The 288358-nt window shown below is 46.1% G+C and overlaps 3 protein-coding genes across 15 annotated transcripts; 1 reads left to right on the top strand and 2 right to left on the bottom strand.

Moving 5' to 3' along the window:
- Nucleotides 1-87827: 87827 nt before the first annotated feature.
- Nucleotides 87828-133382, top strand: TP53INP2 (tumor protein p53 inducible nuclear protein 2). 4 transcript variants are annotated; one of them, XM_073309866.1, is made up of 5 exons: nucleotides 87828-88163; nucleotides 116358-116733; nucleotides 128147-128185; nucleotides 128357-128492; nucleotides 133004-133382. In XM_073309866.1, the coding sequence occupies exons 2-5, from the start codon at nucleotides 116610-116612 to the stop codon at nucleotides 133251-133253; spliced, it is 549 nt and encodes a 182-aa protein (XP_073165967.1). In that variant the 5' UTR covers nucleotides 87828-88163; nucleotides 116358-116609; the 3' UTR covers nucleotides 133254-133382. The 4 variants fall into 4 exon arrangements, with proteins under 4 accessions (XP_073165967.1, XP_073165966.1, XP_073165969.1 ...); XM_073309865.1 differs by adding an exon at nucleotides 110223-110402 and having other exon boundaries at nucleotides 128147-128492; XM_073309868.1 differs by lacking the exon at nucleotides 128147-128185.
- A 14465-nt stretch (nucleotides 133383-147847) lies between these two features.
- NCOA6 (nuclear receptor coactivator 6) lies at nucleotides 147848-220823 on the bottom strand. Of its 7 annotated transcripts, none has more exons than XM_073309857.1 (16): nucleotides 220673-220823; nucleotides 211524-211641; nucleotides 202006-202160; nucleotides 200728-201006; nucleotides 196490-196645; nucleotides 195389-195511; nucleotides 191852-191980; nucleotides 187918-188733; nucleotides 183327-183473; nucleotides 181267-182374; nucleotides 173713-173834; nucleotides 169432-172377; nucleotides 166536-166604; nucleotides 163976-164012; nucleotides 151872-152020; nucleotides 147848-148473 (listed from the first exon to the last, which is right to left on the bottom strand). In XM_073309857.1, exons 4-16 carry the CDS (start codon nucleotides 200960-200962, stop codon nucleotides 148427-148429), a joined length of 6084 nt encoding a protein of 2027 aa, XP_073165958.1. In that variant the 5' UTR covers nucleotides 200963-201006; nucleotides 202006-202160; nucleotides 211524-211641; nucleotides 220673-220823; the 3' UTR covers nucleotides 147848-148426. The 7 variants fall into 7 exon arrangements, with proteins under 7 accessions (XP_073165958.1, XP_073165961.1, XP_073165963.1 ...); XM_073309860.1 differs by having other exon boundaries at nucleotides 169909-172377; XM_073309862.1 differs by lacking the exon at nucleotides 187918-188733.
- A 12799-nt stretch (nucleotides 220824-233622) lies between these two features.
- GGT7 (gamma-glutamyltransferase 7) lies at nucleotides 233623-283570 on the bottom strand. 4 transcript variants are annotated; one of them, XM_073309852.1, is made up of 15 exons: nucleotides 283347-283570; nucleotides 273468-273694; nucleotides 270432-270583; nucleotides 266657-266774; nucleotides 265333-265400; nucleotides 264112-264185; nucleotides 261132-261325; nucleotides 254097-254184; nucleotides 252308-252435; nucleotides 247884-247972; nucleotides 245186-245338; nucleotides 244461-244578; nucleotides 243459-243596; nucleotides 241344-241443; nucleotides 233623-238100 (listed from the first exon to the last, which is right to left on the bottom strand). In XM_073309852.1, exons 1-15 carry the CDS (start codon nucleotides 283531-283533, stop codon nucleotides 237937-237939), a joined length of 1998 nt encoding a protein of 665 aa, XP_073165953.1. In that variant the 5' UTR covers nucleotides 283534-283570; the 3' UTR covers nucleotides 233623-237936. The 4 variants fall into 4 exon arrangements, with proteins under 4 accessions (XP_073165953.1, XP_073165956.1, XP_073165955.1 ...); XM_073309855.1 differs by lacking the exon at nucleotides 283347-283570 and adding an exon at nucleotides 274540-274611; XM_073309854.1 differs by lacking the exon at nucleotides 233623-238100 and adding an exon at nucleotides 238120-238225.
- Between the last annotated feature and the right edge of the window lie 4788 nt (nucleotides 283571-288358).

Below are 288358 nucleotides of genomic sequence, written 5' to 3'. Positions count from 1 at the left end.
AATTGTGAAGCTGAGCCCAGAGGGGAATCCTCTGTGTTTTAAAATCTTATTACCCTGTAAAAGTTACCTTCCATCCTGATTTTGCAGGTGTGAGTCTTTTACTTTTTTCTTTATAAATAAAGTTTTTCTTTTAAGAACTTGATTGATTTCAGTGTCCTGAAGACAAAGGGTCTGGTCTGTGCTCACACTGCTAAGGCAACTTGTTGGTATTTTATTCTCAAGCCTCCCCAGGAAAGGGGAGGACAGGGCTTGGGGGGATAGGGATTCCAAATGACTCTTCCCTAAATATTTTGTGTAAATCACTTGGTGGTGGCAGCAGTATCAGTCTAAGGAATTGGTGCCTTTAGAGAAGTTTTAACTTGAGCTGGTAGAATATAAGTTTAGGGGGTCTTTCATGCAGGTCCCCACATCTGTATCCCAGAGTTCAAAGTGTGGGGGGGAACCCTGACACCACCACACCTCAGATGTGTTTTGTGCAGTGCCCAGTGGACCTGCTCTGAGATGGCCTCTAAACACACCTCTGAGATGGGGCCCTACAAGCAGGATAGGCAGGGAAATGCCTAGCTGAGGATTCTGCTAGGGTTTAAGCACAGAGCAGCTTGGCAGGGTCAGGACTTAGACCTGGTGCACACACCCACCAGCAGAAGTTTAGGTGCTTAAGGGATTTTAGTATCAGAAATTTAAGCATGTAGGGAATTTAGGTACCAACAGGGTTAGGGGGGCACCTGAGCAGCAGTTCTGAGGATCTAAATTTTGGACTTAGGCACCTAAACCCTTTATGGAGCTAGCTCCAGGCCATCTTTCCTCTCACATAATCAGACCAGACATGTCATGTTTAGGCAATACAAATGCAGCAACATCATATGAATGGCTTGATTTCCATCACCTCCCAATCCCATTCACCACAGTTCTGTTTCATGGCTGACAAAGCAGTTTCCACTCCTTTGTCTACCTACCCCACTCCAGGACTTGTGCAATATTCCTTGTTTACTCCTGCACAGAGCACCAGCTGCAGGCCCATGTGCCACTGAACCCTCGGTGTTTGAATGGAGCTCAAGGGATGCTTTGAGGTGGTGAATTCATACCAGCCCGAGAGAGTTTAGCAGACAGCCCCCCCAGCTCAGTCACAAAACCCCACTACTCCAAATGTCACCAATCCATTGCCAGAGTGACCAGACCACCACAGAGAGGATGGTAGGGGGAAAGAAAAAAAACAACAACAAAACAACAACCCAGAAATAACAAAGTCACTGTAAAAAAAGTGGGGTAGGTAATCAGTCTTTAGTACCATTATCTACACCCAAAGTCTTCAGCCCCATTTCCATACAAGTTCACAGTCTCCTAGGGAGGCGGGTCCAGCCTATACCCCCTCCCTCCAAAGTCAGTACCTTTTGTCCAAGGTGATTGCTTCCCCTCCTGACCCTTTCTGGGGCAGCTTTCCCCCCTTAGTGTGCCTACCACATCCCAACCTCTTTGGGTGTTACCTTTCCTGCTCTAGGCTGTGCTGCATCTCTCTTTTAGAAGACCCACCCCCTCCCATTCTCAGCAGCCTTAGAAAGTTGGGTCATTGGGGCCAGCTGTGTCGGATTGGGGTTTTTTCTCCCACTGTGGGACAGTTCACTCTGTCACAGATGCAGAGGCTTTGTGCTAGCCCTAAATTCCACTTAAACCAGGGGCCAAAGGCTCATGCTGGCTCTCTGCACAGGGCTGAATTTCGGCTTTGCTAAGCACCTGAGCAGCCTTTAACCAGCTACTAAATCTTCCCAACCAGCTACTAAACTTTCCTGGCCAATGTAAACCACCCACCCACCCTCCTTCCAGCCTAAACAGAGCTCAGTTGTTGCAGTCTTGCATAGACTAGAAGAGACCAGCACGACCATCTAGTCTGAACACCTGCACGTTGCAGGCCACAGAACCTCGCCCACCCACTCCTGTAATAGACCCCCTAACCTCTGGCTGAGTTATTGACGTCCTCACATCATGATTTAAAGACTTCCAGTTACATAGAACCCACCATTTACACCAGCTTAAACCTGCAAGTGACCCATGCCCCATGCTGAAGAGGAAGGTTGACCCCCACCCCAGGCCTCTGCCAATCTGACCTAGGGGAAAATTCCTTCCAGACCCCAAATATGGTGATCAGTTAGACTCTGAGCATGCAGGCAAGATCCACCAGCCAGACATCAGGGAAAGAATTCTCTGAGGTAACCCAGTGCCTTCCCCATCTAGCATCCTATTTCTGGCCATTGGAGATATTTGCTACTAGCAATTGCAGATCAGCTATATGCCATTGTAGGCAGTCCCATCACAGAATCATAGAATTGTAGGACTGGAAGGAATCTCAAGAGGTCATCTAGTTCTCAAGAGGTCATCTAGCAGTCTGGTGGTCTGCACTTGAACAGGACTAAGTATTATCTAAACCATCCTTGACAGGTGTTTGTCTAACCTGCTCTTAAAAATCTCCAATGATGAAGATTCCACAAACTTCCTAGGCAATTTATTCCACTACTTAACCACCCTGACAGTTAGGAAGTTTTTCCTAATGTCCAACCTAAACCACCCAACTGCAATTTAAGCCCATTGCTTCTTGTCCTATCCTCAGAGGTTAAGGAGAACAATATTTCTCCCTCCTCCTAGTAGCAACCTTTTATGCACTTGAAAACTGTTTTCATGTCCCCCTCAGTCTTCTCTTCTCCAAACTAAACAAACCCAATTTTTTCAGTCTTCCTTAGGTTATTTTTCTAGACCTTTAATCATTTTATTGCTCTTCTCTGGACTTTCTCCAATTTGTCCACATCTTTCCTGAAGTGTGGCACCCAGAACTGGACATAATACTTCAGTTGAGGCCTAATCAGTGCATAGTACAGTGGAAGAATTGTTGTGTCTTGCTTACAACACTCTTGCTAATACATTCCAGAATGATGTTTGCTTTTTTTGCAACAGTGTTACACTGTTGACTGATCTTTAGCTTGTGATCCACTTTGACCCCCAGATCCCTTTCCTCAGTACTCCATCCTAGGCAGTCATGTCCCATTTTGTATGTGTGCAAAGGATTGTTTCTTCCTCCATGGAGTACTTTTCATTTGTCCTTATTAAATTTCATTCTATTTACTTCAGACCATTTCTCCAGTTTTGTCCAAATCAGTTTGAATTTTAAACCTATCCTCCAAAGCACTTGCAACCCCTCCCAGCTTGGTATCTTCTATGCCATTGTCTAAATCAGGTATTCTCAAACTTCATTGCACCGCAACCCCCTTCTGACAAGAAAAATTACTACATGGCCCCAGGAGGAGGGTGTGACATTCTGTACCTCAGGGGAACACCCTGCACCCCCATGTTCATCCTTATAATATGATTGTGTGGTATCTAATTCAAAGTTTGTCATGTCAGGTGCCTTCGGAAGGCTCACGATGTACTGAGCATTGTTGTTATAGTAATGTTATACGTTGTAATTTCATGTATATAGTTATGAGGCTGAAAATGTGTCCTCATCACTTAAAACAAGCCCAGGCAAAACTCTCCAGGAGCAGAGGGGCAGTGCACACCTTATCAGGGCATGTGTGGGACAAACCCAGCACAGCCTCACAGGAACAAAGGATCTATTGGACTCTCGAGTGAGTCACCCCCCTTCCCTTGGTCAGTTTGGGACTATGATGAGGTAATGCTCACCTGACTCTGAAGGGGGGGCAAAGCCAAGAGGGAAGAAAGGACATGATAAAAGGGAGAGACTTTTGCCATGCTCTTCCTCCTTCTTCCACCTCTATCTACAGACACCACCACAAAGCGCTGATCAAAGGGGACAACCTGGCTGAAGGGTAACCAGCCAGCATGTGGTGAGAAGCATCTAAGTTTGTAAGGGCACTGAAAATGTTCAGATCAGCTTAGAATGCATTTTGCTTTTATTTCATTTGACCAAATCTGACTTGTTGTGCTTTTGACTTATAATCACTTACAATCTATTTTTTGTAGTTAATAAATCTGTTAGTTTATTCCACCCGAAGCAGTGCATTTGGTTTGAAGCATGTCAGAGACTCCCCTTGGGATAACAAGCCTGATACATAGCAATTTCTTTGTTAAATTGATGAACTCATATAAGCTTCCGGGATCCAGCGAGCATAACTGGACACTGCAAGATGGAGGTTCCTAGGGTTGTGTCTGGGACCGGAGATATTGGTTAGTGTCATTCGGTTGCACGATCCAAGCAGCGGCTGGCCAAAAGCACTCACTCATACAGCTGGGACCAGCTTACATGCTAGAGGCTGTGCGTGAATGGCCTGGGAGTGGGGGTTCTCACAGCAGAGCAGGGTAAGTCTGGCTCCCAGAGTCGAGGATTGGAGTGACCTAGCAGATCACCAGTCCAGATTACACCAGGGAAACATCACAGTGACATAGCGAGCAGGGTTTATGTATGGCTTGTTACTCCAAGTGGAGTTTGTGATGGGTTCAGTCACAGAGACCCCCTTGAGACTGTCACCGGATGTGCCAAGATTACCTCTGAACCTGTTTTCCCTGCCAGCTTGGGACTCCAGAAACCTGTTTTGTTGAGCCAGACACATTAGCCTGCTGCAATCCAGACCCAGGGTCTGGTCCTTGCCCCCAAAAGCTGCAGACTTTAATCAAAAACTGTTCAGCATGTCACCTATCTCCAGCACCCAGACACCCAGCTCCCAGTGGGATCCAAACCCCAAATAAATCTGTTTTACTCTGTATAAAGCTTATACAGGGTAAACTCATAAATTGTCCGCCTCTATAACACCGATAGAGAGATATGCACAGCTGTTTGCTCCCCCAGGTGTTAATCACTTACTCTGGGTTTATCAATAAACAAAAGTGATCTCATTAAGTATAAAAAGTAGGATTTAAGTGGTTCCAAGTAATAACAGACAGAACAAAATAAGTTACCAAGCAAAATAAAACAAAACATGCAAGTCTAAGTCTAATATATTAAGAAACTGCATACAGGTAAATCTCACCCTCAGGGATGTTCCAATAAGCTTCTTTCATAGACTAGACTCCTTCCTAGTCTGGGCCCAATCCTTTCCCCTGGTACAAAGTCCTTGTCAGTTCCAGCTCACGTGGTAACTAGGAGATTTTTCATGACTGGCAGCCCCCTTTGTTCTGTTCCACCCCCTTTTATATCTTTGGCACAAGGCAGGAATCCTTTGTCTCTCTCTGGGTTCCCACCCTTCCTTCTCAATGGAAAAGCACCAGGTTTAAGCAGGATTCCAGTATCATGTGACATTTTCACATGTCCTGTGAGACTTCATTACCTACTAGCTGGCACACAGGTATACAGGAAGGCTTACAAGTAAACAGAGCCATCTACAACCAATTGTCCTAGTCAATGGGAGCCATCAAGATTCTAAACCACCATTAATGGCCCACATTTTGCATAACTACAGTAGGACCTCAGAGTTATATTTCATATTCCTAGTTTCAGGTACAAGAAAGATACATTCATACAGATAGGATGACCACACTCAGTAGATTATAAGCTTTGTAATGATACCTTACAAGAAAACTTTTGCATAAAACATATGCCAGTTACATCATATCGACACTTATAAACATATTTTTATAAAACATATGGAGTGCAACGTCACAGAGTTCACACTTTAAGCACTGATATTTGTGATTATAAGTGAGTCTTAAGTGCAGTGGCTAAGAACAGTCAGGAGGAGGTCACAGTTTTGTTATTTTCTGTTTGCTTCTTTCGGGAAAGGGAAGTAGGAACAGAAAAGCAGAAAGATGGGTGAAAGCAGTGAAACAATTGTGAAGTTGGAGCTTTTTAGGCTGCAGGTTGCAGAAAAAGAGAGGGAGCACCAGAGATTCTTGCAACTGAAAGAACTGGAGATAAAAGAAAAAAGAGAGAGAGAGAGAGAACACCAGCTGGACCTGCCAGAGAAACAGACCTAGAGGCCCCCAAACCCAACAACTCCCATCGCTCCAAAAAATCCACAAGTGGGAACACTTATGTCCTGCATACAGTGAGGAAGATGGTATTGCTGAATATCTGACTACCTTTGGAAGGCTGTGTGTAATACATGAAATCCCTGACGATAAGACAGTTCCTACCCTGATTGCAAAATTAACTGGTAAAGCTTGAAATGTATTCAATGGAATGCTTATTGAAGATGCTTTAGACTATTGTAAATTTAAAAATACTGTTTTGTGAAGTTTTCAGATTACCCCCAAAACATATAGAATTAAATTTAGGAATCTTAAAAGGGATTTTGGGATGAGTAATGGGGAATACGTAAAGAAAATGAAAGATTTGTTGAGAAAATGGGTGAGGGGTAAAGAGGTGGCAAGTTTTGAAGGAATACTTGATCTTGTTACTCAAGAGCATTTCCTAAGCATATGTAAGGCCAAAGTAAAGCAGTGTCTAGGGGATAAAAATGTAAAGACTGTGGCTGAGGTGATGTTTTTAAGCCGATGGGAGAGCTCTCTCCTGTCACCTTAGAGTGTCTTCATCAGACGTGCTACAGTGTGCAAGTTTGTAGGGTAGGCCTGCCCTCTGTGATTCAGCTTAATCACCTCCCACTGTTTTTAGTTCCTGGAGGAGCTGTGGTAACCCTCCCCACATGGAGTAGAACACAATCAAACCCAAACCATTAATAGATTTAGTACAATATGCCTCCCAAAGATATTGCATACAACTGTCATATCTATACACAGTGATCACGTCACCTCTCAACCTGCTCTTTGACGAGCTGAATAGGCTGAAAGCCTTCAGCCTCACATTGTAAGGCTTGTTTTCCAGCTCCTCAGTCATGTCTGTGGTCCTCCGTTGAACTCTATCCAGTATTTCCACATCCTTCTCAAAGCATAAACACTGGTATTCGACATGCTGTGTGAACAGATAGGAAAGACCAGGATGAAGATGATGCCCGGGTTACGGGCTGGAGTGACAGACAGGATGGAGTAGTGTCCACAGTGACTGAAAAAGGAGGAGTGGGGAGGGGGGTTTTATGGGATGGGGGAGATTAGGATCTCTATATTAGTTATGTTGAACTTGTGTGGCTAGCTAGACAGCCACAAGGAGGTGTCAGAGAAACAGGCCAGGCGTTGGACTGAAGGAGACATGTCTGGGGTAGAGATGTAGATCTGTGAGTTGTTGGCCTAGAGATGGCAGTTGAATTTGTGTTTGGGGGTGAGATTACTCAGGGATAAAGTGAAGACTGAATAGAGAAGAGGACCAAGGACTGAGCCCAGTGGAACCCCCTCAGAAATTTAGAAGGGGGATGTGGAGGATCCTCTGATGGACACACTGAGGGAGCAATTAGAGAGGTAGGAGAAGCAGGAGAGCACACTATCATGGCAGCCAAGGGGACAAAAGTGTGGTTGATGGGGTTGCAGGCAGACGACTGGCCAAGGAGAATGAGGATGGAGTCCTAGTTCTGACCTCTGGCAAGGAAGACATCACTGGAGACTTTGGTGAGAGTGTTTTTTCCATTCTCCTTTTGGCCCGCTATCAACTCTAGACCACTGTCTGCCAAAGCATCATCCCATTCCCCTGCCCAGGGCATATCCCTTGGGCCTTGGTCTATTAATCACAATTTTAGGTCAGGGGAGCAGCATTTATGAAATTGCTCCAGACTTATAAGCCTCTTTAACATGTGGAGCTCCCCAACCAGCCTCCCCTCATTTTCACATGTAACCCCTTATCTGGATTGCCCCTCAATATAGCTCACATCCCTTTCCTCTGACCCCCCTGGGGTTTCTTCCTGTATGCCTCAGGTGTCAGTTTGAACTTTTGTAGCACAGCCTGTTTACAGTGTCCATAACTGCCACAGACCTCCGTAGGCATCTGGGTGAACGCGTCTAGTGCCTGGAGAGCCACTGGACCTGGTCCTTGTCAGCCACTCAGTTTAACTTACAGCTCCACTCAAAAGCATTTATAGACTCATCCATACCATCCCCATCCCTATAGCGAGGTAACCATTCAGAATTGATGCACCTGCGGGGCCAGGTGACTGTGGTCTGGTCCCACCTACCGCTAAGGGTGCTGCTCGCATGCTGTCTCCATGTCCAGTCCATGTGGCCTCTGCCTCTCTCGGGCACTGAGCCATCTGGCCTCCAGTTGCAGCTGATCTCTCTGAAGCTATAGTGGTTCATATCATTTCTGATATGTTCAACGTAAGCCTAAGAATTTTACAAAGCAAAGAGCGAGGGTCTGGAACAAAGTTATTTTTATGTAGCCAGTGCAGCAGCCATTATGTGCTCAGCAGCAGCTCACACACTGCCCTAGACATTAGAACCAGTTTTTTTTTTTTTTTTGCCAAAGGCTTAATCTTTATTGTATTTGCTTATATATAAAATGCCCCTCCAGTGCTCAGGGCATTGTATAGTCTTGGCACAGAGTGCAAACGGTGGGCCTGTCCTGCTATCAATACAACACACACTCACAAGAGACCTCCACCCTTCCAGGAGTTTTCCTTCATTCTTAGGAAACAGCAGATGTAAACCTTAGCCAGAACTCCCTCCTGAGTCGGCTCTTGGTAGGGTTTCTCCATGCATGACCTCTTCATCCCTCCCCCAAAGCTTTCCATTGCCTTAGAGCAGTGGTTTTCAAACTTTTAAGGCTGCATATCCCTTTCCAAATAATGTAGTCTACCATGTACTCCCATCTGAGATAGGGTCATAATATACCTATGATTAGCTTGCCAAGTCTTACTAAATAAAGTGCGTTGTCCGCCATTACAGGATATTTCTTGCGTATCCCCGACAAGAACATTCATACCACTAAGGGTCTGCGTACCCCAGCTTGAAAACCACATCCTTAGAGTGACACTCAACCAGTTAACTCCTCCACTAGGGCTAAGGAAGCCCAGTATGACTGCCAAGGTGAATCAGTAAAATCGAGAGATACAGGGAGGCTGTTAACTGGCAGTTGCTACAAAGGAGAAGGCTCTTGCACCAACAGTGACAAGGTTGTGAAAAGGGATGCTGGTGCCAAAGGAGCAGAAGGAGATGGGGAGGGGAGATGAGGAAGACGAGAGCCTTAAGACAGGATGGGGAACATTCATGGAGGGTTTTAAAATCCTTGAACTGGATCCTGAAGTGAATCCCAATGTGACTGCATTTGAGGGTGAAGATGATATGGTCCCACTTCTTCACCTGTACAGTGGTCGCAGCATTCTGCTCACACCAGCTGATGTTGGGAAGATCACAGAACACGGGACTTCAATAGCCAAGGTGAGAAAAACTGAAGAGGTGGTTGAGAATTTCGGTAGAGATGGAGTAGAGCAGCCACAGACAATGCTGAAGAGGGGGAGTTACAGACATGGAAGATGTGATGGAAGAAGAAATGTTCAGGGTCAGGAATGATGCCAAAGCTATGGAGAGCTGAGGCAAGGGGAAAATCTGTGTCAAGGAGGGTGTTAAAGGAAATAGATCGATCTTGAGGAGGCTTCTCTTGCCCAGGAGAAGCACTTTCGTCTTCACACTATTTTGTTAAATAAAGTTTAGATGAAGCCACAACTTTAGTTGATCATGACAGGTAGCGTGGGTGAACAAGGAGAACTGACTAATGGTGTCTGGCAACTCCTGCCATCCTTGGGCAGGGATTGAGCCACCCCATGCTCAGCGCAGGACTCAAGAGTTGACTGCAAAGGTCATTTTAAGCCAAATTTACATCTCATGGTCCTGGAGCAAACCAAGGGCCAGGTCACCCCCTGGCACAAGCCTGAGCAGCTTCAGGGCTGCACAAACTTGGGCTGGTCTATAATAGCCCCAGAGGGGATGTCATGGTGACTGAGGATTACTAGACTGCACTGGCCACCCTTGGCCCTTTTAGTCACACCCTCATACCAAGGGCTGAAGGGGTTGGCATAAAGGTGGTCCACACCACCCAGGGGTTCCCCTACATTGTGGGAATTCCCATGTAGCTGCTGATGCCAACTTTATGGCTGCTTGCCACTGCTTGTACAGGGCCAGGCGTTGACCTATACGGAGTCAGAGGCCTGAAAGAACTAACCTGGCCCCTCCACCCAAGTGGGAGGGAGGGGATTTGAAAACAGACTGGAAAATGGTCAAATCTAACCCTAAAGGCCAGCCAAATCAAGGAGGAGAGATTTAAAGTGCAGGAAAGGCCAAGCACCCAGGCTCAGGGCACCACCCATGGGATCGCTGGGCAGCAGCAGAGTTACCGGGGGCCAGCCACCTTCTTCCAGGAAAGCATTTCAAACGCAGAGACAGGACTTGCCCTCCAGTGGCTCACCTGGTGGGGCCGGGGGGAATGCTGGGGGACCTCAGGGGGCAGTTTTCTGTCTAGTTCTGCCAAGCCCCGGATTGCTGGACTCGGAACCTCTCCCCCCACCTCCCCTTCGCTCCAGCCTCTGGCTGCTTGCTCCGATCTGCATGTGAGCTTGGCTCGGGCCCCAGCGGCTCTGCCGGCTGACGGCGAGTGCGTGGGAAGCCCGGTTCCAGCATCGCCGCCTTGCAGCCCTGCAGGCAGGACAGTGAAGCGCAGCCGGCTCCGCTCCGCGGCAGCCCAGGGTGAGCGCGCAGCAGGGGCCAGAGCCGCAGCGCCGAGCAGGGAGCTGGGTGCAAACTCCAGAGTTGCTTCCGCCGCTCGGATGCGCCTGGGAGCTGTCTGCAGCCGGGCGAGGGAGACAGCTCTCGGCCAGGCACCTCTTGCCTGCGCTCTTGGGAAGAGTTGGCGCTGGAAGACGGCGAGAGCCCCTGCCGTCAGCCTGAGCACCGCCGCGGGGCGTTCCGCAGCTCCGGGCGGCGTGTCAGAGAGGCGTATCATAGCCCTGCACAGCTGGTGAGGAGGCGGGAGAGGCGCGTGGGGCCAGAGCCCCGAGCGGGATGGGTGCGGGGGCTGCAGGGTGTTTCCGCGCGGGCACGTGGGGGGGAGACAGGGAGTGGGACCGCTCGCTGCTGGAGTGCGCCTGTTGTGGGACGCTCCCAGTCCCAGGGCAACAACCAGGAGGTCTTTGTGGGGCTGCCTGTGTGTGTGTGAGAGAGAGAGAGTGTGTGTGTTGGAGGAGTGTGTGTGTGTGTGTGAGGGGGAGTGTGTGACTGTGTGTGAGAGAGAGGGAGACAGTGTATGTTGGGGAGTGAGTGTGTGAGAGAGTGTGTCTGTGTGTTAGGGGAGTGTGTGTGTGTGAGAGAGAGAGATTGTGTGTTGGAGGAGTGTATGTGTGTGTGTGTTGGGGCAGTGAGTGTGTGTGTGAGAGAGAGAGGGAGACAGTGTATGTTGGGGAGTGAGTGTGTGTGAGAGAGAGAGATTGTGTGTTGGAGGAGTGTGTGTGTGTGAGGGGGAGTGTGTGACTGTGTGTGAGAGAGAGGGAGACAGTGTATGTTGGGGAGTGAGTGTGTGAGAGAGTGTGTCTGTGTGTTAGGGGAGTGTGTGTGTGAGAGAGAGAGAGATTGTGTGTTGGAGGAGTGTATGTGTGTGTGTGTGTTGGGGCAGTGAGTGTGTGTGTGTGAGAGAGAGAGATTGTGTGTTGGAGGAGTGTGTGTGTGTGTCGGGGGAGTGAGTGTGTGCCTGAGTGCGTGTATTAGTGCGCTGTCTCTCTAAGAAGAGGCACCAGGACACAGACACGCTCCCCTTGACCCCCACTGCAGCTCAGCAGAGACCAGGTACAAAGGCTGGGGGAGAGGGACACTCCGACATAAGCAACGTCCCCCCTCCGCCCCCCACTCCCACAGGCTCCAGCTCCTGAGCTTGGTCAGGGATGGCTCCATGGATGGGGGGCGGGGGGTGAGGCAGGAGCAGTGGGGGCTAGAGATGGCCGTGAAGCAGGGCAGTGGGGGAGTAGGTGCCCCCCCTGCAGCTCAGTCTGTCCACTCTCTCCAGGTGCTGCTGCACTTGCCTGGTTCCCTCTAAGCCCCACTGGCTGTCGGAAGGTTGGATGAGGAGGTACCAGCACGATGCCACGTTGAGTACCATGCCCTGGGCAGCAGCCCAGACTGCTCTCCCCTAAGGCCGGCCCGGGTAATATCTCTGTGTGTGGGTGTGTGCGTGCCACTCCCCAAGTGTAATATTCTCAACGTACGTGTTTGTGATCCAACAGGCCTAGGCCCTTCTCTGGGGCATCCTCCGGATCACTGCAGGAAGCCTGGCCATGCCAGCCCTGACTGTGTGTGCGCATCGTGCACCGATGTGACCCGTTTGTCTGGATATTTGCCCATGGCTCGCCCCTCTCAGGAGGAGTTTCTGGAGACTCAGCATGTGAGGAGTCAGAGAACCAGCACCTGAAGAGAACTGGAGGAGCCCAGCTCACCACCCTGTCCCAGCCCGTCTGCCTTGTGAAGAGAAGAACCTGGCCAATGTTGGGTAACAGCAGCAGCCCCAATTGCACTCTCTCCAGCCCACCTCTTCTGGGGGAGATCTGCAAGCTCTTCGTCATGGTCCTGCTGATCGTTGCCATCACCCTGGGCAATGTGGTGAGTCTCCTGGTCTTCCTGCAAGCCAGGCAGTTCAGGACCTCTCAGCGCTACCTGAAAACCTCCTTGGCCCTGGCTGACCTGGCTGTGGGGCTCATTGTGGTGCCCTACTCCATATACAGGGAGGCGAGCAGTCTAGCCTCTGGCATGGGGCAGGGAAGCAGCAGTTATTCTATCCCATCCTTGCCCTGCTTCATCACCGGACCCATCTTCGCCGGCTGCACCTTCGTCTCCATCACCACCATCTTTCTGCTGTCAGTGGAGAGGAGCGTGGCGGTGCTGAAGCCCCTGCACAAGAGGGCGGTGATTACCAAGCGGCGGACGGTCTGGCTCATCCTGCTCTCGTGGTCCGTGAGCTTCTTGCTGGCAGTGGTGCCTATGATCTCCAGGTCGGACATCACCTTGCAGTATAACCCCTGCAGCAAGATGTGCACCTACACCTTCCCAGCAGGCAGGCTGCCTGGCTCCGCCTGGAACGTCATGCTGCTCTTCCCAGCCTTCGACTTCTCCCTGCTGGGGGGCACCTTCGTCATCAACTTCATCACCTTCGCCGCCATCCACCAGTACTGCAAGGCCCGCAGGCAGCTGGGCAGTGAGGCACAGCATGGCAGCCACCTCTCCTCTGACATCACCGCGGCCAAGACCATTGGCATCCTGACCTTTACCTTCTCGGCCTCCTTCAGCCCTGTCGCCGTCTTCGTGGTGGGCTCCGTGCTGGGCTACCAGTGGTGTCAGTTCTCCTTCTACGCCTTCTGGATTCTGACCTCCAACAGCTGCTGGAACGTGGCCATCTACAGCGCCTGGGACCCCAAGTTCCGGCAAGGAGTCAGGGAGCTGTTCAGCAAGCCGGTGCTGAACTCTGCCTCCCAGCGCCCCAGCCGCTCCACGGAAGGGGACAGCTCAGCTCCAGCCTGTGTGGCTGTCCTCAAGGAGATGTTTCACCCAGAGAATGCCTGATGTGAGCTCTATGCACAACACTTTGCCAGGAAGGCCCCTGTGTTCCTATCATACAGGCACCTGCAGCCACAGGAAGTCAGTGCAATCTGGGTTTGTGCCAGCAGCTCAGCTCTGCCCCACCAGCTGGGGCTGATGGGGAAGTCTTTATTAGGCTACTTATTTTTGCAGAGCGATGTCATGAGCTGGGATCTTGGGGAAAGGCATATTTTCAGTGCTGTTATGTGTGTATGGATAACTCGGTAACCATTTAACTCTTGCAGAGACAGGTTTTCTACCCCATGGATTGAAATTGCAGGAGTACATGGCTAAAACATAAACAAGGAGGGGGCAAAATATGATTTCAGACTGTTTGTGACAGCACTAATCTTCCAGAAATGAATGGAAATATGTTTGTCAGGATTTCTTCCCCACTCTGAACTCTAGGGTACTGATGTGGGGACCGGCATGAAAGACCCCCTAAGCTTATTCTTACCAGCTTAGGTTAAAAATTTCCCCAAGGTACAAACTTTGCCTTGGCCTTGAGCCCTATGCTGCCACCACCAAGCTTCTTACACAAAGACCAGGGAAAGAGCCCACTTGGAGACATCTTTCCCCAAAATATCCCCCCAAGCCCTACACCCCCTTTCCTGGGGAAGGCTTGATAATAATCCTCACCAATTTGTACAGGTGAACACAGACCCAAACCCTTGGATCTTAAGAACAATGAAAAATCAATCAGGGTCTAAAAAGAAGAATTTTAATTAAAGAAAAGGTAAAGGAATCACCTCTGTAAAATCAGGATGGAAAATACTTTACAGGGTATTCAGATTCAAAACACAGAGGATCCCCCTCTGGGCAAAACCTTAAAGTTACAGAAAACAGGAATAAACCTCCCTCTTAACACAGGGAAACTTCACATAAAACAAAAGATAAACTAATCCGCCTTGCCTGGCTTACCTATACTGGTTATAATATTGGAGACTTGGATTAGGATGGGTTGGAGAAGATGGATTTCTGTCTGGCCTCTCTCAGTCCCAAGAGAGAACAACCACGTAAACAAAGAGCACAAACAAAAACCTCCCCCCCCATCCCCCTGCAAGATTTGAAAGTATCTTGTTTCCTTATTGGTCTTTTGGGTCAGATGCCAGCCAGGTTAGCTGAGCTTCTTAACCCTTTACAGGTAACAGGATGTTGCCTCTGGGCAGGAGGGATTTTATAGCACTGTATACAGAAAGGTGGTTACCCTTCCTTTAATATTTATGACAATGTTTCTGCTCTGTGCTGAGCTACAGGGTGGCCATATAATGTAAGGAATCCACCATACCATGTAATTAACATCCCTTACATCGTTATTGCTAATTTTAAAATGGTTTTTAGAGATGCCATAAATGTGCAAGATCCTTTACAACTAGGGGGAAAACAGATTTCCCTACCCTGAGCCAACTTCTCTCTTTCCCCCAACCACTCACACTTCCACTCTTATAACACCAATAAAGCATTGGCAGGGTTTACCTTGAAGGTCCTGTGTACAGTAACAGGCTTACAGTGGCACAGCTGTTAGATGAGATAAAACTCTGGACAGCGGATCAAGTAAGAAAAGGAGAATGCAATTCTGGGGCCTGCGGTGTGAAGTGGTGCTCGCTGATGTTGACAGAGTGGAAAACATTGCTGGAAGAAGGAGGTTTTAAGTCTTCTGTGAAATGCTGCTCTATAGCTGTTGTTTGTAGAATGCCTATTTGACATGCCACGGGACAGATGCAGTATCTTTGGGGGACCATATATTGTATTAAGTTTATGGATGTTTTAGATCTCATTGTGAGCCAGAGAGTCTATGCAACTCTGTGGGGGGTTACCACAGCTCCTCTGGGAACTGAAATGAATCACTCAGGCTGTAAACACCTCCAGAGAGGTACCACCCAGTAGGGAGGTTTGCCTAGACTGGTTCAGGCTGGGTGTTCCAGGAAGCGAAGAAAGGGCTTTTGGTATACAAAGGCTGAGTTTGGGGTGACTCAGGGGCCTCCTTTATGATTCAACAAACAAACAGACAGGACCTTCTGTCCAAGGGGGAGCCAACGCTTGCAGAAGGGTTGGAAAGACTTTGGCTTGCTACAGCCCCATAAGACTGATGGGTGATCTCGGAACAGTCATTGTTTTTTATGTATTTTCTCAGTAATGATTTTGCCTTAAGAACAGATGCTTTGCTTTGTTAAGGTTAGTTGGTAACTAGTGTACACTTCTTGTAGCCCACAGAGAAAGGTTAACCACAAGAGGAAATCAGAGTGAAGTGCAGAGGGCCTACTGCAAGCCCTCTGTCTGGAGGGAGCTAGAGAAGCAGGTCTCTGCCTGAGAGAGGTGATGTCTAGGAAGCCTGAAAACTTTAAGTGGGTGCCCTCGAGGAAGACCAGGAGTGGAGTCAAAGGAACAGTTAACCCTGCAACTGTGACATGCTGTGGCAGCGGGACAGTGGGAAACTGCTAGTAAAGGGCCAACAGCAGAGAACGCAAAAAGCACAGTGAAAAGTCTCATTGTCTTTTCTGGAAAGAAACAGTGAAGCTAGAATCAGGGGGAAATAAGAACATAAGAATGGCCAAACTGAGTCAGACCAATGGTTCATTTAGCCCAGTATCCTGTCCTCTGACAGTGGCCAGTGCCAGGTGTTTCAGAGGAAATGAACGGAATAGATCCATCCTACGTCATCCAGTCCCAACTTCCCCCATGGCCCCATTTCATGGAGTTGTACTCACCTCTCGTGAGCGCCCCCCCTGGCCGAGTGCATGTGTTTGCACTCTCTCTCTCTCTTGGTGGTGTGTCTTTGGAGACTCAGCCTTCTGTCCGAGTCACACACAATCTGTCTGTGCAATGAAAGCAAAGCAAAACCCCTTCTGGGGTACAAGTCCAACAGGGATCTCTCTCAGTTCCCCCTGTAATGTCTTCCACAAGTTGTCCCTGCTCTGGGATAGAGCAGCGCTCTGGGATAGAGCAGTGCTCCAAGGCTCCCTCCCTGGAGGTAATGTCTTTGCCCTTTAGGACCTTTCTGGCCACAACTCTCTAGCAGGGCCACTGCAGTTCAGTTCCCACCTCTGGGGGTGCCTCAATGTCCAGGCCACTTACCCTAGTGACTAATGGGAGTTGGGGGGGACCCAGGCCCACACACTACTCCAGGTCAAAGCCCAGAGACCCTGTAGAGAGCAGCCATCTGCTGTGTCCCTTTAACTAGATCACACGGCTTCTCTAAATTCCCTGGGCCACTTCCCCGTGCTGTCTTCACCCTTACCTCAGGGCATTGTTCTAATGGGAGTCCCAGTAGCTAGCCCCGAGCCATCCACTCTCGTCCAGCTCTAGCAAGGACCTGTTCTCAGTCTGGCTCTGCAGATCTTCTTATACTAGCCTGCTTGGTTGCTTGGGCCTTGATTGGTTGCTTCCCACACAGCCATTCTAGGCAGCTTGGAGGACGTCTCTACTGCCCTTTTCTGGGGTGGGGTGTGTCGGGGCCACAAGTCCTCCAGCAGGGACATCAGGGCCTAGTCCACCCCATCACACCCCCACCCTTGCTCCACCTCTTCCCCAGAGGCCTCGGTGGAAGAGGTGGAGCAGGAAGGGGTGGAGCAGGGGGAAGAGGTGGAGTGGGGAAGGACCTTGTGATGGAGCAGGGGGCAGGGCCATCATCAAGGTGCCGGTGGCCCCTCCCATTTCTAGGGAGCTTCTGGAGCTCACGTCCAGCATCCCCAAACTCTTAAAAACTTCCTTTTGGTCTGTGCTGAATTACAGCTGTGAAACATGGACATTCAAACAATCAATAATTAAGAGACTACAATCCTTCAAATTATGGTGTTCCAGAAGAATTCTGAAAATATCAAGGCTAGACCATGTAACCAGTGGAAAAGTACTGGAGATTATTGGAACTCAGCAAATGGTAGTTAGATATTTTATGAAAAGAGAGATTTGTAGGGCATATTTTAAGAAGGTCAGAGGGCAATGCATGTGTATGGGCACTGGAAGGGAATGTTGATGGCAGAAGAACACAAGTCAGGAAAAGATGATCTTAGATAAAAAATGCGGTACCCTGGGTTGATCAAAGGATTATTCATCCACAAAGAGATTAGCAGAGGACTCTACAGAATGGGTTACCATGGTTGCAAACCTCCAGTAATGGAGATGTCACATAAGGAGGAATCATAGAATCATAGAATATCAGGGTTGGAAGGGACCTCAGGAGGTCATCTAGTCCAACCCCCTGCTCAAAGCAGGACCAATCCCCAATTTTTGCCCCAGATCCCTAAATGGCCCCCTCAAGGATTGAACTCACAATCCTGGGTTTAGCAGGCCAAGGCTCAAACCACTGAGCAGTAAGCAGTGTAGCTCCACTGAGGTCAAACGGGCTATGCTCATCCCCATCAGCCAAAGAGCTTGTGCTACCTGTTTGTCTCTGGTTCATCAGTTTTGCTCATCTTTCTAGTACAACAACACTGCCAAAATATGACGAGTGCGGAGTGGTCTGCATTCCAGCGGCAAAGATCAGATGCCATGGACTGCGCAGAGTTACAGATAAAATTAAGGTTTCAGAGTAGCAGTCGTGTGAGTCTGTATTCGCAAAAAGAAAAGGAGGACTTGTGGCACCTTAGAGACTAACCAATTTATTTGAGCATAAGCTTTCGTGAGCCACAGCTCACTTCATCGGACGCATTCAGTGGAAAATACCGTGGGGAGATTTATATACACAGAGAACATGAAACAATGGGTGTTACCATACACACTGTAACCAGAGTGATCACTTAAGGTGACCTATTACCAGCAGGAGAGCCGGGGGGAGCGGGAGGGAAGCACCTTTTGTAGCAATAATCAAGGTGGGCCATTTCCAGCAGTTGACAAGAACGTCTGAGGAACAGTGGGGGGTGGGGGGTGGAATAAGCTATTAATCAGCATTCAGAAATGCCCTAGTCCCTACATAATTTGTGTTTTGGGGACTATATCTCCCCCTTCCACAAATACAAAAGTAGCAATTAAGGATGCACCTAGGTGACCAGAGAAGTGTGAGAAATCAGGACAGAGGGTGGATGCACCTCCTATTGAAAGACAATGAGAGCTGGGTGCCTGCTCTACTTGAGTGTCCCTGAAAATCTCCCCCTTCCTGCCCTGAACACCATAGACATGAGGAGCACTTTTAGCTCTTTATATCTATCAAGCAACTTACATGTTTCCAGGCTGGAGCCAGGAACTTGCTCTTGACTGTGAGGCATCAATGGAAACTTTGCAATCAATTTGTTTTGGCAGCCATTCATTTTCACATTAGAAGAGGTTATTTCAGAAGTTCATCTTCTAAGGGATTCCCAGCTTTCTGAAGTTAGCTGAGCTTCTGTTCACACACACTGACAGAGAGACAAGGAAATGTACATTTTTCCTTTGACAGCTATTAAACCTGAGCTCATCACTGAGCTAAACCATTGTATTAATTTCCATTGCAAATGAGATGAGTGTCTACACCTACTCTAGTGATAAAAGGCCAAACATTTCTACTACTTAATTAAATGAACACATGTTTGAATCATGAAGCTGGTAAGTGATTCCATCAGAATAGCATCATTACCAATTGTAACATATTGTTATGGGTAACTAGACATCTTTTGAATGTTTTTGGCAGCAGCATGTAATACTGTCAAACTTTGTCATTCCTTTCACCTGGTATACAGTTGATGTTCTTGTAAAATTTGAAATGCAAATTTAGATGCAGTAACCCTTGGAAATAAAACCAGTGAGGATGCAGATTCATATGCTGGATACTTGTACATATTTTTATTTATTGTGGGCAAATACTGTTTGTGTTACAGTAATGAATGGATTGAGGAGATAGATTTAGTACCACAAAATCATATGTACAAAGCTGAGAGCCATACAGTACAGACATAGGGTCTGATTTAGTGCCGCCCTATACCTGGTGTCATTATTTACACTAGTGCAAAGCTACCATTTTGATTTGCACTTGGTTTGAACTGACAAAAATGACAACATGAGATGCAGAACAACAATGAAGTGGGCCTACATTATTTAAACTTAACTCTCCCCATTTTTACAAGCAAAACCTTAATACCCAACAGTCAAACAATTGACCATTGCTGCTACTTGAGTGTATTCATTTAAATGTGATTTGCTTACAATGTGTGCATGTTCCTTTCTAGTATTTCTTTTATTCCTGCCTGGAAAAAATCTTCTTCCCCCCTCATCTTGAAAGAGAACCATTTTTAAGCGGAATAAAGTGTCTCTGAATAGCTTTTGTGAACCACCAACATCCCACAATGAACAGGTGAATTCGGAGAGATTTGGGGGTTTCTAAAGAGCGATTCTAGAAAGAGCACCAGATTACCTAGGAACTTATGTCCAAGAGCAATTCAAAAGTACATTACAAGCAAGTTATCAAAGTGCACTAGACTTACTAGCTCATCCTTGATTATAATAGCCAACAAAAAATAATAATAGATTCTTATTGGAAATTGTTAATATACCAATTTCTTACCTTATTTCCTAGGATTCTTTGTATCAGTTATCAGTTTCTGTGACCTTAAAGTAACTACTTTGAACCAGATCCTGCCACCCTTACTTTTCCACACTCCTGTCTGATATAGCTCTGCCAGCAAAACTTTCCAGTGGCTGAATGTCAATGTCATTGAATTTCAATAAGACTCAGGAGCCTAAGGCCCAGATCCACAAACAGATCTCGGATTTGGGTGCCACTGAGATTCTCAAAGCCCCACTCAGCTGGCACCTACACAGGGAGGTGCCTACATTTCCACTGTTAATGACCCGGCGGCACCTAAGTTTCTGCTACTGGGCATGCACACTGCCATCTCAGTCCTAAGTCCCAGTAGGAGTCTCCCTCTAGGCATTTCCCCACCTATCTCATCTCTGCGGCCCATCCTGGAGGCATTCTCAGAGCACACCAGGTGGTGGGCAGGCGGGGGAGGGTGAGGCAGTAGCCTCACCGAACACACTTTAGCCCAGTGCTTAAGGTACTCACCCAGGATGTGGGTTCAACTTCCCTTTCTGCCTGATGTGGCAAAGGGATCTGAATTCAGGTTGCCACCTCTCAGCTGACTACGCCTCAGCCACTGGATCACAGTGTCTTTCTCACTTCCATTTTTGCCCAGAACGTCCCATAGTTCAGGCACAAATGTCAGGGTTTGTCTACATGTGGAATTACAATCTTGTGTTAACACATGCTAATGATCACGCTTGTCAGGTCTAGCATAAGCAGGGCACTAGCATTTGCTGCTGGTCCATATTTAACCCTAGGGGAGCTGACTTGACTAGGAAAAAATGTGGGTTTAACATTCAAAGTAGCTACAATATTTCAAAACACCATTAGCACCCAGTGTGGGCACTGTGTAACCACTTTAAAATCCTGCTAGCTGGCTGTGTAATGACAAGGTTGGCGCCACAGTTTAAACACAGCTAGCAGCAAACGTGTCTGTCCTCTGGACTGTGAAGTGATGCTCTCAGCTCTGGCATCCCTGTCCTGCTTAACTTTCCCGCAGCCCAGCTGGATCCTCATGCAGCCAGAGGGGCATCAGGGATGGCCTGCAGCTTCTGCTCCCCATCTCTGCTGGAGGCTGCTTCAGCATCTGTTCTGCAGGTAGCAAGGTGGCCTCTTTGCATCTCATCTCTCTGTTACCCTGCTGGATCTGAGTGGGTAAGGAAGGAGCAGCTGGAGGGGAGGAGGCGACAGAAGGAAAAGATAGACAGTGAGGGTCTCAGTCCTGGCCCTAGACTCCCAATTCTAGGCCTGCAGATGCTGTCACCCAGCACCTAGCCACAGCCCCTCCGAGTACCCTGCCACTGCTGCCTGAGGCAGGGGGTGTGCCGGAGGATCAATGACTTGTCAGGCACAGAGCTGCATAAAACTAGGCAGCTGTGTGTCTTGTCTGCACTAGTTGTTACAGTTGCATTAGTTACCAAGATTATAATTCAAGATACATAGACAATTCCCAAGGGAAGAAGGAGGCCCCAGGTATGCTCAACTCAATTTGTTCTTTTAAAGGCCACATCCTGACCCCATCAAATTGCAGTCAATTGCAAAACTCTCCTTTGACGTCAAAAGAATCTGGATTTAGTTCTTATTGCTTTTATAGTTTATTGATTTGGTTTTGCACTCTGACAGCAAATGTATCTGGATTGCAACCAGATCTTGAGAAGGAGAGAGAATCCCTCTGGATTCTTCTCCTTTTCCCATTTATAAGGGCACAGTCAGATTTAAATCAAATCAAATCACAGGGTCAAATCCATCCCTGCTGTAAGCCCCAATGGAGTTACAACAGGGGTGAACTTGCACCATGCTTTAAAATCATTAAGTGTCTATGCTACTAACATTCAGTCAAAATTTCCAAATCTGGCAACCTAAAGTTAGACTCCTGTCAAGGTTCCTTCTGCACTCTGAACTCTAGGGACGTGCATGAAGGACCCCCTAAGCTTATTCTTACCAGCTTAAGTTAAAAACTTCCCCAAGGTACAAACTTTGCCTTGTCCTTGAACCCTATGCTGCCACCACCAAGTGTGTTAAACAAATAACAGGGAAAGAGACCACTTGGAGATGTCTTCCCCCAATATATCCCCCCAAGCCCTTACACCCCCTTTCCTGGGGAAGGCTTGGTAATAATCCTCACCAATTTGTACAGGTGAACACAGACCCAAACCCTTGGATCTTAAGAACAATGAAAAATCAATCAGGTTCTAAAAAGAAGAATTTTAATGAAAGAAAAGGTAAAAGAATCACCTCTGTAAAATCAGGATGGTAAATACCTTACAGGGTAATCAGATTCAAAACATAGAGAATCCCTCTAGGCAAAACCTTAAGTTACAAAAAGACATAAAAACAGGAATATACATTCCATTTAGCACAGTTTATTTTACCAGCCACTTAACAAAAGGAAATCTAATACATTTCTAGCTAGATTACTTACTAACTTAACAGAGTTTCTGAGACTGCATTCCTGATCTGTTCCCGGCAAAAGCATCACACAGACAGACAGACCCTTTGTTCCCGCCCCTCCATCCCAACTTTGAAAGTATTTTGTCTCCTCATTGGTCATTTTGGTCAGCGAGGTTATCCTAGCTTCTTAACCCCTTACAGGTGAAAGGGTTCTGCCTCTGGCCAGGAGAGATTTTATAGCACTGTATACAGAAAGGTGGTTACCCTTCCCTTTATTTTTATGACAACTCCCAAACTCATATTTAGCACCAAAGTAAATTTTATTTGTAGATGCCTAACTATAGATTTAGGAGCCTAATTTTAGGCACCTAGCTTTGAAATTTTTGTCTTTGGGGTACTAAAACTGAATTAAAACCAGATTAATTTACCTTTTACCATCCAAGCTGTTGGCTTACTTTCTACATTTCTTTCCATTTAGACAGCAAAAGCAACCTGGTTGGTTTCACCCGTGAATATATGTTTCATTTTCCGGCTCTCCTGCACTAGCTCAGTGTTGCAATGGTTGCAAGGGAAGGCTTACATTGGAATTGTTCTTCTTCCACTTAATTTAAACCCATTTGCACATTAATTGAAAGACAGGGTAAGAAATGGAGCAGAGACAGGGCAGAGTGAAATAACACAGGGACACTGAAAAAAGGAGTAGACAGAAAAACCTTAATGAGAACATAAATAGTCTGTATATTGTACATAGGGTTCCTGCTTGTGGCAGTCTCACTGGGAGAGTTCTGGCCCTACGCAGAACAGCCTTTAGTTAGAAAGACAAGGAGAATGAGAGAATATCTTTTATTGGACCAACACATTTCAGACCAGACGCTGACGTGCTGTAAATTAGCATATGCCGATTTGCACCAGCTAAGGATCTGACGCTATATTTTTACACTGCATCTCCTTTGGGGGAAAAATGGGTTTACATTAAAGGATGGAAAGGTTTGCAAGTCGAGCTAGGTTTGTGAACCCTGTGACCCTCCCTGCAAAAAGAGATAGGGACCGACTTTCAGCAGTGCTGAGAATCCATGGCCCCAGTCAAACTCTGTCGGGTTGGGGGCACCCAGAAGCTCTGAGAATCAGGCCTGTGGTTGGTATAATTCACCTAAGCATGGTTCAAATCCCAACTTCCAACCAAAAGTATCTCCACATGTTCTCACTGATTGGTCATGAAAAGACCATTTTTAGTTCCAGGGAGCTTCCGACAGAAATTCAGTTCACGCATTGATCATCAGAATGTGCCATATGGGTTTTCAAATGGCCACCGGGCTGCTATGATAACAACTAAGTGGTGGGATTTGGTCCAGCACAGAACACAACATTATAAAAGCTGTGAGCCCTAATGCTTTTAGGAATAAGCTGATCACTGGCTCGGCTAAGGAAGAATTTCCCCTCTTCTCCGGTATTGTTGTAGGTTGCAGGTTTTATGCTTTCTCCGAAACATCCAGCATTAGCTGGAGTGAGAGACTTACTAGACACTGTGTAGTAATACCTCTGCCCTTATATTATTCCATTTTGAACCATTAGCCTCCCTGTGGCGCTGGCTCAGAAGAGGTGGAAAGGTGCGGAGTGGTGTGCACATAGACATGTTCAAGCTACTTTCTGCTATTGTCAGGGATGATCTGACAGCTGGAAATGGGGTTGAGTGGCTGATGTCGATCCAGGGACAAGTAAATGGCCACCTTCTTCAAGGCAAGAGACACATTTCTTTATAAAGTGCTCCTCGCTCACATGCTCGGAAATTACTAGGTTCAGGCTTTGTTTGTGAAAGGTGCTTGCTTTACAGCTCCGGAATCCAGAGTGCAGTATTTATCCATAGAAGAGCATGGACAGCAGCAGAACAAGCTTCATGCCCCTACACCCCGCCTCCCTCCTTGGTCAACATGCCCCACTTCTTACCTCAAGGATCAGAGAGGTGTTCAAACCTCAATGCCCATTCAGTGCTTGAGCTCTAGTCTTAGCTAATACTGCTGAGGGGGGTGGGGCATTGTAGTGTTGGGTACTGTGATGTGGTCACTCATTCAGGTGAGACCACCAACTCGTTTCACACAGGATTTACTAAGGCGCCACTGGAGGTCAGCGACCCCCAGCCGCTACTGACCTGTTCCACATTCAGCCATGTGATCTTCTAGAGTAGACACAGTATTCCATGGCCAATCGCCATAACTATCCAGGCTACCGAGCTACCCAGGCTTCACCACTGAAGTGCATCCCTAGAAGTGGATGGTGAGAATTTAAATACTAGTGTCACATGATGGGCCCTGCCTGCAGCAGACTATGGCACAAGTGGTGCCCCTGCCTCACTTCCCCTTTTCTTCCAGAGACTCCAGGAACTCCATGGCAAGCTTTCAGAGCATACGTAGCCCTTAGTGGGGTGAATTTATTACAAAAGGTCCCACAACCATACCAATAGTGCCCAGCACAGTCAAAAACAAGTCCCAACAGTCCATCAACACCAAGAAAAGTTCTGGCATCTCTCCCCACAGTCCAGCTCTCAGCTATGGCTCTGATAGTTCTCACCCCAGCCCCTCTAGCTGGGGTGCTTCTCCATCTTGTCTCCTTCTCAGGTATGTTTCCACCTCTTGCCTGGAGACACAGCAGACTCACCTCTCCATCCTTCCCCCATCATCAGCCCTTTGGGGCCTCCAGCTTCTGGCTCAAAGAGCCAGCAGGCATCTCCCTCTGCATCTCCCAGCCTTCAGCTCCCTCTGGCCTGGGGAAGTTTGTACGTGGGCCCCACACAAATGCCTTCTGCTATGACCTCTCTCACCACTAAGCTCTCAGGCCAACTCCACTCTTCTTCTGCACTCTCTCCCCTTCACTGGATGCCCCCTGGTCTTCCCTCACTTGCCTTTGGGCTGTTGTCTCTCATTTATAACAGCCCCGCCCGCGTCATCACACTAAACTCAGATGCACCTGGTAGAACCGGAGCTCTGGGCCCCATTTAATTTAAGGGACCACTAACCCTGTTTCAACTGAGGCATCTGAGATCACAAAGTGCTTTGAGTCTCCTGCAGTGGGAAGCAAGCTGATTTTAGGAGCTGGAATGGCGAAGGGCCTATGAAATCACATGAGCTTTCTGGTCACCCTTTCGTGGAGGTTGGCATAGATTTATTTGAATTAAATAGGGAAAGATGACCTCTTATTACGGAACTACTCCTGTATGTTTTTAATTGAGCCATTTCACCACACAGTGTGTAGCTATGTAACAAGGCATTGCAAATTGTAGCTTCCTTGTCATGGAATTCAGGCTCTGTTAAAAAACCAGTAAGGGCCCACAATTCACAAATAAAAGGCCAGTGCTTATGTCGAGAATGCAGTGGGCGCCCTACTCAGATTATTCTGTCTATACAGCACTGTTTGCAATCAGGGAGAACTCCTTTCTGACACAGATATCTCTCAGCAGGTATTTCATCCACCCAATTACTCCACTGACAAAAGAGGCAGCTTGCTGGGCCAGATTCTGCTCCCACTTATCTTGGCGTAAAATCAACAGAGCGACTCCAGATTGGTAAAAGTCTGGTTTATGGTGTGTTGGTTTCCCGGAACATTTGCTCCAAGTCCCGGAAGGGACGGACAAACAGAAGGACATCAGAGAATGCCTAATTTGGGGTTTGAAGCACCTTCATGGGAGGCTGTTATAGACCCAGCTATTCTCATTAGGGTTCTTACTCACATTGCCAGCAACCTGTAAGGAATAATCAGAATTTATTTTGTTCTATTGGGGGATAAAACCCCTTATGCTGACGAATGGCTCAGAGGCCCTTCGTTTGGGTTAAATGTAAGAAGTGATCTTCAAGAAGCAGTAGCGGTCTCCAGGACAAAGGCCACACGGGAATGCTAATGCCTCGGGAGGAGGGGTGTTTACTGAATTTGCTTTGGGGATAAAGAGGTGTGGGGGACAGATATGGGACAAGGAGAGAGAGAGAGAGAAACAATCAGAAACAGACTGAGAAGGGTAGAAAACACACACAGCTAGGACAAAGGGGTTTGGAGCATGCTGCCCCATTAGCAGGTGCTGCCCCTGCAGCTCCCATTGGCCACGGTTGCCAGCCAATGGGAGCTGTGGGGATAGTGTGCGGAGCTGGCTGCCCCTATGCGCAGAAGGCAGAGGCGGGACATGCCGCTGCTTCTGGGAGCTGCGCGGAGAAGCTATAGGAGAAGTCACGGTTGGGCATTCGTGGAGAAGGGAGCGGGAGCTTTAGTTACATCCATATAATTCTATAGAGAAGTTTGCAAAGGGAATTCTGAAAGCAAGGAGCCAGGTGAGTTTCTTGTGATGTAACCTGTGAACTGCCCCTCCCTGGATGCCCTGCTGTGCTGTAAGTGACCGTAGAAAGGAAACCACCCTCACACCAGGATTTGGCACTAAGGGCTCAGTCCTGACCCCAGCGTTACTGCCCACCTGCAACTATTTTAAAGGCACCAGAGCTGCCCATCTGCAGGCCAGCAAGCTGGGATTCTAAGCCATTGAAAGCCGGGGCGTTCAAAGTGAAGGCCGACGCTTGGACTGCAGCCTAGCCCTGAGAACGAGGCACGGGCTTCCCCAGGGCTGCGGGGCCCAGCACGGTGCCTGAGCTGGGGACGGAGCAGCAGCCTCGTCTCTTTTCTGTCTGAGACTCTGAACGTCGTGCTCGCGAAAGGCTGGATCGTTAGCCCCGGAGACCAAGCTTCTGTGCCTAGAATAGGGGCGACCGGGGCTGCAGCCATGCAAGCTTCCCCCAGGCCATTGTGCCTCAAGTGCCTGCTCCGACTGCCGGGCTGGGACAGTTGCCTCTCCCCTCCCTCCTGTCATAGGCCTCACCAGCTCCCTCCCCAATGCCCACTGCCCTCCACACACCTGCCTCCTTCTCCCCTGCCCTCGGGCGCCCCTTCCACCACACTGCCTTCACCCCCTGGCTGTCCCGTCTCCCTCACACAGCACAGGAACCTCCCCACCCCACAGCACAGCCCCCTGGCTCACCCCCCAGCTGGATTCCCCTCAGTCTCTTCCCCAGGCCAGTTTGGGTTTCCCTGTAACACTCAGTTTATCCCCCTGACACAGTCACTTTCTGAGTTGTCCGCAGGCACGTTAGATCCGTTGCTCGCCAGCTCCCGGCTGGGGGGAAACCCGTAACACGAGGCCTCTGTAACCACTGATGCTCGGGGAGCCAGTTCAGCACATTAGCACTCGTCAACACCCCGCGGTGTCCACCCCAGGGAGGAGCGCTGCTCCCTGCAGACTACCTCCTAGCACGGATGCTGCAAGGCACCAACCACCAATCCGGCAGCGCTCTGATGCGTTACTGGGGCCTCGACTTCACTGCTCAAAACGGTGCCTTTTTTTTAAACCTCAGGGTAAGTCACACACGTAGGACAGTGAAGCCAGCCACTGACGTCAGCTCGGTCTGCACGCAGAAGCGTATGGCGTACAGGCATGGCGTGTGAGCTGTACGCCCCAGGGAACGGCTCTGGCTACGGGGCAGGGCACTAGCAGTTGGGCAGGCCTCTTGGCTGGTTTGAAGCCAGCCAGTCTCAGTTTTCTGAGGTTTGTCCCTGTCCGGTACTGATAGAAAAGGGGCCATGGTCTGGGTTCATTGTGGGAGACACAGGATGCCATTTTGCAGTGCATGCTGCTCTGCCCCCAACCCCACTGGCGTGACCTGGCATGCACCATGCATGCCGAGCCACACTGGCAGGGCTGGGGCCATGCCCTTCCGGAAGTACCTGGATGTCCTGTATTCTGGGGCTGCATCACCCTCCCGTGGCAGGGGAAGAAGGGACAGCCGGAGGCAACAGGATATTATCCTGCTAAAAATAGCAGGGTAGGCATGGGAAGCCAGGCGTGGGCATGTAGAGAGCCGGGGAGGGTATATATCTGAGGGGTTCGGACATGCAGGGCACGCAACTTGCCAAAGCCGTGTCTGACCGGCTACGCTGCTGTTGATAGGTAGGCCTTCTCTTCACGGCTTTGAGTCGGGCATGTCCTTGTTCTACTGCAATGGGAGTTTTATTTCAGTGGACCGTGATCTCTAAGTAACCTCCAGCAAGAGGTTGTTCAGGGAGGAATAAGCAGCCGTGTACTGCTGGAGCGGACCAGTATGCAGCAGAAACTCTTAAAAATGTAGGCTAGATTTCGGACAAAGGGAGGGGCCTGTCCCTTAAATGCTGCCACCGGGGGTAGCTGTGCATTGGCTCATTTGTAGGCTCTTTGGGGGTGAGGACTGTCTTTTTTATCATGCGTGTGCACTGCACTTAGCACAATCTTTGGTCAGGGCCTCTGGGTGCCACCACAATACAACTCCTCCTGCGGAGGCTTGTACTGCCTGGAGGTAATTGTTCCACTCTGCTCTGCGCTGGTGAGGCCTCAGCTGGAGTACTGGGTCCAATTCTGGGCCCCGCACTTTAGAAAGGTGGGGACAAATTGGAGAGTGTCCAGAGGAGAGCAACAAAAATGAGAAAAGGTTTAGAAAACCTGACCTATGGAGAAAGGCTTAAAAACCTGGGCATGTTTAGTCTTCAGATAAAAAGACTGAGAGGGCATCTAATATTAGTCTTGAAATCCTTTATGGGTTGTTCTAAAAAGGACGGGGATCAATTGGTCTCCATGTCCACTGAAGGTAGGACAAGAAGTAATGGGCTTAGACTGCAGCAAAGGAGACTGAGGTTGGATATTAGGAAAAACTGTCTAACAATAAGGATAGTTAAACACTGGAACAGGCTTCCAAGGGAGGTGGTGGAATCCCCGTCATTGGAGGGTTTTAAGAACAGGCTGAACAAATATCTGTCAGGGATAATCTAGGTTTACTCAGGGCCGGTGCAAGGATATTTTGCACTCTATGCGAAACTTCCACCTTGTGCTCCCTGTCCCCTCCCCCCGGAGCATCGCTTATTATAAACTTTCAAAAATGAATACTGCATAATGTGGCATTGTTCATTAAAATTAATACACGTTCGGCTTGAAAATTTATTAATTTAATTATTTAGTCTACATATTTAATGAAAATAAATGGCCTTGGGCCTCTTGCAGGTGGCTAGAGTCCCTCCTGCCCTCCCCTCCCCCTGCCATGGATCTGGAAAGGGCTGTTTTGGGGATCAGAGCACAGAGCTGGGATCTGACTTCTATTCTCCACCCTGGCGCCAACTCACTGGATGACTTCAGGCAAGTTACTTCCCTGTTCTGGGCTTCAGCTCCCCCCAGCACTAAGGTGTGAAATGGTTCCTTGCTCCTGGGCTGGAAAGTGTAATGCAGGCAGGAGTGGGTGTCTGAAGGCCTGTCTTCCCCACAGGTGTGAGGTGAGGACAGAGTTCCAGCCTCCATCATGACCGTCCTGGTTGCTTTACTCTGCCCCCCGCCAATCGCTGCTGAAGCCCCTTACTCAGAGCGTCTGGCCCAGGGCAGAGACGTCAGTGTCATTCTGGGCCTGATTTTCAGAGATGCTGAGCACTTCAGGTCTTACTCAGGCAAAACTCCCACGGATTGCAAGGAATCCAGCGAGCTAATCTCCAGCCCCGTCACAGCAAAAGCTGCTGGCCTTTGGGCTATCGCTAGGCTGCCGTGCAATCCTGTTCACTCCTCCAGCCCTACATTAAAAACCCTTCGGGGTGGGGTGGGAACAGGAAGAAATGGTGGCAGGGGTTTAATGGAGAAATGTAAGGCACTGGTGATGATGCTCTCAGTGCATCATGCCCTGGTTTGGTTGCCTTCTCTAAGGGAAGTAAGAGCCTAAGGGACTTCACTGGGAAACTGTTGCAAAGAAGTTGGCACTCAGTTCCCCAAGCCTGGCGTACAGCATGAGCACAGGGGGAGGGAGGGCACCGAACCAAGCGGTTCTCCCACATGTGACTGTTCTCAAAGCTGCATGTGTGCTCGGGGCATTTCCCTGTGGCCACTTGCAGGGGCTCTAGCCTGCGGGACAGCTGGGCACACCACAGTGCTCTTGCAAAGCCCCCTCACGCCGATCCAGGCTGGACCCCAGCCACCAGTCCCTGAAGAGAAGCAGGTGCTTGTTACCTTTGGCATCTGCCCTTCGAGTCCTGCCACCTCCAGTCTCCTCCTTGCCCCCAAGAAGAGGAGAGCAGTGATCCACAGGATCCCCAAGAGAGACAAAGCCAGCTGGAGATTCGGCCATCTCATCGGTCAAAAGTCCCGCCTGGCTGGGCGCTGCGTGGGGCGGGGGAGGAGGAGGTACCAGGTGTGGAGGGGGTTGGGGAGTGGGGAGGGAGAGGCTGGCTCAGAGCAGGAGGCAGGAAGATGTAGGTGTGTGTCTGGCTGTGTCACCCTGGCTGGCAGCCCCCCAGGAGCAGGGGGAGGTGCTGCCGGCTGCACTGTTTCCCCTGCCGCTGTCAGCCACGGCGTCCCCCAGCTGGGAGCTATAGTGTAAAAAAAAATTGGGGGGCACCGCTTTTTGTCACCCCCAAATCTTGGTGCCCTAGGCGGCTGCCTAGTTCGCCTAGTGGTTACACTGGCCCTGGGTTTACTTGGTCCTGCCTCAGGGCAGGAAGCTGGACTAGATGACCTCTGGAGGTCCTTTCCAGCCTGACATTTCTATGATACTATGATCATCCCTATCAGCAGATCAAGGCCGGCAGGACCTAATTACATGTGATTAGGGACTGGAACAATAGAGACTGCCATTAGAAAACCAATCAGAACCATTCTGTATCTTATCTGCACAAAAAGCTGGCAAAATGCCTAGGAGGCAGTTTACAAAAAAAAAAAAAAAAATGAATTAAAGCAACAAAAGAGATTAAGGGAGACGGGACGCCGACAGGAGAAATCAGAACAGGAGACTGGTTCACGTCAAAGTGAAGGCAATTATGAGGAATTGAGAGTCGGAATGTCAAATTCCCCCCATATGCATTCAGATCACGTCCCACTCCCTATTTCTCAGCAAAAGGGACTGTTCCAAAATGAAACGGCATTCATACATCAGAGTAAAAAACACAGGGAGACCCTGAATGCTACGTTCCACCTCCAAAGCAACGCTTTATGGACAAATGATGATACAGGAACATCGAGCTCTCTATACTCAAAACAGACCATTTAATATTGAAGGTAGACAGGGGTACTGTTTCTTGAGGAAGTGGGTGCAGCCATGGCTCTGCCCTTGCCCCCCTGCTTCGCAGACTATACCACCAGCAGCAGCCCTAGACTATCATGGTTCTTGCATTCAGTCCTTCCTTTGCAATGCTCCTGTTAACTTCAGCAGGGTCTTGTCTGAGTAAATGCTGGAAGATTTGGCCCCAAAGCAGACTAGGGTAGGACTCTGCTTCCTGGCCATTCCAATACCTCAATGAGTTTTAATAGAGGGGTTGTCTATGGGCATTACTAAACACAGCGGTCCAAGGATCCTACAGAGCCTGTGAGAGAGCTCTCAGTGATTTCTATCACTTCCGCTTCCCCAGTGGGACAGGCCTGGTGACATGCACAGGACAGAGCCAGATTCTCCACTTCAGCTGTTGGAAATCAGGACAGCTGATAGCATAACACATCTGTGAATAGCCAGGATTTCCTAGTTGTCTGTATCCTGTTCCCTGTGATCACTTGGTACATCAGTGTCAGCCAGGGGAGCACTCCAGTTCTCCTGCTCCATAGAGCACAAGCTGCTTGAGCTAACAGAGACGCTGAGCAGCAAAGAGTCAGCTGCCACACAGCCAAGCACTTCTGATTCTATCCAGTGGAGGGCGATGGTGTGCAAGCATGTGCACACACGTGCATGCCAGGTCACGACAACTGGCTGACAAGAATGATGCACCAAGACTTGCTGAGGAGCAATCCCTGCATCCAGCACATATCCTATAGAGTGGGGCGCTCTTCCCCACGCCCTCAGCAATTCAATACAGAGTTCTTCAGGGCCGAACTTTCCAAACAATGAAGGGCTGGCGGACACATGTGGGGAAAATACCATTCACTGTTCTGGTTTGCAAACCAAAGGAGGACAATCCCCCAGCCAGTGCATGAAATACATCCTGAGCATTTGCACAGGGAGTGAGAGGTTCGGGGAACTCTTGGGCAATGCAGCTACTCAGCACAGCCATCAGATGCGGGGGTTCATCCCTGGCTGCTCCGTCCTCCGTGAGAGGCAGCTCCTTGCTCTCCAACTTGGTTAATTGACAATGGTAACAGGGCAGATGTGTTGTGTGCCACCCAAAGATGGGGAATGAGGTCACAAGACAAGTTTCCAGTGGGGACCCACGATTTAAAGTTACAGAACAGAAAATACCCAAGCAAGTCTGTGCTGTCATGTCAGCTTTCTTTTTGGGCCTGTCATATCTGGCTGGAGCTGCAGCTTCAAACAACTTGGTTCCATGGCAACACAAAGAGAAGGTCCGAATTAGGTACAATGTGTGCTCTGCTTGGACGACTGTTGGAGCAACACAAGCCCACCAGTGCTTTAGAATGGGGTGGAAGGGTGAAAAGGGAGGAGTTTCCTCTGTCGATCAGAAGGACAGACTCATGGAAAGCCATTTTTTGAACTCTTCAAGGCAGAGGCTGCCTCTGTGTGCTTGCACCTAGCATGACAGGGCCTTGATCTTAACTGGGGCTTCTAAACACTACAATAAAACAAATAATTAATAAGGTTATGATGGGTGGCATGTTACACATGGACTTCAAAGTTCTTTTTCTTACCGTGCGAGCAAATGTTCAGTCTTGGGAAGACGTACTGTGGTGTTAGTTGGGTATTTTCATGGTTCCATGTAGAGGGAGCCACATGAACAGCAGGAAAGTTTGCACTGTTCTGGGCTTTGATCAGAGTCCATAGGTCCTGGAACTAGGGGTGCTGGGGCTGCTGCCGCACCCTCTGGTTTGAAGTGGCTCCCATCATACACAGGGTTTACAATTTGGTTCAATGGATCTCAGCACCCCCACTACGCACATTGTTCTACCACTGCTGTCAGAGTCAATTCTTGAGGCAGAGTTACTCTCTGGCAATTGGATATTGATGTTGGGCTGAGATTCCTAAAAGAAGGGATTCCCTGCCTGCTGTTTGTGACCACCTCTGTTCCAGGACTAATGTAAATAAAAAGCTGCACTTAGAATATACTGAGACTCCCCATCATTGAGTGCTGATTTCTTCCCCACTGGGATGCTTACCTGCAAGACCCTGGATAACTGATACCACTTAGCAGCGGGGCGAGAATAATCATCGTAATTTCAGCCACACTTCCTTTCACCCTTACTGTTTGGATCTTTAACTGCACCATGAACACTTGCCCTGTGCCCTTGTGAGGCAAGTGTGGTGAATGCTCTCATCTGGTTCTGTACCTGCTGTGAACACCATGCAAACAGTAACTAATTCACCTCACCGTGGCGTGTGCGGGAGGTAAGCATTGTCACCATACGGAGGGGAGAGCTGAGATAGAGAAGTGGTAGGCTGCCTCAGCCAAGGTCACCCAGTGAATCTATCTTATTGGAGGATTTTATACTGCCCTCTATCACCACGCCAGATTTCTCAGTCTGGTTTTCTCTTCTCTTACACTTTTCCCAATCCCTTCCTCCTCAACCATCTTCACTGGAAGAGAAAAAAGATGTTACCCCTCATGTAAGTAGAACCGAATAATACAGAGCAGTTACTCATGTCTGCAAAGCACTTCCAACAACAGCTGGACTACTGAGACTAGTAATTCCTCTCAAATAGTTCCCCAAATTGCTGTCAGACCAGACTAATTCCAAATCACGACCAAACTGGCCTGGATCCAGATGGTGACTTAGAGGTGAAAGACTTTGCAGATACTCAGGTGCTTGTTTATCCATTTGGCATAGCCCTGATTTAAATGTTTGCTAAATACCCTGGAGCACGGGAATGAGAAACCTATGGCACAGGTGTCAGGCTGCAATGTTTGTCAGAGAATACATAACAGACAGCACTGCCCAGTGCACACGTCTTTAATCTACACTTCAGGAAATAACTGGAAGTGGAGCCTTTTGGAAAGATAATATCCTTAGACAGAAATTAAATTGCTCTGGCTCGATACAGATTCCCCTTGCATTTTTCCTGGTGGTAGGGTCAGAGTATTCTTGTGATGTGAAGCTTTTTACAAAGCAATTTAAAAAAAGACTATAATAAGCCATGCAGCACCTGTATTTATGTTCAGCTTCAGCAGCTATCACCTTTCCCAAATCCCTAACAGCATTGATGGAAGGAGGGACTAGTGGTTCAGGTATTGGACAGGGCCTCAGGAGGTTTGCAGTCAGGTCCTGGCCCTGCCACAGACTTTGTGGGTGATCTTGGGCAACTCACTTAGACCAAGATTTCCAAAAGCAGCTAGTGATTTTTGGTGCCCTATGAGACCTATTACAGGGGCTGATTTGCAGAAAGCATAGAGCATCCACACCCTGACAATCAGGCCTCCTTGGGTCTCAGCTAGGGTTCTTACTGTGCATTAGAAGTGCCCTCAGGGAGTTTAGCTCTGCACACTTTAAAGAGTATTATGCTAAAGCAGACAAAGGCACTTTTAGTGTGCAATGAGTGTCCACAGGAGGAGTTAGTGCAGAGCAACTAGTGCACTGCAAATTCACACCCTGCCTTGCTACTCCCATTTTAAAGTGGGGCAAATCAAAGCATACTAGGGAACTGGTTAGTGTGCATCAGCAGGGTCCACATGGATTCCTAGTGCGCAGCCAGCTGGTGCAGGGTACATTTACATCCTGGTTTGCATGAATTAAGCAATAGTGTAGATAAGTCCTTAGTCTTTCTGTGCCTCACTTGCTCATCTGTAAAATGGGGATGATAATCTCTCCTTTCTCCCACCCATTATCTGCCTTCTTACCTCGTAAACTCTTTGTGGCAGGGGATGTCTCTTACTGTGTGCGTACAGCCTTGATCTGGGGCACAGCCTCTAGGCTACTTCAGTACTAATAAATAAGAGTAACTGGAAATATTTTGGCCTGAGGACGCTATTTAGAAGAGCCCTGATAACACTAATACATTTCACAGGGAGAAGGTCACCCAACTTTGTCCCATCCCCTGACTTGCGGTGCAGCACTCAGGAAGTCATTTTAATAATCAGGATCTCTAGGCTTAGTCTATTTGCTTCATTTAGTGTAATTCTTACTTGAGACTCTATGCGACTCTTCTTTTCCCCCCTCTTCACCTATTGGCTATGTTGTCACAGCCCTGCTGACAAAAATACATAAGAGAAAGGCATTAGATACAGTTGCTCCATGGAAACATAAGCTTCAGGCAACTCTAAGCTGTTTCTTCACTGTTCAGTGGTTGTGAGGTTGCCGCTTGTCCTGTTTTGGAATAGTATGTGTTTTATTCACTACAGCACCCTAGGGGCCTGAGCAAATCAGTAAACTAACACTGAGATTAAAAATGAAAAAAGGTCTGGAGAGTTCAGGAATAAACTGAAACAGGAGAGAACCACAGGGCTTGGGAGGCAGTGTTTTAGAGACAACATGGTATTTTTGGATTTCACCCCAGCACTCATTTTTCAGGAGCCCTTGGACTTCCGGGGGGCAGTACTGCTGAAAAACGGATGGTGCTCGTGTAGAGGAGGGGACAGCTGCTGTTTCACTCAGAGCCCAGGCTGGAACCAAAGGTGATGAGCGGCAGGTTGTTTTTGCTGGGGAGCTGTCATAGACTCCTCCCAGAGCGCCCCCTGATGGTATGACCTAGCACTGCAGCACTCCCACCTCAGTTTCCCACAGCAGTGACCAGCCAACTCCTGCCATACAGGTGACCTAGCCAAGCAGCTTTAGAGAGTTCCACCCCTTCTGGGCTAGCAGCATCCCCAAAGTAACCACAAAGTCTTCACTCCAGCATCACACCAGGCCCAGCCCATCCATCCCCACGTGGCTGCGTTCTCTCCTCAGCCCCTCCTGGGAGTTACTCCCTGGCCTTTCCACAGGCCTCTGCCTGCCGTGTGCTCCTGCCTTCTGGCTCTGCACAGCCTCTGCTCTCCCCCCAGCCAGCCCTTAACTGCCAGGCTGTCCTCCTTCTAGCTCAGTCCACAAGCCTCTGACTCCCCTCGGGCCCAGTCTTTATACCCCTTCCCCCATCTGGCCTCACCAGCTTCCTCCTGGCCCAGACATCCCAGCTTCAGCTCCCCTGTTCTTCTGGTTCCTCAGACCAGCACAAGCCCATATGCTCTCCTCCCCCGCCAACAGCCATCCCAGGGCTTTGCTCCTCTAATCTCACGCCTTGCACAGGTGTAGCAGGGCAGGGCCAATGGAGCCAGGCAGACTGGCCCCAAGCCCCTTGGTCTTTAAAGGGACAGGCCACCCCATTACAGACCCACGCAACTTTAGTTCATCTGGAAGATCCAGCACAAGCAGATATTAGGGCTGCTTGTAGATGTAAGTACAACTCAGGGGCCAGATCCTCCAGGCCATTAAGGCTGCTTCATGCTGCTCTCTGAAGCCAACTTAACCAGCCACTTGAGGATTCCCCCAGTGCAAGGGAACCCTTTGGCGGAGTAGAGCTGCTGGAGCAATTTCTGTGCCACCCCTCCCTCCCAGCGACTCCTGGCTGGCATGGCACAGGTGATGTGACCACCGAGTGCTGGCGATGTAAAGGGAAGGGTCTCCAGCAATGTCCCCGTGACATTGGGATACCAACCCAGAAAAGCCCTGCACTCTACAGCCCACCCCCAGCATGCAGGGTTTGGGAGGCGCTTGGTATCTTCACCACTTACCCAGTGTTCTCCTGGTCCCTGCATCCTTCCTGTCTGTGCTGGAATCCTCAGCTCCGGCTGGGCATGGCCCCACATTGCCAGAACTTTGCTTCTCAGACTCCCTGAGGGTCACCCTGCCCCGGGTCCCCAATGTCCAGGTTACTATTTCATAGAATCATAGAATATCAGGATTGGAAGGGACCTCAGGAGGTCATCTAGTCCAACCCCCTTTCATTTTCCCCTTTGCACCAGACCAGCAGACGGTGTAAACCGGCCTTGATTTCAGTGGAGCTGAGGATTGGCCTGCTGGATGCTTCCTGAGCAAACCTCTTAGATTGCAGCTTTGTCTCCGTCACATACGCACTTGTCTGTAGTTGTCAAGCCGCTCGCATCCCCTGCCTCAAATGCTGTGCCGGGTTCCAGCTGTAATTGGACAAGAGTGAGGGACAGGCTCAGACTGTATGCACCACGGGGCTTGTTTGCCTCCTGTCACCATTCAGCTTTCTACCACCTTCATGCTCTGCAATCAATGCAGTCCTGCCGGGGGTGGGGGGGTGATCAATGCACAGGAGGCTCTGTCTGCCCTCTTAGTAGGGCCAAACTGAAGCCCTGGAGATTGACTCTGTCTCTGTACAGAACAAGCAGAGCAGAGGCAAGCTGCCCTTACCCTGCTCCAGCCCTGTGCTTCAAGGGGATCTAGCTCTGTCTTGCTGCATGAACTTGGGCTGCATGGACAGTCGTAGAGTCACAACTGACTCTGGACTCCCAGTTCCATGGTCCCAGTTCAGGAAACCATCCCTAGTTAGGACGGCATTTAAGCACATGCTTAAGTCTCAAGTAAATAGTACTTAAATGCATGCTTAAAGTTAAGCACATGCATATGTGCTGTCCCAAATAGGGGTGGTGTCCGGCATGGGGGCTGAGATTAGTATAGTCTCCTAGCCCCTTTAATCCCAAATCACTTCACAAGCTATCTACACACAGGTACAGCTGCTGCTGAAATGCAGTCTCCCCTACCGTGGGAAGGGACCAGGCAGGACCCCACAGAAACAGCGGGGAGAAGAGGGGTTTTTTTCTTGGCCAGGATGACATCAGAATCTATTTAGAGTCTAAAGCTGTTTGGGGCAGGGACCGTCAGGGCCCCATTCTCAGTGGGGCCTTTGTCATTACATTAATAAATTTGATTAACAAGCAAGCTGAAGGGGAGGAATGGCCATACAGCTTTGGGTTGTTTCTAGCTAATATTTCTTTCGCTCTGCATCCTCCTGGCGCATCCCACTTTGCTTTTTGGCTGCTGTTATTGCGCTTGCAAACAGCACAGCCTGTTTTACTTCTCTGGCCTTTCAAATAAGAAGTTTAGTCCTTAATATACTCAGTATTAAATTCAGATTTCATTTCAAAACAGATTTTCAAAAACTATCGTCGATTTTTATCCAGCCTGGGGGAGAGAGAGAGACAGGACAGACCATTTTCTAGCAATGTCTTTGACAAGATGTGAAATCTGATCTTCATTTTAAAAGGAGGTGCAGAGATGCCTCTTCAGACCTGAAGAAGAGCTCTGTGTAGCTTGACCGTTTGCCTCCCTCAACAACAGAAGTTGGTTCAATAAAAGACATTACCACCCCCACCTGGTCTTTCTATAGAAAAGTGACCATTTTCTATTGAATTTTATAGGACTCTCCCATAATTTAATTAAATCAATTTAGTTGCATCTGTGCAACCCCTTGTGTGGGCACTCAAACTGGTTTCAGAGTGGCTGATACCAATTTAGCTTAATTTGATAACCCTTGATAATCCTGCCTAGGTCTTGATGGTGTGAAGGGTTGGGTTCTGGTGCCCTCTTCTGTTCCAAAGCCAGTAAAGCCAATTGCATAAGGAAAGCGAAGGCTTTGTTCACACAGATCTCACTGGAGGCTGCACTGACCTCATCAGAGCTCTCTTTGGCAGGGCTCTAGTTGGGTCACTCCCTGGCAGGAAGCAGTAGCGAAGGGCCTTGCAACTCATGGGACTTTTTGACATGTGATCCGATTCGGTGAGCAGCATGAAATCCCAAACTGCAGGGCAACCCCGAATTTTGGGACTGAGCACGTGGGAGGCACGTTCTTGGAGATACAAGGAGGTCATCCCTCTCCTTGGTGTCCAGATGACCCCATCACAGGAGCCTTAGCTAACCTCAGAGTAGGCAGACACCAGGTCTCCCATCATCAGAGGAAATTCACACTGATTATGCCAAGATCCACAGAGAATTATAATGCACCAAGGACAGAGAGCCAGAGATGTAAGGAAATGAGGCCCTTCTAGAGAGTTGGCCAGGTTCCTGGGGCATGGCCGCCTCCTGCTTTTTTCCCCAGGCAGGGGGTGCTGTACCAGGGATCATGGAGGGCATCCAGTTGTGGGGAGGTACAACATGCCAGTACTCTTGCCTGGAGTAATGAACCATCCCCCCACATGGCAGCAGCAACCCCCCTGCCCTGCCTGCCCTATGAGACCCACCTTTTACTGATGTTGCTTCTCAATCCAGCCATTAGGCCAAGGCCCAGTCGGTAGGAGGCGGGATAGCTAGGAGCACAGGATGGTGTGGTTGCAGAAGGAACCAGCGGGAGAAGTGCAGTGGGTAGCTGGTGGGGCAAGGGATGCAATTAACTCCAGGATCCTTCAGGCTGCGGCCATGTCTGGAGGTACAGCAGGCTCAGATCTTGCAGGGGAGGAAGAGGAGGGATTAGAAGCTGAGTGGGGCCCGGGCAAGTGCTGGGGACAGGAAAGGAGGGTGAAACAAAGCATTCAGTTCTTGAACGAGCTGTACAGCCAACTCAAATGAGTGTGGAGGAGACGGGCCCATGGTCTTACTCCTTCTGCAGGCACCAGGGGCACAGACCCAGCACCCTGCTAAGGGGTGTAGCAGCAGGCAACCTCCTCTGTGCACTGGGGAGCCTGACTTTAGTTATGGGCCAGTGCAGAGTCTGGGGGAGATTACTGTTGCCTCCCTTAGCCTGGGGTTATAGAAGGCCAGTCCAGCTGAGCAACAGCCACGGCTGCCATAACTTGTGTCCCTGCAGCGATGGCCCTGTGCAATGCTACAGAGGCACATCCCAGCCATTCCACCTGCTGTGCCTCACCCGGCCTGCCTCCCACACCTGGCAGAATTCCTCAGGGCAGCTTTGTGGGTGGTGCAAAAGGTACTAGAGAATTATCTGCATTGTAGACACAGCCCCAAGTTGGGACACAAGGCACAGCCTAGCAGGGTGTTGTGAATGTCAGCCCACAAGGTGATGTAATACCCTGGTATGTGTTATGGTGTAAGGGTTTGATTAACATGTTTAGAGTGTGCAAAGGGCTCGGGTGGAGCATCCTGCTGTGTGCATCGGAATTGTTGTTATTAATCACACTCAGCTGTTATGTGTGGAGTAACAACAGCGATTCACCCAATGACCAAAGGCTTCCTGGTGGAGATAACCCCAGAGACGCACCTGCATGTGGCCAGAATACACAGCTGCTTATCGTCCGGTCTGACTCGAGCCTCCTGCCTGCACGGCCCTGGGATAATGAAGCGAGTGGATTAGATTTCAGCCTTGGCTGTGTCTCAGCAGGTCCTTGAGGTCCTCTGGGGGGAGCCTACTGAACCTGAACTCTGAATTCGTGTGGGGAGATAAGTTCATGGAGGCTAGGTCTATCAATAGCTATTAACCAAGATGGTCAGGGAGGCAACCCCGTGCTCTGGGTGTCCCTAAGCCACTAATTGCCAGAAGCTGGGACTGGATAACAGGGGATGGATCCCTTGATAATACCCTGTTCTGTTCATTCCCCTTTGAAACAGCTGGAATTGGCCACTGTTGGCAGACAGACTACTGGGCTAGGTGGACTATTCGTTTGACCCAGCATGGCCATTCTTGTGTTCTGGGAAGTTGCACGGAATTAATATGCCTGCGCACTGCTGCCCTCTACTGGATGGACTTCTGTGTGACGCTCCCACTATTGTGTGGCTGGAGGGCAATAAAGGGGTACAGGGGTTCTCAAACTTCATTGCGCCGCGACCCCCCGTTGACAACAAAAATTACTGCACAACCCCAGGACGGGGACCAAAACCTGAGCTTGCCTAAGCCCCGCTGCCCGGGTGAGGGAGCCAAAGCTGAAGCCCAAGGGTTTCAACTCCAGGCAGTGGGGCTTGGGCTTTGACCCTGGGCCCCAGCAAGTCTAAGCCAGTCCTGGGGACCCCATTAAAATGGGGTCATGACCCAGTTTCGGGTCCCAACCCACAGTTTGAGAACAGCTGCCCTGGTATGATGCATTAGTAATGGGAATTCTCCTTTAGCTCAGGTAGCCGAGGTCTGTGTTTTGGAAATGAAGGTCAGGTGAGGTCTCTTTTCCCCCTGCAATAGAGGAGGGATGTCTAGAGGAAATAGAAGCAACATCTATGTCCCAGCTACGGGGCAGACAGGCTTGGTCACAGTTGTACATTAGGAGACAATATTCCTCTAGGCAGGAATGGAGTGTGCTCTGGTGCTTAGTGCAACCAATAGGGAGGCAAGATTCCAGAGTTTTAATCTTGTCTCTGCCATTGACTCGGTCTGTGGCCTCCTCTGCATCAATTTACGCCTGTGTAAAACGGGAATACTAATATTTATGTACCTCACACATGTTGTGAAGTTTAATCTTCGAGGGCCTGGTTCTGTCACCCTTACACTGAGCAGTCGCCGAGTTTGCAAAGCCCCCTATGAACTGCTCTCAGAGTAAGTGGCTACTCACATTAAGGCTCGCACTGCCTGAGAATCCAGGGCTTTGAAGTGTGCAGTAATTTTATTATTACGCAGCAGGTAACCCAGCCAATAGACTGCCTTGGGTGGAGGATGCTGTGAAATATAAGTCATTCATCAATTGTGGACCGTGGTGCCCACTAGCTCTTTTTTTCTCCTTCGAAGGAGATAGAAAATTGGGCATGAGGCTACAGCTGTATAAATGTAAAGGTACCCAAATGATCAGTGTCTGATACGGGACTTCCATCAGGACCACGCGTGCTCTACGTGAAGATCACACCCCTATATCAACAAGCCACGGCAGAGGTGTTTTTTGTCTAGGTGGGAAGGAGTATATGGATAACATCTATCTTTGTCACCAGCTTGAGACCCCCCCCATAGATGAGATGACAGGTGGCCAATAACACGCCTGACTCTGCCTTCGCTCTTCAGCACGGCCTTAGTGATGGGTCTTGCAGGCCACAGACTGCTTCGAAAGAATGACATTTACCTTGTAACGACAGAAAAACCTCCCTCTCCCAATTCCCTACTTTGGGTGCACTGAGCACACTCACCCAAACTGAGCACGCACGGTCACCTTCACCGTTGTCACTGCCCTCTCTCTGCTGAAGCAGGCAGGTCGTTGGGGGGGAAGGGAGAAGTCACTGTAACGGTTTTCCCTTGAAGAAACTGAGGTTCTCCTGAAGCATCTGGAGTTTGTGTCAATAGAAACCAGGGGTAGAAATCGGGGGGGAACACGCAAATGCTTTGTTTTGATAAAAATTGAAAGAAAAATCTGGCCGCTTTCCTGGCAAAGAGATTCCCACCCACCCCCTGGCTTTCGCGGCACACTTACAAACTCTCACGTTTTCTCACTTCTGTCGATCGTTATTTGTGTTGGGGTAGCACCTTGGGCCCCAGGCAGGGATCAGGTCCCCACTGTGCTAGGCACTATCCAACAGATAACAAGGTGGGCCCTGATCCAAAGCAGTTACAGGGCTTGTCTGTGTGTGAGTCCGGACCAGAGGGGTGTAAATTCTAGTGCACACCAGAGTGTCACGTGCTAAGTGGCCTGCGTAACCCCTGCTGATGCACACTGAAACATCCTTGTGCACAATGCAGTAGTGTCTGAAATGGGACGAGATTCCTGGGTGCTAGGGAACTTTCAGTGGGTGCCACATGGGCCAATTAGTGCACAACACATGGGTGCATACTAGAATTTACCCCCCCTCTGTTGCAGAGTCACACACTGTTTAAACAAGCCTATAATCGAAGTAGATTACTTCCAATCTTCCCATTGTATGCCTGCTAAGAAACCTCTCCTCTTGGAAATTCCCAGGGTACCATTCTCCTCCCAATGAAACTGGTGTAAAACTCCACTGATTTCAGTGGGGTTACTCCTGTTTTACACCAGTCTAAATGAGAAGGCAAATCAGGCTCCCCAGGCCTTGTCTACACTGGGGAAGTTCCTTCCCAACTTCAAACTGGTATTAAAACCAGTTTGGGAAAAATTTCCCCAGTGTAGACAAAGCCTGAGGGTCCCATTCTGCTCTGTTTGCCTGACATCTCCAGCTATCTTTAATTAGACCACACATGGCCACAGTTGCCAACTTTCATGCGGTAAATAAGCACCCCGACTTTCACAATAAACCACAAAACAAGCTAATCCCATTTCAAAACAAGGCCAAACTCAGCCAATCCCTAAGAACCCCAACACTCTATGTGACTAGATCCCCCCCAGCGTGCAGTCTGGGACTGTGGTGGGCCCGCTGTGCACCCCTGACTCTCTCCTACGCTTGCCCCTGGCCCCTGCTTGCCCCCCCTTGCCGGGAACCAATCAAAAAAAGAAGCAACAAGCTACAAACCAAAAACTAGCCAACAAGCAACTCACAAGCCAATTAAGCCAAAAACAAGCCCAATTTTTGCATTTTTTCTGCAGGTTTGGCATGTCTGCACGTGGCACAATCATCTTGTGACCTGCTCTTTGTAAAGATCTGTTTGTTGGGTAAAGAGCTGTCTGTGCCTCTCTAGCATAGCATTATCCTTTGCAGAGGCTGAGCACGGATGGGTCAATACACATTCAGCACCCCCCCCTCTCTGGATGCAGGGCCACATGTTCAGCGTTTATGTTTCACTGGATTACGGTGGGTCATGCCAACAGCAAAGCCTAACTGATCATCTACTAGTGCATTTCTCAGCTGGTGCATTTCTTGGCCTAGTGTGCCAAGCCTATGCCAAAAAATGCTTGCAGCACTCTGCTAGGAAGGAGAAGAACAAAAGGATACTGCAGCTTTTTTCTTCTGTCATTGCATTTTCATATCCCGTTGCTTTCCTGCTGGTCTCCAATGCAGCATCTGTGCATTGGTACATTGTGGTGGCAGCATTTCTTTACGTGCCCGTGTTCCAGTGGGGTCTATCAGTGGAGGGAGGTATGTTTTGCCCCATGTATATGATACTTTAGGTAGCACTGAAATGATTAGTCCAGGGTGGCCAAAACCTTCCAGGCTTATGGAGCACACATTGTTACTACTCAGCCTCCTTCTCACTAACTCCTTCCCCTCACATTCCCTCCCTTTCTTCAGGGTCAGACACTTTGTTATGGGTTGAGCCTGTTGTCTGACCCTGGTCCCATTAACTCACAGCAACAGGAGCAGTGAGCAAAGGCAGGGAGGTAGTGTTGCTTAGTGGATAGAACACTGGACTGGGCTGCAGAAGAGCTCGGTTCTAGTCCTGGTTCAGCCACTGGTTTTCTGGGTGAGTGTCACTTCCCTGTGCCTCTGTTTCTCTATCTGTAAAAAAAGGGATAATGACACTGACTTCTCTTGTAAAGCGCTTTGAGATCTACTGATGAAAGAGGGGGGTATTGTTGTGTGCACTCATGCTGAGTGCTAGCTTCTGCCCTATGGCTGCACATGTGCGAAGTTCTAATGCAGTCTGAGCGGTGCACAAACCCCGGCAGCAGTGCTGGTCCAGAGATTAGGAGCGGGAATGTAGCATCCCTGATTTAGGAGGGTACTTCAGCATATGTTTAATTTTAAGCAAGTACTTAATTCCTATTGACTTCATATGCAGCTGCTTAAAGTTGAGCATATATTAAAGTGCTGTCCTGAACACTGCTGACTTCCTGAATCAGAGCCCCTGACATGAGCCTAATAACAGAAGGTGACAAATCATAGAATCATCATAGAATATCAGAGTTGGAAGGGACCTCAGGAAGTCATCTAGTCCAACCTCCTGCTCAAAGCAGGACCAGTCCCCAATGTTTGCCCCAGATCCCTAAATGGCCTCCTCCAGGATTGAACTCACAACCCTGGGTTTAGCAGGCCAATGCTCAAAATGTTACTATCCCACATTAATGCTTTATTAGATTAATCCCTAACATGCAGGCACTTCCTGGATGGCTAGCCAACCAACTGCTGAGTCAGATATCTGTAGCTACACACACACCGTACTCATGGGTAAGATAATACAGCACTGTCAGAAAGAAGAGGAGGTGATGGCTCCACTGTCAGTCAAAACCGGTTCCCGGATGCATTGTGAAAGAAGTCATTTCCTGGATGATTTTTTGGTTTGTTTTACGTTCTATTGTGAGTTTCGAGACATCTGCAAAGCACTGTCATTTAGGGAAAGAAAAGGCCCAAAGGGAGGTCCTAGCACACGGTCTCGTTTCTTTGCTAAGGTACAGCCTGATCCCATGCCCATGGAAATGAATGGAAGTCTTTCCTCTGACTCAGTGGGCGTTGGATCAGAACCTTGGCAAGGCATTGTCCATTTTGCTTGTAACACTTAAGGTGTGTAGGACTAGATCTGCAGGCCTGGTCGAGCAGTGCTCAGCACAGGACCAGAGAATATGGGAAGCAAGTGACTGTACACCACCTTTACACCCCTTCAATCCTGAGGTTATGCCAAGAGGAAAACCTAACTGACCCTTTACAATGTTGCCAACTCTCATGATTTTGTCATGAGTTTCATGATAATGATTGTTTTCCTTAAAGCCCCAGCTCCTGGAGTCAAGTGGATCTGTGATGATTTCAGCCTTCATTCTTAAAGAAAATGGAAATTTCTAGCCCTCGTGGCTGTGGAGGAAGCATCCAGATATGACCCCAGTGTACCCAAAAGGCTCAAAAAGCAGAAGGCAAATAAAAAGAACCCCCAATCTATTATTTTTCCATAATCTCATGATTTGAAAGCCAATCTCATGATTTTTGGCAAGTCTGACTTGTGATTTTTGAGCATTTGGGGTTGGCCGTACTGCTTTTACCAGTTCACTTCCCGGCTGAAGATGGCAGGAGTAGTGTGCCAAGCTTGTGCCTGTGTGTTCGCATTGGTTCAAGAGTAGAAGGATTTTAAGTCAGTATCGTCCCAGAAATTCTATCCCATGCATTTCCTTCAGTAGCTCCCCTGGTGTAATTGTTTTAATTCAGATGAGACCAGAGAAAGATTTTCAAAGATAACAGTACTGAAGCAAGCCCTGTTCCCGCTAGCACATTAAAAGCATGCTACAGAACCATTAGGGGCAGTTGTCCAGTGGCTTTGTGTTGCTTGAGCAGCACAAAATGGCCAGAAGTGGAGGGCCAAGGCTCTGGCCCTTATTTTTCCTTTGGACTCCCTTATTTTGGATGAACCCCCTCTTGTAATATCTTACCCCCATGGGCTATCCCCTTTTTCTTCCCCAATTCAGCAGAGCACGGAGTAGCTGTACATTGGAGTCGGAGACTGGAAGACCCCTTTGCGTCTCTACCGTACACTGCATGGCAAATGAGACGTAGCACATAGCACTATCAGACCTAACAAAAGCACTTCCTGCAAACCTGATTCTAGCCTAGAGCCAGGCACCAAGAGCCCAATTCTGAGCACATTTACACTGGCTTTACACCCATATAATTGCAATGACTTCAGTGGAGTTATTCCTGATTTGAGGCTCGATCCTACAAGAGTGCTGAGTGCCCTGTCCCCAACCCAAAACTGACATGCTTAAGTCCAAGCACAAGCATCGTTCCCCCTGAAATCAGCACTTCATTAGGACTGCGCACTTGCTAGTGTTTTGCCAGAACGCTCTGCACCTTGCAGGATGTAGCCCTTGTATGGATCTGAGGTCAGAATCAGGCCCAAACCTTTCCAAGGTGGATGGAGCAAAGATCTGGGCATCGGAGGCTCTATTTCTGACTCAGGCCATGATTTGTTGTTTGATTGTGGGCGAGTCACTCCCCGCCCTGTGCCTGTACAATGAGTGATAACAACATACCTAACAATCTCACAAGGGCGTGGAAGGATTCCTCAATAAACGCTGGTGAAGTACTCCAAGATCCACTGAGGAAAGGACTTTAAAATTTCGTTGCTGTTTTACTATATAACATTCCACTCAATATAGATTGGTGCTGTAACACCAGGCCTCTCTGAAGAGCAAAGGTGAGATGGAAGGAGGGAGACAATGCCAAAGGGTGAGGGCCCAGGATGGAAATCAGTGACAGGTAAACTTCTCTGGGGAAGGCAAGAGCCCATCTGACCCTTCATCCCCAGAAACACTCCCCGGGGGCGGAGGGGAGGTAGAACAGAGTCCAGATCTAAAATCACCCCAAGTTTGGCTTCGCAAAACTAAAACCCAACTGGCTAAAGTTTTTGCACAATCAGTCCCCTCCCCAATCTAGGTTTTCTGTCTACTTCTAATGCTACTTAATGATTCGTAATAACTGATCACAATAGCACTAAGCAGGCCTATCATCCCCAAAGTACAACACCAACATTAACTCATTCATAGCACCCCAGGATGCTGTCAAGTTACTGCGCTCCTCATTTTATTATTGAGGTGAAGAGATTTGCCCGAGGTCATAAAGCAAGTCACTGAATGGACATTTGCCCTGGCTTAATTATTTGAAAAAAGAAAAGGAGGACTTGTGGCACCTTAGAGACTAACCAATTTATTAGAGCATAAGCTTTCGTGAGCTACAACTCTGAAACCTGTTAATTATTTGAGTGACTCAGAATTTTTCTCCCCTTAGCCTCTGCCCGTTCCTCCTCCTTATTGGGTGTGCATGTCCTCTGTTTGTCAAATACCTGTGGGACAATAACTCAGCTACACACAGTGTGACTGTGCGACCTAGGACAGTAACAAAAGGAACCTGCTCGGCAGTTCACACAACTGGTGCCTCCTGTCACATTCTTTCCTAGGGTTCTTATAATTATAGGGCATTGCAATGTTGACAGAAAGAACAAGAACAGGCATGTCTGCCATATGACACCGAGAGTGTGAGTTGATCCTCTCATCGTGTCAATGAAGTTTTGAAAAAAACAAACAACTCCCCCCCTCCCAAAATGTGTAGACGGACCCTCAGGGCTTAAGGGATCAGCAGCAGCTTCTGGCCTCAGACATTACTGTCTGCACTCAACCCAGGATGCTCGTGTGATCAGATGAGCTCTCCCGACAGAAGGAAATATTTATCTCTGTCCCATCCACGAGTAGACACATAAGCATTAGCGCTGGTTCAAAACTAGGACAAAAAATAATCTGCCAAACTAGCAGCTGTTGGTGATGGAATTCAACATAGGAAAATTTCCTGCCGATAGTTGGTCAAAAACAGGGAGGGGGGAAAAAAACATGGAATTTTTTCCTCAATTTTTCCCACTGAAATGTTGATGATTTTTTAAAATGCAATTGCAGCATTCAAAACATTTTGACCTGCTGCAATAACACCACCATCACCACAGCGTTTTTGCCTTCCAAGCAGGGAGGTGAAGGAGTCCTCCCTGTTTCAGATGGGCAAACTCTGGCAAAGAGAGGTGACCCCACTTGCCACAGACTAGACCATAAGCTTTATAACAGGGGTTCTCAACTTCATTGCACTGATACCCACTTCTGACAACAAAAATTACTACACAACCCCACGAGGGGGACTGAAACCTGAGCCCTCCCAAGCCCCACTACCCCAGGGTGGGGAGACAAAACCAAAGCCCAAGGGCTTCAGCCCCTGTAATTTGAGCCTCGCTGCCCAGGGCTGAAGCTGAAGCCTGAGCCCCACCACTCAGCTGAAGCCCTTGGGCTTTGGCTTTGGTCCCGGGACCCAGCAATCCAATGCCAGCCTGGCAACCCCATTAAAACGGGGTCATGACCCACTAATACAGCATCATCCGAAACATCCCCTGTCCACAGAAATGTACGTCAAGTGGCTTCCACCTTTATCATAAGGGGACACATGTTTTGTTCGCATTATCTGCCTATTGAGGACAGTGTAAAAGACATGGTTGCAGATGGTATGCTCCAAACTGGACCCACTTCTTTCCTTAAATATATGTTTGTAAAGTGCATACATAAGTGTAAGTTATCTGATGAAGTTCGCCTCTCTTTCTGTTTGTGACTCACTCAAGAAGCAAGCCCGATTGCTACAGATGGATTCATCATCCACAAGCATTCGCCAAATAGTTGATGCAAACAAATTCCAGCTGTTGGGTTGTCGGAGATCTGTTTGCTCCAAATGGGTCACCATTCATTGCTATTAGCTGTTTGTTATTTGCAGCATTTGATTTGTCACCTAAATCATATGGCATTGTCTCTGGCTCCTGATTGGAACATTTTAAACAGAAGAATAACAAAAAGCGCTGAATAGGAAATAACCAATAGTAATGGTTAATTAGGCTTTGCAGAATATGATTATTTTAAAAAATTGTAACACATGCATGGATGTTTATTTTTAAGCTTTTTTCAATTTTTATTGATTTAAATTGTTACAATTGTGGGAAAGTAGGGGTGGTGTAGACAATAATTATTTAATGACAGTCCACACTGAGAATCACAACTTTAAAGTGTGATAACCATTAAAACACAAATTGTCAACAGCACATGGCAAAATATTCAAAGTCAATAGTCTTAAATCTAACACTCATGAGTTCACAAGCAGCTTTTTTCTTACTTTGTCTGTCTGTACATTCTGATGATCATTGATGGAAATATTTTCTCATCAGTTTGGGTGTGTATAGTGAAATTGACATTTACCGATATAATAATCTAATGCTTCCAAGCCTATGAATAGTGCACTCCCTGGTACGAATGTCCATGTATGCTACAATTAATGAATGTTGGGGGTCTGCAAACACCAGGGCCCCCCTCATACAGACCCAGAGAGTCCTTTGTGGGGTACCAGGCCCTATGATCTTCATTCCTCCTGCACAAGGGAAGCAGCAACAGGCAGGCGGTGCTTGCAAGGTGGACTATTGAATTTGGAGCACCATCTCTAAAGCAGCACACACTAGCTCCTGCCAAGGTGTATGGGGTAGGCCTGGGCTTTGCCACCTGTCCTCGTTCTCCCACTGGACTCAAATGGACACACCAGGCCCAATGGCCCTGTCTCCACAGAGCCTGCCAAGGGGGGAAGACTATTAAAATTATAGAATCGTAGAATATCAGGGTTGGAAGGGACCTCAGGAGGTCCTCTAGTCCAACCCCCTGCTCAAAGCAGGACCAATCCCCAACTAAATCATCCCAGCCAGGGCTTTGTCAAGCCTGACCTTAAAAATATCTAAGGAAGGAGATTCCACCACCTCCCTAGGTAACGCATTCCAGTGTTTCACCACCCTCCTAGTGAGAAAGTTTTCCCTAATATCCAACCTAAACCTCCCCCACTGCAACTTGAGACCATTACTCCTTGTTCTGTCATCAGCTACCACTGAGAACAGTCTAGATCCATCCTCTTTGGAACCCCCTTTCAGGTAGTTGAAAGCAGCTATCAAATCCCCCCTCATTCTTCTCTTCCACAGACTAAACAATCCCAGTTCCCTCAGCCTCTCCTCATAAGTCATGTGTTCCAGTCCCCTAATCATTTTTGTTGCCCTCCGCTGGACGTTTTCCAATTTTTCCACATCCTTCTTGTAGTGTGGGGCTCAAAACTGGACACAGTACTCCAGATGAGGCCACACCAATGTTGAATAGAGGGGAACGATCACGTCCCTCGATATGCTGGCAATGCCCCTATGTATACATCCCAAAATGCCATTGGCCTTCTTGGCAACAAGGGCACATTGTTGACTCATATCCAGCTTCTCGTCCACTGTAACCCCTAGGTCCTTTTCTGCAGAACTGCTGCCGAGCCATTCGGTCCCTAGTCTGTAGCGGTGCATGGGGTTCTTCCATCCTAAGTGCAGGACTCTGCACTTGTCCTTGTTGAACCTCATCAGATTTCTTTTGGCCCAATCCTCTAATTTGCCTAGATCCCTCTGTATCCTATCCCTACCCTCCAGCATATCTACCTCTCCTCCCAGTTTAGTGTCATCTGCAAACTTGCTGAGGGTGCAATCCACACCATCCTCCAGATCATTTATGAAGATATTGAACAAAACCGGCCCCAGGACTGACCCTTGGGGCACTCCACTTGATACCGGCTGCCAACTAGACATGGAGCCATTGATCACTACCCATTGAGCCCGACAATCTAGCCAACTTTCTAACCACCTTATAGTCCATTCATCCAGCCCATACTTCTTTAACTTGCTGGCAAGAATACTGTCGGAGACCATGTCAAAAGTTTTGCTAAAGTCAAGGAACAACACGTCCACCGCTTTCCCCTCATCCACAGAGCCAGTTATCTCGTCATAGAAGGCAATCCCCAGACCCTTGGAGCTCCCTTGTCAAAGCAGTCTACCTAAGCCAGTAACTCAGCACCTTCCAAGCCTTTCTGCCCAGACAGGGACCTGGTGACAGAGATTGAAGTACTCATCCCAGACACGGCTGCTGTAACTCACTAGATCTGGATCTGAGGGTGGAAGCAGTGCAGAGGCTCCAGAAGGCTGATTAATGCCTTCAACAGGTGCCACAACCACTCACCGTGCCCTGTGCTATGCTCTGTTGTATGAATTCGGATGGACTACATGGGCCCAAAAAGTCAACAGTGTTAATGTGAGCCTGAAACTGTCCAACCTTAAACAGTGTGTTTGCGGTTTGGCACACAGAGACCTTCGCCTGGTTAGTACGATGGCAAATGCACCATTAACAATCTTTTCAACTTTGTATTAAAGATACAGAAAAAGTGGGGAAAAACAGTTAAAACATTTGAAATGCCAATGATTAGGTAAGGCTGTAATTTTAAGAGCAACCCTCGTTCCCTTTCTCTTTAGCTAGAGAGAGTCTTTATACGAAACCCCCCCTTGTTTGACAGTCTCTTAAGGCTATAGCTATGCTAGAGAACTTACAGCAGCCCCGCTGCACCGCTGTAAGCTCTCCAGTGTATCCATTCTATGCTGATGGGAGAGAGCTCTTAATTAATTAATCCACCCCCAACAAGCAGCCATAGCTTTTTATTACAAGTCCACTCTGAGACCTGGCAAACTTGTTCCAGCATTGAACTGTTTAGGCATTGCTTTTAGCTGCCTCTTTCTTGTCACAGGCTTAGAGCAGTCTTGCAAAGTTACAGTCTTGGCTGGCTAACGCAGACTCTGAGACAGAAGGCACATGGAGAAGGATAGGAAAGAGAAGAAACAAGATGGCGATGGAAAAGGACATCCTGGGGGTTAGGTGTGGGTGTGACAAAAGTCTTATATCCCTGGTGGTTGGGATTCAGCCAGAGCCAGTGGAGGTGGTGTTGTCATCTGGGTCCCTCTCTTGGCTCAGTCTGGTCAGGACATCTCTTAGGATCAGGGCAATGAAGGCCCAGTGCTGTTACTGTGGATCCCAGAGTCCCAGGAGATGTTGGTGGTGGAAGCCATGATAGTGAAGCTTGCTCCTTCCCCTTCTTTCAGTCAGCCATTTTCCCCTTTTGCTTCCTCTCTGCCAATTTTCCTCTCAAAGTCTCTTATTTCCAAAAGGGAGCGATGGGCAGCACAGCCCATCCTCTCATTATTTTGTTCACCAACAGGCCTAATTTCCAACACACCCCTTTAATTCACTGGTTTCCAGTCTCATGCTGGGCTTGGTTACCCAGTGTGTTCTCCACACAGTCCTTGAGTTGTAGCAGTAAAGCCAAACTCAGTCTGGTTTTCGCTTTTTCTGAACAACCTTGTGTAACACTCCTAGCTAGACCTTTGTTACTTTTCTCCCAATCAAAAATGTGTTACCCTTTGTTATTACAAGGGACTAAACCATAGACTTCCATCCATTTTCCCCACAGATGGGCTCACAACTGAGGTAGGCCTTCTAGGTCCCAATTATTGCAGCAGGTCACTTTCCAGATTCCCATTCGTTCCACTTCCAGTGTTAGTCCTTTGACCCTGACCTCTAAAGCCATTGAGTCAAAATCTAGCCACATCAGCGACTGTCCTCTGGGCTCCCAATGGCTGCACAGCTCCAGAACCATGCAGGACAGCTGTACCAAGACAGGGGGAGGGGAAGTGGTGCTAGCAATCTAAAACCTGCCTAATCATGGGGAAATGTTGCACAAGGCAGCTACTCCCTGCTCCCCCACAGGACCCTGGAGCATCTGCCAGGTGAGAGCTTTCTGTTCTGTCTGGGAAACAGACACCTACCTTGGTGCTGACTAATCTGCCAGGGACTGAGCATCAAGAGACACTAGCGGGCAGACTGAGCCCTAGGCGGTAATGACAGACAGGTAAGGGCACCATAATGACTGGGCTGCTTTACAAAGCATCAAGGGGCAGATTTCCAAATGGTCCCTCAGTGCCTAACACTAATTGATTTCAATGGGAGTTGAGTGGCTCATTGGTTTTTCCAAGCTTCTATCTGGATCTTCAGACTCTAATTACCTTTGGAAATCTGGCCCAATGTCTCTACACGCAGTCCTCCTGCATCTCCAGCACTTTGAGACGGACTTCTGATGACTGGGTAGCAGCCACAGGGGCAGCTGGAGGAAGAGGTGACAAGCCAGGTCAGAAGAGTATGACTGGGGTGAGATGAGGTGAGGCAAGCCATCATGTGGGCTGTAAGCGAACCATCAAGAGAAACTCAAAGTTGCTCCCATCCCATCCCAGCTGAGAGGCGAGAGGGTCCCGATAACCATAACCACAAAGTTATATTTAGGTCAAATGTGCCTCTGATTCCAAAGCTGCCCTCACCCTGTCATAGCTAGCAGTGTCCTTCACCTCCTCCCGGGAGAGCTTATCACACAACTATAAACCAAAGTGCAACTACAAAAATAAACATTCTCCGTGGAACAGCCTCAGGGCGAGATCAGAACTTTAAAAGGCCATGGAAAGCCGATCCCCCCAAGGACAAAGCAATCAGCAGTGCTAGACACTAATCTGAAATGCCACCTTAACATTATTTAAAATAATTTAAACAGGATCATAAAGTTACCTTGTGCTTAGCGTAGATTAAGATGAATTTCCTCCACTGAAGGCTTTACAGCCCAGGAATCCATTTTCATGCACTGTGTTGTATAACATAAATCTATATGGAAAGTTTTATGTTTTATGCTGTAAAAAGGCTGGGTGAACTGGTTCAGATAAAATGAGAACCAGCCTGATCTTTCATCCTAGGTTAAGTGGCCATTGATCCCCTTTCTGAGATTCGAATGGGTCCAGGAAACATTTCAGCAGTTGGGCTTTAATTTTTCATGTGCAAGGTGGGACTAGAAGCCAAGACTGCCAAAAAGCTAGTACAAGCAGCCACGTAGTCCAGCGACTCCAGCACTAGACTAGGAGCCAGGAGACCGAGCGGTTCCAGTCTTGTCTCTGCTGGTTTAGCATAATGTCTCTGGTTTACTCATCCCAGCCTCCTTCTGTTCTATTTCCCCGACCTGAAATAAACAAACAGCAAATAACAAACTGTACCTTTTTCTTTATTTGATTCCGACCTTCTCGCTTGTGAATCTCTCACTATCTAACCAGCAACCTGGGTGTAGATCCTGCTGACTGTGCCACTGTGACAATTCCCAGGGGTACACAGGATTCTGAAGCAACTGGCTGCCACCTGCCCTTCACGTGAGGAAACCTGGTGTGTGTCTGGCAGGGGTCAGCTCCCTGACTCTCCAGGCCCCTCATCCCACGTGAGTTCCGCTGCCCTCCTGCAGGCTAGGGATGGGCACACTCCAACCTGAGTCTTCTGAGCATCCCCCTGCAGCATCCAGCCCTTTATCCACTGCACAGTCACAGAATCACTCTTTCCCAAAGGCACAGTACACCACAGATTACTAGCTACAGTTTAGACACGCCCTCCTCCCCGCTCCACTCAACAGACAGCCCTTTGACAGGTTTATAATGAAAACAAGAATAAGTTTAATGAACGAATAGAGAATTAAATGATAGCAAGTGGGATTAATGGAAGCAAAGGGTTAAATATATAATAAAATCATAATGCACATTGTAGATCTTACACTTTAATTAACACAATGCCCTCCGGTCTAATAAGGTCCTGCTTACCCAAAGTCCTCCTCTCCCAGTGGTTTTCAACCAGGAGGGCTGAGACCCTCCTTTCACAAGGATCAAGCCTGTTGGCAGCGTGTCTCCCACAGATGAAGAATGTCAAGGCATCTTTCTGCACCCCTAGATACATTAGGCCAGTCCTTTGTTCTATACCTGTAAACAGGGTGCCCTCCATGGCTGTTCACCTCTTCCTGTTAATTTTTTCTCTTGAAGTCCCCACCATGTGTCCATTAGCACTGGACTCAGTAGGCAAATCATCTGCCATCGTAAGACGCACAATGTGCAATGGTCACCCAGGGAGAGAATGTCTCCCAGCACCTCCTGCCTGGTGGAACCTGTAACGAAGCACGCTGTCGCTGGATGACCTGCCTTTAAGTACAAGGCCTTAGGAACGGAATTACCAATATACGTATCAGCCGCACGTACATGTTGCAAAGGTTATGATGATTTGTGTGAGACAGGCTTTCAGTAGAAACCTTACACAATACTGTGGTGAACTTGAATGTAAATATGAAACCCAAAGGCTCCCTGTAACCCTTGTGCCCTCTGGCAGTTGGCATCAAGAGGTCTGAGGGAGCGTCACAGCTGGTCACTCATTCTGTGACCTTGGGCAGGTCACATAGGCCAAAATTTTCAGACGTGACCTCTCTCTGAAAATCCCTCAGTTTCTGAGTGCTCAACCTGAGCTGCTTTGGGCCTGATTTTGAGATGCAGTGAACACAACTCAACCCCAGTTAAAGTCAAGGCAAGTGGGGAGGGTTCAAAATCTCAGCAAAACAAACCGTTTCAAGGGGCCTCAAGGTGGGGACCCAAAATCAGCAGCTCCTTTGGCAAATGTGGGCCTCAGCCTGTTTCTGTTCCCCAGTATCTGTAAAATGGAGACAATAATGTTTAGCCACCTTTGTTAAAAGCTTGAGATCGAGGGATTAAAAATGCGAAGCAGCATCAAATTATGGCACTTCTGATCCAGCCGCTGCCAGAAAGTGCTAGATAACTCGTGGGAAAATGTTAATTTCAGACCACTTTTGAGAGCAGCATGCAGCCTTTCAGGTCTTTATCCTAATGCAACCTTCTGAAATTTCCCCATCATCATCCATCAACTCCACTGCTGTTAGAGTTTGCATGAAAAGGGGCGGGGGGGCGGGGGGGCTGGGAAATCGGTAGTTTTTTTACACAGACACCTGGGAAAACATTTTTGTTTTGATCCACATGCATTCACACCTCCCATGTCAGCCCAAAGCTCCAAGTTGGAGCTGCTGGGTTTCCTCTGCTTTTGTGTCAGACCCAACAATCCGAGCTTCACTTGAAACGAGACCCAGCCTCCCCAAAAGGGTTGTGAACGGTAGTGAACCTTTTGGTGAATCTGGTGTGAGTTTACAGGCTGCCCGAGTCCCTCGCCAATTAAGGCTGCAGTTACAGCAGAAGGCTTTTGTGATATGAATAAACCCCTGCATGGTTCACATTCATAACTTATCATTTGCCATGTCCCCAGGACCCTCTGAGGATACAAATATGCGGGAGTCTTTCATCGGACTGTTCAGCAGATCATTTTTTATATCTGTGTGTGTATAAAGAATGCGGGATGGCTGATGCCTGTCTACAAGTGACTACATGAGAGAAGATGACCGAGTTCCCCTGTGCTTTTGCTTCGAGTCTAACTGTATAGTCTATATTTAGTGCATTTTAAAGATAACCCTTTTGTTCTATTTCCAGCCCCCCCGATTTCCTGGACTTTTTGTATGTCGCTGGATTGCAGCTTCAGACTTTTTATTTTCTAATATCCATCCGTAGCGGGGGGCGTCACCCACTCCTGCCCTAAAGGGCTTGAAATCAGCCCTGGGAGAGGGCTGAGGCTGCGAGAGGGCTGCTGCTAGGGAAAGCAAAAAGCCTTGGCTGTTTGGGGAAACAGCCACAGCTGCGGCCACGCCTCAATCAGGGCCCAGCTGGCCTTTATAAGAGGGCACTTGGCCAGGAGGACACAGTCTCTCTCTAGATGGTGAGAGGGAGGGGCCTGACTGTTGGGAGCAGAGTGGAGCAGGGTTGGGGAAAGGCCAGAGGAGTTGGGGAGCTCTGGCCTGAGAAACCCCCAGGCTGCAGGCCTTGATGAAAGCCTAGGAAAAGGGTACTTGGGGTTGCAGAGGGCAGCCTAAGGGTAGGTAGAAGCAGCAGGTCCAGACTCTCCTTGCTGATGATGGGTGGCAATTATACTGCAGTTTGCCCCAGGGAGTGGGGGCTAGATGGTGACTGGCAGTAACCAGACTGAGGTGAGGTGGGGATAGAGGGTGGGGGTTCCTGGGGGGAGACCCAGATTTGTGGGGGTATTGCCAGGGGGCAGCACCCTGGTGTGAAAGGGGCATTGGGGTCTGAGAGGGACTCAGGGCCCAGTAGCAAGCAGGGCACTGGCCTGCAGAGGGTGCTCTGGAGGCTGGAAACGCTAATTCTCTGGACTACCAGCAGGAGGTGCCGCAGGGGGGAGTCCCACCCCACTACACCATCGATTTAAACATTTAAAGGTGACTTAAAAGGGGGAGGGGAAATAGGGTTTGTGCTATTTTGGGCTTCTTTATAATTTACAGAGAAGGCCAAAAAAGAAGTAAGTTGTTTTTTCCCTGCTTGATTTTTTTACAATAAGAATTCAAGTCTTGCCTACCCTGCTTTTCCTGGAAGTTTCTATGGATGACTAGTAGGATTACAGCATCATAGGTACTAAGCCAGCAAACCTTGCTCAAGTGACAGGGGACATTATTTTTGTTAAAACTCTTTTAAATGAGTGGGGTGGGGGGGAGAATTGTGAATATATTTTATTTAACTCCAATGCCTGCCAAAGAGCTGGGAGGAAAGTTCTCTATATGAAAGATGCAACATCCCATCCCTTCGAACAGGGACGTGAAAGCTCCCACCCAGTCCTCTAGTTCTCCAAAGAGATCTCCAGCAAAAACAGAGCATACAAGGCTTGATGTTCCTGATTGTCACAAAACAAAAAAATTCCTTTTCTTTTTATTTTAGAACAAAAACGTTCACACAGATCCCTGTGCATCATGAAGAAGGACTCAGGCTCTCAATTTTATTATTTCTTTAAGCTGGTGCTCAGAAGTGACAAAACCTCCCTTTCAGCAGTGTTTAGATGAAGCTGCTGCTAGGGCTCTGTGCTGCCCCTTCCCCCTCCCCCACCCACAGGAAATGTAAATGTAAAAGCTTTAAAAAAAATCTTGCTTCCCAGTTTTTGTTCTTTTCAATGACTCTTTATTGGAAAGATTGGGACTCAGGTAGGGTTGCCAACTTTTGTAATATTTAAAAACTGGACACTCCAGCAGGAGTTCTGGAACCTCCCTCACCCCACCTCTTCTCCCCCCACCCCCCAAGACCCCACCCCATCCTGTCCCTTCCCCTCAAAGCCCCACCCCCGATTTGCTCCTCTTCACCTCTCCCCCGCTGCTTACTGCTCTTCCCCTGTTTCCCCTCTCTCTCCTTGGGTTGGGAGGGACTTATCTGCGGAGCCAGGGCTGGGAGCTGTAGCTGCCTGACTCAGGTAGGAGGTGGCCCTGGATGATTAAGGGCTGGTGTGGGTGATGACCCAGTGCCTTCCTACCTCCCCCGCCTGCAGTAACTGGGCTTTGGGTGTCCAATCAGTAGATCTGTTATGTTCCCTTTTCAATCAGACTTTCCAGTTGAAAACTGGAAACCTGGCCACCCTAGACGCAGGTGTTCCATCCTCTGATGTGAAACCTGAATGGGTGGGGATTTGTGCATACCTCCAACACCAACCCCCGAAGAATAGAACCTTTGGGTGGGAACAGATTATGTCACTTCTAAGCTCCTGGTTTTCTTTCTGGTTAGCTGTTAAGGGAGTATTACTATCTTAGAACATTGAAGTGGGTTCAATGAGATTAGACAATGATAAATGGATAGAAAAAAATCAAGCTAAGTTAGAAAGCTGGGGTCTCCATCCAGCTATTCTTGTAATTTTAAATTTACTATTTTTTCTTAGTGCTGCAAAATCCAGACATCTGCAGGTCACCAATTCTCACTGGGCATTACAGCTGATCAAATCATAGAACCATAACAATAAATAAATGACTGAATATGTCAAACACTAGACTTTTGGTTGATTCAATCGCTTTAGTATTGGCGGTTCATGAATCATTGGAGGTGGTTTGGATGATTCGAGATTATGTGGTGATGGATAAATGTACGTGTGCATTCAACACTGAATTTGTGTCTTTGACTGGGCCCTAATGGGTTGTGTTCCAGCACCGCCTCGTGTGTAGGTCATCCAAGCAGGAACCAGAATAAGTCATGTGACGTGAGTGACAATGTTCAAAGTTTGAATAGCAAATTGGAACCTTTTCTTGCAATACTTGTGGGATATGTTGTAAAATTATTGTTGTTTATTATTTAGGACGATGCCCAAAGACCCCAATCAGAATCAGTACAAGGCACTGTACAAGCAAGTAAACTGACAGTTTCTGCCTTGGAAAGCTTGCAATATAAAGCCAGAGTGTCAAGAACCTTGAGTTCTAATCACAGCTCTACAAAGACCTCCTTTTGTGACCTTGAACGAGACAGCAGATTTCTCTCTCTGTGCTTCAGTTTCCCTAAGTTCAGCATGATAGCCATCTGCTTTCCAGGGGTGTTGTGACAATGAGACAATGTCTGCACATAAAGCTCTATATACAGTAAGCAAAAGTGCCAAGTTCTGTACGGAAGCTCTCTGGCTGGCAGGTAACCACCTAAACTAGTCATTTGGCATGGGATTTTCAAAAGCACCAATGATTTATGAGCAAAGTCCCATTGAGTTGTATGCCTAAATCACTTAGGCACTTTTGAAAAAAATCTCACCCTTAGTGCTGAAGCCAATCTGAGCTTCCAAATGTAGGATCAGGCGCCCTGACTTAGGCGCCCAAGTCCAGAAGTAGGGCCCTAGGTGTAAATGGTTTGGATACAATTAGAATCAGCCCAAGATTCAAACTCACCTTGAACCCTTTGTGAGGTTTGCTTCCTCTTTCCTAATTGCCACTTTTCTCTGTATGCCTTGATTTCAGAAGGGAGGGGCTGTGTCGGTTCTGAAATACCATGCATCAGAGCGACAAGGTGGATGCACTTCTGTTGGAGAGAGACGCAAGCTTTCAAGCTCGAAAGCTTGTCTCTTATTGGACCAGCTTCTGTTGGTGAGAAAGCTTATGACCTCAGCCCCCTTGTCTCTCTAATAGCCTGGGACTGACACAGCTACAACACTACATACGTGGATCGAAGCATCTGTTCTCACAGAGTGGCTGTGAAAGCTTTTTGGGCCTGATCCTGAAAAGCACTGCTCACGCACCTGGCCCTATCCTGCTTCCATTGCCATGAAAGGCAAAACTCCTGTGACTGTAACAGGGTAAAAGCAGTTCAATTCCTGTTCCGGCACAAAACCTGGGGTAGTCCCTCACTCATGCTGGCATTCAGTTTCCCCAGGGATAAAATGGGAATAATACTTCCTTTCTCCCCAACTTTATCTTCTGCATTTAGTAATCCCTAGCTCTTATCAGCACTTTTCATCCATTTTTAATGGATGATCACCCCCATTTTACCGATGGGCAACTGAGGCAGAGAGGCTAAATGACTTGGCCAAGGCCATGCAGGAAGTCTGTCTCCCATGTCCTAGGTCACTGCCTTAGCCACTGGACCTTTCTTCCTCTCCTGAGTCCTTCCTCTGTTTAGATCATCAGCTCTGCAGGACATTGACTGGCTCTTGGGATGTGTTTGTGTCTGCTGTACTCCTGTAATACAAATCATTAGTCATCACAATAAAAGGGGCCAGCGAGAGCCTGAGCCTGCTCCCATTGATGTCTCTGGCTAGCTTCCCATTGATTTCACAGGGTGCAGCAACACAGACAGCAGCCCAGGATAAAAATGGCCCGTTTCTCAACGTCAGTATAGACGCAAGTGTACTCCATGCTTGGGCCCCTGACAGTGACAAGGTCACAACTCCCCTGGGGGTTTAATGGCAGTGACAGAGAAGAAATGGGCAGTGCTTCCAGCCCCCAGCGGCTCTCAGATCAGAGTAACTGTGCTAATAACCAAGTTCCTGTCTGCTTCCTGCTGCTATTCTGGGGAGTGCAGCTTTTCATGTCGAATGCGCCAGACTTTCACCAACACTACAGCTGGCTCGCAAGGTGGGAAATGCCCCGTGCTGCCCACCTGGGGTGGGAGGGTCTGGTTCCATGGCCCCATTTGCTTTTTAAACCTCAATTCCTCTATGCTCAGTCCATGGGAAGTAGGGGCAGCAGGCTTCCCTCGTGTACTGCCCTGCCAATGCGTGCCAGCCGCCTCGAGGCAAAAGAGGGATTCGGCCTCCATTGCTTTTTAGTCCTACGGCTCCTCTGTTGAGACCACTAGGCAGTGTGGTGGTTTTCCTGAGGAGGCATTTGAGCTTCTCCTTGGAAAACTCCAAATCAATGTCACTGCTTTACCCTTGTCTTGACATTTCCATACCAAGCGGGTCTGCCACAGCAATACCAATGGCAGCCCAATGGGTCTGTGTCAATTCCATTGGGACACCAGTATAAAAACACTATGGGCTAAAGGAATCCCATGTGTAACACTGATGAAGCCAAAGGAGTTACACCAGTGATGAATTCAAACCTCTGATGCCACTTGGGCCAGTAGTAGTAAGAGGAAGGGGCGTTCCATCTCACTACTGGGGTTCCCTTATGCTTAGTCTTATCCAGGATGTGTGGGAATGAGAACACTCTTATGCCCACTAACCACCACCCTACCCCTGCTCCTACAACCTGCCCCTACCTTTGGCTACTGGCGTTCCACTGGCTAGCAGCGTTACGGGAAAACCGACTGCTCGGCGACTGTAAGGCCACGGCTTCATGCGTACAGAACAGCCCATGTCAATCAGGAGCCATATATTTGCAAATTACCGGCCGCCCCTGGATGTGGAATGAGAAGCCCTGGCAGCAACCACTCATTACGAGAAGCCGCATAGTCAGGAGGTTAGAACAGGTAACGGAGATTCCAGCCACCAATCTATGTGAGTTTGAGGCAAATCGCGGTGATGTGGTTTGCCCAGTTTCCCCATCCGCCACTCAGTGATCATACCCAGCTAACGGGTGTTGTCAGATTTAATTCAGTAATGTTTGACGATTGCTTGAGAATTCGGGATGGACGGGAGTCTAGAAGGGCAGAACAGGATTATACCAACACAACTGGCTCTTTCAATGTCCCTTTCACCCTGACTTCTATGTAGTATCCAGAATAACTCGGGCAAACACTGAGTTCAGCAGACTTCACCCAACTCCTCCTCTTTTCCAAGGATCATTATGTTCATTTTCCAAGATAACAAATATATATTCTGAGTCACTGAATCAAGCAACTGATAGAAATGATACTGGATAAGCAGGAGATACTCAATCCCTGAGCACTTCTGCTTTGGCTGGGAACACATAAGGGCAGCAGGAGAAGATCTCAGACATGACCTGCATGGCAACAGCATTTCAGCCTGCTCACAATAACACTAGCTAGGCTCAGAGCAGAGGATGCGATAAAAGGAAGCTCATTGCCAGTGCCTAATAACAGGGACGACAAATTAATCACATAGGGTCGAACCCTGCCCTCCCGCTCCCCAAAACCACCGCCACATGGGGCCTCATGGAATTGCTCCGATTCCACTGCAGAAAGGGTGGCAGGATATGGGGACCCCATGTCAGGGGCTGTATCACCCTACATGCTGCTGAGCTCTGCTGAGGCTCCACGTGTATGGGGGCTTGGGGGCCGCGCGTTGCCAATAGCCTCATGACTATGCAGATCCATCAGCTGTTCCCTGCCTGTGAAGGAGAAGCACACAGCTGCTAGAGACAGGATAGCCTTTAGACAACTGCCTGCGGCCTGAAGTTTCCTTTCCATGGAGAAGGGTGGCCTATGGCTAGTGCTGGGCTGAGGACTTGGCCCACACTCATTGCTGGGTAATAACACACATTATTAAGCAGTAACACCCCAGTTGCTAAATGGTCATTGCCCTGCAAGGGACAGTCACTGAAGGGATCTCCTTGCCTGAGATCTTGGAAGAGAGATTCTTTTGCTGAAAAGGCCTTCTGGGAATCACTAGGGACCATTCTCTGCCCACAGCATTCCAGAGCCGGGTTGCAGCCGGGAGTGGCTCTGGGATGATTCACAGCTAGCGGACCAGACTCCTTCCTACCACATCCAATAATTCCCTGTGGCTCAAATCTGAAGCCCTTAAACTCCCCCTGCAGTCAATGTCAGTCAAGGTGGAGACTGGTAACGGCTAAGTCAGAGCCTCAGGATCTGGCCCAATCAAACAAAGACACAAAAAGGCCAGTGTGCCCAAAGCACCAGGAGGGGACGTAGGGACTGCTGGGCACCTCGAGCACCATTCTGGGATGGCTGGTGAGGGCAGCAGCTTGTCCTAATTTGGTCACCCTGCAGTGCCATGTTTACAGGTAGAACTATTTATAAGCGCTATCCCAGGACACGTGTCTGTGACCTTCACAAGCACAGCCATCAAACTGAATAGCTGCTTGCTTAGCATTCACAGGGACTCGCACCGGCCTTTTAAGAGCCAGACCGTGCCATCAGGGCCCAGTCCCGCATTGGGGGGGCTAGAGGGCAAGCTCCAGGAAGCACAATGTTCCCAGGTGGGCAGGCAGACAGCACCTTCAGCACCACCCCGTAGGGAGAGGCAGTGTGCACCCCCGCAGTGACCTTTTGGTTCCACTGGCTGATATAAGGGGGGCCGGAACCCTGCCTCCTTTGGGGTGGCTGCCACCTCCAGGGTCATAGAATATCATAGAATATCAGGGTTGGAAGGGACCCCAGAAGGTCATCTAGTCCAACCCCCAATCTCTCTAACTGTGCTGAGACCCCAGGCTATTAAATCCTGACACCACCAGCTCAGTTTGCTCAGGACACCGAGAACACAGCAGCGGCTGGTAACTTTGCCTCACTGTGACAGAGGCCTAGATTTGAGCCCTCACGCTACCATTGAAAAACCTCCAAAGCTCAGGCCCAGCCCCTCAAGCCACCCAATCTCCGCACCTACTGATTACTAAACCACCCCCCCCCATTTATGTATCGGAAATCGCCGGAGATTTAATCTACCTTGATTTCTCTGCATCATCTCTGATATGGAAACACAGAACCCTTTGCAATCATGTCAGAGGGTCTGTTCAGAAAGCTCATCTGCAGGGTCAGAAACTAACAGAAGCTGGCAACATATGTTTCTATAAATGCTGAAATAGAGAACTCGCAGCTGTTTGAGCAAGGCAAAAGAAGAAGGCACTATGTGGGGGGACGGGGAGGGAACCAATAGAAAGTTTGTTCAGCAAAAGCTTTCCATGGGAAAAAAAGCATGGAATGCAGAAATCAAGGGATCAGATGATGTCTCTTTGCAACTGTATATCCCAAAGAGCTGGTTAAGGGTTATCCCCATTTAATCAATGGGGAAACAGAGGCACAGAGAGATTTAACAGCTAGACTGGCACTTTGCAATCCACGCTGAGCTAAAGGCAGAGCATACTTGTGCTGCCCCAAGAAGGGTAGAAGTGGCACCAGTCCTTTACCTGGCACAGTTTCCATCCCCTGCTTTGCAGCTCAGCTGCACTAGCCAGAGCGCCCAGGGAGGAGGCCCACCACTTCCCCACCCACGTAGGTAGCATAGGGAAAAACAGCCTGGCAGCAGCCAATGCTCTTCTTCCTTCCCACCATGATGGTTAGCAAACACAAGGGTATTCTCTTTATTGACACTGCATAAGTATCCAGCAAGGGTCACAGTCTGGACAGCCCCAGGAAACTTGTGCAAGGTCACACAGCAAATCAGTGAGAGAGCTAGGAACAGAACCCATCTCTCCTGGGTCCCAGCCCAGTACCTTAACCTCTGGCCAGCCCACCAGACCTCTTGCACCTCCGCTCAGAGGATCTCAATTTTTTTTAAAAGACAAACACAGGGGTTATCTCCCTTTTAGGACCTGCATTGACTGCACAGAAAGGGTTAAAAGTGCATTTCCTCTGGTATTTTTACTGCAGCCGAGAAATGTCACTGGCACGACTCCAAATGTACCAAAGTTAATTTTAGCCCCTACATTTTTCAGCTCAGACAGGACGGGTGGTGGGGAGCAGGCGGGGGCATGTGTATGTGTGCGGGGGGAGCGAGTAGGGAGTAGTCTGTGCACACATGCCAACAAGTACGCATGATGCACACAACATAAAATCCACTTCTACCTTCTGAGCACAAGCAGCTGCTGGATTAGGCAAGGACTTTAGTGTTCCTTTCCTGCCTTTTCTGTGGCAAAGGCTACTGAGACCTGGACATTTATAGCTACCCAGATCCTGGAGTTGCTGTCTAATTCTCTTAGGTTTCTCTCCTCAGTGGGACCGTGCAAGCAGATGTGTCTCACCAGCAGTGATGTTGGAGACTTGACCTGAAGGCGACAGTGAGCTGGAAACAGATGACTGCCTTTTCCTGTTTTGGGCTGCAGCAGCGGGCCGCTCTGCAGTACATAGGGCCAGAGTGCCCGTCATGCCATCTGGAGCTGCTCTACCAGGAGAGAAGTACCCGCTGTTTAAAGAGAGGCCATGCACAAAGGTCTTGATTTTCCCTGGTTCTCTGCAGGCCCCCAAGGATCCCTTCTCCATATTTTAGTCTGGTTTCCTCCTTCCCAGACCTTGCTTTCTGGTTACCGCCTTCCTGGGTAATGAGGACCGGATAGGATCCCAGCAGTGCTTTAAGATTAATTGTATGGTAGAGACCCTATGCAGATTATCCCTGCTCCTATAAGAAAGCTGTCAAGAGGTTTGTGTGGAAAGAGAAGGGCAGGGACACGCCAAAGTCAGAGATCAAAGCAGTGACAAAGCTGGGAATACAAGGCACGTGTCCCGAGTCCCACTCCCGTGCCCTATCCACTAGACCACTCTGCCTCTCAGTACTGCCCTTGCATTAGCTCGAGGAGACACTGCAGAGCAGTGCAAGTTGCTCTTCCTTCTCCTTCACCATCCCCAAAGGTCACACATGCTGCCACCAGCATTCTTCCAGGCCTTGATAACCAGTGGCTAGAGCAGGGGGATGCTCTCACCACACTGGCGAGGGAGGAAGGAAGGTGGGGAAGTATTGCTCAGCCATGCCAGGGAGAAGAGATGGAGCTGTGCTCTCCCCATCTTCCCCTTCCTTTAACCACTGCTGACAAATTGAGGGGCAGACTAAGAATTTGAACCTGGGTCTCACACATGCCATGGCACCACCCCAGAAAAGGGATTTTTTTTACCAGATGTTATTCCCATTGGGTTGCGCCTCTCCCCGTCCAATGCACTGCCTTTAAGAAGCCCATCTGCATTCACCTGAAGAGGGGAACAAACTGCACCTGTTCCCAGGGCTGCTGAAAGGGTACGTCGATGTGGGATTTCAGCTCGGTCAGATATACCGGCACTAGCTGTCATAGAGCTAGCAGGCTAAAAATAGCAGCGTAGCTGCAGCTGCTCGGGTGGCAGGCCGAGTTAGGCACCCTGAATACGTACCTGGGTGTCAGACGGGGTCATCTGGCGGCAGCCAGCCTATCTCACTGTCTGTGCAGCTGCCTAGCTCAAGCGTGGACAGAGGTTCCCTTAGGAAACGTGGTGCCTCTGAAAGGTGCCAGCTTGGCAGCCCTGCAGACTGATGCCCACTAGTTGTTCTCAGGACAGACTCAGCACAGGGAACACAGTGCAAGCTGCCCCCCACTACCCTGACAGTGTGCCTTACTCCTCCCACCGTGTAAGGGCCCACCGCCAGGTCACAAAGGCAGCTGGCCATATTTTGGGACAAACAAATTGCCTGCTATTCTCATATCCCTCCCCAATCTCTCTGCCACAACTTGACACACCACTAACCACCAGGAGGCTGTGGGGGAGCGGGGAGAGGACTACACTAAAGCAGCTGGACGAGGCTGCTGGGTTTCAGTGAGAGCCAACCACATGGCGATGGCTTGCTGCAGATTGTTCTGTGCAATCGTACATGCGAGTCTGTTAATCAAACCAGGACTTGCTCCATCTGGGATGTAACTGGGCCTCAGAAATTGCAGATTAGTTCTCCACTTTGATACTATTCAAAACACACACACAGGCCACGGTCCAGGGAAACAGTTGGCCAGAAGGGCAGATGTTCTGAAACACAGCTGCGTGCTCAGAGCCCTGCTGCTCTTTCATGTACAGCATTTCACGGGTTAAAGCCAGTGGAAAAGGAAATGGAGTAAACATTCTGCAAGAATTTAGCTGTGCAATTGCCTGCTCAATGACAGTGCTACTAAGGCCCCCTGTGTATTGCACTGAAGAGTTATCTCAGTATTATTTGCTGAGGTCCTATGTTGTCCTCTGCATTGGAAAAGCCCATTCCTGCCCTGAGGAACCTAAGATCTAAGGGTGAAATCCTGGCCCAATTAAACTCAGTGGGAGTTTTGCCATTGACTTCCATTGTAGCCAGGATTTCATCCTATTAACAGGAAAACACAGAACACTCTGGGAGACCCTGAGTCAGAGATCTTGTTTTTCTAAGATAGATTCAGGGCACCAGTTTTTACTGACTATGGTTAAGGTTTGTGGGCTTCACAGCAGAAGGCCAACACAATCAATTGGACCAAACAAGACTGATCAGAAAAACAACTGTCTGCACCAGGTGATAAGAACCTTCCTGAAAGCAGCTTTAGTAAATTTGGTGAGCTCCTTAGTCAGCAGCCTGCCAGTCTCCTGAAATCCTTCTATCCCTCTTAAGAGGTGTGTGAGCAGCGAGGCTTGGAAGCAGCAGTTAGGCAGGCACGCGGGGTGGGTAGGACAGAAGTCTTGCTCATTCAAGAGGATCTCTCTAGAACGCCCAGGATCCAGGGACTTCCCCACTTCTGTTTCCTCCTTGCTCTTTTCCCCAATGTTGCTGTTAAGCCAAGGCAGCAGGAGATAAAATAACTAGGAGCTACCTGGCTGCTGAGCAAATCCCGGAAAAAGCCGCAATCTTGGGCCCTTACTGTTCTTTTTGAAAGCCAACAGCCCCAGGCTTCAGACACAAGGGAGGATCGAAAGAGTCCTTTGAGAACATGCCAGGGCTTAGGGAAGAAAGAGGAAGATAAAAGCCCAAGCCCAAGAAAGGCAATTGTTTTAGAGATCAATGTGTCAAGCATTTGTTCACTGCAGCGAGCTCAGCTTGTAAGTGTATGACCAAGCAGCCCAGTGGAAATGACTAGCACCAAGAAATCAGCAGTGTTACAGAAGAAGCATAGAGAAGCAGGGCCAACGCATTCCTCTACCATCAACACAGCCAAGAGCTAATAAAGACAGAACTCTCAAGAGTGAAAGAGCAGGAGTCCTACAAAATGGGCCAAACCTAATGTTGGTGAAAGGGGCTAATATGAATGGCTGGGGCAAGTGATAACATGGGCAGATGCTATGCAATCTTCCCTCTGCCAAAGCACCTCAGTCTTGACTGGCCACAGGTCCTTGTTATTCCATCTCCGGACTCCTTTACTGCTTTGCCAATATACTTCAGCACTGAACTGCAGCACCTCTCTGCTATCCTAGTTATAGGGCCCGCCCACAAACTTCTGTCAATATGCCTCAGTCCTGACCTGCATCATCCCTTGCTATTCCGGTCCTGGGCCTCCACGCTTCAATCCTAGCTGGTTGCTAAAGCAGCACTGGAAGTGTCATGCTGCCATTGTGATGTCAACAATTGACAACTAGGATGAGGGCAGTGAGCTCATCTTGCTTGTGAGCAGAGACAGGATTTGTACTCTTGTCTCTGTGGGTAGAAGTCAGTGCTGCAGCTGATCGGAAAAATTCCGACAAACATATTGGGTAAGAATTTGCCAATTTGTTAAAATCTAAATGTTTTGTGAAATGGTTCTGTTGGGATGAAGTTGCCTCATTAACCAGGAGGGAACTCAGGGCCTCCAAAGTGCACAGTTCCGGGGCATCCAGCAACTGGGGCTCTATGACAGCCCACCAGGTGGACAACCCCAAAGCTGGGGCTCCATTACCTGTCCACTGAGAATTTTGAAATTTGGGGGTTTGGGTCCAAATCAGAATGAAACCACATTTCAGAATAGTTAAATTCTCTGTGAAACCCCATTATCTTTCTCCACCCAGCCCACATTAGTGCTCTGGGACTAGGATCCCATCAGCAAGTAGGGTTAGGCCAGGTCACTACTGAGATAGGAGACCTCCAAGCAGAAGCCAGGTACTACAAAAAGCAGCACCGGCTATTTGTTAGGTAGCGCTCTGTCATGCAAGTCAAAACTGAACCAATATCCCTTGCAAGGCGGCAGGCACTTGGAGCCACCATCCTTTCGATAAGATGCAAAACCAATATAATGAAACATCATGTGATGCTTTGGAAAGAGAAGAGGTGCTAGTTCCCATCTCCTGATCAGATTCTTATCTGGGAGATTAAACCCTGCCTCCTTGAATTCCCCTGCCGTCACATCTGGATACGGTATACTTCACCACTTCCAGGCCCAAGCCATCGTGTAATGCCCCTGTGTGCTGTAGAGCACTTGATGTGTTTTTAGCCGAGAGGTAGCTGCATTTCGGTGGCAAATGAAGCAATCCCTCCGTATATCCATTTGTAAAATGCTTTTGCATCCTTCTGGCTGGCTGGTGCTATAGAGAATGTTAAGAGACGATTGTTATTCCCATGACTGCAGCAAAGCAATCTGCAAACCACTGAGACCGGATGAAATCGACACAGGAGCAGGTCACGCAAAAGAGCTGAACAATTTTCTCGCCTGCTGGGAGAACAGGGTCATTTCATATAGAACCGTGAAATGGAAAAAATAAGCTTGATGTTATTGGTTCCTAATTACTCTAAGGGAAATGTTGGTCCGGGGGCATCCCCCTTGCTCCAAACTGCAAGCAATGTAAAGTAAAATTAAGCATGTTGATGGGAATATGTTACCACTCTACTAACTAGCACTGACCACGTTAGATCTTTGTGTCTCTCACACTGACTGCACCCCAGCAAGCATGTCACCATTCTGGCTGCGTTCTTTGTAGAGCTGCTATTACTGTTTCTCTTTATGTCGGTGCCTAACTGGCACTCGAATTGAAAAAGAGAAATGGAAAAAAAGGGGCGGGGTTCATTTACAATCACAGCATGCCAGAGCAGGCCGCTCAGGGGTTCGCTGCTCAGTACATTTGGGAGAGTGTGCAGAATTGGACAGACCCCCCTCAGAAATTGGTCCTTTTAGCTGTAGATTCTTCCTACAGTTTGGTTTAACTTTTGCCCCTTGTCCCAAGGAAGCAGTGAAATACCACAGGCCCAGTTCTGATCTCAGTTAGGTCAGTTTTCCCCAGATGGAATTCCATTGATTTCAGTGGAGTTGCTCCTGATTGACATCAATGTGACAGAGACCTGCCTCAAGCCTAACGAGCTGGCACTGAACTCCTGCTCTAAAAAAGTCACCAAAAGTGCCAGTGATCCTCTCATGAGAGCCCTGACCAGATCTGGTGGCTCAAGGAAGGCCTCCATCCGGGCCCAGAAATGCACAGGTCTAGAATCAATCAGGATCAGCTCCCAGTATGACCTGGCTTACCCCAATGAAATGCAAACACTGACCATGTGGTAAGGGAGACGTTGAACTTGTGTTGACCCTGCCTCACCTTGAGCCGGGGTTAAGCCCATCCTAAGGGCAGATTGAGAGTTGAGTCTGGGGTCAACATTTGAACGAGGAGCCTCAGTCACCTTTTATGCCACTCTCCAGCCCAGAGCAACTGTCAGCAGCTGCTAATAAACCCTTGAAAATGAGGGGTTTATAATGGGAGTGATGGGACCTCTAACTAGCATTAGAGCAAACCCTCTGCTATCTCTCGCAGGCTCAGGGAAACAGGCTCCTCTGGCACAATGCAGGTCACAATGCTTGGACTGAAGAAAGCAAGAGCTGGAGGTCAAGTATTCTCTGTCAATGGGATCTGGGCTATAGACCGAACTTCCAGAGCAGAATCAACGAATCAAGATGCTGATCAGCCTCAGGGAACATGACAGAACTTTCCCCTCACATAAAGCTTTTCCATCATAAACGACACAACTTTCACAGCAGCCACTGCCTTCCTCCAAAATAAACAGAAACCCTACCTAAGCAGAGCTTCCTATAACACGGAGAAAGGGAGATGTCTCTACCGAGTCCACTAGGGACCTTGCTATGCTGATCTAATCTCCAGGATATCTGTGCTCCTCCCATATTAATGGGGCAGCAGCAGGACAAAGACCTTCAATCGATAGGAGATCGGCATATATTCATCCATCCTTTCACCCTGGCTAAGGCACAGCAATTCTATTTGTTCTGATTTTATCCTGCTGACAACCGCCACACATACTAAATAGGGCCTGCTTATTGCCAGGCATGAACTCTCTACCACTTTTCATTCCACTCAGTTTTCAGTATACTGGAAATCTCATTTTTGCTGGGTTCCCAGGTGGCATGTGTTATTTCTAAAACCAGACAGAGCTGGGTACAAAGGAAGGAGAGACTCTTGTCTTCAGAACAATGCACATGACACATTCTTGCTATGATGACTAGTTCAAACAATTTGTTTTTAAGTTTCAAATGAAAATAGTAATTATAATACCAGCACTTTTCTTCCACAGATCTCCTTGCACTTCCAAGAAGTGGAGAAGTATCATTATCCAGCTTTTTTCCTGCTATGGAAATTGAGGCACAGGAAGGTTAAGTGTCTTGCACAAGGTTATAAAGCAAGGCAGTGGCAAAGGTGCAGATAGAGCACAGGATGGGGTTCTGACTGCTAAGCCATGCTACCTTTGACCTATCCACTGAGCCTGGCTCCATCCCTGTACATAAGCTAAAAAGGGGAATTTAAAACGGAGGTGTCCGTGGCTATTAACAGTCTCATAATTCATCCAGATTAAAATGAAGTACTACTTTTCAACTTTATTTCACTTCCCCCTTTCCCTGCATTTTGCTTTCCGTGTTGGGTTCACACCCAAAACACAAACCAAAACTCAGCTGAAACTGCAAAATTTCATCGGCAAAATTTTAGCTTAAATTAAGCCTCTGTTACATACATTTCCAGGAGAAACCCTGCACCAGTTTAAGGCCACTCAAAACTCAACACAGCTTTGCTGAGAAGTTTGTAAATATGGATGAACCTGGCCTGAGGTTGGGCCTTTTAATTTTAAACTGGTGACAAAGGAGCTTCCCTTAAAATGGAGGTCCTTTTCCTTTGGGGAATAAAGGTCAGTTCAAAATAAAAGTCCTAAAGTGAACAGATGGTCCAAGGCCCTAGTTCTGCAATGTCTCGGTATTGTTCTCGGACAACTGTACACCAATTTCTGCCCTGAGACACAGCCAGGCAGATCCCCCTAGGACAGGGGAGTCGTGCAGGAAGCCTTGGGCACAGTCTGGCTCTGGAACCAGATATGTCAGCCAGAGAGATTCAAAATCTCCAGCAGCAATCCTCCAAACTGATTATTCTCGGACAAGACAGGGATTAGGTACCAATGGTTCAACCCTGGCATTTATTTTACACGTCCAAACCAACAAGCCTCCCGTAAACAAAGCCCACATTCAATGACAAGAACAAAGGGAGTTGTATTATGAAGTTATCGGTTGCCTTTTTGCTTTTCAGTACACTATAAACTAGAGAAGGCAAAAGCCATAAACTTTGCTGATAAATTACTCTCATTTTCAAAACAATTGACAACAGGTGGGCAGCTGTTTAAGGATTTTTCCATTGCAGGTCATTTTCCCAGACTCGTTTATGCCACCATTATCCTGGAGGTGGTTTTTTGTGCCTCTTATGAGAGACAACTGCCTATGCCGATGGGCACTAAGTTATTCAACTTTCTGCCTGGGGATGGTTCCAACTCTAAGCAAGGCTGAATGCAGAACAGTTTGCTTTACTATTATTGAATATTATCCTACCCCTTTCCACTGGGCTCAGAACCTCCATTTGCCATGGAGTCCAACCAACCTGTGTTTCAAGCCTCCAGACCAGCTAGCTAAATATTCAGATAATGACCATTACAGCTATTTGTCATAAGAGGAGCAGCAAGAAGAGATAACTCCATCTTTTTGCCCTCCCCAGTCTAATCTTAAAAAGGCAGTGTGGTTTAGCAGTTAGAGTGGAGGACCTGGCATCAGGAAGCATGGGGGGGGGGTTTCTATTCCATACTGACACTCACTTACAATGCAAGCTGAAGCAAGTCACTGTACTACTCCGTGCCTCAGTCTCCCCACCTGTAAAATGGGGAGGACACTTGTCAATCCCACAAAGTTTATCAAGTGAGTTGAGAATGTTGGAGGAAAGGTGCTGTCAAAGAAAATGCAACTCAGGACGCACCTCTGGAGCCCTTTCTTTTCCCCCTCCCCCAGCGTTAAACCTATATCCATGAGCAGGAGAGAGGGAAATGGAGGTTAAAGATTGAAGCTGAGTGTTAGACCAACAGAGAAGCCAAGTAGAGTTATAGGTAAACCAAGGACCAAATTCCAGCCTTGGCTGCTAGCAGAGATCTCTCACTAAAGTCTATGGCAGGGGTTCTCCACCTTTTTCTTTCTGAGGCCTCCCCGCCCCCAACATGCTATAAAAATCCCACGGCAATTGCCCAGGGCCCCACACCACAGGGGGCCCCATGAAGCTAAGTTGCTCCGGCTTTGGCTTTCAGCTCTGGGTGCTAGGACTTGGGCCTCTGCCTTTTGCCCTGGGCCCCAGAGAGTCTAACGCTGGCCCTGCTCTCTGGTTTATTTTGGCAGACCCCCTGAAACCTGCTTGCGGCCCCTCATGGGGCCCCAGACTCCCGGTTGAGAACTGCTGGCCTATGGGGTCTGTGCCTGTACAGAATTTGGCTGAAGGGTCTGCTGGAATTTAGGACACATTGCCGAGGGAGCACAAGGAAGGACCCACAGAGATCAGACTGAGGATGATGCAGGCCTTTTAAGAAAGGGAGGATACAAAAGCCATTGATATTTTTATAGCAGCTTTTGGCAACATTCCCAACTACACCCCAACTGGTTATCATTTATATGCACAGAGAAAAGGGATTTAGGTGCTAGGTGTAACTAGAAGGTTAAGAGGATGAAGTATAGAGATTTGGATTTCCAGGTCTTCTTCTGGAGGGAATAACTCATGGTCTAAGTATCAGGTTCCAAGTAGCTAGATTCCTGGATCCCATGGCTTCAGTCCCACTAACATCAACTCAGTCCTGCATCCTTCCAATGTAGTTAAGTTGAATTGCACACAATTTAACATGTCCGGGAGACTTGGGCACGAGACTTTAAAATGCATGGTCAGTGAAGATCCCATGGCACTTTTCATAAGGGCAAAATTTACCCATGTCCTTCTGCAAAATTTCCCTGTACAATGCTCTTGATAGTTGTATAGCTGATAGTTGTGTTTCACACCAGAGCTAGCTGGTTTCCGGGGAAAAGTGATTATGTATGGATCGTAAAGCACTTTGGGATGCGAGCAGGTGCTATGTAAATATAAAACAGAAGAGCTTAGGGGCCAAAGGGTCTGTTTCTAGCCCTTACTTTTCTCTCCTCTCCCAGCCTATCAAATCACAAGAGATTGAAAGAACGATGCCTGAGTAATGAAAAGATTACAAAGGGCTATTCAGTCAGCTACTTTCTGCTCAGACAGGTTTTATCTAGACCTATGAGTTCATAACCCTTCCTTATACTGTACTGCCACTGTTTACACAGAAGTTATTGTATATGTACCTTTCCGTCCTCCAACAAGTTTTAGTGCAACAAATAAAAACCACCTGCGTTACCATGGGGAGCCAAGCACCTGGTAGAGGAGCTAAGCACAGGCAGAAGTGGTGGAATCTGTAAGATAAATACCGGTGCCACATAAAAGACAGACACCCTTCGTAAGAGAGGGAGCGATGAGGGTTCAGGACAAGGACGTCAGGAATGAAAAACAAAGAGGAGGACAAGGTGGCCACCTTTCAACGAAGGGAGGGCGAGCAGACAGTTAAGGGATGAGACCAATATAACAGACGACCTTTCATCTGCTACAATTAAGTTCCCGCTCCATTCCTTGTTGGCCAACTCGGGGCCTTGTTCGAGGTGTTGCAGTGCCGTACAATGGGACTTCTGGAGCGTGTACGTGTCTGACAAATCCTCTTGAAAGCAACAGAGCTACAATAGGCCCGGAGCTGGAGGTTTCTAAAGGTCCATGCCTACTGTGAGATACTCTCTCCTTTATTCTGCCTTGTGGGCTCAGAGAGGACATAAAGAAAAGTGTTTTCATTGCTCAGGAAAGCTACTTCATTAGCAGCACCAAGAAGCAAAGTCTTGTGTTTCTCCCCGGAACAGGAGCAGCATGAGCAGCAGCAAAGAAGATATCCCCCAGCTGTGACAATATGTCTCTGCGATAGCCTGGCTGGACCAAACCAAGCGAGAAGTTCAGTCTCTGTGACCCGTGCAGCCATTGGCCTCTTTGCTGAGGCTGCCAATAAGATTGCTGATTAATGCCAGCTGGGAGGTGGGCAGTTGTCACACACAAACAAAAGACCATTAATTTATTTCGCACAAAGCAAGGAAAAGATCAGAGCCAGAGAGATGATATGAAGGGAAAAAACACCCATCCCCCTTCTCTACCCTATGCTTCCAACACTGGGTGGAAGATGCATCAAAACACATTATGCAAAGGATGTAAGGTTATGCAGCATCAAGATGCGTGCCCCCAAATTGCCCCAGGTATAATTAGTGGGATCATCTCCCTGGCTCAGGTTTCCTTTTGTCCAGGCGCCCAAAAGAGGCTTGTACAGAACAAGACGACATTGCCAATCCAGCTGCTTAGAATGCTTGTCTACAGAGTCAACTAATCTTGTGCTTGCCTCTCCCCATCATGCGGCTCCGGCACAGCCTCTGTGAAAGGACCTTTTGCAGAGGCCCTAACATGGAGAGAATCCAACTAGAAGGACAGCATACTATTGTGTGACTCCCCGCCCCGCTTTTCCATAACGAATCCCCAGAAATAGCTGCATCTGACTGTGCAGACTTCACAAAGGGAGCCTTGTGTTCATGATTGAAACGTGTTTTACAATCCTTATTTCTACAGGCATTTCAATGATGGATGGCAGAAAGCTGCTGTCATCTCAAATGAGTGAGTGTCGGGACAATTGACCAAAGCCGGAAACATGCAAGCTACATTTGAGTTTAGGCCCTGCCACTTCACATTAAAATATGGGCATAGGGAATGGCAAATACTCAGGAGAACATAACTGTAGCACCCAATATTATTTCTAGGAGCATTTTTAGCTCTTTGCTGTATGTAAGCTCCTTAGCACCATATCATTGCTAGAGAGGTATATCTGGTGCTTGCCAGGGAACACTACGTCTCATGGAACGAACATATGCTGGATTTCCCCTCTTTCGTTTAATGGAAAACTCAAACAGTTGAGCTGTTGACCAACGGTTGCACAAACTGTCACAGACACTAGCTAAAGCCACCACGGCCAGAAGGAGCCGTTCACTCCAGACCATGATTTGAGGTAGACGTGACCAGAACACCAGATCTGATCCAATCCCCCACACTTTGGGGACGTTCAGATTCAAGCTTTGTGTCTGGGGTTTCTCTCTCTTATGGGCCCAACTTGAACATTACACCTTGAGTCACTGTCCTCCGGGAAGATCAGAACTTCATGACTTAGGCCCATCTCTTAGGTTTCCAAGTGGATCCCGGTTTGACTGAGTCTGGCCTCTTCCCACAGTAAAAGCCAAATGGAGGTTTCTCGGGGCCAAATGACTGAAATTGCAAAATAGCCAAGATGTGTCCTAGAGGTGGAATCCATTTGTCACTGAGAAACCTCTATCTGGACATCCCGGTCTTGAGAGCAGAAACCAGCAGAGCAAGATTCCCATCCAGCTGAGCAGAGTAATTATCTCGGCTGAAACATCTTTAAAGTTTTGACATCTAATTCCCTTCTACAAACATGCAAGGTGTCACAAGGTCAGGACTGAGGAGGAGCCCATTACATAAGCCATCTTTGAAATACTCACTGATTTCCCAACTACAATATGGGATAAACCCCAGGCCTAACAGAGTCTGAGGACAAGTTTCCAAACTGTCTCTATTGAACACAATGGCCTGGACCAGAGGATGGATGACCTGGACACACACATGGGGAGAACTGAGAAGATTATACCAGCACTGGAAGAAGTGGAACAGGAGGGTAAGGGCTTTACCCTCTTGGCTAAGGAATTTGGTCATATAGCAAGGAGGCTGGAGGAAGAGAAACAGCTGAGAGATGGGAATAATAGACAATTAGCTTCCCTGATAGAGTTGATGGTACTTGTTTATTACTATTTTTATTTAATAAGCACCCCCAGGCTGCCAGTCAGGAACAAGGACCCATTGTTCTGGACTCCGTACAAACATCAACAGACATGGTCCCTGCCCCCAAAAGCTTACAATCCCTCACTGAAAAATACCTTATTTATTTCGGCTGGAACTTTTCAGAGCAGCGTAGCTCACTTAAGCCCTTTGAAAAGCCTCTATATCTAATTCTTTGTACTTAATACATCTCGACATTAGAGCTGGGTGTCATTGTTTTGGTGAATAGTAAATTTGCTGAAAAATGCAATTTCGGGCAGTCAAAACTATTCACAAATTCAGGTCGAATTCGGCAAAGAGTTACAGCTGAATTTTTTTTAAAAGGGGACAGTTTTTTTTCAAAACTATTTTTTAAACAAACTGTTTCAACATTTTGTTTTGAAACTAACATTTTCAAAATGAAATGGTTACTTTGTTCAACCCCAATGAACTTGTTTTCGCTGTTTTACTTCAGTGAGAAAAATGGGGGCGGGGGGACTCAGTTTCTGTTCAAAAGGAAACTTTTTGTCCCCTGGATTTTTCGGTTTGGCCGTTGAACTAAATGACCATACTACATCTAAGGGAACAAAAGCCAGACTATGCATGAAGGGTGTCTTTTGTTTCATAAAAAAATGTTTGATTTGCTAAGGATAAATCAATTACTCCCTCTGCAGAGCATTTATCTGTTATTTTACTTGCAATGTTATTCAACGATCACTCCAGATTTACATGGTTTTCTCAAAAGGGCAGAAGGATGAATTTGTGGTTAGAACACAGGACTATGAGTCAGAAGATCCTGGTTCTGCTACAAGTTCCCATGTGAAATGAAGCAAGTCATTTAATCTGTTCTCAGTTTCCTTCATCTTTAAAAAGAAGGACAATACCCCCTTCCTAAGTCATGGATCCACTTTAACAGTAAAAGATGTAAATTCTCATCCTAACAACCCACCCCCAGCCTGTTTGTTTCATCCACGTAATGCATCCTGCCTGTCAAGTAGATTGTAGTCTCTCTGAGGCAGTGACGGTCTTTCTTATGACATGTCTGTACAGCACCTAACACACTGGCATCCTGACCCTTGACTAGGATTCTTAGGTGCTACCATAATACCAGCAATGAAGAATCTTTTGGAAAATAGGTCTAAACACTCCTTGAACCAGGGGATCTCTGCTCTACTAAATACTTAAAAATTTGAAAAGAGATAACGTGCAGGGAAATGAAATAATGGAACTAGTTTTCTTTTAACAGGACCCCAAATGGCATGGATGATGGAACATCACAGGCTTTTTGGACACTCACATAATGGGTGACTCAAGACCCCATTACAAAGAATAGTTCAAAAATGCAATAAATATGTCCCTTTGGGGAGCAAGGAGTTGAAGGTTGTTCATTTCATTTTCCTTATTTATTACTCTGATCTTGTATGGAGTGTGTATATTTAGGCTCTAAGTATGTTGTGTGTGTAAATTATGTATATCAACTAACTAAAATCTCTGACCACTTCTAATTGCAAGGAACAGCAATATGGTCTACACAATTAATAGAGCAGACTCCAGACACAAACATCAGATCCAGAGTTTGAATAGCCCAAAGTTCAGAGCTGCTAAGATCCCAGGTTTCAGTTCAGACACATCTATGGGCCTCTGTTTCCAGGCCAGATTGTGAACCCCTTCCTCACAAAATGAGCAGTTACTCTCCACAAGTAGTCCCATTGACTCCAGTGGCATTACTTGGGTGAGTAACTGCTCAACAGACTGAACAATGAGTTTATAATCTGCCCCACACAGCTAGCGGAGCCCTGAACAGCATGATGTTACGGCCAACGTCTTTAGAATCCTACAGTAGGGACTATCATGGTACTGGCTTGGGTGAAGTCAGAGTAACCTGATATGATATCTACAGGACTAGACCAGACAGGGAATATTTTATTTGACCTGACAGTACCAAGCCCTGAAGCCTTATTCTTTGTGGGCTTAGTGCAAACCTAATCAAACCATTGTTTATAGGGTCCCTATTTGTACATAAGTGTATGGCTAAACTACTCAAAATTCCTTGTGCATTTTTTCTTTTCTTAATTAAAGGGAAAATAACATAGAGGGTTGAGACTGTGATGTCTACCGGTTTGTTTGGATGTCACTATTAAAACAAACCAGAGAAGCACACGTTGGCCCCAATCCTTCAATGATCTCCAGCTCCTTTTGCCCACAAAGTCAGTGGGGGTTGTGAGCAAATGCAGAGGTCTGTCCATTTCATTGCCAGATCAGTGTCTTCGTTGGAACTCTGCAGCCCCTAGAGTAGATTCTATATGAATTCTTCCTTGCAAATTACAACATGTTTTATTACGATTAAACACTTATATCGCGGCAGCCCCCAGAGGCCACTCAGCTCGGAGACCCATTTACAACACAGTCATCCAAAACGTTCTGCACTGAAAATATCTTTTTAAACCCTGTTAAGGAGCAAAATGTTATACACCATAGTCTGTCTGTGCAGGAAGCTTGCACGGAGGCCCTTAGTATGAACTAAGAAAACCTCTTCGGCCCTGACTCTAGAATCCGATCCACCAGCATAAATCCCTGCATGCAGTACCCAGTCCCAGTATCCTCAGATTACAGGAGAGGGGCTTCAGTCTGAATGTGACAAACCACTACACCTGTACAGGATTTTTATTCCAACTCACCGTATGTTTCCTTTGCATTCAGGGGATAATAGAGGAACCTTCCTAGAGTAATACATTGCAATGGCCAATAACAAAAGACTTAGCAGTCAACTGGTAAAGAGTCTGCCTCCTCTTACAAACATTAGGGCCCAATCCTCAATTTGTGTAAATCATCAGAGCTCAGTTGAAGTCAATGGAACTACAGCAATTTACATCAGCTGAGGAGAGGGGTTCAAATCCCATTAAGGTTATAGTCTTAATACGATATTTTCTATTCACTCCCCTGCACACCAATATGCCTATAGACTAGTTTCTACCACTCTTCTAAAAGCAAAATGAAATCAGATCCCCATCATTTGACTTTATTAGAAAAAACTGAAGTGAATATTTGAGTGCAATAAAGCCAGGGTACTCTCAAAACAGCCTAATCCAGTGGTCCTCAAACTGTGGGGCATGTACCCCTAGGGGGTCTGGAGGAATGTTCGGGGAAGAGGGGTGGTGCGGCAGGGCCCAGGCCAGACCCCATGGGGAAGCGGGGAGGGAGCGCCATCCAGCCCCCAGCATCCAGCTGCAACCATGGTCCCCACCCCCGTCCTAGTGCCCAGCCATGGCCCTGCTCCTGACTGTAGTCCCGGCACGCGGCTGCGGCGCCCATCCGCGGCCCCGTGCTCAATCCCACTCCTGATTCCCCAGGTGCAGACCAGGTAAGGGGTGGCGTGCCAGCAAAAAAGTTTGGGGACCACTGGCCTAATCAAAAAAGGCTGCCATGTGACCTAGTGTGTTAAGGTGGAGAGTGGGGTGCAGGACTTCTAGGTTCTAATCCCTGTTCAGCCACTGTCAAATTGTGTAATCCTGGGCAAACTACATTAACTCCCTTCATTTGGGGGCTCCACTACAGACACCCTGGGCATAATTTTCAGTGCTGCTGGGCACCTACAGTTCCAATTAGTCACCAGATCATCATGCCCTAAGCACTTCAAGGGGAGCACCCAAAAGGAGCGACACTTGGACTTTAGAACATTCTGATGTTAGCTTTCTGTGCCTCAGTTTACCTTGCAGTAAAATAGGGATAATAGCTATCTCATGTGGCTGCAGCAATGCTTAACTGGTGTTTTTACACCGCTTAAAGATCCTTCAATTAAAAGGTGGCAGGTGTCCAAAGTATTATTTAAATTGTTAAAGTTAAATAAGACTCAATTAGGGTTAATTTGGCCTTGTCTCCCACTCAAGGAATTCTGGCTTGCAAAAGAAGAGATGCCCATTTAGCCCTAATGCTACCATATTTGACTCAGCCATTTAAATGGCTTTGCTAAGAGGGTTGTTTTTACAGACGTCCCATCCCTGTATTGCTTCCTGCTGTCCTCCAGCGTGGGAAGCGTTCAGGATCAGGTGAAATAACATATAGGTTCGGCCTTTGATCAAACAGTGCTCTGGGCAAATCAGAATCTGGGGCCACCAAACATGTCGAGTTCTTGTTGTTACTGTGGTTGGGGCACCAAAGCCGGGACGAGTTGCCCAGGCTGCAGTTGTGGGGGCAGAGCGGGGGGTTCGTGAAAGCACTTTGCACGTTCCCTCTGAAGCTCTCAAAACTCTTCCCATTAGCTCGTCTCGTCTGACCTCCTGTATAGCGCAGGCCAGAGAATCTCGCCATTTACCCCTGTGTTCAGCCCAGTGACTTGTATTTGACTAAGGCAGACCTCACAGAACGGTGCACTATCGTTATCGTGGTTTTAATCCTGGGGAAACCGAAGCAGAGCAGGGAAGCGAGTTGTCCACCATGAGTCTGGAGGCTGTTTCGCCCCAAGAAACCTCATGTTTTTGTGCCTTGCAGTCCACACCCCGCACGCACACTGCTTTCTTCGGCTTCTGGCCATGCAAGCTGGGACTCGCCTGAAGTGCCCAGAGGGATAATGGGAGATTCACGGGGGAGACGTAGACACCAAAGTCCAACATCTAGGCACCTGTGGAGTTCATAACACCCTTGCTCAGATGCTGCCAGACGCTGCAGGCGCCCACGTTTCCATTGATGGAGTCCTCAAGGCTACTCATTTTGGCAGCTGGTCACATGTACAGCCTCGTAAGCCCTGACATTGCACACCTAACTCATGCTTAAGCCCTGGAGGGATTCACAAACCACGTGTTTCCCTGCCTGTCTTGAGCTCGGGGCCTGATCCAGTGGGCACACACTGAGCACATCTAAACCCACACCAGAGACACCCATGGAGGAGGAGGAGGAGGACGACGAAGCAGCAGCACATCCCCCTAATAACCTTTAGCCCAGTGGTTCAAGCACTCATACAGGACATGGGAAACCCAGGTTCAAATCCCCACTCCGCCTGAGGTAGATTAGGGATTTGAATGTGCGTATGCTACCTCTCCTGAGTGCGCTCTGACCACAGGGCTATGGGGTACTCTGAGGTATATCGCTCTGTTGAAGATGTTCCACGATGTATAAATAACTAAATATTCATTGGAGCAGGGAAAGTGCTGGGTCTCCCATGTGCAAGATGAGCGCCCTAACCCCAGGGCTATAGAGTCATTCTCACTCCAGCTCAGGGCATACTGAAGTATTTCTACACAGTGGAACAGAGATCACAGCTAGAGATAGCTGCTGCCCTGTCTGTCTGGCACCTAACACCCAGCTCAAAGGGAGTTAGGTACCTAAGCCCCTTTAAGGGCAGGGCTTAGGCATTATTGCCCCTCAGTCTCCCTTATGATTCCCACCCTCCCCGAATGCACAGCTGGTTTCCTCTGGGAGCTGCATTCCCTGCCTGTCATGGACACAGAGCGGGGGCCAGCAGGACAGGGTTTATCTCCTCAGCAGTTTCTCTCTCTCTCTCCCCCATTATTTCCCAACCCATGTGATTTCCTTTCCCCACTCACCCCCACCACTTGCTTCTTCTCCCCGACTCTCCTTGTGTTAAACAGTGGCTGATTAAAGTGCAAGCGACCAAGATCATTGATAGATTTAGGCTGCCTGCTCCCTTTCTACTATGGTTTGCCTTAGGCTCCTTGCTTGGGAGCTGTGGAAATCCTACTAGGCTTCCAAAAGCTCACGTCTTTTCCTCCAGGCCCACTAATGGACAGTGAGTTGTTTGCCTCTCAGGTCTTGCTGCTAAAGAGACAAGAAGAAATCTGACTGTGGATCATAGACCCTCTCCTTTATCTCCCTTAAATAATAATATTTCATCATCAGTATAGCACGTAGGAGCCGCAGTCACAGACCAGGACCCTAGATGCTGTACAAACACAGGAGGGAGGAAAAGGCCCTACCTAAAAGCACCTCCCCTAGTGCAACGGCAAAGCACTTCACAAACACTAGTGAATTTAGAATCACTGCAAGTATCATAATACCCATTTTACAGATGGTCCAGCAGCCACTCTGGGCAACCTTGCTTTGGGGTCCATACAAGGGTGGGGTGTCTTTGGTGTGGATTCTGTATCTCAAAGCCCATACTTTTAAGAGTCCACCTGACGACACGATCACTCTTTAGCATTTTGACATACTGAACCTTTCCCACACCATCCACCCTAACGAGGGAGAGTTTTTAGGATTTGGGGCATACAAAAATCTGGCAGAAGCGTTCCCGTACGTGAAATGCAGGGTCAGTTAACATGGTCAGTCTCAATAGCAATACGTATTTGAATGACAGGGACAGAAAACAAGAGAGACTGGGAGTACAGCACAGGCCTCAATTTTCATTTGATACACTGACCCCTCTTTTTAAGGTGAAAAATGTTCAAATGATAAATGTATATCGTCAACAACAACCATGAATTGTAACCAAATATAATGATTCCAAAATGCAGTAAATGATTACTAGTTTCTCTCTCATGCAAACTAGAGTTTAGTGTCCGGATAGAAGTAATGTGGGTGAGTACTTGTCACCCCCATTTTCATCTGCCAATGCTAAAGCTGATTTTGTGAGCTCATTGCAACACACCATGCCTCCTTCCCATGCCCAGAACACAGTACATGGCAGTTTGGTACGGCTAGATCCACATCTAGAAGGTGCATCACACACAAAAGAGCACTTGCTTAATTTCAAAATATTTGGAGGAACAAGCCGGACGTTGTCAGGTACAGTTTTTGGAAACAGACACCGCGTACCCATCCACACTGCAATGGGTCAGGTGGTGGTGCATCTAGATCCAAAGCACTTTTCCACACGCATGCCTGAAGATGAGCTCGTTTTCTAGAAATGCTTCAGTTGGTGGTAAAGTGCTAAGCTCTGGTGCTGATGAGGTACGCTTGCTGAATTTTGCTGCCCGTGATTTCTACCATGCTTCTGACATGGTGGCACAATTTAATTGTCCGTAGCCTGCAGGCATGAATTCAGTTGCCTGTCCAATGGCATCAGGCATTGCTGCACTGATGTCAGCAGAGAGAGGGAGTATCCAGTTCACACAATCTGCAACACAGTGACTTTGCTGAAGCCAACATAGGTAGCTACCATCTCACAGCCTGAGTGTGCAGTCCTGGTACAGTGTTCTGGTGGTGCTCTGCAGCAGCATGGGATGTCTATTACTGCTCGCTCTTGGACTAGGGGTTCTATCGTCACTAAAGATGTTAGGCCCTGTTCAAGGTAATGGTGCAAGAGTAAGATATACGTCAGTGTCATCTAATAATACATCTACCATTTGCTGTACAAGGATGTTGTCAGCTTCCTCATGCAAGATGGCCACATCTTCCCTGTTGATCACCACATCTTCCTGGTTTGTTTCAGCGGGGTGTTGTCTCTGCCTGTGATGACTAGCTTGTGGTTTAGTGTGTCATTGCTGCAACTTCTTGTCTTGATTGAGTTCTGTACCAAACGTGCCAATCAACAGTTTCTTATTTTCAGTAACTGTCAAGATGACTTTCTGTGGAGGGAACTGTGTATTTTGCACTCAACTCAGGCACTCTGCTTGCTTCTGTAGCTCCGCAGCTCTGTAGATTTCGTGACACCCTTTGTGCTGAAGTCTTTGTACTTGTCAAAAACAAGATATGCAACATCTTCTACTAACTCGTGTACAGTGTCGACTCTGAAATCAGTCACAAAGTCCTTGAAACAATTTGCTGGCCAGTGTACTACCCAAAGAACTGTGGAACTGGCAAAGACTATGCAAGGGACTTCTTCTGAAGTTTGTCTAATTGACACCTCTCTCTTCAGCTGCTTCTTTAGGTTAGACTTAGCCTTGGCAGTCCTCATGTCACCAGTCCCTGCACACTGACATTAGTACAGGAGCCAACTCATGGTGTTGAAATATTCTTGATATCAATCTGTCATGAACTTGCTTATAGGCCTAACATTCTTTAATATATAAGGTTAGTGTCAAATACCTTTGTTGGTTCAACAAATTGGGGGGAGGGATAGCTCAGTGGTTTGCGCATTGGCCTGCTAAAGCCATGCTTGTGAGTTCAATCCTTGAGGGGACCATTTAGGGATCTGGGGCAAAACTTGGGGATTGGTCCCCCTTTGAGCAGGGGGTTGGACTAGATGACCTCCTGAGGTCCCTTCCAACCCTGATATTCTATGATTCAACCTACACATGCTTTTTTTGTCACTGCCAGTGTCTCTAGTAGCCTTGGCATTGTGTCATAGAACCCTGTAGGCCAGCTAAGTTCAAATTCTTGCATTTGGTGAATTCAAACTGTAAGCATGTCATCTACATAGAGTGGCACCACCCGTCAACCACAGACAATGTTTACTATTGCCTCTGGGTGCTTAGTGGGGTCTCAAGGATCAATGCACAACTCTAGCCTCTTAGTAATGGCCTCTCTATCAACTGCATCTGCAGCAATCCTTGACTTCATTTCCTCTTTGAGGATCTCCTGTATTTGTGCCTCATTGGTGTCGTTTATGTTTGCAGTGTCTTCCACCAGCCTGCTGCCTGAGTGGAGGCTAGGAGCATGGTTCTTGATAGTCTCTGGCTTCACGAAGGTGGTTTCAATGTACATGTCACTCCATATATAATATTCCATATTCCTCAAAGTGGTTCATGATACGGTACGTGCTCATCCTTCAGAGAATCATGGAAATGAAGGGCTGGAAGGGACCTCAAGACGTCATCAAGTCCAGCCCCCTGCACTGAGGCAGGACCAAGTAAACCTGGACAATCTCTGTCATGTACTTGTCTATCCTTTTTCTTAAAAAGCCTCCTGTAATGGGGATTCCACAACCTCCCTTGGAAGCCTATTCCAGAGTTCAGTTAGAAAGATTTTCCTTAATATCTAACCTACATCTCCCTTGCTGCAGATTACGCCCATTAGTTCTTGTCCTTCCTTCAGTGGACCTGGAGAACAATTGATCCCCGTCCTCTTTATAACAGTCCTTAATGTATTTGAAGACTTAACAGGTCCTGCCTCAGTCTTCTTTTCTCAAAACTAAACATGCCCAGTTTTTTTTAATCTTTTCTCAGAGATCAGGTTTAATAAAACTCTTACCATTTTTGTAGCTCTCCTCTGGTCTCTCTCAAATCTGTCCATATCTTTCTCAAAATGTGGCACCCAGAACTGAACCCAGTACTCCAGCTGAGGTCTCACCAGTACAGAATAGAGCAGGACAATTATCTCCTGTATCACACTCCTGTGAATACACCCCAGAATGATATTAGCCTTTTTTGTGGTTGCATCACATTGTTGACTTGTGTCCAGTCTGTGATCATAAACTATTCTAAGACGATCACAAGATTTGAAGACAAAAATGCATCTCCCTACATTACAATTCTGTAAAAAAAATTATATAAATAGGATTCAAGCGACCCACATTATCCAAACCAAATTATTTTAGTAGATAAAACACATATACCAAGTGAAGAGCAAACAAGCCTGCAAATTGCAACTAGGTAGTGATAGCTCGCATGGAAATTAATGAAAAGCATAAAACAAAACAAAAACAAAAGGGCAATGAAGAAAACAGCTGACCGTGGGTGTGGTTTATAATCAGTTAAAGTCTATAATTTTCCAATATTTCCAAATTAATTTGCAGACGTGAATATGTAAGAATCTGTTAAGTAAGCATGTTCGGAGAGCACAAGACAAATATACCTCGTGTCTCAGGTGCGGAGGGGAGGGAAGGTGCATTAGCAGCTAGGTGTATGGCTAGAACAGGGACTAATACAGAGACACATGTGCCTCCTGGCTAATTATGCTCCATAACAAAATACTAGTGCGAAGTTTCCAGGAAAAAGCAACTGAAATTCAATTGAAGTGGGTTCACCCTCACCTACCTTGGGACTGGTAATAAGTGCTCATATTTCAAACCGCTCAACAGTCACAGGATGGCAGGAGGCAGTTGCTTCTAAATTCAGCATCCACAACCACACACACACACACACAACCACACAACCCCACACACACACACACACAACCACACACACAACCACACACAACCCCACACACACACACTCTCTCTCTCTCTCTCTCTCTCTCTCTCTCTATGGGCACTCCAACAAGGTACTGCCCAACCCCTGCATTTGGCTACTGGGCTGAAATGGGAAAGCAGAGGCCACCCAGCGTGCCCAAGGTCAGACGGAGAAGAAGAAGGGAGTCCCGTGTGGGTGGGACGGGCAGAAGGCGGGGGCTGGGCTGCCCTTTATCCTGCTTGCAAGGGGGCGAAGGAGCAGATTCCTGGGAAGCCCACTGAAGACCTGGCATTTGGGGTCAGGGGAGGCTGCTGCTCTCTCCCGAAGACAGAGTGGGGAGGAGGCGCATGCTCAGTTCCGCACCCCCAGCCCGGACCTTGCCTAGTGCCACGCTGCAGCCGGCAATCGGAAGCCCCCCACAGCCGCACCCCAGACTCCACACGGGTCCCGGCTCTTACGAGGAGCAGCTCCGACTCCTCCCCCATCCCCTCGGAGGGGCGCGTCCTTGAAGCCCAGCCCCAACTCAGCTCTGCCTCCCATTGGCTGCTTGTCCGCCGGGTTACGCCCTCGACGGGCTGGCCCCTTTGTGACGCCACAATCAGCTGTTTGGACGTTCTAATTTCTGATCTGGTCTGAGATCAGCAGCAATAACAGAAAATAATAATAATCACCCTGAAGCCAGTGGAGGGAGGGTCCGGCCCCAACTGCAGCCGCCGCCAACAGCTTGCAATGGTGCATATCTTCTGAGAAGAACAGACACACCACCACCACCACCTCCTGCATCTTTTTTTTTTAATTTCCATTTATAATATTGTTGTTGATTTTAATTAAAACTACCTCACAGACTGCCTGAAGCTGGTGCTTTACGATATTTTAAAAATCTTGTGGGTTTCTTGCGGTGTTGTTTACAAAATAATTGCTGACATTAAAGGCAAGGTAAGTGCCATCCTCTGTTCTGAAATGTGGCCGGCTAAATTCAAACTTGAGAGCCATCTCTTTGTACTGCGGGCAGTATATATATATACACACATATATAATGTTGTTTACGTTTTTAAGATCTCTCTCTCTCTCTCTGAATTGAATGGGTTGGGTGTTTGTTAAAATCTCGGTGTGAGGGTGTATTAAGATTTAAGAGCCATCTATTTTCTCGCTGGTGTGTGATTTAAGGTCCCTTTGTATTTAGCTGGCTGTGTGCAGGCAGGAGCATCTCTTTGTGTTTTAGTACGTTGTGTGCATTACGATTTGAAGTGGCTGTTGGGTGGAAGGGAGAAAAGAGCTCATTACCTTGTTGGGTTTCAGAGTAGCAGCTGTGTTAGTCTGTATCCGCAAAAAGAAAAGGAGGACTTGTGGCACCTTAGAGACTAATAAATTTATTTGAGCATAAGCTTTCCTGAGCTACAGCAAACGGAGACTATTAAGCTATGAAGAGGGGTTGGTCTTTTGTTGTTTTTATACATCAGCCGTGGCCTGTAGTGACTAGGGTGAAAGAACAGGGTCATTTTGGATCTGGAGAGAGGCTCTTACTTCAACCACACAAGAGTCTCTCTCTCTCTCTCTCCTTGGCTTCCCAATAATGGGGCGGCGGGGGGGGGGTGATCATAATGTCGAGGCAGGTTTGTGAGAGCAAACGGCTCCAGCTAAACCTCAATCCTCCTAACTACATAAGATGGTGATTTTGCTTGGATTTGGTACTAAACAAAAGACATACGAGGTCGCCAAAAACAATGCACTGGGACTCGGGATCCGGCGGGTGTATTCCTCTCTTTCCAGCTCATATGCAGGAGGAGCCGTTTGTCTCGACTCCCTTTTGCCACAAGCAGTGGGGTTTAAATCAGTACTGCACACGAAGAGAAGGGGAGGGGAGCAGAGAGCCCGTTTAGGTCATAGCAGGCGAGTGGGAAGTGTACACCCCAATCAACTGCAGGTCAGAGGGGTGACGTGCTGCGGCTGCTGCTTTGGCTCAAGCTGTTTCTCCGAGCCAGAGACAGCGGCTTATGCTGAGACGATCCAAATCGGGCCTGTCTCTGTTCGGCTAATACACTTCTCTCCCGCAGGCGTTTACAGTGGATGGGCAAAGCGAAGTTGGTGTCTGGCTTGTTTCCTGATCGATTTCCCATTTCTTCCCTCCCCCCGCCCCCTGCTTCACTGCAGGGTTAGCATTGCTCGCTTGCATGCACAAGAGAGCGCGAATTGCACCAGATCCGCTCGGGTTTTGGCAACCAAGCCTGCCTAGGGAAGGACAGAGGCTGTCCAGAGCCGTGGTATGGGCACCACGGGGCTGGGTGTTTGTCCAACCCTTCTTTGGAAACTGGCAGTGGTGCCAAGGAGGGTGGCTCCTGGCTCGCCTCCTCCTCGAGAACATAAACAGGAACAAAGCCCCGGCTCCTGGAAGGGGGCAGATTTCTCCACCCCCCGTCCCCCCCCCCCCTCCCCCGCGTCTGCAGAAAAAAACAACTGGTGGCCAGTTGCACCGCTCCAGTCAATACCCCCTTGTCTCTATTTGTTGTTTGTTTCTCCACCAACGGATTAAGATTAAAGGCGGATCTCTATTCCCATTGGCTGGAAGCCTGTGGTGACGTGCGCGTGATTTGCATATGACATTGGAACCCAGCCCTCCTCCACAACACATACTGAAGTTGTCCTCTTTTGACCTGTGCTGAGGGATGTAATGTCCTCAGTGCTGGTTTGCAGAACATTCCTTTGACAGCTTTGTAGGCAAAAGACAGTGGGTAATATTTTTATCTTTGCCTTACCGAGCAAGGCAAGGTCAGGCTGCTCAACTGAATAAGGCTGAGCAAGGGGGGAGAGGGGGGGAGATATTAATGCTCACCTTTGATCTAGGAAGTTATCCTTAGCGCTAGCTACACTGCTAGCCAGAACTCAGAGGTTGCTTCACTGAGCTATATTAATGGCTATATATAATTTGGTATTGTCACATGCAGATTAGCAAACCTAACCTATTTTTTTTCATACCATTAAGATGACAAAATGTTCAGCTATGCCATAGTACTTGAGTGAAATGAAACGCTACGGCTGGATAAAAATGTTCCACATTAAATATCCTTTAATACCTAATCAGTAATGCAGATCCTAGATTGCTTCATTAACTAGAAAAAATAAATAGGAAAGTTATTTTAGTGGTATGGCGGCTCCATAAATATAGCTAATAGGGGAGGGGAGAGAGAAAATACTTTAAAACATTATTTGCAACTGCTTGAGTAGGTCTGAAACTCAAAAACTTTTTGAGATCAAACAACTTTCAAATGGATCCCATACAAAACTGGTGTAATCCCTTTCTTATAAGTTATTTGGGCTGGAAATGCTGCCATCATGAAATGCTAGTTATAGATTTATTTAAGCTAAATCCTGTACATCCCATATTATTGAAGTTTTGACTAGTTAGATTTTTAGACCCCGATTCAGCAAAGCACTTAAGTGCATGCATGAGGAGGGATAGCTCAGTGGTTTGAGCATTGGCCTGCTAAACCCAGGGTTGTGAGTTCAATCCTTGAGGGGGCCACTTAGAGATCTGGGGCAAAAATTGGAGATTGGTCCTGCTTTGAGCAGGGGGTTGGACTAGATGACCTCCTAAGGTCCCTTCCAACCCTGATATTCTATGATTCTATGAAGTCTTATTAACTTCAGTGGGATTTAGGCATAGGCTTAAATGCTCTGCTGAAGGCCCTGGTGTCTTTCATGTTAGGCCTGAGCAGATTGACCGATGCAAATACCAGCACTGGCCCATTGAAGTGTATGCTACAAACCTCTCTGCACTATGGAAGTTTACAGGAACAGCCACAAATCTCACTGTTCAGCTGAACTTGTTTAGATGCACATTAGCCCTACGGCAGGCAAATTCTGGCTGCTGGACTTGTTCTTACCACTTGCTTTTCAGGTGGTTAGAAGTCATTAGATCATCGTCTACTCTAGGGGCCAGATTTTCATAAGGGCTTAGCAGTCAGCAGCTTCCTTTAAGTCACCTACATTATTAACTGGCCAGAGCAATAGAAGCTGCGAGATGCTGAGCCCTTGAAAATCTGGCTCTAGTTGTGGGTTCTTAGCAATGGGGAAAGGGAGTTTAGCTTCGGTTCAGCAGTGCTAGAACTAGTAGAAGCCCTGGGGTCAGAAGTGTGGGGGGGAATCATTTTGTAAATTTCCCTATTGTAGACAGAATCTAAGGGCTAGATACATCCCCCACCCACTCAGAGCCCAAACTAAGGGCTAGATGCCATTTAAGCGTAGGGAGATTAAAGCACTGTCCCCGCTACAAGAAATACCCACTGCTGACCAGGGATGTCAATAATGGGCACATCTGAACAGGTATTGACCATGGTTTTCTGCAAGCGTAGACAAGGACATGCTCTGTATCAGAAGCCGTGATTAAAATTTCTGTGGGGCTTTGTGTTCTGCCCAGGGGCGAGTTTCACCCTAGTCCTTCCCTTCCTTAAAAAGCTCTCCTTTTCCACAATACCTACAAACAAAAAACTTGACAATGGCTGGCCACTGGTGCACTGGGACCACAGCCTATCAAACTAACCAATATTGTCACCGTGTTTCCTTGTGTTCCCCCATCAGCTGGTGTCCATCTGTTGGATCATATTTCGATTGTAAACTCTTTGGGGCAGGGACTGTCTTTTTGTTCTGTTTGTACAGCACTTCACACAGTGGGGACCTGGTTCATGACCAGGGCGCCTAGGTGTTCCAGTAATAGAATAATCTAGTTTATAATTCTGCCACATTTAGTCTCAGATGTATTAAAAAAACAAACAAAAACACAGCAACTTTGCCCTTCAGTAAGTTCCCCCCCACCCTTCTTCCCAATAGCAGCAGAGAGACCTGCTTTAAAAAAAAAATTCCAATTGTCACAGTAAACATTCCATGGTTTACATCAAAATCACTGAATATCTGAATGAATGTATGAGATGCCAGCAGTTTTTCTTTAAGGAATAATTTTGCACTAACATCTAGTGCTTGCCGCCAAGAGTAAAGACATCTGAGTTATAATAAATGATTTCTTTGGCCCTGATCCTACAATAAGCTCAGCCCACACAGATCAACCATGCACCCACAGAGCCCTACTTGGGTGCTGTGCAGATACAGGGCTCCAAGCCCATGGTACTCATTGCAGGATTGAGACCTTTGTATCTTGAAAGTAAAATGTTCCAGATTAGCATTCAGGCTTATGCTTTTACATAAAAATGAGCTATTGGCTTGTTCATCCCTTGATATACATATACACAGGTACTCCTATTAATATTGTTACATATCTGCATCAAAAGGAGACCAAGGTGGCTTCCAAAAATCCACACGCTAAACCATGGTGCTTTTAGAAAAGGAGTACTTGTGGCACCTTAGAGACTAACAATTTATTTGAGCATAAGCTTTCGTGAGCTACAGCTCACTTCATCGGATGCATTCAGTGGAAAATACAGTGGGGAGATTTATATACATAGAGAACATGAAACAATGGGTGTTACCATACACACTGTAAGGAGAGTGATCACTTAAGGTGAGCTATTACCAGCAGGAGAGTGGGGGCGGGGGAAGGGGAACCTTTTATAGTGATAATCAAGGTGGGCCATTTCCAGCAGTTGACAAGAAAGTCTGAGGAACAGTGGGGGGTGGGAATAAACATGGGGAAATAGTTTTACTTTGTGTAATGACCCATCCACTCCCAGTCTCTATTCAAGCCTAAGTTAATCGTATCCAGTTTGCAAATTAATTCAAATTCAGCAGTCTCTCATTGGAGTCTGTTTTTGAAGTTTTTTTGTTGAAGAATTGCAACTTTTAGGTCTATAATCGAGTGACCAAAGAGATTGAGGTGTTCTCCGACTGGTTTTTGAATGTTATAATTCTTGACGTCTAATTTGTGTCCATTTATTCTTTTACATAGAGACTGTCCAGTTTGACCAATGTACATGGCAGAGGGGCATTGCTGGCACATGATGGTATATATCACATTGGTAGATGTGCAGGTGAACAAGCCTCTGATAGTGTGGCTGATGTGATTAGGCCCTACAATGGTGTCCCCTGAATAGATATATGGACATAGTTGGCAACAGGCTTTGTTGCAAGGATAGGTTCCTGGGTTAGTGGTTCTGTTATATGGTGTGTGGTTGCTGGTATTTGCTTCAGGTTGGGGGGCTGTCTGTAAGCAAGGACTGGCCGGTCTCCCAAGATTTGTGAGAGTGATGAATTGTCCTTCAGGATAGGTTGTAGATCCTTGATGATGCGATGGAGAGGTTTTAGTTGGGGGCTGAAGGTGATGGCTAGTGGCGTTCTGTTATTTTCTTTGTTGGGCCTGTCCTGTAGTAGGTGACTTCTGGGTACTCTTCTGGCTCTATCAATCTGTTTCTTCACTTCAGCAGGTGGGTATTGTAGTTGTAAGAACGCTTGATAGAGATCTTGTAGGTGTTTGTCTCTGTCTGAGGGGTTGGAGCAAATGTGGTTGTATCGTAGAGCTTGGCTGTAGACAATGGATCGTGTGGTGTGGTCTGGATGAAAGCTGGAGGCATGTAGGTAAATACAGCGGTCAGTAGGTTTCCAGTACAGGGTGGTGGTTATGTGACCATCGCTTATTAGCACTGTAGTGTCCAGGAAGTGGATCTCTTGTGTGGACTGGACCAGGCTGAGGTTGATGGTGGGATGGAAATTGTTGAAATCATGGTGGAATTCCTCAAGGGCTTCTTTTCCATGGGTCCAGATGATGAAGATGTCATCAATGTAGCGCAAGTAGAGCAGGGGCATTAGGGGATGAGAGCTGAGGAAGCGTTGTTCTAAGTCAGCCATAAAAATGTTGGCATACTGTGGGGCCATGCGGGTACCCATAGCAGTGCCGCTGATTTGAAGGTATAAATTGTCCCCAAATGTGAAATAGTTATGGGTGAGGACAAAGTCACAAAGTTCAGCCACCGGGTTTGCTGTGACATTATTGGGGATACTGTTCCTGACGGCTTGTAGTCCATCTTTGTGTGGAATGTTGGTGTAGAGGGCTTCTACATCCATAGTGGCCAGGATGGTGTTATCAGGAAGATCACCGATGGATTGTAGTTTCCTCAGGAAGTCAGTGGTGTCTCGAAGATAGCTGGGAGTGCTGGTAGCGTAGGGCCTGAGGAGGGAGTCTACATAGCCAGACAATCCTGCTGTCAGGGTGCCAATGCCTGAGATGATGGGGCGTCCAGGATTTCCAGGTTTATGGATCTTGGGTAGCAGATAGAATACCCCTGCTTGGGGTTCCAGGGGTATGTCTGTGTGAATTTGTTCTTGTGCTTTTTCAGGAAGTTTCTTGAGCAAATGGTATAGTTTCTTTTGGTAACCCTCAGCGGAATCAGAGGGTAATGGCTTGTAAAAAGTGTTGGAGAGCTGCCGAGCAGCCTCTTGTTCATATTCCGACCTATTCATGATGACGACAGCACCTCCTTTGTCAGCCTTTTTGATTATGATGTCAGAGTTGTTTCTGAGGCCGTGGATGGCATTGGGTTCTGCACGGCTGAGAATATGGGGCAAGTGATGCTGTTTTTCCACAATTTCAGCCCGTGCACGTCGGCGGAAGCACTCTATGTAGAAGTCCAGTCTGTTGTTTCGACCTTCAGGAGGAGTCCACCCAGAATCCTTCTTTTTGTAGTCTTGGTAGGAAGGTCTCTGTGGGTTAGTATGTTGTTCAGAGGTGTGTTGGAAATATTCCTTGAGTCAGAGACGTCGAAAATAGGATTCTAGGTCACCACAGAACTGTATCATGTTTGTGGGGGTGGAGGGGCAGAAGGAGAGGCCCTGAGATAGGACAGATTCTTCTGCTGGGCGAAGAGTATAGTTGGATAGATTAACAATATTGCTGGGTGGGTTAAGGGAACCACTGTTGTGGCCCCTTGTGGCATGTAGTAGTTTAGAGAGCTTAGTGTCCTTTTTCTTTTGTAGAGAAGCAAAGTGTGTGTTGTAAATGGCTTGTCTAGTTTTTGTAAAGTCCAGCCATGAGGAAGTTTGTGTGGAAGGTTGGTTTTTTCTGAGAGTATCCAGTTTTGAGATCTCATTCTTAATCTTTCCCTGTTTGCTGTAGAGGATGTTGATCAGGTGGTTCCGCAGTTTCTTTGAGAGCGTGTGGCACAAGCTGTCAGCATAGTCTGTGTGGTAGGTAGATTGTAATGGATTTTTTACCTTCAGTCCTTTTGGTACGATGTCCATCTGTTTGCATTTGGAAAGGAAGAGGATGTCTGTCTGTATCTGTACGAGTTTTTTCATGAAGTTGATAGATTTCCATTCCATACGGCTAAATTCAGTGTCTTGCATAATGACAGGTTTCAGAGTAACAGCCGTGTTAGTCTGTATTCGCAAAAAGAAAAGGAGGACTTGTGGCACCTTAGAGACTAACCAATTTATTTGCACATAAGCTTTCGTGAGCTACAGCTCACCTCATCGGATGCATACTGTGGAAAATAGAGTGGGGAGATTAATATACACAGAGAACATGAAACAATGGGTGTTACCATACACACTGTAAGGAGAGCGATCACTTAAGGTGAGCTATTACCGGCAGGAGAGCGGGGGGTGGGGTGGGGGGGACCTTTTGTAGTGATAATCAAGTTGGGCCATTTCCAACAGTTGACAAGAACGTCTGAGGAACAGTCGGGGGTGGGGGTGGGGGGAATAAACATGGGGAAATAATTTTACTTTGTGTAATGACACATCCACTCCCAGTCTCTATCCCAGCCTGTTGAAGAAACCCCAGACTTCTGGGTAATAACTTGAAGTCCACTGTTGACTTTTCTCTGCATACAGCATGTAATGCATTAAATTTATCCTCAGTGAAGTGCCACTGACTCCAGTGGATTTATATCAGGGACAAATTTGACCCATTGGGTGTTGCTTTCAGCAAAGCTGTTTTCACTGTGGGAGTTGCGGTGTATTTGTGTGCCCAGGGTTTGTACTTCCCTCAACTTCTCACCCACAAGGGTGAGAATACCCCTATGCCCACTTCAGTGACAGAACAAAACCTATCAACTTCAGCGAGGTGTTGGGACAGGATTCTTAAAGGGATGCTGCCAAGCATGACATTTCTGGGGAGGGTGAAAAACCCCCCACACCTTTCTTTCCCTCCACCACAAGTTATTTAGAGTGGTTATTTTGTCACTTGAAATAGCTATAAAACTCATGTATGATGTTTGTTTGCGTTCTGCATTTCACTCAGCTTGGGGAAAAACTCAATAGTTTCATTTTTCTGGTTCTCCTGCACAATGCCAGAGTGTCTTGGTCCACAGTATGTGAGCGATCAAAGCAAAAGTGGTCTTCTCCACTGAATGTAAAACTTACTGATAAAAAACATTTTTCTTCATATTAGATTTCCCAACTTCAGAGCATCTCTTCAGCATTTAATAACTGATAAGGCCCCGAGCCTGAATTCAATCTTCACAGACTGACCCTTGAGCCCAAGTGACATGCCACTGGAGTCGATGGCTCTACATAGATCCTAATCCTGAAATTGGCTAACTTTGGGCATCAATTAACATGGACAAAGTTCCCTTTGGGAAATGCATTAGTGGATTTAGTTCACTGTTAGTTGGCAGCCACTTATGGACACTGAGGTTGAGCTGCAGAGATTTTTTAAATAATGATGGACTAAATGCACTAACCCAGCCTTGCAAAGCTGCTCTGAAAACTTACGAGCCCAGGAACAAGGTCTTCTCCCCCACCCTTTGCTGTGAAGACTGATGCTAATGAAGATATTGATATGTCACTCACCCGTCCAAAAAACTTATTACTGTCTGGGTGACCACAATGCTGGAAGGCGGCATAGAGCTTCTCACCCTATCTCGTTTGCTAGAGCAATAAACGTAAAGTATGTATTGCATCCCCCTTCAGCAGCTATTAGCCTTACTGCTGTTGCCATATAATGGAGTTTTTCCTTTAGCTAGTGGTGTTTAGAGGTGTGTGCCATGGCATCAAAGGTCCCATGCTCAAGTGCTGCTGCTGACCTACGGGTGAGGGCGATTACTCAAGCACATAAAACACAGGTGTGGTCTTGAAGAGCTATGGGGTTAATATAGTTCCCAAAACCATCTGCTTAAGAATCCTGTTCTTGTTAAATGTCACAATCCCAAGATGTTCTTTCATGGCATAGCATTTTGATCTCCAAGAATAGGACGATTATAGGCACCAAAGGGAAGAATTATTTGTGTGTCTTTTTTTGTAGACATAGCTGAAAACAGCATTTCCCAAGAGCATCATAGGCATGCACTCGATTGGTGCCTCCAATGCATTATACTGACGACTGTACGGGGTATTCTTAGCTCAGCTTCGGAAGAATGTAGTGTTTGTCGTCAGTCCCTGTCCTGCTGTGTAGTATTTATGGAAAGTTTCTGGGATCCTGGTGCCATTTTCTGAATAGTATTACAGCCTGTGATTTGAAATCTGCTGCCCCTGTTAGCTACGAAGAAACAGACTCCCACTCCTAGCTTCAGCAGCATTCCTATGCATCATAGGTCTTTGTTGCCATTCCTTTCTCCTATTCTTAGCTTCTAGGGCTATTTGCAGAGACAGTGATTCACAAAACAAAGCTAATTATGTATGCAGATCTATGGGAAAAAATAAAGCCTATAAACAAGCTCTTATCTGAATCTGTTTAAGTGCTTAAAAATATGGAATGGTTAGAGTTTTCAGAAGAGTGATGACAAACGTAACCCTTAAGAAGCAAGTTTAACCTTCAGGGGGTGTCATTTGAAGACTGCTTATTTTCCGCGATGGGTCCGGCCACTGGGAATTGCTGTGGCAGGGAAGAGGTAGCCTCTTGGTGCTGGAAACCGAGGACGGGCCAGGATTCAGAATTCTGACTGGTCCTCTTCCTTCTGTTGGGGCCACTCCAGTTGGCCCACCTTCCTTTGCTGCCAGTTCCTGAGTCAGTCTTAAGGGTAAGGGCCAACCTAGGGAAAAGGCAGTACTGACTGGAGAACAACCTATACAAAACTGTGGAAAATTCTGCATGGGATTAGCAGAGTGGCACGTGGAGAGGAGAAAAACCCAGAGGAATTTATAATCCTTTGAGGGCAGATAAGGGTTAAGGTAGGTCAGGTCATATCTTGTGCCTTGAGACCACAATAACAGTCTCCCGCCTCTGGAGCCCCAGCCAAAACCAAGTGTCAGCCAAAATGTTGTACCACAATGATTGTACTTGCTCGTATACAGGGGAGAATGGGGTGTTTCTTCTGCATACAGTGAGTTGCCGCTCTGAGGCTTGAGGTCGATGTCTCACAGATGGCACCTTGTATCACACAGAACTTGGTGGCACCAGCCCCATCTGTGTTTGTTTTTTTCCCCCCTCTCTCTCCAGCCCAAACACAACGAAGATTTTGTCCATTCACCCTTAACTGTCAGACTGTGAGCAGATGTCCCCTACCCAGGGTCATCCACAGATAGTCTGAACTGTCACTCCATGGCTAGCTTCCTTTGCAGCTGGGAAGAGGGAGTAGATTTATGTACTCCAGTCCCTACTTCACACTATGACACTTTGCTCCTAGACTCGAGGAAGCGATGCACAGGCAGGGCCAAGGCCGGACTGCTCACCTAGCCAAGTGATGGGATGCTGTCCCAAGCCTACAGGAGTCTGCAAACCTGTGCGGTTTCTTGGAGGAGTTTTCCCTGGGTGCCCTACACAGTGCTCCACAAAGCAGCTGTGGAGTTCTGTTAAGAGGGAAGAGTTTGTGGGGAGTTTATCACTGTCTTTTACACTGTGCTAAACACTAGAACTGGTTGGAAAGAATTAGGGGAGGAGTCTTTCCCCTGTGGAAAAAGTTTGACTTTTTTTCCCAATCAAAAGTCAAAAATTGGAACTGTCCATTTAGGAATGCCATCATAGTGCCTCTTGGAAGTTGTAGTTCATTCTCCCATTCTCCTCTGTATGCTGGCCTCAGTGATACGACTGCATCTCCCACAATATGCCAAAAAGTGTGTCCCCTTTTAGGGAAGTTTCCACACACCCACCTTTAATTTCAGTTAGATGGATGTAGGTTTTGCAGTTGCCAAATGTTGTTAAACCATGTTGTACCCCAGAATTAGCTGCATTTCACCGGTGGGTGAACTGATTCCTGCGTATCTATTTGGAGACAAGAGACTGTCGTTACTCTGAACACTGGAGTGGACAAAGCATCTAAGGCCATCTACATTACAAGAATGGACTCTGGGGACCTAGTTACAACAGATGCAACTTAGTGTAGACAGGACCCAGCAGCGTCTCCACAACTGCGATAAAAACCCAGACAGCAGAAGAGCTGAAAACCAGCTCCCTTTGACAGAAGAGAGTATTTTTTTCAGCCATATTGGCAACCGAGCCCCACTCTGGCAGCTCCTCTGGCACGGCTATACCATCCCCAGCCCTGCTATGCAGCTGCATCTTCTGAGTCCTGTCTGGGGTCTGTACAGCAGCCCCGCCGGAGGACAGGGCTCGGGGGGAGGGGAAGGGGTACAGCTGTGCCAGAGGAGCTGCCGGCATGGGGTTCTGCTCCTTTCGCCGCTGCGGTTCCCAGGATCGCCCTGAACCGCAGGCCTCTCCTGGGAACCGCGGGCCGAAGGAGCTGAACGTGGGACTGCTGGGTGGCCGCACGCCGGTAGCTCCTCTGGTGGGGCTGCTGTACAGATCCCGGACAGGACTCAGGAGACACAGCTGTGTGGAAGCCCCACCCGGCAGCCCCATGTTCTGCTGCTCCTTGTTTTTCCGGTACGCCGTACCGGCTGTAAATAACTTATTGGTACAACAAACTGCACTACCCTACTTGCACCACTGGTGGGCTGTACTGGCAAAAGTGCAAGAATCACACACAACACAAACATGCCCAGAAGCGTCCTTCATTAAGCATGACCCTTGTGCATTCTTTACAGTCAACCTTGAATGACCAAGCTTGGCATCAGTTATGCCTGATGTTGCAATAGGAGTTAAAAAAAAACAAACAAAAAACCTGCTGTTTTGGCCAAGGACACCCAAGCAACCCTATCTCTTATGACAGGTCTTTCAGGCTCTTATCTCTCTGTGCAGGAGAGATAAGGACCTCAGTTTGAGGTTTCACTTAAGAGATCATCAACTAGATGGAATTCAGTTTCTCTGCCTTGGAAGGTTGCCTCTGAAAGCCCAAACCTGAGATTCCAGGGCATTTCAAACCTGATCCCTAGGCAACTGAGCCACCCAAGTCATTCTGCATTATCTTGTAGGGCATCCCCTGGATTACACTATGTAAGATTGGCAGGCCACTCAGGAGGTCTTCACATAAAGCGGAACCTGTTGCTGTAAGTGCCTTTTGTTAACTACTTCCCACTTCCATTCATTGTGGAGGTTCATAGATGGGAGTAGGGAGCAGGAAATGAAAGGAACCTGCTCACCCATAAAGTAGTAACTAGTCTGCTGACGGTGGGCATGTCTTCACTGCAGAAGTAACCCTGATGGCTGGCACCTGGTTAACTGAGCTTAGGTGTGAGCAGCCATACTGCCAGGTTCTACCCAGGTTACCAGTACTGCACTCCCCCCATGTGTCATTAGGACTCCTGGGGACAGGGCTGATGAAAGGGGGACAACTTTATTAGGGCCCCAAGCTAAACAGCCCCCCCCCGAACATCTCAGGTCTGTGTAAATAAAGTGGGGGAAGTGGGCCGCAGATTTCTCTTGATGGGCTTGTCTGGGGGCATATCCCATGGGTCTTTGCACTACAGTAAGCTTAGCAGCTGAATTCCTGGTGAATTGTCAGATAACTAGTCTGTTTGCCTGGGCCCAGGTGGAATTGTGGAAGGCTCTGGAGGACAATCATAACTTAAGTGATTTAATTTGTGTCCTCAATGCTAGGTGATCCAGTTACCAGCCTAAGTGAAAGCAGCACCTAGGTTTTAGTTTACAGCTCCAGGTGGGCCAAAAGCACCACCAAACCTGGGCAAGAGGATGGCGTGTGGGGAAGGAGGAGGGCTCAGCAGTAACTCCCAGGTTTACTTTGCAGTGAAGACAAACCTTGTGTGTGTAGAAGTGGCCGTACTAGTGCCCCATCTTCTCTCCTTGTGTTTATTTTGCTTTAGGCTCAGGTAATTGTAACAAACCATGTGGGTCTAATTCCTTCAGGCAAGGAGCTGAGACCTACTCACCAGGGGGGATTCCCTGACTCTATGGGGGAAAGGAGCAAGTTGGAGGACTTAAGTGTTAAACTCTAGCTTGGAAAAATGCAGCACTCAGAATCCCCTCCACCAGGTGCATCACCAGGGTTTTTAAGGCCCCTTTACAGACAAACTGAGGAAACAATTTGCTGCTCTTTCTTTAGCATCCAGTGGTTCAGAATAAAACACTTGGTGAGGGAGCGAGGCGGGGCACCGTCACTTTAAGACACAAGTAGCATGTTACTGCTATCCCATCTTCCCCAAAGGGGGAACCAGTCGACAGCAATTTCTGAGGGTGTTGCTTAGTTGGTGTCAGTATGGGCAGGTTCCATAAGAATAAGCCAAAGGCCACCCCACTTTCTCTTTTGCCTTGAGCCAGGCCTGGTGACTATCCTCACACAACCACTTATTTCACACTAGCAAGACCCCCCGTCAAGCCAGTCTACAGTTAATACCATGGGGGCCAATTCATCAGCTGGTTTAAGTCAGGAGAGCTCCATTGAAGTCAGTGGCACTATACTGATTTACAACAGCTGGAGATTTGGCCCAGAGTCTGCATTCCCATTAGTAAGAATCCCTTGTGCCCTTACTGAAATCGGTCTTCCACTGGACACGCTGACTGGTTTGTTGTTCCGGGATTGCTCAGAAACATGATTGCCTACACAGGTTTGTTATTGTAGGGTTGCTCATGGCAAGCACTGGGCTACTGATAATTATTAAACACTTAAGACATCGTTCCATGGCCTTTAACAACGGATAAGAAAAAGCAATTTTGGGGCCTACTAGACCTAATTGTAGCTGCCTAGCTGGCAAAGGCAATAGCTTCAGGAATATAGAGCCTTAGACAGTGGCTAAAGCAGGGGTCCGGGAACCAAGAATTTTAGTGTCCGACTCTGCCAAACTCACTGTGTAACTTTGGACATCCAACTTAACCTATCTGTGCCTTGTTCCCCCCCCCCCCCCCCCAAACTGAGAAATAGGGATACCACTTCCCTGCTTGGAGGAAGGTTGAGCATCCGTTAAAGTCTATATTCTAGAGTGTTGGGGGTTTTTTTGTGAGGTTGGGTTTTTTTGGGGGGGTGGGGAATGAGATTTCCATTATATACTCAGATGGCCTAGTTTATAACTCAGCCCTAAAATTCACACAGGCAAGAAACTTGCTATCTTGGGGCAAATCTCTGAGCAAAATGCAGACTTTAAAGCAACAAAAGAGAAGGTCTGTGCTTTCAAACACTCTTCAGTTCTAGGATCTCAGAAAACTCCTAGGTTCTTTAAACCAGAATGCTTTGGGCTATTCGTCTGGTGTTTCCAGAGAGGCCATGTAGAGCTGTGTTGCATCTTACAAAAACCTGGACAAGATTGCCCCTTCACCATGGTATCCAAGTGCATTTCGTTCTTATTCCAGTGATGGACTGATTTTAGACGCATTTCACATGGCTGTAAATTATAAGACAAAAGACTGCCTCCTACTTTGGGCCCCGATTCAGCAATGTACTTAAGCACCTGCTAAGCTTTACGAATATGCTCAAGCCCATCCCTATTTAGCAAAATGCTTCAGCCCATGTTTAAGTTCTGCTGAAGCCAATGAACATGCTTCTGTGCTTTGTAGAAGTAGGGTCCTTGTAAATTAACTCGTAGAGGACCACCAGACTCTTCCTCTTCACAGACTCGACCTAGCTCTCCATCCCCGTCTTCCTTTTGCAGGACCAGTCAGTGTGCAGTAGATTGCAGAATGGGCTAGACGTTAAGTTTGCATGTTGTTCTGCAGCAAACATCAGTTAAAAAAAATAACCTATGGCTGCAATTCAATATGGGACAACTGCCAAGGGAAGTCCACGTGTAGGCCTAAAAGATTGTCAGTGACCTTATAACTTAGGCCATTTTCACAAGCAGTGCAATTTAAGGACACAGCAACCCCCATGGCCCTGGTTATCAACCAAATTCAACCCCGGTGTAACACCTCTGAAAGTAATGGAGTTACACCAGGGATCAGTTTGGACTTAGAAGTATACTCGTGTACAAACACCATGTTGTTTAACAGTTAAGGCGGCTCAAGATAAACAGCCAGCAACATAAGCAGAAAAGAACCTAAGCAACCAACAGTTACCTTCTGTTGTATAGTCAACAAAACACCGAACCTGTGACAATTGATAGAAGGCATATGACCAGGTCCTCATCCTGCTTAAACCAACTGAGGATCTGGCCCATAACCCTTAACCAAGCCTTTCAACATATTTGTTTTAGATCTTCTCTCCTGATCAGTTTTGTTAATTAGAAGGAAAAATCTTAAGATTTAGAGGGCAATTTAATTGGAGTGATAGAGAGAGAGAGAGAATTCTCTCTCACACACATCTATCCATCACTAGGGTTGCCAATCCTCCAGGATTGTCCTGGAATCTCCAGGAATGAAAGATTATCATGTGATGAAGCCTCCAGGAATACATCCAACCTAAACTGGCAACCCTACGTTCACATCGGGTCACAGATTGGGCTGTGTTAGTTCTAAACTTTCTGTACAACTTGCTCACATGACAGAGGACATGCAAAAAGACATGATAAAGTTTCAGTGCTATATTGCTAGAAGGCGGGGCACAGTGGTAAAATTCAGCTGACTTCTGCTCTTGGCAACATGTGCCTTTAGCAAACGTAGACATGTTCATGAGCCTTCAGATGACTTGCTGATGGAATCTAGTACCTGCCATGCTGTAAAGAGGAGCCACCCGCATTAAGCCATTGTAACAAAACCATGGCAACTCAGGAATGATCACTTAGATCTTCCAATGCTGCTGTTGATGGGAACTTAGATCCTCCTGCTGCAAAAGCAAGCTGCACTACGCTTGATCTACCCTGCACACTTTTGTCAGTATAACTACGTCCACTCCCCCACCCCACAAGGGACACAGCTATACTGACCAAACTCCCTATGTAGGCAGTGGTACGTCACCAGGTGGGCACTGCCCATTGACATAGCTATCGCTTCTCAGGGAGGTGGAACACCTACACCCATGGGAGAAGCATTAGATAGAGTAGTCATCAAGCTCTACTGCAACGTGTATGTGTAAACAAGCCCTAAAGCAGGGTTGGATTAAAGCAATCTGGCATCCTAGGTACACCCCTGTTTGGGCTCCTACTTGCAAGCCATCTGATGGGTTGGTGGGATGGGGTGGGCAGGTTGCCACATCATCTCCTTTGGGGGCCTGCTGGATCTCCCTGGACCACCCAGGCATCAGGGAGTTCGGGTCTGTCAGGAAGGAGGGGGTATTTGTGCCCCAGCCACCCAGAGGCCTGTGTGGTGTGTGAGGGCTCCGGCAAATACCAACCTAGTACAGCCAGGATGGAGTGGTGGCAACAAGGGACCCCTGGAAAAACCCCAATACCACTCACCTCATTCTCTGCTGGGGCAGTGTTGTTAGGGCTCCTTAGAGCAGCACCTCTGAAATCAACACCGTGGAGACACACAGGGTAGGACACACCTCAGAGCTTTTTTCCTGGCTTCCAGCGCAGTCAAGCAGGCAGCTCTGCATCAGTTACGCTCAGGTTGTGTTTTCAGGCTTGTCTTCGCCTCCATGAGAACTAGTCGTTTTCTCCTTTCACCTGAAAGCCGGGAGTCAGACATTGCCTGACTCCATGGCACTCTGCACAGCCTTGTGCCTCAACCCAGCTCTGCATGAAGGAGCTGGACAGGGGGTAGCATGCAGATCACCGTTCTCAGACTAACTACAGACATCTCTTGCTGGTGGGCAAGATGCTCCCAGGCTGTGTCCTTGGTCCACTCAGCCTCCCTCCCACTCTGGCAGGGCCTCCTTCACTTTGCTGGCTGCTGTAGCCACTGCATGTGGAGGAGGAGTTGAGGAGCCACGGCTCCTTTTCCTGGGTGTGTGGATGCGGAGCCATGCTGAGGAGCAGCCAGGAGCCACTGAGGAAAGAGCCAAAGGAGAAAGGGAACAAGAGTGAGGAGAGGTGGCTGGATGGGAAAGACTGAGGGGCTAAATAGGAAAGGAGAAGAGAATGAGACATTTTGAGGGGAGGTCCTGGAGAAAGATGCACTTCCCTCTTTCCCTGCACTGAGCGAGACGGAGGGAAAGAGAGAGGAGTGAAAGAAAACCAAACACTAGCTAGGAAGGACGCACCATGGTAGGAGCAGAAGGAAGGAGTGGGGTGAAGGCTGGGAAAGCAGGTATAATGCAGGATATAGAGTAAACTCAGTTTAAAACAAATTATTCACTAGACACTCAGCAATGTGATATTAGACCCAGGGCCTGTGGAAATGCAGACAGCTTGTAGAGCTATCTGCCTCTGGAGTGTAGCAGATTGGACCAATGCCACACATCACAAAAACAAGAGTCCAGGGAGCAGCTTACAAGCTTTATTTCGGCCTGCCTCCTACAGCCTGCAACTTACTAAAATACTGTGGCTGGACTGCTTGGACCTGCCTGTGTCCCATGGACTCACCAGGGGGCTGGCAGCTGCCCCTCTGATCTCCTGACTGGAAGCAGGAGTGCTACAGGCCTGTCCCAAGAAGGGGAGAGCCCTCTTAAGTCAAGCCTCTTTTGGGGCCTGACCCTTTGCCCATTGATGTTAATGGTGCAAGATCATACCCAGGCGGCAGCAGGGGTCTGCCACACGCCCCTAGAAGTCAGGGGAAGACTCCCATTGATTTCAGAGGCTTTGGATCAGGCTCTAAGTCTGTGTGCGCTCCAAAGCAAGGAACCAGCAACCCAAAGTAGGTGGCTCCTCTGAAGGTGGATAAATGCCGGTAGCGTTGAAGCCTGGTTAAAGGAACAACTGCCTGAACTGACAGCACTAGTAACTGACTCAGCGTTAAGCTCTTAGACTTTCTGGGGCCAGTGTGAGGGCACTGGGGTGTAATCAGAGGCAATGTTCTAGACACCCTGCCCCCCATGCCAATGTTCACACTGCAGAACCACTATGGGGACACCTATAAGAACAGACAAAGGGTGCTGGATTTTTCCACTCTTTGGTTGGAAGGAGCCAGTCTCATGAACAAGCTGGATTCATAGGAGTCCAGCGTCAGTCTAGTCCACTCAGAAGCGTGGAGGCTCACAAGCCAAAATGCAATAGGTTGGTCTTATTTCCACCCTGAGCAGCTTGGCATGTTCCCTTTCAAGGGCTGGTTATGTGCCAGCTCTGAAGTCCACAGGAGCCCACCATGAACAGCCTCTGTCATCTGCATCAGGTCAGAATGGGTCAGTTCCTTACCTCTCATGGAAATGGCTTCCCCTTCTCCCCCAGCCAGGCCAAGTACTGTGGGAGAGCCACGTTCAGTTGCATCCCACTCTGCTCAGGAAGTTGGTAGCCAAGGCCTCTCTATAATGTGAACCACAGATCCTATTCCAACCCTCCCTATGCCCTTCAGAGGAGCTCTGTGCTCCGGACAGGTGCCAACTGCGTTACCCAAGTTGCTACTTCCAGCCCAGTCCACACCATGGCACGAACACAGCTCCTTCCTCCATCGCCTTTTCCAGGGTCACTAAGTAATGGTGTCAGGAGGGAGTTGCTGACTGGACTAGGGGCTTAAAATCCTTCACTGCTCTTAATAAGGGCCCAGCTGGGCTCGTTGTAAGCAATTTCAAAGGCTGGGATAGAGCAGGTTTTAAAGAGACTCAGAGACTCAGAGAAGAGTCATTTCACTCACCAACATCCTTTCCTCCCAGCCCCCCTCATTGCTGATCTGAGCCGTCAACAACTGTCACTTCTGATCCAGAACAATGCTCTGCAGTTATCTAGTGACCTCCAGCTTCAGACATGGGGAGTGGAGTGGGAATTCATCCCAGGGCAGAGGGCCGATACAAGCAACAAGTCACTGCTTACCCCCCGCCCCATGCTGAGGCCTGTTCTGGTGCAGGTTTCTCTCTTGAGAGGGCGGTCACTTCTTCCCCCTCGCCCCCGCTTTACAGATGGGGATGTGTGTGTGTAGGGGGCAGGGGGGTTATGCCAATATTTTCAGAAGTGGCCACTGATTTGGGGCACCTGAGTTCCTGAGTGCTCAGCTTGTGCCCCCTGGGAGGTGGTTTGCAGAGCTGTGGAGCACCCACAGCTCCTCTTCAAGTCAGTGGGAGCTAAAGATGCTGAGAACCTCTGCACATCAAGCCCAAACTGTGTCTTAACACCCAACACCTGAGCTGCTCCCCCAGAATCTCCCCCCCCTTTGGAGGACTCAGCAATAAGTGACTTGCCCAAGGTTGCACAGAACCCAGCTCTCCTGACTCATGGACCAATGCGTTCACTGCTGAACCAGCCTTTGCTCTTCCTGCAGCCTCTGCTCAGTTCACCTACCAATGCCATGTGCCTCTGTATGTGGTCATCATGATTGCCTCCCTCACAGTGCTGCACTCTCTGGGCTTTCATTATGCCCCATCATGTCCATATAAAGCACCAGCAGACACTTGACTGACGGGTTTAAGAGGCAGGAGATGGCTCATTGTAAACAAGGAAGTGTTTCTTTTTGGGCTGAATCTTGCCATTGTTCCATGGAAACCCTACGAAGGCAGCAAGAGTTTGTGGGATCAGCCACTAGTGATGGGAAAAGCCAGGAAGACACCAAGTCAGGGACATCTGGGTCAAGTATTAATCTATTTCTGAACGGTTGCCAGAGTGAGATGGTGGTTCTTCCATTGGCCTGGGAATGAGAGCTGGGTTCTCTAATGCTAAGTCCCTGTACGAAGCTGGGTTGGCACTTTCTGTCTCGGCCTCACAATACCCTTATATAGGATTGGTAGATTCACGCTTCTGAAGGACTGTACTGTCTGCATTTGCAGAGTAAACTCATAGAGTGCTAATCCTGGGGCTGATCCTGCAGCATGAGCTCATGGGAGTAATCCCGTACATGTCAGTGGGCCTATTCTGGATAGAGCTCCATGCAAGGAATGTTATATGGATTCTCCTCTTCTCAGTACATGGAGGGACTCCACAATTTAAATGAGACGCTCTAATGGTTTGTAACATGCAGAGGGCTGCTACAGGAACTCTAACAGGGGCAGCTTGAGTGCATGTGTATTGAGATCAGGAACTAACGTAGACCAAACATGTAGAATCAGGCATGTGATGGTTGGAGATACCAGCAGCTTTGTAGATGAGAGAAGATGGCCCTCTTCTCATAGGGAGAATGACATTGTTACCGGAGTGATGCGACCCTCCTTCTTCCCTAGCTCTACAACCCCATTTCTCAAATTCTGTAAGACTTCAAGCACAACTTTTTTCTAATTGAAAGCTGAGTTCCACCCATCTCTTGTGTCCTCTCCACGTCGCCTGCATAGCCGTTCCCATCAAGGTGTTTATGTGCCATATTGATTAGCTTTGATGCTGCCAGTTACACAGTGTTCTCCAGCCTTTCATAAACAACGGAGCAAGTCATTAAAGTGCTCCATTGTGCTAGTTAAATAGACTGTGCTTAAGCCGTGCCCCTATCTGGAGACCAGGCCTGAAGGGCATTTGTAGCCAGTGAATGGAAAGCTTCCTGAATGCTTTTTTAAAATAGTTGAATGCAAAAAAGTCCAGCTTTACTGCAGCACCAGGGATCAAGTGCTCCATGGTCAGCAGTTCAGGTGGTTCATATGACCACGTCATGCCTTTGCAGTATTTTCTGTTCCTCTGTGTTAAGTGTGAGCTGTAAGGTGTCTATCAGGTTATTAAATAGGATGAGGTTTAAAGCCCTAGATTTGCGGAAGGCTGAATGTCAACATTTGTGTTGACACAAACCAGGAAAGTGTCAGGTGGCTTTACATCCAGAATGAGTTTATAGACCAAATGACCACAAACAGGGATGCCAGACCTTAGCCTTCCCAAGGAATGCAGCCCAGAGCCTATGGCGGGGGTCAGGGCAGATTTAAGGGCCAGTCTATACTCCAAAGTGGAACCATGTCAAACAGAGAAACCATATTGTAACTGGCTCCCCCAAAGCAATTACATCTGCACTGGAGATTGGTACTACCAGGGCACAGCAGGCCTTTGCAGCAGATAAGAGGAAGCAGAGTGCAGTGGGCTAAATCCTGGCCCATGGCTCTATCCCGTCCGGACACACAGAGAAGATGGAAAGTGGCTCTAACCGGGCAGCTGGACCTTCATAAGAATAGCCATACTGGGTCAGACCCAAGATCCATCTCGCCCAGTATCCTGTCTTCCAACAGTGGTCAATGCCAAGTGCCTCAAAGGAAATGAGCGGAACAGGTAATCACCAAGTGATCCACGTCCTGTCACTCATTCCCAGCTTCTGGCAAACAAAGGCTAGGGACACCATCCCTGCCCATCCTGGCTATCCATTGATGGACCTATCCTCCATGAACTTATCTAGTTCTTTTTTGAACCCTGTTATAGTCTTGGCCTTCACAACATCATCTGGCAAGGAGTTCCACAGGTTGACTCTGCATTGTGTGAAAAAATACTTCCTTTTGTTTGTTATAAAATGATGAGGAGCAGGTTTAAATGTATAGTTGGGATTATATTTTTCAATATGCATTACTTTGTCAGGTAGTCTGCTGTACACTGTGTTACTTGATTTACTGTACCTGGGAGAGGTGTGCATACATGGGTCTAAACCTGGGACTCAGCCTAAGATCCTGTGGCCACAGCATTTGCCCGAGAGCTGTGCTTCAGTCTCTCAGCTTTGTTATGTTTCTAGCCCTCATAGTTGAGAGGAAAGCCTTGAAAGCGTGAACTGAGTGTAACTGGTGCAATATTATCTTTCCGAGCCTGCAAGATTCACCACAATGACCTAGAAGTCCGTGTACAAAAATCCACATTCGATTTTTTTTTTTAAAAGAGAGATGAGGCTAGTCTAAAACAAGTTGGATTTACTAACACAAGAGGTCCTGCCTTCTTCATTTCCATGCTTAGTACATTAAGCCTCTGTTTGTAAATATTTAGATGACGTGCTGCAGAATTTCCAGCCTACTGCACCAGAGCACCTCAGAATCCTGGAATCTTGTTACATCTAGATCTAGCTCATCTCAGACTACCCCGGTACTTACTGCATGCTCGGTGGTTTCATGTGGGCCAACAACCCACCTCTAAGAAAGCACTGCACCCTGCAATAGCTCAGTCCAGGTTGGTACCATAACCCCCCCCCCCATACATGTACAAATATATCAAACCATGGCCACAGATTCTCCATTGTTGGTGAGCCTTAAATATAGAACCTTAGCACCACACACTCCAGCCCCTACCAACCACATGAGCTAGAAAGCCAGCTTGTAGGAGAGTCACGGTTCACTGAACCTCATTACGGACCTGATCCAGAGCCCATGAAGGTCAATGGAAGTCTCTCAGTGGTCTTTGAATCAGGATGCTTAAGAGGAGAGGCAATGCAGTGTTAGTGGAGGTTGCTCAGGTGAAGGGACAGCTCACCTGGGGTTTGACTGTGCAGGAGAGGTCGTAAGCGTGGAACGAGAAAAGCACTGAGCTGCTGCCCAGTTGCTCTTGCAGCCCCAACTCTGGCTGCACAAGCTCAGGAAGAGGCTCTGAAGAGCTGCTTTGCAGGCAGGGCAGGCTGTAAGTAACAAGTTCTGGGGCCAGACACTAGCAAGGGACAGGGACACCATCAGGCCAGCGTGTTACACAAAGCTGTTGTGGGATGGCTGGTTACACAAGCCAGTTACCACTTCTGTCCCCCAGATCTTTGTGTTAGCAGCTTTCAGGTCACTCTGCCTCAGAAGGGATAAGGGCCAGTGCCTCACCTTCACCTGCTTAGAGTACCCACTTCCCTTCAGGTCCACCATCTCCCTCGGCAGAATGGGTGGGTTGGTGCACTGGGATCTCTGGTTATTTCATAAGCTCCCCTTCGCAGGGATGCGGGGGTGGGGGTGGGGCGCAAGGAACAAGAGAGTTCACACAAGGCATAGAAACAAGTTCTGTCACTTGCTGTCATGGCCTCAGTGGTCTGTCTGGCCCTCTTCAGACCCAAATGTCTATCACCTGAGGGGCACTGGTTTAGTCCTTGGCCTCTCAATGCGAGGACTCCCCATGCCTCAGGGCTGGGCTGCCATTCTGCTCAAGAGTCCTTCTCACCCTCTCCCCTGCCTCAGCAGTCCCTCAGCCCTGGATGAAAAGCTCCAACAAGTCACTCTGCAGGCAGGGGTCCCTCACAGCCTTCTCCCTAGGCCTGTAGTCCGTCCACCACCCTTGGCCAGCGTTGTCTACTCACCCCTCCAGGAGGCACAACTGAAGGTGCAGGGGAGTCTGCTCCCTCCCTCTACACCAGGCTCCAGCTCTGAGGCCCTAAATAAGGGAACAGCCATCTGCTCCAAAGTCTTCCATCCCCACAACTGTCCCCTCAGGTCTGCTTCCCACACTGCGCAGGTGGGGCCTCTTTGGCGTTTACTTCAGGCCTTCTTCCCACCACACTTCCCTAAGTCTGCCCCAGACCCTTCCTGGCTAAGCCCCCGTCACGTTCTGCCCTCAGGTCTCTCTCCACAGAAATGGGGGGAGGGGGGTTAGACCAGGCAGCATTTTTAATAGCAAGAACGGCATCCAGCCCGATCATCAGACCCAGCCACGTGATCCCACTCCTATGCGGGATTCAGGGAACCCCAAACACAAGGGACCCAATTCCCTTTGAGGGGCAGCTCACCCTATGACAGCCACCTTCTCAAGCTAGAGTCCTCACTTACACAAACATATGCATGCAAAGCAGGGAGATGCATGCAGAACTGTGTCTTGTGGATGCAACTTCAATTTCCCAAAATCTAGCCCCGACGTGGTTTTAAATTAACTTTTAATCCCTGTTTTTGTCTCATTTGAATGTTTTTTTCCTATTAATACGTCACACCTCCCTTCTGTAGGTCTTCAAGATCTTTATTGACAATAATAAAGTTCACCTCACCCCCCCTCCAAGTTAGAGAATTAGTTTCCCCATCAGTAAAATTGGGATGATAACAAGGCATAATATGGTGAAATGCCCTGCCCAGGGCTAGAGGCAGGAACTGAACAATGATTGCCTGGCTCTGAACACTATGCTGTAATCACTAGACAATGCTTCCTCCCAGATCTAGAAAGAGACAGACAAACTCAAGTATTCAGCATTGGAGTGTAACTCTGTTTATTTGACCTTCTCTCCCCTTTAACGTAATGGAGTTGTCAGAGGTTGTTCTGAAGGAGCCAATTCTATGCTGTGCCCCCAGGAGATGCAGCCACGGGGAAGAGGCGAGGGAAAGGTGGCATTAAGTCACCTTTACACCCTCTGAACTCTGTGGTGTTCAAAGGATTCAAATGACCCCTGATATAAATGAGAGCAGCCCCAGCTGTTTAAGTTATCGCAGTCCTTGAGCTGCCTATAGACTGTAGTGCACCCCAGAGTCCCTGGAGCATTACAGGCCTGGCCGAGTCTCATTCCTAAGCTGTTCTCTCACCTTCTTTTGTCTTTCCGTTCAGTTTGTCTCCTCCTAAAACCATCACATGCAAAAAAAACCAAACCACCAGGATAGTCCCACAAGTTCCATCAGGACATTGACAAACCACCACTCATTTCTCTCTGCTTGGGCATTAGACCCTTTCCCCTAGCCCCTTTGTCTTGTTTATTTAAATGATAAGCTGCTTGGGGCAGGGACGGGACTACTTTGTTTGTCCTAGTACAATGGGGCATTGATCATGGCTGGTCTCAAGGCACTACCATAATAGACAATATCCCAGGGTTTGGCACAGGGGCATATTGGGGCTGCTTATGGCAGGCCAGTTCTTGCCCAGCCATCTGGGACACATTAACTGGCCCTTTGCTCTGCCAGAGGAACCAGATCTTGTCTCAGTTGTTCATAGCGTAGCCGAGACTCTGCTCTATTCTGCTACGTAGTTTATTGATTTGGGAAGAATATGTACGACAAGGTTTGTATTACACACCAAGGTCGTTGTAGAACTTGACTATAACATCACTGTAGCGAACTAGCTCATGGGCTTTTTGTCGGGTTATTTTCTTCTTACTACTATACAGAATTCTAATTACATGTACAAAACCGCATTACAAGAGTGGTATTAAAGTAGCATAGCCAAGATTGCAGTAGCTAGGAAATGCCAGGCATTGCCTATGCATTTTCTGTCACCTCCTCATAGCCTGGGAAGGTGCTGCAACTCCCCTGCCTTAGTTTCCCTTCACTCAGAGCTCCTCAAATACTCCACACAGGCCAGAGGTACCAAAACAAAAAGTGTTTCCCTTCTGGGGTCCTCCCCCAGTCAAGGGATCCCACAGCCCTCCACCAGAGGCTGTCCTCTGCTCCAGGCCAGCTTCTTCCAGCTGGCCCCTCTATCTTCCTCTACTCCAGCTCCCCCTGGCCCTACACAAGCAGCAGAGACTCACAAAATAAGCTCAAAAGGAAGAGTCCTCACCCAGCGTCTAGCTAGCAGAGCCTCTCCTTCCCAAGGGTCTGTCTTCCTGCTCGCCAGCAGCAACTCCTCAACTTCACCCACAGAAACCTTCTTCCTCTCTATAGCCATCTGGTAGCCCAGGCCTCTTCCTTATCCACCAGAGACCTGATCCAGTGTGGTGGCCCACAGGTCACATGACTTGGTTAATTTTCCCAACCTGGGGAGGAGAGTTGGCCTCCAGTCTCCTTGCCCAGCTAGTCCCAGTTCCTTTCTTCCTTCCTGGTTCCTTGTCCAATCGCTCTCTTTCCCTCCTCTGGCCTCCAATCTCCCCCGCCACGTTCTCCACCTCCACAGGCTCCTGGTCCCAGTCTCACCCTGCAATCTCAGTGTGCCTCCTCCCGGCCACTCCCATTTCTCCCCCTGTGCCCCAGCTCATCAGCAGATCCGTCTCAACCCCTCCTTCCTCCACCCCACAGGTTCTCAGTCCTAGTCTCCGTGCCAGGCAGTCTGACTCTTTCCTCTGGATCCTTATCCGGTCTCCGTCTCCACCCCACCCCAAGCTCTCTCTTTGATCTCCCCAGCTCCCAGGCCTAGTCTCCTTGCCCAGCCAGACCCAGCCTTCTTGTCTGATTCCCACTCCCAGTTTCCCTCCCACCCCAGGCCCCAGTTTCTCACTCAGCCCTGCCAACCTGTATTTAGTCTCCCCCTTCCCCCAGCTCCTTGGCCCACCTCCCCCCCGACATTGAATGAGGCAGCTTCCTCTTCCACACTGTTCCTTTCTGTCCAAGGTATGAATGCAAATGCAATGGAGATGGGCCAGCACACACATGCTTTTGGTTCTGCAAAACCCCATTGGTTCATTTTCTTTCCAAACCCAGGGTGTCTTGGATGTGGGTCCAATTTATATCAGCCTGAAAAATCTGGGCAAGAGGGTGGTCAGATTAGTGGCTATGCCATGTTTTCTGCACTCCAGCAGGGAAAGGGCTGCTTTGAGGGCATGGAGCAATGAAGCACTTTTCCTGCAATCTTTCATTACTCATTGTTCCCAGGGTAGATAAATATTAAATTAAAACCCACCCCATCCAACCACAGGGACCTCATCCCTTAGCACAGCCATTGGTAGAGGTAGTTAGCTCTTGGGCAGCAGCCTATCCAGTGGAGAGAGCAATGGACTAGGAATTGGGAAGTCTGTTCTCACTTCTGTCACTTAGCAGCTCTATGCCTCAGTTTCCCCAGCTGTAAAATGGGGATAATGATACACAGCTTTGCAAAGTGTTTTGAGGTCTAAATATTTATTAGAGCTGGACAGAACTGGTGGACTGACTCAACACATTTCAGTGAAAAATGGGGAGAACATGGCTATTTGTAGTTGCTATTTATTATTTCCTTGTGTGAAGCTACTTCTCTGTCTGCAAAAGAGACATTCAGCCAGTTTAACAATCCTGCTGGCTGAGATTTACAGGCCAGGAGTTGCCTGTCAGTAGATGCCTGCTCCAGGTATATATATTTAGTGTCTCGTCTGTTTCCTCTTGATAAGAGGTGAATTCTGTTGACCAAACCCCAAGACCTAATTCTAATCAGCTTCCCAATAGGATCATGCCGTTATGTCCTTTCAAATCCCTTTCCAGTTTTTCATCTGCTGCCACAGATTCTGCTGTGTAAATCTGGAGTAACTCCATTGAAATCAACAGGCTCCAGATTTATGCCAGGGGGATGGAGATCAGAACCTAGCTCAGGGTCTAATTTCCACCACTGTAATTAAGATTTATTGGACCCCCCTCCCTCCAACACCTCCAACTCTCACCCAAGTAGGAGCACACAGTGGGAAGACACGAGGATGTGCATGACTCAAGGGGTGACTATCCCCCCCCCAATAGCTGTGAACCAAACCTTAATCCTTGTTTGGTTAACTCACCGTGGGGGAAAGGGATAGAGGGTGGCCTGGTCATTTTCACTGCCTTTTGGCTTCCTGCTGCTGCACAGAGGAAGCAGCACTGACATAATACAGGAAAGTCTGTTCTCATGCATTTTCCAGCCCAGCTCTGCAGTTAGGACTGCATCATGTGCTCCGTGTGATCATCTGAACTCTTGAGTGTTTGTCCAGTCCAGCCCCTTTGCCCATTCCTAGCTTTTCATAATGATAATATTTGCCACGATATCATACTTTTCACCCCTAGATCTCACAACACTTTTCACAGATGGGCAAGTGTCAACAGCCCCATTTTAGAGAGGGAAACTGAGGCACAGCAAGGGAAAGTGACTTGCCCGAGGTCACACAGCAGATCAGTGGCATGGCGAGTATTAGAACCCAGGTCTCCTGACTTACAGTCTGCTCATCGCTTATTCCTTATATAGTGCCAGAGAGCTAGACTGCACTTTGCAAACTCTGTGCGAGCACCAGTACTAGGCTGGTTTGTTTGCTTTCGAGGAAAATAGGTCAAAATGAATAAAAGCAAAAGGGAGTGAGGGGAAGGTTATTGCTTGAGGCACGGGGAGGGGAAGGGGAACGCTGAGTGAACTCGGCATTGCAGGAGGTGTCTGGGTGGTAAAAGGGTGATGCTATCAGAGAACAAGGGGCTGCAGCAACTTGTCCTTGAGATCCACATCAGGGTTTCTTCTCCCTCCTCCCTGCAGCCCATCTGAATCCCTCGTGATGCAGGAAGCTTTGGTTTTCCACAGGGCATGAATGAATTTCTCCTTTCTTCGCAGGCCTTTGCACTGAAGCCAAGTGAAGAACCTCATGATTGCACTATACATAACTAGACTCAGCTAAGCTTTCGCTAGGAAGGAAGGGGTTCCTGCCCTTCGGAAGGACTCGCCCACCCAGACAGGACTCTTAAGCGTCACTCTCCCACCCAGCACCACCAGCAACGTCCATCTCCATCTCTGAGGCAGGCACTGGACGCTGGGTTTTCCCTCTCTCTTCCCATCAAAGCTCACCTTGGAAACCATTCCCCAGCCATGTTCCAACGCCTCACCAGCCTCTTCTTCAGTGACAGCAGCACACCCGAGGGCCTGGAGGAACCCAAACCCTTTGTCTCTGAGGAGGAAGAAGAGGATGGATGGCTCATTATTGACCTTCCAGGTGAGAAAAGCAGAGGGCGGGAGAGGGGGGGCACCACTTAAGAGGCCTCTTGTTTCACCATAGGCCTAATAATGAGTGAACAACTTCAGATAATATCCATCCCTTCCCACCCCTGCCTCTGAAGCTTTGACCCAAGCCCCAGCTGAACCTCCAAGGTTCTGAAGGGTCTGGTTAACTGCCCCCCACGCCCCGTTATTATCTTTCATCCTTACTCTTCCTCTGGCCAAGGCAGGTCCCACTTCCAGGTCAGTGAGAGGAAGGGTTGTTCAGTGGTTAGAGTGCTAGTGTAGGATTTGGGAGGTCTGGGTTCAAGCCCCTGCACCCCAACAGACTTCCTGCGTGACCTTGAGCAAGTCACTTAGTCTCTCTGTGCCTCAGGCTGCCAGGGGTGTTGCGGGGCTAGCTAAATATTATAAGATGCTGTGGTGATGGAGGCCACGCATGTACAGGAGAGAGCTGATGGGCAGTGGAGGGGTAGCTTGCCCTGCTGCTATCTGGGCTACATCTGGAAAAGCAAAGCACCTCATGGCGAAAGTACTTTAGGTTGGTACCGCGGTCGTTCCCAGCCCTACAGCTCACAGTAGTGACGCTGCAGCCCTTGGGGCTGTAGTAACCCTGCGGACTTTGAGGATTACACAGCTGTGAGTGCCGGACCTTGCGACGTGTCTCTTTTGCAGTGCCTGGAGGGGGTGTTTGAAGGAGACAAGAAGAATGAGGGGAATTTCACCCAACACATGTGCTCTGAGTATGCGGAGAGAATGTGGGTTTCTCTCCCTATCTGCCCTGCCCCACTATCCCTCTGCTGGTTATAAATCATCTGGAGGCTAGTGCTGCAGGAGTTACCTCCAAGGGGTGTGAGGAGAGGAGACCTTCAGGATCTGGAGAGCAGCTGGGAGCCTGGGATCAACCCCACTAAAGCTGACAGTGCCACACACCACCTGCTCCTGGTTTGTTTGCTTGGAGAGTTCCTAGCACGGCAGCGAATTGCAAAGCAAGAGGCTGGAGTTATGTTTCTAACTTCACTGCCAAGCCAAACACAGTGAATCTGGAATCAGTCATTCGATCGCTCTCCTAAACTGACCCAATCAAGAGCAACAATCTGGGTTGGACACTCTGCAGCTGGGTCATTCAGGATTGCGCAAGAGAAAGCTGCAAGCTCCCAGTGGCATTACTATCACAGAGAGCGAGAGCATGCAGGCAAAGTGCCAAGGGATCTCTCACCCGCGCTGGGGATGCCCAGAAAGCATTTTCAGGTTAGCATCTTGCCTGAAGGATGAACATCCAAAGGATTCTGAAACCCATCCAGAAATCGAGGCCCCGCTAATTCACATACAAATCAATTGGGCAAAGGTTCTGAGGTATTAACTTTACCTGTACGATGAGCCCTCTGTTGGGTGTAATCTGATTTAAAAGGTTACCGAAGATCTCTTTATGTTCGTTTAATCAAAGAGTATTTTACCCTGGTGACCTAACACAAACTCATTTGGCACTTACTTGTTTGTGGACTGTTCTCCCAGAGTTGGGAACAGACATGAAGGATACGGAGAATGCCCATCCTCTCCCATGACCCTTTTAAAAACCAGTGTCTTATTGAAAGCTAATGTTTCCCAGGCCTTTCATTTCTTATTGCTTTGTTCATTTAATAAGAAACAAATTTTAAGATTGGAAAATACTGTTGTTTTTGCCAATATGTTTGGTTTTTTACCCTATTTTCATTTTCCAAGCCATTGGGAGCGAAGCATGATTTAAGAAAGTTTGGCTGCACCCCACAGTTAGAATTTATATATTTTATCCAAGCCTCTTAATTAAATTGTTGTGCCCAGAGGAAACTGTGAACACAAATGAGTAGTGTGTAAACACTTATCTGCCAAATTTGGGGGTACAAATGGGTGTCTAAGAGCTGCCAGCTGCCCAGGTAATTTGTTGTGGGCAAAACGTTGTGATCAAAGTTCGTGGGCCAAGTTGCTCCTGGGGCAACAAATGATTCTATCTCTGACCAGAGACTCTATCAACTCAAAGTCACAGATCTGAGTCTTCTTAATTTCGTGACATATTGCTCTATAGCATCATCAGTTTTTGCATGCATGTAAAAAAATGGTCTCTCTCAAAGGTTTTATTCCTTTTTGGCATGCAATGTTCCTCAGATTTAGTCAGTATTTTATTTAACTCCATGCTTTCACCATCTTCAAACATTCATTTGTGGCATTAAAGCCAATGTGTTAAGAGAGAGACTGCTCTGTGAAGGAGATTTAACTTTAGAAAAAGCTCTCCAGATATGCAGGGCAGCAGAAGCTGTGAAAGCACAAGCTAAAGAGCTGGATTCACCAGAAGAGGTGATCCATGTATTAAGTACAAAAGAATATAGCTAGAATAGGTCAAATCAGAAAGTGGAACTACTTGTTATGAAAACCACTGCTAGGGGGAAGACTGGGTACAAACTGTCATGTGGAAGGTGTGGATCACAGCATGGCCCCAAATAGTGTGTTGCCTTTGGGAAATGCTGTCATAAATGTGGGGCAAATAATCATTTTGCAAAATGCTGCAGATGCCAAATGCAGAAAGCATTCGGTTGAAGACAACATGATTGAGGAGAAGAATTTTTCATAAACATACTGAAATCAAGCAAGCCTGATGAAAGGGACTGGATACTGCCTATGACAGTGAATGGAACGATTATTCCACTGAAACTGGACACAGGAGCTCAGGTTAACATTCCGTCTGAACAAGATCATGAGAGACTGAAGATAAGGCCAAAACTGGAACCAACAAAAATAAAAGTAGCTGGTTATTCTGGAACAAATATACCAGTGAAGGGGAGGTGCATTGCTAGCATCAACCATAAAAACACCACGTACTGGCTCCCATTCATTGTTGTGCCAAAGGAGGTGACACCAGTTTTAGGCCTGGCTGAGGTTGAAAAACTCAGTCTGACAAAACAGGTGCTCTCACTACATGATCGTACCGTACCTGGCTAGGAGGCACTCTTTTGGAAATACCATGATCTGTTCCAAGAGCTGGGCTGCTTGCAGGGTGAACATACAATTCGGATAAACAAGGAAGTCCCTCCAGTTGTCCATCCATGTAGAAAAGTGCCATTTGCACTCTGTGATAAACTCAAGATTGAGCTTGCAAGGATGGAAGCAACGCAAGTAAGACAAAAAATTGAGGAGCCAACAGAATGGGTGAGCTCGCTGGACATGGTGGAGAAAAGGAATGGCCACCTACGCATATGCTTAGAACCTAGAGCCCTCAAAAAGGCTATAATAAGAGAACATTTCAAACTACCAACCAGAGAAGAGATTATGGCTCAATTTGCAAATGCACAATATTTCAGCAGAGGGGGCTGGAATGATTTGTATAGTGGGGGTGCTGAGAGCCATTGAACCAAACTGTAAACCCTGTATATGATGGAAACCACTTCAAGCCTGGGGGTGCAACAGCACTCCCAGCACCCCTAGTTCCAGCACCTATGTTTCAGTAAATTGGATGCATCCTCAGGATTTTGGCAGCTAAAATTAACTGAAGAATGCTCAAAATTATGCACATTTAATACCCCATTTGGAAGATATACATTCTTACGCTTACCCTTTAGCAAAGCTTCAGCCCCAGAAGTGTACCACAAAACCATACGTATGATCTATGAATGTATTAATGGTGTTGACACCTCAATGGATGATGTCATCATCATCTGGGGCTCAGCGTAAAAGGACTTTGGGAAGTACTGGATGCAACTGCAGCTGCAAACCTCAAACTAAACAGGGAGAAATGTGTTTTAGGGGTTACAGAACTGACTTTTGTTGGGGATGTTATTTCCAATGAAGGTATAAAACTTGATAAGAGGAAGATTTCAGCCATTGAAATGATGCCACATCCCCAGTTGAAGAAAGATGTCCAGCAGTTCTTGGGAATGGTGAATTATCATGGAAAGTTCATACCTAACCTATCTACAAAAGCAGCAGCTTTGAGAAAACTCCTAGAGAATAAAAATGAATGGTGTTGGGGTGCAGAACAGGAGGAATCATGGGAAGGTTTAAAACAACAACTGATACAAAAACCAGTGTTGAAATTCTATGCACCAGAAAGCCCTATTAAAATCTCAGCAGATGCTTCACAGTCTGGGTTAGGTGCCATGATTTTACAGAAGTATGAGGATTGTTGGCAACCAGTGGCATATGCATCCCAATCACAGACTGAGGCAGAAACCAGATATGCACAGATTGAGAGGGAGCTTTTAGAAATATTGTTTGCCTGTGAGAGATTCAATCAGTATATTTATGGACAGACAGTGGAAGTTGAAATGGACCATAAGCCCTTGATAGAGTTATTTAGTGAACCGCTAAATGATTGTACCTTAAGGATTCAAAGAATGATGGTAAAGCTGCAAAAGTATGATTTGATTGTGACCTACATGCCCAGTAAATTCACGTTCACTGCAGATGCACTTTCCAGAGCAGTGCCTCCCACGAAACCAGAGAAGACTTTAGAGACAGAGATACAAATCTATGTAGATCTGATTATAAAGTCAGTTCCCGCAGCTAACAGGAAACTGCGCCAAATAAGAGGGGAAACAGAGAAAGATGAATCACTGGGGCTAATAAAAGAAGTGATCGTTAAAGAGTGGCCTGAAAAAGTAAGGCATTGCTGTCCAAGTATGAGGGACTATTGAAATGGCAGACATGAACATCCTCTGATAGATGGCGTGATTTTCAAGGGCAGTAAGGTCGTAATTCCAATGAACCGCCAAAAAGAAATGCTACAGAAGATCCACGAGGGTCATTTATGAATTGTTAAGTGCAAACAACGAACACAAGAAGTGCTGTATTGGCCGTGGATCAATCACGGCATTACTAATTTGGTAGGAAACTGCTTTTCCTGCTTGAAATACAAGCCATGTCAACCAGCAGAGCCTCCGAGACCTCATCCAGTTCCACAAAGGCCTTATGAGAAGGTTGGCGCTGACTTATTTACCTGGCAATTAAAGGATTATTTAATAATCCCAGATTATTATTCTCTGTATCCAGAAATTCACTCACTGCACCGTACTAATAGTAAGTCAGTGATAGTCAGCATGAAGGGAATCTTCTCCAGACATGGATTCCAGATGAAATCTTTAGTGATAATAGGCTGCAATTTTCCAGGGCAGATTTTAGGCAATTTTGTCATAAATTGGAATTTTCATCACAAAACATCAAGTCCAAACGATCCCCCATCAGACGGACTTGTGGAAAGGTCTATATGGACAGTAAAGAACCTTATGAAAAAGATTTTTAACAGTGGGGGTGATTTGTATAAAGCTGTACTGGTTTACTGAAGTACACCTCTGAAGAATGGCTTTTCTCCAGTTCAGCGGTTAACGGGAAGAAGGATCAGACCTAATTTACCAATCACTGATAACTTGCTGAAATCTCATAACAATGAAACCATATGGAAGGTGAAAGAAAATCATAAATGGAAGCAGATATTTTATTTTGACAAAAGGGTCTGTGACCTCCCCTCTCCTAACCCAGGTGATAGAGTGTGCCTGAGGAATCACACCTCTATTGGGGCCAAAGAGGTAACATTAAAGAACAGCTGCATCCAAGGTCTTAGGTGTTCCAGACAGACCAGGAGGACACATTTCAACAGTAATCGAAGAGATCTAAGACTAATCCCAGAAAGTTCCAAAACATTGACAGTCAATGTGGACTTTGGCATTTCCCAACTGACTGATCATTTATCATCAATGGGAGAAGGAGAAACGGGCTGGAAGCAAGAGAACAACTCAGCCTCTAATGAAAGGCTGATACTGAGAAGATCAGAGAAGGAGATTAAACATCCTGAAAGACTCAGAGACTTGCCAACCTGTCAGAAGAAGGGGTATTTGAGGAAAGTGAGTGGTAAAGACTCACTCTAGAGTGATGTGCTGGTAATCTCTTCTCTCTAGATAGTTGACATATTGGTTTATGGAAATGTACTAGATGGGCTGCGAATTTAATGCATGTGTTATTAGATAGTCGTTAACTGTTTATATATATGGATAGAAGAGCTAATTGGGCTTTTTTAAGAGGGAAGATGTAGAGATATGTTTGTGGAAGATTATAATTTAGAGACACTCCCTTATAAGGGACAGTATTATGAATAGAGGAATTTAGAGGTGTGCCCTGGAAGCTGGGGTTGAGAACCCAGTGCAGCTGTGCGCAGCAGTTCACCACAGAAGTTCTCTAGTTTATTTGATTCCTTTTTCATTCACTGGTTTGTTGTTTAATGAACCCCAAGCTCATTACATGCATCAGCTGATCTCTGTCGGGATGGTGCACAATGGAGGCTCTCAGAAATCATGCTTCCCCTCCCCCGGAAGCTCTGGCACTGCCCACAGGTTACTGGGCTAGATGGACCATTGGTCCAACCCAATATGGCACTTCTTGTGCGCTTATGAAGGCAGTTTTGTTCGCCTAGAAGTGAAACTATTCCCAACACCGCTTCAGGCCGCACGATGGCTGGCAGTCCTTTGCAGCAGTGATTGGGAATAGTTTCACTTCTAAGGCCATTTTGTTCCCCTAGAAGTGAAAGTGAAACTATTCTCAACACAGCTTCAGGCCACGCTGCCGTGTCTAGGTGATAACACTGAGTCGCACTTAGAGATTGCTATTTAAGGTTTACCATTTTCAGCCCTGACCTTGCCCACAGCAGTTGTCAGCAGCAGGTCCAGGGAGACGGGGCTTCTCCATCTTAATTAAAATGGTTTGTGCCTTTTCATTTTGGCGGTAGATCAGCTCACTCAGCCATTTGCAATGACTGCTTAGGACCGTTTGCACAACTTAAGCAGAGAACTTGAGAAACAACCCTCTGTGCACTGCCTTTCTATTCCTGCCGCTGCCTCGGCAGCCTCTTTATTACCAGAGTTACTCTTCCTTTTCAGATATTTTTAGATATCCTGGAAAGAGACTAAGAATAAAGCTACCAACTGGCACAAAGAGCAAGTCCTGGTTGTCTTATCATCAGGGCACCCTTTGCTTGATGGAAGGAGACTGAAGAGAGCTAGTCTCTCTAACCGTGAGCTAGACCCCTGGGATCAGGTGTTGCCCCTCCCTCAGAAGTATTGGGCTGGCCTCGCTCTTATGAAAGTGCCCAGGTGGTGGTGATGGGTCTAAAAGCCACAGCACGGATGAGACTTTAACCTTCCCTCCCAGTTTTTTAGCAAGCACTGACATTTGACACCAGAAACAAGCTGGAACACGGCGACCAGATTTTTCCAAGTGAGAAACTGGGCTACATGTCTTGGGAAGGAGGAGACAGTGCAGTGCATGGCTCGGAGAGTGTTCCTGGGGAATCAAGAGGGTGTACATGGGACTGCGGTGGGCAAGGACTGACTGGGAGGCTGGTCTGGCCTGCAAATGCCCGATGATTCCTTGGTTCTGTGGGATGTCTGATGACTCATTGGGTGGAGGAGGTGAGGTCTGCAGCATGTGGGGAGGTCTCTGAGGCAACCAGGCTCAGCCACCCTGCTGTGAGTGTCTCTGGCTCAGCTAACCAGAAGCTCCTTCAGGTAGCCTAAGCCTGTGATGGTTTACAGGGATGGGGAGAGGAATGGGGAACATCAGATTTTGTCAAACTGACAGAAACTCCAGGACAGGCCCTGAATGCCCACTTGTCAGGTGCATGCACACATCCTAAACAGTCCCCTTAACAACCAGCAGTTGATGTCGTGCAGGCCACAGCCTTCCTGCTAGAACCCCACCAATGGGCCCCTGAATATAAATCCATGGTACACCCATATCTTCAATACTTCATTCAGATGTGGTCACCCCATCTCAAAAACGATATATTGGAATTGGAAAAGGTTCAGAAAGGGGCAACAAAAATTATTACGGGTATGGAACAGCTGCCATATGAGGAGAGATTAATAAGACTGGGACTTTTCAGCTTGGAAAAGAGACAACTAAGGGAGGATATGATTGAAGTGTATGAAATCATGACTGGTGTAGAGAAAGTTCTTATGCATCAAAGGCTGATGAGCTTTTCCTCTGCATTCTGCCTGCCTGTCAGGTATCAATTTATTCCAGCCCTCTTTTGGAGCCTGGAGTTATTCAAAACACTTGAAGGCTAAGCTGGCCAGGTCCACCCTATGAGCTAAAACTGTAAGGACAAAAGCCCAATAAGCCACCTACATAGGGTTAAATGTTACTCACGTCTTTGTCCCTTGCTCACTGCCTCGTTTCTGTGTGCCGAGTCACTTAGCTAGATCATTTCAAATGGGTCCCTCCTTTCCTTCTCCAGCCCCAACCTGGGCTTTGCTTTGTGAGACCCTCACACAACTGATGAACCACTTGGACCCTGAGGGTCCAGGCCCAGCTTTCAGAGGGGGTTGGGTGTAGCAGCCAGTAGCGAATTGGGGCAGACCAGGAGAGCAGCAGTAGGCAGCTTGAGCCGGAATGGACAGAAGCATCTTCAAGCTTCAGTGGGGGTAGGATGGGGAAGAAGAGTCTATTGGGATAGGTGGAGAGAGGGGAAAGCTATGTGGCTGGGTATGCTGCCTCCTAAGCACTCCTTGTGGCCCAGAGTGGCTCTGCCACATCCTGCCTAAGTTTCCTCTTCTGCTCAGGACCCCTTAAGAACTCCACACAATCCAAATGGTTTAAGACAAAATTCCTCTGCTCAGCTTCTACTTTGCTGAGCCCAAATAAACTCTTTTCCACGCAGAGGCCAGCTGCGCCCAGTTCCCCCTACTAGAGGGTCTGTTGTCTGTAGTTCTCCACCATCACTCCCCATTGAGGCACGGCACAGGCCTTCTCCCCCAAGCTGTGCAGATTCACATAGGTTCCTGATCCTGGAGAGGAGCCTTCTTCACCCCAACATCAGAGGCTGCCTCTTCCTGCTCTCTGAGCTGCTGGAGGCCACACCCCACATCTTCCCTCTTCTCCAGCTTCTGACCGTCTCCCCCTGGCTGTCCACCACGCCTCTGTTTGTCTAACCCTCCCATCCTGGTTTAATCACGTGACCGTCTCTCACATGACTGAATTCATTCTCTCCACCTGGGGCAGCAAATCAGTGGTGTCACAGGTGGGCTGAGCCCTTTCTCCCTTTAAAGGGCCAGCCCCCCTGTCCCAGGCTGGGAAAGGAGGCAGGAAGAGTCTGTGCAAAAAGCAGAGTCCTACATGCCTGTGACCTGGCAGGATCACGCACATGGTGCTGGTTGCCCAGCCTGAATACCACAAGTGCAAAACCAGAGGCCAGTCTGACCTATGTGCGCAGTGGAAACTGCAGCTCACCTGGGAATTTTCGGTTCCTCTTCCACTTCATGTCACAGTTACACTTATTGCCTGTCTGGAAGGAAGCCTCCATGGGAACCCAAGTGCTTGGGGGATCAGAGGGTTGTTTAGCCAGGATCCTCCCCTCTCCTCTCAGTTACACAACTGGTTTGAGCAGTAGAGGTTCCAAGAAGAAAAGAAAAACAAGCAACCCGAACCACTCCAAACTCTCTAAATAATCTCCAGTCAGGCCTCTCGGCAGCTATTAATAGCCCAACATCCAGGGACCGAGAGAATGACTCCCTGCTGCATGGAAGTCTAATTCTGGACCAGCGTAAGCCCTTTGGAAATATGTCCCCTGAAATGAAGTCTCCCATTGGGAAGTCTCTCCCAGCCCAAACGGCATCGCCCCTTTCGCCCTGGCTGATGAACAATTGACCCAGCATTTTTTAAATGATTATTTTCCCAGAATTTAAAAAAAAAGACGATGGCTGTTAAGGATCTCCAGTCCTTTTACAACCGCCTGTAAGGAAAGAGTTATTCCGCCCTTTGTACAGAAGGAAAAACTGAGGCATGGAGGGTATAAGTCATTTGCCAAAGGTTGCACAGGAAGTTAGTGGCAAAACAGAGGATAGCAGCCAGGATTTTGATTGTGACTTGACTTTGCTTTAACCACTACTTCACACTGCCTCCCATTGTTATTATGGTCATCCATAAAATTCATGCTGGCCTTAAAGAAATTAATACAGAACACCTATATAGCACTTTTCATCCGTCAATCTCCAAGCAGTCTACAAAGGAGGCTAAGGGTTTCTAACCATGCCTTACAGCTGGGGTAAGTGAGGCAGAGAGATCAATGGTCTTTCCCAAGGTCACCTAGTGATTCAGTGACAAGGGCAAGCAGTAAATCCGGGTCTCAGCTCTCCCAGCCCCCACTGGACCACAGTGGCTCACTGTAGGCAGATGCATCATTGATGGGACTAATTGAAGCCATTAGTGTCAAACTAGGGATGGAAAGTCTGCCCAGCACCTTGTGCTTTCATATTTCTTTCTTCCCTTTGTCCTGCTGCAGACATGCATTCCGCTCAGATTTCACTCACCCCGCCAACCCGCAGAGGGGTTGAACACTAGACTGCACAAGTAGATCTTTGCTCAGGGCTCCCCCTTCCCTAGACCAGCCCCCCAGTAATCTCTTGATGCCTGAAGCACACTGAGGAGCTCAGCAGAGGTCGGGGCAGTCCTGACTGAACCTAGCCATAATAACATCTTCCTTCGCTATAACACAGCCAATATGAGAGCGAGAGCGCCCTGGAATCACACTCTTCCACCGGAGCTGCAACAAACTGATGACGAGAAACAGGGAGAGGAACTAACAGACGAGAGACAGTCTGAGCAGCTCCATAAATTATGACACGGCTGCCATTTAGGTTTAGGAAGGCCCCATCAACATCACAGCTATGATGGGGTCCGGGGACCTGGTTAGAACACAGTGCTAAGTTACAGTGTTGGCCACATCACCTTAGACTGTCCAGGTTTAGAATCCAGTTCCAATATGCCGTTAAACTCCATCTCTACCACCAGTTCAGGGAGCCCGCGCCTTGGAAGGGAGTCTCCTGTCTCGAGGCTGGCGCTGCCATAACCATGTAGCCTAGCACTTGGGAATGCTCCGCTTGGATACAGGAAGGCGGAAGAAGCCCTGCAGGCACAGTTATGGGATAAGGTTCCTCCTGACTCCTGCCAGTCCGCGACTGGGTTAGGTGGGGTGGACAGAGCACGTCTATCCGAGAGCAAAGCACAAGCGAGACCAGTCCCCCATGCTTTTCCCTATCGGTGCTCTCATCATTCTTAGCGGTCCCTCGGGCACACGGATGCTTGGCCGAATCGAGGTGGCCGTGCTCTGCTGTGGTGGTGTTTTTATTTTGCACGGTGGGTTATACTTCAGTAAAGGTTTTATCGTTTGAAAAGAAAGAAATCAATAATGCAGTTGGGGTGTCATTTTTACTAATAATGCCCCCTTTTTCTCCCTCCCTTCCCCCCCACCCCCACTGTATATTGTATGTGTGTGTCTCTCTCTGCTTCTTTATTCTTCCCCCTGCCTGCCCTGCCCCCACTCTGCATGGCTTCAAACTACGGTGGTTTTTTTGGCTGCTCCCACCTTGTGGATGGTGGTTCTTGTCTCTCATTAGATAGTTACACTTCAGCCCCAAGCAAAGAGCAGCGGGTAGGTGAGAGGGATTCCGTTTGCACTTTCAAGTCCCGTCCTGGGTCCCCCACACCTACCACTTCGTCGCCCCACTCACTCAGTGACTGTGTCAGCAGGCCTGTGCCCTCCCAGCCCGACCCCTGCTTGATGGACGAGAGTTGGTTTGTCACCCCTCCCCCCTGTTTTACTGCAGAAGGCCCTGGCCCCGTCAGGTTGGAGAGCAGCCCCATGGAGGACCTCTTGATTGAACACCCCAGCATGTCCGTCTACGTCACCAGCAACAGCATTGTGGTGGAAAGGGAGAGCCCTGACGAACCGATCAGTGAAGGGTGAGTCCAGCCTGGGTTGCTGTGGATAGTAATGATAGTACATGGTGTGTCTGTACCTCATGGCAAAGGCAGACAGGTGTCATCATCTCCGCTTTCCAGCTGGAGAGGCGGAGGAATGGAGGCGTTAAGAGACTAGCCCAAGGTCACACTGCAAATCAGTGGCAGAGCTGGGATTAGCGCTGCAGTTTTGGGGGACAGGCCTTGCCCAGTGGCTAGGGCGCTCTAGGTATCCACGCAATGCCATCTGGCTAAAACACTAAAGAGAGACTTTCATATTAAGGGTGGGAGGATCGTCCATGGTCTCTACAACCTTGTCTCCAGGGGAATGTTCTTTCCTTACAACATTAATTTTTGGCACCCACAAAAGGATTTTTGTTTGTTTTGCTTTTTTCATCTGGGATCCTATCCCACTTTCATTCATTGGCTTCGAAAGTGACCAAACTCTACACTGGAAAGAGTTAACATGGTCTAAGATTCATGCGGGTGCCTCCCTATTTCGGATTAACTACACCAGTCCTGGCAGTTCTCCCACTGCTGTCCCACATTGCATAGCTCCATGCCTGGACTGGCTCGTCTGTTTCCCTGCCTGCCCTCTGTTGCTCTGGGGGCACCTGGACTGGCTGTCCTCTCCCTGTTTAACTGGCAGCCAGGCATGCCCCTCTGCAATTCCAGCTTGTGGAGAGTTTACACTCAGCCACATACCAAACCATGCCTTGTGGTTCCACACGGACCTGGCAGGAGGGCCTGGACTTCTCGCTTTCTGGGGAGAGGAGCATGTCCAGGACCTTCTGAACAGCAGTTAATTGAATGCCAAGATCAACAAGCTGGCAGAGAAAATGCAGGAGATGGGGCACCCCTTGGTCATGGCCAGGGCAATGGGAAAGCAAAGGAGCTCTGCTATCATGGACCTACCCAGACCACCCCATATTCATATTGGTGAACGTTCCACAGTAATCACCTTGACCTTGCTGTTGTTGAACTCGGAGGACTGATATGGGGGCAAGGAACAGGCACATGGGTCCCACCCATGGCTTCTATACAATTTGGGAACCCTCCATTCACAGCCCTAATAGTTGATCTACCCCCACCAGCCTGACCAGCAATTGAGAGTGGCAAGCTTCCAGATGTTGGTGACCCGGCACTTCTCCGTGCCGAGAGGAGCTCTCCTGTTCCACCACCGCAGCTCCGGAGCGAACTCCACAGAGCTCTCCGGGAAAGGACCTTCCCACAGCCTGAAGTACTGCCTCCACCAGTTCTCCATTACTCTCCTGTCCCACCAGTCAGTGCTGTAACGTTGTTAGCAGGCCCCTGGCCAAGCTGTCAGGATTGTCCTCCCCCCTTCCTGGGGAGTTAATGGTAGAAGCCAGCATGAAGCATCCTGATATGTCCCCCATGTCCCCTTATGTTGTGGTCATGGGCAGTTTAACTTACATCTTTACTGTGGGGCTTCTTGATCTCCCTGTCCCATCCCTGTGGAGCTCAAGAACAAAGAGCTTGCCATCTGGTTATGGACTTCCCTCCTTATCGTCTTGATGATGGATGGATGCGTTGATGTCCCTGGATGATGCTACAGTGACAGAGTGGCTACATCACTTACCCAACATCTAATTCATTGTGCAGTCAGAAGTCATAAACCAGAAGAAGTCAGAACTAGTTTGCCAAGCCCAGAAGCAGAGCTCAGTCCGGTGAAGTCACTCCAGGAAGGAGTCATACCGAAATAACTGTTCAGTTTCATCCTCCTCCTCTAGCCATATTGACACAGCATCACTGTGTGTGAATGATTCCCCTTTATCCCCAAGTGCCCCTTGGTACCCTAACACCTTGCTTACCATCACTTCCCCTCTCAGCTCGAAGGACTCCATGACAGGCTATCTTGCCTCAGTCATAACCCCACCCTCCCCCTTGGGGCAGGTTTATTACAAACAGTGAAAATAATCCATAGCAAAAGTCCCCAAACATAGTCCATTTATCACCCCAGTGCACCTAGTCCATTGACACAACACGTACTGCGCTCCAGCATCTTCCACAGCACCTGGGCTCTTCATACGTCCTCTCCTGTCCTTCTGTCAGGACACCCTTCCAGCTGGAGTGCAACTCTGCTCTTCCCAGTGCCAATCCCCCTGTCCCTCGCTGGCTTCTCAGCTGGGAGTTCGTCCTCACTTGGGGAACATTCATTATCCCCCCGTTTCATTAATCTCTCATCTCAGGCAAGCCAGCAGGGAGATGCTTCCACTGTTCCCCTGGGTACTCTGGCTCCAGTTCTCCAGGAAGGAGAGGTCAGCTGATAAGCCCCTCCGGCTGCTCCCCTGCTCTCTTCAGAGATCTCCTCCCTCATCCTTATTAGCCCCAGGTGCTGCTCTGCCCTCTGAACTGGCCAAAGGTGGAGCACCTGTTCTGGCACAGGGGGACAGGACCTGCTTCATTTAAAGGGGCCAGCACTCCTGTGACACTGCAGCTCTCCTAACCCACCCAAAGCTACCTGGCTGTGCGGCTGCCCGTGCGTGTGTGGAGCAGTCTGTTCATATTAATGACAGGGTCACAGCACTCAGCCGTGTTTCCTCCACGCTGCCGGGCAGCGCTTTGTAAATAGTCCTTGTTCTCAAGCAATGGACCAATTATGGGATACTAGGGAGCTTGTTCGTTTGAGCCCAAATCCCAGAATTCCAGTGGGTTCCAATAGACACCCCACAATGCACTGCAAGAAAAAGCCCAGAATGCCGGGCCCCTAGCTGCAGAACATTGCACCGGGGATATCTGTCCAGAATGGTGCGCAGTTATTTCCAGAAAGTACAAAGCTTTGTGAATGCAGTGATTGAGAAGGGAAGTAGCTTAAGATGGCATAAACAACGCAGTGTGGGCACACTCTTTCAGTCATACCACCTGTATCATTACAGCAGAAAACCAGACACCGAGAAAACGATCCTGTGGCAATAAGGCTTTGGAGTAGACATGGCTCCACTCACTTTTCGCTGGTGTCTCGGAATTTACCACGTTTGCTCTTTAGGAAGGATATTTGTTGGCTTTTCCTCCTCATCTCATCCACGTCTCCTCCACCCTGGTCCTGCAGTGCAGTTCTAGTTCTGAGTGCAAAATTATCCACTCTGGAATGCTGTTCTTCCTGCAAATTGAGCTCTCCTGGGCATCGAACCTTTCCCCCCCACCCACTTCTAGGCAGAAAAATAACCCCAGAGAGGGGACTGAAGCCCACTCCTTTTCCAGGAAAGGGGACCCTCCTGGGAGACAGCAGCAATCCTTACTTCCAGTCCCACACATTCTCCCATCAGCAGCCTCAGAGTTCACAACCAATGCCCGGAAGTGCAGCCACATGGCAAGTTACAAGCCACACAGGCTGCTCAGTGTTTCGGGACATGTTACCAGAGTATCACAACAGCACATACACACCAAAGGCAAACTGGGCTAAGGCCCAGCCGTGAGCTCAATGGCTTTTGGCATTAACACTCCATGGGAGTGTGGGCCATATACATCGTTATTGTTTATACAACACCACAGAGGGGCATTGCCCAGTTCAAGAGCAAATTCCCCAGGGCAAGTCTCAGAGGACGACACTGAGCATCATCGGCTGGGATTTCATTTGCCCTTTGCAAACTCCGCTTTCATCGGGCCAAATTCTGATCCGGCTAGAGTCAGTGGAAGTTTGAAAGCAGAGGGTGAAATATAAAGCAAAATGGCTACAAATAATAGTTAAAAGTAGGGAGGAAATGAGGAAAGCTCAATTTGCCCTTGATTTCTCTCATTGTTGGAGGAGCACTTCTGCTGACCCAGCAGCTGGCTTGGAACCTCTCTTCTCCCCCTGAGTCATCTGTGCTAAAGGAACCTGGATTAACCACGCCAGTCATTTGATCCGGGCAAGTCCTGTTCCTTTTAACAACTCTGCTTATTGCAGACTGGCCTATGGACCAGTTCACTCATAATTCCATTGGCCTTCTAAAGGGCTTTTAACAGCATTGCTTACAGGAGACAGCAGGCCAAATTCAGAGGTGATGAGTAGGGGAAGGGTCTCAATTAAATGCCGATTACTAAATCAAAGGGAGCGTAAGATGGAATAATTTGCATGCTGAGCGGTTAGAAGAAACCACCTTAGAATCGCCTCTAAATTTGTCCCTGTCTGTGTGTTTGTCTATAAGACACACGTGCAAAGCCAGCTACGTGGCTATTAAGGGGATGTCAGCCTGGTTAATACGAACATTTTAAAGAATTAACCGCCATACTGATCTTGGAAAAATAGCTTTATTTCCATGATGCTATCACCATAGTACCACATGCCACCTCCAACGGAACGATTGTTGGTTGTGCTGAGCAGGACGTGGGGCTCATCTCTTCTTTTGTTGTGTGAGCATTTTCACATTTGACTCAGAAGGGAGCTGTCAGGAGTCTCGTGTGACTCCAGTTGGCAGTTGACCCCTTCGTGCCCAGGGGAAATGCAAAGCGGTGTCTCTCCTATCTGAGGTCATCCTGAGCTTGACCATTAATGAGCGTGTCTCTCTCTCTAGGGATGTGCCTGAACCCCGGCTGGAGCGCCGCACCCCACACCACCCCACCTCCCTCACGGCAAAAGCTGCCATCTTGGAGAAAGTCAGCCAGGTCCGTCGGATCCAGCGGGCAAAGCAGCTGGCGGAGAAGCACAAGCTCAGTCAGAAGGTCATGCAGCGGCAGAACCGTGCCAGAGAGCGCCACCCCCGGTGGGCCAAACACCAGGGCAGCTTTGTCTACCAACCATGCCAGCGCCATTCCAACTACTAAACTACTGCCGGAAGTCTGCACCGTGGGGCATTACCCTTTTAACTCTCAAGCTTCACCTCCCCTCTCGCGATGCTTTCCCCAGCAGAGGTGTCTTCATCCTTTCTCTGGAATAAACCTATCCTCATGAGAGATGCGTTTCAATTTCTTCTGAACTGGTGATGCTCCACCACGGATCCTTGCTGGGCTCTCCTTTGGTTTCACTCCCCTTTTTACACTAGTGTGTACATTTACTTACCTATTATTTTCTTCCTTCTCCACTTCAATACCTTGCCCTCCTCTCCTCCCCACCACTGCAGCTTTCGCTTTGGTGCTGAGCAGGAGAGAAAGGCGGCACGTCACCCTCACGTAACCTAACGACACGGGGGGACAGCTTTTAAATGCCAAGAAATGGTTTAAAAGAATCAGTGCTAAAGTGTCTGGAAAAACTTGTGTCCAACCAGTTACCCTCAGAAAAACTATTCCTAATGAGAGGTATTTCCCCAGCTCCCTGCCTCTCTCCTCAATACTTGAGTAGGTTCTTCCAGCTACTCTTGCAACGCTTACCAGTATTTGAATTTGAATTTGGTGTTCCCAATGAATGCTCTACTTTTCACTAAGCTTAACACCAATGTTACGCTGAATTTATGGGAAGGTGAAGATGCCCCGTCATTTCCTTTGTCCCTTACCGTTGTATTGGGAGCCTGTGACATCAGTGCCTTTCTTTATGACATCACACTCTTCTCCACGGAACAGATTGTGATGTCACAAATGGAGATACCAGGTTCAAGTGCAAACTGGAATGAAATAACAAAATTGGCCCAAATTCCAGGAAAATGTAATAATTTATGTGGAATAAGGACCATTCCCTTCTCCCACTTTAAAAACTGGACTGTATATCAGATCCTGTCTTTGAATTAACCTGGGAGCTGGGATTGTGGTCCTGATGATCCTTACTTGCATGCTGTTATTATCTAGCTGTCTGTTCAGAGGTGCCATGCTGGAGTAAAAGGAACCCTGCGTGAGCATCTCCTAGCAAATCTTTAAGACCTGATTTTCAGAAGTGTTGAGGATCCACAACTCCAGCTGAAATCCGTGGCAGCTGCAGCTACTCAGTGCTTCTGGAAATCAAGCCTGTGCAGTATTACTGTAGCCCTTAATTCCCCACAGCCTTTTAAAAAGAGTGCAAAGTCCATTTTATTATTCCGGTGCTTTCAGGTTACAGTCAGGTGTCTTACAATGTGTTTGGCCCACCCACCCCAAACAGCTTTGCTTAATGGACAAGTGTCACAGCTCTAAGCAGATTATTGCGTGTGGAACACAAGGTAGAGATCAGGTGGTCTTTAGAAAGGCTGAACAAATCTGCCTCGTGAAATGGTCAGGAACATTCACTAGCTTAAGCAAAAAACAACAAGAACCAACCCCCCCACAATGACTTACTTTCATTTTACAATGATGAAGCCCTTAAAAAGCTCTCATCCACTGAAATAAAGAATTCTCATCCCAGGCAACAGGCTGGGCAGAAATCTGTGGGGGAGGATTATCTGACTGATTGTAAACACCATATTAGATCTTCAGAGCCAATGGTTGAGCAATGAACGAGGCGGCCTACCCACTAGACTGGGTGGTCGTTTCCTCGGTCTGTCCAAATCACTGGATTTCTGGCAAAAGGCTCTCCCTGGGCTTTTCTGGTTTTGATGCCCCGGGGAAGCCAATGATCTGTGTGTGTCCAAACAGGTCTTGGTGTTTTTTACTTTCAGTCAAAATCTGGACCCTTGGAAAACAAACCCACAAAGCAGCATTGTGTAAATCCCACCACCTCCAGGGAGCTGTTAGAGGAGCCACTCCCAGCGGACGGGTCCAGCCTCAGTGCCAGGGAAGGGCTAGGGGAGAGCAGTCCCACCATCCAACTCTGAGACATCCACAGAACAGCTGCAGGGCCACCACAGCACTATCAGGCCAAGTTAGTGCATGGAAATAATGGCCTCTGAGTAAACCCCAGCTCCCTGTGTGTCCTCCCTAAGGGGCCCTCTTTGGGCTGACGCATCTTTCTGACAGAAGAGAACTGGGCATAACTCCGTACCTGCAGCTCTCGGATTGGCCAGAAGGCTTCACTCAAAAGAGACAAGGCAGCAGTGAATCCCAAGGGCTCCTAGCATTGTCATCTCAGTGCTTCCAGCCCACCATTCGGATGATGATACTTCTTCAGCATGATCCTCAAGCTAATGCTAGGACATAACCCATCACTCAGACCCCCAGGCGTGGCAATTCTCCTTCACGCTAGTTTAATGGCCTGTGATTTGCTGCCCCGTCCAGGGCTCGAGAGGACAGTACAGAAAGGGGCTTGTGCATTAGTCACAGAGGTGGTAAAGTATGTCGAAGCTGGTAGCGAAAGGATGTGAAACAAGAGAGGAAGCGAGAGAGATTGGGGAGAAAAGAAAGGCAGGAGAGAGGGGGGGAGACAAGAAACGAGGATGGAAACTGGAGCCGTTGAGAAGGTGCAAGCCCAAGGCTGAGAACTGCATAGCACAGAACTTGTGTCTACTTGGATGGAAAAAGATACAAGTCTCCCAAGAAGAGGTATATATGGCAGCGCCCCTATTCCACAGTTACAGGCAGGGCTAACGCTCACTAGACTGATAGTCCCTACAGGACTATAGGGAGTTTCTGATGGGAAATAAAGTTCCAGGCGTTCAGCCCAGTTGAGGAATTTCATCTCCATAGTCAGAATGGGCTAATAGAGTAACCCCCGGTTAACTGCACTAAAGATTGTGCCCTGTGACATGAATAGCCATATTCGTCCCTGGTGGTTTTAATACTGCTACACCACAGCTGGGTTTGGATCAACATGTTTATCCTTAAAAGGCCACTATCAAGATTAAAAAAATCGTACATTAATAATACGAGATTAGTAAAACCACAAAGCTGTCTGAAAATCACATTCCTCCATTAATGCTCTTTCTTTACTGCTTGCACTTCACTCCCCGGGGGAATGAAACTAGACTATCCACTTCCCATTCACAGGCAGGCTCGCGTTCCAGTGCTCAGCATTTGCACAATGCTGTTGAGTTTGAGTTTCCACCATGCAAGGCCATGTTGAGCTCCAAAAATAAACCACTTTCACTGGAATTTCTTCTATGAACCGTGATTCAAACCTTTACCTTCATAGTAGGTTTTGTGAAATTGCGTTTTTAAAAATAATTGTAAACAGTGGGCCTCCACCATGTGAGAGCCGCTTTTAAAATGTCTAATAACTGAGCTCTTGAGACTTTTGAGAGGCAATAAACTTACAATTACCAGCCTCCAGGAATGGAGGCTAACAGACCTGGTTAGCCCAGAGAGTGGCTAATATCATTGTGCCTGCAGGATCTAGCTAAAATGCCGGTGCCATGGGAGCTTCTAAAAATACGGAGACAAATGGGATTACTTTAAACATATTTTATATTTGTTGTTCTTCAGCGTAATCAACCCCTGTTTGAAGCAGCCCTACTGTCTCTATCACTCTCCCAGTTTGGCTTTTGTTAAGTTCTGCACACGACTATTGTTAGTGTCTCCAAACTCAATGCCCTGCGGCCCTCATGACACAACTGAACAGAAAGTTCTCACACAGCATGGAAATAAATTCTAACCCGCCTAGAGAAATAAGAGCAGTGCCTGGCAAAGATTAAAAACCAGTAACATCATCCTGTACTAATGGAAAGGATGCTTGAGGCAGCTATTTCTGATTGAATCATTGGTGACTATAGTAACGAGAGATAGCTCCCAACCAATATGCTGGACCCGAACACCTCCCCACCCCCAACACACACAAACCTTGTTGACGTTCCAGCTGGCTCAGAGCTCTGTAGCTTGGGCCCCTATCTAATAGGGACCTGATTTTTAGAACCTGATCCCTGCTTTCATTGAAGTCAACGGCAAAATTCCCACAGAGCTAGCTAGGATCAGCTGTTTGTTCCTCTTTGCTTTTGCACCCTTGTCAGCAACTGGAGAGGCAGCTGAGCTCATGTGCACAATCTCTTGGCAAGACGGTTTAACAGCAGTTAAGAGAAAGAGAGAGAAGCCAGTGTTATTTCCCACGGTCTGGATGATCCCCACCCCTGTCGGTTGTTTGATTCCAGCTCCACATTGTCTCCACGTGTTGGAGCAGGGAGTAGCGTGATAGAACTTCATCTGCTCACTGCTGAAGGTCCTACCAGGTTAAAGATGGCAACACGTCTATTATTTCATTTGCAGCCAACTCCTTACCGGAGACTGGCAACGTCTTGACTTAATGGGACATTTACAGCTGTTCACATCCTTGGTTTCCTATTAAATGCCTTTTTCTCAAGTGAGCCCTGACGCAAGTTGGGACTGGTGCATTTTACATGAATGCCGACTCAAGTTCCTGCAGAGGCGAGGAGAAGCTATTGCCTAAGCACGTCAATGTCCATAGTAGAGTTAAGAATTTTTTAAGCAGCAGTGTAGGAACAGGGTTAAATTTTGGATGCTCATCAAGTCTCCTCCCCCCTGCATCCCCTGTTCAGTTCTCCTTTCCATAGGCTGTTTGGTCAATGTGTTTTGCAGCATTAGGCTGTTCCATGCAGATAAGGTGGCTTTAGAGGGAGATTTCCTTGCTGGAGCAGCCACCAATAAAGAGCGGTATGAGGTCAGTAATTTTCTGCCTCCCGGCCAGCTACCACCTGTTACTGTTACACAGTTCTACACCTCCACTTACGACATGCCTCAGGCACTCTGCAAATGACAGTGATGTCACAAATTTAACATGCTGATGTCACCCGGGCCCAGAGCCCCCATAACGCTTGTGATATTTGGAGCTGACCATTGTGTCTTGCAGACCAAACAGGTGCCGAATGGCTGCAAGAGAGAGAGAGAGAGCAAAGCTTCTTAGAAACACAAATTGCTTTGGGGAATGCTACTCACCTTGTATACCTTACAATGCCCGTGTCTGCTAAGCTGCTCGCAAACATTTCTCCCAGTAAGAGAAGTCCCTCTTTAAAAGCCTCCCACACTTGCTAATTGTCCAAGACAGTGAAGCAGAAACTACCCAATTAGGACTTGATCCAGCAGCAATTGAAGTCAATGGCAAAGCTCTAGTCACCCTCAGACTAGACCTTTAAGTGCTGTTAAAACAGAGGCACTGAGTCCAATAGCCCGACAATTGCCTGTTTCAGTGGTGGTTCATTTTTAATGTTTAATGTTGTTACTTAAGTTCTATTCTTTTTAGACGGAGAATGCAAGGAACTTTGCTTGGATGTCATCGTTCTGCACAACTGCATCATATTATCCCTAGTCAGCAGGGGAAACCAAGCAAAACTACCATCCCACTTTATATTAAAAGAGTTTAGAAAGGGTTAATCAATGATTAATAATGTTTTACTGAGCGGTCAAACCATTGTTAGACAGGTCACTAGGTTACTATTACCATGGCTTACAAGCATCTAACACAGACTGTCCTCTCTGTAATGTGTTTATAGTATCTATGAATCATGTATTAACCCTTTATAAGTTGATTATAAATGCACCTGCTATAAAGTGTGACCAAATATCTAATGCTGTGGCAGAGGTGTGTTCACACTGTGCTTGGAGGTGCCCTGCAATTTGCCTGTCTTATAAAAGAGCGATCACTAGGAGTATTGGTCTGCTACCAAATTTCCTGTCCTAGTTCTTTAACGATCGAGCAGAGCCCCTCATGCTGAGGTTGGATGGCTCTCCTTTTATCTTAAAGCAAACAAAAGGTGCTTAAAACACAGAACCTTTGTGTGCATGTGTGTACATATTTTAAAAACCCAGAGTGGATGTACGGTGTTGGTGTTGGTTTTGCGTTCAGTATTTCCAGTTGGCGGTTAGTTGTGTGATTCTCCCAGCTGAAAGGTTAAACAAACCAACCAACCTCTGGCTGGGAGAGTGTTGTTCTGATCTCCTACTTTAATGGCTATGCTGAGGTTTCAGTTTCTTTTTTATTTGTGTAGGGGAAATTCCAGCATGGACTCAGGGACAAACAGGTGCATTGGGATCTTTAAAAGTCCATATTTCAGAACCATTTGATTCTGATGCATTCTTTTATTTCCTGGGAGGCTGTGGATAGTAATCTGCATGTCCTAAAGGAATCTGTGAAACCTACTGGGATGTCTTTTTATTTTCTTAGCATGAATTGCTAGTACAGGCTTCCTTTTGGAGGAGGAAAAGGATTCGACTGGCACCCGTGTAACAGATTTAAAGTTACAAGTGTCCATATACTAGCTATGGGGCCACCCAACTCACTCATGTGGGTCCCAGGAATCACATGGAAGTTATTAAAATGCAATTTATTCCTCCTCTAGGCCAGTGTCATTGGAAATATCTAGCTAGCTATTTTTAAGCAATATATTTTGAGAGGGCATCAAAGCCCCCCAAGGGTTTGGGGGCAATGCCAAAAGCTCAGAGGCAGAGGTAACAACGGATCTGTGCTCTATACAAATCACAAACTCTGAGCTAGATCTTGCTCCCAGCGGAGTCCATGGGAGCAGGATGGGGTCAGGCGGGTGCAAAATGGTTTGGAAAAAGTGCGTTGAGAGTAGTGAGGGAGCACTGCGACGGTTGTTCGCTCTCTTAGGAATAATGTCATTTCTGATTTTTTTTTTTAATATTTAAAAAAATAGACACTGGATGGAAAATAAAGTGCTGGGGGCACGTCTGTTTAGAAAGTAAGGTTGGTTTGGCTCTTGCTTTCTCAGCGGGCTAGTGCCGAGGACACAGCTGGCATGGGCAGTGCAATGGAGTAGATCCTCTAATAGGTCTTGCCCATCTTTAGAGCCCAGGAGCCAGATCCCTGTGAGGTACTATCTCCCCCACATGACCCAGGAGAGCTCTCTCAGCCTGTCAGGCTCTATGCAAGGGGCAGGGTAGACGGGGGGCAGGGGGGAGGAGCCAGGGGGATGACTGTCATTCCCCCTCCAACTGGGTGGAATGTACATGGAAAGGGCAAGATGGCCCCAGGCCAGATTCTCTCTTCTGCAGAGCTCCTCTCCAGGGGAGCCAGGGCCAGAGCCAGTGTGGAAATACAGCCTCTGCCTGGCTGACCCTGGCTGCCCAGAGATTCTCCCACAATTAGCCTGGTGTAGAATCAGAACCCATATCCTCTGCCATGCAGCAGTAAATCCTGCCCTTCTTAATAGCAGGGGGTGTGGGAATCTCAACCTCTTCCCCCGCACACCACTGGCCCTACTTTTTTGAAGTCAACAAGAGGTTAGCCGTTGGCTTCAGTTGGGCCCCAGGCAGCCCTTCAGCATCCATCAGAAAGCTGGCGAAATGCGCCCTCCCCCCCCTTTTTGTTTTAAAACATGAATGTAGGGCTAAGTCTGAAGCCACATATTCTAGCATTCTGCATATAACATACCTCCGAGGCAGCCCTAGCAAAGTGATCCTGGTTCAGGGGCTGAATTCAAAAGCAGGTCACAGCAGCCATTTCAACCACTTGGTCCTTGGTCACAAACGCACAAGCAGTCCGTGATGCTAGAGTCTGCCTCCTACATTTTGCCCGTGTTCCATTTGCATTTAAAGGGTGGTGAGGAGCTGCTGGGCGACAAGCTGGGTGCCATGGAAAGCACATCTGCCAGCAGAGCTGTCCTGGAAATCCAGTACTTCAACACCAGCACCTACAAGTACCACTTCTGTGAGGCATCCACGCTGCTGGGAAAGCCCAGCCTTGAGGAAAGTCAATTCATTCTAGCATGGCCCCTTTCTTTTAATATCGCAAAGTATAAGTTTAGGTATGTAGCTGATCCCAAAGTTCCTCTCTTTAGGACCCTGTTATTTCTCTTTGTATATTTTAAAGTAGTGTATAGCTGTATGTGGAGCAGTTTTCTTTTCTCCCCCCCCAACCCCATGTGGGGAGGAAATCCATTAATGTTTCGTGAAGACCATGCAAATTCCCCTCAGATGTAAAAAGGCCATGTTTGCAGGGGCGCCTGGCTAGGATAATTCCCAGCCCAAATCCCTTGCATGGACTGGAGCTGAAATTGATGGTTTCCAGTCATGGAAGAAAGGTGGGTTTTTTTAACAAAAGAGAAGGGCAGATATTTTTGTTATTTAATAAATAGACAAATATGACTGCAGTAAAAAGTGAAGGTTTGGCAATGGTCACTAAACTGTAGCTAACAAAGCGGTCACTTCCCTTGATAGTGGTTCTCCACCGTTTCCATAGTGTAACGCTATATTACAACAGAAACAATCTTTGGGACACCTCACCCATCTAGCTAATGACACACACGGCTTGTTGGAGAGCCCCAGGTTAAGCACACATGATTTAAAATAAGATGGGAGACCAGCATATGTCTGGATGATGCATCTACTCCCCCAAGCTCTGAACTTCTTCAGGAATGCAGCCATTCTTTCATGGCATGGATACCTAACAGTACAGAGAATAGTATGATGCCATTGCCTGCACTGAGGGCTCACCGCATGCTGTAGTCAGCTGGTTACTTTCTTTTTAAACAGATTGAATTGGAAAAGAGGAGGAGAAGTTAAACTGCTTGAGGTCAAGCGTGTGGAATTTCTTCTGTAGCCCTAGGGTACCTTTGGAGCCTCTTCTGTAGACTCTCTGGGCCGTATCCTCCTTGTCCACCACTTTAACCCCACTGACCTCTCTCTGGCCACTTTGACTCCCATGTAGGATCAAAGTCAGGCCAACCATAGTCTTTCCTCCTTTAGTTTCAGCTGCTTCCTCTAGGCCATTCTAGAAGAACCTTTGACTATTATGCAGTTTGGTGACAAAAGTGGCTCATAGGCAGGGCTTGCTTTCACATCAGGATTGACCCGTTCTGGAAGGGAAGTTAAAGTAATTCCCCAGTGTGGTCAAAGCTGTTTCCAAAGCTTGAGGGAAGGGGCAGGCAAGGGCAAACTGGTTATGTTCACCGCTGTCCATTTCTCCTGCAGTGCAGCTGTTCCTGTGAGCTATCAGAGATACAGCCATTCTGTGAACACCTCCTTGGCCCAGCTCTCATTCCACTGAACTGTCTGGGAGTTTTGCCAATGGGAGGGGGAAGAGGGAGATCAGAAGAAAGTCTATTTTTAAATAGAAGGGGGGGGGAGAAGAGGAGGAAGATCTCTGGCATAGTTAGTAAATCACTTTTGTTTTGACGTGTGAGAGTTTTGTGAACCCTCATAACCAGAGGAGATGCTGCCTCCCCGTCTGCTCACCCCCCAAAAGGCAGCCTGGCACCTGCAGCCTGGCAACAGCGGGCAGCTCTCGGAGTGCAGAAGTGAAAGGGTGATAGCACTCTTGACAATCAGAAACACAGGGTCAGATTTTTAAAGGGCCTCGCTGTAGCCTCTGGCTTTATGCCTTGATGCAGGTGCAAAAAGGCTCTTTCTAAAAACGTTAGCTCATGAAACTTAATTTAAAAAATAACTCTCTCATTTTCCCCAAAAAGACGGTTATACAAAAAAGGAACAGCTCCATCTAGTATCCAAGCTGATGCTGACTTATTCCTTCTTTGCTCAATAAACACCTGTAGCTTCAAGTTCTTTCCACCTCCCTACCCCCTTTGTTTACAAGGAGGTAGAGGATGTGGGTTAGTACCTGATGAAATATTCAGCCCTTACCAGTCTAAACCCACTTGGGCTGCACCAACTTCCCTAATAATAGGTCTGCCTGATTAGGCTCGGAGATCTGTCAGGCTCATTGTTCTAGCTCAGCACCTGCTGCTTCTCCACACTAGCTGCCTGCACCTAGGGGGTTCTTCTGTCAGAGGGAGTCTACGCTAGCCCTCCTCGTTAACAGCCTGCTCAGCCTTCCCCCAGGGAGACTCAGATTCTAGATGAAAGCCTGGCTCCAGTGAAGTCAATAGCAAAGCTTCCTTTGACTTAAGTGGAGCCAGGGTTTTACCCTTTATCTCCAGGATGTGGGAGATCCTATTCCTTGTGGGTAGAGCAGTAGCATGTAACTTATACAGGGTTCACCTGTATGAGAAACCCCAAACAACTTTGCTGTTCCAACTCCTTCGTGCCTAAGAGCGAGCGGGGGAGCAAAGCTGCCCATAAATACAAACTATTTTAAACACCCAATTCTCACTGCAAACAACGTGTATCTAATTCACTTTTGTGCTTTCAAAATCCGGCTTCTACCGCTCCTGAGACAAGGGTACAACTCACACTGTAACAGCAACATAGTAATATTCTTTTCTACTGTATCATAACTGTATCTGTAATGTAGCATTTGAGTGTTGCAATATCTTGTGTGTGTGTATATATATATATATATATCTACAAATCTATAGATATAGATATAGATATATATATCTATCTCAACTCCCACAACTAGGTATTATACTCATAATACTCTCCTATATGCATTATACCTCTTCATAGTGTATTGACTGTGTATGTGCCTTTCACCCTTTTGCATGGTTTGGTAACCAATTAGGGAACCATAGTTAAAAGTCCTATGCAAAAAGCGACTGGGAATTTAAATTAAAAAAAAATAAAAAGAAATAAATCTGCAGCTGTATGTTATTTTGAAAAAAATAGATCTGGGATTTTCAAAGGAGCCAACAGAGTTAGGCCCCCAAATACCCTTTATTTTGGTACCTAAATCCCCTATACACCTTTGGGAACTCTTGCTTAAAATTGGATTTCCCACCAGCTTGAGGGTGAAGAGAGAGTATAAAGATGACATGACTACCACCAGCGCTCTGCCAAAACACACTGTGTATTAAAAATCCATTTTTTCTCCCTTCTAAAGGCTTATCTAAAGAGAAGGTACTATTTGGTTTGAAAGGGTTGCCTTAGACCTTCTTAAAATGAGTTTGAGAACATTTTCTGGTTTTGCCACCTCCTTTCCCCTCCCTCCACACCACCCCCAACACTCTGACAAGCAGCACATTTTGAGTGTGTGCGCATTTGACCTGCTTAGAGCACAACCCAGATGACCAAGCAGATTAAACTCCTAGTAGGGTTTTTCCCCCAGCTCTGTTCAGCTGAGAGGGTGATTTAAACCTTAGAATCTATTGTATGCCTTACAATAGCAGGAGAACTTTTAAAACAGGGGTTTTGAGAAGACCAAAAAAAAAAAAAGCCCCATTTTCTACATCACTTATACTGTAGGAACGGAAACCTAGTTCAAACCAGGAAGCTAACAAAATACTTCCTTATTGTGTGTTACATGTTAAAGCAATGCAAGCAAGGCTCGTAGAAAGAGGGAGTCTACTTCATGTAGAATACTGTTTAAACATTTGCAACATGTTGACAGAGTGAAGGACATGACTTCCTGGGATATGTTATGTGGTGTGTGTGTGTGTGTGTGTGTATGTAACATGGTTTTGGTTGTTAGATTGTAATGCTGTCCTGAAAAAAAAAATCTAATATAAAGGAAAACCACAAGAAATTAAAAAAAAAATTCTATATATTTAAAGCATACTTTGTGTGCGTGTTTTAAATCATAAAGGGAACCAGGTGCAGTAAAACTGGTTACATCCACCATTCAAAATCCGGTAGGATATTTCACTGACTGTAGCAAGTATTTGTTCCCTGAGGATGGTTAAGCACTGCCCTAATGAGGGAAGCACCAGCGTTTTACATGTCTGTACAGGTCAGAACACAGGATTTCAATTTCACAAGCCTGCAAGAAGTTTAAATAAAAAGTAGTAAAGTGTCATGCTGCTAATCACAGTTCTTGTCCATGCAGACAGTGGGAATCTGTTGGAAGATGTTAAAATAAAAACCTTCAGCTCAAAGTGATGCATTCTTGATACAACACATCTCAGTCTGGGTACAATGGCAGGAGACCTTAAACTGAGTTAATAGCCTTCGTACTAATGGCCTTTTCTGAGGCTTGATGGAGAATACTGTCATTAAACAAAAGAATAGTAAGCTGCAGAATTTTGCTGCCATCCAAAGTGGAGGGTAGGTTTTTTTTCTAAGCTATCTCCGCACAATCATATGTTTATCTTTATCACAGCATCCCACTCACATGATGGGTTTCATTTTAACATGTTTACAGGAGGCATCTGGGCTTAGTGAACTCCGGAGAATGGCACACTGGACTCTCTGGAAGGGAGACAGCACCCTCAGCAGTAGAGCAGGAATCAGAAACAAAGCTGGTTAGGCTGAATATGGACAGGAGAAGGCAAAGAAAATGGGATAGAGACGAAAGGATGCAAAGCAGACAAACCTCAGTGACAGGGTGGAAAAGAATGAACTTGACACTAGCTAGTAGACTGACTATAGCAGTAAAATTATATAGGTCTAGTAATATTGGTAAATTTCCCTGCATAAATGAGCCCTATGGGTTGGTAGGAAACTCAGACTAGATTTGTTTTTTCCTCTCCCACAAGCCAGGTGGCAACCCTACACTGATCATATCCACAAGGCTGCCTCTTTGATCAAACAATTTCCACCCTATGTAAATCCCAAACTAGCGCTACCAGCAGAGGTTCATCAGCTCCCCTTGCCTACAGAGCACACGGAGGGATAAATAATGCAAAAGGTTAGTGCATTTGCACCATCCACCACAGCCCAGAAGGGTGCAGAGAAGAAAGAGGGTGTCTACTTCCCTAGAATACTGTTTAAACATTTGCAACATGTTGACAGCTAACTGCCCTAGAGTCAGAACAGAACGTGGCAGTCCAAAGACACATTCTGCAACATTTTATATGTGGAAATCCTAACCACAGGTGCCGGTTGAGTTACACACAGTCAGAGTCTAGGATCTCCAACCAGTGGTGAGAGGTGCTTCAGGAATAAGGAGACACGTTTTATATTAGATATCCAGAACAAAAATGGGGACTAAGTCACAGCCATTCTCACAGGAAAAGCAAATTTAGGGGGATTGAATGACTTAGCGGACTGGTTATGAGATACAGCACTTCTCACCTCAAGGTCAAAAGTGTCCAAAATAGTTCACATCTGAGGATGATTTAGGGGCCTCTAAGTCTTGTGGTTTTGCTACAGCTTCCATTCATAAAAAAATTCACCATAACTGACTGCCTTGCTGGCAACCTCAGCAGCAAGGCCAAGAATGGCACGGTAAGAAACCAGATTACCCCTTCCTCATAGGTCTGGTCCCTCAAGTTTTAGGCCCATTGGTAGGGTTGTGTGGTGAAGACTGCACTGCCATTACACAACTTGCATCTGTTCTGTGGAAAAAGGGGAGCTTAGTTTCCACAAATATCACCCCAAGAGTTTTCACCAGCATAACAAATAAAATGTAAGGCAAGACTTAAAGAACCTATAAATAAACCCAAGGTTCCCACTTACACTAAGGTTTTAGGGAAACTGACACGTATGACATGTTGAGCTCTTCCTGGGTCTGATCCTGGTCTCATTGAAGTCACTGGGAGTTTTGCCATCAACTTCAATAAGAACAAAATCAGGTGCAGTGTGATCTCATAAGCAGGAAAACACAGAAATAATAAAACAGCTTAGTTTTACATCTTACCTCGTTGAAGATGGTAGGATTTCAAGGAAGCAGAAGTGTGGAGGTTGGAAGTGAAAAGGTAGAATAATTGCCCCTTTTCAGGGTTTTGGCAAAATCTCTGTGAGCCATATTGCCTGCCACTGGCTCTTCAATATCCCTGCATCAGGAGTGGGTAGATGTTTTTGGGGAGAAACTGATTTTATACAGTAATCCAAGGTATCAAAAGAGCATGACTGAATGTGACTCTCTGGGGGAAGTTAGCAGTTTCAGAACACAGGTAACATATACTGCCCTTTGGCCCTAGCCCAGGACAGAATTTTTCCCTCTGAAGTTTTATATGCAAAAAGTTCAGCTTTCTGGGGCAGCCCCTGACCAATCAACATTTAGCATTTTTGGCACAAGACAGCTTATTTACCACTTTATGTTCCACAGACCATTTTTTACAAGGTGCAATATTTGTCAGAATCACTTGTGTGCAAGGTAACAGGAAACCTAGGAAGACTTGTGTCTGAGGCCATGCCTACACTTACCTAGATCGGCACTGCTGCGATCGATGCAGCGGTGTCAATTTAGCAGGTCTACTGTAGACCCACTATATCGATCGCAGAGTGCTCTCCAGACAACTCCAGTAGGTACTCCAGCTCCCTGAGAAGAGTAAGCGACGTCGGCGGGCCAGCATCTCCCAGCGACACAGTGCGGTAAGTCAACCTAAGCTACGTCGACTTCAGTTACGTTATTCACGTAACTAGAGTAGCGTAACTTAGGTTGACTTACCGCGGTAGTATAGACAAGGCCTCAATTTCTTACCATGAAAGATTCCCAGCACACTAAGGCTGACCTGCTTTCTCATGTAGTACATGTGAACAAGTCACCACTGAGCGCAGAATACTTTTCCAGATAAAACTTCCAGGTACCAGATTTCAGAAAGTCTCCAGACCGCATTCTTCTGTGCAGTATCGTCCTCTTGGTGAACACTTGGACATGGAGAAAGCTATCTTTTGGGACTCTTTGGTCCACATTAAATGCATGCATCCTGAAGGCTGGGGTAGTAGGCTTTGAATATTTTCGTGCTTTGCAACAACAGCTGCACTAGTTAATTCATTTGTGGTTAAACAAATTCCTCTTTAAAGCTCCAAATAAGGAGCTTGTAGGCCTAGAGCTTCAAGTAATCCACTCAATCTTCCTGTACAGTACTATGCTGCTGCTAATAATAATACAACCCAAATTATAGGGCAACAACATTTATTTAGAGCATTAGGGATTCCACATTATACAAACCCTTCAATTTATTTGTATTTCACTGGTCCGTTTCTACAACAAATACATCAGATCTACTTTATAATAAAAATATTTACATTTCCAAACAAGACAGGGTTTGCCTGTAACCCTCTTACTGCTATTCACATACAGTACTTAAAACAACAGCACAATACATCGTTTTAATACCTAAAAATGGCAACCCTGTAATCTAATTTTTTTTTTTAATGAAAAGTGCAAACTTAGAAATAAGTTTACAACTGCCTTTCCCTCCCTCCTCCCTTGCATTTCTTACAACACATTATCCTAATGCGCTAACTCTGGACTTCACCTTCCCATACCAGAGGGTTTAACAATAACCCAATTTTATATCCATTTATTTGTTTTTAGAAAAAAAACTTGTACTTACTGGGAACAGTATAATATTCAGATGACTCTACTGTACATAATTTTATTCTTTTTTCAAAAAAAAGAAAAAAATCACAACTCAAAATTGCTACTGGTAAATTCACACTCATTTGCAAGTCTTGTGTTTCCATGCAGTACTTTACTTGGATTTTCTTCTTTTTGACTGCATTGCACTGGCATTCGTTTCTGAAATTAAAAGGAAAAACCTGTGGATGCTAAGCTAGTAAGCCTGTCAAGAGAGGCACACACATTGCTTTTTTTTTTTTGTTTACATGTTAAGAAAAAACACTGTGGGGGAGGAAAATTCAGACTGTGAGCACCAGAGAGGAGGGATTGTTTCTCATCTTGAGTTTGTACAGCACCTAACCCGTTGGGTCCCTGATCCTGACTGAGGCTGTTAGGGAGATAGAGTTTATTATCATTATTTATTTGGGATTGTCCTAAGTAGCTTCTCTTACAAGGATGTGTGCAAACAGCTTCCCCGCTCACAGGGGTGTTTGAAGGCTTAACATTTGCAAAGCTCTAAGATCCTTGGCTGAAAGATGCTGTGTAAGTATTATTACCGTATTAGCTCTAGTTATGATTCTGCCATCTTGCAAAGCACTAGAAGAAACCCATAAAACATTACACATGGCTTCAAGAACTTGAACTACACAGTTCCAGGTGCAGTGCTTAGGCACTACAGAGATGGGTGCAATAGGAAAAAAGTGAATGGTTTTTGGAATGTGCCTTTTAAGTGCAGAATCTGTTGGTCCCACTATAGAGAGGGCTTGAGCCCTGATGTAACACAACTGTGTATTAAACTCTTGCTTTTGCTTAATGTATGGCTTCTGTAGGGAGAATCCACTATGTCTCACTAATAACTTGCATAGCAAGTTACAAAATACTGTAGCACTTCAGCAGAGGAAACAGAAGTACTTACAGAAGCTAGAGAGAAAGCAGAGGTCATTTCAAGTGCACTTAAAGTGCACTCACAATTTCCATTTTAAAGTGGTAAGAAAAATATTGAGCAAGGACGGAGGGAACCTACATCCTTACAATTTTAACTAAGTACAACATAGTAAAAGTTTGTGATGGTTCTTTGGCTCTTTACAATGTCTTCTGAAGACTATCCTTCTGTAACAATCTGCATTTTAAAACCACTGGGGAAAAACAGTGTTGCAAGGCAACAAAGCAAAAAACCAAATACTGTGTGCAATTCGGTCTCTCATGTTTAAGAAAGATGAATTTGAACTGGAATAGATGCAGAGAAGGGCTACCAGGATTATCACAGAAATGGAGAACCTTCCTGACAAGAGGAGACTTGGCCTGTTTAGCCTAACAAAACAAAGGCTTAGTGGAGATATGTTTGCTCCCCATAAATACATCAGAGGAATAAATGCCAGGGAGAGAGAGGAGTTATTTAAGTGAAGGGCCAATGTTGGCACAAGAACAAATGGATATAAACTGTCCATGAACAAGTTTAGGCTTGGAATTAGACAAAGGTTTCTAATCATCAGAGGGGTGAAGTTCTAAAACACCCTTCCAAGGGGAGCAGTGGGGGCAAAAAACCTAATTTATTTCAAGACCGAGTTCAATACATTTATGGAGGGGATGGTACAATGAGATTGCCTACAATGGCATATGGCCCATTCGTGACTGTTATTAGCACATATCTCCAATGGCTAGAAATGGGACTCTAGATGGGGAGGGCTCTGAGTCCCCAACAGAACTTCACCCATTCAACCCCAACCCCAGATATAGCAGTCAGTTGTACACTGAGCATTTCAGCAAGATCCAACAGCCAGAGAATTGTTTCCCAGATATCTATGTGTAGGAGCCAGAGGGGGGACATGCCGCTGCTTCTGGGAGCCGCACAGAGCAGCCCCTTACCCGGCTCCCTGGCTGGAGCGCTAAAGCGGGGCAAGCCTCAGACCCAGCGGGAGCTCGAGGGCCAGATTAAAATGGTTGGTGGGCCGGATGCGGCCCATGGGCTGTAGTTTGCCCACCCCTGCTGTAGAGCCACTTCTTCCAAAATACCTAGAAGAACTAGCAAAGTATTTCTCTTCCAACAATCTCTTTTACTCCATCTTACTGTGCACTAGATTCTGTTTAAAGAACTTGCATCACCTCTCCTATCCCTCACTGCACAGTGTCTGAAGTCAGTCTGTATGTTTCTTAGTGCACAGATTGTGTTTTCATTTGTAATGAAAGGCACCTAACACGTTCCCGAGTGCATTTAAAATAATAAATACACTTAAAAAAAAAGTTCTCAATCACTATTAAAAGGTAGAACAGACAGGAGTATGCACAAATGACAAACTTCTTCCGGTTCCATCAGTTAGGTGAACGTATGTATGCTAGTCAAGGGTGTGAAAAAGCCATACCCTGACTGATGTAGCTATGCTGACCTAACTCCCAGTGTAGATGCTGCTATGTCAAAGGAAGAATGTTTATGTCAACATATGGCCTGGTCCACACCTAAAACAGGTCAACCTAGCTATCTCACTCAGGGCTGCGAAAATGCCCTGTGCAGTGTCATTAGGTCAACCTGACCCCCACTATAAAACAGCTTGGCTGACAGAAGAATTCTTCGTCGATCTGCATATGATCTCTCAAAGGGGTGGATTTATTACAGAAATGGAAAAACCCCTTCTGTTGCTGTAGTAAACGTAGAGCTACCCATAGCTACTGTCATTTGGGGATGTCGTGTTCTTAAACCAACAGGAAACAACGAAAAGCAGTACAGCAGTTACTCGAAGTATTCACCTATGGCTGCGATAGCTCCTGTACCTGCTTGGGCCCAGCTCTGCTCCTGCCTTTGACCCAGCCTTGCCTCACTCCAGGTAACCCAGCTCTGACTTCTGCTCTGACCTGCGACTCCAACCACTAGGACTGACCACCCACGTCTCACTCACTGACATCACGATCCAGGCATTCTACTAGTGAACATGTATGTGCCACACACATGCTGCATACTTTGTTCTAGACTACAGGCCTTAGAGAAATAAGACACTCCAGCAACTGCTGATGCCATGGGTTAATATCTGTAACTTTAGGATTTCACGTATTCTTGGACAGAACAGCTGAGGATCTGTGTACTAGCACACGTCACTCTTAGATGGTCATCGAGGCAGAATTCTAAGAATGCCTGAGCAGCATAACAAGACAATTTGGATTTCCAAAAGCAGATCACACACACGAAGTGAGACAAATGCTTACATCTTCTTTCAGACTGTAGGAAAAATGTCACTGTCTTGCTTGAGTAGAGTTCTTTCAATGTCTGCCCATTACTGCCAATAGTACTATATTTTAAGAGTACTAAGTTTTTTTGGAATGCTATGTGAATGAGTACTGCAGAAAAACTTAACAGTGGAAAATGTGCATACAAACAGATGTACTGCAGGTACTGAACTATGTAAACTTCGAAACTCCAGCCTGTGTCTAACTCATCAGTACTAACTCTAGGGTTAGGAGCATACACTGCACACAATATTTACTGGCTGTAAAGTATAGACACGGTACACTTATTCAAACAACATTATTCTTTTGGAAACTACTTCACTTCCTACCCACTCCACAGTAAAGATGTCTGTGCATTTTACCTTTTGCGGTGCTAGAGGCAGATGATGGCCTGGAGGACCTCTTGCGCTGTCCATTCTCCACTGTTTCCTGTGAGGCAGCAGATTCCTCTGTTCTTGAATTTCTTCTACTCGGAGTTTTAGACTTTTCACAACTCTCTTTTGCCTCATTACTAATAAAGTGAGACAAAATAGTTCTGGTGAAGAGCAAGAATCATTTTTTAATGCAGTTCATTAGACAAGCATATTGGTACCAGTTCCGGACCCTTAGCACCGAAGATATGAAATGCTATGGATACGGGTAGAGAATATTTGCAACATTCAAAAGACCGAGAAATTAGGTATCTTTTAAATGGTCAGCAGATATCACCATTCCTGAAGTCTAGGAAAAGCCTTAAGTTACATAAGAAACTGCTATAATAAGGAAATACAGAACTGAAGTCACAGATGAACACAAGGGAGAATTGTGAACTTTTAAGAAGGGATTGTTGTCAACTGTTCTGTACAACTAAGAGTTGCTTCACTAATTTTTCTAAATGATTTATTCCGAGACCAAAACAGGCTTTAGTAAGGTGGGTTTAATGCTTTAAAAGAATTAACAACGAAGTGCAGTTCTGCCATGAAAAGTTATTCTACAATGGTACGGTGGGGCACCACATTTATTTTCCCTCACACCAGATTAGCAGTGCCGTATTTACATTTAAAACTGTTTACTCATTTCTACCAGCCTTGCAAACTCATCTTGTGCTCTGGGAATTAAGCGAAGTTATTTTCTTCTCATACACGGACACTAGTAAATTTCACGGTTGTATGCAGTGGTTTTGCAGCCATGTCGGCCACAGGATATTAGAGAGACAAGGTGGGTGAGGTAATACCTTTCATTGGACCAATTTCTGTTGGTGAGAGACACCCACTTTTGAGCTACACAGAGCTCTTCCTCAGGTCTGGGCAAGGTACTCAGATTGTCACAGCTAAATACAAGGTTGAACAGATAGTTCAGCACGTATTCTAAGGGACCATTCAAGATGTAGTGCCCCGTCAACACCCCCTGCAATCATCGGATAAAAAGGGGAGTCAGTGGGTTACAGATTGTTGTCATAAGCCATAAAAATCCAGTGTCTTTATTAAGACCATGACCAGACCCTAGCAGAACAGATGCAAAACCTGCAGACATCTCTCCACTGCTACAATGATCAACATCCCACACAACACACCTTTCAAGGTCCGTGGATCCTACACATGCTATGGTGTACCTCCTCCAGTGCACTAAATGCCCCAACAAGTATGTGGGTGAAACCAGACAATCTCTGTGCTCTTGAATGAACTCACAGAGAAAAATTATAAAAGACATAACACCCTTCCCCGTATCACCTATGGGTGAACACTTTTCACGAAGCGATCACTCTATGTCTGACCTATTAGTCCTCATCCTCAAAGGAAACCTGCACAACACTTTCAAAAGGTGAGCCTGATGCAAGACACTAAAAATCCTGATTTTAATAAAGATGCTGGATTTATAGCTTATTACAACAATCTGTAACCCACTAACCCCCCTTTTTGTCCTAAGACTACAGGGATGTTAACAGGGCACTTCACCTTTAGAATATGGGCTAACTACTCATGCTAAACTATCTATTCAACCTTGTATTTAGCTATGGCACTCTAAGTTACCTTTCCCAGACTTGAGGAAGAGCTCTGTGTAGCTCGAAAGCTTGTCTGTCTCACCAACAGAATTTGGTCCGATAAAAGATATTACCTCACCCACCTTGTCTCACCAGTAAATTTCAACAGGCCAAATGAAGCCCTCAGTGACATCTATGCAACCCTATTGTCTTCTGTGGGTTCACAAGGTAACTAAGTGAAACCAATTAAACAACTCTGTTGATTAACATACAAGGAACAGAATTCACTTAATGCATTTAAGTGAATTCACTTAATACATTTTTATTCTTGTTAGTCCTGCAGAGACGTCACATGAAGAGGTTCATGTGACGTCTCTGCAGGACTAACAAGAATAAAAATGTATTTTAGTCAGCAGTCCTGAGTCTGAAAAAACACACAGAGGAGATCTGTAGAGTACAAAGGTTCTATTTTTACATAGTCACTTCTAAGAGGAAATCCTCATTTTAAGAGAGAAAACTTATACAAGTTCGTAATTTTAACAGCTGATGTCTGAAAGCCAAGGAATTCAACAGTCAAGTTACAAAGACAAAAAGGCACAGAACATTGGCAAGCATGGAAGGGCAGAGAGAACATAATCAGGTAGGCAAATAAGTATCCCCATTTTACATATGGGAATACAGTGACACAGAAAAGCTAAATGACTTGCCTAAAACATAAAACAAGTGTCAACACTAGGCTTCAACCCAGTTCGCCAGATCTCATATCTAACCCACTAGATCAGTGTTTCTCAACGTGTGGGCTGCAACCCCCAGTGGGGTCACCGGAAGGATTTAGGAGGAAGCAAGTAGGGCCAGCACTAAGGAGTAGGTTTCAGAGTAGCAGTTGTGTTAGTCTGTATTAGCAAAAAGAAAAGGAGTACTTGTGGCACCTTAGAGACTAACCAATTTATTTGAGCATAAGCTTTCGTGAGCTACAGCTCACTTCATTGGATGCATTCAGTGGAAAATACAGTGGGGAGATTTATATACATAGAGACCATGAAACAATGGGTGTTATCATACACACTGTAACCAGAGTGATCACTTAAGGTGAGCTATTACCAGCAGGAGAGCGGGGGCCGAGGGGGAACCTTTTGCAGTGATAATCAAGGTGGGCCATTTCCAGCAGTTGACAAGAATGTCTGAGGAACAGTGGGGGGGGCGGGCGGGGGGATAAACATGGGGAAATAGTTTTACTTTGTGTAATGACCCATCCACTCCCAGTCTCTATTCAAGCTTAAGTTAATTGTATCCAGTTTGCAAATTAATTCTAATTCAGCAGTCTTTCGTTGGAGTCTGTTTTTGAAGTTTTTTTGTTGAAGAATTGCAACTTTTAGGTCTATAATCGAGTGACCAAAGAGATTGAAGTGTTCTCCAACTGGCTTTTGAATGTTATAACTCTTGACATCTGATTTGTGTCCATTTATTCTTTTACGTAGAGACTGTCCAGTTTGACCAATGTACATGGCAGAGGGGCATTGCTGGCACATGATGGCATACATCACATTGGTAGATGTGTAGGTGAACGAGCCTCTGATAGTGTGGCTGATGTGATTAGGCCCTACGATGGTGTCCCCTGAATAGATATGTGGACACAGCTGGCAATGGGCTTTGTTGCAAGGATAGGTTCCTGGGTTAGTGGCTCTGTTGTGTGGTGTGTGGTTGCTGGTGAGTATTTGCTTCAGGTTGGGGGGCTGTGTGTAAGCAAGGACTGGCCTGTCTCCCAAGATCTGTGAGAGCGATGGGTCGTCCTTCAGGATAGGTTGTAGATCCTTGATGATGCATTGGAGAGGTTTTAGTTGGGGGCTGAAGGTGATGGCTAGTGGCTTTGTTATTTTCTTTGTTGGGCCTGTTCTATAGTTGGTGACTTCTGGGTACTCTTCTGGCTCTGTCAATCTGTTTCTTCAATTCAGCAGGTGGGTATTGTAGTTGTAAGAATACTTGATAGAAATCTTGTAGGTGTTTGTCTCTGTCTGAGGGGTTGGAGCAAATGCGGTTGTATCGTGGAGCTTGGCTGCAGACAATGCATCGTGTGGTGTGGTGTGGTCTGGATGAAAGCTGGAGGCATGTAGGTAGGAATAGCGGTCAGTAGGTTTCCGGTATAGGGTGGTGGTTATGTGACCATTGCTTATTAGCACTGTAGTGTCCAGGAAGTGGATCTCTTGTGTGGACTGATCCAGGCTGAGGTTGATGGTGGGATGGAAATTGTTGAAATCATGGTGGAATTCATCAAGGGCTTCTTTTCCATGGGTCCAGATGATGAAGATGTCATCAATGTAGCAGGAGTAGGGGCATTAGGGGACGAGAGCTGTAATAACTCGATTACAGATCTAAAAGTGGCAATACGTCAACAAAAAAACTTCAAAAACAGACTCCAACGAGAGACTGCTGAATTGGAATTAATTTCCAAACTGGATACAATTAACTTAGGCTTGAATAGAGACTGGGAGTGGATGGGTCATTACAAACAAAGTAAAACTATTTCCCCATGTTTATCCCCCCCCACACTCCACTGTTCCTCAGACGTTCTTGTCAACTGCTGGAAATGGCCCACCTTGATTAGCACTACAAAAGGTCCTCTCCCCTGCCCCCCCACCGCTCTCCTGTTGGTAATAGATCACTCTGGTTACAGTGTGTATGGTAACACCCATTGTTTCATGTTCTCTATGTATATAGATGTCCCCACTGTATTTTCCACTGAATGCATCCAATGAAGTGAGCTGTAGCTCACGAAAGCTTATGCTCAAATAAATTTGTTAGTCTCTAAGGTGCCACAAGTCCTCCTTTTCTTTTCACTAAGGAGCAGGAAGCAGGGAAATTGCCTGGGGCCCTACACTACAGGGCCAATTTACATGTTTCAGTCCCATGGGGGGCTGAAGCCTTGTGCCTCCAGCTGCGGGGGGCTGAAGCCCGAAGCCCTGAGCTTAAAGGTAGGCCATCACAATTTTTTCTAGGGGAGTCATGGTTGTTTTTTTTTAAGTCCAAAGTGGGTTACCAGCAGAAAAAGATTGAGAAACATTGCACTCTAGACTAATCCATTAGATTAGCGTTCCACATGTAGGTCCCTTAGCTTCTGTTTTGCCATCTGTAATTAGTAAAATAAAGATAAGGCTAATTTTCTACTTCGGAGGAGTGTTGTGAGGCCTACCCAAATAACATTTGTAAATGTTTGTAAGTACGATGTCTAGTCACTGGCAGAAGTGGAAATGGAACTCCAGAGGTCTGACTCCCCATGCCTCTGATTAATGCACAAGCCTGTGTGACATCTGAAGGTGCCACTACAGCCCCTGCCCTTGTTGCTTTCCCAGGGATAAGGAAATCCGAAACAGCCAGAGAAAACCCTTCCTGAACTGCGTATGACCTTTAGTACTCTGTATGAGGCAGGGCTCTCCTAATGTGTGCGATACCTATGCACAGTTCTGAAAGTCCACATTCAGCTTGGGAGGATTCCTTAACGCCATAAAAACCTGACTTGCAGAACTTCAGTGGGGTTCATAAAGTGACACGCTGCCAAAAAAGGCATTACCCGTTTCCAAGTCACTGATAACTCAGAAGAAAGTTCTCTTGAATGCTTTTAGATCAATGTCCTAGAACAGTGGTTCCCAAACTTGTTCTGCCGCTTGTGCGGGGAAAGCCCCTGGCGGGCCGGCCGGTTTGTTTACCTGCCGTGTCTGCAGGTTCGGCTGATCATAGCTCCCAGTGTCTGTGGTTCGCTGCTCCAGGCCAATGGGAGCTGCTGGAAGCACCAGGGAAGAGTATGAAAATATTGCTCGGGCATGTAGGAATGAAATCAGGAGGGCCAAATCGCACCTGGAGCTGCAGCTAGCAAGAGATGTCAAGAGTAACAAGATGGGTTTCCTCAAGTATGTTGGCAACAAGAAGAAAGCCAAGGAAAGCATGGGCCCCTTACTGAATGAGGGAGGCAACCTAGTGACAGAGGATGTGGAAAAAGCTAATGTGCTCAATGCTTTTTTTGCCTCTGTCTTCACTAACAAGGACAGCTCGCAGACTGCTGCGCTGGGCATCACAACATGGGGAGTAGATGGCCAGCCCTCTGTGGAGGAAGAGGTGGTTAGGGACTATTTAGAAAAGCTGCACGTGCACAAGTCCATGGGGCCGGACGAGTTGCATCCGAGAGTGCTAAAGAAATTGGCGGCTGTGATTGCAGAGCCATTGGCCATTATCTTTGAAAACTCGTGGCGAACGGGGGAAGTCCCAGATGACTGGAAAAAGGCTAATGTAGTGCCAATCTTTAAAAAAGGGAAGAAGGAGGATCCTGGGAACTACAGGCCAGACAGCCTCATTTCAGTCCCCGGAAAAATCATGGAGCAGGTCCTCAAAGAATCAATCCTGAAGCACTTACATGAGAGGAAAGTGATCAGGAACAGTCAGCATGGATTCACCAAGGGAAGGTCATGCCTGACTAATCTAATCGCCTTCTATAATGAGATGACTGGTTCTGTGGATGAAGGGAAAGCAGTGGATGTATTGTTTCTTGACTTTAGCAAAGCTTTTGACACGGTCTCCCACAGTATTCTTGTCAGCAAGTTAAAGAAGTATGGGCTGGATGAATGCACTATAAGGTGGGTAGAAAGTTGGCTAGATTGTCGGGCTCAACGGCTCCATGTCTAGTTGGCAGCCGGTGTCAAGTGGAGTGCCCCAGGGGTCGGTCCTGGGGCCGGTTTTGTTCAATATCTTATAAATGATCTGGAGGATGGTGTGGATTGCACTCTCAGCAAATTTGCAGATGATACTAAACTGGGAGGAGTGGTAGATATGCTGGAGGGCAGGGATAGGATACAGAGGGACCTAGACAAATTGGAGGATTGGGCCAAAAGAAATCTGATGAGGTTCAATAAGGATAAGTGCAGGGTCCTGCACTTAGGACAGAAGAACCCAATGCACAGCTACAGACTAGGGACCAAATGGCTCGGCAGCAGTTCTGCGGAAAAGGACCTGGGGTGACAGTGGACGAGAAGCTGGATATGAGTTAGCAGTGTGCCCTTGTTGCCAAGAAGGCCAATGGCATTTTGGGATGTATAAGTAGGGGCATAGCAAGCAGATCGAGGGACGTGATCGTCCCCCTCTATTCGACATTGGTGAGGCCTCATCTGGAGTACTGTGTCCAGTTTTGGGCCCCACACTACAAGGAGGATGTGGATAAATTGGAGAGAGTCCAGCGAAGGGCAACAAAAATGATTAGGGGTCTGGAACACATGATTTATGAGGAGAGGCTGAGGGAACTGGGATTGTTTAGTCTGCAGAAGAGAAGAATGAGGGGGGATTTGATAGCTACCTGAGAGGTGGTTCCAGAGAGGATGGTTCTAGACTATTCTCAGTGGTAGAAGAGGACAGGACAAGGAGTAATGGTCTCAAGTTGCAGTGGGGGAGGTTTAGGTTGGATATTAGGAAAAACTTTTTCACTAGGAGGGTGGTGAAACACTGGAATGCGTTACCTAGGGAGGTGGTAGAATCTCCTTCCTTAGAAGTTTTTAAGGTCATGCTTGACAAAGCCCTGGCTGGGATGATTTAATTGGGGATTGGTCCTGCTTTGAGCAGGGGGTTGGACTAGATGATCTCCTGAGGTCCCTTCCAACCCTGATATTCTATGATTCTATGAATATAAATCAGAATTTAGGAACCGTAGACAAATCATAGGGGACACAAGGAGAACTTTATGGCCAGCAGAGTGAAGGACAATAAGAATTGTGGGTTTTTTTAAAGTATATTAGGAACAAAAAGAAACCTAACAATGGTATTGGACCATTACTGGATGAAAATGGTAGAATTATCAATAATAATAATGCAGAAGTGGAAATGTCCAATAAAAATTCTGTTCTGTATTTGGACAGATGAAGTAGTCATATCATATAACACTCTCTCCATTCCATTAGTATCTCAGGAGGATGTTCAACAGCTGCTACTAAAGTCAGACATTTTAAAATTGGCTGGTCCAGATAACTTGCATCCAAGAGTTTTACAAGAGCTCGCAGAGGAGTTCACTAGACCAGTGGTTCCCAAACTTGTTCCACCACTTGTGCAGGTAAAGCCCCTAGCGGGCCGGGCCGGTTTGTTTACCTGCCGCGTCCACAGGTTCGGCTGATCGCGGCTCCAGGCCAATGGGAGCTGCTGGAAGCAGCAGCCAGCGTGTCCCTCGGCCCGCACTGCTTCCTGCAGCTCCCATTGGCCTGGAGCAGCGAACTGCGGCCACTGGGAGCTGCGATTTGTTTACCTGCTGCGTCTGCAGGTTCGGCCAATCGGCTCGGCCCGCCAGGGGCTTTCCCTGCACAAGCAGCGGTTCTCAAACTGGAGGTCATGACCCCTCAGGAGGTCATGAGGTTATTACATGGGGGGTTGCGAGCTGTCAGCCTCCACCCGCAGACCCCGCTTCACCTCCAGCATTTATAATAGTGTTAATTATTTAAAAATGTGTTTTTAATTTATAAGGGGGGGGTCACAGTCAAAGGCTTGCTGTTGAAAGGGGTCACCAAACAAAAGTTTGAGAGCCACTGGATTATAAGCTGGCTAACTGATAGGGCTCAACATGCAGTTGTAAACAGGGAATCATCATATAACAAGTGCGTTTCTACTGGGGTCCCACAGGGATCGGTTCTTGGTCCTACCCTATTAACATTTTTATAGATGACTTGGAAGAAAACAAAATCATCCCTGATAAAGTTTGCAGATGACAAGACTGTGGGAATAGAAAATAATAAAGAGGACAGGTCACTGAGTGATCTGGACTGCTTGGCAAGCTGGGCACAAGCAAAAAATATGTGTTTTAATAGGGCTATATGTAAACATATACATCTAGGAACAAAGAACATGGCCATACTTACAGGATAGAGGACTCTACCCTGAGAAGCACTGACTCTGAAAAAGATGTGGGGGCTGTAATGGATAATCAGCTGACCATGAGTTCCCAATGCGATGCTATGGCCCAAAGGGTAATGCAATCTTTGGATGCATAAATGGTGAATCTTGAGTAGGAGTAGAGAGGTTATTTTATCTCTCTATTTAGCAATGGTGTAACTGCTGCTGGAATACTGTGTCTGGTGTCCACAATTCAAGAAGGATGTTGATAAATTGAGAAGATTCAGAGAAGAGCCAGGAGAATGATTAAAGGCTTGGAAAACATGGCTTATAGTTAGGGACCTACCAAATTCACAGCCATGAAAAATGCATCACAGACTGTGAAATCTGGTTTCCCCCTGTGAAATCTGGTCTTTTGTGTACTTTTACCCTATACTATACAGATTTCACTGGGGGAGACCAGCATTTCTCAAATTGGGGGTCCTGACACAAAAGGGAGTTGCGGGGGGGGGGTCGCAAGGTTATTTTAAGGGGGTCGCAGTATTGCCACCCTTACTTCTGCGCTGCCTTCAGAGCTGGGCGGCCAGAGAGTGGTGGCTGTTGGCTGGGCGCCCAGCTCTGAAGGCAGCGCCCTGCCAGCAGCAGTGTGGAAGTAAGGGTGGCAATACAATACCATGCCACCCTTATTACTATGCTGCTGACTTCAGACCTGGGTGGCTGCTGTCTGACGGTCCAGCTCTGAAAGCGGCAGCACAGAAGTAAGGGTGGCAATACTATACCATGGCATCCTTACTTCTGCACTGCTGCGAGCGGCAGCTCTGACTTCAGAGCTGGGATCCCAGCCCAGAAGCCACCGCTCTCCAGCTGCCCAGCTCTGAAGGCAGCGCCGCCGCCAGCAGCAGCACAAAAGTAAGGGTAGCAGTACCGCAACCCTCTTCTACAATAATCTTGAGACCACCCACAACTCCTTTTTGAGTCAGGACCCCTACAATTACAACACCATGAAATTTCAGATTTCAAGAGCTGAAATCATGACATTTATGATTTTTAAAATCCTATGACCAGGAAATCGACCAAAATGGACCGTGAATTTGGTAGGGCCCTACTTATAGTGATAGGCCCAAGGAGATCAATTTATTTAGTTTAACAAAGAAAAGGTTAAGGGGTGACCTGCTTACAGTCTGTAAGTACCTACTTGGTGAACAAATATTGGATAATAAGCTCTTAAATCTAGCAGAGGAAGTTCTGACATGATCCAATGGCTGGAAGTTGAAGGTGGAAAAATTCACACCAGAAATAAGGTGTAAATTTTTAATAGTGAGGATAATGAGCCATTGAAACAATGTACTAAGGGTGGTGGTGCATTCTCCATCGCTGGCAATTTTTAAATCGAGATTAGATGGTTTTTCTAAAAGATATGCTGTAGGAATTATTTTGGGGAAATAATCTGACCTGTATTATACAGGAGGCTAGACTAGATAATCACTATGGTCCCTTCTGGCTTTGGAATCTATGAAGAAGACAAACAAGCATATTTGGAGTTCCGAGACACTTTGGAGTCACATAATGTGCCAAAAAGAGTTAGGAAAATGTTCAAGTGTGGTAACCTCATTTTGTGAGCCCTCATATCTCCCATATGTCTAGTTTGTTAGCCTCATTTTTTCAGAAAAATTCTGCACTAGAAGACTCTCTCACCCACGAAATTTCAATTTAGCTTTGCTGAAGCTAAAGGGAGATTATAACGGTAGGCAATCTCCAAACTTAACTATGCAATTACGGTGAGAGCCCAGTGCATGCAACAAGATCGTTTATTTTAAATAATTAACTCAGCAACAGCCCCTGGAACTCTCCATTTTTTTTCTGCTGCCTTTGAGGAGGGCTACCTAAGGAGGATTCTGGGAGGTGGCTCCGACGGCCAAAGGCAGCTCCGGTTCCCCCCTCCCGGCCAGGAGAAGCCCCAGAGCCCGCAGAGGTTTATAGCGTTAGCCCCCATTTAGAGGTTGGTTCTCCCCGCTATCCCAATGAGCCCAATGTGGGCAAGGTTTACCATTTGTCCTGGCTAACAGCTATTCTGTTGTAGTTAGAAAAGCATGAAAGATATGATCACTAGTCTCAGCATAACTATCTTCTCTCTGTCAAAAGTCTAGCAATATTTTTATCGTTAAATACCCCAAGAGTCAATTTAAGGTCCCCACTATTAAAAGGTGTGGCCCAAAACATCAATAGACCAGAACTATCATGAAAATCATACTTCATCCTGATGTTTAACCACCTGAGTTACATGGACAGGTGCTGGCTAATGTATTCAGTATGTTTTACAAGACTCTGCCAATATCAGTTTTCGGCAGAATAAACGCTAGCAATCATACCCAAAGTTCTGTTCAGGCTGACATACAGAAGGGGTTCCCTGACCTGCATCTGAAGGAGGTCTCATGGTGACCTCCATGAGATGCTTCCTGAGGCAGAGAGCCCGACCCTTCTTCCGTATGGTTGAGGAAGTACTGATAGATACTGCACCTGGCCCTCTCCCAAGCAGAAGAGCCAGTATTGATGTTCGTCACTGACAGAGAAGGAATGCGGGCAGGAGGCACAGATTTTAAAGCCTGGGGCATAGTACAGTACCCATGTTTGGGTACCGGGGCAGGGAGAGCAGAGGCAAAAAACAGGCCCCCAAACTAGCTATTCTACTCTAAAATGACTAGAAACTACCTAAAAACAATAAAAACAGTACACACCTATAAAAAACTAACTATATACAAGTTACTGGGTACAGGGGCGTGTACCTATAATCCCAGATATTTGGGAGGCTGGTGGATTGCTTGAGCTCAGGTGTTCTGGGCTGTGATGCGCTATGCCAATCGGGTGTCCAGTACCACTGACAGCCCGGCCAGTGGGTGACTAAGGGAATGGCTAGAACAACACGATGTGTTGTGATTAGCGCTCTCTCTCTGTGAGGGCTGATGGACCGATTGGACAAGGTGACAAGTTTGTTTGAGGAAGTGCATCACAAGCAAACAGACACCAATCATTCTGACCTGGACCGTGCAGTGATGAGAGGGAACTGGAGACGCAATCAGTCCACCCCACCCTTTATCACCTGGGAGGAAACCATGAGTCGAGTCAGGGTACCTGTGCAGACCAACAGACACTACTACTTTTAAATTCTTTGGCTCTGGACGCATGGTGCACATGCATAAACCCTCAGTGAAATATAATAGGGACCATCACTCGAAGAAGAACTGATTAATAATGCTAAGGTATATAAACTACTTTTAAAATTGCCTCTGCAGATCCCCATTTTTGGGAAGTACACACCTACAATGATGCTGGTCTGGAATTTTTTGGAAAGCAGTGACCATTGGAACCCTACAAGGATCCTCCCATAGAGTAGAACCTAAATGTATATAAGGGAATGCTGTCCAGAGGTGTTGGGGCACATTTGGGAGTCTTAATGCAACAGTATCCCACTTAAATAACACCTGGGCGAACCAGTCTGTTCAGTAGAGAAAACAGATGTGTAGCCAGGGAGAATAAAGAGGCTGTGGCAATAAAGAATTTCTTGAAAGTAGTGTGATTAAGGCAAAGTCAAAGAGAAACAGACATCCTCCAAAGATAGCTACATTCATCCTGAATCTATAGCGACTATCTACTTACCTTTGGCAAGCAACTATTGCAGCATTTGTTTCAAGTTCTGCAAGAGAAAAAGATATATTTCTAACCCTCTGCCAAAATATATACACATTAAAAATCAGATATCTGGAAGGTATGTGACTGCTACCTGTAATATACCCTTTGGGGGAAAACTATGAAACACACTGTAGGATTCTCTCACAACATTTCATGGTAATGTTAAAACACAGCAGAAATACACACAGGCACAGCTATAGTTTAAGAAACCTAGACTAGTTTTAAATATTCTCAGTGTAACATCCAGTATAACTTTTTTCTCATTAGAATAACTTGATCCCACCCTTTGCCTCAAAACACACACAACCCTTCAGGCACCATTACTTATCTCACATCACTTACCCTAAACTAGGTTGGTAAAATAATTTCCCCACTTTACAAGACAATCGTTGCTCTCAAACTAAACAACCCTATAGCTAGAAAATGCCATACTGGATCAGACCAGCGGTCCAGCTAGCCCAGTATCACATCTCTGACGATGGCCATCACCAACTACATCAGAGAGAGGTACAAAAAACCATGGAGAAGGCAACTGTAGAATAGCCTACCGACGGGGAAAGGTTTTTCTTAACCTTCATTTGAGTTAGTCTTTGCCTTATGCCATGAGGCATGAAGGCTTATATCCCTTCCAAAGGGGTTTCTTTTTTAAATCTTGAAAGTATAAGTCAGGATAGTCTTCATATAAATGTACAATCCTTTTTTGAGTCTTGCTAAGCTCCTGGCCTCAAAGATAGCTTGTAGCTATCAGTTCCACAGTCTTATTGTGTATTGTATGAAAAAGTATTTCCTTTTTTCAATTTTAAACTTGACATCTTTCAATTTTATTGAATGTCCTCCTTGTTCTTATATTATGAGAAAGGATGACTAGAAGCTGCTGGTCTACCTTCTTCATACCATTCATCATTTTTTATAACTTTTGCATGTGCTCCTCTTGTATGTCTCCTCTCTATGGTAACCAGTCCCATTTAATGAGATTTTTTCCAGGTCTCTAATCTTCTTGTTGCCAGTTTCTGAATCTCCTCTCCTTTAGCTAAGTCTTTACTGAGACAGGGTGCCCAGATCTGGGCACAGTATTCCAGAGCAGGACATGCCATTGATTGATATAATAGTGTTCTAATTTAATATAGTTTCAGTATTATTTTCCACTCCATCCTTAAATATCCTAAAATTTTGTTCACCTTTCTTAGCCACTGCTGCACAAAGAACTGACAAGCTTTTCCTTTAAGAATGCTTTAACAATGGCTGTTAACTTCTGAATTAAATGTAATTTTTCTACAGTGTGTATCAAACCTGACAGTTAGAAAAAGAATTTTTTAAAAACTCACCAAGAAATAAGGGGAGTTGGCTTATCAAACCATTGGATTTATATTCTTGTCTGACCCGCAACAACAGAAAAGCAAAACAGACTGAATATACTAATCTAGAGCAACAGACTGAATTTTGAAATTACTAGAAATTTTCCTTCCATGCAGAATTCTATGGGCAAGGATAATATTCCATAGTAAAAAATCAGAATAGCAGTTTCTTCATGTGAACTCCCTGTGACACCCACATCCCCCTGGCCTGATGAGCAGAACATAACCCCAAAGGCATGCCTGCCTGTAATTGTTTTCTTTCATTAAAATTGATGTTTTTGAACAAGTCAGTGCAGTCTTTTCTTCAGGTCCCAATTTCCAATCACACTAAGGCCTCAATCCTGCAAACACACGTGCTGAACTGCACACATATTAATGGTCCCATCAATGAGAGTGGAGCGACTCACGTGTGTGTGTTTTTAGGATTAAGGTTTGTTTGGGTTTTTAAACAGAATTTAATGTGTTTATTATCTTAGATAATAGCAAATAGCTCTTCCCAAAGGCAGCAAGAAAAATTGATCAGTGCAAACACTGCTATGGGCTCACTAAAAAAAGGGTAGAAAAGAAGTTAGATTTTAGGGCCGGAAGTTCCAAAAGGATCAGGTACCCAGCAGCACATATTTAGGTCTCTAAGGATGCGGACAGATTTTCAAGAGCACTCAGTTTCCCATTTAGGCACCTAAATGGATTTCAAGGGTCTTCAGCACCCAGGAGCTCCCATTTAACACCTCTGAAAATCATCTAGGTATCTAAATGGGAGAACTGAGCTCTTTGGAAAATCCAGCTCTTAAAGTTGATGGCTGAGACTTTCAAAGCTGTCCTGGGAGATTTAAATATACCACCATTAAAATAAATGGAAAATGTGTCTAAATCCCCCATCACTACTTTGAAAATTTCAACCTACATTTCAAAAAACAATAGTCTGTTCACATAAACTAAAATTAAGGCATGCAGGACAAAATGCTTAAACAGCAGGAGCCACCCCAAGCTATCATGCTGATCATTCCCATAAATTTATGAAATAACTGTTTCAATGATTAACAGTATCAAAATTGTTTCAATAAGGAAATGCTTACAATCAACAGAAGGCAACTGCTTCCCAGAAATGCAAAATAATGCAAAGTTGTATATATAACGCATAGGTATATGCTGATTTCCACAGTAAAAATTACCTGTTCTTTGAATAGCACTTTCTGGTGTTGCAACTGGAGTTTCCTTTTGGGTTAAATGTTGTGAAGACGCTAAGATAAAAGGGAGGGAAAAGTCAGCACTGGTTCACTTTTCTTTCAAAAGCAATTACAGAACTTTTTGCCTTGCACAATCAGCCCAGCCCACACAGCAATATGGTAACCTAAGACACTGCATCTAAGACTTTTCTTTTTTGGGGTCGGGGGGAACGGGTGGTGGTACAAAAACATAGGAGAAAAAAAATCTCTGCTTGTTTTTTGCATTCAAAATTTTGGATTTCTCCAATCCATATAGAGTTTGTTAGGTTGGAGAATTGGTGAAGTTAGACATCACAAGAGATAAAGGACTGAAAAAGTGAAGGGATTTTCATTTAGATTTTTTAAAATTCTGGTCTCTCTGCAGTTTTAACAATGATATGACTCTAATACCTAATGAACATTTGGGAGAAAGGATGCCTGTTAATGTTCAACACTCTTACTCTTTCAATTAAATTGCAAAAGTTCAAAATACATTGCAGAGATTCTCAAGAAGGCCTCCAGAAAAACCAACGAAGATCTGACTTAATATTCTTTATGCTACTAAGTTAAAAATAAGCAGGGGAAAACAGCCTTGTTAGAAAAAAGCATGCTAAATAATTCAAAAAGAAAATAAACCCAAAAGTGTTTAGGTCCGACTTAAACAATTGACTATATAACTTTAACGCCATAAAATTATACATACATTTTGAGAGAAAACTGAAAACTCAGTTCTTCCTTTAACTACATGGCAAGTCTAATTGAAATTCTGTGTTCTTCCTTCAGTGGCTGATCCCTCCGCCAAAATCTAAAGCGGCACAGAATACGTAGCTATCTACCTCTGCTTTTCAAGTCGGTGAACTCAAGTTGCAGGATAAAGACAATCTTGAACTCAGCTTCTTCACATATAAAAAGGCTTTTGCTTTCACCTTTAAAATACCATCATCTCTGGTGTGGAACTGGTGCAGCAATCATCAGCCCTTTTAGTATTTCAAAGTTAAATGTTGCCACACCACATTATGGGTTTGCAATTACTGCCTATGTTACATAACCAGGTGGGCTGAAAAAGGTTACATGGCCTTCAGAATGTTAAAAAAAAAGGGTGGGGGGGTTCCTGTTACTTTTCAGTGAGATGTGGAGTTTTCAAGTGTGGAACTGCAGCTTTCTGGAAACATTAGAACTATCTATTTTGTACTCTTGATATAAAACCTACATAATTCCAGGGGTTATATTCCCACGAACTAACAAGGTCACTCTACCATATTATATTTTATGCTTCCAATGAAAGCTCCTCTCTCTGTAACTAGATTACCCATCTGCTCCCATTCCTCTTCTCGGTATTTATTCCACATACTGAAGAAAAGGAGCAGCAGCAAAGTCACTTGGAAAGTAACACAACATTGTTTGCTACTAATGTTTTAGAGGAAGATTGTCATGGCTAATTTTTGTTACCAGCTTTTTTTCCCCATTGTGGAATAATGTTAAGACATACTTCTAATTATCTGATAAAGCTATCAATAATACTTCAGGTGAAATTGTGGCCCCATTCACATCTATGGAAAAATTCCCATTCAATGGTGTCACGATTTCAATCCTGGTGTCCAAATATCATGATATAAAGCACTAATGGGAAACGCTTCTGAGAATTTACTTCAGAAGCTATTTTATTTCTATTCCATTTTCAGGGGGACTATGAAAAGGACAGCAAAAATTAGCTGGATCATCTTAAAACCTGTTCAGTTGCTTGAATAGTAACCGTGACCAAAAACCCCAGGTTAGACATCTTTTCGTACTCAAATGAAATTTACTCATAATTACATCTCGCTGTTTGTCTCTCTGAAACGTGGATATTTAAACTCACTCCTTTTAAGTGAAAAAAGAGATTATTAAAAAAGGTGCTGCACATGTATGGGAATTAACCGGTTCCGGAAAGGGTTACCGTGTTTAGAATGGGGACCCCCCTGTGCTCATGTTCACAGTTAAGTCTTCTTACCCACATTTACTTCTTTGGGACAAAAATTGTACTTCATATCGTACTTTGAAAGAAAAATCACTCTAAATGTAATACAAAAACATAATTGCGTTCTCTGGCAAGAATATTTCCAATCCATGCAGAGTTTTCCTGGTTGGAGAATTGGTGAAATTAGAGGTCACAAGAGATTAAACAACAGAAATCGTATGTACACCTTTTATCATCTTTACAGGTGTTCAAATATAACTTTTCTCCCTACTTTTGATCTTTAAGTGAAATTACTCATGTATTATAGCATCAGAGCATACCTCAATTGAAATCTCATGTTAAGTATTTTGCTTCACAAGAGGATTAAGGGGAAGAAATGGTTTTGAGCAAGTAAACTTGTATTTTGAACACAAATATCTTTCAGAACTACTGCAGGTAGCAAGAAAAACTATGAATTTCATGTAATAAAATTATTTTAAAATTGGGACTATTTTCAAAAGCTCAGCAAGTAGAAAAAATTAATGCAGCCTCTTAATACACTCAAAGACTCACATAAAACTGAACTGAAATCACAATTTTTATGAAGACACTTTTTGTTTCTGTTCCAAGAGGTGACAGAGAGCAATTCTCTTAGGTAAGAATTGAGTTAAATGTGGGAATGAGAAAGCTTATTTCCATTTTAAAAAGTGTATTTTCAGTGTAATGTTACAAGCACAGTTATACCATTCAGATGCTATAAAAACAATGCTCCAGGAGCAGCAACTGGGTTATATTACCCTCTGTTGAACTGTCTGGATTTTATGTTAATTGCAAATGCATATTCCTAAAGCTCCACGTATCAGCTGAATTTCTGATTCATAATCGTAAGAGGTGGTGGGAGAATAACAGTGCACACAGAGTACGTACCTATATTCTGTGGCAATTCCTGATGTGCTCCTCCTTTTTCCTCCACTAAGCCAATCCCAATTTGCTCATCTGGTAAACCACCACGGTTACTATTAGTGCTTGGAGCGGTGGGTGCAAGCTCTGAGATTACAGGAGTGGTTACTACCGACAGTACATTTGTGGGAGGAGTGTTGCTTGATAAGCTTGGAGATACAGAAGCAGATACAGTAGCAGCCGTGCTAACACTCAAATTCCCAGGCCCAGAAGTGCTCTGTCTTAGAAGACTGAGTGCTGGAGGTGTTACAGTTCTATTGTCTAGTTCTACAGGTATTTGCTCTGTTCCCAGACTATTAGGGACTGATATTTCTAGCCCCTGGCCTTCAACTTCTCCATCCAAAGAATGTTGTTCCTCCCCTTTTTCAAGGGAGCCTGTAACTTTTTTACATGCTTTGGTCAGCAAAAATTGACCAATCTTGTCCACTTTTCCCTTTCCCTTACCGGATGAAACTGGACTTCGCCTGTTTCCAGAAGATCCCGGACTACTTGTTAGAAGAGATGAAACCACAGCTCCAGACTGTGTCACCGTTACAGAGCACTGATCAGCTGATACACTAGCTTGAGAACTGGACTCATCTGGGTTAAAATCTTTGACTTGTTGAACATGAGGATGTGGAAGAACATTTGAAGATGCCATAGACGGGGGAGAAGGAAGCTGAATAGGAGCTGCCAGTGGATTAAGAACCAGTGACCTGCTTGTTGGTATACTAGGGACAGGACTATTAGGAGGAGCAGGCCCTGATGAAAACTTTATGTTCTGTGGTATGTGCAGAGGACCAACAACTGCAACTGACTGAGGCATTAAATTAGAGTTAGAGGTCAATGGTGCAGTTGGAATTGTACTTGGCTGAGATCCTTTCATAACCTGAATGATTGAAGATGAGTTTATAAAAACTGGTGTAATGAACTGAGGCCGGGAATTAGACTGAACTGCTGATTGTCCCTCAGAAACCATAACTTTGTTACCTACATTGGGCATTGTGACGACAGTAGAGACTAATGTAGGCTGCAAATGAGATGGCAATGGTGTTGATGTGTTAGCAGAAGATGTAATGGGGTTTGAAGTTACAAAAACTGTTATCTGATTGGGTGGTAAAGAAGTCGAAATAGAGGAGGAGCTAACAGGTCTTTGTATTACTGGAGGGACATTCTGTGTAACATTTAAATTCATCTCTCCTAGTTCTTGGTGCACTTGAGTTGAACAAGCTTCATTATTCTGAGGCAAGCTTAAGGAACTAGAAAGTTCTTTACTTGAAGAGGAATCCTGTAGTGGAGGAACAACAGCTATCTTCTTTAGCTCTTCGCCAGAGGTTACCATTGATGGTAATTCAAGACTGGTGAGCCCAGGGGGTTTAATGGTTACATTGGGAGCTCCAGAATTATCAAGAAGTTGACTTAAGGAAGTTGGTGCCTCTCTCATAGACTTATTTTCCTCTAAGCCGGGAAGCCTGTTGGTATCTAAAGATGGCCCATCTTTTTTTGATTGTTCTTCAGGGACCAACATTTTGATTTCTTGGCTGGGAATGCCTTTTAGTTCAATATTAGGCTGGTCTTTGTTACCCTGGACAGCCTGTGTACTCTGGCATTCATTATCTTGAGAAACATTAAGGGTCTCTTTGCTGTCCTCAGGAATGCCAGTCATAACAGATACAGAAATTGCAGGATTCTGAGTATTCAGCATGTTGTTATTTGGAAAACTTGTTGTCGCAGGCGTTGGCAAAGAAGTTGGACCAACTACCATGTTTCTTTGTAATTCCATGTTTTGCAAAAGTGATGGGTTCTGTGGAGTCGGCAATGCTAATTTAGCTGCTTTTGAATTTTGTCTGCCAGGACTTGGCGTGGTTTTCCTACTAGATCCAGGACTGGACCTTCTGCTATTGCTTGGACTTGCTCGCTTTGTTCCTCCAGTGTTGGCTTGCTTTCCTGAATTGACAACAACAGTATCCAACTTGTGTGACTGTGGAGCAGCAAAACCAGACTGATTGTTAATTGTGAGATTTGATGGGGCTTGTCCAATGGCCTTCAAGGTAGTTGGATTAAGACCCTGCTGATCAAATCCTCTGTTAAGATTAGGCCTTGGAGGCAAAGGAATATTAATTTGGGGAGGAAAGAGTCCCGCAATAGAAGCATTAAGTCTCTCTGGAGATAAGCTTATTTCTGAAGGTTCTGTGCTAGGTGGACGATTATTAGGAGTCTGAGGATAGTATGGTCTTGGGCTTGCTCTGTTTGGGGTTTTAGGCCTTGAAGTTTGAGATGGGGTGGCAACATTTGGGAAATGGTGTGTATGAGAGCCAGGTAAAGAATTAGATTGTTGTTGAGGACTTGCACCTTGGGAAGCTGAAAGTGGAGAAGGTCCAGGTTTTGGCCCCGTCATCATTAACTGAGTTTGTGAAACTACTAAATGAGAGGTCATATTATTTTGAGCCCCTGATGCTGGCAGCCCATCAGCTCCATTTCCTTCTGCGAGAGAGGGTACTGATGAAACTTCTCCCAGGGGTGAACTGGAAGGATTCTGTACATTATCTTGGTAAACCATCTTTCTTGCACTATTCCCCAGAGGAGGATTGCCTGGCAAAGAAATTCTCTGCTTATCAGGAGATGGAGGTACTGATCCAGGACCTTGTAAACTAACCATTACTGACATGTTACCACTCTGCTGCATTGGCATTCTTTGAGTCTCTGGATTTAAAGGGCCCCTAGGTGGATGAACACCATGTGGCACAGGAAGCCTGACTGATTTAGGATCCTGTTGCATCATAAGCATCATCATCATTTGTTGCTGTTGCTGCTGAGTTGGTGGCTGTGCCTGGGGTGGGGGCGGCTGCTGCTGCTGCTGCTGCTGTGCATGTTGCATAAGTTGAGGTGGCATTTGCTGAAGAGGCCTTTGTTCAGCTGGCTGAGACGGATAACCTAAAAACAGACCCAAAAAGACCTATAAGTTATTCATTCTTAGACACTTCAGAAAAAACAGTATTTGTGTGACCAGCTCCAACAGATAAATAATGTTCCTTTTGTATCACTGTAACATGACAGTGTTCTCTTTAATTAATAGCTACAAGTTTATACTCACACCTGGGTTACAAACCACCCCGGACAAGAGCCATTTTACTGAGGGAAAAGATTTAACAAAAACAAACAAAAAACCCACATGGCATTTATCAGTGCCTTGACGGGGCTCCAGGACCTTGAATTGAAGGAGGCATGTAATTTTACTACAGCAATCAGTGGCTACCACTCTGGGTCTACTTCACCTGAAGAGAAAAGTCTCTGCAGTGGCTTTTATACCCATGTTTTCACAGGCGAGGGTGGAGGTGAACATTGCCTGTATTTACACGTCTTTGAAATGGTGAAAAAAATTAACAGAAACTGCGGGACTCTGAAGATCACACTCGTGACTGCAATTCGATACCTTCAGGGGTACATTGCAAAATCCCACACCATATCACATAGTCAAACAGCAAAAATGGTGTGGTGGTCCTAATGGCCAGTATGGTTTAACATCTGAAATATCCTCTATCTGCGGTCTGTATCCTGTATAAGCTGGGAGGATAAACCCAATTAGGTCTTTTACTTGTACTTCTAATTTCTCCATGGCATTATTTAAGAAATACATAACATATCAATTTGATGTACTATAGGCCCTAATGTTAACAATTAGATCGCTTCTAAAAAAAAGACAATGAGCAAGTCTGTCTCCATCAATAATATCTTTCAAAAATAAGCAACAAAATAAACAAAAACTTCTACTTTAGGTAAAGAAATCAGTCTTTAAAGACAAATGTTATCTCTGACTCTATGCCCTCTAAGACCAAGAAGACAAAGACTTAAAAATACAAGCACAAAGAAAAAAAAACAGGTAAAATAATAAAAATAAGTCCCAAATGGATTTCCAAATCAAATACAAATCTCTAAGTTTCACTGAAAGAAACATGAAAGCAAAATGAATATTGGCCAAATAATTATAGTAAATTTCACAGGTTAAAATGTTATCCCTGTATAATCCTATTTAATTCAATAGGATACTCCAGGTATAATGCAGACCAGAATTTGGCCTTAAGTGTTCAAATACAGATTAAAGCTTTAAATAAAACAAAACATTTAGACAACAAGCACCAATTATTTGCTAATGCCTGATGTCAGTTAAGAAACAATATATATCCCCATATAAAATATTCCCATAGTCAAAAAATACCGTATCTCATATTTGTTTACTACATTATATGATCGTGTTAAGAAACTTATCACCTGGTGGTCTGTTTGTGAAATCTGAAAGTTTGGGGCCAGTGTTCTCTAAATTCATTCCTTGCTCTCCAGGCAACGGTGGCTGATCAGTCTCCTCCAGGCCAGCTGGACGTGTTTCTGAAGAACTTAAACAGAAATAATAAATAGTAATTAAATGAACATTCACCGGTTCCAGAGCCAGTGCCCAATTTTGTTCCAAATTTGCTTGAATTATTTAGGATTGAATAATAAAAAATCCTTAGCATTTATGTAGTATTTTTCATTCATAGATCTCGAAGTGCTTTACTTAAGTTGGTAAACATTCCCATTTCACAGCTAGGTAGACACAAACACAGGTTAAATGACATGCCCAAGATCACACACAGAAAAAGGAGTAGAGGAAAACAGAACCCATGTCCCCAGATTGCTTGAATAGTTCTCTAATAACACAGTGACAGCTATAGTGTAACTGCATATGGTTGGTAGAAGAGTTTAATTTTTGTAAAGGTCCTGTACCATGATTTCCCATATTATACTCATAACAGACTAGTTCCATATCTCACAGTCCTCTATCGAGATTCCAGAAAAAATTTGTTGAGATACTAGACTTCAAAGGCTGTTTATTCAGAATGTAGAGATCTGTAGATGGTGAATACAGAGGCTCTGCAACTTGGTCACCAGGAACTCAATTATACATGGTTAAACTCTGCAGAAACAGTACCAAAATAGTCAGTTTGGCCATTGTATCTAATCCTTTCACAGACACTGAAAACAGCCTTTTCCTAATATAGAAAGCAGCCAATTCTATGGACATCAAACATACCCAGAGGGTGTCCACTGCCAATATAACCTATCTGTGAGAAAGCTAGGGCAGAGATGGAGACTGAAGGACCTCAACTGCTTGACAGCTATGCATATACATTTAAGATGAGGAGAACCTTAACTATATGAAAGCTCCAAGTTAAAATTAAAGTGAGATCACTTCAGCAAAAGAGGGGAGCTGTTACAGTAGTGAAGAGGTTCCCCGCCCTTCCCCTACTCCCCAATAATCTGAGCTGGAAGTGAATGTCAGTGGAATCCATTCTCTTCCTCAGCAACTTACCTTAGAGCCAGGGAGAGAAGTAGGGAGGTTGCAAGGTAGGGGCTGCAATGCTAGCAATTAGAGCTAGTACAATGGTCTATAATGTGATGCACCATTTGTTAAATTGGTTATTTTGCTATTCATAATTTTGACAAGTATAAAACACTCATATAAATGTTTATACTTAGGTAGCTAACCAGAAATGTCAAGTTTTTGGATTATAATAGGTAAAAAAAGCAACATGGCATCTCTATGCAAGAAAGAGCCTTAAACCCAACCAAATAACCCTGTTTGTAAGTCAGTTCCTAAAGATCATCGTCAGACAACTGCTGATCTACAAAGTATGTTGTGGAGAGCTTTACAAACACACAGCTAAGATTTTTGTTTGCTGTGTGTATAGCAATGACTAATAACTTATTTGAACCTTAAATAGTGTGTATGGCTGAAGTTCACTATGCACACTAAGGCCATGTGTGCATTATGGGAACTATAGTGGCACAGCTACGACACCAAAGCTATGCTGACATAACCCTGTAGTGTAGACAAAGCCTACAGCGACAGAAGGGTTTTTCCATCACTGTAGAAACCCCACCACCTAGTAGCTAGGTTGACAGAATCCTTATTCTGTCACTCTATCTGCATCTACTCCAGCAGCTGGGTCAGCAAAGTTACAGTGCTTAGGGGAGTGGATTTGGCACATCCCAGTGCGCTGTAGCTATGTTGACCTACATTTTAAGTGTAGATTAGGTCAAAGAAACAAATGATTAATTACATACAGAAGTACTGACATGTGGATGGTAGAGAGGCAGAATGAAATATTGATTATTTGAATTTTACCCACACTCATTTGGATTTAAAAAAACCATTAACAGATTATGACAAATCCAAAAATCTGGACCTAATGTTTCAGAATATGCAAACCCTTCACTACAGAGCTTCAGCTCTGAAACAAAACATTTAATTTCAAAAATCCTATTCTGAGAAACAAAAGGCAGGGAGTACCCCTCCATAAAGGGAAAGAATATAATAAATAATAATAAAATCCAGCTGTTATCCAGTGCTTATCATCAGTAGAGCTCAAAGCACTTTATGAAAGAGATAAAAATATCATTACCCCTCTTGTATAGATGGGAAAACAGACACAGTGAGGTGAAGTGACTTGACCATGATCACTCAGCAGGCCAATGGCAGAGCTGGGAATAGATCCCTGATCTCCCAAGCGCAGTCCTCTACCCACTAGACCACACTGCCCCACTCTCACTTTGGCTCACTAGGCACTACTGAAATATACATACAGCAATTAAAAAAAGATTGAATTAAGACATGCAAAAGTAAGATCAGAGGAAAGGCACAGACAGCAACAGCCCTAGGCATCCGGCATACACATGGCTCTAAAGTGACCCACCCTTTTGTACGAGGGCTCACATTTGCAGCATTTGGTTGTGGTAAAAATCTTTGGTTTTCTATGCATTCTGGGAAACCACGACCTCCCCACACCAATCACCTTGAGTGTAACCAGGAACGTTCCCTTCCACTTCCAGTTAAAAGCACTCTGACCCTTTATCAAATGACAAAATCCTCCAAAATCCTCCTTCTGTCCAGCAGTGCTTATGACTCCATCACCTCATAGCTGCTAAATCCTTCTTACCAATATGTACTATATTATTGCAGGTGTCATCTCCACATAACTTGCTTCATACAGAGTTCTGCAAATCCTAAAGCCTTAGGTGCAGATTTATACAGTGCATTATTGTTTACATCCTGTTGGTGCCTTTGATGTGCGCTGTCCCTACACAGGGGAACATTCACTGAGCTGTAAGGAAAATGTCTAATTAAACTTAGATTTAGTAATACTAAGCCTATTTAAAAAGTTTGCACTAATGAGCAAAATTTCTCATAGCTGAGCTATGTAGTCATCCTATGAAGTAGCCCTTTTTTTCTCCCGCTACTCCTCAACATCCTTCTACACTGACCTCTTAAGGCTGCAGGTCAAATATTTCTCTTAGAATAAATCTTCATTCAAGTGTTCTGCTCACTCATGAACTGACCCTCAAAACTGCATATTGGACAAACTATTTTTAAAGACACAGTTAGGCATTTTCATACTCTAATATGGTTTCAGTTCACATACCAATAACTATTATAACTTTTGGCCACTGAATTAATACAAGTGTAATTTCCAAAAGAAAAAAGAGACATGGAAACCTTTTTAAGGACCATCTTTTAGTTCTGTGTCTGTACAGCATCTGGCACCACAGGGCCCTGGTACATGATGAAGTTCCTTAGGTGCAATGATCATTTTATACATATAAAAATAAAAAAGTGCAGATCACACTAGTACTGTTTTTAGTCAAAGTTCACTGCTCTACATTCTTCCCTATGACTTGCATGGAAACTGCTCTGTAGCTTTTAAGGAGAAACTCTCTGCAAAGAAATCCTTCTGGTGTCTGATGCATGAGGAGTTAATACAAGCCAAGTAAATTAAGAGTAAAAAATTTTAGGCAATCACTGGAAGGACGGATTTCAAGACAAACCAAGTATAAAGCTTCTCTAAGCAGCTCCAAGTAGCTAGATGGAGAGGAAGGGCAGAAAGAGAGAACAAACCTGTTTTAGCTATGAGAGTAAAACTATGCTGAAGGACAGCAAGGCAAAAGTTTGGAATAAAATGGAGTACAGCCATACTCTTACAATACTACTGACTGCTCAATACTAAGCCAAACAAAATTTAGAATCAAAATGCTATGCTGTATAAAGGTTATAGAATTGTACTTTGTAACAGCCAGGCAATGATATCAAAGCACTACAAGAAAATTCAGTACAGTAGTAAAACAAATCTAAAGATAGTAATAATCATTGCCACAGCTTAATACAAACAAGGTGCACGTAGAATTTTTTATCCCTATTTAGAAGGCTATCAAGAGAACAAATAGCTTTATGTGGCATTGTAATTCCAGAGGACAGCTTTACAAATCCATATATTGATGTCTTCTAGGCTCATAATGAAGACCAGTGACCATCAAGGTGGCAACCAATGAAAACAAAATATTAACATTGGCTTTCTTTAAAGTAATGTTAATTATTAACAACTTTACTTTTCAGAAAACATGCCACTTTTTTGTTTTGTTCTGCATTATTATTTTGTTGTTGCTGAGGGAAACAAGAAGGGCAACTAAAGCTTCTGTTATTTTAAATTGCCGTACAGTGCTACTGGGTGCTGTTAAACAGCTGCTGTGTTTTATCCAAGTGGTGGCTGAAGTGATATCAACAAATTCCTCTCCTATAGCGAGTAATAATTAACTACTGTTTGTAAAACACTTGGAAATCTTTGGACGCCAGGTGCTGGATAAAAGTGAAACATTCTGATAAAAGGGAAAACAATTATTTGCAACAAATAAATTAGATCCTTTTCAAGAAGGTCATTGTATTAACTGAAAGTGTGATTCTTTCTATGGAATGTAGAAAGATTCAGACATTTCATAAGATTGTTAGAACACTCTTTGATACCGGGATATGATACCATATTCGGTGCATTTAATTCCACTATAAGCCGCTTTTGTTGTAACACTTCAGTTGCTTTCGTTCTCAAGGATTAGTTCTGAAGAATGCAACAGGAGTTTGAGACACTGTACAAACATACATACACAAAATACATTAAAAAGATACATTGCAAGGTCAAACACTCAGCAATTAAGATATGCCAAAATTAAGGTTGCCTGCGCAGCCTTGATTTGTCCCCCTTGTGCATATGCATTATGATGCAGCCTTAAATTACATGAACATATAGTATTCTTTCCACAGGACCCCTGCCTCATTCATTGCACATGATGAACCTGTTCTGGGGATAAATTAGGGTTGTGTAGTGAAAGAGAGTGTTGTCTGTAGGACCCCTGCTTCATTTGTTAATGAAATTGGAAAGCATGCAGTGAACGAAGCAGGGAATTGCAGGAAAAGAAAGGATGGGCTCATGGGTAAGGAAGTTAAATGCTGCCTTGGAGAGACTGATTTGATCCCTGCCTCTACCATAGAACTCCTACATGGTGCTGGGCAAGCCACTTGAACCAATAACTTTTCACAGGTGATCACTGATCAAGTATTCCTAATTTTCTGGTGCCTGATTTGAGACCCTGGAGTCTGATTTGCAGAAGTGCTGAGCACTCAAGGCTGCAACTGAAGTCAATGGGAACTGTGCCTGGCACCTGAAAAATCCATATCCTTAGTGTCTCAATTTGGGCACCCAAAATTAGTGGGTACTTCTGACCTTAATCAAGCTGTGCCTCAGCTCCCTATCTGTAAAAAGGCGATAAAAATCACATCTCAAAGGGGTGTTGTAAAAATAAATTCATTAATGTGTGTGAAGCACTCAGATACTGTAGTGATGATAACTATAGATCATCCCATGAGGAAATTAATAATTCTGTCTTCAGAGCAGGATTTGGATAGTGTGAAGTAAGGCAGATCCGGGGCCACATATTGAACAATGAGGAGAACACAAAATATCCAACAGCTTCTCATTAAGTGAGCACCATGCATTCTGTGCAAGACAGGGCTCTTGTGGGGGAAAAAATGTGTGTGATATCATGTAATTAAAAACTGTACCATAATGCATATGCAGAAGAGGGACAAATTAAAGTTTTCACAGGCAACCTTAATTCTGGCATGTGCTAACTTCTGAGTGCTTGTCTTTGCAACCTTGATAATATTCTTTTAATGTAGCTTGTGTGTGTATGTAATTTCCAAGGTTTTTAAAAAGTAAACAGAAAAATCAGAAATTCTATCATGTGGCTTCATACTGAAACCAACATGGGTCACAAGCAAGGCTGAAACCCTCAGATCCATCACGGATCTTTTCACTTGAACTAACAGAATTAACTGATAGCAGTAGTAGACTATCATCCTGTATGTGGACCAGTACTAAAGGAGGATGGGATACTTTGCCAGTGGGTTGCTGACAGCAGAGGAATGGTCAGATTCAGGATCTTGTGGGCACAAACTCTTCTGACCATTCCTCCCAAGCATGACCCTTTGTGCCCTCTCTCTTCCAACCTGCCCCTGTCCCTGTCTTGTCTCTTCCCCACCCCTGACTCTTCATTCCAATCCCATTCCCCTCTCCTACCCATTCCTAGTCTCCACCCCTCAGACTTGTCATCTTCCAAGTCCCAGGCTTCTACCCCAGCCCCTCCCCCAATTTCCCTCTTCCCTGTCAGCCTCCACTCCCAGTTCCCTCTCTTCCCTGCCATAGGCCCAGCTCTTGCCCCTCTGCATTTGAATCAGATAGCTTCCTCCTCAATACTGCCTGGGCCCACCAGTGGGGATATTAAGAGTAGAGAAGAAACAGTCTCTCTGCTCTCACTTCAGGTGTCCAGACCTGGCACAGCCTGCAGCATCTCAGAGCTGCAATTGCAGGGAAAGCCCTATTTTGTCCCAGGCTGAAGCATGTCCAGTGAGCACAGAATCTTTGGAGAATTTAGCTGCTAAAATTTAAGAAGTTTCAACTGAGCATGTGCAACTTTGATTTTTTCAAGGCTTATAACTTGTCCAAATTCAGACAGATATCCATGAGAACAGCAAATGGCATATCCCTGACACAAATACCACTCGTGCCAATGTCAATCCCGGCCTCAAAGAATGGGAGCACCAGACCTTTCCAAAGAAAAGGTTGCCAGAACTGTTTTTTAACGTGTAAGCAAAACTATGTATTTTTCTTTAGCCTTTTTCTTTGAAATGGCTGAACCATTTTGGCTAAAGTTTCCCAAAACATTTTACACTTAGACATAGCATGGAAAGTTTGCCAAACTAACCATTTAGGTTCAAAGTTATATGTGATTGAAAACAGGATCTTATAATGGAATAAGTTGAGCAATCTTAATAACAGCCAGCCTAATTTTAAGAAGATTTGCTCATTACAATATTTTATAGCTACAAATAAGGGGTTTATTGATGAATGAAGCTGAGGTTCTATCATCCCTGATCCACTCTAGGGGGAAAAGGCACCAGGTTGAACAGCTTTAAGATAATGACGGCTCACGATCATTATTTTAGGTGTGGCATTGGAACCCTCAACAGATGTATGCACACTAATTAGCAGCACTTCTGAAAGTGCCCCTCAACCCTTCTCACTGTGGCTGTCATGCTGTATAAGCACGAATGCTCCCTCCAAAGTCCTGCAGAGCTGCTGCTTCTGTTGCTGTTATAGAACAACTTGTACACCTTCGATTCCCCTCAGTCGGAGGCACTGACACAGCAGTCTCCCATAGGCCCTTCAGCTGGAAGATGCCAACATTACGGTAACAGTTGTGAGCGATGCACAAAACTGAGATGATGACCAATTTATTTTTGTAGTTTAATTCCCTACCCACGCTCACCCTGAATGAGGCAGAGCTGTATCATTTAATCTTCCTTCAAAAATACTTTTGCTGCAACATGCAAACGTCTAAGATGGGGAGACACACACACACACACATGTCGTCTTGCTGAAAACAAGAGAATGTTAAACTTACTTAGTTTGTTCTACTTGCTGATTATTTTTCTTCTTCCTTGGAGGCTTTTTCTTTTTGGGTTTATTGGCATTCTGATTGTTCTGTTTGTTGTTCACACCAAAATGTCCAGCAGATATATCACTTTGTAGCAAGTTTACCAACAGCGGACTTGTTAGAGTGACATCTTTATTCACTGGAAAACCAGGATTTTGTCCACAGGAAATCTGATTCCCATTTGGTGGTCCACTAAAAGAGGCATTAAAAGGTAGCCCATGTCCAGTAAAATGACTCCCCGAATTATTATTGTTTCCTTGCATTGCCTGCAAGTGGGAAGGCACCATATTTGGTTGCTGTATGGGAACTTCAGGTAACATCTGTGTCAAGCTTACATCACTGTTTGTTGTAGTAACAGAATCCCCATGTTGCTGAGACACGTGGGGGCCAGGTACTGTGGGTCTTAAAACCTGTCCTTGAATTCCCATAACCTGAGAAGGATTGCCATTTACAGGGCCTTGCTGTGCCATGGTGAACTGCACCATGTTTCCTTGCATATTTGGGGTTGGTCCTCGCATTATTTGAGCTGGCCCCGTCATAACATTAGATTGGTTTTGAGTATTAAATGGTTGTTTATTGCCTTGCATCTGATTGGTCATCATCTGTTCCATCATTGAGTTTTGCTGTAGCAAGACCTGCCCTTGAGGTCCCATCATTTGATTATGTGTCGTCATCATCTGTTGGCCCTGCTGGGGAATCATTTGCTTGGGTGGAGTCATCCTTTGTGGTGAAGGACCAAGATTTTGGTTTTGGGGTGTTACCATCATTTGGCCTTGTGGCATAAGCTGGGCTCGAGAAAGTATCATCTGGTTTTGAGGATTTAGAGATCCTTGAGCCTGAATGTTCACCATTTGTGCTTGGGAGGGTACAATTTGCTGATGCATTCCCATAAGCTGAGACTGTGGTCCTTGCTGAGGCTGTCCCTGCATGTTGCCCAGATTAACTTGTGGAACTCCACTAGCACCAGCCTGCTGGTTGTTTATATTTCCATGAAGTCCCATTAAACCGGTCTGCATCAGATTTGGTGGGCCATGTGGTACCTGCATCTGATTTTGAGGAGGGCCTCCTTGACCGCCTTACAAAATATGAAAAATTAAAAGTTAAACATTAAAACTTGCACTGGCATTAGACACACAAATAACTTAGTTAAAAGAGAAACACACCAATTTAGTTACTTTATCATTTATTTTACCAGTGATTTAAAATATTTGTCAACACATTCACAAATTTCTGCCACAACATTTGACACTATGGCAGATAGTCACATGGAAGTGAAAAGGGCCAGGACTTAATCCAATACAGTAAAAGTGAGTTAGTTCCTACATAAACAAGCTTCAAATCTTGAAGCTATTCCATAATATGTTTCATAATAAAGACAGCAACATATGAGGAATACTGACAAGATGACATGATCAGAGCTTGCAGAACTGAGAAGAAAAGTCAGCCTAGAGGACTATATTTGGCTCGTGATTGAAGCATTAGAAAGGAAATTGCCTGTAATCAAAAGAGACAAAAATGTGACTGTCTCTAAACAGGGGTAGCTTTAAAAGTTTATTGGAAGATGAAAAGTTTTAATAGAGAATACGCGGGACTATATTTCTTCTATGACAAAGATAACACATATTGTTTTAAACTATACCCAAGATTCTTCTTGTGGGGAGGACATCCCTTCTGGATCTTCCCTTTACTGTTTCTATACTCAGAGACCCAGTGTTGAGGAACAATCTTCTTTTCAGACAAAGAAGGCTGGATGCAGTTACCTCTGGAGCTCACAAGCAACACCACTCTGAGCAATGGCAGATGGGGTTGTTTGAGAAATGAGGAACTTCCTGTGCTTGCTGTCACCCTGGAAGCTAAGCATACTGCCTCTGCAGTATTCCCAGCTAGCAGAAATTATATAAAATTGGCAAGAGTAGAACATTTTTGCTGTACAAAACTGCCTACATTACAGGAGTAAAAGTTAATTACAGAATAAAGACAAGTAAACAAATTTTGAGGCATACAGAAGAAAAATACACTTGACACACCTGGATGTTGCACATTTTGACTTGTTTGTAGCTGAGGGGCTCCACTGCTCACAGGTGTACCGGGTACTGTTGAAGGCACCTGACTTTGCATGAAGTTTTGATTAGTTTGCCCTCCAGGGAAGCCAGGTGGGAGGCGCTTGGGCATTCCTTAATACAAAACATTTATTTATTAGTTTCTGTAATTTGGTTACACGAGCGCAGACTGACAGAGTAGCTCTTCCCATCAAGTTAGCAAGGACAGGTATCAACAATCAGGAACCAATGAAAATCAAAATATTCTAGCAGCTCAGTTCTTGCCCATCTTCAGTTTAGGAATTTCCAAAAAGGCAATGTAATTTAAGATTAAACAGGAAACTATAGCAACTTTGAGTTACTGGAAAAAAAGATGTTTGTGCTGGTGTACTTATAACCTTGAGCACAGTTTATAACAGCTGTCCGCTTTAACAAACCTGGGTAAGAAGCTACTGTGTCTTGAATCAAGTTGTGATTACCTACATTGTATTTCCTACGTACACCATTATTCATTCACAAAGGGCAGATTTTCTAAAAACTGAAAACAAAGTATGATGCTTTACAGTACTCTTATCTCCTTATTTTTTATTGAATCTTTTCCTTCCTAATCACGCCCGGTATACAGTCAACATACACATTGAGTGTGTGGCAATTTCTTGTGTTCTTTAGCATTGATTATGAACTCCTGGGGGCAGAAACTTTGTCTGTTTACAAGGCCCCATGCACACACCTTTTGTCACTATTTGTGTGTGTTTGGAGGGAGGGGTAGTTTTGGGGGTTTTTTTTAATCGCAACTTCTAGCCCAGGGGTGGGCAAACTTTTTGGCCTATGGGCCACATCAGGTTTCCAAAATTGTATAGAGGGCCAGTTAGGGGAGGCTGTGCCTCCCCAAACAACCAGGCGTGGCCCAGCCCTCACCCCCTATCCGACACCCCCCCCCGCGTCTCGCCCCCTGGTGGCCCCCCAGGACTCCTGCCCCATCCACAAACTCCCGTGCCCTGTCCCCTGACCGTCCCGGGACCCCCCACCCCTGACTGCCCCCTGCCACCCCATCCAACCCCTCCTCTCATTCCTGACTGCCCGCAGGGACCCCTGCCCCCGTTCAACCCCCCTGCTCCTGGCCCTCTGACCGCCCCAATCCCTATCCACGCCCCCGCCCCCTGACCACCACTTCCAACTCCCCCACCCTCTATCCAACTGGTGGCTGGCAGCGCTGCAGCCGCACCGCCCAAGCACCAGGACAGGCAGCTGCGCTGCCCGGCTGGAGCCTGCCACGCCACCGCGCGGCACAGAGCACCGGGTCAGGCCGCGGCTCTGCAGCTGTGCTGCTGCCCAGAGCATTGTGCCGGTGGCGTAGTGGCTGAGGCTGTGGCTGCGGGGGAGGGGGAACAGCAGGTGAGGGGCTGGGGGCTAGCCTCCCGAGCCAGGAGCCGGGCAGGAGGGTCCCGCGGGCCAAATGTGGCCTGCAGGCCATCATTTGCCCACCTCTATTCTAGCCTCAGAAGAAGATGGAATTTAGCAGTCACTGCTTTCCATTTATCCCTATATATCAAAATAAGCACAATCTAATAAAAAGACTCAGGGATAGATTTAACTCAGATGTTGACAATTGCTTGGTCTTCCATCTCTATATTAAACATATTATTTTAACAATTTTTTCCTCACATTGATCAGGCTACATTTGTCTTCCTTCATACAACAAAACATATACACAAAATAAAGACGTCTACTTTATTTACAGGTTATTTTTCAGGTTGGTAACTCTGCTTGGTTACACTTAACCTTTAAACTGTGAGAATGAGTGAGTTCTACTAATTGTAGGTTTCAGAGGAACAGCCGTGTTAGTCTGTATTCGCAAAAAGAAAAGGAGGACTTGTGGCACCTTAGAGACTAACCAATTTATTTGAGCATGAGCTTTCGTGAGCTACAGCTCACTTCATCAGATGTTTACCGTGGAAACTGCAGCAGACTTTATATACACACAGAAATCATGAAGGTATTGTTTCATGATTTCTGTGTGTATATAAAGTCTGCTGCAGTTTCCACGGTAAACATCTGATGAAGTGAGCTGTAGCTCACGAAAGCTCATGCTCAAATAAATTGGTTAGTCTCTAAGGTGCCACAAGTCCTCCTTTTCTTCTTTCTACTAATTGTAGTCATGATCTAAACCCAGTGTAAGGGGTAGTGCAGCATTGTGCTGCCCCTGGAGTAACCCAGGAGGGCAACTGTAATTCACAAGTCACAATCTTCTTCCTGTTTTCCCTGCTACTCCAAGAGGGAGTAACTGTGCAGAATCTATACCTGGCATAGCACACATTCGCTGGTATGCCAGCACAGCTATGCCAGTTGGTATATTGGGGTAATAGAGCCAAGGCTCTACCTAGTCCCTGCCCCATTTTCACCCACCTTAGCGAGGGGTGGTGTAAACGACTCTGCAGGGCCCACTTCCTCCTCTTGCACATCCTGTGTTGTGGGTAGCTGGCACACAGGGCATAAGGAGGAGCCTTGCACCTACTTAAGCCTCTGTACCATTGAGCTAGCAAGCCACAATTTGACACTCTGGCCCCACTGAGTTCCTTGTAAATTAACAACATTCTAGCACATTTAAATAAATCACTGGGACATATATAAACTTATAAGTCAATCATTAATATTTCATGACATCAAGATTACTGGTCAAGTCTGAGACCTAGCTGCAAATCTTGAACAGACACTCTTTGAAATAAACTATGGAAGGACTGTCAACTCCTAGTAATTTAGCAGGAGTGAAAGTTCAACCACTCAGAACTCAAACACAGAAAAGTAAAATCTTAAATAATTTTGCTATATATTAAATCTAACCTACAGTTTTTACTATGCTAAATTAAGTAAGCATTGAATAAAATATATGCATATATTTGAATTATTTATAAAGCAACATAGATGTATATGGTGCTATGTAAACAATGACAGATCCCTACCCCCACCCCCACCCCGATGTGCTTACAATTTAATTCAGACGTAATGCAGCAAGGGATAACTATGAACAAAGGAAAGAGATAAGAAGCAAGATCCTCAGCAGGTGTAAGTCAGCGTGGCTCCACTGAAATCAATAGAACTATGTCAATTTAAACCAGGTGAGAATACAGTAACCCATGTCCTCACCGTGGACAATAAGAAAATCTGGAAATAAGTTCAAATTATATTAATATCTTGCTAGTTGGTTGTGTCTTTATGTGAGATGTTTAAATAGTTATTAGAAAGAGTAGGATTTTGTGTTTTTATTAAGTTAACATATTAAGAATTAAGGGGAAATATTTGACAAGATTATAGGAGTAGAGGTCAAGGTTAAGACTACCTATCTGGAAATAGTGAATCCTGATGAGGAATGAGGAGACGACAGTGGCTATTCTAGGTAAAAGGGGATCTGGCATCAGAAAGGGTAAAGAATTGCCTGTGGGTGTTGGAGATGAGGGAAGTTGCAAGACACAGGCCCATGAACAAGAGCATGAAGAATTTGAATCTGACACAGAAGGAAATCAGACACAAAGTGCAAAGACTAAACAGATGAGAGATTTGGTTGGAGCAAGAGGCATGGAACAGCCTATTGGATAGACTTGAGGTGTACGATATGAGAACCTGGGAAGCCACAGTGGATGGTGCATTAGGCAAGGAAAGAGATTACTAGAGTATTGACAAAAGTTTTAGCAGTAGGGATGGAGTTAGATGGATGTTTTTGGAAATAAAAAAACGCAGCAGGATTTAGCAACAACTTGAATGTTGAGGAGAACAGACATGATGAACTGAATGCTGCCATTCAGGGAAATGCTGAAGGAATGTTCAGAGAAAGTATGAGATCCAGTCTAGCACAAAAACTACAAACGCCTAAAGAGTAGAAAAAGTCTAGGAGGAGGCTCTTGAAGGCAACAGACAGGTGGAAGACAACAAGAAAAGGGATGTGGGATCTGGCCAAAAACAGGTCCTTAGTGCCTGTAGTTAAAGTAGTGTCTGGAGTGATGCAGTAGAAGCAGAGGACCAAGAAGAGAGCTAAAGAGGAGAAAACTGAGGAAGCATGAGTAGACAAAAGAGAAGGAAGAAGATAGTGAGGGAGGTGACGTCAAAGGAGGTGTGAATTTTAGAAAAGAATACAGTAGCATACCTTGAAGGCAGAGAGAAAAGAGTGCAAATGTTAGGAAGGGGATGACATGGAGCAAAACAAGTGAGGAGAGAGTCATGGGGATACATCAGCAGTTTGAAAGGGGAAAGCTGAGACAAGTTATGTACTTATTCAATGGAAAGGGTTTTTAAACTACCTTTTTTAAAGTAACAGTCTGGATATAAGAAGAAAAGGAGTACTTGTGGCACCTTAGAGACTAACCAATTTATTAGAGCATAAGCTTTCGTGAGCTACAGCTCGCTGTAGCTCACGAAAGCTTATGCTCTAATAAATTGGTTAGTCTCTAAGGTGCCACAAGTACTCCTTTTCTTTTTGCGAATACAGACTAACACGGCTGTTACTCTGAAGTCTGGATATAAGTTCTAGCTGTCTTTTTATAATGTAACTTTTATTTTTGATGACAGAAAGGTCTGATTTTCTTACCTCCTAAGCCAGGATGTAAACCTTGTGGACCTTGGTTTTGCTGCTGCATCACCATGAAGTTGGGGGGTACATTCCCCTGTTGCACCATAGGATTACGACCAGGAGAACTGACAGGCTGTTGAAATCCCTGGGGAAGTGCATTATTCTGAGGAGGCCTTGGTCCCATCTGCTGCTGTGTTTGGTTAACTGTTGGAGAAGATGCAGGAGATCCCTGCTGGAAGGAGGAGGGAGAAGAAGCAGGAGATTTGCTGGTCAGGTGGGGTTGCTGTAGTGGTGTAGGAACCCGTGAGGGCCCTCCCTGGAGATTTTTCATCTGCGGAGCAGTAAATTGACCAGGGTTGTTCATTTGAGAAAAGTTTGGATGAGCCTGAGAGGCTTGCTGGCTTCCAAAAGGGTATGGAGGTGGAGGGTGGGAGGGAGTCTGGACTGTTGCTAAAGATGGCCTTGCTTGGAGTTGTTGCTGCATTTGTCCAGGCAATGGGGCCTTTTTCCATCCCTGGTTTACTGTCAAAGTACCCATTGTTCCTTGGCTTGGTGGAGGTTGAAGTGCTCCTGAAGGCAGCTGGTTCCAACCAGGAGGAACTGGAACCTGAGCTGGGGTAGTAAATGAAGGTCGAATACCCTGTTGTGGCTGCTGATGTTGCTGGGGGGGACGTGGCTGCAGCTGTGGCTGTTGCTGCAGTTGTTGAAAGTTAGCTGGGTTCATTTGTCTGTTTACAGGAACTGATTGCATTGAATGGATCTGAGGTGCTAAAGAGCCAGATGGATGATTTTGCTGCTGGATAGTTAGTCCAGACAAGAGTGGATCCATTGAATCTATTAAAATAGCAAACAAATGTGACAATAAATAATACACTGCAGCCAAAGATAGAAAACAAGAAAGAGTAAGTTACTTGCTTGCGTTTGTTTTCTCCTCTGAACTTGAAATCCAATAAAAATTCACATTCCAGCATTCCAATTTTCCGATGTAGACAATAATTAGTACACTAAAAGAAGCCAGAATTTCTGGCAACCTTAAGAATCTAATCATAAGCATTGTGAAAGGTATAAATACAGTACTGTGGTCTCCAAGAACCTATTCTTATATAAGACATATATATTTACTGGGACCAAAAAACCTCCCAACTCTGAAGTGAAGATGAAATAACAAGAAATTATGAAGGTAGTGTAATTAGATAACATTTCCAGAGAAGTAGTTAATATTTTCTGTAAAGAAAAATGATAATGTTTTGCTTTTGCTTTGTGCCTTACATCAAAAGGATTTTAGAAGCACTTTACAAAACTGGACAAGAATACTGACTATTTTAAAAAGGGGCAAGTCACTTAACCTTTCTGTGCCTCAATAGTCCAAAACTCACACAACTTGCAGTGGCAAAACTAGGCAGAGAAAATCAGGCCTTCAACTTCCAGTCGACTTGTATTGAAAAATTGTACTTCCCAAAGAGGCGTATTTGCTTCTCATTTTTGCCTCAACCTACACATCCTTTTCCTAGCCCTACCTACCATAGTATTCATGATCGTTAATTTATTATAGATTCATATATAATTATATCGAAATGTAAGCTCCCCAAAGTGATAAGGTCCCCATGCTGAGAAGTGCCACACCCACCAATGGCAGTGTATAAAATAAGAATTCTAATGCAAAAGGCCAAGGAAAGGAGACTCTAGTAGGAGCTGCACCTCTGGGGGGTTGGGGGTGGGGGGGAAGAAGGGAAATCAGGCCACTTATTTAGGTGCCTAAATATCTTATTTAGATAGTAGCAAAGCTGAAAATATATTAGATGTTTCCAAACATAACATCCCTATCCTAAAGAGTCTAAAAAGACAAAGGTAGACAGATCCACATCACAAAAATGCCATCACCTTAGCTGGTAGTCTCAGTAATGAGACTAACAGTACGTCTATACAAAAAAAAAAAAAAAACAAACACAAACACCCAAAAAAGAAAACACCATGGCATCAAGTCTCAGAACCTGAAGTCTACAGACTTGGGTTTGTGGGGCTCAGGCTATAGTGCTAAAAATAGCCGTGTGGATGTTCTGAGGCGGGTGGGTCTCATAGCCCCATCAGGAACATCAACATGGCGATTTTCAGAGCTGCAGTGCAAGCCCAAGTTTGTAGACCTGGGCGACACACCCTGGCATCCCAATATTCACCACAATCATTTAATTAGGATATGTTTTATACAAAGTGTGCCTTGTGAGGTATCATGCTAGAAGTCTTGATTTGTTAGACATTAATATCTCGTTGGATTGTATGTGCTATCGTCATATGTGAAGTTATGAACGTGTTACTGAAACATGTTGTAAGACTGAAAACACCCACAAGCAGCCTTTTGGGTACAACAGTAAAAAAGACCAAACAATCCTAAAAGCTTATTGAGGAAATGCAAACAAGCACAAGGATTACCCCAGGAACTGTGTACAATAGAAACCTCTCAGAAACAGCACTACAGAATGGGAACTGTTTGACCCAGGTCACAGCAAAAGAGCTTTCCAGCAAGTGGAAAGAAGATACAAAAGGGGGACAATGACATCATGATAAGACCTCACTCTCCCTACAAAAACACACTTGGAAACACCTGAGGGGCAAGGATTGAACTGTTGCAAGTGATGATCCCAGGCTAGAGGAATTTTTAGCTTGTGTATGAAAACCTGGGAAAGCCAAGCTGCAAAGCCAAGGCAGCTTGTGCCTTAAGAATCTGCCAGCCTGTTTAGGGTGAGAATTTGCTAATTCATATCCTACCTGTCTACTGTGTTAAACTCAATTTGCGGTTTTGTTTATTTACTAAGGTAATCTGCCTTGATCACTTATAATCACTTAAAATCTATCTTTTGTAGTTAATAAACTTGTTTTTGTTTTGTCTAAAACCAGTGTGTGAGGAAATTATACCTTGGGGCAGAAAGCTGTTGCATATCTCTCTCCACATTGAGGGAGGGGGGTGAATTTTAGGAGCTTACGCTGTACAGTTTCCTGTGCAGTGCAAGACGGTACAACTTGGGGTTTACATTCAAGAGGGGCATGTCCTAACAACTGGGAGGTGCCTTAGCTGAGCCTTCCCAGGCAGAGCTGATCTCAGCATTTGTGTGAGAAGCTGCAGGGGGTGTGTCCCTATCTGTGTGTATGCTGGTGAAAGAGAAGAGCGTGGCAACTTATCACAGCACCACAGTGTGAAAGGAAGCCCAGGCTGGTGGGTCAGGCGGGCTCAGTGGTACCCCGGTTCCAAGTGGCACCCTGTTATACTGGGCTCTGGGATGCGCTGCCGCTGGTGTGTTTTTGCAGTGTAGATATACCCTAAGAATTGACAGCACACAAAAACTATATTATTCTCTGACCCTGAGTGGTGATCCCTCCAGGCAGAGAGGAGGAACAACAGTGTGGGGAAGCTTTCCTTTCCAGATGCAACTAAAAATATTTTAACAGTACTACAGTAAGAAACAATTCTGACAATGGTCATCAAGATTTCTGTTACTAAAGGTTTTTCTAATGTTTAAAACCTGTAGAAGAAACCTTTCCAGGTAATGACAATACTTTCTTCCAGTGAAGAAATCATTCAAGGAGGGGTGTCTGTTAGAAAAGTAGGGGGACAGCCCTGGACAAAATGTTGGTGATATCCTTCAGAGTGTACTCATGTCCCTGTATGCTGAAGGAAAAAGAAGTCAGAAGTACTTTGCGGTAAAAAACTGTCAATAACAATAGTTGTATGTAGTGTTGTTGTAATCTCTTTTATTCAACCAACTTCTGTTGGTGAGAGGGACTAGGTTTTGAGCTTACCAAGAGCTGAAGAAGGGCTCTGTAAGCTGTGTGTAACTTTGAAAGCTTGTCTCTCTCACCAACAGAAGTTGGTCCAATAAAAGATATCGCCTCCCCCTCCTTGTCTCTGTAACAGCGATAGTGACAGACAAATGCTATTGCTGTTCATGTTCTTTTTTACCTGACTGTGAAGCAGGTCGAGGTGTCCTGGGCTGCAGCTCTGCATTAGCTCCACTTGCCATCATAGAAGAGGAAACATTTCCACTCTGGGACATCATAACAGTTGCAGGGTTGTTCATTCTTATTAACCCTAGAAAATTAAAAATCATTATTTGTTAGATCTTAGATGCAGTTGGTCATATTACTGTACCTACAATGGATAACACTGGTTTCAAAACAAAAACAGTTAGAATAGCATTATCAATTTTTCATTAAACAAAACATTTCTTTAAACGTAAAGAATTCTTCCCCAAGAAAAGACTCAAATTGAACTTACTTAATGAAAACTCCACTCATTTTAGTCAGCTTATCAGTCTGAAAGTTTGCGAAGTATGAAAATTCTCACTAGTAATAAAAGGAGGTATTTATACAAAGAATATTTCGAAATACTATTGGAATTTCTGAACCTACCACTGGTGGCATCTACTGTGCTAAAAAAAAAAAAGTGATATCTGACTCAATGGCAATATGAAAGCTTCACATGAGAAACTGAAAAATGTGCTTAGCTACCAGAGCAGAGGTGGGCAAACTACGGCCCGCAGGACCCTCCTGCCCAGCCCCTGAGCTCCTGGCCCAAGAGGCTAGCCCCCGGCCCCTCCCCAGCAGCCTCAGCTAACTGCACCGCCGGCGCAATGCTCTGGGCGGCAGGGCTGCAAAGCCGCAGCTGCCTGTCCTGGTGCTCTGGGTGGTGCATCTGTAGAGCCGCCAGCCACCGGTGCTCCAGGCAGCGCGGTAAGCGGGCAGAAGGCAGGGAGCACGGATGATTGGATAGAGGGCAAGGGAGTTCAGGGAGGGTGGTCAGGTGGTGGGGGTGTGGATAGGGGTCAGTGCGGTCAGAGGGCGGGGAACAGAGGGGTTGAATGGGGACAGGGGTCAGAGGGCAGTCAGGAAGGAGAAGGGGGGGTTGGATGGGGTGGCGGGGGGCAGTCAGGGGCAGGGATCTGGGGACAGTCAGGGCACAGGGAGAAGGGGTGGTTGGATGGAACAGGAGTCCCAGGGGGACAGTCAGAATGAGAGGAGGGGTTGGATGGGGCGGCGGGGAGCAGTCAGGGGCAGGGGTTCCGGGGGTGGTCAGGGGACGGGGAAGGGCGGGGTCGGATAGGGGGTGGTGGCCAGCCCACACCTGGCTGTTTGGGGAGGCTCAGCCTCCCCTAACCAGCCGTCCATACAATTTCGGAAACGCGATGCAGCCCTCAGGCCAAAAAGTTTGCCCGCCCCTGTACCAGAGTGAGGAGCAGGATATAAAAATAGATTAGATGAACTAATATTTCTCTAGGATGGAAACTGGCATAAACTTTTGATTAATTTTTAAAGTGCTTTATGACTGTTAAGCTAATATTTTACTGGGATGGCAATTTAGTCTCTTACATGTGACTTCCATATTGACATTGATTTGCTTATCACTTTTTCCAGCAAGATGGTCACCTCCCTTAGTGTGTTCAGAAATACCAAAAGGCCATTCAAAGCATGTTTTCATGTGTCTAGATCTGTAAATAAAACAAAACATCTACAATGTAAATAAAACATTTAAGTTTAACTTATTGCTTTGGTACTGAATCAACAGGAAAAAAAAATCTGTAGCAGCCTAAATCTTACAGTGACTGAACTATTAACCAACAAAGCTATATATATTCCTCCTTTTATTTCTGGGGAGAAGCATTTCTTACCCTGAAAACTTCAGATTCTAGGGTAAACAGACAACTTTATTCCAAATGTATTCATTAGCTTCTCTCTTCAAAGAAAAATTAGCTTTAATTAAAGTAAAAATTTGAACTCAGAAGACCTTTGAAAAATGTGCAGCTGACGTTTTTGGTAATATTGAACCAAGTAATAATGTATAATGCACTTTACACATTCAAAAAGCTGTACAAACATTATCAAAATACACCTTGCAAAGTATTCATATGTATTTTCTTTATGTTACAGATGAGAGGCAAAAGAGGTAAAGTGACTTGCTCAAAGCCACACTCCAAATCAGTGGCAGAACCAAAATTAGAACTCAGGACCTGAGGATTACAAATTCTCATGTCATTCCTCCAGACTACATAGATTCCTCATTGACAGAATTATTATTTTAAAATCAGAATATGTTAATTCAAAGTGATTTCTTTCCTGAAGTCTTCAACCTCTCTGCAGAATGGATTTGTAGTGGGAATGGTAGATTCTTCCCTTTTCTTGTGTTAGGAAAAAATGGCCACAAGCATCATTGGCAGCCCTATCCTCCAAATAATAAAAAAGTCATAAAGTTCAAGGAAAAAAAGGGAATGGAGAACCAGTCTCACTTCCATGAGCCTGTGGCAAATATACTCTAGTTACAATAATGTACCTTTGATTTTTTTTTCTGTGCTACACAGAAGGTAAAAACAAAACAAAACACTTATCTAAGTGAACTTTTGGGAAAGTATTCTGAATCCCACACATACAAATCTAGCTCCTAATCCCATAAAGCTTTAACCATGTGCATAACTTTACACAAATGTAATCCCATTGACTTGAACAGGACTACTCACTTGTAAAAAGTTACACATATACTCTGGGCTCTAGAAAAGCATTAAGGAGATGGAGAGAAAAGGACCATATGAAGAGATATTTGGAGGAAAAAACTTCATGGTTTCACTCAGGCTGAGATTTTTCAAAAATGTCTACGGGAATTAGGCACCCAAATCTCTAACTTTCTATGCAAAGTACACTGAGACCTAGGAAATGAAGCTCAAAGATTTTCATAGTGGAAGTAATAGTCTATTTTACATTTTTTGTTAATTACAGTGATTTAACTACTCTTAAATTAACCAGAATTCCACCCACAATGTAAATTTCTTTTCCATTCATTCCAGTGGATAGCTACATTTCTCTTGTCCAAATCTACTGTACATTAGAATGTCAATGAAAGCTCCCTATTTGTTAATTTTTTAAAAAGTTGTATTAAATCCTATTTTAATTGTTTTAAAATTATTTACTTTGCTTTGTAATTCAATACAACTATTAGAATACTTTATTACAGAACGATTTTCCTTTAACTTATTCAGTAGTGTGACTTCCTGCAATTTATGAGTTATACTGGCATGATAGGATAATGGATGGCATATATGCAGTTTTTGTTTAAGCATACAACTTGGATGAGAAATAGTTCTCCATTACAACAGTGTTAATGTACAGGAAAACAGCCATACTAAAGCAGCAGTAAAACTGAATGAATAATGCAAAAATGTATTGTGGGAATCTGTGCTAATTTTCATATGAGTTCACTTTTCTGTGATCATTCACCTTTTGTATTCACTATCTGGACATTCAACTGAAATTTACTAGCATGGCTACTTGTGGGAAGTAACAACATACAAGTATTCACACACTGGATATTTTACATGGGATGGGACACTGACAGCAGGGAAACTGGTATGCATATTGCTTATTGGAGTTACAACTCTACTAGCAACTGTTGCTACAATCACGATAAGCTTAGTAATAAATGTAATAATGTGTAACACTAAATTTAACTTACCTTGGCCACTCTGAATGGGAAATCCTGTCTCCATTCGTATTGAATTGCCTGCTCCCATGGGCCCATTAATCCTGACATCTTGACTTCTATTTTGACCTAAAGCCAAGTTGATGGCACCTTCACCTGGAAGTAATACACAATCTATGAAGTTAAATTATATACATGGGGTGGGAGGACAAGGGAGAGGAAGGAACCAACCTACAAAGCAGCATTTAAAGATGGTGTCAAATTTTGAGCTACTTTGCACTTTGGAATATAGGGTGATTATGTAACACACACTACTCTTGCCCACTCCTCAAGTATGCAGTCAATATATTGAAAATTGAATTGTGGTCTTTAATAAGCGAAGAATGGAGCATCCTGAGGCAAAAAGACTGACAAGCTACATGCCCTGGGTTTGAACCTTGCATACTGTGCCCTGGGCTTGTTCTTGTAGGATCAGCCAGGAGTGCAACTCTAATTATGAAAGCCACTGATTTTAAGAGGAAAGCTTCATCTTAGACAACAGCATGAAAATATGCAATTTTTTTAAAAAAAGATAAGGGCTAATCTACATTAGAAGCACTACAGTGGCACCGATGCAACTGCGCCGCTGTACCACATCTGGGGAAGATGCTCTATGATGTCAGGAGAGAGCTCTCCCGTCAACATGATAAAACCACCTCTACAAGACGCAGTAGCTATATTAGTGGGAGAAGCTCTCCTGCCGACACAGCACTATCCACACCAGAGCTTAGGTTGGTGTAACTTACGTCGCTTATTCACACCCATGAGCAACATAAATTATACTGACATAAGCGGTTGTGTGTACAATCCCTCAGTAACATGTTGGTAATGACATTCAGAAACACCTTCTACAGAATTTCAAACTCAAGTAACTATTACATGTAAACTTACCCCTGAAGGAACAAACAAAGTAAGTGTTGTTTCAATACAGCTACAGAAAAATGGACTGCTTCAGAAAACAAAGGAAGACATTTCTCGAAACTAAAGTTTCAGAAGGTCTGTGAAGCCCATTCTCAAGCACAAAAATTGTTTATCAATATTGCAGTTTTAGCACAGCCACAATTTTAGCACCTCTTAACAAGAGATGTGACGTACCTTCAATCTGAACAGAGAGAATTCCCAAGTCACGGAGCTGCTGGTTGTTGCTCTGAGCCAGAATTCGCAGCCGCTCTGCAGCTTCACGGGGTATATTAAATGTAACACGTACACTGTTCCAGGGTTCTACCTTCTGCAATTTTAACTTGTTGGATTCTTAGTTAAAAGAAAAATAAAATGGAGTATTAAGTCATTTTTTAAACAAACAATGTAATAGCGTACCAGAACAAAGATGAAAACCGAGCTACCTATTTGGCTTTCAAGATTGTCAATGGTTATTCCAATATGTGGAGATGGGGAAGTTTTCTATACAGCTGTGTAATCATGCCAAACCATACCAGTTATTTTCCCAAAAAGTCAACTTCATAAAGAACCACAGAGATGAAAACCAGCACACCATGGCCAACATAGTAACTCAGAGAGGCTATCAGAAAATTAAAACTTTTTTTGTGTAGACTGGTTTGAAACGGTGTAACTATTCAAAATAAATGGCTATTCAGAGAAGCAGAGTTCCAGACTGAGTCAGTTTTTCATTCCTGTAATAGTCTTCACTATATATGTGGCTCTGAAACTTACCAGTAGCATCTATGAAGAATACACATCCTTAACTTCAACTAACTTGCTTAACCTCCTTTGGTATACTCAACTCATATTTAGACAGCATATACAACAAACATATGTAAAACCTACAAGTTTTTCAGAAAGCTAGCTACATTGAATCTATTCAGTCCCCTCTACGTAGATCATCAATTATTGGAAAAGTAATAGGTAGGAACCAGAATAGATAGGTGAAAGGCAAATCATCCTGGATACAGTTATTTAAGATATACTTATCCAAAGCATGTCACTATGCAATACATTAAAATCATCTACAAATTTTATTCCTAATATAGATGTACAGAGCTATAATTTTTAACTTGTTCAAGAAAGTCTCTTTACAATTTGGACCTATGGTTGCTGTTTCCCAATCACTTGATATTTCCCCTAGTGACAAAAGACTTACTAAATTTGTTAATTATTTATTCCTTAATATCATATCACTTGTGAATGTAATAATCCATCACTACCAAGTGCTTAGTGTCTCAGCCAAATGGTTAGTGTAACAGCAGAAAGACATCTCTATTGTACTGTTTATCCTCTTTCGTATCTGCAGACATTGCCTCAAGGGTAAATTATTTAATCCTCCCTTTCACATTGATGTAAAGAACTAATTCTTCTGCCATTTCCTTTTCTTTCATCAATAGCTCTTTATTGTTCTATCCTATCAAAAACCTTGTTGGATCTCACTTTATACTTCTAAAAAACATTTAAAAGATCTCATTACTGGTTTTAATATACCTAGTTATTAGTGATTCATTTTCCCTTCTTGCTTTTCAAATACTATTTATCTCAGGTTCTTACACATGTCTCACAAAGATGCAGTTTATTTCCCCTATACTTTCGGAGCTCTATTTTGTTCTAAAAATCAGCTTAAACAATTTGCCACTCGTTCACATTAATTTTAAAAGTTTTAGTTTCACACAGAACCATGCATTTTTAAAACCAATTCCTTCACTTCTTCTAAAGCACCTATTGCCATAGTTTATAATATATGCTATAATAGAGTGGGATTTGCTCAAATTAAATACAGATCCACTCTAGTTCTTAAAGGCAATGAAAAGACTCCCAATGTTGGATCATATTAAAGAAGTTCTGTATTAAAATCACAAATGTGTTTGATTCCCCATAGTTTAAATTCCAGGGTATTACTAATTAAGAGGTCTCCTGGTTTTTGGTACTGTTTCTCTCCCTCTATGTGTGAAACTTGCAAGCTGCTAATTGTGTTAGTACATTCTAAGACAGAGTCTGTTCTCAAAGCAAGTCTCTGTAACAACAACTACTCACACAGAGAGAGACTCAAAGCAATACTCTGTAACAACAGAAACAGCACCCAGAGACTCCCCACCCTTTTGTTGTATTCATCTCGCTTTGTTAACAATTGTGATTAAAATAGAGATAGAGGATGTATGTGGATGGATGCTTGGTGTGGATAATAACTGAATGACCAGGGAGGTGCCAGCCTAAGAATCCAGTGTCCATCGGCTGAAGAAGGCGTCAAGTGGAAATAACCAGGGGGCCCCCGGAGGGCAGACTGGAATCCACCCAACAGCCTCAAGAATGGGAGAACCAAAGAACAGGATAACATCTGGCAGCACAGAGCAGTCAGGAATGAGCCATCTGCTGATTGATTGAGCAACAGCACGATGAAGCAATTCCCATAGATTGGCACAGGAAGAAATTCCTATAAAAATGCACTCTAGAAAGTGAGAACTTTGGGGTCTGATTCTGCAAACCAACTTCCAGGAGCATCAGATGAGCAGCTGGCAAGGACCTGCTCCCTCCTCATGTCCAGGCCACTTGGCCAGTGGCTTGGCATGAGCAACTCTAAGGCTGGTAACTATGATAACAACCTTGCAGAACGTATGTGTGAGAATAAATATGAAATTGAATGGAATGTTATAGCTGTAACTAACTGCTTACTAGAATTCTTTCTGTATTCACAATAAATGTGGCATTTTGCCTTTTCCCCTTTAATAAGATCCTGCTGGTTTTTATTTTATTGGTAGAACACCAATTCCCACTGAAACTGATGGATCAGTTCCTGACTAAGGTACAGAAGGAGGAGATTAACGCGAGGTGAAAAGGATTTTTTGGGGGAGCACTCTAGAATTGGTAGATCAATTACATTATAATTACTAATGACCCTACACTGCGGAAAGAGGTCCAGGATAATGCAGGAAATATTTAAAACTCTGACCGATAGCGTAAATGGGCCAATATTCAAACACACAAAATTGACTAGATGGAATAGAGGGGTCGAATCTTAATTCAAACATGTGGAGCGAGAAAAAGAATCTTCCACAGAATCTGAGACAGATTTCTGAGAGTCTACCTCCCAGAGAATCCAAAGGGGTGTAGCACAAAAATATTCCATAGGGGAAATGCATTAAGGAGAAAGAGCCTCTTACAATAAAGCATGTCTTCATGGGGAAATTATACTGGTGTAAAAAAAGGTGTCATTTTAAACTGCTATACTTATATAGGTATAGCCTCCTTATTCAGTTTATCTTATGTTGCTTGGGAAGAGGTTTAAGCTAAACCAAAAAATCCACTTATATTGGAATAAGAACATCCACACAGGGGTTCATACCATTAAAAAACTTAAATTTCGTTTATAGCTTAATTTAATTATATGTGGTACAACTGGTAAAACTTTGTTTAGACAAACCCAAAAAAGAGTAAAATTCCTTACACAGATCTTTATTCTAGAGAACTAAAGTTCTCTAATAGCTGGAAAGAACCTTAAAAAGTCATAGTAAGCCTGGTATCTACAAAAAGTATGCAATAAAAACTATTTTATAAGACTATAAGAAATGACTGACAAAAATAGTGAAGATCCTGGGGAAAACCAGCACATATTATGGACCTCTTTGCTGGTATTAATAGCCACATTAAAGGGAAGCTGTAGGACGTTTTCAGCTGCATACACAATTCCAAGGTATCTCAGAAAATCTATGGGTGCAGACAGGACATGGGCCAAAATACTATAAAACAAAGATGTATGTAACTTTTGGTGAAAAGAGAGTTAAAAAGTTGACAGTAGGATAGGGGAATTCAATAAGTGGGAGGAAAAATGCTGAACTAATAATACAATCATAATGATATTAAGCAGCTAAAGAATTTCAGAACACGTTTTCACTCTATGCTGTCCAGAGGAAAAAGCACTGTAAACTTTTACAAAAAAAATAATCACAATAATTTATTACAGTCTAGAGCAGTGGTTCCCAAACTAGGGGGGGCCGCTTGTTCAAGGAAAGCCCCTGGCGGGCCGGGCCGGTTGTTTACCTGCCACGTCCACAGGTTCGGGCTATCGCGGCTCCCGCTGGCCACGATTTGCCGTTCTCAGCCAATGGGGGCTGTGGGGAAGCGGCACAGGCCGAGAAATGTGCTGGCCGCCCTTCCGGCAGCCCCCATTGGCCTGGAGCGGCGAACAGCGGCCAGTGGGACCTGCGATCAGCTGAACCTGCAGATGCGGCAAGTAAACAAACCAGCCCGGCCCGCCTGGGGCTTTCCCTGAACAAGCGGCGCCCCTAGTTTGGGAACCACTGGTCTAGAGTACCTTAATTTAGAATAGGATGTGCATGTGTGAGAGAGAGAAAAGGAAACAGAAGTTGAAAAGTGACAAGAAAATGGATTACCCATGTGTAAGAGACCAGGTACATTCTTCAATATGATATCCAGTTTCTGTTTAAAGTCTCTGTCATCTATATTTCCTTTAAAAGCGACAAAGATGGTGGAACCTTCACAAGTACCATCCTGTTTCAGGTCATCTTCTTCCAGTCTGGAGTCAAAATCCACCTCTAAGTCTTCCATAGTTGAGGAGAGCAAGGAAGTGTAGGTTTCTTTTAAGTTAGGTAGATCATCCAAAACCATGGCTATTTTCCAGCAATGCAAGCCAGTCAGACGTTAAGGAGATGCTTTGAAGGAAATAATAATAATAATGCATTGTAAAATAGGTACAACTGGGCAACTAAACCAAAACCATGATACATAATCTGAGCACTAGAAATTATTTTCTAGGGGAACAAGGACAGTAAAGTGCTATTGTGTTACATTTCTTACATGTGATCCCAGTGCAGATTATTCTAAGATACTGTGGTACAACAGTAACTGTCTGTTGGTCCAATAAAAGATATTCTTTCACCCTCCTGGTCTCTTCAAAAGAAAGCAGAACTGGAAGAGAGGGAGAAGGGCAGCAACCCTGAAGCTGCTCAGAAGACCACCAATGGCCTCCACTACAGCTGGAGATATCATTGCTACTCCACCATAGTGTCTTCACCACTACCACAACTCCACACACACCATTTTGAGCAACAGATGGTAGGATACAGGTAGCAGCAGTAAAACTAAGGCAGCATGCTTCCAATTTTTTTCCCTTCTCTCTCTAGCCACAAATATTTAAAGCGTTAAAGAGGAGACATGAATCAGGCAGGAAGAGTTATGGTAGACAGATAGAATGGTCCTTGCACTCTGATGTAACTTTTCTTAATTTTATGCAGCTATATATGTAGCACTAACAGTATGCTTTATAATTTTATATTGATATTGGCCCTCAAAAACTTCTATTATAGCTAATACCTGTAGTAAGATTTTCCTAAAGCATTACTAGAGGGGGACCAGCCAGTTTGATAAAGAAAACCAATACGGATTCAAATTTAGAGGCAACCATTGCAAGAGAGTTAGGTGTGAGTGTCAAGGTGGCCTTGTCAACAGATATTTTGAGCAGTTCAGGGCACCTTGGAGAAGACTAATTATAAAAATGAAAACAATAGATGCCAAATCAGAGAAGGCTACAGAACTCTTTGAAACCCTGGCTGCTAAAGTTACAAGAATACAGACAGAATAAAGGAGCCAACTTTTCCATTGCCACCATGGAAAGCACACAGAGGCTGCCAACAAGAAAATAAACAACTCACCAGGCGACCCAATATCAGGGGCTGCAAGACAAACAAGCTGATCTTGAAAATCGTAGCCATCGTAATATCAGGATTGTTGGTCTGCCAGAGAAAACTCAAGGGAGTTGGTTCACAGAATTCTTCAGAACTTGACTATAAGAAGTACTCAAGTTGACCTGTAAAGGTAACCAGTTAAAAATCAATTACACTCTCATCCCAGTACCAGAAAAGGGAGAGCACCTGGTATTGATCCCAAAGCACTACTTTGCAGACAAAATGCTTGTGGTTAGACACTGCCAGGAAATTGTAAAATTTAAAAACATTCCTTAAATAGTTAGTTAGTTCTCCAATATTTTTATATGGAGATAGAATGAAATGGCAAGTTTTTAACCAAGCCAAAGGCAATTCCAGGGTTTGAAAATGCAATAGGTACTCCTTTACCCAGGAGTCATAACAAAAGTCATAGCGAATGGAAGTCCACAATCACCATCTTACCCAACAAAGCTTACCCTTTGGCTAGCTATGCTGATCTATGAACAGATGAGACTTGAACCATCCTTCTTTACAAACTGCAATACACATATTTGGATTTGACAAAGATCTTCGGATTCCTGACAGACCTAGAATCTATTTGGGTCCTTAATGCTTGGTTCTTTCCACTTGGTTTTGCGTGGCTGACATTCTACTAATTCTTGTTTAATGTTCCTGATATTTTTATTTTATGCAATTTGTAGCTCCAGCAATAAACCCTACTAGGATACAGTTAGGTCACAACTGTAATGTAAGAGCTTGTCTAAATGGCAAGGTAAAGGGCATTAGAAGGGTGTGATTCGTAAATTGCTTTAATATGCTAAGCTCTGACTGTCCTGGGTAGACCGTGCTGGTGCAAACTAAAAGGTACCTAGAACACACCAGCAAGTTCTACATGGAGCAGTTATCACACAGCACATTACAGCACTTGACAAATCACACTCTTCTAATGTGCTTTGACCAGTTAAGAGGACCCAATTCCTGAAAGTCATTGTTAGCAACAGATGAAATTTCCTAACATAGACAGGATTGTAAGGAACACACCGTTTCAAGGTTAATACGATATTCAGAAGCTCCTATCAAAACCTTTATAGCTCAGAACTGCTGACTTCACGTCAGGATATACATCAGTTTTTGGTAGCAGTCCAGTCTCTTAGTCTGCATGAAAACTACAGGGCAGAGCTTAAAGGTCATTTGCGAAACGGGGGGGCGGGAGAAATGAGTTGACCCCTTTCTTAAAAGGAAAAGAAAAACCCACCACCATCTGGAAGAGCTTTTTTAAAAAAATAAGATGAGCTTAGACTTCTGTTGTATATATATTATGTATATATTTAAAATACACCCAAAAAGTATGCCAACAAACTATTAAGGCTGTAAAGTCCAGCACTCAGAAGTTAGGAATGCCAGAATTAAGACTGTACCTTAGTTCACGCCCCGTGTGTGGATACATTAAGATACAGTCGTTAATTACATAATTGCATACTAATTTTACTATAGGACCTCTGCCTCATTCAAGGCACAGGATTGATGGTGTTCAGTGAAACCTTGTTCTGAAAACAGAATGATGATCTCCTCATGGGCTTTTCCATGGTGCTCATCACTACAGTATCAGAATGCTTCACAAACACTAATGAATTTATTTTCACAACACCCTTGTGAAGTGAGTTAGCATATTACCATTTTACAGATAAGGAACTGAGGCACAGAGCGATTAATGTCATAATGTCAACTAATTTTGAGCGCTCAATTAGGATCCGATTTTTCGGAATACTCAGCATTATATATTGCCAAAGAACAGCTTCCATTGACTTCAGTTGCAGCTGAGTGTGCAAGTCAGGCACTCAGAAAATGAGGAATACACATGCAGTGCCCACTTGTGAAAAATCTGGTTTAACTGACTTACGTAGGAACTCTGGTAGAGGCAGGAATAGAATCCAGTTCTCTAAGGCAGCATTTAACTGCCAGAACCATGAGACCATTCTTTCTCTTCCTGCCATAGGCACCAACTCCATGGGTGCTCCGGGGCTGGAGCACCCACAGCGAAAAATTAGTGGGTATTCTGCACCCACTGGCAGCCAAGCTCCCCCCACTCACCCTGACCGCACCACGTCCCTACTCCTCTGCCTACCTCTCAGTGCTTCCTGCCTAGCTGCTGCCAAACAGCTGTTTGGCGGCATGCTGGGAGGGAGGAGGAGGATCAGGAACGTGGTGTGCTCAGGGGAGGAGAGGGGAAAGAGGCGGGGCCAGGACAGGGATTTGAGGAAGGTGTTGGACTAGGGGCAGGGCAGAAGTGGGAGGGGGCGGGGCCTCGTGGATGGGGTGGAGTGGGCGCAGGGCCAGGGGCTGATGGGAGTTGAGCACCCGCCAGCAGGAGCAGAAGTCAGCGCCTATGCTTCCTGCAGTCCCCTACTTAATTCGCTACACATCTTTCAGCTTCTGCAGCAAACAAAGCAGGAGGCCTAAAGACAACATCCTCTTTCCCTATAGAACCTTGATTCATCCCCAGGGCGGGCCCATCCTATGTACTGAATGAGGGAGGGGGCCTGCGCAAAATAGCATGCGATCATGTAATTAAAGACTTTATTATAATGCATACTCACAAGAGAACTGAATTAAGAATGCACAGGCAACTATAGGCCTACCATTTCTTAACTATGCAACCTTAATGTTATTTCAATATAGTTGTGTGTGTGATACAATATGCACACATATGCAGGTCTTGTTTATATTCCTCCTGGAAGACACTAGAGACAATCAAATGCCAAGGTCCAGTAGCATGACAACGCACATATTAAAAGGAGTGAGGAAACAAAACCTGGAACAATTAAGAGATTTTTAGTTACTGTTTAAAACTGTGGTTTTTGTTTTATTGTGTATTTTTGTTTTGTTTACACTTATTAAACTGACTAAATGCCTGAATAAACTTCTGGGGGAAAAGATCTCTAGAATTCAATACACCTGCCTTAAATTAAGACTTGAGAAAGCCCCACTATCCTTCTCTGCACCTTCAGCAGGAAAGTAATAAGAACATAAAAACTGCCATACTGGGTCAGATCAAAGGTCCATCCAGCCCAGTATCCTGTCTGCCGACAGTGGCCAATGCCAGGTGCCCCAGATGGAGTGAACCTAACAGGTAATGATCAAGTGATCTTTCTCCTGCCATCCATCTCCACCCTCTGACAAACAGAGGCTAGGGACACCATTCCCTACCCATCCTGGCTAATAGCCATTAATGGACTTAACCTCCATGAATTTATCTAGTTCTCTTTTAAACCCTGTTATAGTCCTAGCCTTCACAACCTCCTCACATAAGGAGTTCCACAGGTTGACTCTGCTGTGTGAAGAACTTTTATTTGTTTTAAAACTGCTGCCCATTAATTTCATTTGGTGGCCCTTTGTTCTTATATAATGGGAACAAGTAAATAACTTTTCCTTTTTCACTTTCTCCACACCACTCATGATTTTATATACCTCTATCATATCCCCCCTTAGTCTCCTCTTTTCCAAGATGAAAAGTCCGAGCCTCTTTAATCTCTCCTCATATAGAACCCGTTCCAAACCCCTAATCATTTTAGTTGCCCTTCTCTGAACCTTTTCTTATGCCAGTATATCTTTTTTGAGATGAGGAGAGCACATCTGTAAGCAATATTCAAGATGTGGGCGTACCATGGATTTATATAAGGGCAATAAGATATTCTCCACCTTATTCTCTATCCCTTTTTTAATGATTCCTAAAATCCTGTTTGCTTTTTTGACTGCCGCTGCACACTGCGTGGATGTATTCAGAGAACTATCCACGATGACTCCAAGATCTGTTTCCTGATTAGTTGTTGCCAAATTAGCCCCTCATATTGTATGTGTAGTTCAGGTTATTTTTTCCAATGTGCATTACTTTACATTTATTCACACTAAAATTCATTTGCCATTTTGTTGCCCAATCACTTAGTTTTGTGAGATCTTTTTGAAGTTCTTCACAATCTGCTTTGGTCTTAGCTATCTTGAGCAGTTTAGTATCATCTGCAAACTTTGCCACCTCACTGTTTACCCCTTTCTCCAGATCATTTATGGATAAGTTGAATAGGATTGATCCTAGGACTGACCCTTGGGGAACACCACTAGTTACCCCCAGTGATGAGCTGCCAAAATCTTAACAACCGGTTCCCAATAAAAAGTTCTGATTTAAGGGATGTGCCCCAGTATGTATTTTTTGTACCAATAGGGTTACCATACTTCCATATTTTCCCAGGAGGAATTTTTAAAATTTAAAAATTTAAGCGATTTAAGAACCAAAAAGCCTGACTTGTCCGGGAAAATACGGATGTATGTTAACCCTGCCTAAAGTACTTTTTTTAAAAAGATGGGCCTGAACTAGAAATGAGCTCCGTTTCACATGTGTGGGTCCCCGCCACTCCCTGGGGGTGTGCTAGGGTGACCAGATGTCCCGATTTTATAGGGACAATCCCGATTTTGGGGTCTTTTTCTTATATAGGCTCCTATTACCCCCCCACCCTCTGTCCTGATTTTTCACTGGTAAATATCTTGCGACGACGGCTACAGCAGGGCCATGCGAATGCCTCTTCTCACTTTTAGGTGACATTGTGAACAAGAAGCAGGCAATAACTTCATCTCCTGCTGTCTGGTCACCCTAGGATATGCACATGTGTGGGTCCCAGCTGCTCCCTGCCCCCCTCATTGAAGCAGGTGTGCAGGGTTACTGTCCTGGGAACTGCAGGGCACCAGTGGACATGGGGCCAGCTGCAGACAGGGGTGTGGGGCAGGGCTGGCTGTGGGCAGGAAAGGGGGTGCAGAGTTAGCTGGAGGCAGGGGGTGCAGGGCTGGCTGCGGGCAGGGCAGGGGGTGTAGAGCTGGCTGGAGACAGGAGGGTGTGGGGCTGGCTGCGGGCAGGGGCTGCAGGGGTGGCTGGAGACAGGGGCAGGCTGTGGGCAGGGGCGGCTGGAGACAGGGGCTGGCTGCAGGCAGGGGGTGCCTGGAGACAGGGCAAGGGGTGCGGGGGTGGCTGGAGGCAGGGACTGGCTGCGGGCAGAGTGGTGGGTACTCACAGGGAGAGCAGCAGGACACAGCCCAGGCCCAGCAGAGCAGCCGGGGACCCACCAGGCAGCAGCAGGAGCCCCAGGGCCAGGGGAGCAGCAGCAGCAACAGGGCTCGTGCCCAGGGCCAGGCGGCAGCCCACATGCCAGCACCCCTGGCAGCCGGAGGAGGAATTACATCACTTCCCAGCCAGAGCCCATCAAAGCCTCAGCGGCCCCTGCAGGGAAGCAGGTTAACAACCAGTTCCAAAACTGCTTCAAAATTTAACCACTGGTTCGCGCGAACCGGCTCCAGCTCACCACTGGTTACCCCTCTCCATTCTGAAAATTTACCATTTATTATTGGTCAGACACGATATTGCATGTATTTCTAAAGCTTTTTTTTTTTCCTCCCCAAAACAACTTTCAGGCCTTCTTAGTACTCATGAAGAATTAAATAAATAAAATAAAGGCAAAACCCAATATTCCTTCTTTGCAAATCTCTTTCAATAGGCAAACAGGAAGAGGCGTTGGAGGTAATTACAATGATGCAGCAAGCAAAGTGTGGTGGAGTTCAATCAATGTTCCACAACATACAGAACTCATTCCATTCTAAATAGCTGTTTAATCCTGTGATTTCTCTTTCAGTCTCTCCCATTATATCTGAAGCAGCAATCCTTCACAGACTGTGGGTCAAACAAACCCATGGCCCTTTTAAATTGTGATATTAGAATCTTCAGAAGAATGCTGCAGCTCAAATTGCAATACATCATCCTGATCTTAACATACCCAGATTTGACAGGATTTGTGAAAATTAGGGATGCCAAGCGATTAAAAAAATTAATCACAATTAACTGTGTGATTAAAAAGATTAAATGCACTGTTAAACATTAATAGAATGTCATTTATTTAAATATTTTTGGATGTTTTCTACATTTTCAATTATGTTGATTTAAATTACAACACAGAATACAAAGTATACAGCGCTCACTTTATATTTATTTCTGATTACAAATATTTGCACTGTAAAAAACAAAAATAGTATTTTTCAATTCACCTAAGTACTGTAGTGCAATTTATCATGAAAATTGAACTTACAAATGTAGAATTATGTACAAAAAATTACTATATTCAAAAATAAAACAATGCAAAACTTTAGAGCCTACAAGTCACTCAGTCCTATTTCTTGTTCAGCCAATCGCTCAGACAAACAAGTTTGTTTACATTTGCAGGAGATGATGTTATTGCCTGCTTCTTGTTCACAATGTCACCTAAAAGTGAGAAGAGGCATTCGCATGGCCCTGCTGTAGCCATCGTCGCAAGATATTTACATGCCAGATGCGCTAAAGATTCATATGTTCCTTCATGTTTCAACCACCATCCCAGAGAACATGCGTCCATGCGGATGACAGGTTCTGCTTGATAACAATCCAAAGCAGTGCAGACCGATGCATGTTCATTTTCATCATCTGAGCCAGATGCCACAAGCAGAAGGTTGATTTTCGTTTTTGGTGGTTTGGATTTTGTAGTTTCCGCATTGGAGTATTGCTCTTTTAAGACTTCTGAAAACAGGCTGCGCACCTCCTCCCTCAAATTTTGGAAGGCACTTCATATTCTTAAACCTTGGGTCGAGTGCTGTACCTATCTTTAGAAATCTCACATTGGTGCCTTCTTTGCGTTTTGTCAAATCTGCAGCGAAAGTGTTCTTAAAGCGAACAACATCTAGTGAGTCATCATCCGAGACTACTATAACATAAAATCAATGGCAGAATGCAGGTAAAACACAGCCAGAGACCTATAATTCTCCCCCAAGGAGTTCAGTCACAAAAGTAATTAACACATTTGAGTGTCATCAGCATGGAAGCATATCCTCTGGAATGGTGGCTGAAGTATGAAGGGACATATGAACGTTTAGCATATCTGGCACGTAAATACCTTGCAATGCTGGCTTCAAAAGTCCCATATGAATGCCTGTTCTCACTTTCTGGTGACACTGTAAATAAGAAGTGGGCAGCATTATCTCCCATAAATGTAAACAAACTTGTCTGTCTGAGCCATTGGCTGAACAAGGAGTAGGACTGAGTGGACTTGTAGGCTCCGAAGTTTTGCATTGTTTTGGTTTTGACCTTAGTTATGTAACACAAAAATTGACATTTGTAAGTTCAACTTTCATGATAAAGAGGTTGCACTACAGTACTTGTATGAGGTGAATTGAAATATACTGTTTCTTTTGTTTATCATTTTACAGTGCAAATATTTATAATAAAAAATAATAGAGTGAGCAGTGTACACTTTGTATTCTGTGTTGTAACTGAAATCAATATATTTGAAAATGTAGAAATACATCCAAAATATCTAATAAATTTCATTTGGTATACTATCCTTTAACAGTGTGATTAAAACTACAATTAATCGCAATTAATTTTTTTTAGTTAATCGCAGGAGTTAACTGCAATTAATCGAAAGCCCTAGTTAAAATTAGAAGCACGGCAGACAACACCTCACAGGTGCTAATATAATATAGTTTCCTAAATCTGAAAGGATCACAGGCATTGTTTCACTTGAAAAGGAAAAATCATGCTGAATGGGCGTTTTGAGCTTTTCTTTACATTTGGGTTATAATCTAAGACTACATCTACACTGTACCATAGTGCGGACTATGGGGTGTGATTTGCAGAGGGCACCAACGGGTTGTGCACTAACTGCCACATGTGGACACTGCTCACACAAACTAAAAGGTTTGCATTAACTACCTGGTTTGCATTAACACAGTCTTGTTAGAAAGAGAAAGAAAATGACTGTTCCACTGAGGATACATGTGTAAACAGTTACTGGACCAGAGGCTGCAGTCCAGTGATTAGGGCACCCACATGGGAGATAGGAGACGCAGGGTCCACTCCTTGTTCTCCAATCACTCTTTCATTATTTATCCACAGTGGAACAGCTCCAACAGGAGAGACTGAGGGAGCCCCTCATCAGAATATCTCACAGCTCAGTGGTTAGAGCACTCTCCTGAGGGGTAGGAGACCCCTGTTCAATTTTCTCCCCCAGCAGGGAGGAGAGACTTGATCCTGGGTCTCAGATATCCCAGGTGGGTGCTCTAGCCACTGGCCTAAAAAGTTAGAAAGTGGGTACCACAACCTCCTCCTCTTCTGGAGGTTTTCTGTGGATTGAGGCAGGCGCCTAACTCACTCCTGCTAAGAAACTACTTAGGCCCCTAAGCTGCCTGATTCTAGGAGAGGGGTTCCCACTTGTGGATTGCTAAAGAGAGATAAGCATGGAAGCCGGACAGCAGAGAGTTGCCTATCTCTGAGAGAGGGAGGGGGGTTAGCACACACCCCACTGTCAGTACCTCCCACTGGCTAGCTTAGGCAGCTCACCACCCTGTATACTGACCTTTTTGGATTGCATTCTAAAATGTCTCTCTCTCCTCTTTCACTGCATAGGGTGCCTAACTCAGAGTTTGTGGATTGCACTGTTATTCCTGTGATACTCTAGACACCTAAAGGTTGTAAAAGTTGCCTGCTGTGATACTCAGTGTTGTAATGCCCAAGTTCCTTCCTGAGCCCCACCCTCACTACCTAATCAAGTCTACAAAACACAACACCATCACCACACTTAGACAACTGACTGTCCATGACCACATTGTATGGCTTTATTCCAGGCATCTAAGAGCACCACAGTTATAACACACCTAATCTATTAAAACTTTCGCCATATTGCATCACTTTTGGCACAAATCCTGTAAAAACTTTAAAGAAGTAAACTGCAGTCTGCTCTGTATTAATACTGCATGCACAAAAAGCAGAGGCAAAGAGGAACCAATGTTATAATGCATAAAAATTTCTGAAAAGAAAAACTCAAGTATATACTAGATTTCACTTTAGGAAAAAATGTTAATGAGTGTTTCGTTTCAGAAATGTATACAAACTGTCACTTACTGAGCTCTAACCTTTGCTCCCCATGGCAATAGGGACTGGGAACATCATGCAAGCAGCACAGTCCCTCTCACTGAAAGGAGGGTGTACAGGTACATACTTCATGTTTCAGAGTAACAGCCGTGTTAGTCTGTATTCGCAAAAAGAAAAGGAGTACTTGTGGCACCTTAGAGACTAACCAATTTATTTGAGCATAAGCTTTCGTGAGCTACAGCTCACTTCATCGGATGCAACGGTTGCAGTTTCCACGGTATGCATCCGATGAAGTGAGCTGTAGCTCACGAAAGCTCATGCTCAAATAAATTGGTTAGTCTCTAAGCTGCCACAAGTACTCCTTTTCTTTTTGCGTATACTTCATGTTGATCACTTGTAACCCCATGTGGCAGACTGAAAAACCAGCTCCAGAGAGAACAGATTCCTGACCTCCACTTCAAAAATGAAGTCACTGTGACCAAGGACCATCGAGTTGAAAAAAGGTTTTTTGTTTTTTTTTAAGAATGGAAAACAGAAGACCTCAAAAAGCCACACATACGCTTTTACTTACCAAGATGATCCCCCCAGAGACTTCCTTAATTTATGCCATTTATGCAGCTCTTTGTTAACCCCAGACTACTAAGTATTTTTAAACAATAGTATCCTCCAGCAGTGCTCAAGCGAAAACCCTGAAAGAAAACACAAAACAAAAGAAGTAGTCTATATGATACAAATCTATTCCAAAATAGCCAGTGTTTTTAGTGAAAAAACTTTTTTAAAATAATAAAACACTGAAATATTTTACTGCAAAAACCAAAACTGCTTACCACTTGTATTTATAATACAAAATATTTTGTAGATGGTAGGAACATAATTATTGTGCTGATATTAGAATATAAATGGTATAATTCATAAAAATTGAAACTCAGTAATTGTGACAATTTCAGGATATTCTCTAGGAAAATTCTGTGCCTGCCTCTACTGTTCCTCTGGAGTTGCTCACTAGGAAGGATGACCTCAAAAACAGAAACTGAGAAAGAGGTAAGAAGAGACTGAAAGCTCAGAAAGGTGGAGAGCTTCAAGTTTATATGACATCTACTAGCCAGACACCAATAAAAAACAGGATCCAGGGCTACCACCAAAGCAGAAAGCCAACACTGTCTCCTTCCCAGCAGCTGGCAGCAGGGAGATAGGAACCTCACTAGAACACTGCCCTTGGAACTAGTTAGTGGAGCTCTGGTCTCCCTCCCTATCTTTCACATGTATCTTTGAGCTCTCCCTCTGGGTAGATGTTTAGTAAATTTTTCAAGCCCTGCATACTTAGAAACACGAGTCAAAAAACACTGCAGAAGAAGTTACCATCTTGGCCTGGGAGGTGAGGTATTAGGGCTGTTGATTAATTGCAGTTAACTCAAGTGATTAACTAAAAAAAATTAATCATAATTAATCGCAGTTTCAATCACACTGTTAAACAATAGAATAACAATTTACATTTATTAAATATTTTGGAATTTTTAACATATATATTTTCAATTATATTGATTTCAGTTACAACACAGAATGCAAAGTGTACACTGCTCAATATATTATTTTTATTACAAATATTTACACTGTAAAATAACAAAAGAAACGGTATTTTTCAATTCACCTCATACAAGTACTGTAGTGCAACCTCTTTATCATGAAACTTGAACTTTCATATGTCAATTTTTTTGTGTTACATAACTACAGTCAAAAACAAAACAATGCAAAACTTCAGAGCCTACAAGTCCACTCAGTCCTACTCCTTGTTCAGCCAATTGCTCAGACAAACAAGTTTGTTTACATTTATGGGAAATAATGCTGCCCACTTCTTATTTACAGTGTCACCAGAAAGTGAGAACAGGCATTCATATGGGACTTTTGTAGCCAGCATTGCAAGGTATTTACGTGCCAGATATGCTAAACGTTCATATGTCCCTTCATGCTTCAGCCACCATTCCAGAGGATATGCTTCCATGCTGATGACGCTAGTTAAAAAAATAATGCGTTAATTACATTTGTGACTGAACTCCTTGGGGGAGAATTATAGGTCTCTGGCTGTGTTTTACCTGCATTCTGCCATTGATTTTATGTTATAGTAGTCTCGGATGATGACTCACTAGATGTTGTTCGCTTTAAGAACACTTTCGCTGCAGATTTGACAAAACGCAAAGAAGGCACCAATGTGAGATTTCTAAAGATAGGTACAGCACTCGACCCAAGGTTTAAGAATATGAAGTGCCTTCCAAAATTTGAGGGAGGAGGTGCGCAGCCTGTTTTCAGAAGTCTTAAAAGAGCAACACACCAATGCGGAAACTACAAAACCCAAACCACCAAAAACGAAAATCAACCTTCTGCTTGTGGCATCTGACTCAGATGATGAAAATGAACATGCATCGGCCCGCACTGCTTTGGATTGTTATTGAGCAGAACCTGTCATCCGCATGGACGCATGTCCTCTGGGATGGTGGTTGAAACATGAAGGAACATATGAATCTTTAGCGCATCTGGCATGTAAATATCTTGCGACGATGGCTACAGCAGGGCCATGCGAATGCCTCTTCTCACTTTTAGGTGACATTGTGAACAAGAAGCAGGCAATAACATCGTCTCCTGCAAATGTAAACAAACTTGTTTGTCTGAGCGATTGGCTGAACAAGAAATAGGACTGAGTGACTTGTAGGCTCTAAAGTTTTGCATTGTTTTATTTTTGAATATAGTAATTTTTTGTACATAATTCTACATTTGTAAGTTCAACTTTCATGATAAATAGATTGCACTACAGTATTTAGGTGAATTGAAAAATACTATTTTTGTTTTTTACAGTGCAAATATTTGTAATCAGAAATAAATATAAAGTGAGCGCTGTATACTTTGTATTCTGTGTTGTAATTTAAATCAATATAATTGAAAATGTAGAAAACATCCAAAAATATTTAAATAAATGACATTCTATTATTGTTTAACAGTGCAATTAATCCTGCAATTAACCACGATTATTTTTTTTTATTGTGAAATTAATCACAATTAATTTTTTTAATTGTTTGACAGCCCTAGATGTAATGTTAAACACAAATTGAGTCTTGAAGTGGCAAAAATCTACAGGGTCTCCACCTAAGATGACACAGTGCCAGGATTAAGTAACAGTTTAGGTAGAAGGTCACGTGCATAAAGACTGGTCTCTCTCTCCAAATAATGTAGTAAGAGGGATGGCCAGAGACATTGTGAGACAGTGAAATAATCTTAAAGATCTTAGGTACAATTATGATACAGTTGAGAGAAGTGCAGTTGATGTTTAATACTTTATTTTAAACACACATCAATATTAGATGTAACTGATCACTTGCCAGGAATTTGCTATGTGAACTGCAGAGGCTGAGGTGAATTGTTATGAAGTTCCCACAGTGGATGTTTTACACTTCCCCTTTATGCCTAGCATTAATGGTATAAGCCACCATGGCTAAACTTAACTTAAAATATTAGGAAAAGATAAGTTCTTGGCAACCATCCAGAAGTTAATGGCTACAATTAAGATTATCATAATGTTTAAATTAGAGTTTGTAGCAATAAATATTAAACAGGTTCGAGAACTGTTGACTGTTTATATTATTCAGCCAACAGCTCTTCCCATAATCCTGGTTTCAGAGTAACAGCCGTGTTAGTCTGTATTTGCAAAAAGAAAAGGAGTACTTGTGGCACCTTAGAGACTAACCAATTTATCTGAGCATAAGCTTTCGTGAGCTACAGCTCACAACTCACGAAAGCTTATGCTCAAATAAATTGGTTAGTCTCTAAGGCGCCACAAGTACTCCTTTTCTTTTTCCCATAATCCTGAAACAATAAAATTTTGCAAAAAAAAAAAAAATAATAATAATAATCTTTCTTCCATATTTCCACAATGTGTGAAGATGCAATTTGTTAGGATGTAGGTGATCTTGGGTGTGAGGCACATTGATATGCTTTAGTGGAATTGTATTATGTTTTAAAATTCCATAATCTTCTTTGAAATTCACTGAAAAGAGTGATTCTAGATGATGTCCCTTGACATAGTTCCATCACCTGAGACATTGTAACTTTTATTGTACATAAAGCCAACTGATCAACTCTCCAGGCGTGACCAAAGAATAAGGAAGAGAGGACGTAACTTTGGAAACAAATTCCAATTGCAACTAGTCACTTACCTAAAAAGACTAATATTTTCACAGGTTAGGTCCAAATAAAGGGAGATTTCCCACCTACCCTACCCAACCCTGCCCATTTATCACAAATTAATTTAAAGTGTCACCATTGTTCTTGGAACTGGCATCCTGTAAAACTGAATACCCGAATTGTGAATTACAATTAGCCAAATTGTTAGCGTCATGTGAAAGAGAACATTTCCATTTGGAAACCATACAAATACAATTTTCTGTTCCATAAGAAAGCCAGGGTTTTATAGTAATGCAGCATTTCATTAAGATACACAGGCACACTCAAACAGTCATTAAACATACACAGTGAAATAATCAGTTAATTAAAATTACATGTATTTTTCTGAAAATAAACTGTGCTTTAGTTTGATTTTCCAAGTGCAGCTAAGGAACTAATTTTTAATTATGGAGAGATAGCTTGTCACAACATTGACTATGGACTTTCTACTGAAAGGTCACTTTACCCACAACTAAACAGATTTGGCTCAAGGTTCTCATAATTACTTCTGCCAGAAAAGTCTTGGTAGTATTTATAAAATTTGGGTGTAATCAGACCAGGAATTCATGTTTTGAAATAAAAAGGTTTTAACTGCAAGCTTTTTTGCCAACTATTAAGGACAGCTTGGCTGAAAACTCCAAATCTGATTTATTCTGCTGTCCCCACTGTGAAAGTATTCTATGAACAAGTCTGCAAAAGTCCAGAAATTCTAAAATAGTCCATGTTTTAATGTACAAAAATACAGCACTAAGATACTACGAACAATTTGAACATCAAAGCTTCTGCATGAGACTGACAAATCCAATTGCCAGCAGCAACTAAGAGAATTTTCCCTGACAAGTAAGAAGGCATGTCAATTTTTGCACAATGTTAGCGTTCATTTTTAAATACATGTATTTTTAAGCTTCAAAGTTAAGGTCTTTTTGTACCTGAGCCCACATACTGATGTGTTCCTGATTCTGCAAACAACACTAGTGTCTTCTACTGCTTCAGCTTTGTCAGACAGAGGAAGAGTGAAATTAGCAAGACTGTTTTAAGAAAGCTGTGATCAGCAGTGAAGCTGAGAAGAATCATGTCAATTTCATTTTGCTACTGTCTAGGAAACCTATGACCCATAGGAGACGCAAACACTGAAGCTGTTCACATGAGAGGACCAAAAGAAACAGAGAGAGAGAAAGAGGGAGTAAGAGATTTTCCTATGCTGCAGCCAAGAGACTAGGCAAGGAGCATCATAGCAGAAAGCTCCAAATGCACAACTGTCAAGAAGCTCCAGAGTGGAGGGAAAAGAGTTAGAATTCTCTCTCTCTCTCTTCCCAACAAACAGAAGCAAGTTTGAGAGGACTGAAAAGGGAGAGGCGGTGAAGTGCAAGGAGACTTAAAATTTTTCAGATGCCTATTAGTGCGATACAAAAGGTACAGTCCCACAGAGGGCCCAGCACAATGTTGGGTTTATTTTTCAAAATTATTTTATTTACACTTATCTAAAATTGCATATCCAAGGCTTGCAGTTACACAGCACTTAGGTGTCAGAGTGAAAAATATCTGTACCCCTCCCACACATGCACACAAATTGAACAAAATCAAAATAGGGCACTCTCAATCCAAAATAAGCACATTATACTAACAGGTGTTAGTTTTAACTTTTTAAACGCTAAACAAGTTGTCACCTGGTTATATAAGAGACTGCCCTCCTTTCTGTGTCATACTGCATCAATAAAAGTAAACTGAGGCACTTAATCTGGAGCTCCCTCATGATAAAAAAGGAGACAGCTATTACCAGGGCATTATCCATGCATTCCCCTCCATTCTCAAACTTCCTCCAAGTCCATTCAGATGCATTAACCTTCCAGTTACACTGCAATGTTCCACTGTTTTTCTTTCTTTATTTTTGTTGTAGTAGTAGTAAATGTATTTACTGCTAGTGCAACCAGGAAGTTAGCAATTTAGCTATGATGGAATGAGCATGTTTTTGTTATTTTGGATTAAGGTAGGATACTGTCCATTTTAATTGTATGGGTTTCCAGAGCAAAGGATGGGGGGCCTGCAAAAAACCCAACACTAATAATAACATCCGCACTGAAAGGATAAAAAAAAATATTGAACTCTGGTGGACTAGTGGGTTGGAAGGGATTCAAGAATCAAGGATCTCACCTTAAAAACCCTGCCACCAGCCCTCCTGTTAAATCAGAATCTTGTCTGATCTCTCAACTCCAGCAGTATCACACAAGGAGAGAGACTGATTTTAAAAGATAGAATCCAAAATAGTTAGAGCTTCATGAATTTAACACGCCACCTTGGATTAGACCTAAAAAAGCAATTATAAACTAGCATGCACCAAGGAGCACTGCCCAAAACACACCTTCTGCAAGAAGCACTGCTACTCTAGACAATCACAGAGCTGAAAAGGGGTGGCAAGGTTACTACTTGGAAGGAGAAGTCAGTGCCCTCCGAAGCAGAGATGAAAAATGTATATGCTTGGCCACTTCTACTATCTAGACAGCAGCTGGAGGTGGGAGGCATGGTTTCTCAGCAGGGTGCTGCCCCCCTGGACCTCAATGATGCACATTCATTGACATCTTTTGTATTGGCCTCAGGCTTACCAGATCTAGCATGTTTCAAGCCAGTCTTCCCCCAATGTTCCCAAAAGTTATTAAACGACCTTATGCCTGCACACAGTATAATGGGGTGAGAGACTCATTTTCAGCGTTGAGTATTATACTGTCCAATGTTCTACATATTAGCATGTATACAAATTCACCACGGGAACAACCTATATAACTACAAATTAGCTTCTAAATAATGTAGTCTCTCTTGCGTAGGACAGAAACAAAAGCATCTTACCTACTGTACTTCAAATACACACCAACAACCTGTGCAACCCCTCTTTCCCAAATACAACCAAGTGATATCAGAATCTTCCAGTCATATTAACCCTTTGGCATCCTCAACAGTGCGGTTCCCTGCCGCTGCATACATCACAAACCCAGTACACCTACACAACTCAACTATGATTCAAACCATTACCTAAAATGCAGTGGATCTAGTACAAGACATCTAATATTATAGACTTTTTAGATATTATAGATTAACTGACAAAACATACTGGTTTTAATATGTTTAAACATTCATACTCAAGGTATACAGGGTTTAGTGGTGTCAACTCAGTGTCTTACTCAGACTTTTACTTACCTTGCATGGACAGTGTCCAGGGCAGCATTGAGGTTGTTTGTTGAAATGTAACTGTGCAGTTCCACATTTTTAAGTGTTAGGCCATTGAACGTTTAATCTTAGTTTAGAAATGCCTGGCTTTCCAACGTGTTTTGATTTTTGTTTTTAAGGGAGTAAATAACTATACCCCTCAGATTTGCCACTGTTATTAATGTAAGATTACCACATAAGCAGCAAGGCCACCACAGACAGTTCCTCTCCTGTAAGTTCTACCCAGGGGCAAGTTTGTCAGAGCATTACTGCCCCCAGAAGTAGCAACTGCAGGTCTCTCTCTAGGGTAAGTTTTAAGCCTGCTGAGGGACACTTTTATAAGTCCCAAGAGAATAGGAGGACTGTGAGCAGAAGCCAGAGTACGGTGCAGAAACCATGAAATATGACCTTAGTAGCAAAAGTTAGGATCACAGAACTACCACGCAAAAATGTCATGGTAAAGCCAGGACATTCTACATTAATGTTAAAAGGAAGCAATACAGTTCAATGGATAGGATAGTAACATAAGGAGTCATGAGATTCATGTTCTAATTCCCAGCTCTGCTGTGAACTTGCTGTGTAACTGTAGGCAATGAGCCCAAAATGATCAAAAGCAACCACGAATTTTGGGTGCCTGACTTGAACATCGACTATGTTCCTGAGGTGTTGACACACAACACTCCACATGAAGTCTATGGGAGCTCAAAGTACTCACCACCTCTGGAAAACAAAACCAAAAAAATAGACCATACGTGTCTAAAAGCTGAGCACGCAGAAGTTGCTGTTTCCATAATTAGAGGCCACTTTTGATCATTTCACTCTTTGTGGCCCAATTTCCCCATCTGTGAAGGATGAAGAATGATGCTTAGGTCCTGGATACCTTAATATCACCTTTGTAAAGCTACAATGAAAAATGCTCATGAGGGTTTAATATCATTATGATAACAACTTCACCATTATAGAAAAGACTGTATCTGAGATATTTTCCCTTTAAACTTTAAGTTATGCTAAGTATTTGCATCTTAATTAAGATGTGCAATATGCAACTTTAAAATCCAGACAAGGCTCACAGGACTAAAATTGAACTTGTCATAACCAGAATAGGGAGCACAACTGCCCAAGCAGGACACCCTTATGAAATCAGAGAAACCCAGAACCCACCATTTTCTATGACCAGGTCACTTAAGGCAGTTAACGTTCTAAAAATAATGCAGACCTTACAACAAGAGGACAGAAAGTTGCTCTATTAATTTATTTTTAAAAGGGGTGAAGGAGGATTAAAATAAATGCATGAAATATTGCCTGCATTTGTTCAGAAACTAGAAATAGGAAGGATAATGGATCAAGAAAGAAAAGTTACAGGATCCACCAATCCCCATATGCAACAGTGTCACTGACACAAGTAAAGGCAGGATACTGGATCTGAGGGTTGAACAACCTGTACCAGCCCAGCAATGCTATGTTCTTTGAAGTTTAAGTGATGACATGAACATGAATGGTCTAGTCAGTTCAACATTCAACACCCTCCTACTAAACTGTGCTGGATCCAGTTTAAGGTGTCCATAACTGCAAACTGCAGATGTAAGAAAGCCAGTAGACAGACTGACAAGACATGTACCGATTCACAAACAAAGCATACCAAGTTTGCTGCAAAGCTACAGTGCTGTGTTAACCCCCTAGGGAGAATGCTAGGAAACTGACACAAGTCCTCATCTCCCAGGTGGCTCTGGCTCAGACCGGGTCAAGCTGCTGACTGTGAATAACTGAGCCAGCTTTGTTCAGGGATCCAGGAGCACCACGACAGCGCAGGTGTGGACACTGCTGGGGCACCGAGCAGGGGGGCAGCCCCATCTCAGACCTGCAGTTTCTATACACGCTGGGACTTTCACAGGACCCTACGGGAGTTCGGCACCCAAGCCACACTGAAATTCAACAGGAGAAGGGCGCCCCACGCCCTTAGGGTCCTTTACAAATCCCCGCCTTTAGCCCACCTAAGGGGCACCCCGCAAGGAGCGAAACCCAAGCGAGAGCCCAGCCCCGCTACCCGCAGGAGCCGGGCCCGGGCAGCAAGAGCGGGGCCAGCCCCCACGCGCGGGGCCAGGCCTCGGCCCCCTCCCCCAGCCCCACGCTGCCCCCTTCCCCGGCCCGGGGCACCCCCGAGCCAGCCCGCTCTCCGGGCGCAGCCCCGCTCCGTGCCCGGCCTCTGCCCTCCTCGGGCCGGGCCCACTCCCGCTGACACTCCCGGCCCCGCCTCCGCCCCCCGGCCCTGTCAGGCCTACTCCCCGCGATCCCGCGGCCCGGCCCCGCCCTCACCTGGGGGAGCCTCCGCCGTGTCCGCGGCGGGCAGCGGACGGAGGACCCGGCCTTGGGCCCGTCGCACCGCGGGGGGGGGTCGGCCCGCTAGCTGCCAAGCGCCCAGGACACCCACGGCAGCCCGGCCGCAGCTCCGCCTCCTCCAGGCCACGTGACCGAGCGGGAGCGCGCCGGGAGACTGGCCAGCGCGCGCGTCGCGGCCGCGAGGAGCGCGCCTGTCGCCGGCCCTGGCTCTGCGCGCGCCGGGGCCGGAGAGTCGGGGAGCGTCTGACCCCCCCCGCCCAGTCACCCCCAAAACACACAGCCTGACCCCCTCCCCCGCTGAGAACCTGACCGCCCCGCCCAGACACCCCAAAACACACAGCCTGACCCCCTCCCCCGCTGAGAACCTGACCGCCCCGCCCAGACACCCCAAAACACACAGCCTGACCCCCTCCCCCGCTGAGAACCTGACCGCCCCGCCCAGACACCCCAAAACACACAGCCTGACCCCCTCCCCCGCTGAGAACCTGACCGCCCCGCCCAGACACCCCAAAACACACAGCCTGACCCCCTCCCCCGCTGAGAACCTGACCGCCCCGCCCAGACACCCCAAAACACACAGCCTGACCCCCTCCCCCGCTGAGAACCTGACCGCCCCGCCCAGACACCCCCAAAACACACAGCCTGACCCCCTTCCCCGCTGAGAACCTGACCGCCCCGCCCAGTCACCCCCAAAACACACAGCCTGACCCCCTCCCCCGCTGAGAACCTGACCGCCCCGCCCAGTCACCCCCAAAACACACAGCCTGACCCCCTCCCCCGCTGAGAACCTGACCGCCCCGCCCAGACACCCCCAAAACACACAGCCTGACCCCCTCCCCCGCTGAGAACCTGACCGCCCCGCCCAGTCACCCCCAAAACACATAGCCTGACCCCACCCCCCGCTGAGAATCTGATCACCCCGCCCAGACACACCCAAAACACACACCCTGACCCCCTTCCCCGCTGAGAACCTGACCGCCCCGCCCAGACACCCCAAAACACACAGCCTGACCCCCTCCCCCGCTGAGAACCTGACCGCCCCGCCCAGACACCCCAAAACACATAGCCTGACCCCCTCCCCCGCTGAGAACCTGACCGCCCCGCCCAGACACCCCAAAACACACAGCCTGACCCCCTCCCCCGCTGAGAACCTGACCGCCCCGCCCAGTCACCCCCAAAGCACACAGCCTGACCCCCTCCCCCGCTGAGAACCTGACCGCCCCGCCCAGACACCCCAAAACACACAGCCTGACCCCCTCCCCCGCTGAGAACCTGACCGCCCCACCCAGACACCCCCAAAACACACAGCCTGACCCCCTCCCCCGCTGAGAACCTGACCGCCCCGCCCAGTCACCCCCAAAGCACACAGCCTAACCCCCTCCCCCGCTGAGAACCTGACCGCCCCGCCCAGACACCCCAAAACACACAGCCTGACCCCCTCCCCCGCTGAGAACCTGACCGCCCGGCCCAGTCACCCCAAAACACACAGCCTGACCCCCTCCCCCGCTGAGAACCTGACCGCCCCGCCCAGTCACCCCCAAAGCACACAGCCTGACCCCCTCCCCCGCTGAGAACCTGACCGCCCCGCCCAGACACCCCCAAAACACACAGCCTGACCCCCTTCCCCGCTGAGAACCTGACCGCCCCACCCAGACACCCCCAAAACACACAGCCTGACCCCCTCCCCTGCTGAGAACCTGACCGCCCCGCCCAGTCACCCCCAAAACACATAGCCTGACCCCACCCCCACTGAGAATCTGATCACCCCGCCCAGACACACCCAAAACACACACCCTGACCCCCTTCCCCGCTGAGAACCTGACCGCCCCGCCCAGTCACCCCCAAAGCACACAGCCTGACCCCCTCCCCCGCTGAGAACCTGACCGCCCCGCCCAGACACCCCCAAAACACACAGCCTGACCCCCTTCCCCGCTGAGAACCTGACCGCCCCGCCCAGACACCCCCAAAACACACAGCCTGACCCCCTCCCCCGCTGAGAACCTGACCGCCCCGCCCAGACACCCCAAAACACACAGCCTGACCCCCTCCCCTGCTGAGAACCTGACCGCCCCGCCCAGTCACCCCCAAAACACACAGCCTGACCCCACCCCCACTGAGAATCTGATCACCCCGCCCAGACACACCCAAAACACACACCCTGACCCCCTTCCCCGCTGAGAACCTGACCGCCCCGCCCAGACACCCCCAAAACACACAGCCTGACCCCTCCCCCGCTGAGAACCTGACTGCCCCACCCAGACACCCCCAAAACACACAGCCTGACCCCACCCCCACTGAGAGCATGACCGCCCTGCCCAGAGACCCCCAAAACACATAGCCTAAACCCCACCCACTGAGAACCTGACCGCCCCACCCAGATGCCCCCAAAACACACACCCTGACCCCCTTCCCCGCTGAGAACCTGACCGCCCCGCCCAGACACCCCCAAAACACACAGCCTGACCCCACCCCCACTGAGAGCATGACCGCCCTGCCCAGACACCCCCAAGGCACAGTCTGACCCACCCCATGAGCCCGACCACCCTGCCCAAAGACCCCCAAAACACATAGCCTAAACCCCCCCCACTGAGAACCTGACTGCCCCGCCCAGACACCCCCAGGGCACAGCCTGACCCGCCCCGTGAGCCTGACTGGGCCCACCCAGACACCCGCAAAACACACAGCCTAACCCCCCCCCCCCATTGAGAATCTGACCACCCCGCCCAGACACACCCAAAACACACAGCCTGACCCCTCCCCCACTGAAAACCTGACTGCCCCGCCCAGACACCCCCAAAACACACAGCCTGAGCCCCACCCACTGAGAACCTGACTGCCCCGCCCAGACACCCCCAAAACACACAGCCTGACCCCCCCGCACTGAGAGCCTGACCGCCCTGCCCAGACATCCCAGGGCACAGCCTGACCCCCCGCCACCCGGACAGCCTGACCCCACTCACAGACAACCTGACCGACCCACCAGACACCCCCAGGGCACAACCTGCCCCTGCCCCCCTGAGAGCCTGACCGTCCCGCCCAGACACCCCCAGGGCACAGCCTGACCCCACTCACAGACAATCTGATTGCCCTGCCAGACACCCTCAGGGCACAACCTGCCCCCCGCCCGAGAGCCTGACCACCCCACCCAGACACCCCCAGGGCACAGCCTGACCCCCACTGAAAGCCTAACCCCCCCAATGTCCCAGGGCAGTGTCTGACCCCCCTGAGTGTGCCCCCGACACCCGCAGGGCACAGCCTGACCCCCCCACCGAGAACCTGACTCACCAGATTCCACCTGGAGCATAGTCTGACCCCCCTCAAGTGGGCCCCTGAGACCCCCAGGGCACAGTCTGACCCCTCCACTTGGAGAAACTCCTGACACCCCCAGGGCACTGCCTGACATTCCCCCCACCCCCAGCATCAAAGACATCCCTTGGGTTGGGGACCTCCCCTCCAGCTGCTTGGGAGGACCCCTCAGTCCACACAGTGGAGAGGAGCAGGAAGGAAGATCATTCCTCTTCTCCATGGAGATAGCACCACTCCACAGCCACCTCCATTCACCCAAAACTCCCTCCCTCCCCCCCATACACCACCCACTTAGCCTGAAATTATGAGAGATTCCCGCCCCATCCCTGCTGAGAGATCTGCACCCCAACATACATCCCTTCACCCCACTGAGCCAGGCTTTGCAATGAAACCCACATTAAAAGCCCTTCCCACACCAATGAGTGAGACTTGAGGAGAACACCCATCCTGCTCGGCACTTAGAGTGACCAGATGTCCCAATTTTTTACCAGCAGTCCCGATATTTGGGACTTTTTTTTATATGGGCTCCTATTACCCCCCATCCCCATCCTGATTTTTCACACTTGCTATCTGGTCACCCTATAGGCACCCCTGATAACTACACACCACACCCTATGGCAGAATTGTACCTTTAACAACAGTATATCTACGTGAGAGGAAAATCTCCCTCCCACTCAGTGGAACAACAAAAGTTTTAAATACTGCCCTAAAATGTATCTCACTTGAGGAGCAGCCCCCCATAACTCCAAGGCACTGAGACTTGCCTCATACCTTATGACTTAGGATGCTGTTGGTTTTGTAACCAATTCTGCAAATAAACAGAAGGCATTTCCTGGACCATGCTGTAAAGGAAAATGGAAACCTTTACAGAAAACTAGTAGGTAGTAATATGTGAATACCAATAGTGCTTCCCTCTGAGGATCTCAAAGCACTTAATAAACATTATTAGATCATGCCTCACAACATCTCTCGGGGGTAAGTATTGTTAGCTCTGTTTTACAGATGGGTAAACTGAGACACTTAGGCCATGTCTAAGTTACACTGACAGAAGCGCCGGTGTGGACAGAGCTAAGTCAGAGGGAGAGCTTCTCCTGTGACATAGCTACTGCCGCTGCTGAAGGTGAATTTATGATGTCCATGAGAGAGCTCTCTCCTGCCTGCATAGAGTGTCTACACATGCGATCTTACAGTGGTGCAGCTGCATTGGTACAGCTGTGCCGCTGTAAACTCGCTAGTGTAGACATGGTCTTAGACTTGTCAAAGGTCACAATGGGGATTTTTAAAATGTGTGTGTATGGAGCTAATTAGTAGGTCCTCAGTACTGCAAACTGTTCCATATGGGCAGATCTCTGCACTTGTATGGAGAGCCAGTGACTTCAGTGAGTCTTTGCAAAGGATAAAGGTCTACCACCGCAGAATAGTTTGAAAGATCAGCAGCTATAGGATTTTGTGCCTAATGCTACAAACCTGTATTCATATGAGTAGTGCTAAGGTGATACAGGACGTCTGTGACATTGGGAACAGAAGTCAGATCTTCTGCATGAACTCTCAGGCAACCAAGACTCAAATAGGGATTTAGGCCCAGATCCGCAGAGGTATTTAAGCTCCTAACTTCTGTTGAAATCAATGTAAGTTAGGAACCTAGCTACCATTGTGGATCTGGGCCTTATAGCTCAAGTCAACACCCTTTCTGGAGGTGTGTTCTTGGTGCTTTTCATTGGAGAACATTTGTTCATCTAGTCCCTTGGGCCCTGATCATCAAAGGATCTAGGCCTTTGGGAGTTAGGCACCTAAATACCTTTGAGGATCTGGGCTTTAGTACCTGTTTTTTTCCTCTGGGTCATACTGGCAGCCTTTGTCTGCCTACAGCCTGCTGAAAAATGAAGGAAAACTCGCTATGAGGGGATTCCTTCTGACATCTCAACAGAAGAGAGGGAGGGAGCCTCATTCAGAATCTGAGAAGAAGAGGAGTTTTAGGCACATTTAATTTTACGCCAGTGAGTTCCTGTTTGCCTGGAATATTGTTCATAAGAATAGCAGCTTCCTATGCTCTGGTTTATTCAATTTCCTATCTATTAAGGCAATTTACACATCAAACGTTTGCAATCCTGAGAAGCCAGCAATACTTAAATTTAGACCGGACCTCTTTAGGGTCTGTCATAAATATAAAGGGAAAGGTAAACCCCTTTAAAATCCCTCCTGGCCAGAGGAAAAATCCTCTCACCTGTAAAAGGTTAAGAAGCTAAAGGTAACCTTGCTGGCACCTGACCAAAATGACCAATGAGGAGACAAGATACTTTCAAAAGCTGGGAGGAGGGAGAGAAACAAAGGGTCTGTGTCTGTCAGTATGCTGCTTTTGCCTGGGATAGAACAGGAATGGAGTCTTAGAACTTTTAGTAAGTAATCTAGCTAGGTATGTGTTAGATTAGGATTTCTTTAAATGGCTGGGAAAAGAACTGTGCTGAATAGAATGACTATTTTTGTCTGTGTGCCTTTTGTAACTTAAGGTTTTGCCTGGAGGAGTTCTCTATGTTTTGAATCTAATTACCCTGTAAGGTATCTACCATCCTGATTTTACAGAGGTGATTCCTTTACTTCTATTTCTATTAAAAGTCTTCTTGTAAGAAAACTGAATGCTTTTTCATTGTTCTCAGATCCAAGGGTTTGGGTCTATGGTCACCTATGCAAATTGGTGAGGATTTTTACCAAACCTTTCCCAGGAAGTGGGGTGCAAGGGTTGGGAGGATTTTGGGGGGGAAAGACGTGTCCGAACTACGTTTCCCAGTAAACCCAGTTAGAGTTTGGTGGTGGCAGTGGATATTCCAAGGACAAAGGATAAAATTAATTTGTACCTTGGGGAAGTTTTAACCTAAGCTGGTAAAAGTAAGCTTAGGAGGTTTTCATGCAGGTCCCCACATCTATACCCTAGAGTTCAGAGTGGGGGACGAAAATGACAGGGTCTGAAAATCCTCCTTTTACCACTCCTGTTTTCATACCTTCTTCTGTGCTGCCCCCAATGTGGGAAGCCCCTCTTCATGTTCTAATCTCCACCAAACCCACAAAACCAGTCCACACTGAAAGAAATTAAGTATTAGATTTTAATCTTTTTTTTTTAAAAAAAAAACAATCAAAAAACCCCTACCTTCTCTAGGTTTCCTTCTGCACCCTGTATTCTCGTGTCTAGGTTGCAAACTCCTTGAGGCAGATACTGTTGTAATTTGTGTGTCTAGGTTAGCACCCAACACATTATCAATGCATAAATAACAATAACTAGCCAGATGCATTATTTTTCAATGGAAGAGTTTAACTGATGGTATGATACCATATGTAATGATTTGTCATCACTCTACCCTTTGAGCTAATCATGTAAGTGCTCTAACTTCATGATCTGGCCCTGGGAGACTTGTCTATGTAGACAAGCTGGCTTCATAGAATCATAAATATCAGGGTTGGAAGGGACCTCAGGAGGTCATCTAGTCCAACCCCCTGCTCAAAGCAGGACCAATCCCCAATTAAATCATCCCAGCCAGGGCTTTGTCAAGCCTGACCTTAAAAACTTCTAAGGAAGGAGATTCTACCACCTCCCTAGGTAATGCATTCCAGTGTTTCACCACCCTCCTAGTGAAAAAGTTTTTCCTAATATCCAACCTAAACCTCCCCCACTGCAACTTGAGACCATTACTCCTTGTCCTGTCCTCTTCTACCACTGAGAATAGTCTAGAACCATCCTCTCTGGAACCACCTCTCAGGTAGTTGAAAGCAGCTATCAAATCCCCTCTCATTCTTCTCTTCTGCAGACTAAACAATCCCAGTTCCCTCAGCCTCTCCTCATAAATCATGTGTTCCAGACCCCTAATCATTTTTGTTGCCCTTCGCTGGACTCTCTCCAATTTATCCACATCCTTCTTCTAGTGCGGGGCCCAAAACTGGATACAGTACTCCAGATGAGGCCTCACCAATGTCGAATAGAGGTGAACGATCACGTCCCTCGATCTGCTCGCTATGCCCCTACTTATACATCCCAAAATGCCATTGGCCTTCTTGGCAACAAGGACACACTGCTGACTCATATCCAGCTTCTCGTCCACTATCACCCCTTGGTCCTTTTCCGCAGAACTGCTGCCTAGCCATTTGGTCCCTAGTCTGTAGCTGTGCATTGGGTTCTTCTGTCCTAAGTGCAGGACCCTGCACTTATCCTTATTGAACCTCATCAGATTTCTTTTGGCCCAATCCTCCAATTTGTCTAGGTCCCTCTGTATCCTATCCCTGCCCTCCAGCGTATCAACCACTCCTCCCAGTTTAGTATCATCCACAAATTTGCTGAGAGTGCAATCCACACCATCCTCCAGATCATTTATGAAGATATTGAACAAAACCGGCCCCAGGACCGACCCCTGGGGCACTCCACTTGACACCGGCTGCCAACTAGACATGGAGCCATTGATCACTACCCGTTGAGCCCGACAATCTAGCCAACTTTCTACCCACCTTATAGTGCATTCATCCAGCCCATACTTCCTTAACTTGCTGACAAGAATACTGTGGGAGACTGTGTCAAAAGCTTTGCTAAAGTCAAGAAATAATACATCCACTGCTTTCCCTTCATCCACAGAACCGGTAATCTCATTATAGAAGGCGATTAGATTAGTCAGGCATGACCTTCCCTTGGTGAATCCATGCTGACTGTTCCTGATCACTTTCCTCTCATGTAAATGCTTCAGGATTGATTCTTTGAGGACCTGCTCCATGATTTTTCCAGGGACTGAGGTGAGGCTGACTGGCCTGTAGTTCCCAGGATCCTCCTTCTTCCCTTTTTTAAAGATTGGCACTACATTAGCCTTTTTCCAGTCATCTGGGACTTCCCCCGTTCGCCACGAGTTTTCAAAGATAATGGCCAATGGCTTTGCAATCACAGCCACCAATTCCTTTAGCACTCTCGGATGCAACTCGTCCAGCTCCATGGATTTGTGCACGTGCAGCTTTTCTAAATAGTCCCTAACCACCTCTTTCTCCACAGAGGGCTTGCCATCTACTCCCCATGTTGTGATGCCCAGCACAGCAGTCTGCGAGCTGTCCTTGTTAGTGAAGAGAGAGGCAAAAAAAGAATTGAGCACATTAGCTTTTTCCACATCCTCTGTCACTAGGTTGCCTCCCTCATTCAGTAAGGGGCCCACACTTTCCTTGGCTTTCTTCTTGTTGCCAACATACTTGAGGAAACCCATCTTGTTACTCTTGACATCTCTTGCTAGCTGCAGCTCCAGGTGCGATTTGGCCCTCCTGATTTCATTCCTACATGCCTGAGCAATATTTTTATACTCTTCCCTGGTCATATGTCCAACCTTCCACTTCTTGTGAGCTTCTTTTTTATGTTTAAGATCCGCTAGGATTTCACCGTTAAGCCAAGCTGGTCGCCTGCCATATTTACTATTCTTTCGACTCATCGGGATGGTTTGTCCCTGTAATCTCAACAGGGATTCCTTGAAATACAGCCAGCTCTCCTGGACTCCTTCCCCTTCATGTTAGTCCCCCAGGGGATCCTACCCATCTGTTCCCTGAGGGAGTCGAAGTCTGCTTTCCTGAAGTCCAGGGTCTGTATCCTGCTGCTTACCTTTCTTCCCTGTGTCAGGATCCTGAATTCAACCAACTCATGGTCACTGCCTCCCAGATTCCCGTCCACTTTTGCTTCCCCCACTAATTCTTCCTTATTTGTGAGCAGCAGGTCAAGAAAAGCTCCCCCCCCCCATAGTTGGCACGTGGAATCAGAGTCCAACTGTGAGGTTTTGAGTGCCCTTAGCATCTTAAAGAATTGGAACCTTTGTAGAGAGTAGAGGATGACGCTTTTCCGTATATTGTCTAATTGGGGCTCTGTAAAATACCTTTTCCTGTGGGCTGTATATCCCTGTAAAGAATGCCGGAGCTGCCACGAACACTATACGATTAAAATTAAGCAGCCTTTTTTTGACAAAGAACCAGTTCTCCATCAGAGAATCCAGAGATCAGCTTCTCCATGCAGGTGAAGGGAAACATTCCCTAAGGCTGGAGTGGGGGGAGGTGGCATCAGGGTGAAGTGGGTTGGTCTGAATGGGAGACTCCCAATGCAGGACTATGTAGAAAGCATCTGTAGCTGGCAGTCCAACTGTGGTGTCTTGTTGACAGTCTGAGTTTCACCTTAATTTGTCAGACCAATATTTGCAGCCAGCAAATCAAATGTGATTCATCAGTTGCAGACACACTTGAGTGGGAGTCAGGGCCATTGCAGGAGGCTCAGAGTCAGAGGGATTTTAAGTGGGGGAATAATAAGGAGTAATAGATGGAGGAGAGGGGAAATTATTTGGGGGGAGGGAGAAAGGAGACTTTCTGTCAGTGAACTAAAGGAGGGTTGCAGGCTGAGGCAGCTGTGAAAGGAGCAGTACTGGTTGTTTCTCTCCCAACAGTACATCTTTATGCTCAGACAGGCCAGCTCTACAGTGACTTGTGCATTGTGGGACAGATTCCCAGAGTGCATTGCAACTGAACTGATTTAGGAAAGCACTAGTGTGTTCATGGGGCTGCAATGCATGGCTTCTCAAAAGGTTCAGCATGGCTAGTGTGGACAAACAGAATCATTTGTCCTTTAACCAGTTGTATCTGAGCAGGTAAAATACAAACCGCTCAGTTCTCTACTATAGGTCTATCCAATGGTGTCACTTCAGTGCTGCTCCTCCGCTTTCCCCCAGTAGCTGAATTTCACTCCTGAGGCTGTTCTAATTTGAGCCAAAGGGACCCAAAATATGAAGAAGTACAAAGGTGGCCGAAGGCTCCTCCATTCTGTTCCTGTGCTGAGCACTGCTTGAGCCTATGGCTTTAGTAGGGTTACTCCTGATTTACCCAGGTGGGAGTGAGATCAGAATCAGGCCCAGTGTTTTTAAGAACAGCCACAGGGATGTGTAGCCTAGGAGGGAAATTTGAGCATAGTCCCAAGAGAGGCTCTTTCTCACCTGTTTGTAAGAAAAGAGTAAATATTTCTTTTTTTTTTTAAACGTTAAGAGCAGTATCCCCTTTAACATGTCGACATATACCATTTGTTTTTCCATTTGAAACAAATGTACCACAACACTGGAAAGACATTCGTGATATGAGAAATAGAAGTGCACATTTATTAACCTTGCAAACTAAATCTTATTTAGTTTAGTTGAAAAAGTAGAGCCTCAAAATGTGGACCCAAATTGGGGATGTTTGGATCTGGGGCTCCTGTACTGGCTCCTTCTATAAAATACACTGAGATCTAGGTTCTTTGGGGCAGAGATTGTTTCTCACTAGATCGGGGTTGGCAACCTTTCAGAAGGGGTGTGCCGAGTCTTTGTTTATTCACTCTAATTTAAGGTTTCACGTGCCAGTAATAATAATCCATGCGATCCATGCTGAGCTGCACCCCCTCTTGGCCCTGACTGCACCCCTCACTGCCCCAGGCTGGGGCCAGAAGGCCACAGCTGGGGGCAGCTGCAGAGCCCAGGGCCAGTGGCCTGGACCCCAGGTCAGCAGCAGAGCCCCCCAGACCAGTGGCCAGGACCCAGGACCGGCAGTGGGCTGAGAGGGACCAGGGGCCAGAACCCCAGCTGGCAGGGGGCCGGCAGCTGGTACCCCGGGCCGGCAGCTGGTACCCCAGGCCAGCAGTGGAGCCCCTGGGACTGGTGGCTGTGACCCGGGGCCAGCAGCGAGCTGAGTGGGGCTGGCGGATGGAACCCCGGCTGGCAGGGGGCTGGCAGCCGGTATCCCAGGCCGGCAGCGGAGCCCCTGGGACCAGTGGCCAGGCCCCGGGTAGTGTGCCACTGAAAAATCGACATGTGTGCCATAGGTTGCTGACCCCTGCACTAAATGTACATAGAGTCCCTAGTGCAATGGGGCCCCGATCTCAATTTTGGGCCTCTAGGTGCTACAGTGATATAAATAATACAATGCAATCTATCAATAGAACACTGTAAAGGATGAAACAAGTACATTGTGAGTGCATAATACAAAAAGAAAACTGCATTTATTTCAGCCTTTTTTCATTGTATGTGAAAAAATACACAGATACATGTGATTTCAATACAATCAAAGTCACGGCTATGATTACAATGCATTTTCATAGGTCAGTATTTTCAAAAAAAAAAAAAAAAAAGATCCTGTATAGTAAATGTGACATCGTTACACTTGTATTCATGACCATGTATGGATTTTCCAAAATGAAATACTATGTTACAATTTTGTTCTAAGAACTTAATCTCTCCATGCCCCCAATGGAACCGCAAAGAGCAATTCCTAGTCTAGAATATGTACGTGGCCTCTTGGACAAATGTGGGGAGAGGGAGTGGGAGGCAGATATATTTTGATGAGATTTTAATTGCTTTCTTACCAATCTGCACATATTTCTGTCTAGGTAGGAAAAAGGAAGCTGAGCATGTAGCTATCGAAGTGATGGGCACAGTATTGGTTAGCTATACTAGAAGGACCAGCTCTGTGAAGTGTTCTTGCAGCTGCTGATCTGAGACCCCTCTTGTGGAGGATTTGCACAAAGCTGAGGGACTGTCCTCAGTTGGATGAACTTCCTCATTATCTTGAAGGGCTTCAGCCTGCAAGAAGCTACTGCCGTTGGGGGACTTTCTCCCTCCTAAGTATCCTTGTGGAAATCATTCCCTTCTGCACAAGGGCTGAACAGTGGAGGGCTCTTTGTTGGCAGATAGCCTCATTATTGGAGGTGCCACCATTGAACCTCCTCATCTGCTCTATACACAGAGGCTTTTTTTTTTTTTAAGGCTCATTACAATCTGTTACTCCTTCTGAAAGCTGCCCTGGCCCTCCCAATGTGCTCTTTTCTCTGGCCTATAACAACGAGAAGCCCTTTGCTGATGTATAGAACTTTCTCAAAACCATTGCAAAGTAAACATTCACCCACTATAACAGCACTTTCCACTAAGTCAGATTTTTAATAGGTAAAAAAACCCAACCTTCTTATTGCTGATTTGTGCTATAATTTTGTCCTCTATGAAAAAGTTATGAGTTTTATCTAGTTATGCTTAAGAGGCCTGATTCGTCTTTCCCTCAAACTAATGTAAACTCAGAGTAAATCTACTGAAGTCCCTGGAGTTGCACTGGTGTGAAACTGATGGAAGTGAGGGGAAAATCGGGCCCCAAATCCTTCTTCAGTTTCTGGGGTAGGCCTTGGAGTCTACAACATTTTTGAGCAGAACTGTTCCAGAGAAAAAAGAAAAGGAGGACTTGTGGCACCTTAGAGACTAACCAATTTATTTGAGTATAAGCTTTCGTGAGCTACAGCTCACTTCAGTCGGATGCATAAAAGTGGAAAATGCAGTGAGGATATTTTTATACACACAGACCATGAAAAAATGGGTGGTTTATCACGACAAAAGGTTTCCCCCCCCCCCCCCCGCCCCACTCTCCTGCTGGTAATAGCTTATTAAAAGCTAAAGCTATTACCAGCAGGAGAGTGGGGCGGGGGGGGGGAGGGGGAGAAAACCTTTTGTCGTGATAAACCACCCATTTTTTCATGGTCTGTGTGTATAAAAATATCCTCACTGCATTTTCCACTTTTATGCATCCGACTGAAGTGAGCTGTAGCTCACGAAAGCTTATACTCAAATAAATTGGTTAGTCTCTAAGGTGCCACAAGTCCTCCTTTTCTTTTTGCGAATACAGACTAACATGGCTGTTACCTGAAACCTGTTCTAGAGAAAACCACCAGCAATTCAGAGAGAATCCCCACTGCAAATCCGATAGCTAACAGCTGTGCCACTTAATACAGGAAAAGGGCTTCATAATTTTCCAGTCTTAGTCAAGGAACCAAGAGCTCACTAAGAAAGGTATTAGCACAGCTATTTTGAAAACCGATTGACGGTGCTCTGACTTCCCTTATACCATTTTACATCAACATAAACTCTACTGATTTCAGTGAAGTTGCTCCCGATTTACACAGGTGTGAAATCAGAATTAGACCCATTCACTGTTTGTAGACTTGAGTGGCGGAATGAGGAAGGCAAAATTCATAGAGGTATAGATTCCAAGGCCAGAAGGGACCATTGTGATAATCTAGTTTGACCTCCTGTGTAACACAGGCCAGAGAACTTCCCCAAAATAATTCATAGAGCAGATCGTTTAGAAAAACATGCAATCTTGATTTTAAAATTGTCAGTGATTGACAAATGGCTGTACTCAGTGCTTAAGCTGTGCCTGAGCTGAGCTCTGGCATCTCTAGACTTGGCAGTTCATAGTCCCAGCACCTCTGGGCTTGCTGAACCTGTTATGAATATAAAAAAAATTTACCGGAGCCCCAGCACCTCTTTCATTACAAATTAAGCACTGGCTGTACTGGTAGAACAGATTCTCCAGAACAGAAGAGGGAATGTAAGGTAAAACAAAATAATTGTTACACATACACAGGTTGCTTAATGTCATTCTTACCCATTGTATATATCCTTACCTTTAGAGCTTTATACATAGCAGTCTGTGTTTCACACAATTGGGAGTGCAAATGCACTACTGTATTTAAAACCACTGAAATGTTGCTCTGAAGCTGCATTCGTTAACTGCATTGAGCTTCTGTGGGAAATTATTAATTAATTGACTCCATGCTCACGGCCAGATTCTGATCTCCGTTATTCCTGATGTACAATAGAGTATTACTCTAATTTTACAACATTGTAAAGGGGTGGTAAAGAGTTTGACCCTCATTACTTTTTCTGTCACTTCGAAGATCATGATACAAATGGTAAAGGCATTTTTTACCAAAATGTAACGTCAACTGTCTTCATAACACTTCGGGCCATGTCTTACTATTGTTCTCTGCGGAGAGCTCCCCAGTGATATCAAGGCTGAATTCTGCATAAAGACAACAGGTCAAATTCTGCTCTCATGTTGTAGCAAATTGAGAGTAACTCCACTGAAGTCAATGGAATTACTGCATATTAACATATATATTCCTAAAAGCAGAATTTGTCTCTAAGGTTAGAATATGGCCCTTTAATTTCACAATGTTTGTCTCATTTCTACATGAGGAAATAGTACGCATTTTCTAGTACAATTAATTAAACTGAAATTAACTAGAATGAAATTCAGTGGATCTTGCCATACTAGATTGACTACCAAGATTAGAGATGCTGGTCCTAGCAGAAATTTTCTGACCAAGCTTCAATGACCAGTGACTCTTTGTCAAATATATGCTATCCTGACACCACTTTTTAACCAGAGTGAATAGGAAACTATTCATAAGACCTTTGTTTCTGTTAGATGTGGCCTTTGGGTATAATACCATCTCCCTGTTTCTTTTCATTTTCTCACCTTTGCAGTATAGGCCCTGATCCAGCAGAGCACTTAGGAAAATGCTTTAATTTTACTGCATTTGAATAATCCTACTGAAACTCCACATTGGGACACTTAAGTGCTCTGTTGGATCAGAACCAGTGTCTTTACTTGTAAAAGGACCTTCAGGGCTCAGCGTCAGAACTATACTGGTGAAAAGAAGAATTCAATTGGCACATAGGACTTTTATCTTTCCAACTGAGCTGTTAAGTAATGTGCACTCTTTTGGAGCACTATAAAGAACAATTCCTGGAACGCTTGTTTTACAATCATGTTCAGTAAACCTCCATATATGGGGGATAGATCATTGCTGTCACTGTCCTAGAAAAATCCCAGATTTCAGCCCATGAGGATCAAGGCACAAAAATGCCTCCCTCCCTTCCCTAGTAAGCCTTACGAAGTCTGCTCCAAACCATGCGTAGTGTTATGAAAGCGGCATGCTGCTTTCACTACAGCACTTCTCCTTTCTCCTGCAGAACTTCTTGGCTGATGACTGACCCACACTGAGTCATAGGAATTAGACTAGATAAGGGGGTTAGACTAGATGACCCTTGCAGTCCCTTCTAACCCTATGATTCTATGATTTGTGATGGAAAATATTTTTGCTTATTCATGTCTGCTTAATAGCCACCTTGTTCTACCTTAGAGGTGTCTGCATTTCAGTAGTGCATGAAAGGGATCTCTCTGGTATGTCTTTCCTACCACAACAGGGTGTTGTGTGACTTTATTAGTTCATGTCTGTAAAATTTTGAGATACTCGGCTAACAGAAACTACATAAGTGCAAAGAATTATTAGTTTGATAATCTGTTAGTTCATTGATCCCCTGAAGAAGATACTGCATACTCCCGTCATTAAACCGCATTTGAGCCATAAAAAGGTATAATACAGGGATGGCCAAACTTACTGATCCTCTGAGCCACATACGACAATCTTCAGAAGTTTGAGAGACAGGGTGCGCCTGCCAGGGCCCAGGACTTCATCCCCGCGAGAGGCGCCTGACAGGGCTCAGGGCTTCAGCCCTGCTCCTGCTGAATCCCTGAGCCCTGGCAGGTGTGCTCTGCAGGGCTGAAGCCCCCTCCCCACTGGGCAGAAACCCATACCTCACCACCCCGCTGCAAGGCAGAGGTCCCAAGCTCCCCTCCCCCAGTCTGGTAGGTAGAGAATGGGCAGGCTCCTCAAACCGCAGTATAACAGTCAAAGAGCCGCATGTGGCTCGCGAGCCAGTGTGGCCACCCCTGATATAATATGAACAAAACAGTATTCACAAGATTCCAGCTCATTGGTCTCTCCGGGGTGACAAGAGCTGGAATCCTTTTCATAAAAGCATCATATGAAATACCAAGACAACCATAAGCAGACATACATATATAGTATGTACAGTGGCCATAGATATATTAACATCATGAAGGAAACCAGTACACGATAGGCTGTGAAAACAATGACAAAAATCATTTTAAAAAAGCTTAAAGTGCTGGGTGACTGTCTAGAACTGACTGGTGGAAAGAAAAGGAGGTGCTCAAAAGGTGACCAGAATCAATCTCTGCAATGATCATGATCACGCTGTTTATTTCCTCATTTTTATTGACAGGTCAAATGCTGAATGCTTCCTTCAGCCTGTCTTGGATGTTGGGGACTCTAAAAAATATTACGTAAGTAGTTTTTGCTTTGTTTCCTGTCTTATCTCTATAACTTACATTATAACTTAAGCACTGGTTTGAAGTGTTGGCATGAATTTGGGGCTCAATCAAGCAAGGGACTCACGTTTTCAGAGCAGGGTTAGCTGAGACAGTGTTAAAAAAACCCTGACTCTACACGAACTCTTTCTACATTACAACTTGCACTGTGGCCACCCCCAGTGGGCCTCTTTTGGGGGCACTAGTGGTAAATTCTGGGTGCCACTTTTGCCAGTGTAGATGTAGTCTGACTCCAAGTTCAGATCCCCAGTGAGTCTATGCAGTAAATTAATTCAAAACATTGAGGGTGAAGGAGACATAAGGGTACTAAAGATGTGTAGTGATGCATGAATGGGAATTGATATAGGAATATCCATGCTAGTAAAAATCAGCTGACCCACAGGGAATATTAAAGAAATCCCTGAAGTTCCATGTATGACTGCCTAGAGCCAGTACATCAATCTGTATTATATATTGATTTATGTGAGATAAGGGTGTCAAGCCAGGGAAAGGAGGGAGTTGAAAATTACAGCCACAGCAGTAATTGTTTGTTTGGCACAAAATATTTTGTTCTCTTTGTCATCTTCTTTGCTAATGTTTCTGTTGGTTAAATTAAAATGTTTAATTTGAAAATGACTGAAATCACTAATGGGGCATTGTCAAAGTAAAAGTGTTTTCCCTGCATTCCTTTAATAACAACTGAGATTATTACAACTCAAATTATTTTTTTACAAAATCAAAGAGCTGTGTTGTGGCTTTCCCAGCCACTGTTGCATTGTTTGAGGTGGGGAATGCAGAAGGTCTATTCAACAATGCAGAAACCCACAGCAAACACTGCTCGTTCCTCTCTGGGCCATTTCAGAACATGCACATAATTTTTGTTGTTGTTTAAAGCTTTATCCAATGAACGCACCAAATGGAGGTTGCTATAATATTGTTGCTCCTGCAGCATCCATGCTTCTTGGGTCTTTCACACCAATGATGAAGTTGTTGGTTCTCCTGGCTCCATGAACCAGGGAAAGCACATCGACTTTATCTACTTGATGACCCCTGGCTTCAAGAAATTTAATATCTTCTTCGGGAAATTCACCTGTTAAGATTTTAGACAAAGTTATTCTAATTGAAGCCATTATTGCATGAGTTCCAAGTTCTTACCTTAAATGTCTAATCCATTGTGCCAATGAACCTGCCCATCAGTGTCCTACTCTTAGGGATCTGGAAGGCAGAGAGGCATCACAAGAGTACAAATTCAATGGCCTAGTAAGAAGCAGTGTCTCAAGAGAGCACACCCAATTCTCAGCAGCAAAGACAGTGTCTAATGGGGCATTGTCAAGGTAGGCAGTGTTGAGTGAGGGTGGGGGTGGGAATGGGAGATATGTGAGGATCACTGAGGGATGTGGAGGATGCTCCTTCTCAACAAAAGGGGAAAATAAACTGCTGCCATTGCAAAAATTGACAATAAGATAAATGTGGGGCAAGAAAATGAAAATCCAGCAGACAGAACTTCACTGTAGGCTTCACTGTAGGCCTTTGGGATTAATTCAGGATAAAATATTAGGGCTATCAGAATTAAACAGGAGTATGGGGAAAGCTATAGTCCACCTTAAAAGTAGGTTTAGAAGCAGCACCATTCAGATTCTTCACATAACCAATAGAAACTAGCACCCCTTTTCCTAAGCTCAAGAGGAGAAGTCTTTCATGCCCCTTATAAACTGTGTGGCAAAAAGTACTAATGGGTGAACTTCAGAAGGTTCAGAGATTTGGGTCAAAAGTTGAGATGCTTCTCTGAATCTCTCGAGCCTGTAAAGCCAAAGTGGAAATCTCTTTGCCTGGAACAAGAAAGTGCTCCCTACTTGGCATGCTTCAGGTTTTGAGTGCCCCGCTTAAGATAACTGGGGCCTGATTTTCCAAGCAGCCAAGTACCTGCAACTTCAGTTGAAGGCAATTGGAGCTCCAGGTGCTCAGCTATTTCTGAAAATCAAGGCCCCATTCAGGAGTCTCAAATTGGGCCCCCCAAATCACTTCTTGTTTTTGATAATTTAAGACATATTTTTTTACACCAAGATTATTTAAGAGCTGAGACACACCTGAATTTCACCTATAATTTATTATTTGTATTCCAGTAGTGCTGAAGGGCCCCAGCCAGAGTTGGAGGCCGCACTGTACACACACAGAACAGAAGACAGTGTCTGCCCCAAGAACTCACAGTTACAAAGGCAAGACAGACACACAACAAAAAATGCAAGCTGCCAAGAAGTACAAGCCTTATAAACTACAGTGCAATTTCTTCCCTAGCTCTCTTCATATAACCCTGCCTTTCTCTACCTACCTCCCCTGCTTTGTTATTTGTTGTGCTTTCACAATTTTAATATAAATACTGCAGTGTGGTTGCAAATTGGCTCAGGATACAACATCACAAACTAAGTAGATAAGTAAAAATCTTATGGTAACTATACCTATATAAAGTGTAGGTAAGAGTATGGTTTAGAGTATTATCTACCTGAAGCATTCAAAAATCACAACTCAGGCCGCAAAAAAACCATGAAGTTTTTTTAAATAGTAAATTTTGGATATTTTTTATTGTCTTCTGGTTTCTGAGCTTTTAAATTACATTCCAGTCCCATTTTCAGGCTTTTCTCTGCAACTATGAGGGCTAGAAACTTTGGGGAGGGGGGTGGTGTTGTTTTTTAATGAAAGCAGAGATCTTCACATAATTACAGGATTCTAGGACATGGAGCTTCAAGAAAAATACCGAATAATGTGAAACTCACAATAAACTTGGGAAAGTTGGCAACATTGCAAGGACATCTAGACTGGTAGAGTTCTAGGCACATAACAACCAGAAAGATATTATCATGGGTTTCCTCTTCCTGCCAGCTAGGTTGTAGGTGAGCAGAGATATGGGCACGGGGAATGGAAAGTAAAAGAAAAAGTATTTGGGGGGGTAACGCTGCCTGTAGCTAGCTCTAGGAGAGGCAGACACCACTGTGTATGAAGACTGGCTACATTAAAGGACTGCCAGTTTGAAGACATGTTCTTGGTCTTGCCTCATTCATTTGGATACACATGGTGCCACGATCTCAGTACACTGGAGGTGTCTTCAGAGAAGAGCAAAACAATTATTAAGAGCCAGGTGAATGGTTTAGGAGGAAAGACTGGAAGACGCTGAACACATACAGGTTGGCCAAATGATGATGGAGGGGAAAATGAGTATTTGAAGGGTGTGACCACCAAGAAAGGAGAGGAATTGGTGAGAATAAAGGGCTGTAGCTAGAAAGAGTGGGATGACATTAAGCAAAGGAGAAATGTGCTAATGGTGAGATCTACCAGACTATGGAAAACTCTTCAATAGAGGGATGGGGGTAACTGGGAAATTGGTTGGGAAAATAATATGTTAGCCCAATATATCTTTGCCATCTCCAATGTCTATGATACTTCATTATTGTTTTGTTTCAATTCAGTGTGGTCACTATTATATCTCATTGCTGAGCATAATGTACAAGTACTGCTTATCCTATACACAAGGGGCTCAAAAATGCCTGCTCATAATGACTGTCTCTTTGGATATACACTTCACGGTTTGCATGTGATGAAGACTTAAAATGGTTAAGTATGGCGATGCATAGACACAGGAACAGAAAGCAAGACTTCTGCGTAAAACTGTCAGCTCTGTGGGATGTTTCTGCGTGGAGGCCTCCGGGCTGTACTGAAACTGGACATACGGATAACACGAAAGCACAGCTCTTCTATGGCACGTGCCATCTCTTTTCTGCACACCAGGATTCATCCTAACCACTCCACACCAAGCTGGGAACACACAGTCCCTTTTATAATTCAAAACATTAAATTAGAACTTGTCTATTTCTTTAGCTTTTACCTACAGAAACAAAATCCACCAACTGGTGACTTGTCCTGTGATCTCCAAATCCTTTGCTTTCTTTGATGCACATGAGACAATGTTCTAAAATGCTGGATCCCATGTCCAACAAGAATGACAAGAAGGATTTGGGAATCATGGAATAAGTAATGCCAATCAATTTCACCCATATTGGTGAAAGTTGAAGGAGTAAAAGAAATTGACTAAATTGCTAGAATTTTAAATTTGACTTTGTGTCCCTTAAATTTGTCCCTCCTACCCACCAATCCTTATTCCTAATCACACTGTAATTTGAAATGGACTTCCTCTCCCCACCAGCCGCATCGTACATTTAAACAGATGCAGTCTCCTTGAAGCAGACTGCAGAGCAAACACAGATGTACAAGAAAATTCCCGTTCTTTTTTGCCATGATAGAAATGTTGTCTACCAAGATCGGTGCTGATCTCCATACTCACTGTCAACTTGCAGGATGTTGGATTGAAGCTGTGGGTGCAGCCGACCCAGTGACAGACTCTCACTCAGGTTCTTGTTAAGTGTTAAAACATTTACTAAAACCTACAGAAGAAAAAGACTCCAAATTTAACAACTTGATTCAAACACTAAGGAATAAGCATCCAAAGCAGCTTCCTAATTTGCAACCCCAACATTTTCAAATGTACCAATGTACACAGGCAAACAGACTTTTTTTGCACAATTACCCACTTTGCATGAACAAAATGCATGTTTTTATATATGTAAATAGGTGCACCTGAAGATACTGCAGGCAAATTTTTGGAGGCCTTTTTTAAAAAAAATTAGTCCCTAAGGGATATATTTCTAGAATTGCATGAGGTTTTGCAAATAGTTCCCATTAAATAAGCAGGAGTCATGAGGCTGAAACTCCAGGAAAATCTCTGAAAAGGTCTTTTTATGACCAAAAAGTGAACCCTTCTGACAGAACATTAGGAGGCAAGTGGGTGGCTTTAATCTTCCTCTGACTAATGCCTTCGATGAGGTAAAGTCCCTCAGAGTAAAGTTGAGTTCTGCCTTGCCTTTTAATAATCCAGTGCTGTTCTATATACAGTCATGCCATCAGCAAGTGCTCCGTCTCATTACAAGTGATAAATTAGGAAGAGCTATTTGCAGAACTCACAATAGGAAGGATTTCTTGAAGGAATGTGCTAAACTGAACTTCTGTTGGGGATAAGAACCAAAATTCCATTCCCATCCTCCTGCAGTTCTCACAACACAACAGTTCTATTTTCTACAATTCTTTAAGAATATGATCTTTAAATAGGTCATAGAAGGTCATAAAACCTTTATGGAGGTTGCTAAGATTCTGTCTTCCCATATTTCTGAGAGCCGTCATCAGAGAAGGCACACAACTTTGTTCCAGGGCTTGTCTACACAGCTAGTTAGCGCGCAGCAAGCCAGGTTGTGGATGTACACCACACTAGCCTGTCGTGAACTAACTAGCCTTATGGACCTTGGTACCGTGCACGAAAAGCTCCATAGTGCTGTACATTCACACCCTAACTAGCCATGTAGACAAGCCCTTAGTGAAAAGAATGGACAAACCACAGCAAATGTAGCTTTAGTTTACCAATTAACCAGGACTGCATGGCTCAGAGGACTGATCTGACCACTTCTAGATCACCAGTTTGGATCCAGACTGACTAGTAGCAACAGAAAGTTGTTGCTCATTGACAACAGTTAACATTTTTCTTGGTAGCCTCAGCAGAAAGTACAAAGATTGAATGGGGGAAACAGAGCTCTCTTTTCTACCCTGGTGACTCTCCCTCTAGATCAGATGCGAGGTGCTTTGGGACAGCAGGTGGGGGAAGAGGAAGCTTAACCTATGCTCACACAGTGTGGCCTGACCATATATGAGCCAACAGCTTCCACTGGACTATTAGACATGCTCCTTTAGCTCAACTAGTAGAGCTCATGCTTTTAGACCCACAGGTCCTACATTCATGCCCTGAAGATAACTCAACCGGGAGTATCGTTTCAAGTGAAACTCATCTGCCACATCACACCACCGCCTGTGTTTTACCAGAGGACTTCAGTCTCCATGGGCTGTTACCTTGAAGCAGAACTAAATGCACATTAGGACAATATTCTAACCTCTTCAAAACCAGGAATTGTGTATTTCATGTTTGTTCTGGTAACCAACATGTTGGAGTAGGAAACCCTCAGGGCAGAGCATGCAGCTGTGGGACACTGAACTGGAGCTGCTCTGGCCCCAGCCTGGCTGGCATGGCTGGGACTGCTCCGGCTGGGGCTTGGATCAGTTGGCAGGCTGGAGCCGGCCCCGGGCTCCTCTGGAGGCGGGGGTTGGGAGGGCGGCTCGGGGTTCCGTCTGGCTATGGCTGGGGGAAGGGAGAGGCGTAGGGGCTCAGGGCTCTGGCCGTGGGGGCTCATGCGGAAGGGGTAGGGTTGTGGGGCTAGCCTCCCCGAAGGGGTGGTCCACCCGCTGCCCATGGGGCAGAGAATGCAAATGCCAACATGAAGAAACACTGGAACATAGCTTGGGCCGTCCCCATTGCAGGTGGTTCAGAATATGCTCAGATGCAGTACTCAAAACTGACCTGCGTAATGCTGCTCAAGGCTTTGTCGCCATTGTTAGCTCCCAGACAAAGATAAGTCCCACACATCCCTTCTGATGGTCGAACAATAGTGGGCAGTAAAAAGGAAAGGGGTCTTTTTCCAGGCTGAATGAGATTCCTCTGTTGGTGAATAAAATAAAATACCCCCCAAAACTAGTAAACAGATCAGAACAAAGATTTTCCATAGCCCAAATTGCTTGTTAACTTGTTTCTCTTTTCATTTCTGAGTCAGTAACCCTAATACTATTGGCTTGATTATGATGCCATTCTCACTGCTATAAGAACATAAGAATTGCCATACTGGGTCAGACCAAAGGTCCATCTAGCCTAGTACCCTGGCTTCTGAGAGCAGCCAATGCCAGGTGCCCCAGAGCGAATGAACAGAACAGGTAATCATCAAGTGATCTAGTTTACTAGTTTACATTTATCTAGTACCTTTCATTCCAAGGCACTCAAAGCCCTTTACAAACTATACACAGAAGTCATTTTACCCACTGCTAAAATACAGCCACCTCTGGGGTGGAAAGTGGCAACTGTTTAACAGTGCATAGCAAAACCACCCAACAGTTTAGCACAGGAAGTGACCAGCAGTGGTCAATGCTGTTCTCTGTCTGAGACCTTAGGATGTGGTTTCCATTGTTTATCACTTTTTCAAGCTGGAGAGCAATAATTTTCAAATATAATCCTTAATTCCAATCAATATAATGTGCGATCAGCCTGGGGGAAGTGTGCTTTCTACATGGCAGTCATGCTAGACTCTATATGGTTTCCTTGCAATACTATGATATTTCATATAGCAAGATCACACATACAGGTAACCTCCTCCTGTAGTCTATATTCTATTTCTCTGCTGGATAGCATGGAAAGTGAAGAGAAAGCTAGAGAGCTCAGCCTGTATAAATAGCCTCTTTTTTTTTGTGTGGAAGTTATTTGAGAATAAAAATAGTCAAAATCAAAAGAGTTCAAATTCATGGAATTCATTACCAGGCCAGGAGAGGAGTAGTTCAATGTACTATTCAGCCAGGAAAAGTCCAACATCTGACTGTTTAGAAGGATTCCAGAGGGTGTTATTATTCCACTTCCAAATGGACGATTGAGGGAACTGAAAAGGAAGACAAAGAAACCCTCTGAAAAACCTTCCAATAATTCATATAACACTCCAAGACTCGGTACTGTCAGAGCACTACCCCAGATTCCCCCTTCAACCTTGGTGGGGAATCTTCCATAGGTTTTTTTAAGGATGGTGAAAGGTGCCAGCCTGATAACCCCAAACAATGAAGGTCTCTGTGTGTCTATAGAACAGGTACAGCATGGGTAGCAGCAGTGCAAGATTCTTCCACAGCCCTGTCAACAGGCCTGGAGCTGTCACCTCTAAGTGAGAAGCTATTTCAGGCTTCATGCTCCCGTCATCTTGGGACGCTCTGCTAAGGATGGCAGGTAGAGGTGGAAATCTGTGATATGAACACCTCTCCATTAGGAACTAGACTAAGACCACCAAGTTATTTCAGATAGGCCATTGAACAGCCATAGATGGCAATGACTTGCAATCACCAAGGATCTAGGCTGAACCAGTGAGCATTAGGTGATGGGGATAGGTCTGTCATGACCAATCTCTAGAGTCATTCCTCTCATCACTACACTGAATGAACTTTCTTTTCTCTGCTCTCCCATCTCTAAACCCACCCGGGCTGAAAAACTAAATCCTTTACCTTACAACTGCAACAATGTAGTCATCGGGTCCCATAACAAGGACCTGGCTAGCAGGGGGGCCACTCTCCATGGAGAAGTGTGGAATATTGATACCAGAAGGGAAGGACTGGGAGTCATTAATCAGCTGACGCAGGAAACCTGCCTTTGATTTACTGCAATGACAAGAGAGGATATGGGGGTGAAAAAGCAGTGAGCTTAGAAAGCAGAGCATCTTCTCTTTAGGGCCCATCTAACATATAAATCCATTGGGCAGTACTCATCACAGGCCCCTTGGATGTGCCTGGAAGGAATGGAGGTTATTCAATTTCACTGTGAAAAGCAGGCTCCTCTGGCGTATCAAATGGAAGGAAATGAGACGTCTCAGCCACCACATCGGGGAGGCAACTCTGTGGTCATTGCTCCGGACCATTCGTTCGCCGGACGGTAGGCTGAAGCACCCGCCCTGTTTCCCAGAGTTCAGTGAGGTTCAGTGGACGCGTGGCGGGCGAGAAGGATGGAGCATCATTATGACTTTACCATGGGGTCCTGGTCCATGATTAGGGTTCCTGGGTGCTACCACAATATAAATAATAGTCATGTGAGGCTGTCAAAAGGAAGGAAGGTGACGACTCCCGCGGGTCTTTGTCGGGACACCCTAAGAATGGATACACAAAAGCAGCTGACACATAGTTGTGTTGTAAAAAAAAGGTGCTGTGCTACCCTACTATGATTTTTGTAATCAAATGTATCCGGCAACCCCTGCCAGCTGGGAACACCCCACCTTCTTAGCAGGTGTTGATTCTGCTACAGGTTAATTTATTTTCTACTAACTCAGTGAGGTACACATTACTGTGCTCATGACCCCACCTGGCTATAAATGAGGTGGGAGGGCCTCTGAAGAAAGAGAATCTAGGGAAGGGGTGGGCAAACTTTTTGGCCCGAGGGCCACATTGGGGTGCGAAATTGTATGGAGGGCCGGGTAGGGAAGGCTGTGCATCCCCAAACGGCCTGGCCCCCCGTCTCCTATCCGCCCCCTCCCACTTCCCACACCCCTCAGAACACCCCACCCATCCAACCCCTCCCCACTCCTTGTCCCCTCACCGCCCCCTCCCAGGACCCCTGCCCCTAACCGCCCCCCGGGACTCCACCCCCTGTATAACCCCCCCACTCCCCGTCCCCTGACTGCCCCCCCCAAACCTCTGCCCTATCCAACCGCCCTCTATTCCCCATCCCCTGACCGCCCCATCCTGGGACCCCCTGCCCCTAAGCGCCCCCCCAGGACCCCACCCTCTATTCAACCGCCCTCTGCTCCCTGACTGGCCCCCAGGACTCCCTGCCCCTTATCCAACCCCCCGGCCCCGGCCCCCTTACCATGCCGCTCAGAGCAGCATGTCTGGGAGCCATGCCAGAGTCAGACATGCTACCGCTCGGCCCTGCATGAGCGCGCAGCCCCGCCGCCCAGAGCACAGCCCACACGGCGGCGTGGCTGCCGGGGGGGGGGGGGGGGGAAAGACAGCAGGGGAGGGGCCGGGGGCTAGCCTCCCAGGCCAGAAGCTCAGGGGCCAGGCAGGACAGTCCCGCGGGCCGATGTGGCCCACGGGCCATAGTTTGCCCACCTCTGATCTAGGGTGTGTGCTGAGCAGCCTTGAGGGAGGAACGCTAGGAGCAGTCAGGTCTGGGAAGAAGGTTTGAGCTAATTTTATGTGGTATTATTGTTAATTTCTTTGTTAATAAAGCCAAACCCCAGGAAGGGCTTTGTACAGCATACAGGCTTTCTTTTACAGCAGAATGGGAAAGGCTTTGATTGATAGGGGCCAGTCGAAAGCATTGCATCCTGGTTACAGTTATCTTTGCAGTGGGATTGGGCCCTTAGGCCATATTTTAATGAGTTTGTAAGTAGGTTATAGCATAGTTTGTTCCTGATCAAACTATGTCCACACACAACATGGTTTAGGCACAGCTCCTAATGGTGTCACTGTGCTTTGACCTATTCATGGAAGAGCTGTAGCATGTCTCTCCAACAGGAATCAGACCTTAGCATGATTCGTCTGATGTGTAAATAAGACCTTACTTCACTGTGTTCTTGTTATACAGAAAGGCCTTGTCTACACTAGCAAAATTACCCATTGTTGACCATAGGGGTCAGCAATGGCTGCCGCTGAACCAGCACTGAACATGGTGCAGCTGCAAGTGTAGTCGTAGATGAACTGCATCCAGCACCATTGCATTGATCATGGCTAAAACCTGCTTTGAGATAGGAGAGAGAATGTTTCAATCCCAGATTTGGCAGACAGCATTAGGGAGACAGGAAGTGCCATTCTGGGAGTTGAGGGAGGGAGGGATCACAGACAGTGTCCTTTGCGTACAACTTCTGATTGGCACTGAATGGGCTCAGATAGGAGCTAGGTGCCTCCGCCTGAGCCTCAGAGAAGGGATTTTAGAGAATTAAAAATGGATCATAAACATCAGGGTTTAGCCTGTTACAGAAAGAATCTAAATTAGGAAACCACATTGCAACGCCCAAATTTGTTTTTGCTCCAGTGAATACGGGCTGTGAAATAAGTGGATACATTGGTCACCCCTGAATACAGCACAGCCTTTCATCAGTGGAACATAAAAAGACACACAGAACAAGGACCAGATTGAATTGTACAACAGGATTATTACAATGATTCATATTCATTTATTCACCAAAGCATTCCTCAGACTCAGACGTACCTGACCATGTCTTCTACACTATGGTAGACGGATGCGTCACAGACTGGGTCTCCCAAGCTGTTAGCTAGGTCCAGTGCTATTTTTAATGTCTAAATTGAACACAAAGAAAGAAACAAAGAGAAACATTTAGGTGGCCCTGGAAGTCTCACCTTCTCCAGATGGAGAGTGGCACTTACTCTTCTGGCATGTCGGATCCAGCTTCCATTTTGCCCCAACTCCCTACAGTAACCACCATCTTGAGCAGCAAGCTTCCACGGGTATTATAAAGTGTTGTTGCCTCAAAGGCAGATCTAGCTGACGAAGACTGCCTTTCCACAGGCCAGGTGTATGAAGCCAAGATTTCTTGCTACCCCTCAATGCGCAGAAGTAAAGCGTACAGACAAGACAACCAAGGGACACGAGCTTTACATTGCAGGCAGCATTACATGAAAGTGGGGTATACCCAACAACATTTGTACAGTTGATGGCCAAGGTGAAATGTACGTACGCACTATCTGGTCATCTGACTCGTGCTAGCACACTCCCGTGTAAGAAACACAACCATTAGATCTGTTACCTTCCCTCTATCTTCCAGCTGGTAATCACCACTTCGTGGTGCACTCATCACAACACCAAATATCATGCCGGATTCCCGTGAGACTCCTGCTGCAGGAGCAGCACATGTTCTTAATGCACAGTTCCACCAGCATCCCATTGCCACAAAACAGGAATTCTTTTCTTTTTTTGCTACCACTATTTCTAATTATATATCACCCACGTGGCTTGAATGGAAAATTTTAACCCCAGAACATTTAAAGGGCCAGCATTTTAAAAGGACAATGGAGACATGCATGGGCGGTGCGTGACTCCTGCATTTGGGGAGCCTGGGCATGAGCACCGGAAGCTCCCTAGAAGTGTGGGGGGGGGCCCACTGATGCCTGGACCATGACCCCCCCCCCCCCCGCTCTGCCCTGAGGCCCTCCCCCAGCTTGGCCTCCTCCTCCGAGGCTCTGCCCACGCTCCACCCCCATGCCACCCCAGGCCCCACTCCCACTCAGCCCTCTCCCCCAAAGTCCCCCTGCCCGTGCCTCTCCACCCCCTCCCCCAAGTGCCCCCCACCCACCGCTCGCACCTCTCTGCCCCACCCCCAAGGTCCCCCCAACTACTGCTCTTTGGTGGGCAGGGGGCGGAGAGGTGCAAGTGCTGGGTGGGGGACAGTCCTTTGGGGAAGAGGAGCAATGCAGGCAGTGCCATAGAGGAAGAGGACGACTTGAAGCGGGGCCTCGGGGCAAAGCGCGGGCACGGTTTTATGGCCCAGGTGCCTCTTATACCCACCGCCCCAGAGACAGGACATCTTCACGAATACAGAAGCTTGCCAGGTAGGCCAAGCTTTCACACATGGGCAAAGAAGATGTGCCACCAAGAGCCAACTTATCCACCCACGTTTTAAAATGCAGTTTAGATTGATAAGCTGGTTTCAATTAACTACAGAAAGGAGGGAGAAGTGTTAGCCCACAGCTAGTGTACATGCACATTTTGTTCCCTTTGTGATGAAGGGGGAATGTTCTTAATGTTTTCTCTGAATACTGTGGGGGTGCCTCAGTTTCCCATATGGAGTTCTTAAGTATCTAAGTGGTGGGATAAGGGTGTGTGACTGTTGCAGGGCCCTAGAGGGCAGGTGTGTGCAGGGGTCTGCAGAGAGAATGGCCGACGCCCTGTCTTCCTGGCAACTGATGGCCTGGGCCCCTCCTCTGCAAAGGTGCCAACTGAAGGTTGGAGACAAAGAGATCAGGTGACCTCCTGGCCCGGGAAAGGGACAAAGGTGAGGAGGGGCTGGAGAGAGCTTCAGTTTGGGCTGGCTGGGGACGTGGAGTGAAGTGCAGACGTGGTTGTCTGGCTCACTGCCCCCCAAAATGGACCCGGCTGAGAGGTCCTGTTCTCTGTACCTACAAGCTCTGTTTTAGACCATGTTCCTGTCATCTAATAAACCTCTGTTTTACTGGCTGGCTGAGAGTCACATCTGACTGAGAAGTTGGGGTGCAGGACCCTCTGGCTTCCCCAGGACCCGGCCTGGGCGGACTCGCTGTGGGAAGCGCACGGAGGGGAAGAAGATGCTAAATGCTCCGAGGTCAGACCCAGGAAGGTGGAAGCCGTGTGAGCTTTTTGCCCTGAAGACAGTCTGTCCACAAAGAGGAGACTTCACCAGGGTCCTGACTGGCTTCGTAGGGAGCAGTTCCAGAGCATTGCCCAGGGACTCCGTGACACCCTTCCACAACTGTTGTGATTTGACTCAGGTTGATTGACAGCTTCTTAGGATCATGACAGCTTTATGATCCATTGCCAAAGGCAGAGTTACAAGAACAAACGTGCTTTTCAGTCAAATGGGCAGGGGACTAAGACAATTTATTGGGAGATTTCAGTTTCAAGTTGGTGTTGCTTTCATTCTAGGTTCAAGTCACTGCTTAATCCTTTAGATTTATAGCCAAAATGTCTATTATGTTTTGTCATGTGTGGTGCCTAAACAATTCCTCTTTATGAGTCATAATTTATCTTCTGATGTACAATACAAAAAGTTCACAGTTGGAAAACTGCTGCTTTCCACTAGTCAAGACACTATGGGAGGGATTTTCCTTTGTGCGAGCTAGCAGCCAAGGGCAAGGGTTGTAAAAGCCCCTTAGGCGCCCAGAAATGAATTCCCCCAGCTCCCCCAGAACAGGCAGGACACAGGACAGCTAAGGCCCAGCTGGCAAGCCTTACTTAAAGGAACTTTTCCTTCTGCTGCACCTGGCCTGCACCTTCTGTGCTGCATTTCCAGTGGGTGCAGCACAGAACCTCAGCCAACAGCTTAGCAACTCTGCAATTTGCTTTAAGGCCCCAATACCAACAGGTGTGTTGTAGACATCTGTGCTCACAGATCAGGTAGTTAGGTGTCTGTGTGGCTGCATACGAAACTGCAATTATTTGCAGGGGCAAACTGCAGTCATAAAAAGGGAGACCAACAATATTGGCAACCCCAAGCACTCAAAAAACATGACTCAAGCCCCCAAAATCAGGAGATTGGCTTAAAAACCATGACATTTTAAAAATAATAAACATTGGTTCTTTTTATTTGTGCTCTGGGTTTGGTGGTCTTGGGGTGCACTCGGGTCACATTTTCAGGCTTTTCTCCACAAGTATGAGGGCTAGAATTTATTTTTAAAAAATGACAGCTGAGGTTCTCAAATGATCACATGACTTCAGAACCTGGGCTCTAAGGAAAAATAAACCCACACCAAATATTGCTAGACTCACAATAAAATTGCCAGAGTTGGTACCACTGGAACAAATTAAGGCCCCTTTAAAAATCAGGCCCCCAAAGTCTTTGCATTGCCACCAATATTAGAATAGCTGTGTTTTAAAGGTAAACTGCAAAGCCTTAAAAAAGGTTTTTGAAAATCACCCACTGTTGTGTTCACTGAGTTACTTCTCTGACTATAGCTGCACTTTGAATATTGTCTATTTACATCAGCTTATTTTACTCCAAATACCTGTTACGTCTCTGGTTACTGCTTCCTCCTCAGTTCAAGGCACTGAGTCTGGATGCAAATCTCACTTACACCCTGCCTTAAAAGCCAAATGCTTCAGACCTTGCTCAAGACTTATACAGGTCTTAAATAGTAAGGAGGACCCTTTGCAAGGTGGTGAATTCCATCCTGTACGGGTATCTATCTACACCAGTGGTTCTCCAACTTTTGTACTGGTGACCCCTTTCACATAGCAAGCCTCTGAGTGCGACCCCCCCCTTATAAATTAATAACACTTTTTAATATATTTAACACTATTATAAATGCTGGAGGCAAAGCAGGGTTTGGGATGGAGGCTGACAGCTTGTGACCCCCCATGTAATAACCTTGTGACCCCCTCAGGGGTCCCGACCCCCACTTTGAGAACCCCTGGTCAACACAGTGCTCACTAAAACTCCCGAAGTCCTATCCAGCAGGCACTGGGCTCACTGTAAACCTGGGAAGGATTGAATGGCATAGGCTTTCCTCTTGACTTCCAAATCCCAGTCACAAACATGAAGCACACAGGCTATTATACCGCCATCTGCTAAGAGTCCTCTGTTAAAGTCAATAACTAAGTGGCTCGTCACACTGATCTAACAATGAGGAAATAGACAGGACTGTCCTCAGCTGTGGCAATGACTGCATACAGGAAATAAATGGCAATATAGCTGCTCCTTTGCAAGGAGTTTTGTTCAAGCAAAAGGGGCTCAGATAATCAAGAGACTCAGTAGCTGCATGTGTCTGGTACAACGTCAAAGCCCAGATTTAAATCTTAGCAGGCTGTTTTCCCATAAACGCCAGCAGGAGTTACCTATGTAAATTCTCTGCACAATCTTTAGGCAAATAAAGCCTTTTTACATCAACACAGAAAACTTAGCCAAGTGGTTAGCCCAGTCTTACCTCTGCTATCCAATGGAGGGTATTTTCCCTGGTTACCTGGCTTGTGATATTAAAGCCCTCCAGGATATTTAGAGCTGTGATCAGTGCAGGACCCGCATGTGGAGGTGGAGGGCTGAGAACAAGGTGACCTGTCAAGGTGAGAGGAGAGGAATACAGTTACTCACATTAGAAGCTACTTTGTCAAGGTTTTATAGGACTGTTCTATCTTTAACACTTTACTGTGAGCTGTCATCCAAGGAAAGGAAAACAATAATTTCAAATGTAGGAAGGTAATTATAGGAGATTTGAAAAAGATTTCTTAAAAGACAGGTGTCCCAGGGTAGCTGGTCCCTGTGAGTAGACCAGGCCCAGCTCCCCTGTGTCAGAGCAGGTGAGCCCAACTGAGACAGGGGACAGAGCTACACCTGTGCTCTAAAGGCCAGTCAGAGGGTAGGAAGAGGAGAAGCAACTGGGGCAGATTGTGCCCGGGGGAGAGGAATCACAGAGGAGTGGCGCTAACTCTGGTGGTGGGTTCCTGGGGAGGTAGCCTTGGGGCTGGTATTCCAGAAAGGAAACTGAGCTAGCAGAATGAGAGGCAGGGGGCTACAGAGTGATCACTTGGCCACCAGGGAGTACTTGGGTAGCAGCCACCCTATTCCAATAGGATAATGACACATTTTTCTCCTTTTTGATGGATAAAGACGACCTGGAAGGATTTTTTCCTGCTTGTTTCTTATATCAGACATTCAAATCTTGTCTATGTTATGGGGTGAGGTTGTGAAAGACACTCTGGGTGACTCCTGAACCTGTAGGTTTATGCCCTCACAGACCCAAGGAAGTAAAAGACAACTGAGTGTGAGGGAAGGGATTTGTATTCATTTTGTTTAAAACTCTTTGAGTCAGGTTGCCAGTTGCTGCAAACCAATGTAACCCCATGGACTCCAATGAAGATACACTGATCTATACTAGCTGAGAATCTGGCCCTTTACCTTTTGTTTGTTTTTGTTAAGAAACCTGTGTCTCAAATGCCCGAATGAGCAGAAAAAGAAGAAAGGGTCATTTGTTAAAGATTCAACACCCTTCCTCTGCAATTAAAGGATGAGGAAGTTAAGGGATGTGTGGCCCCTCCAAGAAAGACCGCCAGCAAAACAGAATGACCAGATTTCACAGTTCTGTTATTTTTACAATAAATGAAAAACAGGAAAAAATATTATTCTTCAGGCCTTCTCTATCCACCATAAAGAGGCTCAAAAGGGCATAACCCTGTGTTTTTCCCCTTTGCAGACCACCTTTAAGGGCCATTTGCAAGCTATACAAAATTCATGGGCTATGACATGGCCTGGCTTACATCAGGATACGATATGGCATCAACACGTGGTCAAGTTGCGGCTCTGTGTGATGACGTTACATCAAAATGTCATCACTTGCTTTCACAAGTCCCAAAGCTATCTGAGGGCTTGCTAATATTTCACAAGCAAAGATCAGAGTATACGGGCTTGTTCTGTCCAGGAAAACATGAACCTATGTCAAATGCTGGAAGCATCCTTAACTTACCGAGATGCATCACAGTCACTAGTTTGCAGCAGGAAGGTGACTGGGACAGTCTTAATGCCCTAGGTGGATCTGTACCCTGCGGACACAAGCCTGTAGTTTGACGGGGGTTACAGCTCAGCGGGCTTTGCTGCCTCACACTCATTTCTCCTCTAGTTTGGGGGACAGTTCAGATTTATAGTTGCTAATTGATGCTACCACTTGCCATAGGATGTAGCAGCCTGTGCATCGGAGAGGCAGGGCTGTCAGGACACTTTACCTTGATACACCGTGTGGACTGGATTCTCCACTAGGGCGTTGTAGTTACTGAAGTCTTCTTCTAACAGAACTCCCCCATAGTTGTGGACCTGAACAAAAGGGCAAGGCAAAGCAAACCAAAGCAGCCGAGTCAATGAGTTATTGCAGTCAGCCTGCCACCCCAGCAAACAACATTGTCTTCCGACTTTGGTTAAACACCAGTTCACCTCTTATTATGATTTTTGGCTGTGGTGTTCAGAGCCTAAGGGAGTTAGGAGCCCATTGAATTTCAATGGGATCTGAGTGCCTAACTGCCTTAGGTTTCCTTTGAAAATCCCATCCTTTATGACTAAAAACCTCTGTGGTCCCTCCCCCTATGCCCCAGTGTCAACACATTGAGAAGTTCTGTAGCCCAGCCCCCATAGCATGCCCATGTGATGGACACTATGAAACAGCTCTGCATCTCTCTCTATGGCATGACGGGGTGACAGGCACTGCTACAGCTCTGCAGACTTCCATGGGGTGACCCAAGGGATGAATCTGCCCCATTGCCTTTAGTATTCCTTCTCACGTTTTCTGGAGCATGCACTTTTCTTACTCATTCTTCAAAAGAGACCTTTCCCCCAGGTTCCTTGCAGCATAAGAGAGTTCTCTCTCCTTTCATCCTTGGTTCTTTTCCTGTTTATTTCCCAGTCTCCTCTTCTCTATAGCAATGCCAGTGAAAGAGGAACATCTGGCTCCTTTTGTTTTTAACTCCTCCTACCGATTGCTTGTTGCATATATCACTTAGACAAAGCTATTCCATGGAGTAATGAGGCCTGCATCTCAGCCCTGGAGCCCGTTAGATACCTCTGCAGTAACATTATTATAATGAGGATACTTGGCTCTTCTCTAGTGCTTTTCATCTGCGGATCTCAAAGTGCTTGACAAATATTAATGAATTATGCCTCAGAACTACTGCAGAGACAGGCATGACCTGAAATGTTCAGCTCTGGTTCTGCTTGGAAGTGTCTGGATGTGGGGTTTTGGTTCTGGGAAGAAAATGCAATTTTTTTAAACAGTGAAGGTGATCGGAACAGATTGTCAAGGTGAGGAAGGCTGGTCCAGTGGTTAGGGCACTAGGACTTGGGAAACCCGGATTCAATTCCCTGCTCTGCCACAGACTTCCTGTGTGACCTGGGCCAAGTCACTTAGCTTCTCTGAACTTCAATCCCACATCTGTAAAATGGAGATAATAGCACTGCCCTACCCCCTTGGCGTGGTGTGAAGCTAAATAGATTAAATATTGTGAGGTGCACGGATAATACTGCCATGGAGGCCATGTCAATGTGATACTCTGCGCCCCATAGTCACCATGGTGGTATAATTATTATGTTTGTACAAAATATGCCTTGTGAGATATCATTTTAAAAGTTTCAATCTGTTGAACATTAACATCCTGTTAAATTGTAAGTGCTCTCATTGCATAGGAAGTTATGACGTTTGGCTCTGTATGTGCCACTGAAACATGTTGTGAGGTTGGGAACACCCATGAGCAGCCTTTCAGTTACAACAATAAAAAGGCCAAACAATGTGAATGGCCCATTGAGGAGAACACAAACACTTACAAGGATTACCCCCCGGAACTGTGTACAATGGAAACCTCTCAGAGATAGCACAGAGCCAAATGGAGACTGTTTGACTCATATCTCAGCAAAAGATCTTTCCAGCAAGCTGGAGAAACATATAAAAGGGGGAAGTGACATCATCACTTGGCCTTACTCGCCCTGCAACCCAACACCTGAAAACACCTGAGGAACAAAGACTGAACTGGGGGAATAAGAGTCCCAGGCGGGACAGAAGAATTCCTGTCTGTGTATGCAAAAGCTATAATCTGCTTATATAGCTAACAGGGTGAGACACTGCTTGATTCAAATCCTATCTACTTTATAAAGCTTGGATTATGTTTTTGTTTATTTCTTAGGTAATCTGCTTTGATCTGTACATTCACTACTTATAATAACTTAAAATCTATCTTTCTGTAGTTAATAAATCTGTTTTATATTTTATCTACAACAGTGTGATTTGCTTGAAGTGCTTAAGGGAATCTGCTCAGGAACAAAAACTGGTGCTTTGTCCTCTCTACTTTGAGGGAGGGGCAGACTGGGTAATAAACTTATACTGGTCAGGCTTTTGACCAGGGCAAGACAGTACAGCTCTGGGGTCCCAGGCTGTGGAGCTGGGGGAGAAGCCTTCATAGAAGTGCAGCTGGGTGTGCCCCTGCCCGTGTAAAGGTTTGTGTAAATGCAGGACCGGAAGCAGTCTGCAGCTTGTCACAGCATCACAGTGAGTAAGGGAGCCCAGGCTGGTATGCCAGAGGGTTCCACGGTACCCCAGTTCCAGGTTGTACCTCAGGGAAATCCATCACAGTCAGTACAAAAGACAGAAAGGCAAGAGATGTGATGGATGCTCCATCACTTGGCATCTTTGACTCAAGACCAGATGCCTTTCTTGAAGATATGCTCTAGTTCAAGTACAAATTTTTGGGCTCAAGAGGGCTTACCGACAGGGAAGGGAGGGACAGCTCCCTTCACTACAGGAGTGATTGTATGAAATTCCATGACCTGTGTTTTACAGAAGGTCAGAGCAGATGAATCTGGCCTTAAAGTCTGAGTGCGTGTACTCACAAAAACCCTCGGTCTTTTCCAACGACACACACCAACTCCCTTCACTTACATCAGTATAAATGAGAGTAACTCCACTGAAGTCAATGGAGTGACACCACCGTAGGATGCGGTCCGAGACTCAGGCCCATGGCTGCTCTAGCTAGTGCTTTGGTTCTCCACCCCAAAAATCAGACTAAGCAGACTGTGCAGTTCTGGGATCTGGTTTTTCATAATGAAGCACTCAACGTAGCGAGAGGATGCCGTCTCAGGTGGAGCCACTAACAGATGAAGCACAGGAGCAGGAGAGTTAATGCTTTCCCATGCGGGGCATGTTCACCTAGAGCACAAATAGCCAGAAGGGCACGTGCAAGTCAGGGTTTGCACTCACATGCAGCGCTGCATGTATAAGCATCATCTCGTCTGCCCAAGAGGTGCAAATTCCCACCTGCGCTTGCCCCCTTTGAAAATGCGGTCCATAGTTTTAATCCCCACTCCCTGCACAAAGCAAGAGATACATCCCAAAAGATAAAGGCCCTAATTCAACTGTGTTACACTCCAGTAGCGCCACTGAAATCACTTGGCCACTGATTCGCACCAGCTGAGGTTCTAGCCCAGTGGAATTACATCAGCATAAAACTGAGTACAGCAGCTGCTCATCAGGCAAAAGGAGTGTGAATGATATGCAAAGGGGAGCAGGCATCTGATAAACAAACAGAGGTCATATCCAGTTCCCAGAACAACACTCTTCCCACCTGTGCCTTTCTGCATTAGGAGGGGAAAAAGGGATCCAGTGTCTTGCAGATTTACCCGACTGCACATCTTAAATGTTGTTTGTTCAATCAGAACAACAAACCACATTAAGCTTATCTGTGCACTCAGCACTTTGCTCTTCTGTGCAGAGTAGGCTTTAACTAGGAGCTTAACTCTATTGCCTGGCATATTTTTCTGTGCTCCCAATCCTTTGCTTTACTCCTGTTTACAGAGCTCCCTTTCTTTGCCTGGCAGCCACTTCTTTGCACTTCCGCAGCAGCACAGTGTTGTGGGGAGGGGGGGTAACAAAACAGGGATTAGCACAGCATAGAGATGTGAGCTGTTCCCCCTTCTTGCGGATATAGAGAAAGGCCCAAGAACTTGTTGCAAGTTCTATGTGATTACTCTACAAACAGCAGCTTTTCACACTCAGGCCATGGCATTTTGGGAGCACTTGCAAAATGAATGTAACCCTGGGAAGGAATAACTTTCAGGGTCATATGGATAGGATCACCACTCTCCAGTGAAATCTGGAAGTGCAGCTTTTGTGCGTGTGCTTTATTCTTTAGCGCTTATTTTAACACGGATGACAAAAGATAACAAAAAATAGCAAAGATAAGAAAGCTATCTAAGCTGGAGTAGAGAGTCAATATCAGATTTTAAAACAAGATAGGTAAGATCAAGCATCTTCATTACTAAAGGCAAAGAGTAAAATATAACAAACAATCTTTGATGGGTTAAATAGATTTGCTATATTGCGAAACAATGGTTATTTTGCAATTCAGCCCCAGTCTGGAGTTCTATGTAAAGAAAGATCATATGTTAATCTCCAGAATTATTCCTTTTCGGGAAAAGGAAGAGGAAGAAAAAGACCTAAGAAAAGCCCAATAACTAAGTAAAAGAAGATAGGAGAGGAATGATAGGACAGAGAGGAGAGGGGGGAAAGGGAGAGAAGGAGGGGATACATTGGAACTATGATCTCAGGGAGCACTACAAAACACAAGGACAGGTTTCAGAGTAACAGCCGTGTTAGTCTCTATCCACAAAAAAAACAAGAGTACTTGTGGCATGGCAACTTCCACCTTCTCTGTATGTGTATATATATATATATATATATATATCTTCTTACTATATGTTCCATTCTATGCATCTGATGAAGTGGGCTGTAGCCCACGAAAGCCCATGCTCTAATAAATTTGTTAGTCTCTAAGGTGCCACAAGTACTCCTGTTCTTTTTACAAAACACAAGGTTACCTGATGGGTACGGCTACGATTTAGTCAGATATTTTTAGTAAAAGTCATGGACAGGTCATGGGCAATAAACAAAAATTCACAGCCCTGACTTATCCATGACTTATACTATACCCCTGACTAAATCTTGGCCAGGGTGGGGGGGGCGGGTGCTGCTGCCTGGGGGCATGCGGAGGACACTACTGAGAGAGGTGCCCTGGGGGGCTGCTGCTGTGGGAAGGGCTGGGAGGCCGCTGCTGGGGTGGGTGCTAGGGTGGTCCCCAGGGCCAGCCGCACTGGCCACTACTAGGGTGGGTCACTGGGGCCAGCTGCCCAGGGCTGTCCAAGCAGCAGCCAGTGTACATGGCCCCGGAACCAGCTGCTTGGGCGGCCCTGGGGTCAGCCACACTGGCTGCTGCAGAAGTCACGTCGGTCACAGAAAGTCACGGAACCGTGACTTCCGCAACCTCCGTGACAGACACGGAGCCCTGCTGACGGGCAATTTAATTGATTATTCTGATACTTCCAGAAATGGGGACCCTACATCCATACACTTATCTTGCTTGTGTCTACGGCAAACCGTTATTGGTTCCATTGCCGCCAGGCTCCCCAAGTCAGAGTACCGTTCTGCGATAGGTGGGTGCACTTAGGACTTCCACCAGGTGGAGTTAAACATTTGGCTCTGATCAGAGCTCTATGCAGCCCACATTTTTTTCCAAGGATTTGAGGTTCCAAGATGGATTGGTTAGGCCTAGGATGGTATGGCCAGCCTGCATTTCCACTGGGGTGGAGAGAAAGGCATTTCCCTATTTACCTCAGTCCAGAAAAGACGGATCACAGGGCAATCCCATAATATGTGGTGTAAGTTAGCACTGAAGTGCACCAATTTTAAACATGAAGTCACTTAGAAACTGGAACTTTTCATCTTTGTTCCTTTTCTTCAGACCTCCCTTCCCACTGTGGCACTGCCAAACCAGAGGGGGCAACAGAGAACTTTCTGAACATGGTAGCCTCCTTACAGCACGTAGAACGCAGCTCAGAGCAGTCCAAGATGGTGGCTGAATAACTGAATGAGTCATTGAGGACAGGCTCTGAGACCACAGGCTATCCTGACCACTTGTTTGTGTATCAGACTGGCAAATAATAATACATGCTGCTTCCCTAGTGCTGTTCGTTGAGAATCCCAAAGCATTAGTTAAACATCACAACAGCCCTGATTACCATCCCCCTTTTACAGATGGAGAAACTGAGGCACAGAGCGATTAAGCCCCATATTTTCAAGACAGCCCCCTAATTTTGGTTGTGCAACGTTAGACCCTCTGGTCTGATTTCCAGAGGTGCTAAGCATTTATACATCCCATTGATCTCAGCTGGGGATGCAGGTGTCCGAGGTAGGTCAGGCCGTATATATATATAAAGTTAGGGGCACCTAAAATTAGAGGCCACTTTTGAAAGTTGGTGCCTAAGTGACTTGCGCAGGGTCACACAGTGAGGCAATGGCAAGGCCAGGAGAAAACCCAGAATTCCTGACTCATAGTTCAGTGTTCTAACCAAAAGGTAAGGCTCCCTTCTTTATAAATCAAGCCTGTATTTTTAGGACTCCTGGAATCTCCGGTCTTTAGAAGTTACTAACATATCAAAACTAACGCAGAGCAGCTGAGTAATGAATTGAGAGTGTGGCCAAAGGCCTGGGTAGCACGGGCACTTCTCTGAGCAGTAACTTACAGAAAACCACATCAGTGGTCCCCAGGGAAAATTTGGCTACATTAACTGTGGTTGTGACTCTGATTCAGATGCTTTGAAAAGGTTCAGGGAATGGCGTCTTCATGGGTGAGGACTTTCACCTCAAGGTCCCCAGTTCACATAAAGCTGTTACTGACTGAAAATCATTACCATCCGATAGCTTTTTGGTGTGCAAAGAGTTAGTAGCCCCATTTAGTGGCCAAATGGAGGACTGTTCTCTAAGGCTTTCCAGCACTTTTCCTAGGACCTAAATTTCCTCCAAAACTTTAACCATTCAATCCTTACAGACTAGTCCTATCAAATGTAATAGGGATTAATGGGGTTCTACAGACATGATTGTAAAAACGTATAAAATTTAAGAGAATTAGATCCTTTCTTGTGTTTCTCTGGGACATTTCAATAAAGGAAAGAGTAGATTTCATTTTCATAGGTGATGGTGCTGCTTCATTGGTCACTTATCCTGGTTTAAGTAGGATTTGCTCCACTGAAATCAAGGGAGTTACACACAGGAGGGAGAAAAACTGAGCGCCAAATTTTTATTTTTAATCACTCAAGTCAAAACTAGCTACTGCTCACCCTCCGCATGCATCCACATTTAAAACAAGGAACAGCTAGTGGCACCATTATCTGTGCTAGGTTGCACTAACTATGCAATAATCCATGTGCAGGTAAGTACAGACATAGCTCACCTCAGAAATGATCTCCTGGGTCAGGTTTCCACCATAGAAGGCCGAGGCCCCTTCTGAGCCAACCAGATCCAAAATGGTGGCTAGATCAAGTCGCCTCACAAACATTCCAGGCAACAAAGCCTGGCCGTCTGGAAGGAAAGTCTCTCTGAATTTGTCAGAGTAGTTCAGCTCCTTCAGTTCAGTGATAGCTCTGGCTGTAGCAAGAAAGGTAACAGCAGTATTACAGGATGAAACCACCTAGGACATTCAGATCATCCCCAGAGACCAGCTGAAGAAGATGGCCGCCAATGATGCATCTGCAGCCTGTATAGTTCTGCTCGCTGGTTTGTTAAGAGGGCGGGGGGGGGTGCGCGCGTGCATGCATGAACGTGAGTGGGATTCCCATCCATTGCCCTCTTTGAAAAGTGACAGATAGTCATGGATCATGAGGGCAATAGGACCATCATGTGACCAGTCGACAGTAGAAGATGGGTTGTCTTGTGGCTATAGTGTGAGATTTGGATTAGGGGTCAGGATTGCATTGCTGGATCTGCCATGGATTTGCTGTGTGTCTTTGGGAAAGACACACCGGTCTGCATTTTTTGTGCACGCTTCAGTGCACATCCTGCAATTTCCCACATTGCGCGCGGAGAGTGTTTGAGGCATGAACATAAAGGCAAGCGTAAGTGTGCAAGTCCCCCGCCTGGAGTTGGTCTAGTAGAGCCACACGCACTGTGCCTGGCACTAGAAGGTCTAATTTGCTTCTTGCTCTCCTAGCCTGGCCTGTTGCACCTTGACCTCCATCCACTAAGACAGAGGTGGCCAAACTACTGCCCGCGGGCCACATCCGGCCCACAGGACCATCCTGCCAGGCCCTTGAGCGCCCCGCTGGGGAGGCTAGCCCCCGGCCCCTCCCCTGCTGCCCCCCCTCCCCCACAGCTAAGCCGCCATGCAGGCAGCGCTCTGGGCGGCGGGGCTGCGCGCTCCTGCAGGGCAGCGCAGCAGCATGTCTGGCTCCGGCCGGGCGGCACGGCTGCCAGACATGCCGCTCTGAGTGGCATGGTAAGGGGGCCGGGGGCGGTGGATCCTGGGGGGCAGTCAGGGGGCAGTTGGATGGAGTGGAGGTTCTGGGGGGGGCAGTCAGGGGATGGGGAATGGGGGGGGGGTTGGAAAGGCGTAGGAGTCCCGGGGGGCCTGTTAGGGGGTGGACGTGTGGATAGGGGGCAGGGCAGTCAGGGGACAAGGAGCAGGGGGGGTTGGATAGGGGCAGGGAGTCCTGGGAGGGGGAGGTCAGGGGACAAGGAGCAGGGGGGCTGGATGAGTGTGGGGTTCTGAGGGGGGCAGTCAGGGGGCGGGAAGTGGGAGGGGGCAGATACGGGAGTGGAGGCCAGGCTGTTTGGGGAGGCACAGCCTTCCCTACCCGGCCCTCCATACACAGTTTTGCAACCGCAATGTGGCCCTCGGTCCAAAAAGTTTGCCCACCCCTGTACTAAGAACTCTACTGCTAGAGGCACCATAGGAATGCCCAGTATAAGTGCAGTCCCTGCCTGCTACCAATGCTCATAAGAACGGCCATACTGGATCAGACCAATGGTCCTTCTAGCCCAGTGTCTTGTCTTCTGCCAGTGGCCAATACCAGATGCTTCAGAAGGGAATGAACAGGACAGGTAATCATTGAGTGATCCATCCCATCATCCATGCCCAGCTTCTGGTAAATAGAGGCTAGCGACATGTCAAAGCATGGTGTTGCATCTCCGCCCATCCTGGCCAATAGCCATTGGTGGACCTATCCTCCATGAACTTGTCCAGTTCTTTTTGGAGCCCAGTTATAGTCTTGGCCTTCACAACATCCCGTCAATGAGATCCACAGGTTGACTGTGTGTTTGTTGTGTGAAGTAGTATTTCCTTCAGTTTGTTTTAAACCTGCTGCCTATTAATTTCATTGGGTGACCCCTACTTCTTGGGTTATGTGAAGGAGTAAATAACACTTCCTGATTCATTTTCTTCACACCACTCAAGACTGTATAGACCTCTAGCATATCCCCGCTTCGTCGTCTCTCTTCCAAGCTGAAAAGTCCCAGTCTTTTTAATCTCTCCTCAGATCGAAGTTGTTCCATAACCCTAATCATGCTCTATTCCAGCAGGTCAGCTTTCTTTGGGTATGTCTACACTGCAGCTACAAACCTGTGGCTGGCGCGTGTTCACTGACTCAGACTCATGGAGCTCCGGCTGCAGGGCTGTTTAATTGCAGTGGAGACATTCGGACTCTAGGACCCTGCGAGGTGGGAGGGTCCCAGAGCTCAGGCTACAGCCTGAGCCCAAAGATCTACACTGCAATTAAACGGCCCCACAGCCTGAGCCCCACAAGTCCAAGCCAGCTGGCACGGGCCAGCCGTGGATGTCTAATTGCAGTGTAGACAGACCCTTTTTGACACAGTCTGGCCACCTGCAGCCTCCCCAGGAGAGGGGCCCTGTTCTAGTGAACGTGCCAGTGTAAAGTGAATCAGGACTCCAGCTTCAGTTCAGGAGAAGTCTAATGCTAGCCTAGGAGCGTCCACACTGAAAAGTTATGGGAAAGATGTGTTTGAACATTAGGGTGAGAGGTGCCTCAGTAACAAGACAGATTAGATCAGACAGATACATGGATTTGCATTACACCCGCCTGCACTAACAATGGGAGAACTCCCAGAGACTCCAATAGTGCAGGATCTGACTCCATGTTTCCAACACACTATTTCTAACTAGAGATCAGCCCAAACCAAAGAGTCCACCTCGGAAAGATCCACTCTGGATCTTTCATTCTCTGCTGTTCGGGTCTAGCTTGATTTCTAACCCTGACACAGTGCATTTCCCTGTCTGAAGAGCAGTAAATTTCTGGAAGTTAACCCCCATTCACATTCCAAACACATAAATGCAGTCCCCTTCTTCCTTAACATATGCAGGAGGAAAAACTTCCTGGCATACATCACATAGGACCCTTTTGCTGCGTTAAGGCGCTCACCCAAGTCATGCGTGACATTGAATCCATCCTGAGCAATATTTGCAGTAAGGCCCAACAGTTCTGACCATGGGAGTCTGGCGAAGAGAAAACACAAAGAGAAATCTGCATTTGAAATGGAGCATAGTAAAAGCAGAGCTGTCTTCAGGGGACTAGCACTGGGGCTAGGACAGGGGTACAGTCAGAATATGTTTTGTTGGAAGTCTCTTTGTTGCAGCCAGAGAACAGAACTGAGACACTGCACCCCTCGGTAGCCTTGGGAAGTCACTTAACACCTCCCCTCCATGCTCCATCTATAAAATGGAGGTAATACTATTGATCTACTATACAGGGGTGGATGCGAGGATTAATTGAGTAGAGCTGATCAGAAAACACAATGCTTTCCATGAACATTTTTGAACAAAGTGGGGAAACAATTTCATTTGAAAATTTTTGCAGAATTTTTTGAGAAAATGAAAATCAGAAAAAAAACAGTTTTTGAAAAGTTACATTTTTTTCATTTTATACTCAGTTCCTCGGTTCTTTTTCCCCTGCAAATGGCAAAGAGAAATGGATGGATCCCAAACTTTTCAATTTTCATTTCTTTGTCAAAAACCCAGAAAATGTCAACCAAAATGAAATGTTTTGTTTTGGCCAAACATTCTTTTGTGGGGGGGAAACAAAATCAATCTGTTCTATTAGTTAATTAGACTTTTATCTGAGTTTGTGGTCTGGTTTTCACAGGGCTCAAGTGCCCTTAGCTGCCACTGAATTCAATGAGAGTTGAAGTGCTCGGGTCATCTGAAAACTGGGCCACAGACATGCGACTGCAGAAGACACATCTGTGATAACTGCACATGCAAATCAGTCCTGTGATTGCATGTGTGAAATTCTGAAAACCCCAGCCAGTGTTTGTAAAGTGCACTAGGGACAAAAAGTGCTATAAAAGTGCTGCACTTCAAAGGGAGAGACCTGGTAAACAACATGTTCCAAAGAAAAGTGAATCAATAGCCTATCCAAGAACATCAAGAGAGTCCTGTGCCATGGTGAGCTGGGGCAGAGCTTACAGGGCCCTGCCAACAGCAAGATCTTTGGCCATGGAACCCACACGAGAGCTGAATCCGCCACTGACTGGAGATTACAGCATGAGCAGCTGACGAGCTGGAATAAGTGGGTGTTTTATCCTGCAACACCTTTCAGTAGAGTGCACTCTGTGCAGAGCTAAACCATATGAAATATTCTTACCTCCCATGTAACTGATGTGCCTTGTGCATCCCTTGTATCATGCCTGGCACCCCCACCAGGAGACCCGGCTGGACAAAAGAAAGCACAGAAAGGAAGAGTCAAATCGCCCTAAGGACACCATCTCCAATTACCATAACGGAGAGGCCATCGCTCATCACACAGAGGGGTCCCAGCATATTTTCCATACAAAGTGAAAGACGCTAAAGATGCCAGAAATTTAGATACAAGGCTTGGTGACAACACAGTTAAGGAGTAAAAGCCTTTGGGAACAAAGTGGGGCAACTTCATTCCTGATGTAACCCCAATGAAGCCAATGGGATGAACTCAGTCCCATGACATGTAGCCTTTGCTATTTATCTGTCTATCATTTTGAATATTTCTAAAAGTATGTCAACATGGGAGCAAAAAAAAAATCCCAGAGCAGTGAGTCACAGAGCCTGGGTCTACAGCCTCTGGCTCACGATGCTTGTGCTATGGTGCTAAAAATAGCCATGTAGACATTCACGCTCAGGCTGGAGCTCAGGCTCTGAAACCCAAACCCCTCCTTGGGCTTCAGAGCCCAGGCCCATATGTCTACATGGCTATTCTCAACTCCATAGTGTGAGTCCAAATCTGTAGACCCAGGCTCTGAGACTCTCTACCACCTGGGTTTTTGCCATGTAGACATACCCTCAGGCTCCTATCTCCTTTGTATCTCACTTTCTGAAGTAGACTGTTCTTACTTAATTTCCCTTATCCCCAAGAATGGCTCAGTTTACTCATTTCCAGTCAGACTTGCTGGCTCAAGGGATTTCTACGTTACACATGAAATATTTCCCCTCTAGGCCATCAGGGCTAATCTGGACTGGCTCAATAATGGAAAGACGGTCGTCATCACATAAGTGTTCTGTGGCCTGTGTAGATCAAGTGAGTGAGTCTCCATTCAGCTCCTAGTGGACAAAAACATAGAGCTCTTTGTGGGCAGTTACAAAAACCAACATCAGAACTGCCAAACCCTCCCTTGCTGTTGGCAGGCTCAGGAGAGCGGGCCATGGAGACCCAACTCCCCTCTCAGCCCTGGAACAAACGGCTCCAGAGTCGGACTGAGGAGCAGTGTGGGGGTGAGGATGCTTGACCTGTGTTTGTACCTGTTCTATGAAGAGGGGATTTGATACGCCAGCACCTTTCAACAGGGCTAAATTCCCCTCTGAGTAACAGGCATCCCACCGCTCGCTGCACATACATTATTGCTGGGAATCGGGGTTAGTGGGGAATAGAAGGAGAAGACATGGGAACATTAGCAAGGAAGCCCCACGAAAGAAAATATAAAGGTTCTCTGGCCCACCTTCAGCTCCCAGGCCTTCTGAAGGCCTTCCTCCTGGATCCCAAAGGGGGCTGTCTCTCGGAAGTCAATCACCTGACTCTTGTTCTTCCGGATGTCGTGGACCAGCATCACTCCCCCGCTGCAAAGAGAGAGCGCCTTGGGCATACAGAGCACCTTGCTGTCCACTGGACTCCCCGAGCACTTACTAATGCAGCCCTGAGCCTGTACCCCACCCGTACCACCAAATGCCCTCTGTGGGTACATGAGGAGAGCACAGAGATCTGGGGTTTGGTGCCACTGAGCTTGTACAAATGGCATCCTCTTACTCAGCTGTTCAACTCTTCTGCTCCCTGCACACTGGGTCCTATCTGCTGACTTCATGGGTGCACACAAGCATTTACTCCTGGCAGGCAGGCACAGCCCTCACAGCCAGGGGAGAGTGACTTGGAGGCTGTTCGGTTCTGTGCAACTTCACCTAACCTGTTAGCTGATGCCAGTGACAGAATCTTTATCACCGGTGATGATATAAGAGGCGGAAAGAGCTCAATCTGCATTTCAGATCCCGATCTCTGATCTCGGATTTGTAAACTGAGTACATTTGATCTACAGGTGAGCACAAGCTAAAATCCTGGAGAGGGGGTGTATTTGAAATCTAAAGCAAGGCCCACATTTTGCAAACGGCCCTATTTTTATAGTGGGCCAGAGCAAAACACTGGCTCCAAACACATCAGCTCAGACATGGGGGTGTACGAAATCCAGATCTAAAAGGTACTTCATGAGCCTATTTCTAACTTGTTCTGGAATCCTTATTAACTCTGATAATGACTGGTTGTTTGTTAAGCATCACCGTTATCAGCTCTGCACAACACACGCAAACCACAATTATTTGTCACTCTTAATTATTTACAGAACAGGGAAAATCCCAATGTCCTTGGCAGATGCCCACAGGGAAAAGCAGGGTTTGGTGTGAAGGCCTGGACTGGGATTCACGAGACCTCAGTTGACTTCCCAGCTCTGTCACAGACTTCCTGTGCGATCTTGGCTGAGACCCCAGATCTGTGTCTCAGTGCCCTCTCTGTAAAACAGAGAGGGCAGCACTTCCTTTCTCCCGTTCTCTGCCTGTCTTCTCTGTTTCAATGGTAAGCTCTTTGGGGCAGGGACTGTCTCTCCTATGTGTGTGCATAGATCCTAGCACACTGGGGCCCGCTCCTTGGCTTCTATGGCTATACAAACAACAATGCAACTCCACTTTGCGATGGAGTTATTACAGGAACTTGTTCAGCTATGGGTTTTACCAGGTTCCTTTAATACAACCTTCCCTTTACACCAATATAGCAACTCTGTGTGTCCTAACTGTTTATATGACCCAATAGAAATCAGTTTCATCCGAGAAATGACTTATTTATAATCTCTACCATACTCGAGCTCCAGAATAAACATTTAGATCAAGAATGGGCTTGTGTCATCCTAGGAAATTATGCTTCTGTGTGTACAATGTGGCCTGTTCTGCTGCAGCTGAGATCACAGGAATCATTTTACATTTAGTGACCCAAGTACTCAGAGGGCCACATGTCATAATGGGCACAATCTACCATGCATTAGAAACCATTACAATACATCTAAAAGTTTAACAAATAAAACCTGGTGTGTGGGGTGGGGGGGAAATCAGGAAGAAAGGTGTGAGATATTAGAGAGGAAGGTGATGAACACAGGACCAGCAGCACTGAAACTAAAAACACCTTCGGAATCCAAAATGTTGAAGGTTTTTTTTGAAAGTGAGATTATTCATTACTGCTCATAGATTCAAAGACCAGCCTAGTCTGACTTCCTCCACAACACAGACCATAGATTTCACCAAGTGATTCCTGCATTGATCCCTAAAGCTTCTGGTTGGACTAGTGCATATTTTAGAAAGGCAACTAATTTTGATTGAAAGACTGCAAGTGATGGGGAATCCACATCCCATGGTACATTGTTCCATTTGCTAATTATTTGTGCATGTCAGTTTAAAATTTAGTTGTTCACTTGATGCTTTAATCCCCAATTAGAACACTGGAACTCTGTGCCTTGGAAGTCTTGGGTAAATTGCACATTTCCTAAATCCATTCCCAAGTAGTCCATCCATTTGTGGTTTGTTTTGTTTTGTTTTTTAATCCTAAACAGAGATTTAGTAACAGGCTTTGGGATCAAACCGGGGTTTCCACTTACAACAAAAGATTCTCAAATCCGAGTTGATGAGACATTATCAGGTGACAGCATTTATGTAACATTCCCTGGGACTTCCTGGTGTCCTGGCGAGTGGAAGGTTCAAGTCTCACTTGCATAACATCTTTCGAAACGGACATCAAAGGGAGGCAGCAGCTCCAGACAGTAGGCTAGACTCAGGGGTACGGGGGTCACATGGAGTCCAAGATGGTGCAGTTGGCACTTTCCTCCAGCCCCCTCACTCTGCACATTCCTCCAGTTTAGATCTCCTTACATTCACTTTGCCCCACCATGAGTTGAGGGAACCCCCATACAGTACATGCTGCTGCTGCTGCTGTTGTAACAGGGCCATGATTTACAGGTGTAACAAATCTTATTCAGTTCTCCAAAAACACCAGGACAGATCCACTCAGCATACCTGGGGTTGGGGATTAGGGAGCATTCCACCACCTTTTAACCTCTGCCGATCCTGGAGGCCAGATCCACCCCTACACATGCTAGAGCAGGCTCAGGGCTGCTCTAGCTTGTGCTTGCTGGAATAACCTTCTGGGGACCCTTCAACTGGTCCTGGATCACCAGAATGCAGCACTCTCCAGCCATGCCTCTCTCCTGCCACTGGCCCACCTTAGTAATGCAAAGCTGCCAGAAGGATGGGAGAAAGGATCTGGTCTACCACTGTCACAATGATTTGGTAGCCACCCTTGCCTCCCTACCAGCAGCCAGCATGACAGTTTAGACTAAGGACTAGATTGCATCTGTAAAGCCACTAACTGTGTTGGGGGGCGGGGGTGCAATGGCAAACCTCCGCAGCAGGAGATCCTAGAAGCAGCATGCATGACTCAGGGGAGCATGTGTCAGATTGGCTCCCAAAAACTCTCCCCACACTCCCCCGGCTCTGCTGGCTGCTGCAGAGGGGGTAAGGCCATAGCCCTCTCCCTTTGGGGAGGCTAATATCACCATCAGCACTAGCCTTGAGCAGTCCTTTTGCGCAGGAAGAGCAAGCAGGGAGGGATAGCTCCGTGGTTTGAGCATTGGCCTGCTAAACCCAGGGTTGTGAGTTCAGTCCTTGAGGGGGCCGTTTAGGGATCTGGGGCAAAACTGGGGACTGGTCCTGCTTTGAGCAGAGGGTTGGACTAGATGACCTCCCGAAGTCCCTTCCCACCCTGAGATTCTATGATTCTAAGGACAGAGCATTACCAGCCAGTAGGGAGGTACACAGAGGAGAAGGATCTTTGTAGCCTCTCCCCTACTTTCAGGGCTGCGAAGGGCTCATCGGGCTCCATCCCTGCAATGAGGATGTAGTGAAAGCCTTCCCCATTTCCAGCCGGCAGGTGCACAAAGGAGGCAAGAAGCACTGAGTCAAATGACACTTTGTGATCCCAATTCCTCCTGTGCCCATCCCCGGAGCACAGGGTAGCCCTGGGCTGCAACACAGAGAGGAACCCTGCACCACCTGCCTGAACAGACTCCTGACCCAACACTGGCCCCATTGCCCAGACCCAGTGCCCTCCTGGTTCTGCCCCCTCAGCATGCCGCCACACCGAGCAGGCCCTCTCAGCAAAGGGGAGCACAGCGACCGGTTTGCACCTACCCGCCAATGCCGGATGTGTGGGGGTTGATTATTCCTGCGCACAGAGCTGCGGCGATGGCTGCGTCCACGGAGGATCCCTGCTTGTTGAGCACCTCGATGCCCAGCGCCGTGCAGCGGGCAGCGTCGGTGACCACAGCACCCTGGTGGAATATCTAGGAGAAGCAAAGCCATGCGGTACTGTAGGAGAAAGGCAGTGCCATCTGCTAGCAGAAGGAGCATTTCCCACACTTTCAGTCAAGCCCACGGCAGGGCCTGGTCTGGGGCCCAGAACGAACATGGGCAGCAGAAGATGGATTGTGTCTGGGTGCAATTCAAGGGGTTGGTTTTGACCTGTGAATTGCTGAGCAGCTGGATTCCCGACTACGCCACTCCTCGGGCTGGAGCTAAGACTGCCTGGAGACAAAAGGCCTCCAGCCACTGCTACCGGTGAAGTGCCCCCTGGCCAAATGTTCTAATGCAGCAGATCATTCCTACAGCCACGCTCTAGCCCTAGGTATACCATGTTATGTCACGATCACAAATGGCACCTGGACAGGGCTGAGAACAGCTAGCCTCTTTGTTCTACTCAAACCTCTTCATGTTTTGTACGTTTTCAAAATCCCATAAAAACTTTTAAGAAAACACAAAGGCAGACACCACAAGCAACCCCCACAGCACAGCCTTCATCCCACCCACACACCTAAACACAACCCCATAGCAGGGTCCCCATCCTCCCCCCCACACACCTAAACACAACCCCGATAGCAGGGCCCCCATCCCCCCCACACACCTAAACACAATCCCCGCAGCAGGGCCCCTATCTTCCTACACACACCTAAACACAACCCCCGCACCCCGGCCCTCATTTCCCCCCCACACCTAGACACAATCCCCACAGCAGAGCCCCCCCATCACCTCCAGGCACCTAAACACAACCCCTGCAGCAAGGCCCCCCATCCCCCTGCACACACCTAAACACAATCCCCACAGCAGCCCCCTCCCCTCATCCCCCTGCACCTAAATAAAACCCCTACAGCAGGGCTCCCATCCCCACACACACACCTAAACACAACCCCTATAGCAGGTCTCCTCATCCCTCTGCACACACCTAAACACAACCCCCACAGCATGTCCTGGCTATTTGTCAAGGGTGATCAGGAAACAGTTTGCTTTTACTATGTTCAGCACCTAGGTACAGTACTCTAACTGTGGGCACTCTAAAAATACACGACAGACAGACAGACAAGTGGTTAGACAGACTGCTATCTAAACAGATATCTATTGCAAGTGAACTTTGAGCATCAGCAAGAGTCCAAATAATTGAAAGAGCAAGGCTGCTCCTTTCCCACTCTGAGACCTGCCCCAGGACATCTAGCCAGGACCTCCCCTCTCATTGAGCAGTATGGGGAGGACAGCGTGGTCAAGACCCCCTGACACCTGTTTGCGACACACACACACCCCAGTTACCTGACATGACAGCACACTAGTAAATGTTCTGTAGCCTTGTCATAAATATAAAGGGAAGGGTAAACACCTTTAAAATCCCCCCTGGCCAGAGGAAAATCCCTTTCACCTGTAAAGGGTTAAGAAGCTAGGATAACCTCGCTGGCACCTGACCAAAATGACCAATGAGGAGACAAGATACTTTAAAAGCTGGAGGGGGGGAGAAATGAAGGCTCTCTCTATCTGTGTGATGCTTCTGCCGGGAACAGAAAAGGAATGGAGTCTTAGAACTTAGTAAGTAATCTAGCTAGATATGCGTTAGATTCTGTTTTGTTTAAATGGCTGAGAAAATAAGCTGCACTGAATGGAATGGATATTCCTGTTTTCTGTCTTTTTGTAACTTAAGGTTTTGAATAGAGGGATTCTCTATGTTTTGAATCTGATTACCCTGTAAGGTATTTACCATCCTGCTTTTACAGAGGTGATTCTTTTCCTTTTTTTCTTCAATTAAAATTCTTCTTTTAAGAACCTGATTGCTTTTTCATTGTTCTTAAGATCCAAAGGTTTGGGTCTGTGTTCACCTATGCAAATTGGTGAGGATCTTTATAACGCCTTCCCCAGGAAAGGGGGTGTAGGGTTTGGGGAGAAAGACGTTTCCAAGCGGGCTCTTTCCCTGTTATATATTTGTTAGACGCTTGGTGGTGGCAGCAATAAAGTCCAAGGGCAAATGGTAAAATAGTTTGTACTTTGGGAAAGTTTTAACCTAAGCTGGTAAAAATAAACTTAGGGGTTTTCATGCAGGTCCCCACATCTGTACCCTAGAGTTCAGAGTGGGGAGGGAACCTTGACAAGCCTATTTTGTCAAAGCAACAAAGTCTCAGTAAAATGGGCCTGCACAACAGTGCTGCCTTTCCTGTGAAACCCTTGCAGTGAAGTGGGGCGAGACCGCCCGTATGTAAAATGAGACACGGGCAGGGAATAGCAGGGGGTTCCACTGTCATTTAAACCATTACACTGCCTAATCCCAGTTAAGAATTATACCCCTCAATGACAGATGTGCCACACAATATACAGACCAGCAACACTATCATTTTGCCCTGTGATTGTCAGAAAAGTGACTATGTACCAATGGTGCACTCTGCCTTAATAATAGAGCTGCTCGCTGCATTTATTCAGGTTTGGGTTTTTCTCCTGCTTGAACCACAGAGCCAGCCAGGGCAGGATGAGCTGGATTCTGTTCTCTCCAGTGCATCATCATCAAAACCTCACAGATAAATCTGGTTGCAGAATCTCTGCCTGCAGCGATGATGCAAAAGCAGAGAGTACCCAGCTTGATTCTCAGATCCTGCAGGGAGTTTACAGCATTGGCTGGTAGAAAAAGCTTTTGCTGTGTAAACGGTTCTGATTTGATGTGGAATCACTGAGAGGGAATCGGTATGGAGGCTCCCAGTCTCAATTCTACAGTCCCTTTTTGACATTACCAGCATTTGCTGGGTTTCTTAACTGATAAGCGCAAAGGAGGAAGCTGTAGTTCCCAGCAGGCAATTGTTCCCATAGCTAGATTATCGTCCTTTTTAAAAAAAAAAAAAACAAAAAAAAAAACCCTCCGCTTACCTGTGGGTCCCCAAAGTAGATCTGCATGATCAGGGCCACCGTGACTCCCATCGCAAAGGTTAAGCAGGCTGTGATGATCACCGTCAGTCCATCCTGGCGGCAGCTGCAGTCTGCAGAGAATGGGTCTTTGCTGGTCTCCCGCAGCGGCGAGACATCCTGACTGCCCATCTCCGATGAAGATGACGGCAGGCGCTGGAGGCGAGCTGATTTCAGGAAAGAATCTGGATCTTCAGAGGCAGGAAGGAAAGGGAATGAGGGTTAGGTATTGAGGAAGCTTGGGTTCTTATTCCAGTGCATACACTGCACTAGTATTACACCTGTACCTGTTCCAACAAAGCTATTATCTTCCCTATTGAGCTTTCAATAGATTTTTCTGGCTCACATACTGCTTTGGGTTGTTCTACTCCTACCTTCCTTTAACACTTGTTAGCCTTAAGGGGACTTTTCCCTGGAAACAGTGAGATTTAGACAGCTAAGATGTCTGAATTTTTCCTGATGCAGCAGATGGATGGACAGACTGAGGACACCAACATTTCCAGCAATGAACCCATGATTAGTGCCCTTTTGGGCTTGGTTGTAACACAGATCCCATGTTATTCTGCTTGCAGATCAGTCTCAGAAATGCTGCAGAAGATGCAGTTAAGACCAAAAACCCATTGACATTACTTGGGCTCTGTGCTTAAGGTAAAGCAACTCAATCAAACATACCCACATCAAAATAGTAGGCACCAACATTATAATTACTGTGATCAAAGGCTGGCAAAGTGGGAGTAGGGAAACTCTATCTACCTGTCTGTCTGTCTATGGTACATTAGCGGTTCACAGCAACTCAACTAAATCTAAAGGCATTCAGGAAGCAAGGAGACTGTTTCACTTTCCCACTACTTAAGGCTTTTGAACAATGACGAGGAGAAATGCAAAATCTGGTGACTCAATGTAATTACAATATCAGAAATGATACAGTCAACAGAAGGCAGTCATGTGTCCCACTGCCAGGATTTAACTGGGAGGAAAAGGCCAGAACAGCAAACAAAGTGCACATCACTTCCACGTGACTTTGAAAACAATTTACCTTACTGTTCAAGGTTCTTCAGATCTATATTTTCTTCATCTGTTATTTTCCCAGAGTTGATGATTGTGAGAAGAGCCTGCACAGAGGGCATTACCTGGGAGTTAAAATAGCCACTTGGGACATGGGCCGGACTCAGCTGCTATTTAAATCCTGCTTCAAATAGAGATTTATGAGAGGTGTGCTGTCACCAGCATTCCCTGCTCAAACACACTCCAGTTGGCTGAGATGAGGTCATGTGCCCAATGGAAATTTTACACCATTCCAAGGCTGACCACATTATTTACCACTTAGTCACCATTGGCTGCCTTTTTAAATTTTTTTACCATGTCCTAGCCAGTGATTGGCTGAGATTAATTACATGGGCCTATCACACCCAATCCAATTGTCTATGGTCATCTAAGAGTGGGACCTTTCAGTGCTCTCTTGTTCCTGTCCCTCCGGGTGGTTCTGGGGGCAGTGGGTATTAGAGCTGTTACAGTTGTCTTCCCTGTGCTTCCTCTCTTGTTCAGGTGAAGCAAGTTCCTCTTGAGTTGCAAATGCTGGCATCGTCAGAGCTCAGGTGCAGCTAGGGTTGCCAACAGTCCCTTATTACAAGGGACGTCCCTTATTTTTCCATCTCTGTACAACGAAATCGGGAGTTGCTGAGTGCTGCAAAAAGCAGCAAGAAATGCCCCTGGCAAATATAGGTGAGTACTGCTTATTGATGATGATGATAATTAATTATACATAAGGTCAGATTCTCCTCCCACTTATACCAGGCTTTCATCAGTGAAACACCATTGATTCAAATGGGATCACTCCTGGTTTGCACTAGTGTGAGAGGAGAGTCAGGCCCAGAGATGGGGGGGTGGGGAGAGGAGACTGTGGATGGAAGAGAAGAGCTGTTCTCTCGCCCTGTGGTAAAAAGGCTGCATATTAATGGGATTTGGTGGTTCACAATTAAAATGATTGGCTCTTGGTTCGAATATGTGATCAGCAGGCCTCCTGCAGCTGAGTACTATCTGCAACTAGTCATCATTTTTATTAACCCAAGGGGCAGCAGGTTCCACACCATCTCCCTGGAAAAGAGAGAGAGGCACAGAGCTGCCACCAGTCACTGCAGGGGGAAGGGACTGGCCAAGAGGGGCCTCTGCCCCCTTGCCCCTGGGGGAGTAGGCCAGGAGCCCTGAGACATTCTTTGTCAGTCTGTAAAATTGTAGCTATTTTTCCTCTTGAGCCTAATGCTATTTCTGCGGGGTGAGCAGATTGGGATGAGGGGACCCTGCATCAGCAATATTTTAGCAGGTTGGCTGGGGCAGCCCAAGAGAGGGGAGGGAATGGGGTTGAGGGATGATCTGGAAAATAATAAAATAAAACCAAACGTAACAAGTTGTGTCCCTCTGCCCTTTTATTTCACTCGGCTGTTATCTGTCTGGTACTGTCGGTCAGTCTTGCCAATGCAGCTTGTAAACTCTTTGAGGCAAGGCCTGTCTCTTCCTATATGATTGTACAGCACCTAGCCCAATGAGGGCCCTCATCCTGACTGGGGTGTTTGGGCACCACTGTAATATAAATGATTAATAAAATACATAATAATAATATACCTCAGCTCCAGTCAGTACCTAACTCAATCAGCTAAGAGGGAGCATGACTGCTGGCAGCCTGGTCTCTGCCTCATCTTCAGCCCCATTTGTCAGGGGAGCAGGAATAGTCCGGAGCTAACATTAGGCTGTCCCTGCTCATCCTGTACTAAGGACACATTCCCCTGTCCTCACTGGTGGGCTTGGCTCACTAGCCAAGCTGAACAGGTGGAGATGAAAGGCCCCAATTAACCTCTTCATGTCTTTACCAGCCTCCTCCCACGTGCTCCTAGGGAAAGCAGCAGTTATGAGTTTTCCAGGTCCTGTCTCATTTCTGACATTTAAAAACCACTAGGCCAAATTGAGACCTGGGGTAAACAGGTGCAACTCCACTGGGGTCAGCATGGGCCCCAATTCTAATCTCAGTTACACTGCACTAAATCAGGAGTATCTGCACTGGAGTTAATAAAGTTATAACTTCTTACACCAATCTCATTTACTCTGGAGCAACTCAGGAGTCAGGGCACTGCCAGGGCAAAGCATAAGAGATCAAGCTTGGCCCGCTGTATTTATTTACCAACTTATAAAAGCACCCTTATCCCCTAAGGCGAGGGTGGGGGAGGCATGCAACCTACAGCCCGTAAGCCATACACAGCCCACCAGAGCATTTCATAAGGTCCCAGCCTGCTTTGACACAATATACTAACAGCCAATTCATTAGCTTTTTGTGGGACTGTTTACATCATTTTTCCTGTTTTCTATAATTGATACACATTTTATGCACTCATTTCTTTATTTGTTTTTAAATAGACAATACTGCACATAGAAACAACCTATCTAAATACATACAAAACAAGACAAACAAACTAATAATCAGTACAGGTGACTTTAAATCTTATTGAAATATGTAGAATCCATTTGGCCCCCACAAGGTGATGCTTAGGTTTATGTGGCCCTCCTGTGTAATAAGGCTGGGCGCCATTGCTCTAAGGACTAGGCACCTATACAACCTTCAACCAAGACATGACTCATTAATAATACCAGACAGTAACTCAGTCAAAACCCTCCCCCTGCATTTCACCTCTAGAGACCAGGGCTGCAATCCTGCCTCAGGTCACCCATGAAACTGTGTTTGATGTTCTCATCTGAGTCCCCAGTGGATGTTGGTCCACAGCAAAGAAACCCCACACAGTGCAACACAGCTGGGTGCCTCTTCTCAACAGGAGCTCAAGTTGGACAGGGCAGTCAGGGCGGGCAGTGGCTGCGTATAGGCTGGGGCGATGGGAAGAGGCCCAAGACTGGAACATCAAAAGATGCTGCAGGTCAGGATTGGAGTGTTTTGGCAGAGCCAGGTGGAAGCCCAGAATTGGAAGAGTAGAAGGGCATAGGTCAGGATAAGCTGAACTGTATGGGGGGGCCCACAACTGGACTAGCAGGGGAGGTAATTACTTTTGCAGAGCTGGGGCAAAAGTGGGGGGCAAATTGTGCACATCCCCTGGCTCCAGCCAGCATTCACACTTCTCTCAGTTCCACCAGCACCACATTCATCTATAGCAAGAAAATCAAATGACAACTACCAATGCTCTCTTACTTGGAGAATAAAAGCAGCAGGAATCTCTGTGCAAAACCGTGGATGTCTCCAATCTCAATGCTAAGCCACGCTTCTCTTGTACTACTATAGAGCTCTGGAACTGAGACTGCGGGACTGAAAATTAGACCTCAGCCATGCCTATAGTTGGGATGACAGAGCTCAACACATGCCCCATTCTTTCCCCAGTAAAACCCAGGCTCTTGGTGCTCCTCCTACCCCTGCTCAAACATTGCCCATCACTTGGGAAGACACCCCCTGTGGAGACTTCCAAAGCAAACAGTTACACCAGGGCGGGTCATTTGTTCCTTGGGGCCCCAGGAACACTTTGATACCCCACGTATTATACACTCAGGAGTTGGGAGGAGAGGTAGGCAGGTGAATGTGGGAGGGTTTTGCAGCTGAAAAATGGGATTTGAGCACTTGTCAGTCAGGGGAATTTCAGCAACTGGTGGGGCTTTGGCATCTGTCATGGGTCAGTCTGAGAGAGCCAGGCTGTGGGGCTGGTCCCAAGGAAGGGTCCACGGGGAGCCAGTGTTCAGAGGAAGTTGAAGGTGAATGTAGGGAAAAGCTGCTGCAAGAGCAGCACCCTCCAACAGGTACGGCCTGGTGTAACCACCCTTTAGCCCAGGGGTTCTCAAACTGGGGTTTGTGACCCCTCAGGGGGTCCCGAGGTGGTTACGTGGGGGTCATGAGCTGCCAGCCCCAAGCCCAACCATGCATGGGGCTGAGAGCCCAGAGCCCCAACAGCCCAGATCCACCCTTACCACCGTTCACCTCCAGCCCCGCTCCTCCTCCAAAGAAAGGACACCAAAATAGAAATTTGCCCAGAGTGCCATTTTTCCTAAGGCCGGCCCTGAGACTGACACAGCATTAGAGGGTTTGATTAATTCAGCTCTTCAGCTGCTGAATAAACTGCATGAATGTGTTTTTAATTTATAAGGGGGGGTCCCACTCAGAGGCTTGCTGCGTGAAAGGCGTTACCAATACAAAAAGTTTGAGAACCACTTCTTTAGCCCATACAGTATTGGCCTGTCCCTACACCGCTCAGAGCTCTAAACCCTGTGTCACCCTGGAGCTTTTAATCCTTGTTTGGCCCTGTACATTAATATAGTGACAGGCAAATAATCCAAATACTGGGCGGGTGCACAGTGCCTGCTATCCAAGGATCTCAGAGACCTTCACAGGCATTAATGAATTCAGCCTCAAAACACAACTTGCAGGCAGGGATGCACTTGTACCCCAGTGTAGCGATGGGGAAACCAGAGAATAGAGAGATGACCTTGGGCCAGTCATGTCACACGGGATGTCCATGGCAGAGCTGGGAACAGCCGCCTGAGAGAAAGAACACTCCAGTGGTTTGGGCATTAGCCCATGAGCTGGGTTCAATTTCTTGCTCTGCCACAGACTTCCTGTGTGAAACTGGGCAAGTCATTCGGCCTCAATTTCCTATCTGTGAAAGGGGGATAACAGCAATGCCCTGCCTCACAGGGATGCTGTGAGGATAAACACATTAATGATTGAGAAGTGCTCAGATAATGTGGTAATGGGGGGCCATATAAATACCTCAGTTAGAATCCAACCCTCCTCATTCCCCGCACTGGAGTGGCCTGTCTATAGGCTCAGAAAGACAGCGCTCGTCTGGTTCCATCTGATTCTCGCTGGAAGGTGCTCTTCACAACCACAGGGAATACAATTTTTTATTAAATGAGAGCTTAGATTGGGCAGACAACGAAGACCTAGATTAGCACTTCCTCAATCTTCCAAATAATGTCTCCTAGTTGACACTGGTGAGTGTACAAGTAGATTTTTCAAAGCCACTTGATGTTACACTCATGTAAGCTTTTAGATTTTCATTTATACAATGGAATACGGGAGTAGGACCATGAAACATTCAAAAATGTCAGCTGCGCAATTGTGTAACAGATTTCTGCATGAAACTACTGCAGCGTGGTGGGGAAATTCAGTACCTGTGCACACAAATAGCCAGATTTGCATGCACCATCACGATAATGGCATACATCAAATCATAGAACTGTAGGGCTGGAAGGGGCCTCAAGAGGTCATCTAGACCGGCCCCCTGTACTGAGGCAGGACCAAGTATACCTAGAGACCATCCCTGACAGGTGTTTGTCTAACCTGTTCTTAAAAACCTCCACAACCTCCCATGGAAGCCTATTCCAGTATTTAACTCCCTTTTAGTTAGAAATCAGAGGGGTAGCCGTGTTAGTCTGTATCCACAAAAACAACGAGGAGTCCAGCGGCACCTTAAAGACTAATCGATTTATTTGGGCATAAGCTTTCATGAGTAAAAAAACCCCACTTTAAAGCGTTTTTTACCCACGAAAGCTTATGCCCAAATAAATCTGTTAGTCTTTAAGGTGCCACCAGACTCTTTGTTTTTTTAGTTTGAAAGTTTTTCCTAATATCTAACTTAAATATCCCTTGTTGCAGTTAAGCTGATTACTTCTTATCCTACCTTCAGTGGCCCTGGAGAACAATTCATCACCCTCCTCTTCATAACAGCCCTTACCTTATTTGAAGACAGTGATCAGGTCCCCCCCAGTCTTCTTTTCTCAAGACTAAACATGCTTGGTTTTTTAACCTTCCCTCAGAAGTCAGGTTTTCTAAACCATTGTCATTTTGGTTGCCCTTCTCGGGACTCTTTCCAATTTGTCCACATCTTTCCTAACGTGTGACACCCAAACGGGACACAGAACTCCAGCTGAGGCCTCACCAGTGCTGAGTAGAGCAGGACAATTACCTCCTTTGTCTTACATACAATGCTCCTATTAATACATCCCACAATGATGTTAGCCTTTTTCACAGCTGCATCACACTGGTGGCTCATATGTGATTTGTGACCCACTTATAACCCCAAGATCTTTTTCTGCAGTGTTACTGCCCAGCCAGTTATTCCCCATTTTGTAGCTGTATATTTCATTTTGCCTTTCTAGGAGTAGCACTTTCCGTTTGTCTTTATTGAATGTCATCATGTTGATTTCAGACCAGTGCTCCAATTTGTAAAGGTCATGTTGAATCCTGTCCTCACAAAGTGCTAGCAACCCCTCCCAGCTTAGCGTCATCCGCAAATTTTATCAGCATACTCTCCACTCCATCATCCAAGTTATTAATGAAAATACTGAATAGCATTGGACCCAGGACAGACCCCTGTGGAACCTCACTACATAGGTGACGCATGAAATTGTGCTTGCATTTTGCACACACAATGACATACCTAAAGTTTTTGGAAAATCTTTCCCATAGACTCCAAGGTAAAGTAACAAAGGAGACATTTCTCTCTTGGGCCTGAAAGTGAAAGTGACATGGAATGGCATGAAATGAAAATGGATTATGAAAACTTAGTCATTTATTAGAACGTGATCAAGGAAATTAAAAGGTAAAAACCATGACCCCTTGCAAATTAGCTTTCAGTCCTCAAAGTCAGTGGGTCAAAGACTTGACTGGGAGCTATACAAAACAGTCCTTGCCTTGACAGAGAGATGCATGTACAGTATTTGTTCTCAGTCTGGTGACTCAGTGGTAGCAGCCCTGACCATCTGATACTGTCCAGTCATCACTGGGAATCAAATACTTTGCTGGTCTGAGGGAGGGAAGCAACAGCTAGTTACATGGATCGTTGTCACATCAGGAAGGTATTAATGGACTAGGGGCCAAATTAATCCCTAGCGTAAATCTACTAACGTCAACAGAGTCTATAGAACTCTCTATAGTTACACTGGGGATGAATCTGACCTACAGTCTCTATACCACTTGGTTTCACTTAGACATGAGTTGGAGCTGGGGTGTGCGTGGGGCAGGGGACAGTCACAGAGGCAGCGCTGGGGCAGGTGGAGGGAGTGAATTTGGATCCATTGGAGAAAAATATGACTTTGATCATCTGTAAGGAAACAATTTTTTAAAAAGAGTTAATCAAGAATAATTTAAAACCCAACCAATTTTATTAAAACCAGGCAGTTGACAGGAACAATTCACAGCTCTTTGCAAGTGTCTGTGTGTCTTTGCAGCTGCTATTACACTACCAAACTGGAGACCCCAGCAAACTAAAGTGGGGAAAGAGGGCAGACGATGGTAAAGATGATGACACAAGATCTTAGCAAGATCCTCCTGAGCCTAATAAGATATAGGGAATACTAATAATTAAGAATAAAAAGGGTAGTGACATTCCATGTGCTTGCTGTGAATGAGAGGGGGAGATGGGCTGATCAATGGGTATGAGGATGTTTGGATGAAGGGATAATGCAGGGCAGTAATGAACTAAGTGGAGGGGCTGGTAAGAGTGAGGGGAGTTGAGGGCAGGGTAACACAAAAGCAGATGAGGTGTTCCCCTGGGAAAGGCTGAAATGTCAGACTCAGTTGCCTAAATTCTAGAAGATTCTGAGAGTGAGCGACACGCCCCAGTGTGGTATTTTTTGGGAAAGTGAGTAACAGGACATAACTGTGTTTTAATTATGACCCCAAACCATTTCCAAGGACTCAGCATGGATCAAGGACGTAGTTCAGTCTTGTCTACAGTACAAGACCAAGCTGTACTTCAACCATCTTGGGAGACAGCCACAAGAAAAGAAGTGATCACTGGGTGGATCTGGGCAGTATCTGCCATGTTCTGGCTAGCACTGGGAGGCAGGTTTGGGCCTGCCTTGTGTCAGAGAGAGCCCCACTCCCCAGTAGCTGGGTTTTGCCTGCGTTCTGAGAGCTTCCCTCCCTGCATGAGGAGATTCCCCACTGCACAGGGAAATCCTACCCCCAAGGGCGTAGGACTCCCACAGGCTCTGGCCAATCTGCCCTGCAAGGTGAGGGAAGATCAACAGCCCAGCCACTGAAGAATGCCAAGTCCTGTGTGAATTGAGAGAAGGAAAGGGGTGGTCCCCTTGGCAGATCCCTGAAGGGCAGGGGAAAGACCAGCCAGCCACACCCCGAAGACAGTGGGTGAAAGAACACCCAACCCCGTTCCCCAAAAGGCTCCAAGAGTGAATCCTGAGTGGAACCAGGGCCAGGGGCTTTCAAGAGACCTGAAACTGGGAAACTGAGGGGGCTAGTGAGGGGTGGGCTGCCTGGTCCAGATTTGGAGCAGCTGCGATGGGAGTGCTGGAGTCTTTGGGAGCCAGGCCCAGAGAGGAGTGGGGGCGAGGGAGGGGGCCAGCAGTGAGAAGGGGCAGGGAGAGGAGAGATGGAGGCAGGAATGAGGGAAGGGTCTGAGGAAAGGAAGGGATCGGAAGAAGCAGAAAATAGGGAAGGGGGGAAGGAGGCAGCAGCGGCCGAGGAGGCGGGCGTGCAGGCAGGGGGCGGGCTGCAGACGGGGATAGCGAGGGGTGCACGGCTTGGTGCAATGGGGGGGTGCGGGTGGGCGAAGCTGGATACAGAACCCGGTGAAGGGCAGCCCCGGCTGGAGGCGTGCGGGGGAAGGGCCGGTCCTGGAGCGGGTGGCTGCAGGGAGGGCCGGCGGGGCGGGAGCTGCAGCGAAGGGCGGGCAGCCGGGATGCAGGGAGCAAAGCAGGGGCGGCTGCCGGGCTGGCTGGAGAGAGGCGGCGCGGCGCGGGAGGGATGCAGGAGGCGGCCGGGAGGGAGGGACCGGAGGCGCGGAAGGATGCTGGGCCGAGGGGAGGGGGCGCCGGGGGCTGCCGGCCGGCTCCTCTCACCCGTGTCCTGCTCGCCCAGGAACGCGTCCTCCTCCTTCCTGGAGCGCAGGCAGCCCTCGGCCGCCGCGCCGGCCGGCTCCTCCTCGGGCAGGCGGGGGAAGCTGGTGATGCTCATGTAGTCCACGGGCGAGTAGGCGCCCAGGGTGCTCTGCTGGCTCGCCTCCTTCTCCGCGGCCGCCGCCGCCATCCTGCCCCGGCTCGGCTCGGCTCGGCCCGGCCCGGCTCAGCCCCGCTCCGGAAGTGACTGAGGCCAGCGGCAGGGAGGGGAGGGAGGAGCGGGCGCCCGGCCCCCGGCTGCGTAGCGCAGGGACAACAGGTGCCCGGGATCCGCCTCTGCAAGGGAAAGGCCCCGGGGGTGGGGGGCTCTCGCACCTGTGAGGGAGGATCCCCCGGGGAGCGGGGATCCCCCAGCCTCTTCACCTGGCAGGGATGCCCCTGCCCCGGGAGAGGGGAGATACAGCTGCCCCTAGCCTGGAATCCAGCTATTATCCTTGCATGGGAGCAGCGCCCCTGTTCCTGGACCAGGGGCATCCAAGGCACGATCACCCCCGTTTCTGCACCCTCTCATAGACTATCAGGGTTGGAAGGGACCTCAGGAGATCATCTAGTCCAACTGCTCAAAGCAGGCACAATCCCCAATTTTTTTGACCCAGATCCCTAAATGGCCCCCTCAAGGATTGAACTCACAACCCTGGGTTTAGCAGGCCAATGCTCAAACCACTGAGCTATCCCTCCCCCTCCCCAGCCAAAGACACCACCAGGAGTCAGGGGCCATGGAGGGTGCAAGGGAGCTGGGTGTCTACCTGCCCCTTGTGCTGGGTGGCTAACCAGGCTGGTGAACCCTAGGCCCTTTGCAGTTAGGGGGAGTTCTGCCCGTGACTGCACTGGTGCCAGGATGTCAGTCCGGGCTAAGCAGATGTGACCCCTCAGTACCGCTGTGGGCACAGTCTGCACCTGCCTTAGGGGAGCTGCCCTGGTAGAAGTGTGTTACCGAACGGCCCGGCTCAGCCTTTGTACAGGCCTCAGGCAGTGGGTAACAGTGTAATTAGCTGAACTTGTCCTTCCCGCCCTTCCAAAAGGAGCCATATGGTTGTGTCTTTCTGGCCCAAGCTGCTAGCCATGCGGGGTTGTTTCCATTATGGTGCCCCAGGTATGTTGTTTGGTGCAATCCTGTTTATGGACAAAGGATAGACACACCAGCCTGGTTCCCTGAACGCAGTAGAACCAAACAGCAGCACGCAGTTCCCTTGCTCAGAAATCCCCAAGCCTGCCTTTCCAAAGTATTCCATGCTCAAGGAGATCTGTCTGTCTGCTTCTCTGGCTCGTAGTTGGCTTTCCTCTCACCCATACAGCCTGCCAAACAACCCCACAGCCTCTGTGTTTGCAATCAGGGAACCCCACAGCCCATATATCTTACCTTCTGCTCAGGCCTTGCCCCCTGGCCCATTGCCTTGGGCGGTAGCTTCTTTTGTTTCCAGATCTCTTTCTACATAAAGGGGCTTCCTTGCTGCTTCCACTGAGTCTGAAAGAAGAGTGCTTAGCACACCTATTGACTTTAACTGGGCTGTGATTGTCTAGTCTAGTGATCAGAGACTCACCTGATGGCAGCTGTAAGCACTTTCCAGCATAACAATATCTATTTATCCTTTCCCCATTCAGGAAGGTTAGGCCTGGGGCAGGCTGTGGCTTCTCACATCTTCAGTACAGACATATGGCCACTGAGCCTATGGGCCCCAGCCTGCAATGCTCCCGCATATCTGAGCAGCCAGCCTAGCCACTTGGGCCACACACCTTTCAATATGGAACTTCACTTTGAGGCCCAGTGTTGCAGTACAGTTCCTTCTGGCCAAAGAAGCCTAAAGATGCGTGGAATGTACACATAGGGCCACATTTTAACGCACCAGCTCCTAAATTGTACTTCCAACACCAACACATTATCACAAAACAGACAAGAGGTGTGCGTGCACACAGACGTTCCCATGCACACATTCAGTGGCATGTGGACGGTGCACAGTTGCTTCTCCACCGCTGCTTGTTTCACATATCTGATGCACGGTTAAAGTGACTGTTTGCACAAGCAAGTTCTGTTCTGGGGTTCATCTTAGCAAATGTGTTTGGAAATGTGACCCCTCCTGATCAGCATCGCAGACAGCGAGCAGCCCACAGCTGTCAACTTTTACATCCAGAAGGGGAACAAATCTAGAATTTCAGCTAGAGTTTGCTAAAACATTTTTTCCACAACAAAGGTCAAGAAAATTTGTCTCTCTTTGACCAGCTCTTGTTTAATCTCTTTTTACCCATCTGAATATTTTAATCTACATTTTTAATAATAAAATGTTGCAAATTAGTAGCTCCATGACTGAGATTGGATTCTTTTATAGTTAAGCCCCACACATGACGAGCCTAAACTGAAATGGCATGGTTATGTAAGCGATCAGAGGCTAATGGGTATGCACAATAACTGCACATTGCATTTTATGACTGAGCAACATAAACTAGCCTATGTATCCCCATGTAAATTATGATTATGGCTGCTACTTATTACAATCATTCATGTGCACAGTATGCAAAACTCCCACTGAATTAATTGACCAGAATGTTTTGTATTGTGGGTTACATCAAAACAGGTTCTACTACCCTGTCAGACTCCACAGGATTTGCATAATAATTGGAGAGGGGAAATTTCATTGTCATGGTGGGATTTAAATAGCCTTTAAGTGTATCCCAAAAGGCCCAGATGGCTCAGGACTGGGAGTGAGATAAAGAGCCTTTCATCTGCAACGTAGGTCAAATAGTGAATGAAACATGTATTCTTTTTATTATTTGTTTTATGGTATCACCCAAAGTCTCTGCTCAGGATCAAGGTCCCGTTGTGCCAGGTGCTGTACAAACAAATAGGAAGACACAGTTCCTGCCTTGAAGACCTTGCACGATAAGGCTCCAATCCTACAAACACTTTATGCAAGTTAATAGTGGAATTTAAGCACATGCCTAAGTGGTTGTAGAAGCCAGGTTGAATTTACAATAGGATGGTTGCTGAGTGGCCTCCATGGGAAATAACCTGTTTTTGTGTGGGAGTGGGGGGGGGTTCCTCAGTTCATTTCTTAGCAGACAGACATCAGCATCACAAAAATCACGCACTTCTTGTCAGTCTCAGAAAGAGGCCATGGACTGAATGAACTACAGAGCCTGGGCTCCCCCTCTTGGTGCTCCTTGCAGCTCAGGATTGAGGTATGTTGCTGGTGCCAGGCTTGCCCTGCCACTGTCCATCCTGTACCTAGTGGGTGGACAGAAGGGTACAGTTTACAAGGCATCAGCACCTTTCACCTGCATTAAATTCACATATAAAAAGGAGCAGGGTGAGGGAAGGGAGACAGAAAATGCATTTCTGAAGGAAGCCCAAAATCCCATCCAATGAATTGAATGGAAATGGGTAGAGGAAGGAATACGTTGCAGCATCTGCATGAAAGGTTGTAATATTAGAGGGGAAGCAGAATAGCTCCCTTCACATCTTTCTTTATCTGAAGTATGCACAGATCCCATAAAAGGCCTGGAAAACTGGGGATATTGTACTTTCCGTAAATGTAAGCTGAGATTTAAAAAAAGTAAACAGAGGTGGGGAGGGAGAGAGGGAGAGAATGAAATACAATCCACAAAGTCAAAGCCACGTTAAGCAGTGCTTGCATTTCACATCTGGATTCAGCTATTCACCTAGAGATGTCCATGCACCCCTTGCACCTATAAAATCCTCTCTTTGCATGCACAAAGACGAGGTTTCTTAAGAGCCTTCCTTTTGCATGTGCCCCATTGCACAAAGTTTGAAATTTTGATTCAGAGAAGCAAAAATTTGGGCCTTTTGAGGCTGGCACTTTTTCTTAATGGATGCTCACCTGTTTATAGACTGGGACTGCATCTCATACTGTATAAGGAGCATTTTCTCTTCTGGGATCACTGTGCCTAGCTTCCAGGCAAAGCACCGAGAACTTAAGAGGCTTTACTACTGTAACTCCTTCATAGTGGGGATTCCACCAGGGCTCTTCTGATGCATGCAGCTTATGCAAGATGTACATCAGCATCCTGTCTCACGGGATGGAACAGCTATGGTCACACTACGCCTGCCAGGTGCTTTCTGCAATCACAGCTTAAAAGGGTAGGTTGGCTTTAAAACAATCCTTTTGGTTGGTTATTTGAAACCTGAATGGGACAATGTCTAGTCAAATCTGGCCACAACTTCAGGTTCTGCAAAAATAAATTATTACAAGAAACAGTCAAAATGTTCGGGGGAGGGGGAACATTTCTACAAGAAGAGTTTTTGTGAAACAAATAAACCCTATGGTCCAGTGTTTGCAACTCAGACTTCGCAGGGTCTGCTGGGGTGGGAGAACCTGACGTGAAATTAACTCAAAATTTACTATGACCTATAGTGAAACTGACTGGCACCCATTGGGAGGAATGCAGCATCTGTGCTCCAAGCAAGAAGACAGTAGCAATCTTCTCCCTCTTCCTAGACTGTTGAGCAGTAGTAGAGATGTATCAAAATGACTGCTGCATCCTGAGGTCTTCAGGAGCCTCCATCACCAGGAGGAAATTAACCCCAATGTGGAGGGCCAGCATAAAGTCTATGTGCTACTTAACTCCTGTTTAAGAGCTCTGGGTAAGCTCATTTCCCTCAGCAACAGAAGTTAGCCCAATAAAAGATACTGCCTCGCCCACTTTGCCTCTCTAATATCCTGGGACCAACAAGGCTACAACAACCCTGCATTAAAAGGGCAACACATTTCACATAGTACCACAGAGATTTCTTATATACAATGGAGGCAGGACAGTGAGATCTGACATACTACTGCTAAACTGAGTGGTGTTTTGGTGTAACTTCATAAATAGCCCACAGTATCATAGCTTGGCAAGTCCTTTCGTACTCCAGCTTTTCTCTGGATCTTCTTCATGCTGTGGTCTCCTGTGAACTAGCTGGGACTATAGCATAAGACACTGCAATGGTGCTCATTCGAAAG

This window comes from Lepidochelys kempii, chromosome 13 (genome assembly GCF_965140265.1).
Source record: "Lepidochelys kempii isolate rLepKem1 chromosome 13, rLepKem1.hap2, whole genome shotgun sequence".
NCBI lineage: Eukaryota > Metazoa > Chordata > Testudines > Cheloniidae > Lepidochelys > Lepidochelys kempii.
This window is presented reverse-complemented; position numbering and strand designations above follow the sequence as displayed.

What these genes read in the sequence shown, in the direction of transcription:
- TP53INP2 (XM_073309864.1), top strand. Translation starts at nt 116,610, where the DNA reads ATGTTCCAACGCCTCACCAGCCTCTTCTTCAGTGACAGCAGCACACCC. An exon ending in GCTCATTATTGACCTTCCAG is followed by an intron (nt 116,734 to 128,146) that starts GTGAGAAAAGCA and finishes GTCTCTCATTAG; the next exon opens with ATAGTTACACTTCAGCCCCA. An exon ending in GACGAACCGATCAGTGAAGG is followed by an intron (nt 128,493 to 133,003) that starts GTGAGTCCAGCC and finishes CTCTCTCTCTAG; the next exon opens with GGATGTGCCTGAACCCCGGC.
- NCOA6 (XM_073309857.1), bottom strand. Translation starts at nt 200,962, where the DNA reads ATGGTTTTGGATGATCTACCTAACTTAAAAGAAACCTACACTTCCTTG. An exon ending in TCCCATTCAGAGTGGCCAAG is followed by an intron (nt 191,981 to 195,388) that starts GTAAGTTAAATT and finishes TTAATTTTCTAG; the next exon opens with GGTTAATAAGAATGAACAAC. An exon ending in GGAATTGCCACAGAATATAG is followed by an intron (nt 166,605 to 169,431) that starts GTACGTACTCTG and finishes CTTTTATCTTAG; the next exon opens with CGTCTTCACAACATTTAACC.
- GGT7 (XM_073309852.1), bottom strand. Translation starts at nt 283,533, where the DNA reads ATGGCGGCGGCGGCCGCGGAGAAGGAGGCGAGCCAGCAGAGCACCCTG. An exon ending in AGAAGGCCTGGGAGCTGAAG is followed by an intron (nt 265,401 to 266,656) that starts GTGGGCCAGAGA and finishes TCTTTTGTCCAG; the next exon opens with CCGGGTCTCCTGGTGGGGGT. An exon ending in CAATGTCACGCATGACTTGG is followed by an intron (nt 261,326 to 264,111) that starts GTGAGCGCCTTA and finishes TTCTTGCTACAG; the next exon opens with CCAGAGCTATCACTGAACTG.